This window comes from Martes martes, assembly GCF_963455335.1.
Source record: "Martes martes genome assembly, chromosome: 3".
NCBI lineage: Eukaryota > Metazoa > Chordata > Mammalia > Carnivora > Mustelidae > Martes > Martes martes.
The window spans coordinates 43,863,203-44,151,560 of record NC_137890.1 but is presented as its reverse complement, the minus strand read 5'-3'; the positions used below and the strand labels follow the sequence as shown (position 1 = coordinate 44,151,560).

Here is a 288,358-nt window from a genome sequence, read left to right as displayed (position 1 = left end):
ACAAACTTTAAGTCATGCAGTTGACATTCAGAATATCCAGTGGAGATAATGGTGACATGGTGACATAAAGTTTAAAGATAAAGAATATTTTCTAGAAATAATGTCTGACATACAGATGGAAGGAGCTCATACAGTTCCAAGCAAGATGGATAAAGGGCAAAGTAAAGGAGGATTTTCATAAAAAGGGAGAATTGGTTGAAGCTGTTATTAATGCTGTGTTAATGAAGCTTAGGGTTTTAAGTTAAAGACGTAACATGTTAGATTCATCCATATATGACTCATCCTGAATTGATTTTCATAAATTGTACAGTTCCCTCTCCATTCTTCTTTAGATCTTTACTTGCTGTTTCAGGCATACTGATTTTTTTTTTTTTTTCCTAAACAGCCATGCTCTTGCATTCCTGCTCCAGCTGTTCTCACTGCCTAGACTTTCCTTCTTTTTTTCTATGCTAACAGCTAATCATTCCATGTTGATTTAGTGCATATAAAGGTTGATTGACCTTTATATGTACTTTTGTTATAGTACTTACCACTCAAGATGTGCTATGCCTCTCTATTTTCATTTACCCACTAATATCTAAAGGAGCAAATTACAGAGTGTATAATTAGTGGGGGAATTGGGTCCCTTACTTTTGTTTCAGTACTTTCCTCCAACTTTTTTGCTGAGATTTAACACATCATTCAGTACAGTAGTTTTTAATGGTGGTCACACCATTCAGGTATTATTCACAGAGAGGAATAGAAATAACATTGGGGAAGTGCCATTTCAAGAAACTTTTGGCCTGAAATCAGAATTTTTTTTTTTTTTAAGATTTTACGCATTTGTCAGAGAGAGAGAGCACAAGCAGCAGGAGAGCAGGCAGAGAGAGAAGCAGGCTTCCAGCTGAGCAAGGAGCCCAATGCAGGACTCGATCCCAGGACCCTGGGATCATGACTTGAGCTGAAAGCAGCTAGCGGCCCAACCAACTGAGCCACCCAGGTGTCCCAGAAATTCTGTCTTAAATGTTGGTGGTCTATGTAGTTATTATAGTCTAAGTCTTCTCTCTCAGGAAAGCAATCAAAACCTTAATTAACTTAAAGGTACAAGAAGGAAAAGTAAGAGATACCCATTCATTTTAATCATTGCTCTGACAATAATTTACCATAATTATTTAAGCATAAGCAATATTACTGATCACCTGATTAATTGTAAAGATTTTACAAATGGTGTTGAAACCTATATTCTTTAATTATAAGGTAAACATTTAAATAATATTTGCTTGTGGCTTTCCTGATGTTTGAACTCAGACCTTATTTTTACTATGATAAAAGATGAGTTACAGAAGTATTTTCATGACCTACAAGTGAGTCATATATTGTGTTACATATATTAGAGAGGTACACAATGATAACTGATAAGGAAGGGATTTATAAATCCCAATGGACCAAAGTATTACACCAAGAGTGTTGATTTAGTGCAGTTTAAGATTATAAAATACCGGGTTGCCTGGGTGGCTTAGTGGGTTAAGCCTCTGCCTTTGGCTCAAGTCATGATCTCAGGGTCCTGGGCTCGAGCTCCGCATCAGGCTCTCTGCTCAGCAGGAAGCCTGCTTCCCTCTCTCTCTCTGCCTGCCTCTCTATCTACTTGTGATTTCTCTCTCTGGCAAATAAATAGAATAAAATCTTTAAAAAGTATATTTTTAAAAAGTTACAAAATACCAACCAGGTTATAGGATAAAGCAAGGTAAAGGCAGCAAAATTACAGATTTTTTTTTCTGGAGTTAACTAATTACCTAGCTAATTTATTTTAGTCATCTTCTTTAGAGTGTTCAGTATAATATAATTTGCTTGAATTTGATTTTAAAGGCTACTTTCATACATTAGATAGCTGAATGAATATCTGATTTGGGGGTTGGATAGCTAGACTGCTATATATTCAGATATTTATATGTTTATTTTTGAGGAATTTAGGAAACATTAAGTATATTTATTCTTACAGTAATGAGTACTTGAAAATGAAATGCAACTAATTAAGCCCAAGGAGGAGAAACAAACCAGACATAGTAAAAAGAATGAAAACATAAAGCAGTTTCACAATGTACAAATATATTGGATGTGGGGCTCCTGGGTGGCTCAGTCAGTTAAGCAACTGCCTGCAGCTCATGTCATGATCTCAGGTTCTTGGGATCAAGCCCTGTTTTGGGCTCCCTGTTCAGTGAGGTGTCTGTTTCTCTCTTTCCTACTTCCCCTCCCCCTGCTTGTGCACTCTCTCTCTCTGTGTCACATAAACAAAATCTTTTAAAAAAACAAATAAGTTGGATGCATTATATCATGTAAACTTATAAGGAGTAGTAAAACTTTTGTCTTACATAAATTGCTCAAAAAGTACTAGAATTCATAGACCTATTTGGTGGACTATCTTTTTTAACTGTAGTTTACTCCCCCCCCCCCATTTTCTTATATTGTACTAATCAATTTCTTTTTGGCTGCCCAATATCTAAACCCATTCCAATTTAGGTGAAATCTTGTAGGAATCCTTTTGCAAGGTGGAGCCCATGTTTCCCATGATAGCTGAATAGAGTCAGGCATTCTATTTCTTCAAAAGATCCATACCTTGAAGATGAAAATAATTGTTTGTGAGGGTTAACTTAGATTTTGTGCTATAAATTTCTATGACTTAAAAAAAAGAGAATTATTACATGGATCAGATTTCTACAATACTTAAGAGAATCAATTACTAGTCATTTCAGCATCCCTTTCTGCAAAGATCTGTGAATGGTGTGAGATTCTGCCTACTTTCAAGTTAACAAGTTAACTTGCTACAGTTTCATGGATGCTGGTAAAATATATAAGACTTGTGCATCAGAGAAAAAGGATAGTTTTTCACTCATAGAAACAAAGCAGTTTGTTGCTCACAGCTATAGCAGTAGCCAAATTACTAGCACTTTTGCATGTTTCCTGAGTCCCATTTTCTGTAGGGCTATGTGAAGAGTGTTAGATGACACTTGTATACTCAGTGAGATGAATGAGGGGAAATTGGTACTGGGACTCAGAATCTTTCATGGGCAATAAGCATACCTGCCCTTTGCTCCAGAGGGAAGCACTCTCCAACTCTGTCTTCTAAGCTTATTCACTATACAAACATCCTTGAATGAAGGGTAGTCAGAGCCTTGCTCACAAGACCTACAGTAATCTGATAGACTGATAGAAAGTTTTGTGTTACCCAACACTCATGGATCATGAATTATTGTATACTGTAAGATCTATTCCTCAGAATATTATGCTCTGAAGATAGAACAAGAAAGAAAACTTTAATCTGGAATGCTTTTTATAATTTTGTATTAGTGCTACTATTTTTTTTTTTTAAGATTTCTATTTATTTGGCAGAGAGAGACATAGACACAGAGGGAACACAAGCAGAGGGAGTGGGAGAGGGAGAAGTAGGCTTCCCTCCCAACAGGGAGGGAGCCCAAGGTGGGCTCGATCCCAGGACTCTGGGATCATGACCTGAGCCAAAGGCAGATGCTTAATGACTGAGCCATGCAGGTGCCCCTGTATTAGTGCTACTATTAAGTAGAAAACTCTTATCTTGCATAAAGATTATCAAATTTACTTATTTATTTATTTATTCATTCATTTATTTTAATATTTTATCTATTTGTCAGAAAGAGCACGAATTGGGGGGAGAGAGAAAGAGAGAGAACAGGAGCAGGGGGTGCAGCAGGCAGAGGGAGAAGCAGGCTCCCCCCTGAGCAGGGAGCCCGATGTGGGACTTGATCCCAGGGTTCTGGGATCTTGACCTGAGCTGAAGGCAGATATTTAATTGACAGAGCCACCCAGGCATCCCCAAAATATAAAATTTAAATCCTTTGTACAGATCTGTTATGAGGATAAAAAGTGTTAATTCTCTGAGTATAAAGTTTTATAACTCTCAACAAAGATGATCATATATATATATATCATAATTGTTTTATAGCTATTAAAGCTAATGACAATGAAAAGGCAAATCTAACTTCTGTTCCAAAGACTAATCATTGAGTGACATGCCTTGTGATTTAGTAAGAGTTTTGTTTTGTTTTTGCAATCTGAAAACATTGATTCATGTTTAATGCTAGGTTTATAACAAGCCAACATACTTGTTGAAAATGAATTTTTAAGATCCCCCCATGTTTATTAGACATGATTTATAATATGTTCATTATTTTATTTTTTTAAGATTTCTTTTTTATTTATTTTAGAGAGAGAAAGACGGAGAGCAGAGGCGGGGCTGGAGAGAGAGTAAGAGTACCAAACAGCCTGATGCAGGGGTTTGATCCCACAACCCCAAGATCAGGTCCTGAGCCAAAACCAAGAGTTGAACATTCAACTGCCTGCACCAGACAGGCGCCCCACTATATTCATTGTTTTAAATGCACACACAGAATTATTCCTTCAATTTCTTTTTTTTTCCCTTGATAATGCCATTTCTGTGGCATTTGCAACTGAATGCTATTTTTTTTCCATTTCTATGAATGATAGTGACAATGGCATTAGTACCAGATACACAAGTGGCTCTGATAATACATAATCTGACCTTTATCTCTAATATGATCAGCATGGGCTGCCACCCTTTCGACTCTGACATAACAGCTGTTTTGATAGCTGACTGCAATCAGTCATTGCAATTGACTGATTCAGCAATGCTGAATTGCTTTGAGCTTTTCTCTCAGAGACTACTTCACTCTGGGAATTGATGGCTAATGTTTTTCTTACTTTATATGGCTTTTGAGGGAATCTGATAGAATTATGACCAAAACAGAATGACAATGTACAAGCCTAATTTAAATAAACATATGTTTAAAACTATGCTGTGAACTAAAATTAAATTTAGGGACCTGGTTTTAGACATTTAGAATGAGTGTCTTAAATACCAAAGATAAAAAGAAAATAGAGGAACTCCTGGGTGGCTTAGTCATTGGGTGTCTGCCTTCAGCTCAGGTCATGATCTCAGGGTCCTGGGATGGAGCCCCATATTGGACTCCTTGCTCAGGGAGGAGCGTGCTTCTCCCTCTCCTACTCTCCCTACTTGTCTTCCCTCTCTCACTGTCTCTCTTTCTGTCAAATAAATAAAAAAATCTGATGTCATTTTACATGCTTGGTAGACTCTAATATTAGTCTTATTACACTAACAATAAAACTGAGTATCAGTAGAAAACTGTTTTCTAAGACATAAAATTAAAACAAAGGTAGAGATACTGAATTAAAAATATCATTGTATTTATCTTTACTTTTAATCCTCGGGGAAGATGAGAACTCTGAGAATCTGAGAGATCATTATGTCCATGCCCATTATTTTGTGGACTCAAAATTAAAGTATTGAGGTAATAAGTGATGTTTCCAGCATCCATGGTGGTATCAGAGTAGAGTTGTGGGTCAGTAACTGGTCAGAAAAAGAGATATGGTAGAAGTCCACTTACAGAACTAAAAGAAGGGGAGAGGGGATGAGAACCTCTAAGAGCCAGTTTTCCTCAAGGCAGAAGTATACAGGTATCATTGAACTTACAGTAGGCGGGACTTTAAATGATGTACCTCCTCAAATACACAATATATCGATGTATTATGATTGCTGGTATCCCTGTATACACTGTCCAATCAGAACCTAGTGATGTCTTTGTGGTGCCAGCACAATTACTAATTCATAGTACTGTAACCCAACCAACATGAGTTCACTCCTTGGTGAGTCAGAAATGACATCAGGTTGAGTTGTCCCACAAGGAAAAGCTGATTTGCAGTAAATAAGGAGATCACAAGTAATGGCTTCCAAATCCATGACTCCCCAAGCAAGCCTTTTATTTAGGGTTCCTTTTATTTAGGGTTAGGATGGATATTTATATAGGGAAGGTTTGTCATCAGATGGAGAGGTAGGCATAAAGTTGCTCATGGGCCTTACAGAAACATGCCAACACATATATAGTATGTTATGCAAATGAGGCTTGTGGTCCTCCTTGGGAGGAGATCTTAGTATTATAATAAGGTAATGGTAAGCATTGTTCCTTCTAGAGGTCTCTCCATGGTCCATCTGCATAGGCACACATCAGGGGTTAAGCTCAAACTGGTCTGGGTGATCTGGGACTACAGGAGGTCTTGTCAGGGCAGATGCTATTACTTGAGGGGCAGTTTTGCTTTCCACTTGTCTGAGTTAAGGGATAAGCTGGAAAGAACAGCTTAAGAAAAAATGTGGGACAAAAGGTGGTGAGTACAAGCAGGTGCGCAGTAAAGGTCAGACCTTGGGGTCTAACTGCTGATAATACTTTCATAACTATTTATTTTACCTTGATTTTTTGCTATAATATTTTAAGCTATCATCTTGTAACTAACTAGGCTTTTAAAGAGCTGAATAAGGAAATTCTTTTTAAAATGTTAAATAGGGAAATTTTAGCTGATTTTTTTTCTTCCCTTCAGCAATTTTCCTTATAGCAAGTAGATGCATTTATAATTATTTCTTTGACCCTAAGGCTACTCAAAACATGGTGGAAACTGATCAGTATTTTTATGTCATTGATGATGTGATGTTAGCATTTCTTCAGCTGAAAAGCCAATTATTTATCTACTCTCTTGATCACAAGGCAAACTGTCTCCTTCCAGCTCAGCTGAAATAGTTTATTAATTATATTTCTTTATCTGCCTAGACTCTTGACATCTTGTTTGATATTACTTTCACCTGCAAAGCCCCCTGTATATATAAATGTTCATGAAAAAAGTACAAACAAATGGATTCACATACATATTCCATGCATTGATAGGAATGGAAGCTATTACTCCTGGTGGTCTAGATTAATTAATGGGATAATGGGAGAAAGAAATGATTTGCTATGATGTTATATATGTACACATTACACACACACAATTAAATTTGATAGTGTCTTAGGTTTATACTTATTTATTTTCCCTTTGCTTATGCTTACTGAACATAGATCACATCTTCTAATATTTTGTACTGAGTACTTCTAATACTTCTAATTCCCTCAAAATTCTTTCTCAACATTGTTCTCCATATACTATGAATAATTTATTTTCCTTTTTTTTTTTTTTAGAGAGAGAGGGAGAGAATTCATACTAGTGGATGGGGGCAGGGACAGGGGCAAAGGGAGAAAGAATCCCAAGCAGGCTCTACACCCCGTGTGGAGCCTGAGGCAGGGCTCAGTCTCATGAGCTTGAGATCATTACTTGAGCCAAAATCAAGAGTCGGCCACTCAGCCGACTGAGCCACATAGACTATGAACAATTTTTGAATTATGTTGACTTTTATTACAAAATAGAAGACTGCACCTATTTCTCTCAAAATGTACTAACAAAAGTTATACTTTGGAAAACTATTGAGCAGAAAGTTTACTTAATGTTTTTTGACTTTGATAGTTAACAAGCACATAGTTTAGAACACATTTAAAACTGTTTTCTTCCGTCTCCTGTATCCCACTCTACTTAAAAAAAAAAAAAATTAAGACTATTTATTTATTTATTTATTTGAGGGAGAGAGAGAGTGAGTGAGAGAGGATGGGGTAGACAGACAAAGGGAGAGGGAGAAGCAGACTCCCTGCTGAGCAGGGAGCCTGACCTGGGGCTCCATCCCAGGACCCTGGGATCATGAACTGAGCCTAAGGCAGATGCTTAACCAACTGAGCCACCCTGATGCCCCATCCCACTCTACTTAAAAAAATTACTAATTTTGACATCTTATTTCATGATGAAGAAGAATGTGCTTAGAGTTATGCAGATTTTAGAATTAGCAGGAATGCCTCATCACCACCAAGCAACCTGATACTTCTGTTGACTTTATTTTTGGTATTAAGTATTTATTTCATTGCTTTTTTGACTTTCAAGTTTTTTTTTTAAGATTTTGTTTATTTATTTGACAGCAGAGATCACAAGTAAGCAGAGAGACAGGCAGAGAGAGAGAGAGAGAGAGAAGGGGAAGCAGACTCCCTGCCAAGCAGAGACCCTGGTGCAGGGCTCGATCCCAGGACCCTGGGATCATGACCTGAGCCAAAGGTAGAGGCTTCACCCACTGAGCCACCCAGGCACCCCTGAATTTCGAGTTTTATTGAGATTACTAACATATAACAATGTGTACATTTAATGTTTAAAATGTGATGATTTGACTTATGCTTATATTGAGAAATTATTAACAAAATAATTCTGGTTAACATATCCATCACCTCACATAGTTATTTTGCTTGTGGGTGTCCTAATAACTTTTCAGATTTACTCTCTTAGCAACTTTCAAGTTAATACAATATTGTTAACTATAGCCACCACGGGGGTACTAACAATATTCCCAGAACTTATTTATATTATAACTACACATTATAACCATTGGGCTACATGCACTTTTCACCCACTTTCTCAACTGCCAATCTACTCTATAGAATTCACCAGTGAAATCTTTTTGTCCTGGGTTTTCTTTGTTGGCGGCTTGTTGATTACTAATTCGATTATGTCATCATTAATGGTCTGTTCAGGTTTTCTGTTTCTTTATGATTCAGTCTTGGTCAGTTGTATGTTTCTAAGACTTCATCATTTTTCCTAAGTTGTCCAATTTGCTGGTGTGTAATGTTCATCATAGTCTCTTACTGTCCTTTGTAGTTCTAGGAAATCTCTTTTAATGTCCCTTCTTTAACTCACAAATCTATTGATTTGAGTCCTCTATCAAAATTTCTTGTAAGTCTACATAAAGTTTTGTCAATTTTATTTATCATTTAAAGAGCCAACACTTAGTTTTTAAAATATTTTCTGCTGTTTTCCTATTCTCAATTTTATTTATTTCTACTCTAATCTTTATTGTTTCCTTTCTTCTGCTAACATTGGGCTTAGCTTGTTCTTCTTTTTCTAGTTCCTTGAGGTATAAAGTTTGATTGTTTATTTGAGATTGTTCTTTATTCTTGTGAATGCATTTAGCTGTAAATTTTCCTCTTAGAATTGCTTTTGCTACATCCCATAACTTTTGGTATGTTGTGTTACCATTTTTATTTGACTCAATATATATATATTTTTTTTTTAATTTAAAAATTTAATTCCAGTATAACTGACATATAGTGTTATATTAGTTTCCGGAGTACAATATAGTGATTCAACAATTTGATACATCATTACCCAATGCTCATCAAGATAATTTTTCTCTTAATCCCTTTTAAATATTTTGCCCACCCTTCCCACCGATCTCCCCTCTGGTTACCATCAGTCCCTATAGTTAAGGGTGAGTTTTTCTTGATTGTCTCTTTTTTCTTTGTTCATTTGTTTTGTTTCTTAAATTCCACATATGAATGAAATTATATGGTATTTGTCTTTCTCTGACTGACTTATTTCACTCAGTATTATACCCTCTAGATCCATCCATGTTGTTGCAAATGGCAATATTTCATTCTTATGTATGGTGAGTAATATTCCATTGTATATATACAATGTATATTGTGTGAGTGTGTGTGTATACACACACACACACTCACACATATACCACTTTTGCTTTATCTGTTTGTATGTCAGTGACCCCTTGGGCCACTTCCATAATTTGGTTATTATAAATAATGCTATAATAAACAGGGCTGCACATATCTTTTTGAATTAGTGTTTTCTTCATCTTTGGGTAAATACTCCATAATGGAATTACAAGATCATATGATAGTTCTATTTTTAATTTTTTCAGGAATGTCCATATTGTTTTTCATTGTGGCTGTTTGCATTCCTACCAACAGTGCCTGAGCGTCCCTTTTTCTCCATATTCTCACCAACTCTTGTTTTTTATGTTTTTCATTTTAGCCGTTTCTTACATTGTGAAGTAATATTTCATTGTAGTTTTGATTCACATTTCCCTTGTGATGAGTGATGTTGAGTATCTTTGCAGGTGTCTGTTGGTCATCTATATGTCTTTGGAGAAATATCTGTTCATGTCTTCTGCTTATTTTTTAATTGGATTACTTGTTTTTCTGGTGTTGAGTTCTCTAAGTTCTTTATATATTTCAGATTTTAACCCTTTACTAGATATGTCATTTGGAAATAGCTTCTCTCATTCAGTAATTTGTCTTTTAGTTTTGTTGACTGTTTCCATTTCCATTTACTGTCCAAAACCTTTTCATTTTGATATACTCCCAATAGTTTATTTTTGCTTTTGTTTTCCTTGCCTCAGGAGAAGTATCTAGAAAAATGTTGCCATGGCCATTGTGAGAGAAATTACTGCCTGTGCTCCATCCTAGGATTTTTATGGCGTCAGGTCTGATACTTAAGACCTTAATCCCTAATGCGAGTATTATCTAGGTGTATTTATGGAGTCAGGTCAGCCTAGGATTCTGCTATTCCACTGTCCTCCTCAGAAGTCTTGTCCTAATGTATTTTTGATAACCCACTTGATTTCTTCTTTGACCCATTAGTTATTCAGAAGTGTGTTAAGGCATGTGTTGTTTAATTTCCACAGATTTGTGAATTTTCTAATTTTCCTTCCATTATTGATTTCCAGTTTTATACCATTGTGTTTAGAAAAAATACTTGACATAGTTTCTATCTTCTTGAACTTGTTGAAATTTGATTTGTGGCCAAATATATGATCAGTGTTGGAAAATGTTCTGTGTGTTATTTAGAAGAATGTGTATTTCTTCTGTTGTTGGATGCAATGTTAAGTCTATTATATAGTTATATAATATATATGTTATATGTTATATATGTTGTATATGTGTATATATAACATATATATGTTATATGTTATATATGTTAAGTCTATTATATAGTTATAATGTTAAGTCTATTATATAGTTTATATGTCTATTAGGTCAATTTGGTGTATATTGTTATAAAATGTTGCTTTTGCTGTATTGATTTTCTGTCTGGATGATCTATCCATTCTTGAGAATGGAATATTAAAGCTCCATTTATTATTACACTGCTGTGTATTTATCCTTTTGGTTCTGTTAGATTTGCTTTATATATTTAGGTGCTTTATGTTAGGTGAATAAATATTTACAGTTGTTTTAGCTTCCTGATAATTTGATCTCCCTATCATTATATGATGACATCTTGTGTCTCTTGTAAACATTTTTAGTTTAGTTTAGTTTAGTTTAATTTAGTTTAGTTTAGTTTTGCAGATTTTATTTACTTATTTGAGACAGTGTGTGTGTGTGTGCGCGTGCGTGCGTGTGCGCGTGTGTGTCTCTAAAACAGAGAGCAACATTAATTAGCATTCTCTCATTTCAACTTGAAGTTTGCTCTTTAGCATTTCTTGTGAGATATTTCTCTAGTGAAGAGCTCCCTTTATTTTTTGTTTGCCTGGGAACGCCTTTGTGTCTCCTTCATTTCTTAAGAACCATTTTGGAAGCATAGCATTCTTTTTTTTTTTTTTTAAAGACTTTATTTATTTGACAGAGAGAGATCACAAGTAGGCAGAGAGGCAGGCAGAGAGAGAGGGAAGCAGGGTCTCTGCCGAGCAGAGAGCCTGATGTGGGGCTCGATCCCAAGACCCTGAGATCATGACCGGAGCTGAAGGCAGAGGCTTTAACCCACTGAGCCACCCAGGCACCCCAAGCATAGCATTCTTAAATGACAACTTTTTTCTTTCAGTATATTGAATATATCATTCCAATATTTCCTATATAACTATCCTATAACACTTCTGAAAAATCCACTTATAGTCTTATGGGGATTCTCTTGTATGTGATAAGTTGTTTTTCTCTTGCTGGTTTCAAAATTCTGTCTTTGTCCTTGACTTTTGACAATTTAATTATGATGTGTCTCATTGTAACCCTTTTCTGATTCAACCTACTTGGATTCTATTGGACCTCAAGAATCTGGATGTTTATTTCTCTGCCCAAATTTTTGGAGATGTCTAGCAATTACTGCTTTAAATAGACTTTCTGTCCTTGATCCTCCTCTTTTTCTTTCAGGATTCTTATAATGAGTATATTGTTACTTTCAGTCCTATCCATACATCCCATAGTCTTTCTTCATTCTATTTCATTCTTTTTTCTTGTAGCCTCTTTGACTGAATAATTTCAAATGATTTGTCTTCTAGTTCATTGATTCTTTGGTTGTGTTGATGTAGAAGCTGATTACTGACTTCTTCAGATTAGTCTTATCTTGAGGGTATAGCTCAGAATTGACTGCAGATTAGTCTTATCTTTAGTTCTAGGATTTCTGTTTTTTGTTTTTGTTTTTGTTGTTTTTTTTTTCTTTTGGTGGTTTCTATATATTTTTTGAACTTCTTATTTTCATCATGCATTATTTTACTCACTTCATTTAGTTGTCTGTGTTCTAGTTTGCTGACATTATTTAAAAGGATTATTTTTATTTGTCAGGCAGTTCATAAATCCCCATTTCTTCACAGTCAGTTATTGAAGTTTAATAGTGTCTGTTGCTGGTGTAAAGTTTATCTCATCCTTTTTAATCTTTGAATCCCTGTAGTTGGTATCTGTGCATTCAAGAAAGTTGTTCAGACTTTACAGGTTCTCTTTGTCAGGGGAAGACCTTCAGCAGTCAGTTTAGCTTGGAATACTGAATGGGTCAACTGGTAGTGTCCATGGGTAGGCAGGGCAGCCACTGTGTGGTCCCTCTGGTAGGCCAGGCCTGCTAGGTGTGTTCCATAGTCAAGTGGGGTCACTAGCTATATCTATAGTCACTTCTGGTCAGGTGTGGTCATAGGCTGTGTTCCCTGGCAAGGAAATACTATTGGTGGAATCTGCAATTGAGCAGGCTATGGGCTGTGCTCCTTCATTGTTTTTGGTCACATGGGCCTCAGGTTTTGCTCACCAAATGTATAGTGCTGCTAGCTGAACTCTGTGTTTAGGAAGGGCATGGGCTGTGCTTCGTGGTCAGACACGTCCTTTGACTCTGCTCCAAGGTCAGGCAGGGCTGCAGGCTCTGCTCTGAAGTTGAATGGGGCTGCAGGCTGAGCTTCACAGAGGACATTGGCTATGTTTCAGTATTGGGCATTGGACCTTTTGTGTCCAGTGGTCAGGCTTTCTCATCAAGTGGAGCTTTCAGCTGTATCCCACAATTGGGTATAGCTAGAAACTGCTCTGTGGCTAGGCTAGGTGACTGTCCAGACTTTACTTTTGGGGAAAGCTTCAGAATATGCTCCATATTTGGGTAGGATCTTGGCTGGTCTCCCTGCCTGGGTGAGGCTATAGGCTGTGTTCAGAAATCTGGCAGCAATTAGGGTGGGCTGTTCTGCTAGATGAAGTTTTAGATTGGGCTCTGTGGCAAAGCAATACTATAGACTGGGCTCTAAGACTCATGGTCAATATTCAGGCTCCTTGGTATGCACAGATAATAGGCATCCGTGGCCAGACTTCCCAGTGGGGTGGGATTGGAAGCTATGCTTAGAAATTGAGTGAGGCTGCTAATTTTGCTCTCCTTTCTTGGTGAGGACATAGAATAGTCTCCATGGCCAGTATGACCCTTTACCTGGGAATCCAAATCAGGTGGAACTATCAACCAAGCTCCATAGCCAGACATGGCCACTGGCTCTGTTCTGCAGATGGGTAGAGCCACTGGCTGAGATTTCCGCTTGGATGCTGCTGCAAGCAAGAATTTAGGTCACAAAGATCTGAGCAGTGGTTGTTGTAAGCTCTTCCTTTTTCCGTTTCTAGCAGATACCCAGTGTTTGAGCTCCATAGTTCCACCTCTGGTCCCTATGGGGTAAGACCTGTGTGGACCTTTTAAAAAATATGCAATACTGCAATGCACATATCCACCATCAGTTCTCTTTTTCCCATTGGAGAAAGAGTAGGCTTAAGAAGGCCCTCTTGGGGGCACCTGGGTGGCTCAGCTGGTTAGGCGGCTGCCTTCAGCTCAGGTCATGATCCCAGAGTCCCGGGATCGAGTCCCACATGCAACTCCCAGCTCCAGGGGGAGTCTGCTTCTCCCTTTGACCTTCTCCCCTCTCATGGTCTCTCTCACTGTCTCTCTCTCAAATAAATAAATAAAATCTTTGGGAAAAAAAAAAACAAAACCCTCTTGGTGTAGCCCTATGTCATGCTGAGGTGACATGATGCAGTCAAAACAAAGCTGCTCCTCTTACTCCTTTAATGTGCTCCTTCTCAGTCTTTGTGTTTTGGGGGAATGCTTCACCCTCATACCCAGGTTCTGGGATTTTCACAATGGTGTTTTGTCTATGGAAAGTTGTTTGTTGGTTTTCTTGTGAGGGGGACTGAAGTCAGGGACAATCTCTGTCAACATCTTGCCATTACTCCTCCACTGGCTCTTTTTAAGTTTGAGGTGGTAGAACAACTTGAGGAGCATAATCAAACTATAGATCCTGATTTTAGGCCAACTGAGCTTTTCCAAGATGCTACCCTGATATTTAAAAATTCTTGGATTTTACTGAGCAGGAATCATATCCCATGAACCTGCTTACCATTCTATCTCAATACCAAATTTTCTTCAAAGGTCACTTTCAGTGATTTCTTTTTTTGAACTTCAAATTCTGGCTAATATCTATTATTTGTCAAGATCACAGTGATCCTGTGCATTTCACAACTTTTGCTGTAATGTAACCTTGGGGGCTGTCAGTGAAGAAACAAATTGGAATTTTCCTGCTCATCAAACCCCCAGGGTAAAATGAATTGCTTCAGTGCATTCTGTGGAAAGAGAAGGCAAAGGGGCAATTTATTTGTATCAGTTTAACCTCTGTGGGCTGTTGACATTGGAACTGCCTAATGGCAAACTGTTAAGAACTATTAAGTTCTCATTAGTGATGCCCCTGGACTACAGCCATGTGGTATAGGACGTCATTTAATGGTAAATATTAAAACATATTTATGAAAAGAAGAGAAAGGCACATCTGCATTATTTAAAGGAAAATAGAAGAGTAGAACTTAATTGGTATCAAAACCAGGTCAGAGACTAATTATGATTTCAGTTCCATGTAACTTTACCTTCTCATTTCTTGACTTAGTAATTGTTTCTGGCAATGCTATGGCTAGAAGAATAAAGTGCTTTCAGAAATGTGAGCAGCTCAGAATCATTATGAACCTTGGGCTGTCTACACAATTAATAATTCAATGTAATTTTATCTATACTAGTTTTCAGAATGCTTTGTTATGAGATAAGGTAATATTAATCCATCTGCCAGAGAGCAATCTCTAAAAAAGAATATAACTCATGTATCAATTAATTTATTCTTGGTTTGGAAGTCTGTATGTGGACTGCCGTGTGGCATGACAATTAATAATGATTTAAATTTGAATGAATTTTTATATATCATTGACATATTAAGGCACAATAAAGCAAACAGAGGAACATGTATTGTCATGCTGATGGCACTGAAAATACCTACAAAACATGTATGCAAAAGCTGCGCTTATTTCAAGGCATCAGAAGAAAAACTTATAGTCACATCTTACGAAAACCATCATATTCATTTGTGAGCTTTGTGTATATATGTATTTTAAATTTCTTATAATAAATACATAATTCTGTAGTCAAAACAGTATATATATATGAAGACATCAAGTGACCATTTTATTTAAATTCAAGTTACTTAAATTTTATTCACTCTCCTTTCTTAAGTATTTACCTAGAGACCACTTAGTAGATTGTTTTAAGCAAATGAGAGTTATTATTTTTGTAACTTGAATGTTTGTTTTTGTGTTGAAGATTGTTCATTATTTGTTTAAAATAGTATATATAATCTCTGAAGAAAAATAACTAACATATAACTTTGAAGAACAAAAAAATCTTAGCAAGGCAAAATTTAAAACTGGGGAAATTAAACACCCGGAATTAAAATTTATACAAAAATTTATACAGTATCTCATTGAAAGAAATTGTTAACCTAACATATTTATATTCTGCTTTTATCTTATGTGTGACCGTAGGTATATCAGTGTGCCTGTCTATTTTGACTTCCTCATCTGTAATGTACAGTTAAAATAGTCTACTTACTTAGTTTATTGGTTTGTAGTGAGAGTATAAAACTAAGGTATAGCGTTATATTGTATAGTCCCCCAGTTTGGGTGTTATTGATGGATTAAAACCTCATTAATGTTGTGAGAGCCAGTCAATCTCTCTGGTTCTCTTTTTCATTTGCAAAATGTTGTGAACATTACAAATAAACTGTGTTAAGCACCAGGCATACAATAGGTATTTAGCCAGTGGATCTATTTTCTAATCTTATTATACACAATTGTAGGAAGATTGGTAACCATTCAGTGCAGAAGTATCTGTTCATGTCTTCTAGTAACCGTTCTAAATTGCTCCAAGTGCAGTTTTCCACTAACACTGAGGCAAGGACAAGGTTGTACAAATAACAATGATATACATTTATAGCAAACAATCATTTTGATATGTACATTTAATCAAACTATTATGACAAATTATATTTCATGATGATAGATGATTTTGTCAAATATTTAGCTCTTCATGAGAGTCTACATTTTAGTATATGTGCTGCCAAAGTAAGCACCAGAGTCTACATTTTAATTATGAATTTTATCCTACATATATCTGTTAGGTACTAAAAATTCACAGTACCTTTTTGTCCACCCACAGAGGGTTCTAGGATTCCCAAGTAAAAGCCTATTTCCTGCCATATTTAACAGAAATATAAGTAGCAGGTTTGGATCTCTATTACGTATAAGATAGAGTTGAATAGCAAGAATGCCATATTGATCCTTTGAATGTCTTTGAATCTTGAGTATTAAACTCCCCAACCCAGCCCGGTTATGGAGCTGAGTCAGGGAGTGAATGGAGCTTAAAGGGATTGAGAGTAATGGTGACTTCAGCAGCATGGAAATTAAAAGGGTGAATCAAGGGAAACTTCTCTAGCAAACGGGGGTAAAAAGCAAAAGCTTATGCATATAGTTCATTGAAGGTTGAAGATTGCAAATGTCTCCCCTTGTGGTTTACTACCACATACACATGCTAGATGCAGTGGGGATAAAAATGGATGACATTCTTCATATACGTATCTATGTTATAAGTCATAGAATCTCATATTTGGAGGGGACATTAGTGGTTATTTACTATAAACCATGTGCAATTTCAAATCTCATAAGCGCAATTTATAAGTTTTCCTTAGGTGAAATGAGAACTTCAGCATCAGTATTTATTTTGACTTACCTGTTTTATATCCTATCTTTTTCACTTTAAGAATGTATGTGATTTAGACTATGCATCATTTCGTTCAGTTTAAATTGGCAGCTTATAAGACCGGGAGCCCTCTTGTTGACTACTTGGCAATAGCAAAATGAATAATTGGCAACATTGACTCTGCTTATAACTTAAAAAAAAAAAAAAGAAAATTGATAATAATAGTAAAGTAAATGTTCCATAGCAACATATTTCTGGTTATAATCAATATCCACTTAATATTTAACTGCTTTTGGAAAAAAACAACAAAAAATATCTGGTATATACAAGGATATGGTGACCAAATCTAGAACAACAGTATTTTTCTAAGAGGATCATTGGGGATTTTTATCGAAAGCTGTAAATGACAGCTGATAGATTTTATTCCATTATTTGCTGCTATGAGAAAGGGATAAATGTTGTCTTCTTGAATGTGTGGCATATACTTTGCCAAAGGAAACAGTAGTACTTTCCAAACGGACTTAAAAAAAAAATATATATATATATAATAATTCCCCTTATCATAAAACGCTGCTTTTTGTCTATTCAAAGATTACAAAAAGCAACACTTAATAATTTAAAATTATACATTTTTAAATTGTGATTGGAGGTAAGGACAAGAAGGTAATGGTTTCTGCACCTTTCATTTTTCATACATTAGAAACCAACAGCAACCATCACAATAAAGATTTGGTTTGGGTTTTATTTGTTTATTTTCTCTTGTGGTTTTGATCTATAAATTTTAGGTACTTTTAAAGACATGAATTACTGGAGATGGGAAATTCTAGCCAAAAATATAGGACAATAAAACAAATTCCTTTAGATGAACTTAACTGCCATAAAAAGATAAAGGTATTTTATGTTTTGGCTTGAGGCATTATATAGACTTGTGAATATCCACATTCTATGAAATTTTTATAGCTTGGGAAATGATAAAATAAAAACAGCTAGTGGTGTAAAGCCTGTATAAAGTATATGTTGGAGAATAGGAGGAGAGAAAAACAGGACAATTTGGAGCCACTGAAATGTTAATTTATATTTGATTTAGTTGTAAGCATTCCAAATGTGATACTAGAATCATAAGATTTTAACTTTATAAGCATAGACTTATCTTGATTATCACTATAGTATTATTCATGCCCCAGAGTAGTCTGCAGTTTCCACATTCTTTTTTTTTTTTTTTAAGATTTTATTTATTTACTTGACACAGAGAGAGAGATCACAAGTAGGCAGAGAGGCAGGCAGAGAGAGAAGGGGAAGCAGGCTGAGACCATGACCTGAGCTGAAGGCAGAGGCTTAACCCACTGAGCCACCCAGGCCCATTTCCCATTCTTTAACTTCTGTGCACCTCTCCATAATCTGGAAATATACTGTGGTTGGCTAATCAAAAACTGAGTACTCATTCTTCTCTATTAGTTTTCACTGTAGTGAGGAAGTAAGGTTTTACTACTCAGCCATGATCTCTCTAGGTTTAGTTAGGCTTTTCTGAGCTCTCTAAAGATAAGGGGGAAATAGTCTTTTTTGTACCTGTTATTCCCCAGCCACCTTCAGTGGTATGAATCTGTTACTTTGAGAAAATTTGCCAAGAGGTTATAGCATACAAGGCATTCCTACTCAGGTTTGCAGGAGTGATTGCTAGTATGTTATAGCAAATAAATGACAATAAGTTCTCTAAGAGAGTTAAGAGAAGTTGTGTGTGCATTTAATAGTTATGAAATTTTTTTAAAGACTTTATTTATTTATTTGACAGACAGAGATCAGAAGTAGGCAGAGAGGCAGGCAGAGAGAGAGGGGGAAGCAGGCTCCCTGCTGAGCAGAGAGCCCGATGTGGGGCTCCATCCCAGGATCCTGGGATCATGACCTGAGCCGAAGGCAGAGGCTTTAACACACTGAGCCACCCAGGCACCCCTAGTTACGAAATTTTAAAAATAGACATTTCACAACCAAGTTGACTTACATTTAAAGCAAAAGAAAAAATATATTAGATGTGTTTCTTGAAGCAATAGACCATCATTGTGATAAGGCATAATTACATTTAATTAATTTCACATGGTTATGTTGTTTCTTTTAATCTTGGGTGTACCAGAAAGTACAGATAACATTGACAGGTAATAGGTAAAGACTTTTCATGTATGACAGGCTGTAATGTTTATTATAAATGGGCCTATTGACAAATAACTTGAAATTTTCAGAATGAATTAGATAGGACATATTTGCCAATAAAGGAACATGGACGGGGCACCTGGGTGGCTCAGTGGGTTAAGCCTCTGCCTTCGGCTCAGGTCGTGATCTCGGGGTCCTGGGATCGAGCCCCACATCGGGCTCTCTGCTCTGCGGGGAGCCTGCTTCCTCCTCTCTCTCTCTGCCTGCCTCTCTGCCTACTCATGATCTCTGTCTATCAAGTGAATAAATTTAAAAAAAAAAAAAAAGGAACATGGACAACCCCAGGATTAAAAAAAAAATGTAGCTGTTGATTTAAAATGAAGTAATATATTCTTTATCAGTTGCTAAAGTAGAAAATTTAATTCATGGCCCAAGAGAGAAGTCTATTAAATATATGAGTTACATTTTTGCTTTTATTTGATTGCTTTCCATGTGACTAGTCAGCTTCTAAAATTTTCATTCCACCAAGGTATTAGTCCATATTTTCCAAAGACTTTACTACTTAATAAGTGTGTGTTTATATGTGTGGGTATGTGGAAATATGGGGATATACAGGGAGAAATGGACAGATAGATAAATAGATAGAAAGACAATAGATAATGAAACCACAAGGGAAATAACTTGATCATCTTTAATAGTCTTGGGCTATTGATTTCAACATTGTTTGTGGTCTAGCAAGAAGTTTTAATTTTATTTTAGTTTTATTCATTCTAGCCACAAGTTGATCACATAAATTCCATAACTACCAAGTCTTCAGACTAGTTTGGAACATAAAGATTCACTGTGAAATCTTTCCTTCTGGGATAACTTGATACTAAAATACCCCATCTATCTGATGGAGCATATATTCTCAATCAAACAAGAACTGGAAAATTTTCAAAATAAGAAGAAAGATTCATCTGTGGCAATAATAATTTTTTCTTCCTTTTTTTTCTTTACCTTTTTTTATTAATTATTTTTATTAACATATATTATATGCTCCAGGCGTACAGGTCTGTGAATCGTCAGGGTTATACACTTCCCAGCACTTACCATATGACATACCCTCCCAAATGTCCATAACCCAACCACCCTCTCCACCCCCTCACCCCCAGAAACCTTCAGTTTGTTTTCTAAGATTAAGAGTCTCTTATGATTTGTTTCCCTCCCCATCCCATCTTGTTTCATTTTTTTCCTTCCCTACCCCCACGCCCCTGCTCTGCCTCTCAAATTCCTCATATCAGGGAAATCATAGGATAACTGTCTTTCTTTGATTGACTTATTTTGCTCAGCATAGTACCCTCTAGTTCCACTCACATCATTGCAAATGGCAAGATTTCATTTCTATGGATGGCTGCATAGTATTCCATTATACATATAAATACCACTTCTTTATCCATTAATCTGTTTATGGACATCTAGGTTCATACCATAGTTTGGCTATTGTGGAAATTGCTGCTATAAACATTAAGGTGCATGTGCCCCTTTGGACCACTACATTTGTATCCTTAGGGTAAATACCCAGTAGTTTGATTGCTGGGTCATAGGGTAGCTCTATTTTCAACTTTTTGAGGAACCTCCATGCTGTTTTCCAGAGTGGCTGCCCTAGCTTGCATTCCCACCAACAGTGGAGGAGGGTTCCCCTTTCTCTGCATCCTCGCCAGCATAAGTCATTTCCTGACTTGTTAATTTTAGCCATTCTGACTGGTGTGAGGTGGTATCTCATTGTGGTTTTGATTTGTATTTCCCTGATGCTGAGTGATGTGAAGCACTTTTTCATGAGTCTGTTGGCCATCTGGATGTCTTCTTTGCAGAAATGTCTGTTCATGTCTTCTGCCCATTCCTTGATTGGATTATTTGTTCTTTGGGTGTTGAGTTTGATAAGTTTTTTATACATTTTGAATACTAGCTCTTTATCTGATACATCATCTGTGAATATCTTCTCCTGCTCTGTCAGTTGTCTTTTGGTTTTGTTGAATTTTTCCTTAGCTGTACAAAACCTTTTGATCTTGATGAAGTCCCAATAGTTCATTTTTGCCCTTGCTTCCCTTGCCTTTGGTGATGTTTCTAGGAAAATGTTGCTACCTATGTTCTCCTCAAGGATTTTGATGGATTCCTATCTCACATTGAGGGCTTTCATCCATTTGGAGTCTATTTTTGTGTGTGGTTGTAAAGAAATGGTCCACTTTCATTCTTCCTCATGTGGCTGTCCAATTTTCCCAACACCATTTGTTGAAGAGACTGTCTTTTTTCCATTGGACATTCTTTCCTGCTGTGTCAAAGATTAGTTGACCACAGAGTTGAGGGTCTATTTCCGGGCTCTCTATTCTGTTGCATTGATCTATGTGTCTGTTTTTGTGCCATTACCATACTGTCTTGATGATGACAGCTTTGTAATAGAGCTTGAAGTCTGGAATTGTGATGCCACCAAACTTGGCTTTCTTTTTTGACAGTCTTCTGGCTATTTGAGGGTCTTTTCTGGTTCCATATAAATTTTAGGATTATTTGTTCCATTTCTGTGAAAAAAATTGATGGTATTTTGGTAGGGATTGCGTTAAATGTGTAGATTGCTTTAGGTAGCATAGACATTTTCACGATATTTGTTCTTCTAATCCATGAGCATGAAACATTTTTCCATTTCTTTGTGGCTTCCTCAATTCCTTCATGAATACTTTATAGATTTCTGAGTACAAATTCTTTCCCTCTTTGGTTAGGTTTATTCCTAGGTATCTTATGGTTTGGGGAGCGATTGTAAATGGTATTGACTCCTTAATTTCTCTTTCTTCTGTCTTGCTGTTGGTGTATAGAAATACAACTGATTTCTGTACATTGATTTTATATCCTGACACTTTACTGAATTCCTGTATGATTTCTAGCACTTTAGGGGTGGAGTCTTTTGGGTTTTCCACATAAAGTATTCTGTCATCTGCAAAGAGTGATAGCTTGACTTCTTTACTGATTCAGGTGTCTTTTATTTCGTTTTGTTGTCTGATTGCTGAGGCTAAGACTTCTAGTACTATGTTGAATAGCAGTCGTAATAGTGGACATCCCTGCCATGTTCCTGACCTTAGAGGGAAAGCTCTCAGTTTTTCCCCATTGAGAATGATATTTGCTGTGGGTTTTTCATAGATGGCTTTGATGATGTTGAGGTATGTACCCTCTATCCCTGCACTTTGAAGAGTTTTGATCAAGAACGGATGCTGTCTTTTGTCAAATGCTTTTTCAGCATCTATTGAAATTATCATATGGTTCTTGTTCTTTCTTTTATTAATGTAGGATATCACATTGATTGATTTGCGGATGTTGAACCAACCTTGCAGCCCTGGGATAAATCCCACTTGGTCGTGATGAATAATCCTTTTGATGTACTGTTGGATCCTATTGGCTTGAATTTTGATAAGAATTTTCACATCCGTGTTCATCAAGGATATTGGTCTGTAATTCTCCTTTTAAGTGGGGTCTTTGTCAGGTTTGGGGATCAAAGTAATGCTGGCCTCATAAAAGAAGTTTGGAAGTTTTCCTTCCATTTCTATTTTTTGGAACAATTTCAGGAGAATAAGAATTAATTCTTCTTTAAATGTTTGGTAGAATTCCCCTGGGAAGCCATCTGGCCCTGGGCTCTTGTTTGTTGGGAGATTTTTGATGACTGCTTCAATCTCCTTATTGGTTATGGGTCTGTTCAGGTTTTCTATTTCTTCCTGGTTCAGTTTTGGTAGTTTATATGTCTCTTGGAATGCATCCATTTCTTCCAGATTTGCTGGCATATTGTTGCTCATAATATGTTCTTATAATTTTTTGTATTTCTTTGTGTTGTTCATGATCTCTCCTCTTTCATTCATGATTTTATTAATTTGAGTCCTTTCTCTTTTCTTTTTGATAAGTCTGGTCAGGGGTTTATCAACCTTATTAATTCTTTCAAAGTACCAGCTCCTAGTTTCATCGATTTGTTCTACTATTCTTTTGGTTTCTATTTCATTGATTTCTGCTCTGGTCTTTATGATTTCCCTTCTTCTGCTGGGTTTAGGCTTTCTTTGTTGTTCTTTCTCCAGCTCCTTTAGATGTAAGGTTAGGTTGTATACTTGAGACCTTGTTTCTTGAGAAAGACTTGTATCGCTATATATTTTTCTCTCAGGACCACCTTTGATGTGTCCCACAGATTTTGAGCAGTTGTGTTTTCATTTTCATTTGTTTCCATGACTTTTTCAATTCTTCTTTAATTTCCTGCTTGACCCATTCATTCTTTAGTAGGATGCTTTTTAGCCTCCATGTATTTGACTGTTTTCCAACTTTCCTCTTGTGATTGAATTCTAGCTTCAGAACATTGTGGTCTGAAATATGTAGGGAATGATCCCAATCTTTTGGTACTGGTTGAGACCTGATTTGTGATCCAGGATATGATCTATTCTGGAGAATATTCCATGTGCACTCAGGCTGGAGACTAGAACAAAGCCATGTGCTAGCTTCTGGTATATTTTGATCTATTAGAAAAATATTGCTTTGGGATGGAATGTTCTGAATATATCTGTGATGTCCATCTGGTTCAGTGTGTCATTTAAGGCCTTTATTTCCTTGTTGATCTTTTGCTTAATCTGTCCATTTCAATGAGGGGGGTGTTGAAGTCCCCTAGTATTATTGTATCATTGTCAATGTGTTTCTTTGATTTTGTTTTTGCTTTATTTTATTTTATTTTTTAAATTTCTTTTCAGTGTTCCAGAATTCATTGTTTATGCACCACACCCAGTGCTCCATGCTATCTGTGCCCTCCATAATAACCACCACCAGGCTCACCCAACCTCCCACCCCCCTCTCCTCCAAAACCCTCAGTTTGTTTCTCAGACTCTACAGTCTCTCATGGTTTGTCTTCCCCTCCAATTTCCCCCAACTTCCTTCTCCTCTCTTTCTCCCAATGTCCTCTGTGTTATTCCTTATGTTCCACAAGTAAGTGAAGCCATATAATAATTGACTCTCTCTGCCTGACTTATTTCACTCAGCATAATCTCTTCCAGTCCCGTCCATGTTTATACAAAAGTTGGGTATTCATCCTTTCTGACAGAGGCATAATACTCCATAGTATATATGTACCATATCTTCCTTATCCATTTGTCCATTGAAGGGCATCTTGTTTCTTTCCACAGTTTGGCAACTGTGGCCATTGCATTGGGGTACAGATGGCCTTTCTTTTCACTACATCTGTATCTTTGGGTTAAATACCCAGTAGTGCAATTGCAGGGTCATAGGGAAGCTCTATTTTTAATTTCTTAAGGAATCCCCACACTGTTTTCCAATGTGGCTCTACCATCTTGCATTCCCATCAATAGTGTAACAGAGCTCCCCTTTCTACACATCCTCTCCAATACATGTTGTTTACTGTCTTGTTAATTTTGGCCATTCTAACTGGTGTAAGGTGGTATCTCAGTGGGGGTTTGATTTGAATCTCCCTGATGGCTAATGATGATGAACATTTTTTCATGTGTCTGTAAGCCATTTGTATGTCTTCATTGGAAGTGTGTCTTTTTATATCTTCTGTCCATTTCTTTGTAGTTCACTGCTCCCTTGTTAGGGGCATAGATATTTAAAATTGTTAGATCTTCTTGTTGGACAGACCCTTTGAGTATGATATAGTGTCCTTCTTCATCTCTTATTGTAGCCTTTTCTTAAAATCCAATTGATCTGATATAAGGATTGCTACCCCAGCTTTCTTTTGATGTCCATTAGCATGGTAAATGGTTTTCCACTCCCTCACATTGAATCTGGAGGTTCCTTGGGTCTAAAATGAGTTTCTCGTAGACAGCATATTGATGGGTTTTGGTTTCTTATCCATTGTGGTACCCTTTGCCTTTTGATTGGGACATTTAGCCCATTTACATTCAGGGTAAATATTGAAAGATATGCATTTAGTGCCATTGTATTGCCTATAAGGTGACTGTTACTGTATATTGTCTCTGTTCCTTTCTGGTCTACTACTTTTAGGCTCTCTCTTTGCTTAGAAGACCCCTTTCAATATTTCCTGTAGGGCTCATTTGGTGTTTACCAATTCTTTTAATTTTTGTTTATCCTGGAAGCTTTTTATCTCTCCTTCTATTTTCAATGATAGCCTAGCTGGATATAGTATTCTTGGCTATATATTTTTCCTATTTAGTGCTCTGAATATATCATGCCAGTTCTTTCAGGCCTGACAGGTCTCTGTGGATAAGTCTGCTGCCATTCTAATATTTCTACCATTATATGTTACAATCTTCTTGTCCCTAGCTGCTTTCAGGATTTTCTCTTTGCCACTAAGACTTGTAAGTTTTATTGTTAGATGATGGGGTGTGGACCTATTTTTTATTGATTTTGAGGGCAGTTCTCTGTTCCTCCTGGATTTTGATGCTTGTCCCATTTGCCATATTAGGGAAATTCTCTACTATAATTTGCTCCAATGTACCTTCTGCCCCCCTCTCTTTTTCTTCTTCTTTTGGAATCCCAATTATTCTAATATTGTTTTGTCTTATGGTGTCCTTATCTCTTAAATTATCCCCTCATGGTCCAGTAGTTGTTTCTTTTTATTTTGCTCAGCTTCTTTGTTCCCCATCACTTAGTCTTCTATATCACTAGTTCTCTCTTCTGCCTCATTTATCCTAGCAGTAAGAGCCTCCATTTTTTCTACACCTCATTAATACCCTTTTTGATTTCATCTTGGTTAGATTTTAGGTCTTTTATTTCTCCAGAAAGAGCTTTTATTTCTCCAGACAGTGTTTCTCTAATATCTTCCATGCCTTTTTCGAGCCCAATAAGCACCTTGAGGATCATCATTCTAAACTCTATTTATGGCATATTACCAATGTCCATATTGATTAGATCCCTAGCATCCAGTACTGCCTCTTGTTCTTTGGGGTTTTTTTTTGTTTTGCTTTGTTTTTGTTTTTTTTCGTGGTGAGTTTCTCCATCTTGCCATTTATCCAGATAAGAATGTATGAACAAGAGAATAAAATACTAAAAGGGTGACAAAGACCCCAGAAAAGTGTACACAAACCAAGTCAGATGGGACTCCAAATTGGGGGGAGAAGACAGGGGGTAAAAAGAAATCAAATTAAAAAATTATGTGTATATATGTATATACGTGTGTGTGTGTGTGTGTATATATACATATATATACACACACAATATATATGTGTGTATGTATATATGTATATACATATATATACACAATATGTGTGTGTGTGTGTGTGTGTGTGTGTATATATATATATATATATATATATAATATATTAGGCTGGTGAATAGAACAGAGACACCCACTTGATTTTGGGTGTATTCTGGTCTTAGAAAAAACTTTGGGTGTATTCCAGTCTTAGAAAAAACTACCTCCCAAAATTTTAAAGAAAGAAATACTTACATATTTATAAAAATAAGGTTAAACACAATGAAGGGATAGAATATGAGTGTAAAGATGAAAATTTTTAAAAATTATAAAAAAGGAATTGATAAGATAAGTTGGTTGGAAAAAGAAACCAAAAAAAAAAAAAAAAAAGAAGAAGAAGAAGAGGAAGAGGGAATGTGCTCAGGCTGGAGACTAGAACAAAGCCATGTGCTAGCTTATGGTATATTTTGATCTATTAGAAAAAAATTGTATCCCAAAATATTTAGAAAAAAAAAACCTATATATATACAAAAGTAAAGTTAAATATAATGAAGTGATAAAATAGACTATAACAATGAAGGTTTAAAAAGTACCTGAGCTACCTTTAACAGTTTTCTTTGGTAAGTTTCCCTGAAGTGATAATTTTCAGAGTCTGTAGGTGAAATGTAATGATAGTTTTTGTATCTGTTATATGAACAGACAACAGAAGAATATGTGCTAATTCTAGGCTGCCATGCTATTCCTATTGTTGATATTTTTTCTACCTTAGTGTTTTGGAATATCAGTGATTGTCTCATCTCAAATTCATATTTTCCCAGACCTAGAATGGATTCTTAGACTTCCTTTAGAATAATCCATTTTTGCAGGCATAATTAAATTGTTATTATTATAAAAAGAATGTCAGACCTCTTAGAAAGTTTAATGAATGAAACCTTTCAAACATCTATTTAGAACCATATCTTCCTAAACTATGATTTTAATTGACTAATATAGGTGAAAATTTCTTTGTTATTAAGATTTTATATTTTTATATCATTTGAGAAAAAGATCTTGCTTACTGTAGAAAGAAGAATCCTGGACAAAAATTATTGTGTAAGGCATTATCATAAACCATATCAAATTCATTGTTAAAAAAAGAATTAAAATTTCAACAACTGTGAAAATCTAAACACTTTATTCTACTTGCAAGCTAACAAATTAGCCTGCTATAGTTTCATGGATGGTGATAGAAGACACGAGTCTCCTGGGTCAGAGATGAAGCCCAGTTTATTGTTCATAGCAATAACAAGACACAGAGTATCATCATTTTATACCATTTTCCAAAACTCTAGTCTTCAGACAGAAACATTGAAGAGAATCAGATACATGTGCATACAGTAGTTTCAATATAGGAGAGGAACCCTTAACTTAGAGGACCTGAAGTATGCCTACTCTGCCCTAGGAGGAGGAAGACCTTATCTTTATTACACTAAACAGTAAACATATGTTACTTTGGCTCCAGAGGGGTGTTAGCTCTATGTTGGAAGGTTTTTGTTTTGTTTTGTTTTTTAAGATTTTGTTTATTTATTTATTTGAGAGGGAGAAAGGAGGGAGGGAGAGAGAACACAGTAGGAGAGGAAAAAGTAGACTCCCTGCTGAGCAGGGAGCCTGACATGGGGCTGGATCCCAGAGGGTGAGTTCATGACCTGAGGCAAAGGTAACCACTTAACCAACTGAGCCACAAGTGCCCCTCTATGCTGGAAGGTTTGACGTAAGCCTGGCCTTTCATACTTTCCATTATACAAACGTCCTTAAAAAGACAATATGGATCAAAGGGTAGTCAATGCTTCACTTTGCTAGATGAGCAGAAATATTAGAAACCCAGGGAGAATTATTTTTCAACAGTAAATTGTACAATATAAGTCTCCTAAAACAAATATAAGAAATACATATTAGCTGTGTAACATATTGACTGTTCATTCATAATGCCTCAATTGAATGTCTAATTGGGTAGCAATTATTTATACAAGATATTCAAATGGTAAATTTAGGAAAATATCAGTCATTTTGACTTTTTCTGACAAAATCTAAAAGTGAACAAATGGTACCTCATTTTTGCAAATTTATGCTAGGCATTATGACAGTACCAAAAATTATATGCTCTGAAATGAGTTATGATTTCTTTGGAGAGACATAATGTCCATATAGGAAGCAAACTAGGGAAAAACTTATTGTAGTATATATTGGAATACTAGATTGAAGATATAGAATTAATATCCTATTGATTTAATTTATAAACCATTTTAGCATATTGCCTCATTTTGTATCCATGCCTCATTTGTATTATGATATTTTATTGATTTTACAATTTAAAATTTTTATCATCTCTGAAATAACCATGGATCTTGTATTTGATGGCATCTTACAAATAAAGTAGCTGTATTTTCTGAGTGGTACAGACAATAATGGTACATTTTTCATCATTTGAAATGCATCATTTCCATTTGTAGAGAAAGTGAAGCTCAAAAATATTAAGTTATTTTCCCAGGATAACACAGCCAATAGATGTGAAGACATAATTTCAACCTAGGTCTTTTTATTCTGACACCATTTAATCTAACAAGAAGTACTTTCTGCCTCATGGCTTAACACCTCACGCTATTTCATTATTGATAGTGTTGAGAGTTTCAAAAGAATATTTGCTCAGATTAGCTTAATACCAAACAGATCTTTTGTTTTAGTCCCACTGAGAATATCTTCAAAGAGTTTTAAAAGGTTAAATACAATAAGCCTGATAAGAAAATGAACCAAAATACTATCTGTTTGCCTGCAACCATCTGAATCGTGTTTCATGAAACTTTATATAAGTATTTAAAAAGTTTGTAACAAGTAACAAAAACTTTGTCATCGTATTTAAAATGTATTTTTTAGTTTTTGTTTAGGTTTATGCTCTGTCTTTTGCTAGACTAATGTAGTCTATATTTCAAGTCTTCAATGTAAGTTTGTAAACTTTTACATAATAGTTTGTTTATGCTCTTTCATATGTGTAGTTTGTTTTTGTTTTTATTTTCATTATTGATGTTGATATTTTTACTTTTATTGTTTATTTGCTTGTTCATTTTAATGAATCAGTCTTTTCTGTTTCTTTTGTAATTGTTTGAAGATTTGTGAGTCTGAATATGGTAAGATAGATCACAAAATAGTCCAGTTGTAATGATTGGTGAGATTACTTCAACTCACTCAAGCAACTTTTACTAAATTTATAAATTAGCATTGCAGTTCTCCAAATGTTTCCATATGAAACATGAGTATCAGGGTCCTTGATGGATGCCACAACCTGGTCCCCACTTCTTCCTCTGGCAGATCCTCCAAAAGTTTGGTCTGAACTATGGATGGAGAGTCAGAAATAGTTTAAAGGAAGTTACTCGCTGACAGTACTTTTTAGTAGGAACTGAGGCACAGTGGTAACCAATGTTGCTTAAACCTAATGTACACATCCTGAATTTTTGCCATTGCAGGGCTTTATATTCTAGTTACAGAGTGCTTACAAACTCACTATTTTCATATTTCATTTGAGATTTCATTTCCACAGGCCCAGTTATGTTCTCCCACAGTAGGATGCTAGGGGGACGTTAATTATAGGTTTGTGCTTTAGAGAAAGTCTGTAAGTATAAACAAGCCAAAGATATGTGGGCTATTTTGGGGTTTCCTGGGGCCTGATGACTCATAGAAGTACAGACCATGCTATTTGTCTCTGTGGTCTCCCAGGTAATTCATATTTTTATGCTCTTTTCTTAATAGGTAGGAAGTAATAGAAATTCTCCTTATCTTCATACCTTGAGAAATAAGACTTTTTCATTTTAATTTTTTTCTCTCATTTTAGTTTGTTTTTCCATTTTTTTTTTCTGGCAGTACCCCAGAACCTATATGATGTCATTTCCTAATCATGATTCTCAAAACTAAACACCGTATTGACTTTTATTACCATTAATGTATTGCAAAATTATCTGGAAGAGAGAGGCCATGGCTTCTTGTTCTCAAAGGGATCTATATCCACCAAAAGTTAAATAACATTTTCTGGAAGTGCAATCAGTATGATACTATAGTGAGTTATTGAAAGAAAGGAGTATGAAAAAGAGCCTCATCTCAGAACCACTTAGTTTTAATTTCATATATAATACCAGATACTGCATACTATAAAAATGTAGCAAGCAGGAGGAAGAGGATCTAGAAAAATAAAAGGTATTGATCACCTACTATGTGTCAGGCATTACATTTATTATTTCTAGGTTAGTGATTACTGTGTTACATTTCAGATTCCCAAAACAATATTTAGGGACCTTGTAAAAGAGCCACAACAGTTAGGGCCATCTAGATTGCCCTGGGCATGACCCAAATATTTTTTATCTATCCTCTCCTATTTAATGTGAGTGATATCTAACCTGACTGCATAGGTAAGAACATTGCCAAGGATAGTAACAAAATTGCAAAGTCTCAATTGCTATATCTTTTTACAATTGAAATTCATTTTAATTCATTTCAATTACTGTTGAAATTTCTTTAGTCTTTCTATTTATGCAATATGTCAAAAATTTGCTTTCTGGAGATGGACTTACTGCCTTTTAATAATTTAACAATTTCCTCCAAGATTCTTTAATTTGGGTTTTTCAACTTAGGTATCATAGAGTTTGAGGGGAACTAGAAATGAGTAGACCTCAGGATCTATCGTCACTTCCTAGATGTAAACAATCTACTTCAGTTTTTCCTGCTTCCTTTCTGTATTTTACATGATGATAATCATTTACTATATATTATTTTTTGGTCTAGCTTAATATTATGAGATTCTTCCATATTGTAATTTTTAAAAATTACACATGCGGGTGACAGCTTAGTATTATCTCATGATTCTAATTAGCATTTCTCTGAATATTTTTCATCTGGATAATCTTCATAACTGTAAGTTTATTATAAATTATGCTGTTGTTTAATAAAAGAAAAGAAAAAATAAGCATGATGAATAAAGAAAAAAGGAAAGAAAAGGAAAAAAAGGAAGAAAATTTAGTGATTTACAGTAACAAAAGTCTATTTTTCATATGTGGTATTTGGTCATCTTGGGTTGGCTGTGACTCTCCTCCAAAGGTTTTACGCTCTGGGACCTAAGCTGTTGAAGAAGCTCTTTATGAACATGGCTTGTCTCGTGCCAAATGGAAAGGAGAACCTGGTAAGTTACCCCGTGGATGAAAGCTTTTACTTAGAAGTGGTATATGTCATTTTTACTAATATTTCATTGGCCAAAGCAATTTTCATGGTGAATCTTTTATTAGTGGAACAAAGAAGAGTGTGAAATTTTGTAAAATAATATGATCTATCAAATCCTTTTTTGTGAGCTTCAAATCACTTACCCATTTTTCTCCTTGATCAGTTTTACCCCCAACTTGTTAGTGCTTTTACTTTGGTTTTGTTGATTTTCCTTTATTTCTTTTTCTTATTTTATTAGTTCCCCATTTTATCTTTGTTATATATTTATTATACTATTTAACTGAGTATGTCTTTCATATATTGACTTCTTATTATTCACACTTGGCTTATTGATTATCAACATTCTCATTTTTAATATATACATTTCATGGTATGTATTCCTCTGATTTATACCCCACAAATTTTAATATGTGCTATTTTCATTAACATACACTTAAAGTACCTTTAAAAAAATAAATAATGGGGCATCTGGGTGGCTCAGTGGGTTAAGCCTTTGCCTTCAGCTCAGGTCATGATCTCAGGGTCCTGGGATCAAGCCCCACATCAGGCTCTCTGCTCAGCAGGGAGCCTGTTTCCCCCTCTCTCTCTCTGCCTGCCTCTCTGCCTACTTGTGATCTCTCTCTGTCAAATAAATCAAATCTTTTTAAAAAAATCAAATCATGACTTTTTCTTTAATCAATGAGTTAAAGTTTACAAACACCTTGAGATTTCCTCATAATCTTTTCTCATTCATTTCTAGCTTAGTTGTGATCATAGAAATACTTTGTATGATTTCCCTCTCTTCACTTTAATTGTCAAGAATAGGGAAGTCATATAATAAGTGATCTCTATGTAGAAAAATGTATATTATAGTTAATAGTAGGGGAAATGGCCTACATGCACATTCTTATAAGATCAATGTACTAATCTTTTTGTTCAGTATATTGTATCAAGTGTTTTGAAAAGCTCAAACCAACTTTCCTGAGCCTAATGTGCCTGTCTTTTCCAACCTTGAGGATAATGACAGATGTAAAGGGCTTAAAATCTGCTATGGTAGGAGAACTAATAACACAAAAATTAGAAAACACTATAAACCAGGGCTTTTATTCTTGAAAGCCAGTAATTATACATTTACTAGCACCATTGGCTATATTCTTATGTGTATGTTTCTGCATACATACTACCAGTCATTGGAAATAAGTATGTTAAAATTTCCCACCAAGATCATTAGATATATTCCTGGTAAGTTTGTCAGTGGTTATATACTTTGAAGCTACATCATTCTAAATTTTAAACTGCTAAATTTGATTGCTGAATTGAACCTTTTATAACAGTGAACTGTCTAGTCTTTCCTTAGTCATAGTTTTACATTATAGTCTACTCTGAAATTAACAACATCAGAGTTACTTTTTTAGATTTTCCATGGAATGTATCTTTCTATTCTTTATTTGCCATCCTGAATAATTGTTTAAGTATGTCTTTTATAAGTAAAATATAACTGAGGTTTTATATTTTATCCAGTTGATAATCTTATCTTATAAAGAAAGCATTTAGATGACTTATATATAATATTATTACTCACTTATTTCAATTTAAATCTCCTAATTTATTAAGTGATTTGTCTTTGCCTCATCTGTGCTGTCTTGCTTTTTTTGGAAGTGATTGTGTAAATGTCATTGTTTCATTTTTTTCTTCCAATGGAGAAATATTCTTTAAAATTCACTTTCAAGTGAATTGGGGTGTGTGTGTGTGTGTGTGTATAATTATATATATATTCAGAAAAACAAAGATATATTTAGAAAAACAAAAATTGAAAAACATTTTATTTACTTTAATATAGACAGAGATATATTATAATATTTAGGGAAAATTTAGTTTTCAAGCTAATAAAAAGAAAAATAAAACAAATGCACACACTCATTCTTGAAGGATACAAGGAAGATGAGGAAAAAGCATACGTAAAGCAAAGAGAAATCACTTAATAAAATGGTACACTGAAGTAACAATATCAAAAGTAACTAAATTAAATGTTCCATTTATAAGACCAGAATATTATATTGGATGAAATTTTTCAATTATATTCTGTTTGAAATAGGCTTTGCAGGGTTTTTTTAAAGTCTTTTGCTAATAACTTCAGTATCTGTAGTGCCCACAGATCTGTTTCTATTTTCTGTTGTTTCTCTGGGTTGTGTTAATTTGTTTCATTTACCTGAATTTCAGATTATTTTAGTGTGTTAGACATTGAATTTGCAATATTGTTTATAGAAGTATTTGTATGCCTGGCTGATATTATTCTTCTAAGAAGGATTTATGGTTGTTTCTGCCGGTCAGCCATAGAAAGTAACCATCCAGAATCTCAGCAACCAGTTTCATGTATTGAGTTAGTTGAAAGCTGAGTTGAAGTCTTAGTGGTAGTTTGCCATTTCTTGCTCAGACTTATGCCTAAATTTCAGCCCTTTGTTAGTTCAGCCAAAGCAAGGACATTCATCAAGGACCCTTTAAAGAGTCATTTGATTACACCTCTGTACCCCCGAGTGTCCTAGTCCATTAAATTATCTCTCAACATCTCAGCTTCTCAGTTGTCTCTTTCTTTAGTGGAGGGCTCCAATTTCTTGTCTTACTTCTCTGGCGCTATGTCTTTCTCCTTATCAATTCTTATCAGTTCTTTACCTTATGATGTCTTTTAAGGTTTCGTAAACATATGAGAACTTAAAAATATTTTTTCAACAGAGTACTTGATCCAGTTTTAGTCTATCATTACTGAAAAGTAAGCCCTTAATATCATGGGAATTTATTTTAATAGCATGGTGACTAAAATTATTACCTTTTAATGTCTTTTCTTTTTAACAAGCTGTTTCAGTCTTTATGAAAGCCCTTGTAAGTTGTTGAAGTGCGGAAAGGAATTATCTCCACTTCACAGGTGTTATAATTAAGACAATAGGATATGAGGCATAAAAATGTTAGTTTATTGTATGTCTCACTAACATATGCATAGAGTTGGGGATTTGAATACTTAACTCCTTTCTAAATAAGTAACATTAGCAATGATAAAGGATCCTGGCTGCAGCTACAGTGGGAGACATAGCCATATTAGGATTTCTCCTCTTTATTCTACCTACCAAATGGGTGACCTTAAGAATAACATACCTTCCCTAGGCTTATGTCTTACTTAGATGAAAAGTGGTTGTCACATAGTAAATACTCATTAAATTTTTGTTAAAATGGATGTGATTTAGTTACAGTATCTTTTTTTTTAAGATTTTATTTATTTATTTGAGAGACAGAGAACGAGTGACAGAGAGAGAGAGAGTACATAGGTACATAAAGAGAGGAGAAGCAGGCTCCCCGCTGAGCAGAAAGCACGTTGTGGGACTCAATCCCAGGACCCTGGGACCATGACACCAGCCAAAGGCAGACACTTAACTGACTGAGCCACCTAGTCATCCCTATAGTAGATTTTATTTAAAAAAAATAATAATAACCTATATCCTTCCTAGCATTGTTCTACTGAAACTGAAATTCTTTAGGATATCTTTTTTTTTCCTTTTTGCACATTAATGATATTTCATGATATATTCTAAAAGAAACAGTTCGATTTCTGGTTACATAAAATATAATACTTTCTATGTTCTATGTGGAACATAAAAATATAAAAGCATCTGCTCATCCATTTATCTGTAGCAACACATTTCCCTTGGATATATGTGACAGAGAACGATATTTTAATATGGTTGAGGTTAAGATTTATTTCGAAAGATTAAGAAAAAGCATTTCACAATTTTATAACCTATCTATGGGATGCTATTTGATGTATGTGACCCACCATAGGTCTTTCCTCACTCATTAAAGCTTTCGTTCCCAGAGCTATACAATGGGGCACTGTTTATATTTATAGACAGTGTTCATCTGGATGAAATCAGGACAGATTTTTCTCTAAAACTACAGAGTAATTAAACCTAATCTGAGGAATTTATAACTTCTGTATGTGCAGCAAATTTATCTCTTCCACTAGGTTTGGTAAAGTGAGAAGAAAACCTGTGATAAGGAGATTAACATATGAATTATTATACATGATTATAGCCATCAGAAGGGAATTGGATATACATAAACAGATGCATGCTCTAGTCCTCCTCGAGCATCATGATATTCTGGGCCATTGTAAAACACTGGTAATGTGATTGGTGGATTCACTTCACGAGAGTTTTCCCTGTCATATTGAGTTTGTCAAAATTTTATAATAAAACTAGTCTTAGGAAAGACAAGGAGAAATGAGAAGTCATCTTGTTACTTGTTTCTCTTACTCTCTAATCTGTCCTCCCTTTCCTCAAAGGGAATTCTGACAGGGCTGTCAAAATGATATAAAAATTACAAATAGTGTTCCAACAGGAGGAAAAATGTAATAACATAGCAGTAATGTAGTATGAATGAAGCAAGAGGTATTGCTACTTTTTGATCTAATTCCATAAAAGAAGGTAATCGCTGCTTCTCTGTGTGTGTGTGATTATAGAAATGTCAGTACAATTTTAAGGTTTTATATAGCCCATGGGTTTTTAACTTAAATTAGATCCAGCAAGAATAGAAAAGATTTAAAGACAAGCCAAGAAATAGTCATTTAGAGTGGTAATCATAGAGGATTCTGCTAAAACTAGAAGTAGTTGGAGTAGGATGAAAAATATTTATGTCATTTCCAGTTTAGTGATTAACCAATAATTCACAAAAGGAACCTACCAACATCAGATATTTTCCAAATTTTGTGGAGTTTTTTTTTTTAATAACCTTATAGATGGTGGCTTGTACTGTTCATGTTGCATTTTAGATTCCAAAGGCAGTATTTTAGTGCTTTGTATGGGAGTGAGAGAGCAGTTAGGGACATCTGGATTGCTCCGGGCATGACCCAAACATTTTCTACTTGTCCCCTCCTCTTCAATGAGAATAATGATAGCTAACCCCGAGTGTCTTTGTGAGAACTTTGCCAAGAACAGTAATGAAATCACAAAGTATCCTCTTGCAATTAAAATTTAATATCACTGTGGAAATCTATTTACTATTTATGCAACATGTTGAGAATTTAGAGGATGGTCTTATTGACTTTATAATAACTTAAACATTTCTTCCAGTGTAGAATTCCTTAATGAGGGTCCATGGATTTTGTGGGGATTTATAAATGGGCTGGACCTCAGGAAGCAGAAGCACCATTTTCTACAGTTCATGGTTTCTTCACATTCTCAAAGGAATTTTCATTCCCCAAAGTTAACACTCCTTTGGGAATGAGATCCTTATATTACTATATAGCATCTTGAAAGAAAGGCACACAAGGAAAAGCCATATCCTAGGATGGTATATTTATAATTAGTATATAAAACACTTTTACAGTGATTAGGACATTTAAATGCAGATTATTAAAGCAGAGCAAACAGGAAGAGAAGGTTCTAGGTAAACAAAATGCACCAATTGCCTAGTATATATGTCAGGCATTACGTTGTGTCCATCATACAGATTTCATTCTTGTAGAATAAATTGTATACTTGTACAGACCTAAATATGATGACTATCTGGGATAAAAATAGTTTTTAACGTCAACATTAATTATACTTTAATGGAAGTCATTGGATTTGACAGAAGCTAATGATCGGTGGCCCTCAACCTTTGCTCCATATTAGAATTACCCTGGGAATTTTTAAAGAACTCAGAACATAGGTCCCACCCAGATTATTTGCATCAGAAACTCTAAGGGAAGGGCTTGTGCACTGGCATTTTAAAAATGTCTCTTCAGGTGATTCCATTGTTCAGAGGGTGTTGAGAACCAGTGCTCAACTATTTAAATGAATAATACCTAATTATATCATTCAAGCAGTAAGTGCATTCAAGTACAATTTTCCTTAATTTATCCTGACAAACTAACAATTCATTCATTCATTATTCATTAAATATACATTTATAGAATGCCTACTGACAGGTGAACACTTTGTAAGATGTTGACAATTAGTGATAAATGTTTGGGTTTTATTCTCAAGGACATTACAGACATAAAAGGAAAATGATTATTCTATTTGGGCTTGAATTATCATTCACAGAAATTTGCTCAAGTAGTTTTGAGAGAAAAGCAGTTTTAAAAAATTCTTTGTGGTTTTGATATCATGAGGTTTTTCAAATAGACTTCAGACATTTTTTTGGTAGTTTTCATTGTTCACTTCATCCAACTGTCAAAAATTTAGCACAGTTTTATAATACTTCCTACACAGGCAACTGAACTCAAATGGAGTGAAACACTTTACCTTTTATCTCTAAATGCAAGATTCTAAAATCTTCTTTGAGTATTCAGTAGAGACCAACAGTCTTATTTTATTTCCTTGTAAACTAACTTTTAAATTTTTCTTACAGGTTAGAACTAACAAATGAGTTCAACCATATTGCAAGCTCACAAATCAATATGCAAAATCAATTATATTCTCTACACTGTCAGTAAACAGTATCAACATGAGAGTATGAAAACAATCCCATATAAAATTGGGATTTTAGAGGAGGGAGGGGGTGAAATGGGTGTGGATTTCTTTGTGAGGGGATGACAATATTCTAAAATTGCTTGTGAAGCTGTTTGTAAATTTCTCTTAACATACTAGAAAATGATCAAATTGTACACTTTAAATAGTGGACTTTTAAGGTATGGGAGTTATATTTTAATAATTTCATTAATAAATTTCATTAATAAATTCCATTACAGGACTATCACATGTCATCTCTTCTCCCAACAACACTACCTTTAAAGTCCTCATTTTCAGTCTAACTCTGGTCTCTTATTTCTTGGGAAAAAAAAAGAAAGAAAGACTCAAGAGCAGTAACAATGCACCCCTTATTTTCTATCCTCAATCCCATCTCCTATTGCCTCCTCTGGGTTTTTTGGTGGTTTCTTCTTCCCCCCCGAGATCTCTGTATTGGCATTCTAGATTCCATCTATGGAATTCTATATGTACTGAATTCCTAGGTAATCACAACCAGTCTCATAGCATTTAATATTTTCCACATACTAATGAATTCCATGTGAATCTCTAGCTTAGTGTTGTCTTAAACTCTGGAGCTGTCTGTTCCAGCTGCCAATTCAATATCTAAAACTTCATTTCCAGTGCTCAACTCCTTATTCCACACACCTCCGAAACCTTTATCTTCCTCTGTGCTCTACCCTGTCTCAGCCACTGGAGAGTTTAGACTTCCTTGTGTTTAGATCCAAACCTGTGGAATTCTTCTTGACTTCTCTTAGTAAGTCTCGCAGATGACTTTCTGTTTCCTGTGCTGCTACCATCCTAGTCCACACCCCCCATGATAATATTAAGTCACATTCTGGTGCTCTGGGTGTCAAGTGGGGAAAGGGAGCTTGGGATACTAACATTCAGAATGTACTTTTACTTAATCTCGCTGATTTCAGTGCCTCTGTTCTTAGCGTAGCATATACTCCATATTTGTTAAGCCCTCTGGTGCAACCACCGCAAAGTACTCTTCAAGTCTTCTGTGTTGGAGTAGCAGTCCTCCATCTGAGCAAAGACGGAGGGAAAATTTAGGGATCTATTTGCCTTTTATATATTAGCTTCAACCAATATCTTTGTATTCAATCCAACCTGTTCAACCACTTTCAAAAACATCTGGTACCATCCAGTAATGTACTGTTTGAGTTTTTTCCCATGGTCAGATGAATTTTCAGTTTTCCCAGATCTGCTCACTCACTTGCCACTTTTTCAACTTCTTTTCTATATCTGAAAGTTTGTATCTGTTACTTCTTTCAGACTCTTTTTCAATGTTTTTCCCTTTATTTTTTTTCTGTCATTGGAGTGCAGTCTCTGGAGAAGCAACAATGAACAGAGTTCTTAAAACTTGTTTTTGTTCATATACCCATTATCTTTTTAATTTATCCCAATTAAGTTTTCATCTTTACCACTCCACTTAAGCTGTTCTTTTAATGGCCCAAAATATTTCAGTTTGCTAATCCAGTGGTCACCATCTCAGTAACTTCCAACGAAATTGTTTACCCATTTAGTCTTGGAATACCATTAACACTTGGTTTTCAGAATACCATTTTCCACTCATTTATGGTTTTTTTTCCCACTTCAGGGGACATACCATTCATATTGATTTTCTTGCCAGCTCCTATTTTTCATTTAGGCCTTCATGTATTGGTGAACCCCAAGGGTTTGGTCTTAGGTTTCCCTTTTCTATCTACTTGTTTAAAAAATAAGTTCATTTATTTACCATAGACCTAAAAATTATTTAAATGTAAATTGTATTTATATATAATCCTGACCTCTTCCTTAAGATTCAAAGCTGATTGTATACTTATATTCTTTATTTAGTTGTCTAAAAGGCATCCTCATGTCAACATACTCAAAACACGTCTTGCATCTTCAACACTCCAAATGTTCCACAAGTTCTCTCTTCTAGCATAGTTAATGACGTCACATTCATTAATTCTTTGCTTAAATACTTCCTATTGCTTCTTACCACGTTTGTAATAAGAACTGAAGTCTTACCGTGACTTGCTTGTATCTTGTTTGTCCAACCACTCCATTCCTTTTTTAATCTTATGCCCTTCTCTTCCCATATCACCTTACCTTCATTATTTCCACAGATGCATTCAGGCCAGTTGCTTTGGGCTGTAAGGCCTTAGTACTTTTCCATTTTCTACTCCTTCTAAATGGAGCACTCATAACAACTCATCACTGCTCTTTATTTTAACTCATGTGTCATCACAACAGTTCCTTCCCCAGTATTTCTCTTCATTTTCAGTCTTTTTAACCTTTTGGATTTTGCTTATCCCATACCTCATTTTCTCATGCTTATTATCCATCTCAGGATAGTTTCTTCATTATCTTTCTTATTTATTTGCTTTCTTATAAAAATTCAGTCTCTCATCCCTATATCATATGGTTGAAAGAAATAGTTAATGACTATATCATACAATGAAGGAGGAAGACCAAGTGTTTAAAAAGATGGTGTTTGACACTGAGTCAACTAAATAGCATGGTGTTAACATTAAGATAGCTGCTTAACCTTAGTTTCATTTTCCTCAAGATTTAACATGCAGCCTATCAGGGGAAAAAAAATGGTTAGTGTTAGTTAATAAGGAGTGATCAGGAAGTTAGTAATATATCTGAAAGCATGCTGTCAGAGAAATCAAGGAAGAAATTTACAAAAAGAGGACATGTCCAACAAGTGTCAGGTCATGCTAAGATCTTAAGTTAGATATGGAATGCAAGGGGCTTCCTAGATGAAGCAAGGGACAAAATGAGAACTAAGTATATAGATTTTCTTGGGGTTGTTCTATGAAAGAAGGTAGAAAGGTGGTGGGATATTGGCTGTTTGGGAGTAGTACTCTGACTAAACTCATTTGATAGTGGAAGAGCAGTTGCCATTTGGGCATAGAGGAATAGCTGCCCATATTCTTCAATGGGATAAACCGTGGTTGCTTGAGTTCAGAGATAAATACTATAAAACTATACAATATCTTTCTAATACATTTTAGATAGCCTTCCTTTAAGGTACCCTAAACTGGTTTTTCCATGGTATAGATTCCTTCATTATTTGCTTTCAATTCAGTTCTGTATGCCTTGTGTTTATTGGCTAAGCATCCCATATTTTGTCATTAGGTTGTCCTTCACATTTAGTTTTCAGAGTTATGCACTTTGATCTTTTTTCTATATATGTCTCAGCACTTCAGTTGGAAGGTTACATAGGTGATTATATTCAGAAGCTACCTTAATGCAGAAGTCTGTCAAGACTTTGATAAGGTGTCTTGTATTTTTTATTCTTCGAACTCTTCCTATTTCCAGTTAGATCATAAAAAATTATGTATGGCACCTATATTAATTTTAATACAAAAATATAAAAAGTATTGCTTACAAAAATACTTTATCTTGGGGTGCCTGGATGGCTCAGTGGGTTAAAGCCTCTGCCTTCAGCCCAAGGTCCTGGGATCAAGCCCTGCATTGGGCCAGCTTCCTCCCCTCTCTCTCTCTGCCTGCCTCTCTGCCTACTTATGATCTCTGTCTGTCAAATTAAAAAAAAATACTTTATCTTCCCTATTTGTGTAGAGTTGACACAAGAGATATCCATTTAATAATATTTCCTGTACTTTGGCAAAGTATTTGATAAATACACCAGCAAATATATAGTCTATTGTATAGTAAAGTACTGTAACAAAGGAAGAAGAAATGTAATCGGGCTTCAGGAGTGATCCTCTTCTGATCTTAAATAGAACATTGTCCATCCAGCTAATGCATATTGCACTAGAGAAGAATTCCAATCTCTCACTCCTCTCAGTTAGGAAATGGAGCATGTCTCAGAATTGTAAACATAGAACAATGTATATGTTTTAAGATTATATATATATATATAAAATATATATAATAAGAGTATGTGTGTGTGTATATGTGTGTGTATATATATGTATATTCCTTAGGACTCTACCAAGACACTCTCAGAACTAATAAATGAATTCAGGGAAGTTGCAGGATGCAATCAAGATAGAAAAATCACTTACATTTCTATACATCAACAAAAAACTATCTGAAAGAAAAATAAAGAAAAGAGTGCTATTCACGATAGCATCCAAATCAATAAAAGACTTAGAAATAAATTCAACCAAGGAAGTAGAAGATTTATACTAAAAAGAATAAGACATTATGAAAGAAATTGTAGAAAAACAATTAAGATAAAAGGTACTCTATGTTCATGGATTGGAAGAATGACTATTTCTAAATTTTCTCTACTACTCAAAGTAATCTATAGATTCAACAAAATCCCTATCAAAATTTTAATGGTGAGGTTTACAGAGATAGAAACAATCCTAAAATTTTATGTAAGCACAAGGATTCCAAATAGCTAAAGCATCCTGAGAATGAAGAACAAAGCTGGAGACATGGCACTTCATATTTTAAAATATATTACAAAGCAGTAGCAGTCAAAACAGTATGGCACTGTCATTTAAACAGACACATAGATGAATAGAACAGAATCAAGAACTCAGAAATCCTCGCATCAACTAACATTTGGCAAAGGAGCCAAGAATACTCAGTGAGAACAGGATAGTTTCTTCAGTAAGGGTGGTGAGATGATTGGCTATGCACATAAATAAAAATGAAACTGAACCCCTGTCTTATACCAGTCACAAAAATTACCTTGAAATGGATTAAAGATATAAATATAAGCCACGAAACTATAAAACTCCTAGGGGAAAAAAAACATAGGGAAAAATTCCATAGCAGTCTTAGCAACAATATCTTTTAAATGACACCAAAAGTACAAACAAAATAGAAAATTTAAAAAGTGGGACTACATTGAACTAAAAGTCTTCAAAGGATATTATTAACAAAGGATATTATTAACAGAATGAAAAGACAACCAAAGGAATGGGAGAAAGTATTGCCAAACCATAAATATGACAAGTAGTTAGTAAGCAAAATGAATAAGGAACTCATAAAACTCAATAGAAAAAAAAAAACAACCACAAATAATCCAATTAAAATATGGGCAGAGGATCTAAACAGACATTTTTCAAAAGAAGACATACAAATGCCCAACAGGTACCTGAAAAGACACTCAACATCACTAACTATATGAGAAAAACAAATTCAAACCACAGTGAGCTATCCCTTCATATCTGTCAGAATGGCTGTTGTCAAAGACAAGAGATAACAAATTTTGGTAAGGAGGTGGTGAAAAAGGAACCCTGGTGCACTGATGGTGGGAATGTAAATTAGTGCTACCACTATGAAAACAATATTGATGTTCCTTTAAAAAATAATATAGAACTACCATCTGTTCTTAGCAATCCCACTTCTGGGTATACATCTGTAGGAAATGAAATTACTTACCTTGAAGAGAGAATCTGCATCACCATATGCATGGCAGCGTTATTCACAATAGCCAACCATGGAAATAATTTGAGTGTCCATCAATGGATGGATAAAGAAAGTGTGGTGTGTGTGTATGTTATGTGTGTGTAGTATACATTGAAATATTTAGTCATAAAAAGATGGAAATTTTGTCTTTGCTTCAACATGTATGGACCTTGAGGGCATTATGCTAGGTGAACTATGTCAGAGAAAGTAAAATGCTGTATAAAACCATTTACATGTGGAATCTAAAAGAGCCCACACTGTAGAAATAGACTGTAGATTGGTGGTTCAAAGGGACTAAAGGTTGGGGGATATAGGAGATGTTGGCCTAAGTGTTTAAACTTCCAGTTATAAGATGAATTAGTTCTGGGAATCTAATGAACCATATGATGACTATAGTTAACAATATTGTATTATATATTCCAAAGCTGATAAGTAAAAGTAGATCTTAAATATTCCCACCACACATTCACACAGACATACACACAAAGGTAATTAAGTGAGGTGATGGATGTTAATTACTTCTATTATGTTAATCATTTCATGATATGTACACATATCAGATCATCACATTGTATACCTTTAGCTTGCACAATAAGTCTATTATATCTCAGTAGACCTGGAAAAAAAGCCAGTATGTGTTTGTTCTGAACTTGACATGGAATTTCTTTAAGTAATTCTAAGGATTAAGAAATACCAAATAGGAAGGAATGAAACTGAAATGCCAATTTCAGAAGTTATTATAAAAATGTCCAAAGAGTAAAATAGCAAACATTATTTAAAGAGATAGAAGATAGATTATTATAAATGATCTGCTGAGTACAGTTGCATATACCTGCTAGAAGAGAACAAGATCTAAGTACTGGTAGATAATATTCCAAAATGTTTGCTCCATATCTATTATGGGTAAGCCCAATGTGAAGAATTAAAAAAATATATATCTCAGAGAATAAAAATATTCTAGGGGCGCCTGGGTGGCTCAGTGTGTTAAAGCATCTGCCTTCGGCTCAGGTCATGATCCCAGGGTCCTGGGATCGAGCCCCACATCCGGGGCATCCGAAGCAGTGGGGAACCTGCTTCCTCCTCTCTCTCTGTTTGCCTCTCTGCCCACTTGTGATCTCTGTCTGTCAAATAAATAAAGAAAATCTTTTAAAAAAATAATAAAAATATTCTAAATCATCAAAATATTATAAAAAAGCCCAGTTATTTTATAAATTTATAAGTTTATAAGTTATAAACATAACTGAAAAACTTCTTGATAGAACAAAGTGATTTCTTACTTTGAGTAGAAATTACTGCCTCTTTGAAAATTCTTCACTTTTCTTTTTTTTAGGAAAATAAGCTCAATTTTTAAAAAAGATTTTATTTATTTGAGAGAGAGAGAGACAGAGATAATGAGAGAGAGCACAGGTGGGGAGGAGAGGGAGAAACAGTCTCCCCATGAGCAGGGAGCCTGCTGCAGGGCTCAATCCCAGGTCCCTTGGATCATGACCTGAGCTGTAGGCAGACACTTAACCGACTGAGTCACCCAGACACCCCAATAAGCTCAAATTTTTATATTGAAAATGCCAGGTAAACCCTTGCCTTAGATTGTATTTATTATATAAACCTTCAGCCTCCTATCTCTTTTCCCAAGTCCAATGGCATGTGCTCCTATTAAAAGTTAAAGTAAATGACCAGCTACCTTGAAGATCAAGGGTAACTGACATTAAAATAATTCAAAGCCAGATTTCTAAAGTGGTGTTATTAAATATTAAACATCATGATAATAATAGTTTAATAAAAAGTCATCAGTTCTATTTCATATAAAATTAGAAAAATGGTTTATTTTGATGGATTAAAAAGGTAAAAAGGGCATTATTTTAATATAGATTTCATGTCATTTATTTAATTGATGCAATTATAGATGCATTTCAAGAGATCTTTTGTGAAAGAAATATTAATGCTCATGAAAAGGTGAACTCAAGTGATTGTAGGTAGTGTGCACTATACGCTATTTAAGAGACATATTAAAAATGCACAATTACTTCAGTATTTTCTAATTCAATTACACAGAGAGTGACAGGTTCTGGACAGACCCTAGTGGTGCTAAGGACAAATTCCTGGTCTGTCAAGAGACTCACAACAGGGCCCATTTGTGGCACAGAGCCATCAGGACACTCCATAAATGTGTATCTGTCCTGCCTCTATTCCTGGCTCAAACAGAAGCCAGATCTCCCAATTGGTCACCTGCCACTGCTGGGACATCTTCCTGTGTGTGAGGAGAGAGAGAGAGAGAGGGAGAAAGAGAGAGAGAGAGAGAAAGTGAGTGTGTGTGTGTGTGTGTGTGTGTGTGTGTGTCTTCTATATCACATTCCCTTTTAATCCACACCAAAGATCTGAGAAAAATTTTGTTAGAGAATTACATCAGTCTTTCACAGAATGCAGCCTACTTTCCATGTTGCTGTAATACTGAACAAGCATAGATTTCCTCCAGAAAACATGAGCAACAGAAAGCATATCCTACAAAAAAACATCCTGCTGATAAAACGCATGTGGCAACCAGGTCTCTGGAGATTTGGAGAGGCTGCCTTCCTTCAAAATAGATTTAAACTTACAAACAGAAAACACTGTGAGTTCTTTTCTTCATATGAACGATGACTACATTGCACTTGTAAATAGACTATCTAGGGAGTATTCTTAGGAACGGTTTGCACGTTTCAATTTAATTTTAAAACCTTTTTATAGCCCTTATCTTGTGTCAGATTTTTTTTTTAAGTCATGCACTGTTTGTTCCTGAAAGCAAACCAGGTAAGAAGATATTTTTACTCTATTTTACAGGTGAGGTGTGTAGAGTACTTTTTAAAAGTGTTTATGGTTGTCATGAGAATGTACCCAGTATTCTCCTACTACAGAGAATGTAATTGACCAAGGGTTCTAGGTGCTGCACTTTGAAATCCATCCCCATGTTTGTGCCATGGCTGTACCTCCCACAGGCTGCTCTAGGACAGTGACTTTAGGATACTAAGGCAAACTGGTTTCTGGCAGACATATGGCCACCAGGACTCCTAGATGGCTGACTTGGCCAAACATTCTTGAGACTGCCGCTTGAATGGTGGTGTCAGATGCTTCCACTCGATCTTTTCTTTCTTTATTTTTTAAGATTTTTTTTTTTTAATTTGAAAGAGAGAAAGCAGGGGCAGGGCAGAGGAAAGAATCTTAAGCAGACTCCTCACTGAGTGCAGAGCCTGATGTGGGGCTCAATCTCATGACCCTGAGATGATGACCTAAGCCAAAATCAAGAGTCAGACACTTAACCCACTGAGCCACCAGGTGCCTCTCCACTTAGCCTTTCTAAGCTCAGTTCTGCTTAACTGTTCCAAAGGATGAAATGCATGGAGGTGTTTCATTTCATGATTTTAGTTTGTCTCTGCATTGTGAAAGTTTTTAAAGAATGCAATGAATGAAGAAAAACAAAACAAAAATAAGTAAAAGAAGAAAGTAATTTCCATTGTGTTTAATTTCACTTATGAATGTAAGTGCAGAATCCTAATTAATATGCCTGAAAATAATTCAAGACCATATTCAAGAAAAATCAGAAATGAGTATCGATAGTGTTTTAAAAAATATGATGAGAGGGGCGCCTGGGTGGCTCAGTGAGTTAAAGCCTCTGCCTTCGGCTCGGGTCATGATCCCAGGGTCCTGGGATCAAGCCCCACATGGGGCTCTCTGCTCAGCAGGGAGCCTGCTCCCCTTCCTCTCTCTCTGCCTGCCTCTCTCCTTACTTGTGATCTCTATCTGTCAGATAAATAAATTAAAAAAAAATGATGAGATACCACCTCATACCTGTCAGAATTGTAAAACTAACAACACAGGAAGCAGCAGATGTTAGTTAGGATATGGAGAAAGGGGAACCCTCTTGCACTGTTGGTGGGAATGCAAACTGGTGTAGTCACTCTGGAAAACAGTATGGACATTAGTCAAAAGTTAAAAATAGAACCACCCTATGATCCAACAATAGTATTATTAGGTATTTACCCAAAGAATACAAAAATACTGATTGGAAGGGGCACATGCAACCCAATGTTTATAGCAGCACTATCAACAATAGCCAAATTGTGGAAAGAACCCAAATGCCCATAAAGTAATGAATGGATAAAAAAGAAATGGTATGTATGTATGTGTGTGTGTGTGTGTGTGTATGACATTACTCAACTATCAAAAAGAATGAAATCTTGACATTTGCAATGACATGAATGGAGCTAGAGTGTATTCTAAACAAAATAAGTCAAAAAAAGACAAATACCATATGATTTCACTCATATGTGGAATTTAAGAAACAAAACAGATGAACATAGGGAAGAGGAAACAATGAGAGAGAAGCAAACTATAAGAGACTCTTAACTATAGAGAACAAACTGAGGGTTGCTGGAGGGGAAGTGGTGGGAATATGGGCTAGATGGGTGGTGGGTATTAAGGAGGGCACTTGTGATGAACACTGGGTGTTATATGTAAGTGATGAATCATTAAATTCTACTCCTGAAGCCAATATTACACTATCTATTAACTAACTAGAATTTAAGTAAAAATTTGAAAAAAAATGTGCTGAAATATATTTGCTAGAACTCAAAATTAATTTTTCAAAAGAAATTAGATTGGTAGTGTGAGATTACTTTTTTAACATGATAAAAGAAAACTATCTCATATTGTATTAAGATTTAATGTCTTTTAAGTTTGTAAATGGGACCGATCACTTTTCAAAAATAACTGTTAAAAAATGTTAAAATAATTGTAAAAAAAGAAGACATAAAATAAATGTAAAAACTAAGGGAAAGTGAGTTTTAAAAATTTTTAATGTAAAGGCATTAAACATTAGCTTAGTTTTTCTAGTTGAACAGAAAACCTCTAAATGCAAAGCAGCTTATCCCTGAGTTATCAGAAGTCCTAAATTGTAAAGGACCGTTATATTCAGGGACCTAACATTACCTGATGAGAATGCGAATTCTAAGTGCTTTTTTTCCTGTTAAGAGGAGAGAAACCCAATCTTTTGAAAAATGGGATAAAATTCTGGATTTTTAAAATGATAATAAAAAGATCATAATCCAAGTGATAACTTAAAATATAAAAGTAATTATAAAATTACATTTTATCATTACATATTCATGTGAGAGTTTGTAATATGAAATGTGTAAATATATAACATTATTTTGTCACTTGATGCTAACTTTTAATATTTTAGGTGAAATATAGTGCTCATAATAAAACAAAGTTAAGACTGAGCTCTATTTATTAGATGTAAGATTTCATTGCTGTCAAGGTCTTGTGCATGAGTAAATTAATTCTGACTTAGAGCTGAATTCCAAGCCACAGTAGCCTTTTGCAAACACATTCCATTCACTTGTCTTCTTACTAGATTATAGATGATTTGGGTACAAGAGCCAAGATTTAATCACTTTTGCATTCCAGTCAAGAGGAAACCAGATATGAAACTGTGGTTTCTTCTATTAAAATCTTTGTAATACTTACTGTATTTTATTGGAACTTAGGTATCATAGATTATAATATGTACTGCTAAGACAGCAAGAACAATGCCAACTACAAGTGTAAAATCCATCTCTATTTTGGAGATGATACATGTACAAAATTTTGCCTCTTAGAATTCATGAGCTATGATAATGCCACCTTTACTATCAGTTCTGGGATCCTTCATGGAGAGCTTTAAAAGAAATAACCATGGTCTTGAGCCTTGGTCTGCTTGCTTAAACTCTTAAACTCAGCCAAACCATGATCAGTACCTTTCAAGACTAGAGTAGAAATATTCACAGACTCTGATCCCTCGTGTAACTTATCTTCAAGTAAACCCTAAGTGTCTCGAGTATCTTCTTCTCCCAAATTCCCACCTCCTATTTTCTATGGGACCACCAGAAGTAATTTTGTTCATCCTAAACCCACCATTTTGTATTTGCATGGTCTATATTCCAGATGCATCCCTCTTCAGTCCTCTGTTCAACTCATATTGTCCTTCCTTTTGAGCCGGTTTCCCACTCCCTCTGTCCCCTAGTTTTTTAACTTGCCTGACCCAAACTCTATTGTGTTTGTAGCAGGTACATATTTTACTATTTATATGTTCACATGTATAAAAATGTAACCATATTTTCTATATCTCAATTTAACTTCTATTTTAAACCTCATTCCACTCAGTAATGGAAAACTTAATCTTGCCAATTCAAAGTGAATTTAGTCAAATTTGTTATTTCTGTTTAATATGGGTTTATAATTCAATCATGTTAAGATTTAAATGTACTTCTGAAGCCTTCTCCTTACCCTTCCATAATGAGCTTAATTAAATTTTAAGTCCTGCTAGGCACACCTCTTGCTAGAGGGTCATTGTGGACATAGGACTCTCTAGATTCTTCGGGATATAAAATAAAGCTGAGGTCTTATGCTTGGGCATAAGAATGGTGAGATGAAGAAATTATATTATGCCATTTCCATTTTGCCTTCTGCTGCTAATGACCCAATAATACATGAGCTATAGCTTCATAAAATTTCCAGTGGGGATGGTCCAGGCTGTACTGGGGAAGCCATCTCATGGCAGGCTGAATGCAGATTTAGAAGCACAGGTTATCCTTACTCTTGGACTCCAAACTTGAAGGGTTCCAGACTGGGAGGTGCAAGCAGTGATTTTCCACCACCACTCACCCACCCTCTCCCACCCACCTATCCTCCGTCGTACGCACAAATTACTTCTAACACATTAGCTTTTCTTCCCCCAAACTTTTTCTTATTCTTTACACATCCTGAGTTTTCTAGCTCAGAGTTTTCAGGGAAGAATGTCTTTGGCCAGTACATGTGGGCTTTCTTCCTCACATCTGAATCTTAAGCTTTTGTTCCTGGAAACGGAAAATGTCATGTCTTTTCTTCCTGGCTTGAATCCAACTATTCACTGTTATGAGTGGTGATCCTGGCTCCTACACTCTGAATTTCAGTGATCATGGGTAGCAGAACAAAGATTCTACAATTTATGTCTTAGATTAGTATTCTGTCACACTCAGTTAACATCTTCATACTCTTCTTTAATTTTTTCCTTCATTTTCTGAACTAAGCAGAAACATGGCTTTTTCTAGATGATGCTACGTCTCTAATGCCCTTAATTCTCTATTTCCCCATATTTCATGTGGCTCAGGGTCAAGGGATGCCCTGTATCCTCTTTACTCTATGAACCTGGTAATAACTTTCATCACCCCAATTTCCTGTAGGAACTCCTCTTATGGACATTCCCAAAAAATTCAGGGCATTGGAGTGCCTGGGTGGCTCAGTCAGTGGAATTCAGTTTTGTTTCAGGTCATGATCTCGGGGTCCTGGGATTGAGGTCTGCTTCAGGCTTCCCACTCAGCGGGGTGCCCGCTTTCTCTTTGCCCCTCCTCCGCTTGCATGCACTCTCTCCTTCTGTCTCTCTAAAATAAATAAATCATTTTTTTAAAAAACACAGAAATAGAGAGCATTTATAGGATGGAATTCTAAAAAGAACACTAATCTAATGAGATATAATTGACATCACTTTTCAAACTATGATAACAAAAGTGAGAATTTTCAAATAATTTAGATAAAACCAGTCACGTTACTTTAAATGGCCATTCAATTTAAGGGTATAGAAATCTTGAGAATGAGAAGATGAATGAAAGGGGATTTAGGGTTGAAATAGTGTTTTGATACTTAGAGTTGATAAAAGGTTTTTTTTTTAAATTTTTAATTAAAAAAATAATTTAGGATTCATCAGAGAAGTCATAAGACCTGTGATTTTTCTTTGGGCACAGTGAGTAAATGAATAAATGCTAAGGAACAGTGGGGGAAAAAACCCAAAGCTTTCTGTTTCATGTCACAAACAGTGTTTTAGAAGGATACATTTATATTCTGCTATAATTTTCTTGGTCACTGCCAACCCCAAAGTTCATTGTCTTTCCCACTTATTCATTGAAGATATAGCATATTCCTTGCATTCATCCCTATTTCATTAAGTCCTGACACTCTCTGGGTTACTTTATCATCCAGGTAGTTGATCTAGGCACCAGTGTAGTATTTTATTGCCTTCTATCCAGTGACCGACCCTCTTACCCACAAGGTATAAGCCTCTGCCCCCCTGGGCACACTTTGGACCAGGAATTTGGCCAGAACTGCTCCACTTCTAAAATAAGAAATATATTGTTTTGTCTGACCACAAACTTCTAACCTACTCTTTTAATTTAAATAACTCAATTCCTCCACCTGATTATGTATTCCTAACCTATGGTGTCCTCTGCTTTCTCCACCTCAGCTCTCTCATCAGAATTGTTTATGTCTTTCTTAGGTTTAGTGTTATGTCTACTTCAGCCACTCTAGTATCTTCATCTCCTCTGCCCCATTTTCTTTTCATCACTACTGTCTCAGAAAATCTGTCTAGGTTGAGATTCATAGGTCCCTTTTCTCCCTGCTGGCATCTGTGTGCATGAAGAGTGATATAGAAGATCACAAAATCATGCCAATTCATGTTTAAAGCATCCATCGCTGTCCTTTTCCATAATTAGCTCCTTTTCCTTTTCCAAAAGCAGTTATTTCAAACATCCTCCACTCTCCACAAATTTCTAACTCTCCCATCTCCCCTTAATTCTCAACAGATGATTTCATCTTTCTACTTCTTTGTCCCTCACAGAGAGAATAGGTAATTACTCCTTTAAGTTCCTTCCACCAACTTATAATTTCACCTATTCTATAATATTATCCATCTTTGACCTTTACCTCTTCTTTGGATAATCTGCTCTCTGCCTGAATTACCTTCACCCTGAGCTATTGATTCTTCTTTATTTTCTCCTTCTATATCTCCCTTCATATTAATTCCACTGCATCCAATATTTTTCACAGGAGACAGGAAGAAAGAAAACCTCCTTCAACCATATACCACTTCAACTTTGCCTCGTATTTCCTCCCTCTCTCTCAAAGCCACATTTCTAGAAGGGAATTGTCTGTTCCTATTTTCTGATGACTCTAAATTCTACTGCAGTTTTGCCTTTCCTGATGCACCAAAACTCCTCTTGTCAAGGCCACAGTGACCTCTTTGCTGCTAAATCAAATCTAGCATTTTAAAATATACAGATTATTTCACCTGCCTTCTGTTCTTTTAGTATTATTTCAATCTCATAGTATTATGTACATTTTCTGAATAAGAAACTGACACCCTGAACGCTAATTTGGTCAACATCACAAACATAACTACAGCCGGCAAAAGCTGAGCTTGAATCAAGGGCTTCTGACTCAGGATCCTATATTTTGTGATGGTAAAATAAGGTGAATCAATTATATTCTCATATTCATTATTCCATGGATATTTACAATTTATTTTTTACTTACTATCCTATATTTCCATTGCCTACATTGATAGCAGATGCCACAGCATCTGAAGTTATTAATAATTTAGATGACCCAGAAATTTCTGGGAAACGGGGAAGCTAATGAGAATAGTTTTGCCTCATGAATTTCTGAGCAAACATAAAGACACTGAACATGTTAGAGACGGACTAAGTGATGTAAATTGACTCAAGCAAAAATCTAAAAAAAAAAAAAAAAAAAAAGCCAAAACAGTGAAAAAGTAAAATCTTACCCATTGTGAGAAACTAGTTTGGGCTTAAAAAAACAAATTTTGAATGATTTCTAATCTGATGGGGGAAACAATTCCAATCTTTTCTCTTTTTCTTTATAAATCTCTTTCCATTGAGAAAACTTATATTTTGGTGATAAGAAAATCATGCAGAAGAATAGATACAACCCACAAGAATTTTCAGTGCATTGCTATGGCATTGATCTGTGTGAAAGGCCCTGAAAGCAGAAGAAAGTAAGCTCTCCAACGTAGGCTTTTCTAAAGAAATCACACTTGAGCTAAGACTTAATGGATTGCAGATGTTTTTCAGATGGATAAGAGAGGAAAGGGATCTAAGTGGAGGGACCAGCATGTACAAAATGCAGAAACATGGATATCCTGATGTGTTTAGAGAACTACAACTGGTTGTCCCAATGAATTATTAGTCAAGGCTTTAAAAAATATAATTACCAGGGTGACAATTCAAAATAGTTTGGAGGACTAAAATCAGCGGAGTGGGTTTATTGTTCACACACTGGAAAGTCTCCAGAGTGGCTGGTTTCAAGCACAGATGGATGGGAGGACTTAAAAGATGCCATCAGTTCTCTGTTCTGTTTCCCTCTCCTGTCTTTCTCTCTATTTCCTTTCTCCCCTCCCTCTCCCTCTTTTCCCTTCTGTGTTTGCCTGATCCTCACACAGGCTCTTACCATAGAGAAATCAAAATAGCTACCAGCAGTGCCATATTCCCATATTCCTGGATCACAAACTATGTATTCATTTTATGACTACTATCCTGTGCATGAATGCAGATTGCTTGATAATGTGTCCCCTACTGGCCTGTCCCACCTTATTTTTTATTGTCTACACATATTTCAGTTTTACACATACCAGGTTAAGAAATCCTGTTCTAGATGAATGGGGAATCATTGTCAGGAGTGTAATAAATTCGTGTGTGAGAAAAACAAGATGACTCTAGTAATTTTAGAGATAAGACAGGAAGACAAAAAATTGCTATGGCATTTGTGACAATTCAGACAATTATTGTCTTTACAATGTTTATGTCATAATCTAACCAATTATATATTGATGTAAATATAGGGTGTTTTCATTACTATTAAACTCTGCAAAAAGTATGCTCATACACGCAAGTTTGAAGCTATTTTCTTTGGTTATCTTTTCAGAAGCGAAGTGCAAAGGGGAAGATAATGCACAATTTAGAATGTATACATACATTCTAAAGTATTAGAATGTGTTCTAATACATTGGCCAATATGCCCTCCAGAAAACAATTTGGCCAATAGCCTTCCAGAAAACAATTCCCAGTTTTTACTTGCGTCCGCAGTCTACTTATTTGAATTTTCCAGCAGCACAGACTCCTTGAAATTATGTAGCTTTGTAATTGTCAATATGATAATGCAATTCTGTTAGAAGAGAATTTCTTTATGTGTATTTTCACAAAGCAGGATCTGTCTGTAGTTATCTTAATGTGTCCATTTATGGTTTGGTTAGTAAAGGGTGAAAGAGGGTTGTCTTAGCACAATTACTATCTGGTGACTTAATTTTTAATCATAAATATGTCAGTGTATCCACCTAAAGCAGTATGACAGGTGTGAGAAGGAATTGACAAATCCAACATTTTTACAAAAACAATAGGTTAGCAGCGCAGATTAGAGAGAAAGGAGCCAAATGAAGATGGCATATATTACTGGCACCATGTCTCAGATGGAAGGGCCAGGAAAACAAATGAGAGAACCATTTGGATGTAATTAGGAAGCAGGAGGCAGGAAAAAGAAAGAAAAGTCTTGTAAACCAAGAAGCAGATGATGCCTCTCTAGCCAACTCCCCAAATCTTTCAGCTTGCCTTTCCTGCTTGTTCTGCTATAACAATGTACACAGACACTCGCTGAAAATGTATTCAGCCTTGAGATTATTAATAATTTTGAAACTGAAACCAGCTGCATACAAAATACTGTAGGCCAAATGCTTCAATTGATTCTCCTGGCTTTATGCATTCCCTATTAAGACATTTATCTCATTAAATTGCAGTTTTATTTTTCAATGTCCTTAACTAAACTCTGAGCTCCAAAGAAGAGTTCCAATAGCACGTTTGGATAGTATCTCTGTACGTGCCACATCTTAGATGCTTAATGAGAGTTCTTAGTAAGTTAATTTATGAATTAATTTTCACATATCTCCATGGGCTTCCTTCCCACCCCCCATTCAAAGCAACTGAAACTCAGAATGAAACACACCACTTTTTAAAATTATTTGTCCATTTCATCAGATATTTAGGGCTAAGCCCTGAGCATACAAAAATTGGCCTTGGAAATTTCTATATCCTTGATGTGTAGTACTTTAAATAAGGCAGCGTGGGCAAAGGGAAGTAAAAAAGGAACTAATATTTGAACTGTGTATAAGATCTAGTGTTCCGCACTTACATGCATTATTTCCAGTCCTCAGAACAACTCGAAAGGCATCCTCCTGTGTGGCTGCTTTGGGGAACATGGGGCTCATAGGTACTTACAAAATGTCCTTAAGGTTTTAACACTGGTAGTTGGAAGATCCAGGATTAGTAAATGCTTATTTTCTTTACCTTGTCAGAAGTTACTGGTCCTTATTTACTTTCTGGAGCTAGACAGTATTTTTCTATTTCTTTCCGATCATACAAAACGAGAGGATGAATAGTGAGCTTGTCATAAGCACCTATTTCATTCCTAATAATTAAAATTGATAGTAACTCTGGTTTTGTCTCCCTCAGATTTTCATGCTTAAAATAAATTTTCTATATTTTTCTCTTACTCTTCTTCCTTACTAAGTACCTCTCATATTGGTAGTTGAAATGGGGTTTCCAGATCCTGGAAAAGACAGCCTCCTGAATAATTACATTTTTTTTTTTTGTTGCCCCAGTGGCCATACGTGAGACTTCTGTTACCCACTCCCTCACTTTTGCATGAGCCAGAACATAAGATCTGTGTGATGATGGGGCGGACCCTCCTTAGAGCGGCACTCCCAGGCTTAGCTCCAAGCCTCTGCTCAGTTGCCTTTTAAAGTCAAGATATGACAGTTTTCTTCTGAAGTACATAATTATTCCAATTTATGTGTAAGGACCACCTGCCATTCTTGCTTTCATTCTTTCCACAAATATTTGTATAACTCTCTTCTGGTAGAAGACATTATTTAGGTCCTAGAATGACAGCTTTTTATTTTTAAGACAAAGTTGCTGTGCGCATCAGGCTTACATTCTAGTAACTGTCCTAGACCAAAATTTCCAGACATATTAGTTACTGTTCTAGCTACTTTGCCTGCTTTTGATGATGATGATGACAACATTCTGATGAGGGAAGAAAAAAAAAAAAAAGACCTGATTCATGCAAATTTAAAGGTTCAGTCTTTAGGGAGTGTTGGAAATTGCATATTTTTTTAAATAGCAGCTTTGGTGAGGATGCCAGTGATGAAGTAAATCCTAAATTGGCTGAATAGTAGAGTTCAAGTAAAATTGGCAAATTACAGGAATAATGGCACTCACACCTGGTGATTCTCAAACTTTGTTTCACATTCAGGTCACCTAGAGACCTTTTAAAATATCTTGATTCCTGGGGCGCCTGGATGGCTCAATGGATTAAGCCACTGCCTTCAGCTCGGGTCATGATCTTGGGGTCCTGGGATCGAGCCCCGCATCTGCCTCAGCATCCCTGCTGAGCAGAGAACCTGTTTCCCCCTCTCTCTCTGCCTGACTCTGCCTACTTATGATCTCTCTCTCTCTGTCAAGTAAATAAATAACAAAAATTTTTAAAAAAATCTTAAAAAAAATATCTTGATTCCCATCCTACACCCCAAACCCATTCAATAGAAAGTTGGTGGGTGAGACCCAGGTATCAAGTTGCTGTTGTTTTTTTGTTTCTTTGTTTCTTTGTTTTAACTCCCTGGGTTATTTCAGCATGCAGACAAGCTTGAGAGCCAATGACCCAAACACATTTTTATCAACCTTTCATGTACATGCAAATCAACTGGGGATCTTATTAAATACAGATTCTGGTTTAATAGAGCCTGGGTGGGCCTAGGTTCTTGATGCCCCAGGACTAGCCAGATGTTTTTACTGCAGATCTGTGCTGCACACACTGAGGGTCAAGGCTCTAACCAATAATTCTTACCTTATCAGGGCTGGAAGAGCTCTGAAGCTAGCCACTAGCCCTTTACTGGGCAGTGGTTACTTCAAATCCTATTCAGGACAGTGGAGGCATGTCAGCATTCTGTGACAAGGACCACTTAGGGGAAAGCTTTCAGGGAAGAGACCGAGATGTTGTAGGTTTTCTGACAATTTTGAAAACCTCGCCTTCTGCACCCAAGCCTGAGCAGGAACTGCTGGGACCTAGATCTGCAGGTGCTGATCTCCCTGAAGGTGTTCTGGAAATACCATCATCAGGACACATGATTTGCTTACTGATGTTTACCCAATAGCCAAGTATCCAGAAGAGAAGAGAAGGCCAGGCTTGTCACCTACATGTGGAACTTCAGTTCTGTAGTTTCTGCCTATTCTAAATGTATTTCATAAGTGAATAACCTGACTACACATTGTTCCACAACCTAGTGGGTGGTTAGACAGATGATGGTAGGAAAGACCTGTACCTGTTATAGAAGTAGAACTTTGAATTGGGCAACTTCTAGAAATGAGTTATTTGGCCCCAAGAGTGATCACCCCAGTTTCTTACAAAAATGTGTTCTAGCTTATCACATAAGATCCCTTGTCTCCCCAATTCTTTTTCCTTAATTTTTTTTTCTTAACTACATGAAAATTCTATTCTTGGAATATGTTTTTATTTTAAATTTTTTTAATGTTTGAATTTCAAACTCACTTGAACCAGTGTCCCCAATTTTTCCCTTAGATTAGAGTTTAGAACAAAAATCCTACTATCATAAAAAATGGCTGACATACAAAATGAAAGAGAAATGTACACATTTAAGAAAGGGACCTGTCTTTCTGCCAAATGAGGAATAACGTGACTTTGAATTTTTAACCTTTCAGTCATAGGAGTCCTGATAGGAATCCAAAATATTTGACAGTTCTTGCAAAATGATATTATTCTACCAGTACAAAATGTATTCTATAATATAATCCTATTGGACTATTACATATTGGCCATGCCAATAATAATGCTCAATAAAAGTCCCTGCATACTTAATCAATGATTCTAATGAACTTCATCTTCTGTGAATTTATTGTATAGAGGTAAACAGCTTTTGAATAGGAAGTCAAGTTGGTAGAAAAGTAGAATAAGAATGTATTAAAAAAAAAAAAAACCTCCCAAAGTGCTTGTTTTCAAAGAATTAAAGATTACGAATCACTTCAAATGATCCATCGATTAGAGAGACTCATCCATTAGAAAGGCTCTTTTTTCTGCAATAACAAAAGAAAGATACATTTTAACATGCATCTTTTTTTTAAATCAGAGCAACCTTTTACATATGCAATCATAACACATCCACCCACAGTGTATCTCAGTTGCAAATATCAGCCATTCAATTCATCTCATCCCAAACTGGGTCTGAGATGAATTCAACAATTCAGCACTGTTCAGTCCATCTCTAGTCAACCGAGAAAATCCTTTATGGTAATAAAAACACCTCTGGTTTTCTGTTTATTTCTGTGACTTAGTAAAAGTAAAATGAACACAGAATCTAACTGGCAGGGTTTCGCTGACTGGAACACTGTAAGTTTGTAACACATGATTTTATTTTTCATATATATTTATATTGATTATTCTAAATTTTTTTTCTCTACTTAGGAAAGTACAATTAGGTATGTACTTAACACTCCTGTAAAGGAAAATTCAAACATCTGTTGTAAAAGTTGCCCAAAATACAACCAGATTTTGTTATAATCATTCAGCTAAACTAAGATCCATGCCCTTAGTGGATCTGTAATATGTTTTTCAGGATACTGTTGTAGTTTCTATTACTGCTTTAACAAATTACCACCAAATTAACAGCTCAGAGTAACACCCATTTATTAACTCCCCTTCCTCTAGTCAGAAGTCCCAATACAGAGTGACTCAATCAGTCCTCTGCTTGGTGCTTTGTAATGCAGACATCAAGGTGTCAGCAGGGCTCTGTGGCTTTCTGGAAGCTCTGCGGATGAATCCACGTCCAAGCTCAGTCAGGTCATTTGTGAATTCAGTTCCATGTGGTTACAGGGCTGAAGCCCCTCCCTGTGTTCTTGTGGACTGTGACTTAGGAGTCTTATTTCCTTAAGTCTGGTATCCCCCCAGTTCTAAGGTTCATAAGGTTAATTACATCTGTGAGCCCCCTTTTGCCATGTTACAGAACATATCCATACATTCCATGTACGAAGAAGGCATGGTATCTTTGGGGCATTATTCTCCTTACAGATAGGCTAACAGAGGGATTCTGAGAATGTTGAGCTTCCGTTAGGAAACACTGACAGAATGGTTGAGTATGATCAAGGAAGCTCAAAGGTGAAGAAAATATTGATGTCTGAAGTTTCCTCCTGGTTCAATGAGACAGATATTTTATAAGTTTTCCTAGATATTTTACCTGTCTTTTCCAATATGTACCTTCACCACTAAGGTCTTTTAGAAATCATCTCCAGTTGGGCTAATTTGACAATCACCACCCAACGGTTTGACGGAGAATATTGGTATGATATGGCACTTCAAACTGTGTGTCCTGAGTCAGGCATAAAGCACAAAAAAGAAATTAATTTGATCCACTTAAGTTGTATTCAATGTCTTATTTCAAAGAATCTTACAAGGCAACTTATACTTAGTTATTCTTCACAGAAATCTGTACTTTAAATTGGTAACCACATTCGTAAATGAGATTGGGAAAATGGTAGGTTCTATAGTGCTTTTTGAAGGATAAAGTCTTTTGTGGACTAGATGGAGAAATCAGACATAGTCAGGACAGTTGGCTTTGCTAAATTTGAATGCTTAGATGATTCAATGTAAGTATTTTAAAGATAAGCTAAATACCTGTTATTGAAATTCCTCTCCTTGCAGTGAATGTTAACTGCTATTTACAAAAAAAATCTTCTAAATAAAATGGAATTTTTACTGTCAAAAAATGAAGGATCATAAATTGAAAGCTGTCTCAAAGCAATAGTGTTTTTTAGCACCTGTTTTATGGTTAGCGTTACTCACATTCATTTAGACTCTGAAAACGTTTAGGATCTTATAATTTAACTACAAAATGTGAAGGAAACTGGTTTCCCAAATTAATAAGGCTGTGGGGGGTGTGAGGAGTGTGGTGGAGGAGGGTGAATGCTGCTTTTTAAAAGGGAAAAAAAAAACTTTTAAATAATTTTTTTTAGAATTTTAAAATTATTATTCTCTTAAATTTTTCTTCCTCTGCCCATCCCACTGTACCTTTAAAATATAATTTTTTTCCCATGAATTTTCTAGAGTTTCCTTCTCTGGAGTATTTTTTCTTCATAATAAGATGGAGAATTCAAAATGTATGCATAGTAATTTTTATATATTAACATTAAAATGTTCTCTCATCATACATTTCACCAGATCTCATAACTTTGAAAAAAAAAATAGTGTTACATAGTATTATGTGAAAGATTTACATAACAATTCCCAGTGTGCATTTTACATTCCTATTAAATCAAAGCTTCACATTGCCAAGAAAGCACCTTAAGAAAGCTTATTAACACAAAACTATGAATTTGAAATGATTTAAAGTGTATTTGCAAAATAGAAATCAGTGCTATTTGTGAAACATAGTGTGGCAGGTTGCTTATATATATGTAGAGTCAATGAATATCGTAGTTACATTTTAATTATTCTGAAATCTGAAATTTATGCTCTTTCTAAAGGGAGTATCTGGTTTACAGTGACTGTTGCATTTATTTATTTATTTATTTTTTTTCTACTGCATTTATTTCTTTAACTTTTTAAGTGAAAGTTTCCTTTGAGAGTTATAGGGAATTCCAATTTTCAAATTGAGTGAAAGAAATGTTATGAAATTCTTTAAATTTACCCATTCTACCCACAGAAAACAATTTCTATTCATTAATTCATATACATGGCAAAGATGATATTCCTCCAATAATTTTTATATTCTCCTTATTAGCTATCGATATACTGCATATCTCTGATCTGCTGTCATGACCTTTGTCTCTCTGGTAGAGGTACGCAGGTAAGAGGCATAGGTGATGAGCTGATAGGAGAAGCAACATATTCATTTCTATATTTGTGTGGTTCACATTAGTTTTTCCCCAGCTGGGGAGTAACCTTTTTGGGGATGGAAGAAGATTTACCCTTGTGACTAGCACAATATCTCACTTGTAATAAGCATTGGCTGATATGTTTAGCAAAGGTGTTTAATAAATAAATAGTTAATGATAATAGTTTTTAACTTTGTTGAAGATTCAGGATATTGTACCCAAATCTGTAAGAAGGACAATAATCCAAAGTTCCTTTGAGGTAGTGAAGTTTGTGATTTAGTGAGTTCCTAACATTCAGTCATTCTGGGTTTACCTTCATTTACCTTACTATATACGTAAGCCTGGTCATCTTCATTTTCTTTCTGGTGTTTTTGTTGTTGTTGTTTTTTGTTTTGGAGGGTTTTTTGCTTTTTATTTTTTAGGAAGGGGGAGAAGGAGAGAGCAAATCCCAAGCAGGCTTCATGTCCAGTGCAGAGCCGAGTGTGGGGCTTGATCTCACATCCCTGAGAGCATGACCTGAGCCAAAATCAAGAGTTCGATGCTTAACTGACTGAGCCACTCAGGTGACCCAATTCATTGTCAAATCAATCACATCCTTTCATCCACATGTGGACTTACATTTTCTATAATATAAACATGAATTTTGCACAAGTAAATAGTTATTCCTACATTTTAAATCAAGTTTATTCCTTCTGTATTTCTGTAGGGTTCATAAAATTGTCCTTGATTATTCTCTCCTATTCTCTAACCTTTTAAAGTTTTATGTTTTCTTTGTATTTTCTGGCAATGACCATATCTGTCAAATTGTAGGGGCACCTGGGTGGCTCAGTCAGTTAAGCATCTGCCTTTGGCTTATAGGGTTCTGGGATCAGAGCTCAGCATCTATTAGGCTCCTTGCTCAGTAGGGAGTCTGCTTCTCCCTCTGCCCCCACACCCTGCGCTCTCTCTCTCTCTCACTCATTTTCTCTCTCTCAAATAAATAAAATCTTATAAAATTAAAAAAAATACCTAATTGTATAATTTTCTATATTTTCATCTTTAATATAAGAGAACAATAAAATAATAAAAAAATAAGTTATCTTTTTCTTTACCTTTAAACTTTATCTTTGACATTGTGGGTTTTTTTCTCCCAGTGCATGCAGGGAAATACATGAATCTCAATAATTCAAATGAATAAATTAGTTTTGATTGACCTCATTTTTAGCTGAGATTTCATCTCGGAGGTTTTTTATTTTAATTTTTGGTATTGTCTTTGTAAGTATAACACTTTGGTTAACTTTCTGATGAAGGTAAAGAGAAAATATATGTTTTAAGGGAAATATTTGAAGGAAAAGTTGGATTTTGTTTTTAGTAAGATTTTGAATATTTTTTTCATTCATGATTCCTGTTTTTTCTTCTAACCCCTTATATTGTCAAGTTTTTTCCTAGGTATTCTATAGCTTAGTTTGTTCAACTTAAAAATGAGAGGGTTGGACTACATTATCTCTAAAGTATCGTGGTCTGACAAGTTAAATCAAAGTCCTGGCCCTCATGAGATTTCCAAATGAGAAAGGAAATATGAATTCATTGTAAAAGGGGGGAAAAAGTCAAAGGGCTCAAGAAGTGAATAAGTTCATTAGATTGCTTTGAACATACGGGCCTTTAATCTAAAACAGCATCAACTTTATGGATTTTTGTTGTGTAATGAAGATATTGATTCAATGAATTTGAATGAAGAATGAGTAAAAAACTGCTAAGATAATTTCATGACATGCTAGTTAATTCCAAAAACAATAGTAATAGCTAATTTTTGTGGAGTACTTCACTTGTGTGAAATATTTTGCATGAATTAATTTATTTGATTTGCAAAATTTTACGAGGAGATAGAACAAGTTCATCATTTCCACGTAGATGAGGATCTTAGGAGGGGCAGTTTTTTCAAAGAAAGGACAAATAACTTTTCTTGAAGCTAGGACTGCATACAATACTGCTTTTATATCTTCTATACATTTGTTTAGCCTGGATTGGAAACTTCCACCAGTGAGTACTAGATACTAGTAAATTATTCATTCACACAGGATAAACTGAGGCATAAGATACGTTAAATGAGAGGCGCCTGGGTGGCTCAGTGGGTTAAAGCCTCTGCCTTTGGCTCAGGTCATGATCCCAGGGTCCTGGGATCGAGCCCCAGATCGAGCCCCACATCAAGCCCCACATCAGGCTCTCTGCTCAGCAGGGAGCCTGCTTCCTCCTCTCTCTCTGCCTACTTGTAATCTCTGTCAATTAAATAAATAAAATCTTAAAAAAAAAAAGATACATTAAATGACTTATTTCATCCAAAGTTGATGTTAAACCTCAAGACCTAAGTACTTCTTGACTGTAATTACCCATTTACCTGCCCCTAGTTCTTGGATCTTGTTCAGAATTGCCTACAACAGACATATCACTGTTTCTTAATATGCACACAACACTTGAAATTATATTTGCATCTTATTGATTTGTCCATTTGATATTTTGTTGTCTTTTTTCTTAAATTTTTAGTATGACTCCTCTGCCTGTGGAGATGTTTAGTGCAACTACAAGCAAAATATTGCAAACAGACAAAATATTTTTCATGAGGTCAACTTCATGTTGGAATATCTACCACATGGGCACACAATAATGTTTGTTAAATTGAATAGAATAGACAGTCATAAATACGAAATAAACTGGGTAAATTAGTTCCCTTTATAATTCCATCTGTGTCATAAAACCCAAGATTAGAAAGAGGGTTATGGCTCCAGTGCTCTCATTGCTTATTTAATGTTTAGTAAATGAGTTCCTTATCCTTAGCAAATTTGTAAAATAGGCTTGAAAGCCAATTATGAAAATCATGAATTTCTGGCTTCTCACATGTGGATTTTTAATTTCTATTGGTCTCACAAGTTTATAGCTTTAGTGTATAGCTTTGTCAGCTATACCTTATTTACCTGCTGTATTCCATACTGAAATATATCTTGTTCATATTCCCTTGTTTAAGGCCCAACCTTTCCTTTGAATTATCACTACTACCTGCTGTGAGTCTCTAGAATCTTTTTCAACAGAAGCTTCATACATGGCCAAAATGATCTTTTTTTTTTTTTTTTTTTAAAGACCTTATTTATTTATTTGCCAGAGAGAGAGAGTGAACACAGGCAGAGAGAGTGGCAGAGGGAGAAGCAGGCTCCCTGCGGAGCAAGGAGCCCGATGTGGGACTCGATCCCAGGACGCTGGGATCATGACCCGAGCCGAAGGCAGCCGCTTAACCAACTGAGCCACCCAGGCGTCCCCAAAATGATCTTTTTAAAACACACATTCCCCGGGATAAAATTGGAACCTCCAAGTATGACAATGAGTCCCTTCATTATTTGAAGTACACCTACAGCTCCAAGCTCATTGTTCATTCTCTTCATCCCTTCAGCTGCAATTATGATTCTTCAATCATGACATGCCCACTTTTGCCTGTGTGCTTATACATTATTCCCTTTTCCTTGAATGCCCTTCTCTCTCTTCTGCCAACTTCCCCTGTCTAAATTTTTCAATTAGACATCACCTCCTTTGAGGGGGCCCCAGTTAGAAATCAGCCCCTTTGGGAAGCTTTCTCCAATACTTTCTAAGATTGGGTTGGGTCCTGTTCTCTTGACATCCTGGGAGTAGGCATTTTCCCCACACAGTGTTTTGAGATTGATAGGTCTTCTTATTGGCCTTCTGCACCATAATCTAAAGTCATGGGGGCGGGGGGGGGTGGTACGCCTTGGTTGCTCAATCGGTTGAGCATCTGTCTTTGGCCCAGGTCCCTATCCCAGCATCCTGGGACTGAGCCCCACATCAGGCTCCTTGCTCCTTGCTCAGCCTGCTTCTCCCTCTCCCACTTCCCCTACTTGTGTGCCCTCTCTTGCTAAATCTCTCTCTGTCAAATAAATAAATAAAATCTTTTAAAAAAATAAAGTCATCAAGGGTCAAATACTCTATCTTGCTCTCAGTTAAATCCCTGGTAATTAAGAGTACTAAAATAAATACAAATGGAATGAATGAATGAATTTTTGTTTGTTTTAATGATCCCAGTATCTTAATTCCTGACACTAGTGGGTTTAAGGCTTAAAGTTCATCCAGTTTTGTTCAATACCCATAAAGGAATACATTCCCAATTTAGGGGTTTATCAGAGAAAAAAAATGCTACTATTTTAAAAACAATTCATGTACAATGTACAATGACATTTAAAAAATTATTTTAGACTGTATGCATGTATGTATATATTGATCTGAAAAATAGGTATGATCTTTTCTTATCAGATATAGAGACAACTAGAAAAGACATTATAGGAGAAATTATCAATTTTCAAAATTTCTTTCTTGCTTTGAGTCTATTTGTATAACTGTCATTTCTACCTTTTAAAAAGATTTATAATTCATACTGTGAAAGCACATGGGTAAGCAGAGATTGCACAATCAGCCAAATGGTATTTTTGCAGCAGTTGACTGCTTTTTCGAAGTGAGCAATCTACCTTAGAGGGGAGAAAATTCTCAGGTATCTATGTTTCTGGCCCCTGTGAACTGAGACTGCCCAATGTCAAGTTGAAAAACACCATATGTTCCATACTGTCTTCCCTTACATTCTCCATGGTCTGTCAAAGATCAAGACCCCACACTCTTCACTTCTTCAACAAGAGATTAGAACGAGTGTCCATTGACTCAGGAGAGGATTGCATAGTTCCTCCATTTACAGTTGTTAATTGAGACATTTTCCGGGAGCACAAATTGGAATCCTTATGAGGTATCTTACTGGAATCAAGTCAACTTTATACCATCCCTAATATTGTGCCAGTGATGTTTTCCATAACAAGATTATTTCCGTTGTTTTCATAAAATTCATGAAGAACACCCAAAACACAAAGGATTTGGATGTTATTTTCATTACACTCGTACTACTAAAATTGTTTTAAAAGAAGAATATATTTTTTTCCCTTTTTAACCGCTATTGATAGAAGCATAACTGCCAAGACAACTTTTTTTTTCCTTTAATAGGGTCAGGGAATCTACTCTGAAGACTCAAGTAACGTAAATTGTTTTTTCCCCTGTAGCTGAAATTGCTATGTTGCTTTTAAATTTCCCAATCCAAATTAATGAACAATTTTTTCTGTAGTATGAGAATGGCTTTGGCAGTGCAAAGATCAGAGCAATCTCTTCTTCATTAAATTGGGCAAAGAGGATTCACTGGTTCTCAAACTGTTAAATGGATATCGGGGTTTTTAATGAATGGAACATTTATTTTTGTGCCAGCTCAACTAACAACATTGACATGATTAGCATACATTTTGGCAACTGTTCTAGCACAAGGTGTTAGTAAAAAGGGGCTTTTATCTTTGAGCTTAATTTACTTTAACTTTCCTTGTTATAAATGCTTTTAATGTGAGTGAGATGTTTTTGTAAAGGAAATCCTGGCACAAGAGGTTGTTCAGAAATACGCCTTTTTATTAACGTTATAGGCATTTCTCATGCTAGAGATGAAGGCTATACCTCCAAACACATGAACTTTCTTCAAATTTAGAAATAAACAGAATATTTTGTTACTTATACTCATGGTGAAATCACTGCCCTTAGGAATTTTTTTAAATTTGTGGTGCTATGCATTTCAGATGTAGTTCCTTTCTTTTAAAAAGAGAAAGAAGAAAATATGAAAATGACTAGAGTATGGTTTCCTCCATTGCTATACATTAATTATGCATGAAAAGTTTTGAGGGTTAAATGATCTTAGTTTCTTAGCTCAGGTGCCTCTCATACAAAAGAAATTTCCAATAAGAATATATTTCCTTTTTGTAACAAACAGTACGGCTTCTGACTCTTATTTTATTTATTCAAATTGTCAAACTGAAGAAAATAAGAAAAATGAGTTAATACAAATTTGAAAGGTCCTGGGTGTTTGCATTCAATTTTTTTTTTTGCAGTGTATTTTTAAAATATCTTGAAAGCTATTGTAACACAGCTAACAAGGGATTTGTCAGAAGTATGTAGTAAAATGAATGTGTATAGCTGATACAAAGCCAAAAATTAATATGCATGTGCACACGCATGGGAATAAATTTTCATCCAAATGCCTGTCAACATCTAGGCATACTCTCTATTATATACATATAATATAGATATTATACACACACACACACACACATATTCAATGATTTACCCAATGTTTAATTGAGTAATGAATTAGTTTAATATAAACTTTAGCAAATAGCATATTTACTTTGCCCACATTTACCTCTAAAAGCAAACAAATGCCAATAGCAGGCACTTCAGTGAAAGAACAAGCCCATGTTCAAATATAAAATGGTAAAAATGAGAAAGAAATTATGAAAATATATACCTTTAATTTGCAGACATATAAACACGTTTGGTACAGTACAGACACATGAGGCCAAAAAAGTAGAATGATCCAGCTTAAGCTAACACATTCCTTGTTTACACAGATATTCTGCTATAGCTCTCATATAAAATAAAATTCCCAGCTCAACACAATGAAGTAAAAGAGATCAATCACTAAGGAACCAGCTTGCTTCATTGCAAAGGATTCAGTAAAAGCTAAGTTATCAAAGAAATCTGCTGCTGGGCTTACAAATAAACTCTTGGACCTAATCCAAAGCCAAAGAAAGGAAGCCAGAAATGGTAGCCAACAAACAACAAAAAGATAAGTATAACTTTTATATAAAGGGCCCAACTAAAACAACCGGTAGTGTACACTAGCTTCTAGAATAATTCCGCTTTAATATGATTTTTATTTTCTTAGGTGATAAATGAGTTCAAGCACATAAAAACCTAATATTTAACCCAAGTATGAAGTACTACCGACAAGTTGTCAGAGCACCAAAATGTCATAAACACCTACGAAGCAACTAAGGATTGAAACAGGTCTTTGCTCCTGGCTGTTTTCCTTGGACACAATTTCCAGTTACAATGTCTGTAAGGGAGAATATACACATTTCCCCTGTAATAATAGCAAGCGCAGTGGTAAAGGGAACAGAAAGCCATTTGAGTACATGGAGAGCGAAATACTCTTCAGCAGGTCAACTCTGTAGCACACACATGGCCATGTTTTCACCCTTGCTAAAAAGAAATTGCGCTTCTTTGTAACACCTTCTCTTTCAAACTATACATGATGTACTTGTGAGGTAATAAACATTCTGTTTACAAATGCATTTCTTTTCTTTCGTATCATACATTGAAGTGCAGTGAAATTCAATTTATTTCAATTTCATATCTCTTAAATGTTAAAAACAATATATTTAAAATATACTCTTTCGTTAATTTCATGTACAACAACTGTCCTGTACAATACCTCAAAACAGTTCCCTGCAAAGGAGCAGCTGATGCCCTCTTGTGGTTAAAGGACTTTTTAGACAAAAAGATGCAATGTACCATTTTCTTACCTTATTCTCAGGTTCTATCATTCTGCTTGGTGAATGAAAGCTGCAAATCATGTCCAAGCTTTTTTATAACAGTTCTATAGCTGTTAGTACTAATTTTCATTAAAAAATGCTGTACACATTTTATAACCTCTGATTTTAAATTTAAAAACCTGTAAACAGCTTATTTACAATATAGTACAAGTTATAAATTAGTCGTCCTTCATTGGAGCTGTCATCTACACACTCTTGTTTAGGTGATGGAAACTACCCAAAGTCAGCTACATCTCTGTGCTATTCCACAGTGAAATATCAAATATTAGAAATAGCCATTGGTTTCTTCTCTCTCATATGCAAGTCAATTTTTCCTTTGAGTGGAATTTGTACTTCCAAATTTTCGTCTTCCCTGTGATGCTTTTTCCCTCTCCTTAAGCAGATGTATATGCCCATCCCTGTTACAAGTGTGAGAGAACCCAAGCTTATTACAGAGAGAGCAACTAGAGTGGGCACACAGGACACAGACTTCTCTTTCCTGTGAGTTCGTTCTATTGAGATCTGTGGTTCTTTCTCCTCTATGTTGATTTCTGGTTCCTTTCTTAGAAGACTCTCAATGTAGCTCTCATTACTGACAGTGTCATTGACAAATAAGTTCACCATGACTGTGGAATGGAGAGGTTCCGGATAACCATGGTCGCTCACTTTCACCAGTAAACGATGAAGCCCATAGTCGGTCTGCAGCAATGCCTCTTCCAAAGTAATATTGCCAGTTTTAGGGTCAATCCTAAAAGACTCGGGCCTAGGACCTCTTCTTCCTATGATGCTGTAAGCTATGACAGCATTCATGCCCGTGTCTTTGTCAACAGCATAGACCTCTGTAACTGGGGAGCCGGGGAGAGTAGAAGGCAGTACCAACAGGTAGGACATGTTGGACTGAGGAAATAAAACCAGAGGAGGGTTGTCATTGATATCTAGAAGGAGAATTGTGATTTTTGCAGTCGAAGAGAGGGCAGGCTCACCCCCATCAACAGCTTCGACCCACAAAGTATAGGAGCTTTGCTGCTCTCTGTCCAAAGAGACCTTAGCTCTCAACATGCCCTTTCCTGTGTCTATGACAAAAATATCACTCTGGTTCACCACCGAGAGGGCTACCCATCCATTTCGTCCAGCATCAGCATCTGTGACACTAATTACCCCAATTTCACCATATCCTGGAAAGTTTTCTGGCACAAAAAAGCTGAAGTCCTTGTTGATGAACCTAGGGCTGTTGTCATTTTTATCCAGCACGGTGAGTGCCACAGTGGCAACTGATTCTCTGGGTGGCTTCCCAGAGTCAACAGCTCTGACTGTGTACCTATACTTTTCTTTCTCTTCTCGATCCAGCTGAGTGGAAACTGTCAGAATTCCTGTGACACTGTCTAAGGAAAAATAGGAGGGGGCATCAGGTCCCAGGAAATAGGAAACTTGGCCTCTCTCTCCACTGTCAGCATCCGTCGCGTACAGCTTAGTCAAAAAGGCATTGGGTGCGTTATTTTCTTCAATAGTTAGTTCCAGCAAGGGTTGCAGGAAAATAGGAGCATTGTCATTGTCATCTAAAAGTTGCACTTTAATAATTTTTTTGACATGAAATCCCTCTGAGTTCCAGGCCACCACAGCTATTTCATAGAACTGCTGTAGCTCATAGTCCATCAGTTTTGTGGTTTCCAGCAAATATTCATTATTGTACGGTTTGTAGGGTGATAACCTAAATGGTCCTTCACCGTCCAGGTAGCAGTTCACCTTGTATTTACCTTCTGGATCTCTTATGGTGAAGAATGCAATTGGAGTGTTAATGGGCTCCAGTTCTTTCAGGTAAACAATACCGTCTACCTCATTGGCTATATAACGAGGAACAATTTCAGGTGGTCTGAAAATGACTTTGATGATGGTCACCAGTGCAGTGGTCACAGCAGGGATGCAGCCTGGCCCGTTAGCAAGGATGGTGAGCTTGTGCGTTTGCAGAACACTTCCCCCAATCTTACTGAAAAGTTTAATGACTCCGGTGGTTTCGTCCAGATGGAATAAATCCTTGGATGCTTGTGGAACTTTCTGGCTGTAAGCATAGGTGATCTGAGCATTGGTTCCCAAATCTCTATCCACAGCCTGAACAGCTGCAACCGGTGTGCCCACTGTAGCATTCCCAAACACAGTGACATTGATCTGTGAGTCTGTGAAGAGAGGGCAATTGTCATTAATGTCAGTTATGCCAATGGTGAGGGTGGCGCTGCCCAACAGTGGTGGAGACCCACCATCCTCTGCTATGATGATGCTCACGTACTGGTCCTGGGTCTCCCTATCCAGCAGTCCCATGACAATTAGGTAAGGAGTGCGCTCCCCATTCTCATTCTCCTCCACATCCAGCGTGAACATGCGGTGGTAGTCCAGTAAGCGGTAGGTCTGCACTCCGTTCGTGCCTACATCTGGGTCCATGGCAGGATGCTCTATGGCGAGCCGAGTGTTTATAGGTGCGTTTTCTGGAACCCAAACCGAGATTTGGGAAACGGGGAACTGCGGGGCATTGTCATTGATGTCCTGGATAGCGATTTTCACCTTCACAAACCTAAAGTATTCCTGAGGCAGGACCAGTACATCCAAAAGCAAAAGGCAAGAGTCAGAGGAAGGGGAGGAGGAGATGGAAATACTGCCGCCCCAGGCAGCTCCTCCACCTCCTTCAAGACACAGGGCCTCCCGGTCGATCTCCTGGGCCGAAGTGTGCAGCTCTCCGGAGCGGTTGTCTAGGGTCACGTACTGACCACTCAGTCCCCGGGAGGCCAGACTGAAGGAGAGAGGGGGGTTCCGCTCAGCCACGGTGCGCTCAGGCAGCTGCGACAGCTGGTCCTGCCTCCCGGCAGCGCGGGGCACCAGCCGCAGGTCCTCCGCCAGGCTGCCGATGAGCACCCCCGCGGGCAGTCCCTCGTTCAGGCTGTACAGAAGCTCCGTGGCCCGGCTGTAACTCGCGAGGCAGTTGAAGGGTCCCACGAAGAGGAAAAACAGAAACAAATGCTGAAAGGGGAGGGGGAGGGGAGAAGGCTCGTTACACACACGCGGGAACACGGAGATTGGAGTCAGAAATCAGGGCCACAAGGTCATATTTGCCCCCATCCCCATTACCAAAGGCAAACCCTCCAGTCAGAGAGGGATGAAGAGGAAAACTTGCTGCAAAGAAGAGATTTACTGGGGCAACACTGTCGCCAAAACTTAATTTTTTTCTGTTCACTTTCTACCCTCCCCCTCCTTTCCCCAGCTCCCCATCGGCGCCCTTATTCAATTAATAATCGGAATCCCCAGCCATAAAGCATCCCTGGAAACACACGCCAGAGTGGAAAGCACTCAAGTCAGGGACTGCGCAACGCCGCAGGGAAACCACCCGAGTGGGTTATGGAGAGGGAGAGGTTGGTAGTGGAGAGGACTGAGCGATGTTGGGCAATTCATCATTTATTTCCCATTGAAATGTTTCTACCACTAAGGTCTCCGGAACGCGAAATGTGTCACATCCTTTATTATGAGAACACCACCAACAACAATATCAATAACAATAATTATTATATGGAAAACATAGTGACACTTTCCCTTCGGAACTAGCCCTCCCCCCCCCCCCCATTAAATAAACACTTTAGGTCAGAGAAGTAATTTTCATTTTAGCTCTAATCTAGGGTCAAATTGAAAGGATCTGAATCTCCACCTCCTAACAAGCCCTTCCTAGTGTCCCTCCCCTAAGGAAAAAGAAGTAAACGCAGAAAATGCTTATGCAAAAACAATTTGCCAATTACAGTGGACAGTCCTAGCAGGTGCCGACAGCAGCAGAGAAATCTCCGCACCCCAGTATCTCAAGCGGATCGAGCCCCCCCCCACACACATCTGCCTACATTTCTATTTCAGAAACTTACTTTCCCAATCCGAAGACTTGCCTATTTCTTGCTAAAATGAAGACACCTTATGTCAAACTCCATTTCCCTCCCCCCGAACCTTCCCGTAAAGTTTGGATTAAGGGAAAGGTTTGAAAACCCATCAAGAGTAGGAACTGCCTCACAGCACTGCAACTTGTCGGGGCTGCAGGGCTCCCGGACCCCAACCCTTACCGGCAGGTTTCTGTGGCTGGCGCTGCTCCTGGGACGACTGAGACGCCCCATATCCAGGCGCGGGTGCCAGATCTCCGGGCGCCAGCTCACTGCCAGGGCCCGCGAGCTGCGCGCATTCCCTCGGCCGCGCATTCCCAGGGAGGCTGCAGTCAGCGCGCTCCTGTCGGGAGGGCGGCAGAAGACACTCCCTCTCTGTTCATGCAAATCGCCGGGGGAACTTCAGCCAATAGTCACTGGCTCGTCAATTAAGGACGCGGGCTAATGGCGGGGGGCAGCAAGGCGCGGGGCAGAAGGGCACGGTCATGGTTTCCTTCCCCGGACGCAGCTAAGTCCAGACCCCGCCGGAGGAGCCGGAATGGGGGACTTGCCTCCTAAGACTGCGACGAGGCGCCACCCGGTCGGGCACTGGAGCGCGCGCTCACCAGCCTCCCTCCTCGCCGCACCAGTCAGAACCCAAGTCCACAGGTTGCGAGCGCGAGAGGGAGATTAGAATAAATAAATAAGCCTGCATGTATATCTGAATATAGAGAGAGAGGAGGTCGGCGCTACAGGGCAACCACAGGCGCGATCCCCAAACGCTCGCTTTTACCACCAGTTCTTCGGAGAGACTTGCTTCCAGCAGTGTGTGCACAGAGAAAGAAAATCCACTCTTCTCTGCGAAGGGAAGGAACTTCAAACTCTTTTTAAGGTGGTTTGAGCCGGAAGAGCAAATAGGTGAATTCGGTGAGGGTTTTGACATGCTCTAATTTTTGAATCTTCGCTGTTGGTGGTGGCAGGCTTCTGCTAGTTTCCTAGTTGTAGGCGCAAGGGTCTCTGGGTGTCTGCCTTGTGGTCTTACTTTAGAGGCAGTTGTGGCTTCTGGCCAAGGGAAAGAGCCCAGGGGGAAAGTGGAAACAATTGTGTGGTAACTAACACAAGTAGTTCTGCCTGTTGGCAATTTTAACATAATTCTCAAAGGGGGGCATTTTCTTTTTTCACTCACTGAAGCTTAGGTAAAAAATTGGTTACTTTTCAAAATGTAGCTTTTTTTCTTTCTCTTGGAATGCTTACTGGGAAAATGGCCCTTTAGAAAGGAATCCTGAAGGGGTGTGGTGCAAAAATGCAGATATTTCCTCTGATTCTCACACTAAATAGTCATGTGACCTGTATCTTCATTTATAAAATCAGGGCTGGTGAGAGACTCCAATGCATTAAGTCTGTGAAACACTTTTTGATCTGCAGGGTGCCGTAGAAATAATGGAAAAGACCATTGGCCTTTCCCAGAGTAGACATTTCTCTTCATCACTGGGTTTCCAGATAGACTCTGCACTGCCCTGAACATAAAATCCTCCCCACTGCATATTTAGTGACTGAGCCCCGAATAGAAAAATCTTCCTCTTGGTTCACAGAAAGGTCTGACATCCTGTGCTTTCCATAAGAACCACCTTAATTTTCCTATCCTGCCCTATACTAACTAGAATCTAAATTGGTTGGCTGAACTAATTGTTTCACTCCTTCCTATTTTCTCTTCATCTCTACTAATTATAGAGACATGGAGTCCTAAATATTGACAACACACTACATCAAAACACCTGGTGTGTGGAACGGTTGCTTACTGTGCAAATGGGACCATACATGGAGTACACAAAATTCCTTGTAGTATGTATCTGGCGTATGATATGGATCTGATTTATAAAATTAGCTCCTTTAAGCTCTTTAGAATGAAATTGGAGTACTGATGAAGAGGTGAACACACAGAGGAACAAGTACACATGGGTGTGAAGCCATTATACTGCTGATAAACAAAGCACAGTCAGGGAATTAGTATATGTCTCTTCTTCAGCTGCTAATTCTGCCCTCCAGATGAACTTTTACCATAATTGGTAAATATTTACTGAGGGATCTGCAGTTGAGACACGTCCGACTCTAAAAATCAGTACCAAGCTGCTTCTGAAATGTGTTTAATTTATGTCTTCGCACAATACCCACAGCTTCTGGAAGTTTGGGACACATGGACAGAAGCAGGCAAAACGTCGGCAGTGAGAGTACACACAGGCTGGACCCCCCCCAGTCTGAATAACTTTTATGTCTACGCAGACAGCAACCGTGATAGACTGTGTATCCCCCTCACAGTTCACACCCTCTCCCATAGGTTAAAATTACTCAACTTTTATTTTGGTGGAAATATAGGACTCTCTTTCCTTAATTTGTTCTTTGTTTACAATGACAGTGCACTAGAGCTGTCATTTATGAAGATAATCCAGTTGAAGTGACATCGCCTCTTTGTAATTATTTTGTTGGCTGTCTTTGGTTTCCCCTGGACTCATAAGCTCTTTCTTTCTCTACTTTGCAGTGGATACTTTCGTCACAGATGCACCATTTTCAAGTGTCCCCCTATCACACCCCAGCAGAGTTTTGGTGTTCTGACCATATCATCCAGCTGATCTCTATGGAAAAGGTGAGTGCTTCTCTTCCCCTTCATTATGTAGGCAAGAAATTTAATCTATATATTCTAGAATACATAGATTAGCAATAATTTTCCTAGGGTGTTTCTAGAAAGCATGACCATATTAACTATAATGTAAGTTGAAACACAGTAGTTAAACATTCTGGAGATAACGTTTACAGTGACAATAATAAGTCCCATGGCATTGTGATTGCAAAGTCCCTGGATGGAAGTTTGTCATCAAAATTGGAAGAGCTTGGCATGATTTGAGGTAAAACCTTCATGTCGCAATCCAAACTCTTAACTGAGCTACTTGTTAGCTTCTTTACTTTTTGAAGATCTAAGCAGAGGTTTCATGCAGGGTTACACTGTAATTAGGCCTCAGGAAAAAAACAAGTCCAAATACCCTTCTTTCTTCTCTTGTGCCTTCATCCTGGATACAGTGAAAACATTCCCAAACTCCTGTGCCTGAGGATGGCAGTCCTGTGACCTACCATCTGGTGTGACATATTTCTTTCTAAAGATGATCTGGAGAACTTCTGTGCTATTCCTCCCTTGAAAATAATACTTAACATACTTCTCAGATGTCTCAATTGCTCTGGGCCTGCTTCCCAGGTGTTTTGTAAAAATTAATCTAGAAGAATAGTTAGATTATATGGCTCCCAAGCCTATTTTTTCTATAGACAAGGAAAACAATTTGATACAATAGATGGTACACTGAACAGAACCAGGAAATTTGGATTCCATTCTCTGGGTTGCTGCTAGGTTACTGTGTGACTTTAGGTAAGTAATCACACCTCTCTGTTTCAAATTTCCTATAAATACACCCCTACATACTACATGGACTTATATGCATTAAGTGGCTTACCTAATATCTGTCATTAACAGACACTAAATAGTGATACACAGGTTACTTTGATAAGTATTTACTGCCTGATATCACTGAAAGTTAATAATAATTTTCATTTACTGCAAGTTTCCTCTCCTTGTAGTCTTATCTCTTTTATAAAGTGTGAGCATGCCTATAAGTATTCATCAGGATACCATCTTCAAACTTTGTCCATTTATCAAACATACCTTAAAATTTTAAAAATATTTGAAGTACTGTGTTTTCCAGGTAACTTTTATAACTGAGCCATTTAAAATATTTCAGTAACAGTATGGTCTCCACAAGTTTCATGTAATCAATACAAATACACAGATATTTAAACTTATTTTGAACTGTAGTTCTATAAATGTTTTAAGTAATTTAAGGGTGTAAATAAGTATAAATTTAGCATATGACCTTATTTTAAGATCACTCTATTTTTACTTGTTAATATATGAAATTAATGATCCTTTTGGATGACTTACATGTATGTGTGTATATTTATGATATATATTATATATATGTAAATGTAAATCATAAAATATAGGTATACGATATATAGTATAATATAAAATAATTATAAATATATAATTAATGTTTTTATATACAACATATTTTTAAAAATATATTCTTTTTTTTTAAGATTTTATTTATTCATTTGACAGAGAGAGAGATCACAAGTAGGTAGAGAGGCAGGCAGAGAGAGAGGGGTGAAGCAGGCTCCCTGCTGAGCAGAGAGCCTGATGTGAGGCTCAGTCTCAGGACCCTGAGATCATGACCTCAGCCGAAGGCAGAGGCTTAACCCACTGAGCTACCCAGGCGCCCCCAAAATATATTCTTTTATAATATAAATTATATATTTATACACATTACATAATACATATACATAACGAATGCATACACACACACATTCTTTTTCTTATCCAACAATCAAGACTCAGAGATGATCACATTTATAAAATCAATACAACACTTGAAAAATAATAAAATCAACCATTATCAGTTATGTTTTGAACATGCTACTAGGTGCTTTACATGTTTATTTGCTTACTCTTCATAACAGTTTTATAAGGTAAGTATTATTATTTCAATTTCTCAGCTATAAGTTGTGGGCTTGTCAGTATCTTTGGCCCTGAACCGTGGCCCCCAAAGCACATGTTCTTTCTACTCCGTACACCATAACACTGTCTTCTCACCTGAACGGATGGATCTAGGGCTTATATACATTTAAATGTATTTCAAGCCAACAAACGTTTATCACTCAGCTGTAGCAGGAAAAACATTGGAGGCATAGATTTGCTAGATGATGCCTTTTTGAAGTAAAAACTTTGTTAGTCAATTACATGTAAACAGGTATATATACAGAAACACACCCTCCTCTGTGTTTGGCCAGCTTTATTCTTCTTATGACTTGTGGGCCAATAATATATTATGTGTGTAGATATATTGTGTGTACATGAAAGCCCTGAAAAGTTCTAAGTAGTTTTATGGATTGCCTCGTTAACCCTCATTCTATATATTAGTTGAGAGCAAGAGAAGTGCTGTATAACTAATTCAAATCTTAAAAGTATTCCTATTTCTTGGAATAGTAGATCTTGGCCTCGGGATTGGCTCTGATATTAGAGGATAACTTAGAAAAAGAGCAGTTACTTTCTCATCATCTATGACTTCCAAAAGCCTTGATCTTAAACGTTGCCCTAAGTAGCAATTAGTTACTTTATATTATTTTATTTTTCCAATTGACAAGTATACTTAAGAAACAGTAATGGAGGAGCTCCCCTTCTTTCGTAGGGCAGATGTTCCAAGACCTCTAGGGGATGCCCTGAAACCCCATGTTGCACTGAAGGCTGTTTCTTCTATACATACATACCTATGAGAAAGCTTAATTTATCAGTTAGGTACAAGAAGAGATGAACAAAAACTAACAAGAAAGTAGAACAATTTTAACAACATACTGTAATAAAAGTTACGGGAATGCGGCCTCTCTCTCTCTCAAAACATCTTACTGTACTGTATACTCACCCTTCTTGTGATGGTGTGAGATGATAAAATGCAGACATGATGAGATAAGGTGGGGGGAATGACACCAGCAGGCACCATGACTAACATTAGGCTACTATTGACCTTCTGATAACATGTCAGAAGGAGGGTCATCTCCTTCTAGACTATAGTTGCCCGTAGGTAACTAAAACCCCTGGAAGCGAAACTGAGGGAAAGTTGTGGGGGGAGGGGGGAGCTGTAATTTAGGTAAATTGTTATTCAAGTATATCAAACTTGAAAAAAAGCTTACATTGCATTTTCCCTACACAACTCAGAGATTGTAAGGCTAATAGCAAATTAGCATATTGGTTCTTTTGCTAAAACAGCTTTATAGTTGCTTTAGTAAATAAATATACTATTTATACCACGTGCACAAAAGGACACAATTAAGATAATTTACTGTAATGCAAACTTGTATTCTAAAACATTGAATACGGAACTGTGCAATTTATGTGACTTTAGGCTATACTAACTAGTAACGTTCTTTTTGTTTTAGAAAACTGTGTAAACAGATCTTACGTTTCTCCTTTCTCTCGGCATATTCCAGTAGGAAGGGTAGAGTGGGTAGAACAGTTAGGTAGGATAGAATAATTCTTTTATTTTCAGGACTTAATTAGCCTCACTTGAACAGGGATAAGTATAGCTGGGCAAAGTCATCAGAAAACCCCAGGCCTAATTTTAGCTCACATTTTCAACTTTCTCTCCTGATGCTCAAAATAAATTTTGAAAGTCATTTCCAACTCATTTAAATTTCACATTCTTTCTTCTCACTTCTGGTAGAGGTGATAATGAGCAGTGAAATCATCAAAAGAAAGGTAGTAGGATTGAGGAGAAGACAAAATGAAAGGCGTGGAAAATCCACAAAGTGGATCAGCCGTCCCTGAATAATGAACAGTTAAGGGAATGCAGTTTATTGATGACACATGTGCCTTACTTCCTGGAGTCAGACCCTGGGAGACTTGAAAGAGGGAGAGGTAGGGGCTGTGAGAGGATAAGGTAATCACAAGCCCTGTAAATTAGCATAGAAATTAGGTCAGGGGCAAAACAAATCCATTGAAGGAGAGAAATCATTTTACGTTTTATTGTAGGGCACTGATCCCAGCCCCTGTGTCCCTCGGATACCAATTCTTCACTCCCAAGCTGAAGTGTAACATTTGGAAAAGCTTCATGAAAATTTGTTCTCAGATCGTGTTTTTACACGGATGGACGGATCTTTTGCCTGGCTTTATAACATCTCTTTTTATCTGATTCTTTGAATCTAAGGTAGGATTGTTAAAACCTGCGTGGCTCTTCTGATCTCAGTGTGTGTGGTATATGAAAGCCCTGAGCTAGTATTGCAGGGTCAACGAAAGGCTCTTTCAGTGACGTAAAAAGTCAACATTTTCACGGGGTGGAACTCTGATCACTAGCTTCTTCTTGCTGGATATCTTTTTAGGAAGAGGGAAGAGAGTGCTGACCTCAGTTTCATTTACTGCTAACGTCTACCAATTACGGAGTATGGAACTTTTGCCGGGTGCACGGGGAGCCTTAGCTCTGATCTTCACAAGGACCCCGCAAGTTAATGATGACCCCGTTTTAAAGATAAAGAATCTGAGAATTTCAGAGGGTAAGTAGGTTGCCTGAGGTTGCACAGCTGGGAAGTGGCCAAGCTAGGACTGAACAAGAAAAAATTTGAGGTAGTTTATTGTAATGTTGGTGAATCTTTCTCCTATATATTCACTGAAATAAGCGCATGTATTGAATATTGAATACATGCACATTATAAACAATGCATAGAATGTGATAGCAACAGAATTATTAAAAAATACCAAACTTGTAGAAAAATTGAACAATTATTGACAAAATGTAAATGTCATGTTTATGAAATAACACATATTTTCTTCTTTCTTTATTTGGGTTATCAAGAAAAGGAAGTTGATTTTAAAAATGAATTTTCATTAATGGTTTGGAGTTATGTACCAATAAGACATTTATTTGGTAAAAGTAATATTCTTCTGGATGATGAAATCATAAATATCGTAAAGGCTATCCAATTCTTAATTATAGATATTTAAATCTGATCAAGTTGGTATCAACTTTATTTTAAATACAATATTAATAAATACAGTTTTTTCTTCTTAATGGATAAATTCTTCGTTAACTAGATTTTAGTGAAGCATCACTAATAATAATTAGCTTTTAATGACAAAATTGTGTCATTAATTTATTTTAAATATTTTTATGTGCCTTTAGGATTTAAAATAAGACCAATGTAGATAAGGTGACTATTACTAGATAATATTTGTCCTTATGCAGAATTTTGATTTTGTTCTCTTTAACACTCATAAAGGAGAAAAGAAAGCTAGAAAGAAAACAAAGCATAAAAAGAAAAAAAAGATTGATTTGTGTGGGAAGCAAACTTTTTCTACGGTATTTTTCCCTAAATGGAAAGGATTAAAAATGCCTCGAATGTGCTATAAGCATGACATGTATTTTCTATAGAAGCAATTTTTTTATTCTAAATGAGGAAATATATGACATGTTTTCTTGAAACAAACAAAAAAAAATATTGCCACTTCCATATTCCAATAGATTTAAAAAAAAAGAAAACACCCAAATCTATTAGAGCTCTGTCAGAACTTGTTAAACGATTAAGTAATGATTGTGAAAGGCATTTGACACACAACATATACTAGTCATTAAAGCTGAGAAACCTAAGACCGACTTGCTAGCTGAGAGCATGAATATTTTATCATTTTTGTAGTATTTCTGGATCAAGATTGATTCCAGGTGCCATCACCACATATCCTTGCATGGGTAAGGCAATCTCTTCTAGGCTACATGTGGATGGATCCTTGGACTCTGGATCACTGCCAGTCTGGCTCTCTGAGGTGTGAAACCACAGCCTACTAACCTCTCAATAGTAATCAAAGCAGGAGTGAACTTTTATTTATTTATTTATTTATTTAGTAAAAAGACAGGTTTTCACTTCCACTTACTGTTAGTCAAAAAAATGTTAGCTATCTTGAGTCACCTTTCTCTTTTTCCCTCCAATAGATTTTGGCAAGTAGACTACCTACTCCTTAGACATTTTCGGATGCTGAAGGATGGCAGAGACAACATAGAAGATGCTAGACTCTTTTTATTGTCGTTGCTTTTGCATATTTACAGCCTGCTCTCGTTGACTTTACCTGTTCATAGTCCACTTTTCCTGACTCTGTTACACTACACTTAAGTATGTTTTATAGCTAATACCTCTGACCCATATTGACTTGGTTGTGTTTCCTCTTCTCACCGTTTAACTATTAAGTTTCTCCAAAGATTCTATTTCCTTCTAATCACTCACTAGAAAGCCCTTCCATTATAATTCTAGTCATCTCTTTCTATATTTAGGCTACCCAATGCCCCTAAATTCTACACATCCAAAACTTTTCCTGTTACCAGAAGTCATCTGCTGGTGAAAATGCCTTTCTCCCAGGTTGACATCTAAGCTTCTCCCTTAAGAACACTTGCTCCTTCTTACTCAAAGTGGCCTGTTCTTGGTCAAATAATGTTAACATGAGGCCGTGCTTCTAGCACAGAACAGAAATATCCATGCTTGTGAACATACTGATTACTGAAAGTAGTTCATAAATATCATGAAGCCAATAAGTACTCTTGCCGTTTGTTGAGGGAGGGCAGAACTGAGGTGCCTAGTTTTGTTTTCACCCTACCAATACATACAGAACTGACTGTTGAAACATAGCAGATACAGAAGTTTGACGAAATCACATAGCATTACTGAGCACTATTGCCTGAGAAAAATCAGCAGTCTACCTCACAAGAGGCTCCAGAGAGTTGAATTAGAGTTGTAAGGATATAATAACAGCCACCAGGTTTTGAACATTCACGGGACTAAGATATACAGTTGACCCTGGATCAACACAGGGGTTGGGGGCTGACCCTCCAGGCAGTTGAAAATCCACATACAACTTTTGACTTCCCCATGGGGAAGTGGCCTTAACAATAAACATAAAAAATAAGCATAAAAAATCAATTAACACACATTTTGTGTAAGTATTATATATGGTATTCTTATAATAAAGTAAGCTAGAGAAAATAGGATGTCATTAAGGGAACCATAAGGAAAAGAAAATACATTTACACTATTCTATATTTACTGAAAAAATCTGCATATACGTAGACCTATGCAGTTCAAACCCATGTTGTTTGAGGGTCAACTGTATATACCTATATGCATATTCACATACATAGACACACACTTACATGTGTATGTATGTGTGTGTGTTGTACATAAATTCCCACAACAGCCCTATCAAATAGAAATAACTGTTTCCAAGTTAAAAATGGGGACGTTATAGCTTAAAGCTTTATGTACACTATCCAAGATCATACAGCCACGTTTAAAGAGTTTTTCTTTTATTTTTAAGTAACCTCTACACACAATGTGGGGCTTGAACGTACAACCCCGAGATCAAGAGTTGCATGCTCTGCTCACTGAGCTGGTTTAGGAACCCCCACACAGCCATATTAAAAACCTTCCAAGCATTACCTTAATTCAGGCACTATATGATACTAGACTATACAGTTGCACAAGCTGAAAAATCTAATTTGGGAAAGGAGGGGAGACAGAGTATTTTAAAATCTCAGACTTAACTCATATTGACCCAGTCTGACTATATGTCCCAATTTCCTAAGTCTGTTTTAGCCTACTGTCTCAGGGCATCGATAATACCCATTTTCACTCTAAAATACTATGGTTTAGATAATGAAATATAAGGCCAACTTATATGAGCCATATTTACAAGATTGGTGTAGAAACTTCGATGTACAAATGAAAATATAACTGTTACAAAGATTTTCTTACTTCTGTGGCATGGTCGGTGCATTCTTCTCTGAAGACAGATCTAAGTGGGAAGCAAAAGAACTAGGAGAATCCAACCATAAAGTGAATCAAATGTTTATTCATAGCAGGCTGAGTCTAGGACGGTGCAGCAAATGAGAATGGGATACTCACAGCCATTTGGCTTCAGTTCCAGGTCATGGCTCAGTAGTTTGATCTGTACTTCTTCTGGGATGTTCCCTTTATTGTTTCCAAAGCTGGTTGGTCTCTCTGCTGATTAACACATGCTTTAAAAAAACAAACCAACAGGGGCGCCTGGGTGGCTCAGTGGGTTAAGCCTCTGCCTTCAGCTCAGGTCATGATCTCAGGGTCCTGGGATTGAGTCCCACATCGGGCTCTCTACTTGGCAGGGAGCCTGCTTCCTCCTCTTTCCCTCTCTGCCTGCCTCCCTGCCTACTTGTGATCTCTCTCTGTCAAATAAATAAATAAAATCTTTAAAAAAAGAAAAAAACAAACCAACAAACATAAATACCTTAGGGTATGATGAGAAGCCCGAGGAACCATTCTACTTTTGTTAGCGAGCAGTTCCATGCTTCTGCTGGGATTGTGTGATTGGTGAGAGGGTGTTTTTCCTTATGGTGGAGGTATGGAAGGGCATTTCACTGTAGCTTTTGTAGGGAAAAGGGGACCACATTGTGCCTTTGAGCCTCTTTGTGATCAGATGGACCTGGCTTCAATACTCTGTTCTCCAAGTTACCCATGGTGTACCCTTGAATTTTTTTTTCTTTGCTATTTTTTTTATTAACATATAATATATTATTTGTTTCCGGGCTACAAGTCTGTGATTCATCAGTCTTAGACAATTCACAGTGCTCACCTTAGTACATACCCTCTCCAATGTCCATTACCTAGCCACCCCATCTCTCCCATTCTCCTCCATTCCAGAAAACCTGTTTGTTTCCTGAGATTAAAAGTCTCTTATGGTTTGTCTCCCTCTCTGGTTTTGTCTTGTTCCATTTTTCTCTCCCATCCGCTATGATCCTATGTCTCATTTCTAAAATTCCTCATATCGGTGAGATCCTATGATAATTGTCTTTCTCTGATTGACTTATTTTGCTTAGCATAATACCCTCTACTTTCATCCATGTCCTTGCAAATGGCAAGATTTGGGGTTTTTTTTGATGGCTGCATAATATTCTATTGTACATCTTTACCACATCTTCTTTATCCTTTCATCTGTTGATGGACATCTGGGCTCTTTCCGTAGTTTAGCTGTTATGGAATTGTTGCTATAAACATTGGGGTGCACGTGCCCCTTCAGATCACTACATTTGTATCTTTGTGTACCTCTGAGTTTAACTTAGAATTTTGAAGACTCAATTTTTCCTTTTGATAAAAATGGTTGAAAATTTTCCACACTCGCCATTTGCCAGGCACTGTCACAGGAACATTACCCATCTTTTAAGTATCTAATCTTCATGCCTGTCCTATAAACTAGGGACTATTAACAGTCACTATTTTAATAGGCTGTATAAAGAGGCTTCATAACTTGCCCCAAATCACTCAGCCAGTAGTGGAGGAGCTGAGACTGGAAATGAGGCAGTGTGCCTCCCCAACCGCCCTGTACTTTGGTAAAACAGGATTGAGAGTACTTACCTACCAGTGGTACATATTTAAATGAGGGGAAGCATTTAGAGCGTGTCACGGTCCCTGGCACAGAGAAAGGTTCAGTCAATGCTAGCTGTGAAAATTGTAGCTCCGTTCATTCCTTTCCCTCTCCTTCCCATCCTTCATTTTCACTCAGATTAGACCATGGTTCTTTTATTTCCCACACCACGTAATTATCACTGTTTCTATACCTTTTTCTTCGGTTAGGAAGTCCTATATTGTTTGCTTTGTTTTTTCAAAACATGCAGATTCTTCACAGTCCAGTGCATGGGACCTTTTTCATTCTACTCTTTTGTGCCTTCATCCACATCAGTTTTGATTCCTTTGAGGTTTATTGTAATTAGATTATTAGAATAGTTTATGACCATTTTGCTTATCTCCACATATTCTTCTATATCATTTTTAGAGAGAATAGAATTTTTTTAAAAGATTTTATTTATTTGACAGTCAGAGATCACAAGTAGACAGAGAGGCAGGCAGAGTGGGGGGGTGGGGCAGGGGAACCATGCTCTGAGCAGAGAGCCCGATGTGGGGCTCCATCCCAGGACCCTGGGATCATAACCTGAGCTGAAGGCAGAAGCATTAACCCACTGAGCCACCCAGGTGCCCCAAAGATTTTATTTATTTATTTGACAGACAGAAATCACAAGTAGGCAGAGGCAGACCGAGAGAGAAGGGGAAGCAGGCTCCCTGCTGAGCAGAGAGCCCGCTGCGGGGTTCGATCCCAGGACCCTGAGATCATAACCTGAGCCGAAGGCAGAGGCTTAACCCACTGAGCCACCCAGGCGCCTGGACAGAATAGAATTTACTCATATAGGTTTGCCATGTGGATATACACATTTTATTTATTTCAATATTTCATATAAATATCTTTTCAATGAAGCACCCTTTACCACAACTTTGCAAAAATTCATTATTATTTAGTACATTACTACATATTGGATATCTCTTTTATCTTATTTTTTTAAAATATTTTATTTATTTATTTGTCAGAAAGAGAGAGTACAAGCAGGGAGAGCTTCAGGCAGAGAGAGAAGTAGGCTCCTAGAGCCTGGTGTAGTATTCAATCCCAGGACCCTGACCCATGACCTGAGCTGAATTCAGGCACTTAACTGACTGAGCCACCCACCATCCCTGGATATGCATTTTAAATAGGATATAAAATTTAAGGTTTTCTGGTATGTTTCAGTAAATATATCTCAAGAATTTTTTTGGTAGTTTGTAATAGCACTTGTAGTATATGAGGGTACTCATTTGTCTATTGATATCACTACTATATATATATATATATATATATATATATATTTCCAATATGAGAGTTCCAAATAACATTTATTATTGTTTTGATTGGAATAGTAATAATTTGGGAAAATGGAAAATTTCTTTTATGGTTTTCATTTTCGGCAGGAATTGGTAGTTTTTCTTATTGCTTTATAGAGTTCATTATACAATAGGGGTCATGGTGCCATTATTTTCTTTCAGATGTTTGGTAAATTTCTTAATTATTTGCTCTGTCTTGACTTGTATTTCCCCAATTAAATAACAAGCTCTGTATATATCATGGTTCACACAGACTGGGCAAAAGGTTAATGTTCAACTAATAATTTTTAAATGGCTGAAAGCACTTAATCTCTTAGATTTTAATTATTTATTAGATATTTTTAAATGTCTTTAAGTTTCACTAGCAGCACAGATAATAAATTTCTAAACACAGGAGACTCTGCCTGTTTATGCAGTACTTGTATAGCACTATTTATTTAATTTTAATGAATATAATGTGTATTAACATTAATGTACTTTGACTATAATATGTATTATGTAGTACTCTAATGTGAGCATACACGGTATAATTAATATTCCTTTACCAGAGTTAAAGTGTAATGTGACTAACTCTGTTTATTGAAGGAATATGAAATTCTTTCCTTCCAGATTCAATATAGGAAGTGTCATATTCTTATTTTCATCTCTGCTGGATGGGACCTCCTAGCATCCAGACACAGCTGGTCCCAAGAGAGCTGCTAATCCATTTGTTCCTTACTTTGGTCAATAAATTCTTCCCTAGAGTTCAGCAAAATGACAATAATGTATAGATACTTTGCTCCTCCAGGGAAAAAGTTTCCTTTTTTTCTTTGCTTTGATACACTGTTCTTTTCATTTTGGGCTCTAGTTTAAAACATGAGGGAGAGCGGTAAATGACCAACGGAATGAAAATGAAAACTTAAGAGTTGCTGCCCCAGGGGCACCTGGGTGGCTCAGTGGGTTAGGGCCTCTGTCTTCAGCTCAGGTCGTGATCTCAGGGTCCTGGGATCGAGCCCCGCATCCGGCTCCCTGCTCGGCAGGGAGCCTGCTTCCTCCCTCCTCTCTCTGCCTGCCTCTCTGCCTATTTGTGATCTGTCTGTCAGGTAAATAAATAAAATCTTTTAAAAAAATAAATAAATAAGAGTTGCTGCCCCAATAGAGTAAAAGCCTTTGGGTAAGGGGTGATTTTCTTTTATTCCTCTTGTGGTCTATGGTATATTTTTCTTATCTGCAAAGCATAGAAAATAACCCTTTTCTCTGATGTCGTGCATATTAACTAAAAGTGTGTCTATAAAGAGCTTAAATTTCTGTAGTAAAAAAAAAAACACAAAAAACTTCTTTTTTCACTTTTAGGGTTCAAGTAGTCTTCAATCCCAAATCTTGATAGATAAAGCTATCATCAGAGCATTACAGAAGAATCCTGCTGTAATCTTTTGTACTGCCATGTCTGTTAGTCTTTACTGTTGTCTCTTTCTACCTTCCCCTACTCGCTTTTATCTGGCTTATAGTTCACTATATAGTAGAAGAAATGTATTGTTTCTAAAAACCAAAGTTATTATTAATAAGTCAGTAACTGGGATATTTCAGTCAACATAGAGAGATTTCACATAACAAAAGTATTATATATCCTAGTAGAGCTATTTTCTATTACAGCAGAATTTGAGACTTTGATTTTTAATTTGAGATGATAGGCATTGCACAAATGTGAATTCACTGCTGGCTAAATCTGGACTTTATGACAGGTATAATTATATTCTATAATTTAAAATCTATTAAGTGAAGGTATATATAAAATATTACTATTGATAGGAATTTTAAAACTGTACTGATCAGGGCACCAGGGCGGCTCAGTCAGTTAACTGTCTGCCTTTGGCTCAGGTCATGCTCTGCATCAGGGTCCTGGGATGGAGCCTCACGTTGGGCTCCCTACTCAGCGGGGAGTTTGCTCCTTCTCCCTCTACCCGTCCTCACCCGCCAACTTGTGCTCTCTTTCTCTCTCAAGTAAATAAATAAAATATTTTTAAAAAATAAAATTTAAAAAAAACACGTATTGATCTTATGCTTAAGAAAGTCTTCCTGACGACCATAAAACTAATTAGATATTGTTATTATTCCAGATACAGATGAGGAACTGAGACACAGTGAATATGTTAGCCATATTAGGCAAGGTCATGCTGCAGTAACAAATTAATCCCAAACTCTCAGCAGCTTCACACAACCCATATTTATTTCTTGCTTATATTACATGTCTACTATTGGTCTCCATGTACTGTTACTCAGGACCAAGTTGATGGAATTTCCATTGCTTGTGACCCCTCCATCCCATTTCTTTTTTTTGTTTTGTTTTGTTTTTTAAGGATTTATTTATTTATTTGTTTGTTTAACAGAGAGAGAGAGAGAGAGAGAGAGAGCAAGAGAGGGAATACAAGCAGTATTCCACTGCAAAGGAAGAAGCAGGCTTCCCACTGAGCAAGGAGCCTGATGTGGGGCTCGATCTAAACACCCTAGGATCAGGACCTGAGCTAAAGGCAGATGCTTAATGACTGAGCTGCCTAGGCGCCCCCCTACATCCCATTTCTTAACTTTGAGGGACACTGTTTTGGGAAGGAGAAAACATGGAGAACTTATGCTGATCTCTGCCCCACTATGCATGTATCATAGGCCATTGGCCAGAGCTCATCATATCTCTTTCTCATCTGTAAGAGATAGAGAAATATAGTCCTCTCTTGTGCTCAGGAAGGAGAAGAGAATCACATTTAAACACTTAGAATAATTTTTTAAAAAAGTTTAAGTAACCTGTCCAAAGCCCAATAACTGATAAATAGTGGAACTGTGATTTAAATCCAGACAGACTGGTTTCAGACCCTGTACTCTTTTTTTTTAAATTACATCTAATGTATTATTTGCCCCAGGGGTACATGTCTATGAATCATCAGACTTACACACTCACAGCACTCACCATAGCACATACCCTCCCCAATGTCCATAACCCAACAACCCTCTCAATACCAGCCCCCCCCAGCAACCCTCAGTTTGTTTTGTGAGATTAAGTGTCTCTCATGGTTTTTCCCCCTCCCCATCCCATCTTGTTTCTTTTTTCCTTCCCTACCCCACAAATGCCCCACTCTGCCTCTCAAATTCCTAATATCAGGGAGATCATATGATTGTCTTTCTCTGATTGACTTATTTCGCTCAGCATAATACCCTCTAGTTTCATCCAGGTCATTGCAAATGGCAAGATTTCATTCCTTTTGATGATTGCATAGTATTCCATTGTATATATATATGCAACCTATTGTGGACATGGCTGCTATAAACATTCGGGTGCTCATACCCCTTCGGATCACTACATTTGTGTCTTTAGGGTAAATACCCAGTAGTACAATTGCTGGGTCATAGGGTAGCTCTATTTTCAACTTTTTGAGGAAACTCCATGCTGTTTTCCAGAGTGGCTGCACCAGCCTGCATTCCTGCCAACCGTGGAGGAGGGTTCCCCTTTCTCTGCATCCCCGCCAGCATAAGTCATTTCCTGACTGTTAATTTTAGCCATTCCGACTGGTGTGAGGTGGTATCTCATTGTGGCTTTGATTTGAATTTCCCTGATGCCCAGTGACGTTGAGTACTTTTTCATGAGTCTGTTGGCCATCTGGATGTCTTCTTTGCAGAAATGTCTGTTCATGTCTTCTGCCCATTTCTTGATTGGATTATTTGTTCTGTGGGTGTTGAGTTTGATAAGTTCTTTATAGATTTTGGATACTAGCCCTTTATCTAATATGTCATTTGCAAATATCTTCTCCCATTCTGTCAGTTGTCTTTTGGTTTGGTTGCCTGTTTCCTTTGCTGTGAAAAAGCTTTTAATCTTGATGAAGTCCCAATAGTTCATTTTTTCCCCTTGCTTCCCTTGCCTTTGGCAATGATTCTAGGAAGAAGTTGCTGTGTCTGAGGTCAAAGAGGTTGCTGCCTGTGTTTTCCTCCAGGATTTTGATGGATTCCTTTCTCACATTGAGGTCTTTCATCCACTTGGAGTCTGTGTTTGTGTGTGGTGTAAGGAAATGGTCCAGTTTCATTCTTCTGCATGTGGCTGTCCTATTTTTCCAAGACCATTTGTTGAAGAGACTGTCTTTTTTCCGTTGGACATTCTTTCCTGCTTTGTCAAAGATTAGTTGACCATAGAGTTGAGGGTCTATTTCTGGGCTTCCTATTCTGTTCCATTGATCTATGTGTCTGTTTTTGTGTCAGTACCATACTGTCTTGATGGTGACACTTTGTAATAGAGCTTGAAGTCTGGAATTGTGATGCCACCAACTTTGTCTTTCTTTTTCAACATTCCTCTGGCTATTTAAGGTCTTTTCTGGCTCCATATAAATTTTAGGATTATTTGTTCTATTTCTTTGAAAAACATTGATGGCATTTTGATAGGGATTGCATTAAACATGTAGATTTCTTCAGATAGCATAAACATTTTCACAATATTTGTTCTTCCAATCCTTGAGCATGGAATGTTTTTCCATTTCTTTGTGTCCTCCTCAATTTCTTTCACGAGTACTTTCTAGTTTTCTGAGTACAGATTCTTTGGTTAGGTTTACTCCTAGGTGTCTTTGGTTTGGGGTGCAATTGTAAATGGGATCGCCTCCTTAATTTCTCTTTGCTCTGTACTGTTGTTGGTGTATAGAAATGTAACTGATTTCTGTGCACTGATTTTATAACCTGACAATTTACTGAATTCCTGTATGAGTTCTAGCAGTTTTGGAGTAGAGTCTTTTGGGTTTTCCACATAAAGTATCCTATCATCTGCAAAGAGTGATAGTTTGACTTCTTTGCTGATTTGGATGCATTATTTTCTTTTTGTTGTCTGATTGCTGAGGCTAGGGCTTCTAGTACTGTGTTGAATAGCAGTGGTAATAATGGACCTCCCTGCCGTGTTCCTGACCTTAGTGGAAAAGCTCTTAGTTTTTCTCCATTGAGAATGATATTCGCTGTGGGTTTTTCATAGATGGCTTTGATGATATTGAGATATGTACCCTCTGTTACTATACTTTGAAGAGTTTTGATCAGGAAAGGATGCTGTATTTTGTCAAATGCTTTTTCAGCATCTACTGAGAGTAACATATGGTTCTTGTTCTTTCTTTTATTAATGTATTATATCACTTTGATTGATTTGCAGATTTTGAACCAATCTTGCAGGCCTGGAATAAATCCCGCTTGGTTGTGGTGAATAATCCTTTTAATGTACCTTTGGATCCTATTGGCTATTATTTTAGTGAGAATTTTCACATCTGTGTTTATCAAGGATATTGGTCTGTAATTCTTCTTTTTGATGGGGTCTTTGTCTCGTTTTGGGATCAAGGTAATGCTGGCCTCATAAAATGAGTTTGGAATTTTCCTTCCATTTCTATTTTTTGGAACAGTTTCAGGAGAATAATGTTTGGTAGAATTCCCCCCGGGAAGCCGTCTGGCCCTGGGCTCTTGTTTGTTGGGAGATTTTTGATAACTGCTTCAGTCTCCTTAGTAGTTTTGGGTAGTTCAGGTTTTCTATTTCTTCCTGGTCCTGGGCTCTTGTTTGTTGGGAGATTTTTGATAACTGCTTCAGTCTCCTTACTAGTTTTGGGTAGTTCAGGTTTTCTATTTCTTCCTGATTCAACTTTGGTAGTTTATACTTCTCTAAGAATGCATCCGTTTCTTCCAGATTGTCAAATTTGCTGGCGCATTGTTGCTCATAATATGTTCTTATAATTATTTGTATTTCTTTGGTGGTGGTTGTGATTTCTCCTCTTTCATTCTTGATTTTATTTCTCTTTTCCTTTTTGATATTCCTTTTTCCTTTTTGATAAGTCTGGCCAGAGTTTTATCAACCTTATTAATTCCTTCAGAAAACCAGCTCCTAGTTTCGTTGATTTGTTCTACTGGTTTTTGTTGTTGTTGTTGTTTTGGTTTCTATTTCATTATTCCTGCTCTGATCCTTAAGATTTCTCTTCTCCTGCTGGGTTTAGGCTTTCTTTGCCATTCTTTCTCCAGCTCCTTTAGGTGAAGGGTTATGTTGTGTACTTGAGACCTTTCAAGTTCCTTGAGAAAGGTTTGTATTGCTATATACTTTCCTCTTAGGACTGCCTTTGCTGTGTCCCACAGATTTTGAACAGTTGTGTTTTCATTTTCATTTGTTTCCATGAATTTTTTCAATTCCTCTTTAATTTCCTGGTTGACCCATTCATTCTTTAGTAGGATGTTCTTTAGCTTCCATGTATTTGAGTTTTTTCCTACTTTCCTCTTGTGATTGAGTTCTAGCTTCAGAGCACTGTGGTCTGAAAATACGCAGGGAATGATCCCAATCTTTTGGTATCAGTTGAGACATGATTTGTGACCCAGGATGTGATCTATTCTGGAAAATGTTCCATGTGCACTAGAGGAGAATGTGTACTCTATTGCTTTGGGATGGACTGCTCTGAATATATCTGTGATGTCTGTCTGGTCCAGTGTATCATTTAAGGCCTTTATTTCCTTGTTGATCTTTTGCTTGGATGATCTGTCCATTTCAGTGAGGGGGTGTTAAAGTCCCCTACTTTTATTGTATTATTGTTGATGTGTTTCTTTGATTTTGTTATTAATTGGTTTATATAATTGTCTGCTCCCATGTTAGGGGCATAGATATTTAAAATTGTTAGATCTCGTTGGACAGACCCTTTGAGTATGATATAGTGTCCTTCCTCATCTCTTATTATAGTCTTTGGCTTAAAATCTAACTGATTTGATATAGGGATTGGCACCCCAGCTTTCTTTTGATGTCCATTGATTTTCCACCCCCTCACTTTAAATCTGGAGGTGTGTTTGGGTCTAAAGTGAGTTTCTTCTAGACACCATATTGATGGGTTTTGTTTTTTCATCCATTCTGATACCCTATGTCTTTTGATTGGGGACGTTTAGCCCATTTACATTCAGGGTAAACATTGAACAATATGAATTTAGTGCCATTGTATTGCCTGTAAAGTGACTGTTACTGTATATTATCTATATTATCTCTGTTCATTTCTGGTCTACTACTTTTAGGTTCTCTCTTTGCTTAGAGGACCCCTTTCAAAATTTCCTGTAAGAAATGGGCTATAGGGCCATTTGGTGTTCACAAATTCTTTCAGTTTTTGTTTGTCCTAGAAGCTTTTTTTTTTTTTTTTAAGATTTCATTCATTTATTTGACAGACAGAGATCACAAGTAGGCAGAGAAGCAGGCAGAGAGAGAGGAGGAAGCAGGCTCCCTGCTGAGCAGAGCGCCCGATGCGGGGCTTGATCCCAGGACCCTGGGATCATGACCTAAGCCAAAGGCAGAGGCTTTAACCCACTGAGCCACCCAGGCGCCCCTCCTGGAAGCTTTTTATCTCTCCTTCTATTTTCAATGATAGCCAAGCTGGATATATTATTGGCTGCATGATTTTCTTATTTAGTGCTCTGAATATATCATGCCAGTTCTTTCTGGCCTGCCAGGTCTCTGTGGATAAGTCTGCTGCCAATCTAATATTTCTACCAGTGTATGTTACAGTCTTCTTGTTCCGAGTTGCTTTCAGGATTTTCTCTTTGTCACTAAGAATTGTAAGTTTTCCCATTAGATGATGGGGTATGGACCTATTTTTATTGATTTTGAGGGGGGTTCTCTGCACCTCCTGGATTTTAATGCTTGTTCCCTTTGCCATATTAGGGAAATTCTCTACTATAATTCACTCTACTATAATTCACTCTACTATAATTCACTCCAATGTACCTTCTGCTCTCCTTCTGGAAACCCAATTATTCTAATATTGTTTCATCTTACAGTATCACTTATCTCGCAAATTCTTCCCTCGTGGTCCAGTAGTTATTTGTTTCTCTGTTGCTCAGCTTCTTTATTCTCCTTCATTTGGTCTTCTATATCACTAATTCTGTCTTCTGCCTCATTTATCCTAGCAGTAAGAGCCTCCATTTTTTAAAAAGATTTTATTTATTTATTTGACAGAGAGAGAGATCACAAGTAGGCAGAGAGGCTGGCAGAGAGAGAGAAGAGGAAGCAGGCTCCCCACTGAGCAGAGAGCCTGATGCAGGGCTCGATCCCAGGACCCCAAGATCATGACCCGAACCAAAGTCAGAGGCTTAACCCACTGAGCCACCCAGGAGCCCTAGAGCCTCCATTTTTTATTGCAGCTCATTAATAGTTTTTTGATTTCAGCTTGGTTAGATTTTAGTCCTTTTATTTCTCTAGAAAGGGCTTTTATTTCTCTAGACAGTGTTTCTCTAATATCTTCCATCCCTTTTTCGAGCCCAGCTAGCACCTTGGGAATCATCATTCTGAACTCTAGACCTGACATATTACCAATGTCCATATTGATTAGGTCCCTAGCCTTCAGTACTGCCTCTTTTTTGTGTGTGTGTGCTGAGTTTTTCCACATTGTTGTTTTATCCAGATAAAAATATATGAATGAACGAATAAAATACTAAAAGGGTGGCAAAGACCCCGGAAAAATATGTGTTAACCAAATCAGAAGAGATCCCAAATTGGAGGGAGAAGAAAAGGGGTTAAGGAAATTAAAAATAAATTTTTTAAAATATACATGTATATTAGACTGGTGATTAGAACCGAGCCACCCACTTGATTTTGGGTGCATTTTGGTCTCTTAGAAGAAACTACCTCCCAAATCTTAAAGAAAGAAAAACTTATATATACAAAAAAGAAGGGTAGACATGATGAACACATGGAATATGACTTGAGAAAATTTTTAAAAATTCTAAAAAAAGAATTGATAAGATAAGTTGTTTGGAAAAGGAAGGAAAAAAAAAAGGTAGAGAGAATTTGCTCAGGCTGGAGACTAGAACAAAGCCCTGTGCCAGATTTAGGGTATATTTTGATCTATTAGAAGAAATTTTATCACAAAATTTTTTAGAAAAAAAAAACAAAACCCTATATGTATACAAAAAATAAAGTTAGATACAATTAAGGATAAAATATGACTATAATAATGAAGATTAAAAAAAATTTTTTAGAAAATATTATTAAGATAAACTAGTTTAAGAATGTTAAAGGAGGATAGAGGAAAGGTTAAAAAATTAGAATAAGAAAAAATTAAAATTAAAAAAATTAATTAACTTTGCAAGACTAAAGAATCCTGGGGAGAAAGCCATGAATTCCATGCTTTGCTTTCCCCTCCTCTGGAATTCTGCTGTTCTCCTTGATCAGTGAGCTTGGTCTTAGCTGGATGTTCTTGCTGATCTTCTGGGGGAGGGGCCTATTGTAGTGACTCTCAAATGTCTTTGCCTGAGGTGGAATTCTACTACCCTTGCCAGGGACTAGGCTAAGTAATCTGCTTGGGTTTGCTCTTGGGAGCTTTTTTCCGTGAACACTTTCCATAAAGCTCTGGAGGATGGGAATGGAAATGGTGGCCTCCCAATCTCTGGCCTGGAGGAGCCAAGAGCTCGGGGTCCCACTCCTCAGTATGCCCTCAGAGAAAAGCTGTCAATCACTCCTGTCTCCCTGGTCTCCAGCTGTGTGCGGAGTTCGCCTAGCCTGTGACCGAGCTTTTCAGTCTCTGGCACACAGCCCCTTTTGGAGTCTCCAAACCAAGCAGAGTCCTGCTGTGCTGTTCTTACAGTGGAGGAAGGTTGGTCTCCCTGGATCTGCCACTTGTGGGGTACCTGCTCAAAGAGCAGTGGCCCGACTGTGCCATGGAGCACAGTTAAAGGTAAATCCAGCTGAGAGCAAAGGCCTCAGCTCTGTCTTTGTAGTCAACTTCCCTGCTCTGATACCTGTGAGATCTGCTACACACAGACACCCCCAATCCTTCTGTTACACTGCAGGGCCTAAGACTACAGTGTCCCTGAAAGGGCTCTACCCCCTCTTAGCCTCTGGAGCATTGTCCATCAGTGGAGTAGACTTCTAAAAGTTTGGATTTCGTGCTCCACAGCTCCACCGCTTGCTGGGAACCGTCCCCTCCCCCCACGGTCTATCTTCCCATTGCTTCAGATTCACTTTTCCCCACGTCCTACCTTTCAGAAAGTGGTCAATTTTCTGTTTCTAGAATTGCTGCTCTTCTCCTCTCTGATCTCCTGTTGGGTTTGTAGGTGTTGGGAATGGTTTGATAACTATCTAGCTGAACTTCTGCAACCTGATATCATGTCAGTCTGCTACTCCTCCACCATCTTGACTCCTAAAAACCAGACCCTATACTTTTAACACCTCACTATTGTTTACATCTGATGACACCCAATGTCATTTTATGACCTCCATTCTTGCTCCAAATTATATACTTACTGACTTGTTTTGGAATCATTTATTCCAAAATCCTTTGCTTTAAAAAACAATAAAGAAATGGCTTCTTAAAAATTCATAGATTTACTCTTATCTAGTATACCTCCATAGTGACTACAGCTGTTGAGCATGTTCCCAATAAATATTATATGTATTTGAATTTGCATGTCAGTACCATATATAATTAACATATAATTATATATGATATTTACAACAAACAGCAATAACTGAGACTGTTCCAATGCCTGCCTGGTTTACCTGATTTTTTTTTTAAAGATTTTATTTATTTATTTGACAGACAGATCACAAGTAGGCAGAGAGGCAGGCAGAGAGATAGGAGGAAGCAGGCTCCCTGCTGAGCAGAGAGCCTGATGCGGGGCCCGATCCCAGGACCCTGGAATCATGACCTGAGCTGGAGGCAGAGGCTTTAACCCACTGAGCCACCCAGGTGCCCCTTACCTGATATTTTAAAGAAGTGTACCTTAATTGCTCATTCTCTTCATATTCTTAAATTTCAAAATATATCTGTTATTTTGTAAGGCTACTAGTCAAGATGGAGGACAAGGCATTCAGGACAGTCTACCCATATCCTGGGACTATTGAAATTCTTTTTTTCTCAGTCTATAAAGAAAACAATATTTTAGTAACTCTGAGCCCAGGCAAACTCTGCCTTCTATCCTAAGTAAATAGCAGATGAATTTCAGATTTCCTTTATTATAATTTACCTAGACTCTATAAAAGCTATAAATGCTGAGATTTGATTTTCCTATCCATACCTCTAGTCTAGTCAAGGAAAACAAAAAACTAAACACACATTAGATTTCAGAATATCTTCTTGTTATTGCCTGTTCAACAGCAAATAATATGAGGATCATAAAGTCTTGAAGAAGATGCTGAATTTCTTGTGGGAATGGATAAAAGTGCTCCCTGATGTGTTAAACTCATTCTAAGGACTTCTTACTGGGGAAAGAAAGACATTTTATTGTCAAAGGAATTTAGGTGTACATAAGGTTATAGATTTGCATGGGCCTGCTAGAAAAAGTATGTGCAACAATGAAATAAATTATTTAGGATATTGAAGGTCCTGATTTTTTGTGTTTAGAGATTGGTGTCTTTCTTTTGATTTGGATTAAATTTTAACTCCTTCTAATTATTATATAATAATATAAAATATAAAATATATATTATAAAATATATAAATATTATAAAATATATATATAAAATATAAAATTTCAAAATATAAAAATTTTGAAATCATTGACAATGATATAATACCATATATTAAGAATATAATAAAACCCTCTAACAATACAAATAGAATAAATATAGGTAAACTCAGATGTGGTTGTCTTGTACATTTTTTAATGTTAGAATTATCTATTAGATTTATACACATTTAGATGTTTTAGGGCCCAATTCATGTTAAAAACCTCTCACTTTATATATAGGGAAAACTAGGCTCAGAAAGGTGAAGGTCATGCCATAAATGTCTCACTAATCACAAGGTAGAACCAGTGAATTCTATTTACAGCTATCTTACATTGGTACATATTTCTCTTTTATTTTTCATTGAATTACAGTTCTGATAAATTTTCAATTGTGGATATTATGATCTGTTGTAATTATAGGTGAAGATGCCTACTATAAATTTCTTAAGTTTCATAAACGAAGCAACATCAAGGCAATGCAGAAGTAACCTTATATCAGTGTATAGTGAATTAGACCCTGATTAACTTGACATTGTAATGAATTTAGTTGTGATTTTAGAAGGCTCAATGGGCCTTTCACCTTCTTATTCCACATAAGGATATTGCATATTACATATTCCTTCTTATTCCACATAATCCTTCAATACAATTTTAGTCATCTCCAAGACCCTTCTTACAAGGTGTATGAGATTATGACATGAACAGTTACATAAAATAGCTTTTAATTTCAAAAATAAACTGTAATTACAAGCTTTTACTTTTTTGTATCAAAGCATTTTTAGTGGTAGTTCAAAGTTTGATTTTTGTAATATTTATTTCAGTATCTCTTAGTACTACATTCCTTCAGAGAAATTATTTGTATTGTTCCAAAAAAACACAGGACAGGAGGAACTCTTTCTGGTCTTATCAGTCAACAATTAACATATAACAATAGCTAAAAAAGATCTAAAATGTTAATAACATACTGAAATTTGTTTCTACCTGCTCACAGATTTCTAATCTTCTTTCTTTGAGTCTTCTATAAACCAGTCATAGTTTTGGCTGGTGTAGAATCCTGTAGGATGTCATAGAATCTTGAATTAATGGGAACAAGATATAGACTTTAATTCTCTCTAAGCATTCCTATGATCTTAACCAGATTATCGACTTTCTTCGGTGTCTCGGTTTTATTATTTATTTAAGAATGTGTTTGGATTAGAATCTCTAAATTTCATTACTTAAAAATTCTGACTCAGAGTCTCTGTTACACATTTTACGATTTAAACATTAGATAACAGTGAAATATAGAATAACTTTTTTTTATGAATTGACAACTTTTTCCTTATTTTCCACTAGTTAAAAGACAATTGATCCTTAAATTCACATAGGTTTTGGAGTTATTTGGCCAAACTAATCCCATTATATTGTGCTAAGGTCATAGTCCTGTATTGGAAACTCACATTGGGTAGCAAGACTCAATAGAAAATACAAGTTCTCATTTTAATCAAAGGGGCAATAAAGAAATAGAATTAGCTTTATTAGTAATCAGGGAAATTAAAATTAAGACTTCATTGAGATGGTATGTTTATACTTGCTAAATGGGTCAAAGTTAGGATGTCTGATCAAACCAAGTATGGGTAAACATGAGAGTCAGTAGGAATATTCATACACTGCTGGTCTCTTAGTGGTAGATCAATTGATCCTCCTGCCTTAGGGAACAATTTAGGACTGTTTAAGGTTATTTACATATGTAAAAGAACTGTACTTTCTTTTTTTTTTTTTTTACAGAAGGGAATTATGAATATACAATCCAGACTAGTAGTTATATCTGAGAGCAAAGCAAGGAATGGCATAGAAAAGGAACAAAGATTGAAAAATCATGGGGTTTGATCTAGTTAAGTTGGGTGGTGGGTTAATTCATCATTTTTATTCAGAATTTATTTATATGTGACATATTCTTTTGCTTGTATCAAGTATTATGCATTGTAAACATTAAGTAATAATTATAGCCATGTGTACTTCTATAAACTGAATCTCAACTTTTTGCGAAATTTTTTTCTGGAAACTAAAAATTTTTATGTAAGAATTAATTGGCTTTTTCTCAGAGGGAAAAACTATTATCAGAGGGTAAATTAATATTCAATGAATTGATATCAAAGAATTTCAAGATCTAGTTGTATACAAAAGTGAATAATATTGAGACAGCTGGAAGTAGAGGGGTCAAATCATTATAATATCCTGTTACATGAAGAGCACTTGTAAAGTGTTAATGGAAGCACATAAAAGAAATCCCTATTAATTCCCTAAGACTTAATGGGGATTTCTTTTATGTGTTTCCATTTAAAAGTTAAGAATATAACAAAAGGAATTTACTAGACGGGAAAAGAAGTAGAGCCAAACAGCATGATCAAAGATGGTCAGGAGTACTAAAGCAAAACATTTCAGGGAGAGGAAGTTGCCCAGTGACTGTGACATTTGGAGGCCATAAAGTGGAGTGGTGGGGATATGTTAATAGAGAGGAAAACCAAGATATGAGGAGTGTGCCCTGCATATTAATACATTTGGATGACAATTGTCAAAGAATTGAGAAAATTTCTGGATGACTGTGATTTCTTTCTTTGATAACTGGGAGCATATTTTATAGGGAAAGATAATCCATTAAACTTGTTAGGTTTCATATTCCTTATTTGAGAAAGAATGACAAACAAGAGTACTTAGACGTGCAATTTCTGGGGAGAGGTGAGACTTAGAGATGTAATTATATTTTTAAAAAATCAGCTTGAAAGTGGCAGGAGAACCATGGACTGCTTAAAAACATCTTGGGATAATGTTTAGGGAAATGAGAGAGTCAAAGACAGAAATCTGGATTATAATAATCAAGAGGTTGCCATAAGAGGCTGAGAAAGAGAAATCATATTGGTAGGTCTGACAAAAGAAGTAATCATTTCAGTAGGGAATAAAGGGTACTCTTAATAGAGTCCTTAGGTGTTAGACACTGTACTGAGCCCTTTACACACTTTATTTCATGCCATCCTTCCCACAGTCTTTGAAGCAATATGTTATATTCCTAATTTTAAAAATGAATTGAATGAAGCAGAGAACAGTTAAAGTTGCTTAATGCCACACATATCCACTAATTGTTAGAGATGAAGCTGAAACTGTTCTTTCTGAGTGCAGCTCACACTCTTAAGTGCCCCTCTGTATCAGAAGAGATTGAGAGTTGATAATGCCCAAAGCCAGAAATTAATCAACTGGAAATTAATTAGAAAATGAAATCAAGATTGAAAAAGAGGCCATTGGATTTAGTGGATAGTAAGAGCAAGTTGGTGTTTTAGAATGAGGAATCAATGAAATCTTGGGGAATTTATGGAAAAATATTTTTTAAAATGTAACTTGGAGGTAAGAAGTTTACAAAGGAATTATAAGACAAAGATGATAGGCAGCCATGATTTGTATAGTTAGACAAGCTGAGCAACGATGGACAAGTTACTTAATATTTCAGTATCAGCTCAATTGTCTCTGAAATGTAAACAATCCTCAATTTGCTTTGGAGGGGTAAACTGAGTAACATACATAAAATCTGTCACTATGAGGATTGGATAATAGAAGTTTACATAACATTTGCCATCCCCTAATATGAGATTTTACTCAGTTCTACTTTCGAGGAATGAGAAGGATAGAAACCAGACAGCACTGTGCATACACCGAGGAACAGATAAGAATGTGGTAGTGGATATATGAATGTTGAATATTTTGTAGCATTTGACAGTGAAAAGAATTGCACTAGGGATGTAGTTGAATGGGATGATGGGAATTAAAGGAAGAAAAGTTTATAGAATAGAGGGAGAGATAAAATGAAGATGGGAAAGTGGATGGCTCAGGTGCCTTCAAAGAGGTGGGTAGGACAGAGTTGAATCATATGCCTGAAAAGATTAGATTTGCATGGCTCCCCTGATAATTTGTTTCCTTCCCTTCTTTTTAACCCCTTTGAATAGCAAGTATTGAGTCATCTTGCAGTGGAAATTCTATGAGACTGATTTTCAGAATATCTGAGGCAGTGTCCTCAGGCAAGTCTCAGTGTCTGCTACAGACTGAATGTTTGTTTCTCCCCCAAATTCATATGTTGATGGTATTTGGAGGTGGGGAGGGCTTGGGAGGTAATTAGGTTTGGATTAGGCCTTGAGAATGGGGCCATCATGGTAGGATCAGTGCCCATAAAAAGAGAAGGAGATACGGGATCTCCCTCAGTATGTGACATCAAGGAAAGTCTGTGTGAAGGGAACTGACCATGTTGGCACCTTAATGTCTGACTTCCAGCCTCCACAACCACAAGAAATAATTTTTTTGTTATTTAAGCCACCTCGTCTATATGGTATTTCCTTTTTTTTTTTTTTAATTTTATTTATTTATTTAAGAGAGAGCGGGAGAATATGCTCACATGCAGGGACAGGGGAGGAGGGGCAGAAAGAGAGGGAGAAGCCGACTCCTGGCTGAGCAGGGCTGCTATCCCAGGACCTCAGGGCCCCAGAGATCATGACCTGAACTGTAGGTAGACACTTACCCGACTGAGCCATCCAGGTGCCCATATGTGATATTACATTATAGCAGCTTCAATGGGCTGAAACAGTGTCCCAGTGTTTACTTGGTTTACCCATTTGTATAGTAAGGCCATCGGACTGAGAATCCTTTAAATCCTTCCCTATTATTCTGACTTCAGTTCTGACAGTGTCTAAAACAGTTTCTTCTTCAATTTGGTGCTTGTCATCTTTTTCTTTGTTCTTAACCCAACATTAATCCTTAAACTTTGGGGGGAGGGGAATGACAGAAAGCAACCTGAGGATGTGTGAGAGTAGTTAGGGAGGGAAACTTTCAGTAGTTAGCCTAGGGAAGCAAAGATGTTTATGGGATAATGATGTACATATCAGGGTCAGAACTTTCACTGTGTTTTCTTCTCTCTTTTTCTCACATCCTGTTTCTTTCTTTCCTTTCTTTTGTTAAAATAAGAAACAAATGGAATCCAGCCTGAAAATTCCCTGAGCAGGAATTTAGTCATACCGATTTAGTCATACAAACAAAGCTTAGATTAGTTTATTTTCCAAGACTAATGTAATCTGGGTCACTTCTTGCTTGTGCCTCTGGAAATCATCAGCAAAACTTGAACTCTTTTCCATAATTGATATGAGGTGACCACTAATCAATTCCATATCATTTAAGAGAATTCTAATATAACCAATCACTGCGAAGAATAAACCATCTCTACTTTCTCACTGTATAAGCTGCTTTATGACAATATGCCCCTGAGCCTCGTTCCGTGTTTTGGTCTGAGGGTTCTGGGGTCACAAACTGTCTTTTTGGTGTGTGCACAAGGAACTTTTATTAATTACTACTTCAGTTAAATCATTGGTTTTACTTCAGCAATTTTTAACTTTTGACACTTTCTTTTCATTTCTTCTTTCCTTTCTTCCTTTTTCTCTCCCCTCTCACTTTTCAAAATGAAATTAGGAAGTAGGAAAAAAGCTCTTTTTATTCTATATATTCAAGTAAGTTAGTGAACCATTTAATGGTGAAACATTTTAGATAATTTTGCTTACAGATTTTTTTAAAAAAGATTTTATTTATTTATTTGACAGACAGAGATCACAAGTAGGCAGAGAAGCAGGCAGAGAGAGAGGGGGAAGCAGGCTCCCTGCTGAGCAGAGAGCCCGATGCGGGGCTCCATCTCAGGACCCTGAGATCATGACCTGAGCCAAAGGCAGAGGCTCAACCCACTGAGCCATCCAGGTGCCCCTGCTTACAGATATTAAATGTTGATTTACTCATGAATTTTTATTTTAAAATTTGTCCACTTTTCTGAAGAACAGAATAGGAATTCTATAGTATATATATGACGTATATTTCTTCACAAGTCATTTGGAAAATGTGAAGGTCAACATCTCACATTATTTCATGGGCCCTTCCAAGCTCTAATTTTATGGTTACTGCCTATTCTTGTAAAAGCACATTCACATACCTTACACTAACATCCCACACAGACCTTCAAACAGTCACACATGTGCACACACACACACACACACTACCCCCCAAACACATCCACCTGCATATATACCCACATTAATGCTAATAGATATAATAAGAATAAGTAGTAATAAGTAGTAGTGCAAATTTTCTGAGAAATTTATTTTATGACATTTTTGGAAGACACTGTAAACCAAATGTTTTCAAACATATTTTGATTTGGGGAAGAGTTTTAAAGATTCGCTTTTAAGAAAAGTATTGAAATATCAAGTATTTTAGAACTGTTATCCCATTAGCTTTTTTCCCAATTATTTCTTAGGAGAAAGTCTTAACATAATAATGATTTCTGTATTGTGCTGGAGAAAAGTGTGGTCTATGATACAGTGCTAATATGATACAGCTGAAATGCTTAATACCATAAGTCTTTCATACCATTTCTTATCACATTAACACAGGGACAGCATTCCTCTCCTGGCCAGCTTAGTCTCCCCATTGCCTCCAACTATTGGAGATTCATGAATATTTAAAAGTTGTGACAAAGCTCTGTGCTATGGTTCAACAGCTGAAGTTGACTTTCTTTTTCTTCCAGAGGTTGGATTCTCTCAAGGAAGATTCTATCACCTGCAGTGGAGTACAACACCTGAGAGAAAGGGGTAGACCTTGCCAGACAGTTCTCAGAACACAGGAATGAGGATTCTCTGATAGCATTCTGTGTCATCCAATTGACTACACAAGACCAATGGGCTACAGGCAGCATGTCTACCATGCTGGCAGCAAAAGGAGAGGTATGTATATCCATAGAGTCTTCTATTTCTTCATTGCCAAGCTTCTTGCTGACTTGCTTGCAGTTGCCAATGTAGCAATTTGACAGTTTACTATTGATCCCCTTTAAGCTGATAGTTTTGCATAAGTAATTTGCATAGGCCCTAAGCCATTTCGTGTATTTGACTGTGTAATTCTGTATTATACCTGATTCCTTTTCATTGAAAGACAAAAAATAACAGCAGTGAATGAATCTGTATTCCCCTGTGACTGCAAATTTGTAAGTTTTTCTTTTTGCAAAGTAGACAGAGAAGGCATTCATTCAATGCCTATAAAATGTGCTGTAATCATCTAAAAGTATTATGAAAATATACTTACTTTTTGAATAATCCCTTCTGGTTTTAATAGGACTTAGATAAAATTACTATGTATAAAGTATAGGGGAATGGTCATTTGATCAATTCACATTTATTCATTGTTCAGAGGCTTTGGATGCTGCCCTAAGAACTGAGCACAATAAAATGAATATATTTAAACTTGATTAACTTATATTCTTTTTGGAAAAAAATTCTATCTTTACTGGGAGAAAATTTTTCAACTTTGATAAAATATTTCACTATAATTTTCACAGCTTTAATCTTTAGCCAGTCTAAATTTAGCAGTGAGGACAAGTAAGAATTACTTCACCTTCTGACTTTAGTTACTATTTGTTGTGAGTCAACAATAATTTAATATTTATTATCTGATATTAAAATACAAGATTGTTAATGACTGTAAATGTCTACAAGATTCTCAGTCAAGTTGACTTAAACATTTTTGACATTTACTATCTCCCATCACAGAAGGCCTAAACACAAGGTGAATTCTAGACAGACGTAATTGGGGCTGTGGTTCTACTCCTCCTTGATTTTTTTCTCTGTACTCTGTCCCTTACATCAGTGTTTTTGTCCCCAGGCTGACAAACTTCATGATTATGTCAAAGCAAAATTTGCACTAGACAAAGTCAAACAAACATTGAAGATCTTATTCAAAACTATTGGGTGGACATAGAGAGTGTAATGCTAAGTAAGGTAAGTCAGAGAAAGATAAATACTATATGATTTCACTCAAATATGGAATTTAAGAAACAAAACAAACAAAAAAGAGACAAACAAATGAACAAAATCCCAGACCCTTATATACAGAGAACACAGTGGTAGTTTCTAGAGGGAAACTGGAAGGCATGGATGGGTAAAATAGATTAAGAATACATTTATTATGATAAATACTAAGTAATGTATAGAATTGTTGAATCATTATATTGTACACCTGAAACTAATATAACACTATATGTTAATTATACTTCAATAAATAATAATAATAAAGCTATTGCAATAGGAGATAGTGGTCAGAACTGAATCTAAACTCAACTATGGTGAAAACCGGGAGGATTTTTTAGAGCTAAGGTGGGGTGTATCATAGGCGGCCTTAACTGGCTAATGGCTAATTGGAGAAAATTAAGCTATCTCATACCTTCTGAAACTACTTGGAGCAAAGGGACTGCAGAAGGTCGGCTCCTACTCACCCATAGAATTGGGAGGGAGGGGTTCTATCTTCCCTGATGATTACATTTCAAGGAGATGGCTTTAAATCCTTGAAAAAGATAGCCATGGTTTGTAAAACTGGCAAGTCTTTTTGAAAGATCTATATCTCAAAAGGGCAAAAAAAAAAAAATTTATAAATTTTCTAAGGTAAATCTCATAGGAAAAGGATGTCAAGGCCTGCTGAGTCAGGCAGAAACCCGTTTAAAGTTTAGTTAAGCTGAGGGGGCTACAAAGGCTGTCTTGATCAGTTATAATGTGGTTTTTAGTAACAATTAAAGCAGCCTGTTTCTTTAAGGTTAGTTGAAGAGAGAAAGAAAATTGTATCTTCCAACTACTTGTACTTCCAATTTTGCATTCTAAGTTCTTCCTCATAGTCTGGTTAGTAAACTTAGTATGCGTGCTGACTCCTGAAGAGCAATAATGATTAACAGGAGAAGGTCATATGGTGATTGTCCTAAGTCTAGACTCCTGAGTCAGTCGTTAGAAATGGGGATTTTTTTAAGATTTTATTTATTTATTTGACAGAGAGAGAGCACAAGCAGGGGAGTGTCAGAGGGAGAGGGAGAAGCATACTCCCTACTGAGCAGGAAGCCTGATATGGGGCTCGATATGGGGCTCTGTCCCAGGACCCTGGATCATGACTGGAGCTCAAGGCAGCCATTCAACCAACTGAGCCACCCAGGTGCCCCAGAAATAGGGATTTTATTATTGATTTACGCTCACCCTGAAGTTGGCAATGCAGAGACTACTTGAATTAAATTTGGGTTCTATTGGAAAAAAGAAAGGCAAAATGGTTCCTGTATAGGCAAGAACCATTGTCGCTATGTTGTATTTTAAAGATCTTCTTAATATATTTGTTGTATTTGGGAGAGGAGTATAGGTAGTTGTTTAATGGGTATAAAGTTTCAGTTTTGCAAAATGAAAAAAGTTTTAAAGATTGGTTGTACAATACTATGAATATACTTAACACCATTGAATGGTATACTTAGAAATGATTAAGATGGTAAATTTTATGGCCATGCATTTTTAATACAACAAAAAATTTAAAAGATGTATCTTCATAAAAATATTGGAGTAATTGAGGATAACTTAAATTAGTCAACCATTTTTTGTTGTCTAATCATTCTGTTTATGAAATTTTATTTCTAATACTTATGAAGATTTTACTCTTAAGGATATTTTAATTTTAATTTTTATCTCATAATAATATGTACCAGTGCAAACACTGCCGCATTGAACATGATTTACTCTCCTCTAGAAATATTTATTATATAAGCCTGTTAAACAATTTGGAGTTAATTAACTTATCTTCAGGACAAAAGGCAGAAAAATAAATGTAGGTATATAAGACACCAGGGTGACACACTTCGAATTCACAAATTGTTTAGAAAACTGTAAACTTAGTCCTTATACACATCTAAAACTACCATTGTCTCTCTCACAAGAATATATACAACTCTTAGCTGTACTATAAGGAAGTGACTAGCTTTGATTCTGAAAACAGGACATGGAAAAAGCTTTGATTTTATTAAGGAAGTAATTTTAAAAGTTGGGGATTGATAAAGAAAGATACATAAGAAATAAAAATGTCATTGTTAAAATGTCTGTACTGCCTAGAGCAACCTATACTTTCAATGCCATCCTGATCAAAATTTCACCAGCATTTTTCAAAGTGCTGGAACAAACAATCTTAAAATGTGTATGAAACCAGAAGAGACCCAGAATTGCTAAGGAAATGTTGAAAAAGAAAAAGAAAACTGGAGGCATCACATTGCCTGATTTCAAGCTTTACTATGAAGCTGTGATCACCAAGACAGCATGGTACTGGCATAAAAACAGACACATAGACCAGTGGAACAGAGTAGAGAGCCCAGATATGGACCCTCAACTCTATGGTCAAATAATCTTCGACAAAGCAGGAAAAAAATATCCAGTGGAAAAAAGACAGTCTCTTCAATAAATGGTGCTGGGAAAATTAGACAACTATGTATAGAAGAATGAAACTCTACCATTCTCTTACACCATATACAAAGATAAACTCAAAGTGGATAAAAGACCTCAACATGAGGCAGGAATCTATCAAAATCCTAGAGGAGAGCATAGGCAGTAACATCTTTGACATCGGCCACAGAAACTTCTTTCAAGACATGTCTCCAAAGGCAAAGGAAACAAAAGTGAAAATGAACTTTTGGGACTTCATCAAGATCAAAAGCTTCTGCACAGCAAAGGAAACAGTCAACAAAACAAAGAGGCAACCCACGCAATGAGAGAAGATATTTGCAAATGACACTACAGACAAAGGGCTGATATCCAAGATTATAAAGAACTCCTCAAACTTAACACACACAAAACAGATAATCAAAAAATGAGCAGAAGACAAGACACTTCTCCAAAGAAGACATACAAATGGGTATCAGACACATGAAAAGATGTTCATCATCACTAGCCATCAGGGAGATTCAAATCAAAACCACACTGAGATACCACCTAGCACCGGTTAGAATGGCCAAAATCAATAAGACAGTAAACAACAAGTGTTGAAAAGGATATGGAGAAAGGGGAACACTCTTACACTGTTGGTGGGAATGCAAGTTGGCGTAGCCCCTTTGGGAAACAGTGTGGAGATTCCTTAAGAAATTAAAAATAGAGCTACCTTATGACCCTGCAATTGCACTCCTGGATATTATACCCCAAAGATACAGACATAGTGAACAGAAGGAACATCTGTACCCCAATGTTCATAGCAGCAATGGCCACAGTCGTCAAACTGTGGAAAGAACCAAGATGCCCTTCAACGGACGAATTGATAAAGAAGATATATACAATGGAATATTATGCCTCCATCAGAAAGGATGAATACCCAACTTTTGTATCAACATGGACGGGACTGGAAGAGATTATGCTGAGTGAAATAAGTCAAGCAGAGAGAGTCAATTATCACATGGTTTCACTTACTTGTGGAGCATAAGAAATAACACAGAGGACATCGGGAGAAGGAGAGGTGAAGGAAGTTGGGGGAAATTGGAGGGGGAGACAAACCATGAGAGACTGTAGAGTCTGAGAAACAAACTGAGGTTTTTGGAGGGGAGGGAGGTTGGGGGTTTGGGAGGGCCTGGTGCTGGTTCTTAAGGATGGCACGTATTACATGGAACACTGGGTGTGGTGCATAAACAATGAATCTTGGAACACTGAAAAAAATAGAATAAAAATTTTAAAAAAGAAATAAAAATATCTTATGGATATATAATATTGTAGGACAAAGTTTCATAAGTTAATGTCCCATGAGGAAGTTATTTTGGAATAAAGTAAAGCATGCAACTTTCCTAATCATGATGAATCTCCTAAAATAAATGTGAAATACTTCTCCATTAAGATAAGATTTATGGGTTCTGTTTTATGAGTCATTAGTACATGAATATACTTCTTGAGAAGTATATATGAAGAAGGATGAATGCCAGCTTGTTAAGAATTAATAAAATTGGGTAATGTCTATAACTGTTTACTTATATTTTGTTTTTCTAGACTATAAACTTACAAGTTTATTAACTCTTTTATATAAACTTTATATATTTATCCCAAGCTTATTCAGAATATTTAGACATATCTGATATACCTCCATTCAAATAGGGAAGAATAATTTTACCCATAAGAATTTAGTTAATTGGAGAGTTCATTTCACATATGCAACATTTGCCTAACCAGTAAATTAGAATGTTAAAAAGTGCAAGTAGAGTTATATATTATGAAACCCCGTTAACTATCAACCTCAAAAAACCATGAACTTTTGACTATCCAAAACGCAGGGATAAGAGGGGCATTGGGAAGAACTCACAGCCACTTGGATAAGCTATTGTAAATCCATTTGATAAAATGGTGAAGTTAACTCATTCTCAATCCTTCATATTACATTTTGTTTTCAAGAAAAACAACTAGTTATTTTAAGGAAAGAATTATATATCTATAGTTTTTAACTTTTTTGTAAATATAAAGTTTGCTATATAAAAAAGTTCAGGAATAATTTTCTTTTTAGTTTGAGATAAAGCTGTTAGTATACAAGTTATGAATTTGTTTTTTTTTTATAATTTTTATTTCTGAATTAATATGATTATTTGGGGTCACTTGGCTTTTCTATGTGTAAAGTGACTTATAAATGGGGAATTTTGTCACCGTTTCTTGTCATTCACATATTTTTAAATTTATGTATTTATTTAAGAGAGAGAGAGAAAGCAGGAGTGAGGGACAGAGGGAGAGGGAGAGACAGAATCTTAAGCAGACTCCCAGCTGAGCACCAAGCTTTATATCAGGCTTCATCTCAGAATTCAGATCATGACCTGAGCCGAAATCAAGAGTCAGACGCTTAATCAACTTGCCATCCAGGCACCACTGGCATTAGCATATTCTTATGTTTTCTTTTAAATGAAACAGCAGCAATATAGTGTCATCAGACAAGAGCAATCAAGAGAAATGATAGAAAAAAAGTTACATCACATAAATGTTTTCCATTTCTCTTTAAAGAAAAATTCTATAAGCTATGTAGCCATTATTAAAAGAAAAAAAAAAACTTCAGAAAAGCAACTGAAATGCTAACAATATCACTTTTAATCTATCCAAATTTTTAGGAAAGGATAAAAATCCATGTATTTAAACCTAGCACTATAAATTGTCTTTACCCTGTGGACATTTGTTTATATAGACCAAACAGCTATGAAACTGAGCTGTATTTTTTGGCACTTTAAGGACAAATAGATAAGAGCCAAAAACCAGGTTTTGTACAAGATAGAGTCTGATACCCTTCCCCATCTTAAGTTTAGACCTGACTGGCTATGATTTCATGGCAAAAGCAATTGGAATTATAAGGATTTCATCAAAAACTCAGTTTAGTGTTCTGGCTCCTGAATGGTCCAGTGAACTTCACATGTATAACTGGCTAAATATTTCCTGGAAATACAGTGCCCATAGGATCCCAGACTAATGAAATTATTTTTTTGGAAAAAGACCTGCTAACCCAGACCTCAAACTACCTAAATTTTCATACAGTGTTCAAGTTATAGCCTAAAATAACTCAACACACAATAAGACACAATAAATAAAAATCAGTGATAAACAACAAAAACCCAACAGCACAAATATTTGAGATATTGAAATTATCAGACACAGGTTATGAAATAACCAACTTTAAAAGATGTGGGGAATATCTTGGAAATAATTACAGAGAGCAAGAAACTATAAAAAGTAAAATATTGATTTGGAAAACAACCAAATAGTAACTCTAAAGGTAGAAAAGACGAAAATTAAAATTAAAAACTACAGATTAAATGCAACAAAATGAAGCTGATTAATCAGAACTATTAAAGAATAGAGAGAAAATATGGAAAATATGAAACAGAAAATAGGAGACACTGCAGATACTATAAAATTATAGTAATCTATTACTTATATCTTCTGTAATATATATTTATAATAGAAAATTTTTATTTCTTTTTAACTTTGATTTTTTAAAGATTTTTTTTTTCATTTGTTTGAGAGAGGTGAGGAGGAGCAGAGGTTGAGAGAAAGGGTCAAGCAGACTGCGCTGAGCATGGAGCCCAACACGAGGCTTGATTCCAGGACCCTGAGACTGTGACCTGAGCTGAAACCAAGAGTCAGTAGCTTAACTGACTGAGCCACCCAAGTGCCTCAGAAAATTTTGATTAAAAAAAATCTAACCTGGAATATCATACCCAATGAATATATATTTCAAAATCACTTGCAAAATTCACATTTTCTGTCACCTGGGTGGCTCAGCTGGTTAAGCATCTGCCTTTGGATCAGGTCATAATCCCAGTGTCTTGGGATCAAGCCCTATATTGCATTGGGCTCCATGCTCATAGGGGAGCTGCCTTCTCCCTCAAGCTCTGCCCTTCACCCTACTTGTGCTCTCTCTTCCAAATAAATAAAATCTGCAAAATACACATTTTCAAAGAAATACAAACATACAATTCATCACCCAGAGATGTACACTAAAGTAAATTATAAAGAATATATGTTAGTATAAAGCAAAGTGATCTGAAATGGAAGATCTGAGGGATAGAAAAGAATGAAGCACGAAAATAGTGGGGTAAATATTTGGGAGAAGGGAAACAATGAGCATTAATTGTATAAAACCACAAACAAATAAGGAAAAAACCCAAACACAAGAAAATGTTCGGATTATAGGGAATTAAAACAAATGCAGAAATAGTATATAAACTGACAGAGAATAAGCCATTTCAGTAAATTAATTACTTTATCAAGTAAGAGAACAAAATTGTTGATTCAAGTTAGATTTGACAAGTATAAGTAGAGAATGCATGTTGAAATCCTGTGAACCAATACAGAAGACCTGATTTTCAAATCAAACTCCTAACCCATACCAAGCTTTACCATTAATTTCAAGAATAGAGGTGATAAAGAGGATCTGCAGAGCAGGGAGAGGTATTGAGGTATCTACCCAAGTCTTTCCTTCTCTTAAGGAATATCCAGTCCCTGACCAGACTGGAAGTCATTTCTAATGAGATATATAAATATCACTTTATAGCTGGGAGGGTTCATTCATGTCCATTTCATATGCCCAGCTTAAAACGATGTATTCCTAGAGAAAATGCTTCTTAAATTTATGGATTCTAAAAGGCTTATTACTATAAGATTACTTATTACTATAAGTAATCCTTTAGCCTGAGAGTCCTATTTAAAACATTCCATAAAGACTTACTTACTAGAAAATATCGTTAATCTATTTAGCTAGAATACCAGTAGTCATGATGGTCAGGAAATTAAGCCAGGTTGCCTGCCTTGCTGTCTTTCTCCTGCAAACATCCTTCCTGTAATTTGGAAAGGAATATAATTAGAGGTCAGCTGTTTAACTCCATCCTTTCCACAACGGCAACCAATGAAAGAAGCAAAATATGTAATTCTCATATTGGTACAAAAGAAAAAGTGGAATGGTAACAGAATAATCATTTAATTTTACAGGGGCAAAAACAGGAAAACAGAAGAAAAATAGAAAGCTTAAAATAAGATGACAGAATTAAATGTAAATATTGCAGCAATCATATCATATGTTAATGTACAAATGTGTTTGAACTCAAAGATGATAATTATTTGATAACAAATATCCAATCATAAGTTATTTGTGATAAATATGAACTAGAATAATATAAAAATATATTTTTATATTTACATTCATTTACGCTTATAAATACCAACCAAAAGAAAGCAATTTTAAGTACATTGATGACATTCAAAATATGCTTTTTTGCAAAAACCATTATTAGAAATAAAAGTTACTTCAGAATGATAAAAAGATTCAATTCACTAGAAAACTGTGCTATTTTAATTTGTCTCCATAATGTTCTTAAATTATGTATCGCAATTGAACTAAATCCATAATTATGGTGGTTGATTTTATTTATTTGTTTGTTTATTTATTATCATCTATCTATATCAAGTTGGGATTCCTTTATTCAACAAATAATTGTTCAGTGCCTGCTGTGTACCAAGAACCATTTTTTCCAGCTTTACTGAGGTATAATTAAAATACAATTGTAATATTTTTAATTAATAATTTTTATTAACATATAATGTATTATTTGTCCCAGGGGTACAGGTTTGTGAGTTGTCAGACTTACACATTCACAGAACTCACCATATCACATACTCTCCACAATGTCTATAACCCAAGAACCGTCTCCACACCCCCATCCCCCAGCAACCCTCAGTTTTTTGTGTGTGAGATTAAGAGTCTCTTATGGTTTGTTTCCCTCCCCATCCCATCTTGTTTCATTTTTTTCTTCCCTACCCCCCAAAACCCCACTCTGCCTCTCAAATTCCTCATACTAGGGAGATCATATAATTGTCTTTCTCTGATTGACTTATTTCGCTCAGCATAATACCCTCTAGTTTCATCCAGGTCGTTGCAAATGGCAAGATTTCATTTCTTTTGGTGGTTGCATAGTATTCCACTGTACATATACATACCACTTCTCTATCCATTCATCTGCTGATGACATCTAGGTTCTTTCCATAGTTTGGCTATTGTGGACATTGCTGCTATAAACATTCGGGTGTGTGTGCCCCTTCGGATCACTACATTCGTATCTTTAGGGTAATTACCCAGTAGTGCGATTGCTGGGTCATAGGGTAGCTCTATTTTCAACTTTTTGAGGAACCTCCATGCTGTTTTCCAGAGTGGCTGCACCAGCTTGCATTCCCACCAACACTGTAGAAGAGGTCCCCTTTCTCCAAATCCTTGCCAGTATCTGTCATTTCCTGACTTGTTAATTTTAGCCATTCTGACTGGTGTGAGGTGGTATCTCATTGTGGTTTTGATTTGTATTTCCCTGATGCTGAGTGATGTGGAGCACTTTTTCATGTGTCTGTTGGCCATCTGGATGTCTTCTTTGCAGAAATGTCTGTTCATGTCTTCTGCCCATTTCTTGATTGGATTATTTGTTCTGTGGGTGTTGAGTTTGATAAGTTCTTTATAGATTTTGGATACTAGCCCTTTTTCTGATATGTCATTTGCAAATATCTTCTCCCATTCTGTCAGTTGTCTTTTGGTTTGGTTTCCTGTTTCCTTTGCTGTGAAAAAGCTTTTAATCTTGATGAAGTCCCAATAGTTCATTTTTTCCCCTTGCTTCCCTTGCCTTTGGCAATGATTCTAGGAAGAAGTTGCTGTGTCTGAGGTCAAAGAGGCTGCTGCCTGTGTTTTCCTCAAGAATTTTGATGGATTCCTGTCGCACGTTGAGGTCTTTCATCCACTTGGAGTCTGTGTTTGTGTGTGGTGTAAGGAAATGGTCCAGTTTCATTCTTCTGCATGTGGCTGTCCTATTTTTCCAAAACCATTTGTTGAAGAGACTGTCTTTTTTCCGTTGGACATTCTTTCCTGCTTTGTCAAAGATTAGTTGACCATAGAGTTGAGGGTCTATTTCTGGGCTTCCTATTCTGTTCCATTGATCTATGTGTCTGTTTTTGTGTCAGTACCATACTGTCTTGATGGTGACACTTTGTAATAGAGCTTGAAGTCTGGAATTGTGATGCCACCAACTTTGTCTTTCTTTTTCAACATTCCTCTGGCCATTTGAGGTCTTTTCTGGCTCCATATAAATTTTAGGATTATTTGTTCTATTTCTTTGAAAAACATTGATGGCATTTTGATAGGGATTGCATTAAACATGTAGATTTCTTTAGATAGCATAAACATTTTCACAGTATTTGTTCTTCTAATCCATGAGCTTGGAATGTTTTCCAATTCTTTATGTCTTCCTCAATTTCTTTCATGAGTACTTTATAGTTTTCTGAATACAGGTTCTTTGCCTCTTTGATTAGTTTTATGCCTAGGTATCTTATGTTTTTTGGTGCAATTGTAAATGAGATTGATCCTTAATTTCTCTTGATTCTGTCTTGCTGTTGGTGTGTAGAAATGCAACTCATTTCTTTGCATTGATTTTATATCCTGACACTTTACTGAGTTCCTGTATGAGTTCTAGCAGATTTGGAGTGGAGTCTTTTGGGTTTTCCACATAAAGTATCCTATCATCTGTAAAGAGTGATAGATTGACTTCTTCTTTGCTGATTTGGATTCCTTTTATTTCGTTTTATTGTCTGATTGCTGAGGCTAGGACTTCTAGTACTATGCTGAATAGCAGTGGTGATAATGGACATCCCTGCCGTGTTCCTGACATTAAGGGAAAAGTCCTCAGTTTTTCCCCATTCAGAATGATATTCACTGTGGGTTTTTCATAGATGGCTTTGATGATATAGAGGTATGTGCCCGCTATCCCTACACTTTGAAGAGTTTTGATCAAGAAAGGATACTGTCCTTTGTCAAATGCTCTCTTAGCATCTATTAATAGTATCATATGGTTCTTGTTCTTTTTTTATTAATGTATTGTATCACATCAATTGATTTGTGGATGTTGAACCAAAGTTGCAGCTATGGAGTAAATCCCACTTGGTCACAGTGAATAATTCTTTTAATGTACTGTTGAATCCTATTGGCTAGTATTTTGGTAAGAATTTTTGCACCTGTGTTCATCAAGGATATTGGCCTGTAATTCTTCTCTTTGGTGTGGTCTTTGTCTGGTTTTGGGATCGAGGTAATGTTGGCTTCATAAAAGAAGTTTGGAAGTTTTCCTTCCATTTCTATTTTTTCGTAACACTTTCAGGAGAATAGGAATTAATTCTTCTTTAAATATTTGGTAGAATTCCCCTGGGAAGCCGTCTGGCTCTGGGCTCTTGTTTGTTGGGAGATTTTTGATGACTGCTTCAATCTCCTTACTTGTTATGGATCTGTTCAGGTTTCCTGTTTCTTCCTGGTTCAGTTTTGTTAGTTTATACATCTCTAGGAATGCATCTAGTTCTTCCAGATTGTCAAATTGCTGGTGTATAGTTGCTCATAATATGTTCTTAGAATTGTTTGTATTTCGTTGGTGTTCGTTGTGATCTCTCCTCTTTCATTCATGATTTTATTTCTCTCTTCTTCTTGAGAAGTCTGGCCAGGGGTTTATCAACCTTATTCTTTCAAAGAACCAGCTCCTAGTTTCATTAATTTGTTCTACTGTTCTTTTGGTTTCTATTTTATTGATTTCTGCTCTGATCCTTATGATTTCTCTTCTTCTGCTGGGTTTAGGCTTTCTTTGCTGTTCTTTCTCCAGCTCTTTTAGATGTAGGGTTAGGTTGTGTACTTGAGACCTTTCTTGTTTCTTGATAAAGGCTTGTATCACTATATACTTTCCTCTCAGGACTGCCTTTGCTGTGTCCCAGAGATTTTGAACAGTTGTGTGTTCATTTTCATTTGTTTCCATAATTTTTTTCAATTCTTCTTTAATTTCCTGCTTGACCCATTCATTCTTTAGTAGGATGCTCTTTAGCCTCCATGTATTTCAGTTCTTTCCAACTTTCCTCTTGTTATTGAGTTCTAGCTTCAGACCACTGTGGTCTGAAAATATGCAGGGAATGATCCCAATCTTTTGGTACCAGTTGAGACCTGATTGTGACCCAGGATGTGATCTATTCTGGAACATTTTCCATGTGCACCAGAGAAGAATGTGTATTCTGTTGCTTTGGGATGGAGTGTTCTGAATATATCTGTGTTGTCCATCTGGTCCAGTGTGTCATTTAAGGCCTTTATTTCCTTGTTGATCTTTTGCTTGGATGATCTGTCCATTTCAGTGAGGGGGTGTTAAAGTCCCCTACTATTATTGTATTATTGTCACTGTGTTTCCTTGATTTTGTTATTAATTGGTTTATATAGTTGGCTGCTCCCATGTTAGGGGCATAGATATTTAAAATTGTTAGATCTTCTTGTTGGACAGACCCTTTGAGTATGACATAGTTTCCTTCCTCATCTCTTATTATAGTCTTTGGCTTAAAATCTAGTTGATCTGATATAAGGATTGCCATCCCAGCTTTCTTTTGATGTCCATTAGCATGGTAAATTTTTCCCCAGTAAGTGATGCCGTATGTTATTTGCCGTTCTCTTTCTGGCTTATTTCACTTACATAATGTACTCCAGATTAGTCTATGTTGTTGCATATGGCAAGATCTCCTTTTTACTGGCTGAGTAATATTTATTTATAAATTGATTGACACCAGGGTTATTTCAGTGTCATGGCTATTGTAAATAATGCTGTAGTGAACATGGGTGTGCAGTTATCTTTTCAATATAGTGACTTCATTTCCTTTAAAAAACACCCCATAGTGGAATTGGGGATCATACGGTAGTCAATTTTTAATTGGTATTCAATTTTTTTTTGAGAAATCTCCTTATTATCTTCATAGTGACTATACCTATTTATTTATTTATTTTAAAAAATATTTTTAAATTTGACACAGAAAGAGCACAAGCACAAGCAAGGGGGAGCATTAGGCAGAGGGAGAGGAAGAAGCAGATTCGTGCTGAGCAGAGAGTCCAACACAGGGCTCCATCCTAGGACCTTGGGATCATGACTTGAGCCAAAGTCAGATGCTTAGCCCACTGAGCCACCCAGGTGCCCCATGGCTATACCAATTCACATTCCCTTTCATATCAACAGTAGACAAGAGTTCCCTTTCTCTACATTCTCATTAACATTCAATTTCTCTTGTCTTTTTGAAAATAGCCATTCTAATGGATAAGAAGTGATATCTCATTGAGGTTTTGATTTACGTTTCCCAATGATCAGTGATGTCGACATCTTTTCATATACCTATTAGCCGTTTTCTTTGGAAAATTGTCTCCTTCTTTGCGCATTTTTTTTTAATAATTGAGTTTTTTCATTGTTTTTTTGTTGTTTGTTTTTGTTGTTGTTGTTGTTGGGGTTTTTTTGCCTTTGAGTTATAAGAGTTTCTTATGGATTAACTCCATATGATATATATGATTTGCAAATATTTTTGCCATTCTCTAGGTTCCCTTTTAATTTTGTTGGCAGTTTCCATAGCGGTGCAGATTTTTAGTTTGATGTAGCCTAACTGGTTTATTTTTTAATTTAAAAAATTTTTTTTGCCAGTGCTTTTGGTGTCAGATCCAAAAAAATCATTTCTAAGACCAGTGTTATGGAACTTATTTCCTATGTTTTCTCCTGAAACTTTTATGGTTTTTCATCTTATGTTTAACTATTTTATTCATTTTAAGTTGATTTTTGCATGTAATATAAGATAAAAGTTTTGTTTCATTAATTTGCTTATGGATATCTGTTTTTCCAGCACTACTTATTAGAGAGGCTATCCTTTCTTCATTGTGTATTCTTGGTGCCTTTGTTGGAAATTAGTTCCTGTATTTGTGTGGGTTTATTTCTGGGCTCTCTGTTGTGTTCCATAGTTCTGTTTTTAGGCTAACACCATAATATTTTGATTACAATGGTTTGTAGTATGGTTTGAAATAAGGAGGCATGATACCTCCAGTCTTGCTCTTCTTGTTCAGCATTGCTTCAGCTATTCAAGGATTTCTATGGTTCTATAGGAATCTTAGGACTGTTTTACCTCTTTTTAAACTCATCTCTCTTAGTAATTAGTGAAACAGGCCAAAAATTTGTTGAGCATGTAGAAGATCTAAGAAACATTTTAGCAATTTTAACCTAATGCCACATATAAAATATTGCACCCAACAACTATAAAATATTAATTGAGCACACATGAAATAATTACAAATATTAATCATGTGCTAGTCCATAAATCATGTCTCAATAAACTTCAAATGATTCAAATCATACGAAGTGTACTCTTTGACAATGGTATCTTAGTCTAGATATCAATTATAAAAGACAACTTAAAGGTCTCCTGTATGTGGGGATTAAAACATATAAATCTGTATGACCTACTTAAAAGCTAAATGCTGAACTCTAAGAGCTCCTAGGTTGGGGTTAATAAGGGTATATGTAGGGAAGAAAAAAGTAAATAAATAAAATTCAGTTATATATAAGAGGGAAAAAATGAAAGGCAAAAGAACACAGACTGATTTTCAATTCATAAACTTATTTTAACAAGATAATTAAGTGAGCCTAAAGGCAGAATGAGGCATGTATAAGCATGAAAAGACTTATAAAATTTGTCTCCAGTGCACATTTTATTGCTAAGATACTGAAGAATATACTTCATAAAAAGAAGTTAGTAAACTGGTTGAGGTAAAAAGCTAAGATATAAGAAACAATGTAATTGACAGAAGAGAGTAGTAACAAAGAGTTTTGGGATGGACTGTAAACTTACAGGTGAAAACAGATTGGAGAAGGAAGATTCCAGGAAGAAAAGTCCAGGAAAACAGACAAACACAGAAAGTAAATTAATTAATTAATTAAAATTTAGAAGAGATCTTCTTGATGCCAGATTAATAATTTTCAACCATGATTGCCTATCAAGTTTCATTGGAGAGCTCTAAAATGATAGCAATGTCTGGGAACCACTAACAGATTTTTAATTTAATGAGTTTGCATAAGGTAAGTGCTGTATGTGTAGTAGATTTTTGTGGGGGAGAGGGTACCTCACAGGAGAGGGCTGAGTTCATCACACTCTTCATTTTATGGCCATTGCTGTCATTGATCTTTGCAAGATCCCACTTCTAATTTTCTTATTTCATTTTATCCTTATGCCACATTTTATTTCTTCTTCCACCATAAGACACCTTTTTGATATATTTGTTATGTATTGTCTTATCTATAATAACTGCATAAGCAGTATTATTTTGAAGGCATGTATTTAAGTAGTTAAGTACTAAAGACTGATACATCTCATTCTTTTTTTTTTTTTTTTTACTTTCTTTTGAACGTTATGTTATAAGGCCACTCCATGTTGTCTTTGTATTTATTCCATTGTTCCTGTGGGATACACAATTTACATGAAGCAACAAGGGTATCACCTGTCAGGATTCTAGGGCAATTCTTCTGCTAGTTGTGCAGGGTCTCACACGTTTGCATTTGTATGTAAGGTCTTCAAGTGTTAGGCTGACTTGGCCTCTCTCTCCTCCTGGTTTTTCACTAGAGGTTCTTTAGATCATGTTGTTTCATGGTTCCCAGAGAGCAAAAGCAGAAACTCCAGGCAGGTCCTTTGAGACCTAATGTAGGAACAGAACAATATCATTTCATTCTCATTTTATTGGTCAAAACAAGTTAAATTCTATACCAGATTCAGGAGGAACGGAAACAGACTGCTTGATTACTTGTTTTTAAATTTTATTTTATTTTTCAGTGTTCTAAAATTCGTTCTTTATGCACCACACCCAGTGCTCCATGCAATATGTGCCCTCCATAATACCCACCACCAGGCTCACCCCATCCCCCACCCCCCCAAAACACTCAGTTTGTTTCTCAGAGTCTACAGTCTCTCATGGTTCATCTCCCCCTCTGATTTCCCCCATCTCCCTTCTCTCCATCTCCCAATGTCTTCTGTGTTATTCCTTTTGCTCCACAAGTAAGTGAAACTATATGATAACTGATTTTCTCTGCCTGACTTATTTCACTCAGCATAATCTCTTCCAGTCCTGTCCATGTTGATACAAAAGTTGGGTATTTATCCTTTCTAATGGAGGCATAATACTCCATTGTATATATGGACCATATCTTTATCCATTCGTCTATGGGAGGGCATCTTCGCTCTTTCCACAATTTGGTGACTTGTGGCCATTGCTGCTATGAACATTGGGTACAGGTGGCCCTTCTTTTCACTACATCTGTATCTTTGGGGTAAATATCCAGGAGTGCAATTGCAGGGTCATAAGGTAACTCTATTTTTAATTTCTTAAGGAATCTCCACACTGTTTCCCAAAGGGGCTACACCAACTTGCATTCCCACCAACAGTGTAAGAGGGTTCCCCTTTCTCCACATCCTCTTCAACACTTGTTGTTTACTGTCTTGTTGATTTTGGCCATTCTAACTGGTGCTAGGTGGTATCTCAGTGTGGTTTTGATTTGAATCTCCCTGATGGCTAGTGATGGTGAACATTTTTTCATGTGTCTGTCAGCCGTTTGTATGTCTTCTTTGGAGAAGTATCTGTTCATGTCTTCTGCTCATTTTTTGATGTGATTATCTGTTTTGTGTGTGTTGAGTTTGAGAAGTTCTTTATAAATCTTGGATATCAGCCCTTTGTCTGTAGTGTCATTTGCAAATATCTTCTCCCATTGTGTGGGTTTCTTCTTTGTTTTGTTGACTGTTTCCTTTGCTGTGCAGAAGATTTGATCTTGATGAAGTCCCCAAAATTCATTTTTGCTTTTGTTTCCTTTGCCTTTGGAGACATGTCTTGAAAGAAGTTTCTGTGGCCGATGTCAAAGATGTTACTGCCTATGCTCTCCTCTAGGATTTTGATAGATTCCTGCCTCATGTTGAGGTCTTTTATCCACTTCAAGTTTATCTTTGTATATGGTGTAAGAGAATGGTAGAGTTTCATTCTTCTATACATAGTTGTCTAATTTTCCCAGCACCATTTATTGAAGAGACTGTCTTTTTTCCACTGGATATTTTTTTCCTGCTTTGTCGAAGATTATTTGACCATAGAGTCAAATCTGGGCTCCATATCTGGGCTCTCTACTCTGTTCCACTGGTCTATGTGTCTGTTTTTGTGCCAGTACCATGCTGTCTTGGTGATCACAGCTTCATAGTAGAGCTTGAAATCAGGCAACGGGATGCCCCCAGTTTTGTTTTTCTTTTTCAACATTTTCTTAGCAATTCAGGGGCTCTTCCGGTTCCATACAAATTTTAGGATTGTTTCTTTTAGTTCTTTGAAAAATGCTGGTGGAATTTTGATCGGGATGGCATTGAAAGTATAGGTTGCTCTAGGCCATATAGACATTTTAACAATGTTTGTTCTTCTGATCCATGATCATGGAATGCTGTTCCATCTTTTTGTGTGTTCTTTACTTTCTTTCATGAGTATTGTGACATTCTTTGAGTGTAGATCCTTTACCTCTTTGGTTAGGTTTATTCCCAGGTATCTTATGGTTCTTGGTGCTATAGTACAATGAAAAGGGGTAGATCATGACTAACACCAAGGAAATAGAAACAATCATCAGAAATTATCAACAGTTATACGCCAATAAGTTAAGCAACCTAGATGAAATGGATGCATTCCTGGAAACCTATAAACTTCCAAAACTGAGTCAGGAGGAAATTGACAACCTGAATAAACCAATATCTGGTAACAAGATTGTAGCAGTGATCAAAGACCTCCCAAAAAAACAAGAGCCCAGGACCTGATGGATCACTGGAGAATTCTACCAAACATTCAAAGAAATAATACCCATTCTCCTGAAGCTGTTTCAAAAAATAGAAACAGAAGGAAAACTTCCAGACTCTTTATGAAGCCAGCATTACCCTGATCCCCAAACCAGGCAAAGACCCCACCAAAAAGAAGAATTTCAGACCAATATCCCTGATGAATATGGATGCCAAGATTCTCAACAAGATCCTAGCTATTAGAATCCAATAGTACATTAAAAAGATTATCCACAAGGGGTTCCTGGGTGGCTCAGTGGGTTAAGGCCTCTGCCTTTGGCTCAGGTCATGATCCCAGGGTCCTGGGATCGAGCCCCACATCAGGCTCTCTGCTCGGCGGGGAGCCTGCTTCCTCTTCTCTCTCTGCCTACCTCTCTGCCTACTTGTGATCTCTGTCTGTCAAATAAATAAATAAAATCTTTAAAAAAGAAAAAAAAATTATCCACCATGACCAGGTGGGATTTATCCATGGGATGCAAGGGTGGTTAAGCATTTGCAAATCAATCAATGTGACAGAACAAATCAATAAGAGAAGAGAGAAGAACCACATAGTCCTCTCAATTGATGGAGAAAAAGCATTTGACAAGATACAGCATCCATTCCTGATTAAAACACTTCTAAGTATAGGGATAGAAAGAACATTCTTCAATCTTATAAAGTCTATCTATGAAAAGCCCACAATAAGTATCGTCCTCAGTGGGGAAAAGCTGACAGCCTTCCCTCTGAGATCAGGAACACGACAAGGATGTCCACTGTCGCCACTGTTATTCACCATAGCACTAGAAGTCCTAGCAACAGCAATCAGAAAACAAAAATAAATAAAAGCTATTCAGATTGGCAAAGAAGTCAAACTCTCTCCCTTTGCAGATGACATGATACTTTATACAGAAAACCTAAAAGACTCCACCCCAAACTACTAGATCTCTACTAATGTGTCAAGATACAAAATCAATGTACAGGAATCTGTTGCTTTCGTATATACTAACAATGAAAATATAATAGGGAAATTAGAGAATCAATTCCATTTACTATGGCACAAGAACAGTCTGTTTTTTAATGGGATAAATGATGAATAACAATGTTATGTTGCAAAGGGCATGGACAAAGAGAGGCAGGCTTCCCTGGGACTCTCAATTGTAACTGTCAGCCATGTAAGGAAAAGAAAAAGACCCCCAAAAATTCTAAATTAAGGAAAAATAAGAAAATGTAAAAAACAAACAGTTATAGACCACTGTTTGGCTCTGAATAATATTTGTGTCCCCATTATAATAATATAAATATTATTTGTTAATATGAGTATGGAGTGTGATCATTTGGGGAAGGTTAAATGGTCATCTATCATCATAAAATATGAACAAATCACTTATGAAATGAATAAATTACAGGAAAGCAGCACAGTATATTATTTTTTAAATTCAGAATAAGTGCTTGAGGAAATAACTTGAAGAGTTGAAAGTTGTTGCCAGTAGGGAGTTGTTTATGGATAGGAAAACGCAGGAATTCCTGCTTTCCATCTGGTCCTTTTTTTCAATGTTGTAATGTGTGTACAGGAGTTATTATGATTGAATTTTAAGGAAAATCAAGACTAAATGAAACCCAAATGCATAAACAAATAAAAATAATTAAGTTGCTGATTTTTTTCTTAAAGTATCTCTTGATTAGCCTCCCTACGACAAAGTCGTCCAACAACTACCTAGCATAGGTAAGACACTGAATCAGGTAAAACCTCTCTTACACACTGTAGACTAGGATTTGAAGTCCGCATGTTTACTGACAGACTCCAGGAGGAATTTTTTCTCAATGCAAGGCTGAAGAGAATGATCTTTTAAAAAGGCACAGACTGTGATTCATCCCCCAAATAAATCTTCAGAAATTTGAGTGGGCTCAGAAGTTCAACCTGAAAGCTAGGCAGATGTACCTGTGGCATGATCCCCATGGACCATTCCAGAACAGCCTGAATAAGTGTCCTTGAATTAACAAGGCCTGAATCCATTCTTGATTGTAACAACAAATGTTTGGCAGGAAATCTTTGTGATTGTGGTGGAAGTGTGGACTGGAGGAACTGAGAATCATCACTAGTGCATTACATTTTGCAAAAGTGTCTGGACAATCTAAGGGCTGTAGGCAGGTCCAAACTGGGAAAGAGGCCCTGGTAACAATCCAAAGGCTTTTGCATTTTTGTATTATGTTTTGCATTTAGTTTGTATATAATTCTATATTACACTTTTGTTTTTTATGAGCCCCTTTTCTTTTAAGAACCTAGCATATAGGAAAAGGGTATCCTGTTTCAATTCAGGAAAACAGCAGTTAAAGGAAAGCCTCTTTGAAACAAGGATTTGAAATGGAAGCTATGCAGATGAACATGCTTGCAAGCTGTGAAATGAAGGTATAATTTATGCGGAAACTATTTTTGCATACTATTTTCATGGCATTCATGGAAAATACACATAGGAAAATGAATATAGAGATGCCGTATCATGTTTAGGATGACTTTATCTAGGCTTTATGAATCTGGATTTCTTTTTATTTTAACCTGTAATCATTTGTATTTTCTGTAGTAACCACAAGTATTTTTATGAGGAAAAAATAGCTATATGAATTTTTTAAAAGACTTAATAGGATAGTGACTGTTCTATTGGAAAAATAGGAAAAGAAGCACTAAAAAAAACTCTGGATGCAATCAACTTAGCAGAAAGATTGTATTTGGTAGTAAAAATAGTGAAAGAAAAATCAATTGTTGCACAGGGCTGGCATCTGTTGATTGGTTCATCTGTTAGCTCCCTCCTCTTTAAATGCTCCTGGAATTCTCGGTCACCATGATTATAATCCATCCATACTTTCTCTTGCTTCTGGTTGAGTCTCTCCTTTTTCTCAGATGGTTAGTAAATTCATAATATTCTTATATGCCCTTTTCTTCCTGATAGCACTCTGACAGTGTAAACAAAATCTTGAAGGTTGGATGTGTTGACCTCTTTAGATACCATGAAGTTATTTATTTAAGGGAACTTAAACCTCACACCTAAATGAGGTGTACCTGAATACCTAAACATTGTGTAACTTATAATACAAATTAATGCTTAAATGTAATATAATTGTTTGCTACTCTTCCACACCTTCCCTTCCATTAAGGGTATAGTATATTTCCCTGCTTGCTGACCCTGGTCTTGGCCACTTGATTTATTTTGGCCAATGAAGTATTAGCAGATATCAAGAAATCAGAAGTTTGAACTGTGCTTGTATGGTTGGGCTTGTTCTTATGTCTCAGCCATTGCCATAAAAGGAATTTAGCAAGATTTTCTCACTGATCCAAAGAGGATAAGAGACATGTGGAACTGAGCTGCCCCCAAATGAGCCCTGCTCCAAACAGTCAACCACCCAGGCATGGGAATAATAATAAATTGTGGTTATTTTAAGTTGCTGAGTTTAGAGATGCATATTTATACCGATATAGAATAAGTTACTATTCTGATAATTTACTGAGAGTGAAGTGCTGTAATTATATACATATTTAGAATTGGGAAGTGGTAGGTGAGCAACCAATTCATTGTTATAGGATGCTTTAAAATTTGTAGGCTGTGTTATGTTTCATATAGGAGTACAGTAACTATCACAGTTTATCTGGAATTGAGAGGTTTCTTGGAATATGGGACATTCAATGCTAACACTGGGAAAGTTATGGGGAAATCAGGATGAGTTGATGACCATATGAAATGTTAAAATATTTGGCAGGGTTGTTGCTTGCAGTAACATGTAATATAGTAAATGGACCTTAAGAATTTGTCCACTGGAGAAAGATGGTAGCCAGGTAGGTATCAAAATCATCGTAGCTACATGTAATATGATTCTGCAATATGTAGGTTAAGGAAAGAATTGTCCAGTTTGCAAGCAGAATTGTTGTCTCGGAAGCTAGAAATTTTTCCTAACTCTAGATTCTTCTGCTAATGAATCTTAAAACAAGGGTGCAGATGGTAAGATATATACTCAGGACAAAAACCAAGTCAAGGATATGCCCCCAACGCCCTTTTGTTAAATTCTCTGGAAGTGATAAAGTGGTCTCTAGTGGACACTTTCAACCAGGCAGTAGGTCTCCTAGAAGATGTATGGACCAGATATGCCCCAAAACCAAATAATTAAGTCTGGAGAGAAAGACATTTACCCCCACCCCTAAGACTTGTGGAGTCAGATATATAGAATGCCTATAAGATATTTGGAAGAGATATAAAAGTACCATAAGTCTGAACTAAAAGGTACTAATCTTATTTTAAATAGTAAATAAAATATTTCTGGGCCCCCAACTTTCTGCATGCAGAAAGCATTCTGGGAAAGGGGAAGCTATTTCGTTGCTAAAAAAATTTCATTTTATAATGCCATCTTTAGATATGATTGAGGAGGATGAAAACCATGTGGAGCAGCCCTGGACCCACTGAGCTCTGGCCAGGAGTAAGGCTCCCGTTTGCCTATTTGCAGACCCATGAGAGTAAATGCTCTTTCTAAGCCACTGAGAATTGTGATGTTTTGTTACAATCAGTAATAGCTGGCTGACACAAAGCCCTTTGTATATGCTCAAAAATCAGTGTGAGGCTACATCCCTTCTATAAAGGAAATTTAAAGTTGGTAAAAGTAACAGATATCTGCCCCCAAGAACTGGATATCTTCTACATCTAATTGCAAAATGGATACTTAATACATATTCACTGACATGGTGTATGGCCTAGGATTGCCAGAATTTGGGAACATGGGACAGATATGCCCTGTATCTTAGTATTATTGGCATATCTGGGGAATATGGTCCATTCCTTATATGACATGTGCTAAAAAGTAAAGAGGGAATTGGAAGTAGTAAAGCATGTGTGATGTAAATCAAAATATTCTGCTGAAATCAATCACATGGCAAACAACTTACAATCTTGATATGATATTTGGTTATGTTTTCACTGCAGAAAGAATCCTCAATAAAGTTTAAATCTCCCAATATTATGAAAAATGTCAATGTTACAAATGACTCAAAGTAATTATAAATTATAGAAAAATTAAAGTTTACAAAGTGAAAAGCAAAATAAATACATAATTAGATGACTGAGCAAAAATAATTTTGCTATGTTTTGGAAAATCATTTATACATGTGAGTCATCACTGATAAAAACACTAATAATCATTTTATAAATGTGATTTATTTTATTCTAGCTACTTTAAAATACTACTTTCTATTTTATATTTCTAGAGGTTGCATCTCTGCCATTTTCAAAGCAGAACTATTTCATGGCAGAATTAAGGATAAGAGGCAACCAAAAAAGGAATGGATAAACTTAATTTTTTTTCATTAGCAAGAAAGAATTTCCCATTATACACATTGGGTAGTCAGTCAAAACCATTTATTGAGTGCTTACTTGGAACAAAGTACTGGGGGAGTATATAAATGTTTCCTTATCTCTTTAAATGTCATTTAAATAAAACAAGCAGAGAGAAAAAGGAGTAAAAAATTGAAACCCCATTAGAAATGTATTGTACAAATATAAATTTCACTTGTTAAAAACTCACTAAAAGACCTAAAGAGTAATAGGAGTGAATAAAATTCAAGGAAACTTTCTGAGGTTCTCAGAAAATAACTTTGGTTTATAAAAATAAATGCATTACTGATTAATGCTGTTCACTCTTTTCTTAGATGCCTAACATACAATCACCTCCATTACAAGAAAGTAAATTTTAACTTTGGTCTCTAAAAACAGAACTAAGTACTAACTGTATAATTATGTGATTCAGTCAGGAAATAACTTTCTTATCAATTCACTTCTGTTTCTCACAAGCTGGGAAGACTTCAACCTTCTACAGGGCATCTCTGTCTCAAAATAGTGAGAACTTGACCCTGAGAAACAAGACCTGAGCTTCTCTGGTTTAGAGTTACTGTCCAGAGAAACTTTCTTCATTGCCACTCACATATCTGTTCCTTGCACAAACCTTCACTTTGGCAATGAAGAAGCTAAAAATAGCCAAACATCCACAAAAATCTTGTTCTAACTACATAACTCCATTAGTCATCGAGTAAAATGATCTTGTCATCACCCTATTGAAAATAAAAAGGGAAGAACTCTTGAGATTTAACATGCCCAAAGCTTCACTTTGCCTCCTCTTCTCTCACCTCCTACTTACCCTTCCTCTGATTTTTTTTTTCTCTCGGGAGATGGTATCACGATCTATCCCACTGCCTAAGCTGAGTACTTCACGATCATCTTTGCTCTTCTGTCATAGATCCAGGTTCAAATAACTTCCAAATTGCCTTTCTATTTTTAACTTTTATTTCCACTGTCCCTGACACATGGTGGACATTCGATGGATGAGAATTGTTAGTGTACACTCTTCAGCAAGGCCCTTTGCTGTTCCCCACTGTCCTAATCTCATCTGTAGCTGTATCTCCTCATGCTCGCTGCACTGTACAATATTTCCTAAACTTTCAAATAGTGATTTTGCACAAGCTTCTCTTTGGGCTGTCTTCCCCCAGTTTTTCTGCCAGGTGAACTCAATACCAAATTCCCAGTCTTCATAACTTTCCCTGATATTTAACAACTCCTTGATGATGTTCCTATCAAGTTTTCTATCCACTTTTAATATATCACTCATCAGCTTGCATTTTAGACGTTTGTCCTTGTTTCCTCTGGTGGCATCCTGAGAGTAGGAGTCATGTCTTATTTATTTCTGAATTTTCAGAGAATGGCAGAGTGGTTGAAATATTGAAGTTGCTCAATAACTTGTTTGCATTTTTCTGTCCTCTATAGAAGCATTATGCAAATCTGATGATTTACAAAAGACTTGAATGTAATAATGTTCTCTGTGCCATACCAAGTGCAGAAGTTGTCATCACATGAAACCACAGATGAGGAAAATGTTCATTAGGCCACTAAGAGTGTTATATATGAAGAGAAGTCTGCCAAATTCTGCAAAAATATAGGACCTCCATTTAAATTTAAAGGTCAGAGGGATAATAAATATTTTTTAGTATAAGTGGATTACAAATATTGCATGGGACATTATTATTCCGAAAGTTTATATGTTCTATGTCTGACCTTCAAATTTAACTGGGCATCCTGTTTTTATCAGGCAATCCTCTGGGTCAAGGGAAAGTAGAATGTGTGCAATAGAAGGGAAGCAATAATCAGGGTAACTGTAAACCCTGGTTTGCTCTTAAGAGAACTGGTTTACGTTTACTGTCTTAATATAACTTATATATTAACTTATATACTTATATACTGTCTTAATATAACTTAATATAACTTTTCCACTTCACTTTGACCCCCAAATATGATCCAATTTGCACATGGACCATATGATCACAGCACATATCAATAGTAGCTCAAATCATTATAAAAAGATGACGAGTATAATATTGTTGATTAGTTCTAGCAATACATTGTTAAATGTATAACAACCCCAAATGTACAGCATTGATAGGAGAGGAAGCCAGTTGACATTTCTGGACAGTGTGAAAAATGGTGGATGGAATTGGAGACACTCACTCAGCTGAGATGTGGGAAACAGAGTTGGTAACTACTGTCACATATATTGTAATGTTGAACAGGGTATAAAAATCTTGGGGGTCACTTTAGGGAGGAGATTATAGCAAATTTAGAAGGACCCTAGGACCCTACCTCTGCCTGACCTCTTCTACTTTTCCATTTTCCATTTGTAGCATTTTCCCTCTTGTGCAATTTGCTACACACACTTTGTCCTTCTTTTGGTTTCTTGAATGTGGCTGTCTGCCTCAGAGCCCACACATCTAGTTTTCCTCTCTGCCATCTCTGAAATGAAACAGACTTTCCTCTCCTCTCCTCTGGGGACCCTCCACTCCAGTCCCTGCCTCTCCCCCAGTCTCCATTTAAATCCCATCTTCTTAGTTCATGCAATAGTATTTTTTAAAGCCCATTTTTTGTTTGTTTGTTTGTTTGTTTTGTGAGTGTGTGCCCCTGGTTTCCCAGCTAAACAGTAACAGTAACTTTTCCCCCCTTCTCTGCATTTATCTCAATTTATAATAATATATTTGTGCTATTATTTGGTAACTTTTTGTCTTTTCCAAAGGACTGTTAGTTTGTTATTTCAGTGTATTTGGCAATTCTGGCATTAAATAAATACTTGTAGCAAGTATGTGTTACTATAGGGAAACAGTTTAATAGAAGTAAAATATAATAAAGACTCCAGCTGTCCAGATGCAAAATGGGCTGCCTTTAAATCATTGAGCTTGTGATCACTTGACATTTTTAACCAAAGGATGAATGACCATCTGTCAGTGATAAGGATGTTCCAGAAGGGCTTATACAAAAAATGGAGTGGGAAGTTGATAGCCTCTAAAGTCTTTTCTGACCTTTATATTCTGTGAGTTACAAATGAACTTTACAGTACAATTTGCTTATAGATTAGAACTTCTAGTATTTTAGAAATAATCTTAATTATTCTGAAATGCTTATAGAATGAGACCCACTAATGATTGAATATTAGATTTCTGATCAATATTGTTTAAAACAATGAGAACGAGAGATGATTTTCCTTGTTTTTCTTTCTTTTCCAGGTGAAGATTTGAAGACATACATTAAATCAAGGAGGTATCAAGTTGATGTTTGGGATAGATTGAGATTTAGAACTCAAGATTGAGGAAGTCTCCTTTGCATGTTGGATAGTGAGTTTCTGAATTCTTTAACTTTTTAAAATGTAAGGAAAATAAGCATATTACTTGACATACTGAATGATTAGAACTAAAATAATGTAAAAGCATTTTCAATTTCCCAGTGAAATTATAACTTAAATCAAAAAATTCTGTGATTTTTAAATTCAGAAAATTCTGCAATTTTCATTTCCTTGGTTTCTAATACAAAACATTATATATGATGCCAAATATTATAATGACATATTTCCTTTCCATAAAATAAGTGCTGCAAAACACACATCTATTTGCTTCTAAGAACTTGTCATTAAAAATCTTTATAAAATTAGACATTTGCAGTGTATCAGATACCATCACAAAAATACTATTTTCACTTACTCATAGCAATATTTTCAGTAATAATTCATTATTTTAAAATGTAACATATGCGTTATTCTGAAATGCATTTGCCATTATCCATATGCATGATGTTTATTTTCTTTTTATTTTATTTCTTTTATAGTGCTTAATTAATCATACACACTTTATTTATTAAGTCTTTATATTTTTTTAAATTTATTTATTTATTTTAATAAACATATAATGTATTTTTATCCCCAGGGGTACAGGTCTGTGAATTGCCAGGTTTACACATTTCACAGCACTCATCATAGCACATATCCTCCCCAATGTCCATATCCCCACCACCCTCTCCCGTCCCCCCTCTCCCCAGCAACCCTCAGTCTGTTTTTTGAGATTGAGTCTTTTATGGTTTGTCTCCCCCTGATCCCATCTTCTTTCATTTTTTCTTTTCCTACCTGCCCCCAACCCCCCCACATTGCATCTCCACTTCCTTGTATCAAAGAGATCATATGATAGTTGTCTTTCTCCGATTGACTTATTTCACTAAGCATAATACCCTCTAGTTCCATCCATATTGTCACAAAGGGCAAGATTTCATTTCTTTTGATGGCTGCATAGTATTCCATTGTGTATATATACCACCTCTTCTTTATCCATTCATCTGTTGATGACATCTAGGTTCTTTCCATAGTTTGGCTATTGTGGACATTGCTGCTATAAACATTCGGGTACACGTGTCCCTTCGGAACACCACGTTTGTATCTTTAGGATATATACCCAGTAGTGCAATCGCTGGGTCATAGGGTAGCTCTATTTTCAGTTTTTTGAGGAACCTCTACACTGTTTTCCAGAGTGGTTGCACCAGCTTGCATTCCCACCAACAGTGTAGGAGGGTTCCCCTCTCTCCGCATCCTCTCCAACATCTGTCATTTCCTGACTTGTTAATTTTAGCCGTTCTGACTGGTGTGAGGTGGTATCTCATTGTGGTTTTGATTTGTATTTCCCTGATGCTGAGTGATGTGGAGCACTTTTTCATATGTCTGTTGGCAATCTGGATGTCTTCTTTGCAGAAATGTCTATTCATGTCCTCTGCCCATTTCTTGATTGGATTATTTGTTCTCTGGGTGTTGAGTTTGATAAGTTCTTTATAGGTTTTGGATGCTAGCCCTTTATCTGATAGGTCATTTGCAAATATCTTTTCCCATTCTGTCAGTTGTCTTTTGGTTTGGTTGCCTGTTTCTTTTGCTGTGCAAAAGCTTTTGATCTTGATGAAATCCCAATAGTTCATTTTTGCCCTTGCTCCTGTTGCTTTTGGCGATGTTCCTAGGAAGAAGTTGCTGCGGTTGAGGTCAAAGAGGTTGCTGCCTGCGTTCGCCTCAAGGATTTTGATGGATTCCTTTCTCACATTGAGGTCCTTCATCCATTTTGAGTCTATTTTCGTGTGTGGTGTAAGGAAATGGTCCAATTTCATTTTTCTGCATGTGGTTGTCCAATTTTCCCAGCACCATTTGTTGAAGAGGCTGTCTTTTTTCCATTGGACATTCCTTCCTGCTTTGTCGAAGATTAGTTGACCATAGAGTTGAGGGTCTATTTCTGGGCTCTCTATTCTGTTCCATTGATCTATATGTCTGTTTTTGTGCCAGTACCATACTGTCTTGATGATGACAGCTTTGTAATAGAGCTTGAAGTCTGGAATTGTGATGCCACCAACTTTGGCTTTCTTTTTCTATATTCCTTTGTCTATTCGAGGTCTTTTCTGGTTCCATATAAATTTTAGGATTATTTGTTCTATTTCGTTGAAAAAAATGGATGGGATTTTGATAGGGATTGCATTAAACGTGTAGATTGTTTAGGTAGAATAGACATTTTCACAATATTTGTTCTTCCAATCCATGAGCATGGAATATTTTTCCATTTCTTTGTGTCTTCCTCAATTTCTTTCATGAGTAATTTATAGTTTTCTGAGTATAGATTCTTTGCCTCTTTGGTTAGATTTATTCCTAGGTATCTTATGGTTTTGGGTGCAATTGTAAATGGGACTGACTCCTCAATTTCTCTTTCTTCTGTCTTGTTGTTAGTGTAAAGAAATGCGACTGATTTCTGTGCATTGACTTTATATCCTGACACTTTACTGAATTCCTGTACAAGTTCTAGCAGTTTTGGAGTGGAGCCTTTTGGGTTTTCCACATATAGTATCATATCATCTGTGAAGAGTGATAGTTTGACTTCTTCTTTGCCAATTTGGATGCCTTTAATTTCTTTTTGTTGTCTGATTGCTGAGATTAGGACTTCTAGTACATGTTGAATAGCAGTGGTGATAATGGACATCCTTGCCATGTTCCTGACCTTAGCAGAAAAGCTTTCAGTTTTTCTCCATTGAGAATGATATTTGCAGTGGGTTTTTCATATTTGGCTTTGATAATATTGAGGTATGTGCCCTCTATCCCTACACTTTGAAGAGTTTTAATCAGGAAGGGATGCTGTACTTTGTCAAATGCTTTTTCAGCATCTATTGAGAGTATCATATGGTTCTTACTCTTTCTTTTATTAATGTATTGTATCACATTGATGGATTTGTGGATGTTGAACCAACCTTGCAGTCCTGGAATAAATCCCACTTGGTCGTGATGAATAATCCTTTTAATGAACTGTTGGATCCTATTGGCCAATATTTTGGTGAGAATTTTCTCATCTGTGTTCATCAAGGATATTGGTCTGTAATTCTCTTTTTTGATGGGATCCTTGTCTGGTTTGGGGATCAAGGTGATGCTAGCCTCATAAAATGAGTTTGGAAGTTTTCCTTCCATTTCTATTTTTTGGAACAGTTTCAGGAGAATAGGAATTAATTCTTCTTTAAATGTTTGGTAGAATTCCCCTGGGAAGCCATCTGGTCCTGGACTTTTGTTTGTTTGGAGATTTTTGATGACTGCTTCAATCTCCTTACTGGTTATGGGTCTGTTCAGGTTATCTATTTCTTCCTGGCTCAGTTGTTGTAGTTTATATGTCTCTAGAAATGTATCCATTTCTTCCAGATTGTCAAATTTTTTGGCGTAGAGTTGCTTGTCGTATGTTCTTATAATTGTATTTCTTTGGTGTTGGTTGTGATCTCTCTTCTTTCATTCATGATTTTATTTATTTGCATCCTTTCTCTTTTCTTTTTGATAAGTCTGGCCAGGGGGTTGTCAATCTTATTAATTCTTTCAAAGAACCAGCTCCTAGTTTCATTGATTTGTTCTATTGTTTTTTTAGTTTCTATTTCATTGATTTCTGCTCCGCTCTTCATGATTTCTCTTCTCCTGCTGGGTTTAGGCTTTCTTTGTTGTTCTTTCTCCAGCTCCTTTAGGTGTAGGGTTGGGTTATGTATTTGAGACCTTTCTTGTTTCTTGAGAAAGGCTTGTACCGCTATATATTTTCCTCTCAGGACTGCCTTTGTTGTGTCTCACAGATTTTGAACCATTGTGTTTTCATTATCATTTGTTTCCATGAATTTCTTCAATTCTTCTTTAATTTCCTGGTTGACCCATTCATTTTTTAGAAGGATGCTGTTTAGTCTCCATGTATTTGCATTCTTTCCAAATTTCCTCTAGTGATTGAGTTCTAGCTTCAGAACATTGTGGTCTGTAACGATGCAGGGAATGATCCCAATCTTTTGATACCAGTTGAGACCTGATTTATGACCCAGGATGTGGTCTATTCTGGAGAATGTTCCATGTGCACTAGAGAAGAATGTGTATTCTGTTGCTTTGGGATGGAATGTTCTGAATATATCTGTGATGTCCATCTGGTCCAGTGTGTCATTTAAGGCCTTTATTTCCTTGTTGATCTTTTGCTTAGATGATCGGTCCATTTCAGTGAGGGGAGTGTTAAAGTCCCCTGCTATTATTGTATTACTGTTGATGTATTTCTTTGATTTTGTTATTAATAGGTTTATATAGTTGGCTGCTCCCATGTTAGGGGCATAGATATTTAAGATTGTTAGGTCTTCTTGTTGGACAGACCCTTTGAGTATGATATAGTGTCCTTCCTCATCTCTTATTCTAGTCTTTGGCTTAAAATCTAGTTGATCTGATATAAGGATTGCCACCCCAGCTTTCTTCTGATGTCCATTAGCATGGTACATTGTTTTCCACCCCCTCACTTTAAATCTGGAGGTGTCTTTGGGTCTAAAATGAGTTTCTTGTAGACAGCATATTGATGTGTTTTGTTTTTGTTTTTGTTTTTGTTTTTGTTTTTGTTTTTTTAAAGATTTTATTTATTTATTTCTCAGAGATCCCAAGTCAGACAGAGATTACAAGTAGGCAGAGAGGCAGGCAGAGAGAAAGGGGGAAGCAGGCTCCCCGCCAAGCAGAGAGCCCAATGCGGGGCTCGATCCCAGGACTCTGGGATCACGACCTGAGCCGAAGGCAGAGGCTTTAACCCACTGAGCCACCCAGGTGCCCGGGTTTTGTTTTTTTATCCATTCTGATACCCTGTGTCTTTTGATTGGGGCATTTAGCCCATTAACATTCAGGGTAACTATTGAGAGATATGAATTTAGTGCCATTGTATTGCCTGTAAGGTGACTGTGACTGTATATTGTCTCTGTTTCTTTCTGATCTACTACTTTTAGGGTCTCTCTTTGCTTAGAGGACCCCTTTCAATATTTCCTGTAGAGCTGGTTTGGTGTTTGCAAATTCTTTCAGCTTTTGTTTGTCCTGGAAGCTCTTTATCTCTCCTTCTATTTTCAGTGATAGCCTAGCCGGATATAGTATTCTTGGCTGCATGTTTTTCTCGTTTAGTGCTCTGAATATATCATGCCAGTTCTTTCTGGCCTGCCAGGTCTCTGTGGATAGGTCTGCTGCCAATCTAATGTTTTTACCCTTGTATGTAACAGACTTCTTTTCCCGGGCTGCTTTCAGGATTTTCTCTTTGTTGCTAAGACTTGTAAATTTTACTATCAGGTGACGAGGTGTGGACCTATTTTTATTGATTTTGAGGGGCATTCTTAGCATCTCCTGGATTTTGATGTTTGTTCCCTTTGCCATATTAGGGAAATTCTCTCCAATAATTGTCTCCAATATACCTTCTGCTCCCCTCTCTCTTTCTTCTTCTCCTGGAATCCCAATTATTCTAATGTTGTATCGTCTTATGGTGTCGCTTATCTCTCGAATTCTTTCCTCGTGGTCCAGTATTTGTCTCTCTTTTGCTCAGCTTCTTTATTTTCTGTCATTTGGTCTTCTATGTCACTAATTCTTTCTTCTGCCTCATTTATCCTAGTGGTAAGAGCTTCCATTTTTGATTGCACCTCATTAATAGCTTTTTTAATTTCAACTTGGTTAGATTTTAGTTCTTTTATTTCTCCAGAAAGGGCTTTTATCTCTCCGGTGAGGGTTTCTCTAATATCTTCTATGCCTTTTTTGAGCCCGGCTAGAACCTTGAGAATCGTCATTCTGAACTCTAGATCTGTCATATTACCAATGTCCGTATTGATTAGGTCCCCAGCCTTTGGTACTGCCTCTTGTTCTTTTTTTTGTGGTGAGTTTTTCCGCCTTGTCCTTTTGTCCAGATAAGATTTGCTTTCTCCACCTCTAGAATTCTGCTGTTCTTGGTGAGCAAAGTTGGTCTTGGCTGGGTTTCTTGTTGATCTTCTGGGGGAGACCTGTTGTAGTGATTCTCAAGTGTCTTTGCCGCAGGTGGAATTGCACTGCCCTTGGGAGGGACCGGGCTAAGTAATCCTTCGGGTTTGCTTTCAGGAGCTTTTGTTCCCTGAATGCTTTCTGTAGAGTTCCGGAGGACAGGAATGAAGATGGTGGCCTCCCAATGTCTCAGCCCGGACGGGCCAAGAGCTTGGGGTCCCGCTCCTCAGTGCGCTCTCAGAGAAAAGCGCCCAACCGCCCCTGCCTCCCTGGCCTGCGGTTATGCTGTTAGGAAAGCAGTCAATTGCTGGCACTTGGAGAAATGCGCCCGGTTGCTTCTGTCTCCGTGACCTCTGGCCATGCTCCGAGCCCACCCAGCCTGCGACTGACACAATGTAACCCCGGGCTGAGAGCTCATTTCTCGGCTTTGTCGCTGTAGCCGGCTTCCCCGCTCTAATACCTGTGAGCTCTGCGGCACTCAGAAACCCCTTATCCTTCTGTGACCCCGCGGGACCTGGGGTTACACTGACCCCGCCTGGGCTTTCCCCCGGTTTATCCTCTGGAGCGATGTCCCTCTGTGGATCAGACTTTTAAAAGTCTCGATTTTGTGCTCCGTTGCTCTGCCGCTTGCCGGGAGCCGGCCCCTCCCCCCGGGGTCTGTCTTCCCGGTGCTTTGGATTCACTTCTCCACAGGTCCTACCTTTCAGAAAGTGGTCGATTTTCTGTTTCTAGAGTTGTTGCTCTTCTTCTCTTAGATTTCCCATTGGATTTGTAGGTGTTCACAATGGTTAGATAAGCTATCTAGCTGATCTCCTGCTACCCGATGTCGTCTCAGACTGCTACTTCTCCACCATCTTGACTCCTCTCCCTAAAAGTCTTTATTTTTAAGTAACTGTATACCCAGCATAGGTCTTGAACTTACAACCTGTGATCAAGAGTCACACACTTGCGGGCACCTGGGTGGCTCAGTGGGTTAAAGCCTCTGCCTTCGGCTTGGGTCATGGTCCCAGCGTCCTGGGATCGAGCCCCACATCGGGCTCTCTGCTAGGCGGGGAGCCTGCTTCCCTTCCTCTCTCTCTGCCTGCTTGTGATCTCTCTCTCTGTCAGATAAATAAATAAAATCTTTAAAAAAAAAAAAAAGAGTCACATGCTCTACCAACTGACCTAGCCAGGTAGCCCTGGCATATACTTTTTAAATATTAGCTCATTAAGCCGTGATAAGAACTCTCCAATTGAACCACTTTTAATTTTTAAATTTACAGAAGAGAAAACTAGATAAGTAGGTATTTAAGATAGATAAATAGATGGTTAGTCAGTTGACTAAGGCCATAGGTTTTAAGCTGTGAAACTAAGATTTGAACCAAGGCAGTTCAGTTGTAGATTGATACCCTTAATCATATGTGATAGCAACTGAAATATTAACAGTGCAGTCAGATAAAAAATAAGCAAAAGTATCTTGCTCCATTCCTTCCTCATATCTTTTACTACATCTTAGAGGTAATCACACTTAACCTTTAGTGTTCACAGCTATTTCTGGTAGATATCACCATAACTTTTAACACCTTTAAATGCCTTTATTTACTAATTTTTTAAATGTGTAAATTTTAACATACTACTTCTAATTATTTTTCAACTTCCACCCCCATCTTTTTGTTAGTTGTGTTTTGGTTATTTTAGTTCCTGTCAAATTATGTTTACATACTCATTATTTAACTTAGAACCAAGTATTACGAAAGACATATAATCCAGTGCCATTAAAATCTGGTATCATTTTCACCTTCTCTCCTTATAATTGTTCAGAATTATGCTACACTTTTCTTTGCTTAGATGAAGAACATGATTTTATCATACAACTTTATGATAAAATCCACAGATTTTCTGTATTTTTATTTGCTTCATTAAAGAAGTATTTTATTTTATTTTTTATTTTTTAATATATAATGTATTATTTGTTTCAGGGGTACAGCTTTGTGATTCATTAGTCTTACACAATTCACAGCACTCACCAGAGCACATACCCTCGCCAATGTCCATCACCAAGCTACCCCATCCCTCCCACCCCCCTCCATTCCAGCAACTCTGTTTGTTTCCTGAGATTAAGAGTCTCTTATGGTTTGTCTCCCTTAAAGAGGTATTTTAATGGCCTCCTGATTCATTGTTCATATATGTCAAGTATCTATCTGATTCCATTTTATACGTAATAATTCCAACAGAGTTCGTAATATGTCTATTTCCTATGATAATACATATGTATGTATGTAAATACACCTAAATGAATCACTCATTATGCTTAAAGATTTTATATAAGCATAATAATTATGTATTTGTATAATAAGAGAATTACATATATATAATAAATTTATGAATTATTTCAGTTTGAATTTTGTTAGTACTACATAGGATGTATTTTTAGCTCTTTAGTTAATAGAGCCATTTATATTCCTATGATAATCCTCTAGTTCCTGAAGAATATAAAGTAATTATGCCAAGTATCCTATTGAAAAATTTTAATACTGAGTTACCCTTTCCTCTCTGGGTCAGCTACACATATCCTTTCCTGTCCTCTCAACAAAATCGGTAATTCTGAGACTTTTAAACAAACCCAGTTCACTTTGCCCTGTACGTTACAATATTATGGTTGCTCACTGTGGTTGTGACTTAAATTTTCAAGGAAACTTTTTAGTGTATTCTCATTAGATGCAATTTCTTTATTTTCTTTTGGTATTGAACAAAGTGCTAAACATTCTGAGTGGCTTATTTGCTGAGATTTCTTTGTTAAGAGAACATGGACATTGCTCACTCACAAGATTATACCTTCCCTACCCCACTGAAGGGGAGTATCCAGCAGAAAAAGAGAGGAGGAGAGAAATATCATTAGTAGGATGACAGTAATCTCAAGAAAAACAGTGGGAAATGATGTCTACTGTAGTAACTTAAATCTAATAACAACATGCATTTTTTGTTCATATGGAGAATTTTATTTTCTCTAGATATTTTCCTATTGAAGTTCCTCAGTGTCTAATTTTTTTAACATTATTGTTTCTGTCTCATTTGAAACATTAAGGTTTGGGCAACTATACCATAAGAGCATAGAACATGCATGTAATGCTAATATTAACATTTTAAATCTCAGAATGATCAATATATTTTTTTTGAAAATTTCAGCCCAAATAATTTAAAAGTACCTCATAAACACAGTGCAAAATATAAGATTGTATGATAGAATGGAATATTCTACCAAAAGCTTTAAATTAATAGAATGGCAAGTAAAGTTTGCTTCAGAATTTAAGAGAGAGAATCTTTTTTTTTTTTTTAAAGATTGTATTTATTTATTTGACAAAGAGAGATCACAAGTAGGCAGAGAGAAAGAGAGGGAAGCAGGCTCCCCGCTGAGCAGAAAGCCCTAGGTGGGGCTTGATCCCAGGATCCTAAGATCATGACCTGAGCCGAAGGCAGCAGCTTAACCCACTGAGCCACCCAGGCTCCCCTGCCTCAGAGTTTAAGTGAAGATATTCTTATATAATTGCTGTGAGAATAATCATGCTTGAATATAATTAATGAGTGTCCATAAATGGAATTTCAGTATTCACTGAGTAATCAAGAAGCTTTCACATCCATATATTTTGGGGAGAAATACCAAAATAAACATCTATACTGCATACAGAACCCATGTATGTCTAATATTTTATCATCAATATATTAATCACTACAAAGTAACATAAGTTCCTTGTGTAAAGTTTATCCCAAAATAATGACCTCTTTCATCGAGGCTTGAATCATTGTCTATCAATGGTATCAATGAGGTAACTATCACCTCATTCACAAGTCAGACGACCTGTACATCCATAGCTTCACCCCAAACCGATGGTGTGTAGTATGGTGGACATTTTGGGGTCTTACTAAAGTTTTAAATCAATATATGGAGTGGAAAGAGAAAACAGGAAGGTTTTAACCATTGATTAAATCTTAAATAAATTCCTCAAGTTTTTATGGGATGATGCCATTGACCTCAGTACCTGCTCTGGAAAAAGGCAAGGATATGCAAATATTTTTATGAGGACAAATGAGAAAAACTAAGTTTTATGTACATTGACTTTTTTAAAAAATAGGGAAAATGTTAGATATCTCCTCACTTTGGAAGGAGGTGATTATTTTCAATTTTGGCCCTGAAAATAGTATTTTCCCTTGATTTTAGCCTATCATTCTAAAAAACTGTCTTGTTTGACAACAACTATCAAACATTTATTGCTAGATAGGATGATAATATCAGAAGAGCGAAGCATCCCTGGATCACACATAGTAACTGGCTAGATAACATTAAAGCTCCCCATAGAAAAATAGTCTAAAAATAGTCTAAAAACATCTTTTACATAACAATTTTTTTCTTTTTCTTTTTCTTTAATAACACTTTCTTTGAGGTGAATTTATCTTAAAGTAACTAGAGTGTTTAAGAAGAAAAAGGGAAAGCAAAAAAGGTGTTATTCCTAAAGGAAATAAACAGGATTAAATATAATCAGCTTGAAAAGAAGACAAATATATTCACTTAAGTAGGAAGGAAATATAAATAGCTTCCTTTATTGAGTAAGATGGGAATCTTGATTTCCCTGATTCTGAGAAAATGTTTATTGGGTTAGGGACAATTAATTATGAAGGGGCAGTCTCAAAGAGTAAAGGAAATAATATTGTGATGCTTATTTTAAAAAGGAATCTTACAGAGGGCGTGGGTAACCAACACTGCTGTCTTGTCTTCCTGGTTGGCTCTTGGTCTTTTCCTACTGGCATCTTTTGTCGTGGGGAAGTTAATATTATTTATGTTTGATAATACATTTATTTAAAGACCTCACTGGTTCCCTACTGACTAAGGAATAAGTCTGCAGCTACAGAGCAGGGTGATTGTAAATGTGGGTCATGTTTTCTTTTCAATTTCATGCTCTCTGTATCACCAATTGGTCCAGGGTTGGGGGCACCAGACCACGTGGGTTCTCTGAACTGAGCACTGTTTCCTGAGCAACATGCATCTGTGTTTACACTCAGCTTTGCCTTCAGCCTCCAAGGCTCTCAGAACAAATGCAACCAACATCTGACTCTTTCTTGGGTGAAGCAGTCACTAGTATAATATAATCTATGCTGTTTTGAAGATACTTCTGCATCTGTTAATGTGATTAGTCCGTGAGGTCCTAGAGGGCCTACCTGTTGCTGTATTCATCTTCATAACCCTGTTTTCCAGGCATAGCAGAGATCCTCTAAGTTCTTTTGTAAATGAAGCTGATGTTATAAGCCATTTTGTTATTATTCTGTATCTCAACAGACCAGTTATTATTCTGTATCTCAACAGACCAGTATTCTGTATCTCACCAGACCAGTTTTGTGTGTGTGTGTTTAATAGTGTGCTTAGATTTTTATGACCAGACATGAGTAGGCATGAAGGACCTTAATAAAGATCTATTAATGTACAATTTATTTTTTTAATATTTATTTATTTATTTGAGAGAGAGAGCACAGGCGAGCAAGGGGAGGAGCAGAGGAAGAGGGAGAGAGAGATTCTTAAGTGGGTTCCATGCCCAGTGTGGAGCCCAACTTGGGGCCCAATCCCACGACCTGGAGATCACAACCTGAGCTGAAATCAAGTCAGATGCCCAACTGACCAACCCATCAAGGTGCCCCAAATATTTATTAATGTGTAATTTAAAAGCAAAATCAAAGTTGCATATCCAACTCAGTTTTCTTCTTAAGGGAATGGCTGTCAAATTTTGTAATTTAAGGTCAATTAAGGTATTAGAGACTTAAGAGAGTTGATGCCATCATCAACTTTTGTTTGTTCCAGTTTATTTATTTGATAAATATTAGAGATCTTCTTACTCTAATCACATTAATCTTGCTCATACTACATGAGTGACTTAGAACAGACTACTACACTGATTGGAATGATGTTAAGTAACACCTTTAAAAAATCATAATGTGGGGCACCTGGGTGGCTCAGTGGGTTAAAGCCTCTGCCTTCGGCTCAGGTCATGATCCCAGGGTCCTGGGATCGAGCCCCGCATCGGGCTCTCTGCCTGGCGGGGAGCCTGCTTCCTCCTTTCTCTCTGCCTGCCTCTCTGCCTACTTGTGATCTATCTCTCTGTGTCAAATAAATAAATAAAATATTTTTTAAAAATCATAATGATTTTTTCATTATAAAAACTACATATTTTCACTGAAATGCAAGAAGCATTTATTTTACTGTAGAAATCAGTAGAGAGATTCTTCAGTTAAAATAATGTGATTTTTTTGAAGTAGGAAGATTATTTCTAATTGAATATACGTGTCCAAAACTTTAAAATGTTTTCCAAATATGAGATTAAAAGTTTTTACAAACACATAATTGAATGTGAGCAAATCAAGAAAGTTCTTAGCATACACATAAACACACATACAGGTACACATAAAATTTATTTTTAGATTGTTAGCCTATAAACAACCCCGAAATGCCAATAGTGAATGAGATACAGCAGTTCGTTAAGGTGACTATGCAGACATGTAAGTTATAGAAATAATTCATGCAGTTTTCAATTTATAGCAGATATTCATGTCCTTATAAGTTGTGGGTGTATGTACATATATATAAATATAATAAATCATCACCAAGTTGTATATATACATTATTATTCAACATCCAAATACCCACAGTTTGTTGGATTTTTGATGAAAGAAAATATATTTTCTGTACAAAGAAATATTTTACAAAGAGTGATTTTATAGCTACAGTTGTGCCTCTAGTCACAGATTGTATATTGCTTATGCTCATAATTTTTGAACAATAATTTTGTAGCAACCCCTATGTATCATAACATTTGAATATACTTACAAAGTCTGTGACTACAATTACAACAATATATTCCATTTAACATTAAAACAGTGTATTCTCAAGGAGTTGTAGGCAAGAATAGAGGTCTGTGTGAATGCTCATTCAAAGAAAAGCTTTCTTCTCTTCTTTTTTTCTTTTCTGTCTCTTTAGGTATTGGTAGGCTTTGGGCATCCTAGCTACTGTTTAACATCTTTTTTTCTCATTTTTTTCCTTGTGAACCTACCAGGTGTCTGCATGATGTCATATTTTATTATAATTTATTTTTCTTAAAACACAAACCAAACTATGTGACCCCAATGTTTATAATTCCTCAGTGGTTCCTCAGGGCTAAGAGGGCTAACTGGGGTAAAAGATTCCTTCCGGGGTGCCTGGATGGCTCAGTTGGTTAAGCCTCAGACTCCATATCGACTCGGGTGGTGATCTTGGGGTTGTGACATCAGGCCCCACATCAGGCTCTGCACTCAGTGGCGAGTCTGCTTGAAATTCTCTCTCCCACTCTCTTCCTGTACCCCCCAACCCCCCTCTCTTTCTCTCCCTCTAAATAAATAAACTCTTAAAAAAAAAGGCTCTCTTCAGTCTGATCCTGCCTGTCTTTCTAGACTTATCTCTCCACTTTTGTTGATCAGGTGTTTTGCACCTGGGCTTTTTGTGGGTCCTCATTAAGCCATGCAATTCCATGTTTCTATACCTTGCCTCTTGTAAACTTAGAAAACTATTATACTCTTCAAGATATAATTCAAAATGCTGTTGCTTGCTTTCTTCCTCTGTTCTATACATATCTGTATGTGTAGCCCAGTTGCCATCAATCCAGCTTTATTTTATTTTTGGTGTATATATCTGATCCATACCTAACTGGGAATGCCTCTAAATCTTTGCATCGCCTTAGAACAATGCTATACTCAGCCTGTGTAAAAAGATAGAGTGATTGACAGTGGGGTAAATTAAGTATTTACCTTGCAAAACAATCGCTATTGGTAAGTTTGGACATGATTAATTTAAAATATAGAATGTTTGTTTACACCTCTTTTTAATCTCCTACATGTAAGAAGACTCTCTTTAGACTGGCCCTATAGCCTCAGATTTATGTTTTCAAGCTTATGAATTTTCAAATACATAAATATTCCTTCCAGTCTGCTGGCAGTTGTGTATGTTAAGCTCAAAATCAAGAAATCAGAAGAAATAGAATGATATGATCATGAAGATGTATATATGTTATATAAAATTTATACATGTTACATACACATAAATATTATGTATATAATATATATACACATATCAGCCACATATAGTATATACATATCATACAAAAACATATGTATGTGTAATATATGTATATAAGTGATTATTATATTTACATATACTTGTCTTTGCGATGAATTTATGAGGACTAGATATATTCAGATTAATAAGCTATAAAAATATTCAGGATATAATAAATAGAATGGACTATAAATGTGAAAATCGACAAGCTAATTGAACCATAACAGAGGCAATGCTTAATAGATTGTGAAAATAGAAACAAAGATAGATAGATAGATATAATTTGTCATAATACTATACCTAATACTTTTTCATTATTTTCGTATGTTGAAATTCACCATGTTGTTAAAATGTTACTAAGGTGTTAAAAATATTTATGCTAGAGTTTGTAGCTATTGTCCTGCATAATACTGTTTGTTTATTTTAATCCAAACATTCCTCTTGAATATCTAGATATTTTTCTTAGGTTCACATTTTGAAAGTCAATGTAAATAACTTCAGTTTTGACCAATAGCATTAAGTTGCTTTGAGCTAAATATGCAAAATATTTTCAATATTATTTAAACCAGTGGTTTCAAATGAAGGTGGTTTCATGCTCAAGCGGACCTATAACAATGTCTATTTTGATGTCACAACTTGGGGAGTGGGTGCTGCTGACATCTGGGTGGGCTAAAGCCAGGGGTGCTTTTAAATATTCTACAACACACAGGACAACCTCCCACATTTGACCCAAAATGTTGATATTGCCAAGGTTGAGAAACCATGCTTTAAGCAAGTTGTGTTCAGTCGCTACATTTAGAGAATCACTGAAGATCATTAAAAGAAGTAGCCCAAATTCCTGTGTGACCTAAATAGCATTAAGTAGAATCAAGTTCTGTTATTATTTTGCATTTAAAAATCATAAAAAAAAACTTTCAAAACCTCCACTCAAGTAATGATATTTTTCATTTCTTTCTAAATTTGTTGATTTGGGGCATATAATCATATCTTAATAATTCTTTACATTGGGATCAAGTCCTTTTGTTCAGGACCATGATGTGTACAGTATAACAAACTAGGCGTGGCTGTGTTCAGCAGGACAGGTTTCCTGCATATCTAGAACCTGCCTATCGTAATCCACTCTTCCCTGAAAAGCATCTAGTGGAAAGGGAAGAATAGAATTTGGAAGCTAATCTAGACCCTCTGACTTCTCTAGGCAACATTCTAACTAAATTATGCTATGTAGACAAAAAAAAAAAAAATTAAGTTTTCCTTAGAAAAAAATACTTCCAACCTTCTTTAGCATCCAGAACAACTCAGTTGAAATGACTGGGGCAGGGTATATTGTAAAATAAACCAGGATCACTGATAGCCTTAATTTGCTCTCAAAATAAGTGGGATTGTTCTCAAAATAAGTGGGATGAAAGATATTAAACTAAATGATCTGTTGCCACGACACCAAAGTATTGTGAGTGAACTCCAAAAAAGTTGCTCTGTTAAAATCCATTGCAAATTATGTTCTATTTGGAGTAAAAAATATGTTGAGTCTCACTCTCAGTATATTTATAATTACCTTCTTGATCAGTTTATTAAATGTGGCTCTAGTAACATTTTAAATTCCCTTTTAGATTTATTTCTGTGAAGAATGTCTCATAAAGTCTCATTTGTATATGTCAGTGTGTGTGTATCTTGGACCATGCATTTATATGGTGCATATATGTCTGATATATATTTGATATGTATGTGTGTGTGTGTATATATATGTATATATATTTAAGTGTATACATATACTTAAGTATACTTAAAGTGGCCATAAATATAAATATTTATAAATATAAGCCTTAATCTACCTTAATTCTTTAGTAAGAATAAGTGTATGATGAGGGACACTGACCACTTGTGTTAGGTTATTTATTCTTTTATGGGAAACCATATTCTGAATTAGCAGGGAGGTGGCTTTGTGGTATATATTTAGTTTTTGTTTGTTGATTCATACAATTTTTGTTTATTGATTCATACAATTTAAAAGAAGAAAACATAGTAATTATTTTAAGATACTATTATAAAAATCCAAATCTTCATTGAAGGAGGGATGGTTTTACTTCAGTGAAAACAAACATGTTTAATCCATATTACCTGCCTTCAAGGAAGATATAATTTGTTGCAGTATATTGTCAAGAAACTATTTTAATACGTCAGAATAAAGAATGTCTTAGAGTTAGAAGTAAAATACAATAAGAGGGAGTAATTATATCTGATTGGGTTGAAAACAATCATCATTAAGAAGATGAGTTTTGGGCTAGGTTTTGAAGAATTAAGAAGATTTCCATAAATAAAGGATAATGTATCAAGATGCAGTTTCAGGCAACATATTCTTTCTTACAGTCAATTAAATTTAATTTCTGATAATGCATTTTGTTTTCTACAAACTTTCAATAAAAATGTGAGATCGTCATTTATCATAATCTGATCATAATACATGAGAGTAAATTCAGATAAATTGTCATAGCCTCCGTACTTTAATTTTTAGAATACATGCCGTTTCTTTACCTAAGTTAGCTCATAGTAAAATCATAATAATTTTAATAATTTCTAGAAGTGGACACTTTTGAGTTTAGTGTTCCATCACATCAGCCTGTATTTTGTGCTGTAGTGCAGTTAGTAAATTTATTCCTCTTTGCTTTCTTATGGTCTCTTAGCCCATGAGAGTCTCTCCAGTTTCATTTCAGTTTATATGTGACCTAGCGATGCAAAGTAAGGGTGGAATGGGAAATAGAGACCAGACATGCAGGGCTGTATAATTCAGTTAAAAAATCCAAAGTTAATGCTGAGCGATTGGGTGATATTTAGAGCAGGGAGCAGGGAGACTAAATAGGATAATGCTGTCGGGTAAGAGATGGGGTAGGAAAGACAGAGATAATAGGACAGAATATACGTACGAAGTACCAGGAATCTAAGTTATGGTTGTATGAAGATAGACAATTAGGAAAGCAGAAGTCTTAGATGACTTTTGGGTTTGAGTTTCAGAAGCTGGATTGATGCTGGTGCCCTCTGGAAGTAGTGAAAGGATCCGGACAGAGGCAGGGAAATAATGGAGTCCTCTTTCTAACACACTGAAAGCGAGAGATCTCTGGATAGTCAGTAAACAGAAATAGGCAAGTTCAGAGAAAAAGCTGGGCTTGAAATTTAGGAGTACTTATCATTATGCTACAGCTGACATTTGAAGTGGCAGGAATAGATGTGGATGCAAAGGGAAAATGGCCAATAGGAGAAGGCAGGAGAACCTGGTTAGGATGCCCCCAAACCATACACAGTTGGGACCTTTTCTTCCCACTCTCTCTCTGTCATTTGTTATTTCTTCCCAGGTATACCTTCTCCTCCAGAATGCACACCTTCTCCGCTAGGATGCACAGGGTCAATATAATATTGCTTTATCCACACTAAGTGATTCACCTCCTGTTTTTCATTTACAAGCAAACCTCTCATGTCCCCCCAAAAATCAACAGATGACGTGGGGCTGCTTCTACTAGTCCTTACTAAACTGTGTACTAATTTATGTGACTCTTCCCAGGTAACAAAAATGTTTCGATCCTATTAATTATGCAATAACAAATGTCTACTCTTGGGCATTCCATTCCCTGGAGGATGGGCGAAGAGAAGAATTCTGTTTATAATTCCTGTTAAGACCTCTTGAATTATGCTATGATAGAATCGGGCTCCTCTGCCAGGCCACACAACCTGTTCTGCTAAGTGTCAGAAAATATTCCAGCCTAACCACCTGCAAAATTGTAATGAAGGCAGAGAATAGTACTATAATTGAGTACGGTTGGTACTTTATTCTCATTTACTGCTTCTTCCTCCACTCAGAGTACCCACTCCATCCTTTCAGATTCCCTCCCACTTCACTGGCCACACCATCTCAGTAACTGTGACTGGTTCCCTCTCCTCTTCCTGGATGGAATTCCTGTCCTGTGGCTATGGGTACCCTCTCACTACAATGGCTTTACATAAACTCTATATAGTGATGACTTCCAAATGAACAGGCCAAGCTTCTGCCACCTCTCTTCACCACATACTGCTCCTTCAAGTTTGGAGTCCTATAGCCTGCTTCTCTCTTAATGTCAGTGTGATATTGGTATTGAATATCTGGTAAGCATCTTAGTTAAATATATCCAATACCTAACTCTTGATTCTACTGCCCCCCACCCAGTTTTCCAAAGCAGTAATAGCCCCATCATTTACCTGTAGCTCAAGCCAACATACTGACAGCGTCCTTGTTTGTCTCCTTTCCTATTAACCCACAGCGACCTGACCAACCTTTGCTATTGCCTCAACATTCAAACTAGAGTCTCAATCTAATACTGTTTCTCCTGGCACAGCCTTAATGCTTCATCTCTTACAAAGAATTAGGAGTAGTCTTCTAATAGTATCATGTCATTTGTGTTCTACCTACCTCCTGGGTAGGGATATGGTGTCAACATAACCCTGTTCATTTCCTCTTCAGGGTCTTTGAATTTGCTGGTCTATCTGCAAAGTATCTTTCTCCTTTGTATCTTTGTATGGCTTGTTCCCTTATTTAATTCAAGTCTTTGCTTAGATGAGACCACTTCAGAAAGAGGTAGAATTATTGCCCTTTGTAAATTATTCCCTGTCCTTATCACTTTTTATCTGATGTCTCTGCTTTATTTTTCATCAGAGTATTGACATTTTGTTATATATTTATATTTGTATTTGTTTGCCATCTGCCTCCTTCACTATTATTTAAGTGCTATGAAGGCATGAACTTTTCCTTCTTCACTTCTGAATCCCAAGAACTTAAAATACTACCTGACTATTAATATTCAGAATTATTTGTTTAGTGATTGAGTGGATTATTCAAAGGATTTAAAAATTCGAGTCTTTTATGTTTGACGTGACTCTGCCTTAAACCTTTACGATTCCATTGGAAGGAATATAGGCAAAATATTTAAGGATAAAGGAAGGCAAAACGTAACAGCATTCTCTGATTAGTTCCACTAATGATCTTACACATTTGCCTGCTTCTCCTAAGTGAGCATTCATGTTTTATCTGTTGCCCTTATGTTTGTATTAAGACTCTTTAAAGAGTGCAACCAGACTGCCTTCTTCCTAAGAGTTTTATTTCCTCATGCTGAATGTAGGACTTTTATATTTAGAAGCACAAACTCTTTCCTAATTATATACAACCTACTGTTCTAAATTTTGCATGCCACTTTGCAGTTTAGTGCTATGCGATTTACTTGCTACCAATTTTGGTGTCAGAAATTTGACATTTAGATTGCTTTTGAAAAGTAATGGTAAAGTGGATTTAGTACTGAATGAAACTTAGCAGCTGCTTTCTTGGCTTCTTTTTAATTGTTTCTTTCTTGCTCTTATGTCTAATGATCCACCCACAAAGTCATGACAATAGGTCAAATCCTCATCATGATTTATAAATCAAGAGAAAATATTTTTAACCCTGACTAAGCTAATTTTCCTGAGAAATTTTCTCAGAATACAAAGAAATAGAATTCAACTTTTACAGTTTGTTAAATAAACACCTACACCTTAATTCATATTTCTTAAAGATGTTATAATTTATCAAAAGAACCTAGCAGAAATGTTGGTTTATTCTGAATTTCTCCATTAGCTAGATTCATATCGTGGTTTGGTATTTTAACTAACAAATGAATTATCCCTAAATATTGAACAGCATCACTTGTAGTTGTGGTTATGTTAGGTCTCTCTCTCTATCTCCACCCATCTATCTGTCTATAAATATACGTATACATATAGGTATACACATACATATACATATATGTGTGATATATATAATTATGTGTGAATATAAATATGTACAAATAATAAACAAAGCACTAATTAAAATTCATAACACTTAAAATGAATACAAATTCAAATCTTTCCTGCTTTCTTTAATGCCTGGTCTTCTATTCACTAATTCATAAAATTGGGTTTGTGGGCATTATGTTGAAATACTGCAAAGCCTCTTGGTAAAATATGGTAATACCTCTTAATAAGACATAAATAGCAGTATTATTCAAAATTTCCCTTAGGGTGTTCCCTAATTTTAGTTATACTGTGAGACAGCTTGAAAAAGGGCAAACTCATTAAAGGACTTCATTGTGAATATTTTCCAACCTGTAAAATAAGATTGAAATTACTTTATTTACAGTTTTGCCTTTGAGCTATTTTTTTCCTTCATTGTAAAAGAGAGCAGCTGGTGGTATTCCCAAATGTTAGCCTAACTTGAAACATTCTCATATTCCTTTTTGCTTGTTTGATATTATATTTAGATACCACAGCTACATAATAAGAATCTCCTTTGGCACTTGAAAACTGAAGATGGGAAGGGCTCAAATACTTACACATCTTAGAGTATAGGCAAGTGAATGTTTGTTGCAAAAAGTCATATTTGATATTATTCTTATTTTCCATTAAGTCCATGATTTCTAAGCTAAAACTTTTTTTTTTTCTGTTTACAGACTGCAATCCAGCTTTACAGATCACCACAGTCAATTTTACATTTGATTTCAGTGGGCTATATATGTTACAAATGGCAAGATCTCATTTTTTTTATGACTAACATTCCATTATATGTATATATACTATTCCTCTTTATCCATTTATCTATCTATAGACACTTGGATTGCTTCTATATCATGGCTATTATAAATAATGCTGCTATAAACATAGAGGTGTGTATATCTATTTGAATTAGTGTTTTCACTTTCTTTGGATAAATACCCAGTAGTGGGATTACTGGATCAAAAAAGAATGAGATCTTACAATTTGTACCAACATGAATTAACTTAGAGGGTATAATGCTAATAAGTCAGATAGAAAAGCAAATACCGTATGATTTCACTCATACATGGATTTTAAGAAATAAACAAAAAAAGGCAAACAAAAGAGCAGACTCTTAAATACAGAGAAAAAACTGGTATTTGACAAAGGGAAGGTGAGTAGGAGGATGAGTGAAATAAGTGAAGGGGATTAAAATTACACTTATCATGATGAGCACTGAGTAATATATAGAATTATTGAATCACTATATTGTACATCTGAAATTAATATAATACTGTTTGCTGATTATACTTCAATAATAAATAAATACTTCAATGAATAAATTAAATGGGCTATACAATATTTTTTCAAAGTTAATAAAAGATTTCAGGTTGTTTCATTTTTGTTGTCACAGAAAAGAATGTGATAACTTGATTACTTCAATAATTTTTTGCTTGATACATGTTCTTTTCATAATTTTCAGCTGTCTCAAACTTCATGTCTTTTTTTGAAGAAAGTATCTCTCAGAGTAAATTCCTTCAATTTTTATTATTTATTTATTTATTTAATTTAATATTTTATTTATGTATCTGACAGAAAGAGAGAGAGAGACAGTGAGAGCAGGAATACAAGCAGGCAGAGAGCGAGAGGGTGAAGTAGGCTTTGGTGGAGCGCGGAGACCAGCTTCAATCCCAGGGTCCTGAGATTATGACTTGAGTAGAAGGCAGACGCTTAATGACTGAGCCACCCAGGTGCCCCCACTTCAATGTTTTAATCATAAAAGTTTAGTGATATAATTAAAGATAATTGACAATTATCTTATTAATGTTCAGGTAGACACACAAAACTTAGCCATTGAAATTCCATTAAATTTTACATTATATGAAAATTTTTAAATGTATTATTCCAAGGAAAATGTTTTATTCCAAGGAGTAAATCCTTGGAAAGATAAAACACATTTGTGTAGTACACTTACTGCATCTTTTTTTCATTGTAGTTGATATAGAATGTTACATTAGTTTGAACAGTGATTGAACAATTCTATACTTAACTCAGTGCTCACCACCATAAGTATAGTCACCATCTGTAAGCTCACCTGTAAAGAGAACTATTTCTGGTGTTTGATAATTGGCATGCAAAATGATTATAAAATGATGTTCTTCTTACTGCAAATCTTCTTTTGTAATATTTTTTCAAAACATACCAAGCAAACATTCAGTAAGTAGAAATGCACACAGATCCCCTTATAGGAAAAATGTTCAGTTGCTTAATTTAGTTTATTTTCTTTAATGACAAACTACACTGTCCTTAATATTTGTTCATAATTTTTTATCATTTCCACTGCTCCTGCTGAAGAATATTTCTGTGTCTCATTTTCTCTTTGGCCAATTCTTACTCCACATGAACGAATAATCTGTATAATCAGTCTAAACTAAAAGTAAAAAAAGGAAGGCAATTGAATGCATCATCAATCAATACATTCTGTTTTTTGTTATTTTCTATCAAAGCCACCTTACTCAAATAATAATTATTCCTGAGTTTCTGTACAAAATGGAAGCCATACAGAGCAAATACAACTTTCTTCTTGCATTAGTTGGGATCTTTATTTATTTTTTGTTTTTGTTGTATAAATGCAAGAAACCCACTTGAAGTAGCAAACAATCAAGGACTTATATAACTGTAATGTCTCATGATTTATTATGGCTTCAGGCAAGGCTTGGTCCAGTGGATAAAACAGTTTCATCAGGGATTTGTTTGCCTTTCCCCATCTCCTGAATTTGCCTTCATCTGTCATGCCATCATTTGGAGGCACACTGTCTCTGAGGTGGGGAAATGGTTTATGTGGTCTTTATAGCAGCATGATGTATGTACACATCTGCACATGGTTCTTACTGCTTAAAGTTTAGAAATAGGGGGAAAATTCACAGAGAAATGATTGTAATTGAATAGGTCAGAAGTCTATTAAGAATTTGAGAAAATTGTGTTGGCAAAAAAGCCATGAATTTGGGAGAAAAGTCTTTATGGTGCAAGCCTAAACTCTTATGGTGGGCCCCCAAACTTGCATGAGAAACTGAGAACTGTATAGTCCCAACAACATCACATTCAATAAAACCCACTTCAGATATTGCCACTGAGAATAATGGATAAAGAAATATTTCCCAGATAGCAGAACAAGGGGCCATATAGATGACCAAAAGTTACTCAAAAATTTTTCCAGAAAGCAGAACCACAGTTTAAAAAAGGAGCTTCTTTCATGTCCATGACTGTGAAATCTTGTATTTCACCTGCCCATCAGGATTCCAAACTTGCTAAATGGTGTGTCCCTAATCTTCCCTCTACCAAACAGAAGTGTCTATTACAGTTATCCTGATCCTACTATACCATTAAACAGTAGGTAAATTTTCTTTTACTTCATTGATCTTGAAAACACTGAATCACTTTGAATCCGGTGGGTAAGACTACCCATCTTCCAGAGAGTACAAATATTGAATTGGATTTGGTGACTTGATGAGACTTTGGATTTTTTTTTCCCCTTTAGAATAGAATTAGTATGTTCTATATGTGAAGAGAGCAATGGGCTATCTGGTGACCACAAAACCAGACTGACAAAAAGTACTGGGATTCACCAACACTGATGTTCTTGCCTTTCCTGGACACACAGCTAGATCACATTTCCCCACTTATTTCATCTAGATGGGGCATATAATGAGCTCTTGCCATTGGAACATGATATGTCTCTTGTCCAGGACAACATAGTTAAGAGTAAGTATGCATGCTTTCAACTTTTTCTAGTTTTTTTCTTCTTCCTCATCTGCTGGCTAGATGTGACGGCCATTAAAGAGTGCTAGAAGACCTAGAATATGACAGAAGAAAAGAACCAGGTGCCTCACTTGTTCCACAGAGAAAAGTGCTGGTTACACACATCAAGTCATAATGTACGCAGGAAATACACTTCTATTTGTATTAAACCACTGAGGTTTGGTGTAGTTTGTTTGCTTGTTTGTTTTACTGATAATCTAGGAACTCAAAGAAAATGGAAAGAAGAGAAATCTACTAAACATACCTAGGTGTAATAAACCTAAGAGAATAAGGGCATGAAAGAGGAAAAAGAAAAAAGCAAGAAGAAAGGGATATATTAACTAAGTCACATTTGTTTCCTCGAAAAGACTGATAACATGGAGTCCATTTGGCATTACAGATTAGTAAAGAAAGGGAGAAATGCAAAGAATGAAACATGATTACCTCATATGGAGAATTAAAGGGTAATAGACAAACATTTGGAAATCTTAAAATATGACCTAAAACTGTAAGTCTGAGCTGTTGAAACATGAATTAGATTTTCAGTGACAAAACAAAACCAATTGTCATACTGTTAGCCAAATGGCTTATTTTATTTTCAAATGGAAAATCCCCAAAACAATTTTGTTTTTCTAACTGGACAGTATTTTTATGGCTTTGGAAGATGTTCTCCCACAAGATAAGAGCATCTTTCTAAAGCACACATTTAAAAGAATGAAAGAAATTTAAAATTTTTACAAATATAGACAGATATTGTAGCAAATAAATAGACATATTTCTCCTCACTGCCTGTGTATGATTATATTATATCAATCAACAATAGATTCAGCCTATAGGATAAACTTGATGTGTTGTGGGAAAGGGAGATGGAGGATTTTGTTATTTCAGAGTTTTAAGTAAGTATAAAACTAAATTATACATTTTTCCTGCTGTTTGCCTTTATTCTTTCAGAACCACTTATTGGAGACCAGCTATATATTTCCAGGCTCTCTGCTGCACATTAGGATGTAATATAAAGAAGAAACCTGTACTCATGACTTCTACTATTCTCTTCTTCTCAACCCTGAATATGATCTCGTGCACATAGACCCTGATGCAGGGCCAGATGTCTCCCCCGCTAGATGAAGGCAATTTTTCAGACACGTGAGTTAGAATTTTGTGACTTTGTAGCATAGCTGTTCAAATGTGAACAACAGAGTCTAGACTATACTTTCATTTCTGTCCTGGATTACTTACCTTGAATGTTCTATTGATTGTGCTTAATCTCTTCTATAATTTTAACCACTGTGTATCAGACTCCTTTAATGTACCATGTCAGATCCTCTATATCTGACCCGCCTCCAGGAGTTTTTGCCCATTTTTTCCATGCCAAGTGCACAATTGGCTAATAAACTGTTTGAACTCTGACCTACTTCCATGGGGGCAACCATTCCTTAGTTGCTGAATCTCCCATGTCATGCCATGGCACTTCCTACTAATGATGAGGCTAAAGACACCGGGGGCACCTTTCATGCACAGCCCAGGGTTAAGTCTGTGGAATGAACATTTTGCCAATGGGATCACTACCCTTGTTGTCTCAGGACCCCCTGAGATGTACTCGGTTGGACCTTTAAGAATAAAAGAGCAGTCATACTTGATGGCAAGCAGTAGTCAGCCCAGTCACAGAGACTTTATTGGTTTGACTGATTGACTCCCCCTTTTTCTCCCTTTCCTTAGCTGAGACTTTAGTCCCTAAAGTCTCTAAAGTAATAGCATGTAAGACTTAGCCTCATAATGAACTTTCTAGGCAATCTAGATGAAGAAATTCTTCCTTTCTGCTGATTCTGGTAAGTAGATTTAATTTCTGGAACCTAATAAATCTCTCCTCTATCCTTTACCTCATCTGATGAATGCCACAGACTGAGTTACCATAAAGCTGTTAAGTTTAGGGCCTTTCACATACACAGCCTCTTCTTAAACCTACTGCTAATATGTCCACATGACCTACTGATATAAACTTGAAATCCCACAAAAACTAGTCCTACTCCAGGCTATTACACTGTCATTTGGCTTTCAACATGGTCCAAATTTTTGAAAATTGCCTACATTTACCATTACCTGCCCTTCCTCAGATCCAACTATGATACGTTCCAATACCACTGAACCATTAAAATTGCCCTTACTCATTTCCCCAGTGAGGTCCTTCTCATCAAATCCAATGGACAACATTCTGCCTTTTATTTGCTTTCCTTCCTCACTTCTTAAAAACATACCTAATCACTTCTTCCAATAAATACTCTTCTCTTGCCTTCTCCAAAGCAATGTTATCTTGATTTTTCTTTCCATTCTTTTCCAGATTTTGTTCTGACTCTTCTCTAGGTTCTTATTACTTCGTGGATTTTCATTTTTGGTTTAGTTTTTCCCTTCTCCTCTTCTCCATTCATGTATGAATCCTATGTGATGTTACATAGCCCCCATGGTATTAATTACTATCTATTTAAAGTTGATTCTCAAACAAGTAAATGGAGCTTATATTTCTCTCCTGATTTCTAAATATGTATATCCAACTATTAGCATCTTTAGTTGAACATTTTCAAATGGAAACACATTTGAATATGTCTAAAAGAGAACTTATCCTCTTTGTCCCCAAATCTTTCTTTAGTTTTTCTTCCACAGTTGTTGGTACTGCTCTCCATCCAAACAGCCAGGCCAGAAATCTAGAAATTATTCTTGTTAATTTTCTTTTTTCAAAACTTTTTCATATTTGGTCAATCACCAAGTAAACTAACTTTGATTTAATGAACATCTTTCAAATATGTTATTTCTATTTTCTTCCAAGTTTAAGTTTTTGTCATAGCGCATAAAGCCCACCCTTACACTTCCTTAGCCTCATGTATCGAGACCTCTCTTCACAGACTTGACTCCCGTCATTTTAATATTGTTTAAATTCCTTGAATGTACTAAGCTCTGTAGGACTTTCAAATGTGTTCTAACTGAAATATTTATTCCCTTTCAATCTCCCCCATCCTTCCACCTTGTTTTGTGGAATATAACATTCAGAAGTTGGGTAGACGTGTTCCTCTTCACCCTTATTCTCTTGTTTTTTTGTTTTCTTAACCTTGTTGGGTTTAACAGTCAAATCTATAATTAATCAAAGTTGTGGCTTCTCTCATATCAGGACATTTCTTCACAAGTAACTTTTCCCCAATATTAACCTCTGCTTCTTTTTTCCCCTCGCACAAACATATAAGAATATTTAATCTTGTTTCCAGTGAAGACAACCTAAAATCACATCCAGTTACTGAATAAGACTCAAGACTAGAGTCTAAGTTGATGTCTATAGCAATGCTACACTGGTATTTTCCATTATGTGAAGGAAATAGAAAATACAACAACCATGTATAATGTACATACATAGTAGAAAAGTGAGGTAGAAAGTTAAAAATAAAAATAGGGTATATGATACAGTAATGCAAGGAATGCAAGTAATGTAAGGAAATGCAAGAAAGTTCCCATTATATTTCATATAACAGTTATAAGTATAGAGCTGTGTATATGGCTTCATTCCTCCACTATACATATTATTATTGTGTCTTTAATATTCAGCTATATTGGGGCATCTGGGTGGCTCAGTGGATTAAAGCCTCCGCCTTCGGTTCAGGTCATGATCCCAGAGTCCTGGGGTGGAGCCCTGCATCAGACTCTCTGCTCAGCAGGGAGCCTGCTCCCCCCACCCACCCGCCTGCCTGCTTCTCTGCCTACTTGTGATCTCTGTCTGTCAAATAAATAAATAAAATCTTTTAAAAATATTCAATTAATATTTTCAGTTGGTATGTTTCTTTGCAAGCAAGATAACCTCAAACTTTCATCTTTAATTCTTGTGTCATCAAGGTTCATTGGACCCAATGTAATGTTGAAGTTTTTTTTTTGAACAATTAAAACAACTTATAAAGATTGACCTTTTGCAACTTTTTTTTACTTTATTAGAAGTCTTCTAAAAAACAAAGGAGAATTTTTTTAAACAAGGAAGAATATTGAAATAATTTTATATATAAAATTATAAAATATATTTTGTATATAAAATCATAAAATTTTATATAAATATTTTTAAAATTTTACAAATTTTTCTAGAAGTTATTTTGACATCACTCATCAATTATTATCCCATGCTAAAAATAACCAAAATAATTAGGAAATAGGCAAAGAATGGAATCATCCAGAAGGATCATGCAATAGTAAAATAAGTAAATACTGTATGTCATCTGTAAATTTTCCTATTGTTCTATCAAAGTATGGCATTATCTTTTACAAAGATACAAATAATGTATAGAGACACCATATTTGTAAGTTTAAAAATTTTTTTTTACTTTTATTAAACTGGTGAGAATTTAAATTTTTAAAAATTTTCTGCTCATATCAATGAGAAAAAATTTTTAAAAATTACAAAAGAAGAAATTACACAATCATGAGGTAAACTCAGAGACCTATAGCAGCACTCAGACTTGAATAATGAGCATGATATTGATTGTATTTGACTAGTCTCCATATAATACTATCTTAAATGAATTTTTTCAAATGAGTAAAAGGCTGAGGAACTTTTCTTTCTTTTATTTTCTCCAAGAATTAAGAATAGGGGACAGGAGTGGGTAGGTTTTGAGGAAAGTGTGGAATATTTTAAACAGCCTTTGAGATGAAAGGAGGAGTGAGAGAAACCAAAAGCAACACAGGATTGTTCATTTGTTGTCACTGATCATCAAATTATAGGTATACCTTCCACCCTGTTCTGTGCTTTTTTCCCTGCAAAAAAAATACTATTACAATAATGCCTTTATGCTTATTTTATTAATGCTGAGCTCTAAGGCACAGAAAAATGGAGTCTAATATCCTCTCCTTACCAGTTCTTTACCTCCTTCTTAGAGGAAGCAGGAACATTTGTCTTATTACTCCCAGGGAAGAAAATGTGTGTAGTTCCAAGAGGAAAGTCTTATTCTAGATTTAAAAGGTTCCTCAACCATGAAGAATAGAGTTGGGAAGTAGCTTTTGATGATTTCTTCCAAATTCTCAGGTATTTGAAAGCTCACACGCACAAAAACTTTGGGTCTGTCAAACTTTGAGGATACGGTTTTTCTTGTCTCTGTGCTGATAAGAACATGAGGAGTTAAGATATTCCATTTCTTAAGTTCTTAGTTTCTTTCCATAAATCTTGTACTTTTTGATAACTGGGAATTTGAAGTGTAGATATTTTATCTATAGAATGTGCTTAATGTCTTCATGTAATTATTAATAAAGTTCATTCTCATTATCAAAAGAGATATAGTTGGATCAATAAATTATGTGGTCAGCGTAGAATTTTTATGCGATTATAGAATTCTATAAAATGCTCATGTAAGTGTCAGTTCATCACTAGACGGACACCCTCATGATCACTTTAGGCAGAAGAAAATGTAAATTGGACAAACTATTGAGCAATTGTGAGCTTATACAATCAGGATTAACTGATACCTTCTTGGGACAAGTAGTGTAATTATCTTCTTTAGTTCAGATATTTCTACACATGATTGTAATGAAGAGCTAACGATGTTTATTGTAGAAGTTGAGAGCAGCTGAATGGATTAAATTAGATAATTACCAGCTGTTACTCACTTCAAAAATTGGCTGGAACTCAGAAAAGAGCCACTTACAAGGCCTAAGAGAGTTGTGTGACATGGTTAGATACTCAGGTGTCACAGAAAGGCAATGGCTGTGGTCTTTCTCTGCACTTAAAAAGAGAGAAAAAGATTTATTAAGTGAAGGAATTTTGCTAAGATAATATTCCACTTTTATGAGGATTTACAAACCTCATTTTTCCAATCCCAGTACTTAGAATCATGGGATTTTTTTATAAGAATCATGATTATTTTGGATTAACAGCTATATGTAAATTGGATAGCCAGCTTTCCGAATCCCTTTATGTACTTAAAATATATATAAACTGTATCAACACTCGATTAAAGAGTCACATGATTGTTCTGAACTGCTGGTGATAATGTTTTTATATATATATATATATATTTTTTAAAGATTATTTATTTACTTGACAGAGATCACAAGTAGGCAGAGAGGCAGGCAGAGAGAGAGGAGGAAGCAGGCTCCCTGCGGGGCAGAGAGCCCGATGCGGGGCTCGATCCCAGGACCCTGAGACCATGACCCGAGCCAAAGGCAGAGGCTTTAACCCACTGAGCCACCCAGGCGCCCCAATGTTTTTATATTTTTGTCATTGGTGATTACTTTTCTGTATTTCTTTTTTTTTTAATATTTTTGTGTTTCTATCACTGCTGATTATATTTCTAGGAGTGTCGGTTATTTCTTAGCACCGCTGATTACAGAGATGTGGGCAATTTGAGGTATCCCCCATTATAATTAGTTTTCCTTTGATGGCATATTTTTCCACTGTCATTGCCTGTATAGTGTGGCACTTGTTGACTTTTTTGAGATGTGACTAAATTGCTATTCGCAAGGAAATGTTCAAGGGCTTCCACTTATGATATAAATAAATAAGTTGTGATACAGGATTTTTGGTTGATCATGGCAATTTATTGAATCAGTATACCCCCCATATCTATACTGATATATTTTGAAAGAAAATTTTAGAATCAATTATGCCATGAGCTTTAAGTAATGACTTCAGCTTTATTATATAATAAACAAGTGTTGCAAGTATAGGAGGCAGTAATATTTCACTCATTACCTTAGTAACAAGTTCTCTTGTTTAGTCTAGACCTGGATTTAATAAAGGCTCTAAATGTGGGAAATTGTAAATGTTCTTTTGAACTTCATAAATTGTGTTCTGTTTTCCAAAACTATAATTATTTGATTAAAATGACTTCAACTTGAGTATGCATCAGGGCCACAAATTAAAATCTGAAAATTTGTCATTTACAAATGAAGACTCAACACAATGCCTTTTTTGTTCACTGGGACTGTTTATAAGCTGCTGAATAATGGGGTCAATTCTTCTCTCTTTGAAGGGCGTGTAAGTTCAACTCTATTGGATAACAGCTTCACTATTTTTCTATATTTAGTGTTTCAATTTTCATTCAAAGAAAAGTCACATTATTTCTCAAATGACATTTCTTCATATAGACACATAACAGCCTATACTGGAATATCAATTAATATAGGAAAGAATTTAGAATAAACTAGATAAAGCATTTTACTATGTCCTGGATAGATGAGTTAAGGAAACTTTTCTAAGGCTTTTTTCTTTAAATAATAAAAGCATTTTCATTTATATTGAGCTTCACAAGTTGTTTCTTTAGGATAGTATACATGGGCTTTGGTATAAATTCCTATTAAGCCACATATAGTAAAGCAAAAAGAAGCCTAATAATTTATGCTGAATTATTGTAGTGAAAAAATCCAAAATATAAACTAGGTCATTCTTCCATATTTGTTTTACAGATCAAGTTACCTCTCCCAATTAAGTGAAACTAATGTCATGACCCAGGACGCATTAAGATTTGTCTAGAAATCTCCAAATTGTAGCTCCAGCTTTAGCTCTTTAAGGGGAGACAACACAATCTTCAATTTATAACAGAATAATCAACAACTAATAGATTAAAATTTTTGAATTTAATATTATATAATCCAAAGTTTCCGTAAGTCAATAAAACCTTCTCTATCCTACCTAATTATCTCATGATATTCCCTCTTACACTCAGACTTGTACCTTGCACATACTAAGCATGTTGACTCAGGTGTTTGTTCATGATATACACTTATTTATATTCCATTTTTATTCATAGTCCATCTAGCCTCCCACTTCCGCTGCAAGGCATCTCTGACCACGTATGTCTTTTAACATCATTGTGTTTTCCAGCATGCTCATGGAGCTCTGATAGATATTAGTTTTCTTTCTCTCAGCTCCATTGCCTTCAAGTAACTTGGAAGGTGTTCAATGATCTAAAAATAGTCACTTGCTATAAAAATTGGATATGTAATCATTGAACAAAGAGATGATATTTTTAGTATGAAAATCCCTTCTCTTAATCTTCATTTTTCTCTACAACCCTCACAATCAACCACTAATATTATATGTATTTGTTTGCTGTCTTTCTTTTTCTATAGGATGTAAAGTCTACAAGTAAGGAGACTGTCTGTTTTATTCATTACTGAGTCCCCTGAGCCTATCACAGTACCTGATTTATTCCATAAATATTTGTTGAATTTTGAATGAAAGTCAATAAACATTCTAAGATATTAGGCTAAGAAAGGTTGGTTTAAAGATCAACAAAAATACATCACAAAGTACTTCATTTTTTGGCCTCTGTCATTAATGGTATTTATTCCAAGGATGATAAAATATTTAAGTGATTTTAATTCCATGGGTAAATTAGAAGCCCATGATCCCTCTTTATGTATAGATTTTACAATATGTTACTTCAAATGTATTTGAGTAATTCTTCAAAAATGATTTAGCTATTCTCATCCTATATTTTATTGATTGTTCAGTGGGGTTATGTGACAAGAGAAAATTATTTAAATATTTATAATGTTGATGCTACCTTTATTATTTAATAAAAGGGTTTTTTTAAAAATAAGTATAAGATCCTTTTGAGGGACTAGGTCTACTATTCTTATTTTGTTTTGATACTTGAGCTTCTGATCATAGGTATATTTCTGCAGGACTCCCTAGGGAAGTCTGGCATAATTTCTATTATTGTGATTGTCCTTAACTGTGCTTTATTTAGGAGCCAAAGCAAAATATCCTCAAGTAAGTTCATGTCAAAAAATGAATCTAGTAAAAAAAAAAAAAAAAAAAAAAAAAAATGAATCTAGTAACCTTATGTCCAGCAGCTTCCAGGTAACTTTATACAATAATTAAAATTCTAGTTTCTTCCTTGGGATTATCTGGATAAATATGGTTTATTAAATAAGAAGAGCAGTTCAACGTTAGTCATATAACCATTAAGGAGTTCCTTAAAACATTCCCATATTGTGATCCTTCCTATCTGATTTTAATCTGGATATTATGAAGTTAGAGAATAAGAATTATAAGTTTTCCTAAGGGAATTTACTTAGAGGAAAATGAGTGTCATACAACACATATACAGGTAGACACACAAAAACACACACACACACAAGCCTGCACTTAAGAGAGTAAGATGCAATTAGAAACAAAACTGTGACATGGAGATATTGGTAATCTTCACATTAAAGAATTATTTAAACTTAAACCCAACAAGCTAAAGAACTTGTTTCTGTCACTCTCTCTCCAAAAATGAGGAAGAGCAATCTTGATCTGTATGTGAAATTTGTGATTTAACTATGCATCCATCATGAGATGAGCAGTGAGTACTTTACTTTTATTTTTGACTCAAAAAGAAAAACTCAGGTAAGCACACTTGTCTACTTTACCAACCATACCAAAGCAGCCTCTGTGATCCAGGAGTCATCAGTATTAGACTCAAAGGAACTTCTTCGGGTCACATTTCAGGAGAAAGCAGCACATGATCTGAGAAAACAGACTACTGTGATGAAATTTTATATGCTCATTATCAGTGCTTATTCCCAACTTCTCAGTATTAAAATACAAAATTCTCAAATGCCTGAAAGGCAGAATAGAATAGTTGAAATATATGTGAAATTTGAGAGAAACTATACAGTTTAATGATACATAATTGAGTACATGTCTACTTTTGAGCAAAAATGAGAGAAAGTGAGAAAAGGGCAGGAAATAAAGACAGAAGAGTGAGAAAGGTTGAGAAAGAGAACATTTAAATTCAAGAGGTAATATCAGCACTTTGGAAACTATGAAGTGTGAGAAAAAGTCATGGATATTATGGAGATTATAATATTCTTGAGAAGACAAGAGGAAAATTGGAACTAACAGCAGTAAAAGATTTTCTGTCAACACATACTAGAAGGTGAGCTGCTACAAGAAGAAATTTTTATCATTTTTTTCATTGATGTGTTCTGACTTCCTATGACAGAGTCTGGCACATAATAGCTATTTGAGAAATATTTCTTACATGAATTTAATGGTAAGTTCATATAATAAATAAGAGTTTTCCATTGATACATTAAATTAATTAATTACTTAATTACATAGATTCAGTGGTTTCCAGGGAGAAAGAGATTACCTTGGGGTATGTAGTGGTATATTAGATGTGTTGGTAGACTTTAGACTAATAGATTTCCAGATAGCTAGATATGAAGGGTTAGGCATAACTCGTTCAATTCTTGTGTTAGTACATTTATTAAATAATTGTCATGTGACCATCAATATAGCGGGTCCTGTGGATACAGAGATAAAAGGCGCAATATCTGGCTTCGCATAGCCTATATCCTAAGAAAAACAAGAAAAAAAAAACATTCAATACACACAGGCAACTATTTGCAATACAGGAAAAATGATATGGTGGAGATACAAACATACACAGGGCATAAGTGTCTAGTGAGCCCTGAATATACAAAGAATGTTTGGAGGAATTGGAAACTTGGATGATCCTGAAAGACTAATATGTAACAAAAGTAAATACAAGACAGAAATGCTTCCTCATCATCAGAAATGGTGCCTCCAAATGTCTTGGGGTTTGAGAGAGCTAGTGCTTCTGGGAAAGTAAAAGTAAGGAAGATACTTGTGGAGGAATGGCAGGGCCCTGCTGAGCTATAGAGCTTAGGTTTTATGCCATTGGCAATAGGAATCATGAAAAGATTCCTTGCCAGTGGTTATGTGGCAGATTTTTCTGAGAAAGGTCACAAACAGAAGAAAGAACTGGATGAGACCTCTCAGAACATGAGAATGGGTTGAATGTAATTGAGAAAGGAGATGGGGAAAGTATAGTTCTTTATTCAGATAAGAAATGGTGAGTGAGGGCCTGAACTAATGTACGGAGCGGTTGGAGTGAAATGAGTAGGATAACATCAAGAAATAAGTACATTATCATGGCTGATATTTACTGAGTACTTTTATGTATACTGTTGTACACTTATCCACCCTTTTAATTTAAATAACAACCCTATATGATATGTGTAATTATGTCTGTCCCCATTTTGCAGATGAGAGATCTCAGAAAGAGTAGGTGATTTACAGAATGTCACAGTTTTAGTATGTACTGAGGAAGTGGTCAAGATGGAATTTAAACCTGGGTAGTCTGATCTAGAATCCCTGAATCTTAACTATTAAATGATCATGCCCCTAGAGAGACAAAATACTAATGAGGTAGGATTGACATTATTTGCTGATTAAAAGGATAAATACTTGAGGGGAAAGAGAAATCATTTAAGATGATTCCTAAGTTTCTGACTTGGGGTGAGGTTTCAGACTAATTTCACTGAGAACAGGTTGACTATAAAATGCACATGGGGCACCAACACGAAGATAGTAGGCAATGCGATTTATCAGTATGTATGTAGCTGAGAAGTCTTAGCTAGGGATCTAGAAGTTATGATTCCAAAGGCTGTGACTTTATGCATGGCCATTCAGGTGGCTGATAGTCTGAGAGTGACCTGTAATGAATGTGGCATTCTAGAACAGGTAGCCATTTTCTTGGTTAGGATGCTTTGGACTGTAAGCATCTGGAAGCCTAAAATTGGCTTAACAACAAGAAAACAAACTCCCTCAAGTAACAACTTGACAGCAGTTCTCTGGATTGTTATAATGTTTCAACACTGCCATCAAGAGCTTGGGTTTTCTTTTAAGTCTGTGCTCCACCATCTTCATTTTGGCTCTGCCCTTAGAGTGTCTCTACTATGGATGATTACAAAGTACTGCAACAGTTGTAGGCAAAAGGCATTCATATTTGTGACCTCAGATATGTTTTAAAATCTCATTGACTATAACCACAAAACATGGCCACCCTTAAGCCTATTGTTAGCCAGGAAATGGAACCACTCTGATTGGCTCAGTCCACTCAGTGTCTACCTACCTATCAAGGATGCAGTAAATCTCTCTTGAGAAACAATGGAGAGTGGTAAATATTTTAACAAACTTGAAATTCAGTTAGGTGTAAAGAGTGGGATTGACTGTTAAGTCAGCAATGAGTGTTTTTTCTACTGCAGAAGAGCAGATAAACAACACAAAAAGGAGTCAGTAAAAAGACAGGAGAGGTAAAAAGAAAATGATAGAATGCTGTGGTTCAAGGGAAAAGAATACTCTCGCATAAAGCCTGAAAAAAGGATTCATTTTAATTTACACTGAAAAGATATATTTTTCTTTATTTTTCCCTTTTTTTCTCTCTTTGCGTTCTCTCTCTCTCTCTCTCTCTCTCTCTTTTCCCCCTTGAAAAGTTATGGTGAGATAAAGTAAAAGGGAACACCTGGTTTGAGGGAACACCTGGAGTTGATAAACCAAAGACAAGTGAAAAATATTCTTTTAGTTTCACTCAGAAGGAAGAGAGCAATCAGGTGGTAGCTAGAAAGGCTCTTGAGGGACTTAGGGAAATTATTGATCACCTTTTAGGTTTCTGATCTCAGAAGCAAAACATACACTTCCAAAAATTCAATGACTGCTAAAATATATGTTATATAAAGTGATATTCTGCCAGATTACACCACCAAAAATGCAATTATTAAGAGTGGGTATAAATTCCTCTTGTTGTGGTTGTGTATATGCTTATTCATGTAAGAATAAACATAATCCTTGACAATTTGCTTCTTTCTAATTACTATATGCTGAATACCATTTTATATCAGTGCAGATAGGTTTCCAGAATTCCTTTTGATAGGTGAATAATGTGCTGTCATCTGACTGTACCATTCATTCTATAGCCAGATCTTTAATGGTAGACATTTTTTATTTTTTAATGATATACTCAGTGAGGAAATTTATACTTATAAATACCAAACTCTCCTAGAAATTAACTTCTAGATGCAAAGTTATTATTTAAGAAAAACAACTTTTACCATTTTTAAAGACATCACCAAATATTTCTCACTGAATATATTTACAGATGGACAAGACTTGAAATCTTTCAATGTCAAGAAGTGATCTCTCTATGTAATCCTCTATGTAATCTTCCCTAATATCACCAGAAAGAATTAATCTCTCAACTTTTTTTTTTTTTTTGCTTACCTACAACATGCTATTCATACCTCATTAGTAACACGTTTTCTTCACTCAGCATTAGAAGAAAATTAGGACAAACATGTCTGGTTCAGCCTTTTTGTCTCTTTCAGCAGCTCACATATTAAGGACTGTATGAACATTTAACCAAATGACTTCAATAAGTGAGTGAGTAAAAGCCAATAAAAGCAAAATGATGGTGAAAAAAAATACATACTTTGGGGTAAACAGCATAAGTGTGTCCTAATTTGATGATACAAAGATGTTAAAAATCAAGTATAATATTTTAAATTTTATATTTAAATTTTTCTTGCTCTCCAGACAAGTTGGATCCATCATAAAACTCATGCTGTAAAAATAACCAAAATTTCCTGGGTTATGCAAGAAACAGCATTGATCTTTTGATTATAATGTCTTTAAAAGAGAAATAAATTAAGTTATAATTAGACACAAAGATGCCCTTTTACAGAAAATGTATATGGATATTAAGCATTTGCACTATGAAGTATTTGTTAAAAATTGCTTGTGGTAAACATGGTCCACTTAAAGCTGACATTCTCCCTTGATCTCTGGGACTGTGGATTTGATTACAACATGTCTTGATGAAGCTAATGAAGGGTTTCATAAAATCAACTCGGATGAAAAGTGTAGTTCAGAGAAATGATGTTTGTTTTCTATTATTAAAGCAGGTTGACCAATGTCTACTACTTTTTTTAGCCTGGGATGAGATCAGTACAGAACATTCAAAAAAGCTTCACAGTGAAGCCTTTTGCTTTATGCTAATAAGTAACATCTTATAATTAAAATGAGGAACTTTTATCATTCCACAAATATTCAATTGTCACAAAATCAAAGTCGGCTTTGTTCAGTTCCCTACAAGAAACCTTGAGTCATTGAGTCAAAGCTCCAGATGAGACAGCAAATTGTTGTTGACTCTTGATTCAATGACACAATTGTAACAAATGTGTATGAACAAAACTGTGCAGGTATCTGGGAAACTTACAGACTATACAAGTATCTCTCTATTTTACATACTCGTGCATATTTTTTCTAATTAAAGTAACATGAGTTACTAGAAGAAAAAATGTCTAAAGAAAAAATGTTGTGCTGTATTTTTGTATGGCTTCATTAGATACAACTTTAGATTGCCTATTCAATCTATAAGGCTATGTGAGCCCTCCTGTACTTTGCTTTACCTGTGCATTGCCATTTACTTTTGTCCAGGCCTTCCCTATGCATCACAGCTAGATTTTGTTACTTGGATTTCCACAATATTGTTTTTTCTGTTTTCTAATTTACTGAATATAAAAGTGCCAATCTACAATAGATGGGGTTATCTGTCCATCTATGATCCAGTCATTGTAGCTATGCTGTGACAAGATAGCTCTGAGTTATACACTCACCTCTGTGAGTTGAGTCAGCAACATTCTGCATAGCAAAAGACTGTTCTGTAGGGATATTCAAGTACTATTACTGTGGGAGGGGGAATGAATATCATGTCAAAACAAAAAATATCAATCCCACACCTTGAGAAATGCTGTAATAGTCATTTTCCAGGCTTATATCTTTTGTTCATTTTTAAATTCCTTATATTTTTTTTTTTTTTTTTTTTTTTTTTTTAATTACTTTTTTTTTTTTTTATTTTCAGCGTAACAGTATTCATTGTTTTTTCACCACACCCAGTGCTCCATGCAATCTGTGCCCTCCCTAATACCCACCACCTGGTTCCCCCACCCTCCCACCCCGCCCCTTCAAAACCCTCAGGTTGTTTTTCAGAGTCCATAGTCTCTCATGGTTCACCTCCCCTTCCAATTTCCCTCAACTCTCTTCTCCTCTCCATCTACCCTTGTCCTCTATATTATTTGTTATGCTCCACCAATAAGTGAAACCATATGATACTTGATTTTCTCTGTTTGACTTATTTCACTCAGCATAATCTCTTCCAGTCCTGTCCATGTTGCTACAAAAGTTGGGTATTCGTCCTTTCTGATGGAGGCATAATACTCCATAGTGTATATGGACCACATCTTCCTTATCCATTCATCCGTTGAAGGGCATCTTGGTTCTTTCCACAGTTTGGCGACCGTGGCCATTGCTGCTATAAACATTGGGGTACAGATGGAAATTCCTTATATTATAATGAAATATAATTAGTACACTTAAGTGAAAAGATCTTAAATTAAGTTGATCAGATAGAACACTTAAGATATATGTAACATATCTATCTACTCTTGGAACTTCCTTTTTTGTTAAATCACATACTTATGATTGAATTGATTATGCATTACATCATAAAGTTATCCATAAAATCCATTTATGGTATCTAATGATAGAGAACTTTTGATCCTTGAAGTACAAAGAACAAAGACTATATATTATTTGGAACTTAATAGCACTTGACATTTCATCTATATTTTACTGTCTTTAATTAAATACTTTCTGCCTAACACCAAAAAACACAATATTTGATCAAAAAACATACTTTTGAAGATCAGACTTATACGAAGTTTGCTACCTTTCTTAAAACAGTATTAAATATATTACTAAGACTTTATACAGTAAGTTAGTTTGTATAAAGTGCTTTACAAAGAACTTTCTCTTTTTTTCCCATTTAGTACTTACAATTATCCCAAGGAGATGCAAATGTCATTCCTAAATGCAGTTTTGGAACAGTCATATCTAGGATGCTTACAAATGCATTTGAAGAATAAATTAATTAAGCATGAGCCTCTATCTGACTCAACATTCCAAATTGTCACAAAGAGTTTTTGAAATATTAAGTTGTTGTTTTTTTTTTAACTAATTTCCATTCTAGAATAGCACAGTAGAGAAGAACTGGAAAACTCTACCACAAGGTTTACTTACAGAAAGAAATTCAAAGTCTAACTTTGAGACCTTCATGATTCTCAACTTGGAATCATTTCATTAAAAATATCAACTCTCTAGCAAATAAGCAAATAACACTATTTTTAAAAAGACATTGCTTTAATATTTTCCTTCAAATTACCAATAACTTTTTTAAATGTGTGAAATTTCACAAGGAATACTATTTTTTGACCAAACATATCATGCATCTTTTTTTTTTCTTTGAATCAGAGAAGACATTATGGGATCCAAAAGAATTTACTCATGTTGGAGCTACCTCTCCTGATAGCCCGGACCATCTGGGTCTTCCTTAAGATTGAGTTCAGTCTCAGGAAATGGTCAAATGGTCCTAAACACAGAAAAGCTACAAGAGTCTTTTGGAGTGGGGTCAAAGTGTTTATAGTCAGCAAAATACACATTTCTTCCTGTGTGATGACATTGGGTAGAATTTGGAGAAGAAGCAATACAGTTATGAGTGGGTTTGATTCTTCAGTAATTCATAAGGAAATCAGACACAGTTTTCACTATCTTTCCACTTCTCATTGGATCAGTTTTCTCTCTGCTACATTGTTTTTAATGAATCCTGGAAAAATAACATTTCTTCTAATAATCTGCTTCAGGTTTGATGTGCCAGAGTTAGACTGAGGATTTCCCATGTGAAGAGGCAGAGGATTAGTATCTGGTAGACAAGGATTCTTGGGGCTGGGTAGTGGGAGGAAAATGCCAGGCACCGAGGAGATGGAAAATTAGAGCAAGAGAGCTGCCATCTGGCACACTCCCAACTTCAACACAGGATAGCCTCCTTCCTTCATCCTCCTCTCTCCCAGAGAAATATATAAGAAAATACAGAATAATAGATGGAATCAAACTAGTAATATTTTCTTTCTTTCTGAATCCTTACCAAAAAATTTTGAGAAAAAAAAATGTTATGATTGCCAAGGTTCAGTATTAAAAGCTTTATTTAAAAGAAAAATAAGGGGGCACCTGGATGGCTCAGTGGGTTAAAGCCTCTGCCTTTGGCTCAGGTCATCTCGGAATCCTGGGATCAAGCCCTGCATCGGGCTCTCTGCTGAGCAGGGAGCCTGCTTCCTCCTCTCTCTCTGCCTCTCTGCCTACTTGTGATCTCTGTCAAGTAATAAATAAAATCTTAAAAAAAAAAATAAGCCCTCAACATTAGGGCATTCTACGATTGTAATAAGCTTGTATTTTGGGTACAAAACAGTAGTTTACAGGACCTACTAAGCTATTGAAAATGTGGTTCTATTTTTCCACTACCATAAAAGTAGAACGTGCCTACTGCAACATCCTTTATCATCTTCAGTGTACCTAAAAGCTGGATGGCATCACTTACAAGTACTCAGGGGATGTACGGGGATTTGGAAAGGTCTCTGTAAAAGGAAGCAGATAGGCTCTTCTTCCCCTCACTCCACAGCTCAGAATTGAATGTGATTTTGGAGGAAAGACAGCCATCTTGGACTCTAAGGAAAGGGCCATTCCTCAAGTGACAGAGCAGGGAAGTGAAAGTAGTTTGTGTCCCTAACGTTTGGGGGCTGCCTAACAAGTTACTGAGTGCCCAACCTCCAAACCTAATTAGTGGAAGAACTAAGTAAGCCTTCCTCTTGTTGAAGTCGGTTATTTGGGTTTTCTCTTATATGTAGCCAAACCCCTAATCTTTATTAATTACCTTATCTAGGAATAGAGAACTACTGTTTTTTTAAAGCATGACTATGTAGAAGTCCTGAGCGAATCTGAGTTAATGACATGTTAATAATATATCTTTAGTATCTTTCCAATCACATGTCTGTGAATGTCTTTAAAAGTTGACAGTGTTGTAAAAAGGTTATTTTAATTTTGTTTCATTTTAAGTAACAATTATTTTCATGGCAAACTCATTTACACTACAAATTCAGTCTGTAAATAAAAGAGAAACTTAAACAGACATAAATTTCAAGACACGGAGCAAGCCAACTGTCATCAAATTGGAATTAGCAAAAATTGAGTATCACTACGATTTTCTGAAGTAATTATTTTCCCATTCTTTTTCTAAAGCAATTTACTGTGGGTTACAGAGTATACAATTATTTTCCTCTATCACCGAGTGTTGTGGTGTTGATGAGAATTACTGCTCAAGTACCTTGGTATGACTGAAAAATCTACTATTTCTTCCACAATTCTCTATATCATAGTCAGTGGAATATATGTTCTAATGAAGATCAGAACTGCCGAGACGCCAAAAACCAAGTGGGAGGAAATGAATTTGAATCCGTGAGTTTCCACTAGAATCCTTTTGGAAAAATTGCGTCTACATCACTCATAGCAGTTATACTTTTATTTCTAAAAGGATTTAAAGCATTGAACAAGAAACTGCTCCACTGTGGGGAGACAGGAGTGGAGTGTAGGTAGCACACTTCAAGGACCATGAAACACAAAGCTAGTCTTTCTTCAACATTCTTCTGGCTTCCTGGAACCTTTAAGATATTAAAAACTTTTTTTTTATACCATTCATTATCTTATCTTCTTCAGTGGAAAAGACAAGTAAACTTCAATTCATTTATTTTGCAGAAATGGCAGTAGCATACAAATTATGTACTTGATTCTAGCAATATTTAAATATCAAAGTCATCTTAAATAATTGCCTGAAATAATTGAGAAAATTATTTCTATATTTCAGTACTTAAGTATACAAACTCCAGATTAATACAGGCACAACTGTATCCCAAACTTCTCTAAAAAGTTAATGACAAATGGCAATTTTGCACCTTACATATAGTGTTCTATAAAAGCAGAAAATACAGAGGATAATTCTCAAAATCAAGAGGATAAAATCAATGCTACGGCACCACGTTTGATATGTTTGTTACAATAATTCATGTAGCAATCATATGTAGTTGAGGAAGCAGAGCTGTTCTCTTAGTCTTTAAATTTGCACAGAGGAAGAAAATGGGAAGAAATTGCAAAGTCAGAACATAATTTCTATTTGTATGATATGTCACAGACGTCTTCACATACATGAGATATTTGTGCAAAAAAAGGGACTATATGAGCAGATTTTTAAAGGTTTCTACTATTATCAAATTTGTGGTTGATAGATATTCTTTTGTAACAAATATATATACAAACTAGTAATAAATATACAGATTTATTCATTAGTGACAATACGACCAATAAGTTATTACTCCTATAGCCGTGACCACAGAGACAGAATACTTGTGAGTAAACAAATGATTAACACAATCATTTTTTCAAGTCTCCTTTTTAGAATTCAAAAACAGTGTGGTTTCTATTGAATCCTAACTATCATAGAACTCAGAGATTTATTTTTTTAATTTTCTTAAAATTTTAGCATTTCCTCAGAAGAAGGGATCGAAGATCCTATAATGGTTTCTTTCACTATAGAAGGGTGTTTTTCAGTTATTTGGCAGTAAATAAAAAGTGGAACCCATAACATGAGCATGATACAATTTTAAAGGACCATCGTACAAACGAACTGAATTCAAAATCAATGGCTATGGGAGGGGTGTATTTCCAAGTTTCAGCTTTCATGACTAAAGCTCACATGGACATTCTTGTACTAACCTTTGGTGATCATTAGCATTCACTTCTTTTGAGTGTAAACCTATATTTTTTTTTAAAGATTTTTTAATTTATTTATTTGACAGATATCACAAGTAGATAGAGAGGCAAGCAGAGAGAGAGGAAGGGAAGCAGGCTCCCTGCCAAGCAGAGAGCCCGATGCAGGGCTCAATCCCAGGACTCTGCGATCGTGACCTGAGTCGAAAGAAGAGGCTTTAACCCACTGAGCCACCCAGGTGCCCCGTAAACCTAGATTATTTTAAAACAAAATATATTATATAGGTCACTTTAAAAAATGCCCCTTCTTCTGTATGTACATCTATGTGCAATATTTCAGGAGAGAGATGCTACATAAAGGTAAAATAGGAAAATACAAAATTTGAGTCTGTTAATGACATAAATAGAGAAAAATCCTTGTAACTTCAGGTTAAGATGCATGGTGGAGCCATGCTTTAAATTTTAATTACTTGTCTTAACATACAGGAATAGAAAATTATTTACCTTTTATGGGCAGAAACCTATAACAATAGGCAGAAACTAGTGTTGGGAGACTGAAGGACAGAAAGACCTGTGATTTCTGAGGATAATGGAAACCAAAAGACTTCCATGCATGGGACGGGCCAGAGATAGACTCAACTTCATAGAACTAGGGATGGGCATGGGGCTCATTCACCTGTGAAATGAGAGTGTATAAAGCAATTACTGACAGTAAGGAACGACCATATCTGTAAAGCTGCGTATCCTCAGTGGTCAAAGGAGAAAAACTGCCCTTTCAGCATCTGCTTTAAGGCTCCATTTATCCCCATTTACTCTGGAGCAAGAACCCTGACCCACCACTTAAAAGAACTGTTTCTGAATGGGCAACTTAGAACTCTAGGTATTCTAATAAAATGTTATGCCATCAATTCTTTTACTAGTGACTTGTTTTTTGACATCAGATTTGTTTAATTTTATTATTTTTAAGAATGCTGGGTAAACAGCCTCAAAATTAAATCTCATCACATAATTGTGATGATTTAATAATAATGAATTCATAAAGGAATGATGAATAATAATTTGTGAATAATTAAATAGAAGCTTAAAAGAAAATGAGAAGTGGGATTAGATCATATTACAAAAACTGGATCATGATAATGACTTAGTTCAAGTTGAATAAAGAAACAAGACCAGACAATTGAGAAGTAAGTATCTGTACATGGCTTAACGTAAATGTCAGTGCTTAACATGAACAACCAAAAAATTAAGTAGTATCAATATAAGCATTTCATTTAGAAATACAGGAATATATATACTAGGGGGAAAAGTTGAAATAATGGAAAGAATCTGCCTTTGAGGAGTGGGAGTCAGGAACAAAAAGGACTGGAACTGAGAAATTCCATTTCTCATGTAGGCCTTTCAACGAGCCTTTTTAGCTTTATCTGTTCTTTAATTAGATAAAATTGAAATTTAAAAAAAAGTGGAACAGTGTAATAGGGAGTCATACATTTTAGAGTGCCCTGCCCTCCTAGAGCACAGAGAAAATGTTCTAGAAATTATGAGTTATGTTCTTGACATACCAGAGAGACGTGGAACTCATGTCAATATAGTCATCTTCTATTGTCAGTTGGATTCTTGAATAAGATTGCAAACTGTATTCAACTTTTAATGCTTGGTTTTTATTTTAGAGTTTATTGAAAGTAAATGAAGACTTCACTTTATAAATGCAATTATGAGAAATATAACTTTTTATTATATTCTAAATAATAAAGTTTGCATGGCATATCAAGTTCTTCCTTTTCAGTAGTGTTTGTATTGATCTCTCTCTTCTTTCTGTTTCTGTCTCACACACTCACATAAGTACACATACACATGCACACCCACATGCTAACCACCGTGTATTTACTGGTTTGGTTACTGATATATTGTGGTATAATATGACATTTAAATTAGTATTAAAGAGAATGTTGTTCTTAAAAAATTAACAAGATGACAAAACAGATCAACACTGGTATTATTTCCACCGATTTGAGATCAGACAAAAAGTTCTAAATGTCCTTTTTTTAAAAAAAGTGCACTGAAAAGGGGCAGCTGGGTGGCTCAGTTAGTTGAGCATCTGCATTAGGCTCAAGTCATGATCCCAGGGTTCTGGGATCGAGCCCCACATCAGCCTCCCTGCTCAGAGGGGAAACTGTTTCTTCTCCTTCTGTTCCTCTCCCCACTTGTTCTCTCTCTCAAATAAATAAAGTCTTTAAAAAATAAAATGCACTGAAATATTTGTATCTAGGTGCATTAGTAGCTGTGATTAAAAAGATCTTGAAATATGAAAAACCTGACTGTTGCCTTATACTCACCTGCCCTACAACACTCAAATATGTAAGACTGTATTTCCTATTGCTTGTCTCCAAGTCCTACTTTTATTTTTCAAAGAAACCAAGAAGGTTTTCCTGTGGTGCTCTAATTTCTGATTGTTATTCAATATAGATACCTAAAGAAATATGTTTTAAAATGTGCATTTTTAAAAAAACTTACATTTTGAACTTTTTATGCTAATATGATTAATCCAATCTCTCTCTCAAGTAAGAAAGCAACAATAACCTTCTAAAGTGCAAAATACTTTAGGAAAATTCCTGATTAGCTTTCTGCTGTTCAGTTGAATTTTCATTTAAAAGATACAGCTTTGATTTCTTCAAACTTCAGTTAAGTTGTATTCTACATATATAGCAATATATTACCCTGAGGAACTACCCAAAGAATTAAGGGGGGAAAAGCCTGTCAGGAGTGGATGATAGAAAAACATCCTTTTCAGAAGAGGTATGATATTATTCACACTGTGAAGTATTTATCACTGTCATCAAGATACCTTCAGGGAAACTTTTCAAATATATTTTGATACATATTTTTGAATGGAAATAAAAAATTATATATGTGGATTTGAAATCTCTACTACATTTATTTTACTAGTAGACATTTTAATGAAAGCTAGACCTTCAGAGGTATTTATAAGTTGTTGTTAATGAATATAAAATGAGAGCTCTCTCTGTGCCCAATGGGGTGACTTCATTCTATTTTCATCCTATGTTACCTTTCTATAGTATTTAATTCTCTGACCACACATTTTTCTGGAAATTATCTCCCCTGTATATTTCCAAAGACTTCTTTCTTCTGTTTTTTCTATCTTTCTGACAATTATTTTTATGGGTATTCTTAAAAATTCTGACTTTTTACACATAAAATCCCTTCATGTATAGAAAATTACATTACAAGGTATTTCTTATATAAGTTTTGTTAAATATTATCTATATTAATATAAAAAATTAGAGTCCAACAGCAAAATAAACCTAGAGAAAATATATTCACGTCAAGATACATGAGATTTTCTATTGCAGGGCTTCTCAGAGACTTTGACATTTTGAATCATCAAAAGATGTTCTTCTAAGTAAAATAATAAGCTGAAGAGAAGTTCAGTATACTTCAAATAGTAAGTTAATATAAGTTACTTCATATAGTTATTTTATAAAAGTACAAGTTTATAAACTCTACTTTAAAATAGTAAAAAAAAAGTGTACAAATTTCCCAAATCAAATATAATATTTAAAAATATTCCATTGCTCTAATAACCAACATTATTATTAAACTGATGCTATTAGATGTCATATTTTGCCTATCAGGTGAGAAAAAAATAAAATCTGTGGTATCCATATTTGTAGAGAATGGGAATACTTAGATACAAGTTTCATGCAGTGCTTCAGAGTCGAAATTGGTACCTCTCTTCAGATGAGTAATTTTAAAGATATACTAAGCCTTAAAATATGCATTCTAATTGGACAAATTACTTGTCCATCATTTTATTATTATTAAATTATAACAGTTCTATAATGAAACAATTTTGAGGCTGCTTCTCCAAAGTTCTTAATAATAAAAATTAAAGAAATCTAATGTCCCCAAACAAGTGATAGGTTAAATAAAACACGGCATCCTATCACAGCGTAAGGCAGTGTATTAGTTACAATTTATTTTGTAGAAGAAATATTTATGATATATTACAACATAAGAGAAGCATTTCTAGAGCAAAGGTACAGTATTATCTTAATTTAACAACATTTATGTGTATATAAGTGTGCAGAGAACAAAATGCTTGCATACATGGAATCATTAGCATTCTTCTCTGGGAGGAGGAGTAACAAGTGATTAGCACTTTCTTCTTTGTGCTTATCTGTCTACTTCAAATTCTCTGTAATGAACATGAATGAATTAGTAATCTGCTAAAGTGAATCCATGGATATTAAGCATTGCCATTCTTATGATTTCCTTTTCATGTTTTCTCTAAAGTTTAAGAAACATTTGAGTACCTTATCTGTACCAAGCACTACACTAATTATTGATGACAAAACAATGAATAAGACATAGTTCTTATATTTATGTACTATAAATATATCATGGTAGGTGCTAAGAGAAAACTGATTACAGGCAGTATTGAAACACTAATAAGCAGGCCTTGCCTAACCCAGGAGCTCAGGAAAATATTACTGCAGGAATGATAGCAGAGTTAAAATTTAAAGGTTCAATCACAGTTCACAGGGATACAGTAGAGATAAATCATTTTAATCTGGGAGAAAAGCATAAAGACAGATAAGGAGCCACACAACAGAGGGCGTCGCAGAAATATGAGAAGTTTCTTTTTAAAAATTGAAAGCAGGGGGGCAGTGACTCATGGGTAATAAGACTGGGGTGATACCTAAAGTTAAGGTAATAGTGACTTACTTAACTCATGCAAAAAAATGGAAATGTAGTCTTTTATGGAAAACAACATTTTAGAAGCAGAGATTCTCATTTTAGTGCTTCTGAAAATGTGTTCTTCTATTTTTCCAATCTTATTTTATAAAGAATAATTAAAATTTTAATCTATAATTTGTATTTCTCTCCTAAACTCTAAAACTCTACTTTTCAGCTAGGTAGCTAGAATATTGACCTCCAAATCCATCAAACATGTAAATCTTATGAGAATACCAATAATTCTCTGCCTACCACCCTCCTTTGTGCTGAGCTGCATCTTCATTCTTGCCATCTCCTGTCAACTTATCTTCAAACAAAACATCTTAAATTCATTGTGTCTCAATACCTTTTCACCTGTCCTGCCCGTTTGCTTCTTCTTGAATTATGAATTGATGTCCTCCTCTGATTTCTCATCTCTGTATTCTATACCTTCATTAATCCTAGCTCAGATAGCATGGATGACACCTTAACTGGTGTGCACAACTCCAGTCTCTTCAATTTTATTTCACTTCCCAGGTTGATGCTCCAATGTATCTATAGTTCCAAGTGTGTTACTTACTATCTTTAAATTACTTTCCAATCAGTTACATTATTAGGATTATTTTATTACAATGCTTTTATCTCTTATTTATGTTTTCACAGAATTATGTACTGCCTTTACACCTCCTTATCAGTTTTTCCTATTATCATTAGAGACATCTGTGTCTTCAAGTACCATATTGAAAATGCAAAATACATCAGTAACATTTTTTCTGGATCGTCTACTTTAATCACATTCGTAATCATGTCCACTCTCGTGCTCTTGCTAATATAAGGCTTAAGGATAGATTTTCATATCTCTTGTTATGAGCAAAATTTTTTGTAAAGTACTTATTACTGTTTAAGATTCATGAGAGCGAAGAACACATATTCTTTTTTCACTTTTGCTTCCTAAATGCATATGGCAGTGCTTGGTACACAGTAGATGTTAACCAAATATTTGTTGCATGGATAAAATATTTTATTTTTTCTCTTATCATCACTGAATGAAGAAAAATACTTAAGAAGTTCCAAATTGGTGTTTTCAAGAGAAAGCACTTGTAGGTTGATTGTTGGTACCATTTTTTTCTGTAGGCAACTTCATATTCAGTACTATCATGGAGAGTAACCTAAGTGGAATATTTCTACTAAATTTGCTTTCTCTGTGTTTTGCAGGCTTTGCCTAATTCAATGAATTCAATGTTGTTGTTGTTGTTGTAATTTTCTAACAATTTGGAGAGATTGAGGATCTAAGAAAAGAAAAGTCTTGTGTGCTCTACCCTTCTAACAACGTGGCTATTTTCCCTTCTAGTCCATTTGTTTTTGTGATTTTTAGGCTCAGGATATAGGAAGAGAAATCGTTCTGGCAGTGAAGATGAAAGCAGCATGAAGGAATTCCATTTGTTTCAAAAAATAAAAAATAAATAGATTTTAAACTAAAGGAATGGGTAGGCAATATTTTCTTTGTTAAAAAAAAAAAAGCTGTGTCAAGACAAGGGAAGAAGAAGGGGATAGCTGGAGAAGAGATCTGTAATCATTCTTGATAACTTTGGAAGGGCAGGTTTGATTCGTTTTTATCAGCATAGCGCTCTTTAATCATGAGTTTTTCATTCATATACTACCATCCTAGAATTTAGTGCAAATTGTTCTTAGATTCTGGCGGAATATTAATTCCACCATTCATTTGCTCACCAAACACATATACACATATTTATAGAGTGCATGTAAACCACTGTATGCCAGTCACTGAATAAAATGTAACATTACAATGGGGGAAATAGACACCTTTTCTGCCTTTGAGGATCTGTAGTGACACAAACAATATATGGAGAAACCAAAGGTAAGAAGCACCATTCCTTACAGATAAAGAGGCCACAGAGGAATAAAGTCAGCAATTGGAAAGATGAAGGAAAGAGTGGAGGATCTTTCATGGATTGGAAAGCACTTGCTTCTTCATTGATACAGCTGCTACTCAATTCCATGGAGTTAGTTTATGAGAAGCACCAGACCACTGGTATGAGATTTTCTGGGGTTTAAGTAAAATCAGAAATCAAGATTATTATGTGAAATTTCCTAACTTTAAAATATTGTCAGTAAATGTGATTTTTTTAAAAATGCTGTGCTAAGTAACATTGACTGTGGCCTAAGAACACCCATTGTATAGCCATATTTGTCATGAAGGTCTGCAACCTTTGAAACAACACACAAGTGTATAACACCATAACAAATCAAGATAGATATTTCCACATAGAGAAACAGAATGCATCCCAGGTGTACCTAATTAAAACAGAGCAGTTATAGAAGGTTCCTAAGAAGTTGACTATTATTCTAAGACTTACAGTGAAAAAAAAAAAAAACAAAACACCAAACAATTTAAGGGAATAGGAAATCATTTCCTCAGGCAGAAGAGGGGATTGTCAAGGACTAGAGGATTAGAAAGAGTTTATGAACTAACGAATGAAGGAGAGGGTTTCATGAGATGAGAATCAAGGTTGGGATGGGGACCAGATTTAATCGACATTGTCATCCCTATTTGAAGCTGAGATCTACTCATGTACAGTGGGAAGTCATTGGAGGACTATAAACTGGGAAATGTCTCCAGTTGACTTTTACTTTAATTATCTGTGTTACTACATGCTTTAAACCTTACCTATTCATTATAAACATTTTAAAAGGATGGTAGAAGAGGTTATTTGAGGAATTGATAGCCAGATACTTTTTAAATGGAAGGCTCCAAAAAGTTAAAATCACAATTTATTTATCAGGAACAAATGAGATTGTGTAAAATTAGCAGGTGACGTTTCTCTTTATGTTACTCAAAATGTGGCCTCAGTCTATTTCTCTGTCCTCACTATATATATGAAATTTTCTCTCTAAGTAATGCATCACCTTGTTTTTTTCTGCTTTGTTTAAACCAATCAGAAAGTCTGAGAAGAATGGGATTCTTTTGCACCTGGGCAGAAAGAAATTATGCGAACATTGGGAGCCATCGCATGTGTTGTTGTAATATTGCCCTTGTGCACGATGGAGAAAATGAAACATTTTTTTCTGTTAGTGAAAAATAAGAATGTGCCTTACCAGGAAAAAAAAAAAATGCTGTCTGCTTGTATGTGGGCATGTTATCTTATCTTTATATTCTGAAGATATGAGAGAGTTAAACTAAAGTTGTCTAAAACATGCTTAGGTAAGTTCTTTTGCAAGTATTAACAGCATATATCAGAACAAGAGGCAGGATCAAATGAAAATTTATAGATAAAGAAAAAAATGGCATCGATACTTACAGAAAGAGAAGTGTGTTAGCCCATTAAGCTAAACATTACTTATATTCTGTCTTGGACTCTGAATCCACTGTAAGTTTCCATTACTTCACCTATTTAGATAAAAATGTTCCAGATATTAAGAGAATGACTCTTTATTTCAAATGCCAATATCTAAATTAGCATATTTCCACTCTACTTCTCAATGCAATCTATACAGACAATTAGTCTAATTTGACTTTTGAATACTTTATGTTTTCCATTAGCTTATACTTATTACTAGTTTCCTAATTTTAGATCATGACTTCTAATTCAGCATTCTTTTAAAGTTTAATGTGTATTTTATTTGAGTCAGTTTTGTAGTCTTTTTGATCATATTCAAAGCTTTAAATATGTCACCAAAAACACAAGACAGCTTTATTTGCAAAGGCTTTCAATGATGCCTATTCAGAAATATTTACACATCACAGTGAAAGAAATGTCTTGATTGAAGTGACAAATTGCATTTTTTGCCACACTTTCTAAATGAAAGCACAGTTGTAAAGTATTATATTACTGTCAAGAGAGTTTAATGTTTTAAACAATTCTCAAAAAAGTTTTTGAAGATAAAGTAAACATTATGTTCTAATAATTTGAACAACGTTGACCTTCTGGAAACATATTTGATGTTGTCTTCCAGTTGAATATTTGTTTAAAATGTGAGGGAGAAATATTAAAAAGAGGTATTTATTTTATCATATGATAAATATTTCAATTGAGATGATAACATCTTTAAAGAAAATTCTTAGATGGGTCTGATAGCAGCCGCACTCTCATTCTCCGGTTGTGTATATTCTCTCAATGTTCAATAGCGTCAGAACTTGGTAAGATTTTAACTTTCCACCTCACCTGCTCTGGGCTGAAGCACAGTGCCTATTGTGGCTTTTCCTTTAAGCTACATAAGAAGTCCCTCAGGGAGTCCTCACTGAGAAGTGGCTCTAAGGGACTCTTCAGCTTCAGGCAGAGCAGTGTTTGGCCTTCCATAATTTTGAAGATGAGTTTTGCATAGCATATACAAAATCAAAAACATTGCTGTAGAAGGTTTTACAATGATACAAGGAATTTGAGTGCCAAATAGTCATGTACCATAAGAGATCACAAATTCTACTCCATCTCCTCTTCTTCTGTTTAAGGGAGAATTGTGTCCTTTATAGTCAATCTCTTTCAGTTAGGAATTTCATCTTAACCAAACATGTAAAGATGTGACTCATACACATGCTAAGTGAACGTATGTCCAAATATTTTACTGAATTCATTTTTTAGTGAGGTATTATAGTAAGGGGTTAAAAGCAATTCTAAGAGAATTTGACCTTCAAAGGTTATTTTCTCTACTAGGCAACATTCATTTGCATTGCTATAGGTGAAAACATTTGCATTACAATTAGTTTTCTATAAATTCATTTCTATTCCTACAGAGTTGTAAAATGGACTAGTCGATCAAAATCAATCAGAAATACACTCCCCCCACAGAATTAGAAAATGCCCAGTGGACACACTGAACAATCCCCAGATGCCACTTAAAGCGTGCAGTAATCTCTTTTGCCCATTTACAATTCTTTGACATTTTGTTCCTGATGGGAACTATGAGAGAATCTCCCTTCACATCATGTAAAATAAATGTCTAAACATATATGAGGCTAATTACTTTAAATTACCTTAATATTTATATTTTATATAATATGTTAAATGTTATAGACATATAATTCACAAGTTGATTGACTTTATGTTCATTTATACTTTTTTTCCCCTTAATATCAAGAAGCTAAAAATGTCTTCTGATTGCTATTAGGGTTTTGGCTTATCTTTCTAACACATTTATATTCTGCCATTTAGTATTTTTAAAAGAGGAATTAAGGAATTTTAAAAACCACTTTTTTGTAACCTTTATACTTCTATAATTTATTACTACCATTCCTGCTCCTATAATGAGCATTCTGGCAGAAAGGAAGCAAATAAGAGGCAGGGAAGATCCTGAGAAGCAGAGTGAAGAAAGAGGATGGGACCGTAAAAGCATTCTTCTTATAGAATATTCAATATTAAATTTAGTGGGGTTTTTTGTTTTGTTTTTTTTTTTTTTAGATTTTTATTTATTTATTTGACAGATCACAAGTAGGCAGAGAGGCAGGCGGGGGGGGGGAGGTGCAGGGGGAAGCAGGCTCCCCACTGAGCAGAGAGCCCGACTCGGGGCTCGATCCCAGGACCCTGAGATTATGACCCGAGCTGAAGGCAGAGGCTTTAACCCACTGAGCCACCCAGGTACCCCTAAATTTGGTGTTTTTTAATTTAAAAAATTAATGGAGCCAAAAGGAATAACAGGTATAAAGATTAAACAATGCAATAAGAATAAAAGTATAGGTATTTGCAAACTGAAGAATCTCATGGATTAAGAATACTTAAAGGGGCACCTGGGTGGCTCAGTGTGTTAAAGCCTCTGCCTTCGGCTCAGGTCATGGTCTGAGGGTCCTGGGATCGAGCCCCGCATTGGGCTCTCTGCTCAGCGGGGAGACTGCTTCCTCCTCTTTCTCTGCCTGCCTCTGCGACTACTTGTGATTTGTCTGTCAAATAAATAAAAATCTTAAAAAAAAAAAAAGAATATTCAAAAATAGGAAAAGCAAATTCAGAGGCTTATACAACAAAACCTCCAGGTGGAGGCTATGGATTTATTCTAGGCCGCCCTCTAATATACTTGTTGTATTCAATGGAATAATGACTAATTGTAGTAATACTGTAAAAATAAAATAGTGAAACTAAGATCTTTATTCAGGTGGGAGATAGAAATCAAAGGAGAAAACAAAATGTTAACACTATTTTCCAAGAAATAACCTGGATTTTTTGAATAAAATATTTACTTAAGTGAAATGAATTTACTCATCCTGCTATATGACATGAGATCCTGAGGCCTTGAAAGGTGATCCAACATGCACATGGTAATTGAGGTAGTTTCCTTGCTACAGAATCAGGCTCTTTCTGTTTTTATAACAAGGTGAATTATTTTAATAGGATTACACAAAGAACTAGTGTACTTACACTATAAGATAATTTCTTTAAACAGGGTTATTCACACTCCTCTAATTTATAATTCTGTACACGAGATTGTGTCCCTACATTATAAAAGTGTGCAAAGAAACATTTCTTAATCAGTTGACATTTTAAAATTTAATTCCTAGGAAATTGGTTGAGTACACTATATTTACTTAACAGATTATCATTAACACTTCAAAAAGAGGTTCATGCATCCTTCATAAAGAATAAATTAAAATTCAAACAATGAAAATATGACTGGATTTATTCTAGAAAATTTTTAAGAGATTAAAAGTACAACATGGTCCTCAAAGTACAGTGAAATTTTTTGATTATATAAGGGAAATTCACCTTGGCATATAAAGGAGAAAATCTGAGTTTGCCAAGTAATATTTAGAGTATGGATAGTTAACAACTCCTAGGAAAGGGATAGTTTTCTGAAAGTTAATATTTAACAATCAGTTTTTTTGGAACATGGCATTTATTTCATCATATGACCATTACTCTATATAGCAGTGTAGTTCTCAGATTAGTTAGGGAAAGCTTGTACTCAGCAGAAGTACAGAACCAAAAATAGTTTCAACTCTAGGTAGTCAATATGGCCACCATTTTGCTTCTTATGAAACAAAAATGCAAGACCAACTAAAATTTAAAATGCTAAGAATCAATCTCTTATCTTGAGTTAAATGGTTTCCTGGTTTCATTAGAGCACAAGGTTTCCCTTTTATGTATGAATATAGACCTTATTTTTAAGAAGAGTTTTGGCTTTCTAGAAAAATTAAGCATATTGTGTAGAATGTTCTCATATACCCAGAGCTCCATCTCACCTATTATTAAATCTTACATTAATGTGATCATTTTATTATAATTAAGGAATTAATTTTGATACATAATCATTAACTAAAATCCACAGTTTTTGCAGTTTGTCTTGCTTTATATCCATTTTTTTTTTCCTTTTCTATTCCAGAATCCCATCTAGGATACTACATTATATTTAGCCATCATATTCTATTAGGGTCCTCATGGCTCTGACAATTTTTCAGACTTTCTTTGTTGTTTATGACCTTAAGAGTTTTGATGATCTTGAGATACTTTGCAGGATGTTCATCTACTGGGATTTCTCAGGTATTTACAGCTTTTTTGGAGGAAGAAAACAGGCATAGTGTGCCGTTTCCATCACAATATATCATTCTATCAACATGACTTATGATGATCGATGTTGACCTTAAACCTATCAGGTTTCTCCCTTGTAAAGTTACTCTTCACCCACCCCTCCCATACTGTATTATTTGGAAGGAAGTAGTGACTTCCTATTTCTGTATGTAGTCATCTATATCTATGTTAAGTTAAACAAGAGTTCTTACTGATGTCTTCAAGTATAATTCATTTCCACCTGGATCAATATAACTTCCTCTCCTTGCTGATCTATAAATTCCCACTCCAATAATAAGAAACCTAATTCCCACTCTCACCCATTCATTTAATCTTCATAGAAGACTCATCCCCTTCTCCTCTTTACTTTTCTGCTTACTTAACCAGTCAAATGGGGAAACATAGATACTTATAAAAGAAAGAAACTGTTTTAACTAACAATGAGAGATGGTTACTCCAGAATAACTCAGAATTAAAAGGAGATCTATAATATAAATATCATTACTAATGGAGAATAACATCTTTTCTCCCTCCTAAATTTGTTTTGGGGTACACCTTCTGACTAGGAGATCTATCAAGATTTATATCTACAGAGATTTTCAGCATAGAAATATGAAGTTAATTAGAAATAAGGTTTTACTATTTTTGTTATTTTAGAACCCACTTTTAAAGTTAATTTTTGGAAAAACTATCTCTTGTAATTGTTATGAAATTCATAGATTTATTATTAATAAAATCCTCCTTACAGTTTTACAGTCAAGTTTCTGTGTAAGATAGACATTAATTTCTCAGACACCCTATGGCACTTTGAGAGTATATCACTCAGGATGGGCTGAGTAAGGCTGCTACAACAAACAAACCCTAAATCCTAGTTGTTTATTAGAATATAAGCTTATTTCTTACCAATTCTACATGTCCTTTGGGGGGTTGTCAGGTGGGCTCAATTCTTTGCAGTCTTTCTGGAGATCCAGACCAATGGAAATATTATCTTGACACATTGTTCATCATCACTGAGGCAAGGAGGAGAAAAGGGGACTAATTGCACCCTGGCTCTCCCATGAAAAAGTGTTACGTGTTGTTTCTGATCTTATGTCATGTAACTTCAAAGGAACAGGGAAGTACACTCCTACCGTGTTCCCAGAACAGAAACCAGAAAATAGTGATTACAACACCAGTGACCACTGTAGTGATCAGATAGGTAACATTTTGTAGAAAAGAGAATGGTGAGGACCAATCATGAAAACTCTATTCTCTCCTAATGTAATGAAACTCAATTTTGAGTTCTGAAATTTATGACTCCCTTAGAAAAAATAGAAAATATATGTAATCTGTTTTCTGAAATTCCAAATCCCATATTCTTTCCACTAAAAATTTATTCCCCTTTTCTACCTCCTATGTCACATTTTCCCATTGTGACTGATTCTTCTTCCCAAACTGGCTTCTGTCTAAGAGAACTAATGGATTAATTTGTGTTGATTGTAAAGCAACCACAAAGATGCTAAAAGCTCTTTTAAAAAGCAGTATTATAGTAATGACAAGTGTGGCCCCTTGTGTTAGACTTAATGAATTTTATTCTCTGCCCTGCCACTTATTTGCAGTGTGAATTTGGATAAGTTGCTAAACCTATCTATGCCTCAGTATCTTTTTCTATAAAATAATAGAACACTCACTGTAAATTAAAACAATAAAGTAACTGAAACTGTACACAAGTAATGTCAGCCTTATTGGCCTACTAAACTTCTTGATTTAGGAACAAATCAGACTTCTGTATTTATCTGATACACACCTTTATTAGATTAAGTGTTAACATCGCTGTATTCTAAGTTTTTGAAATGATTTAAGTATTTATACAGCAATATAAATTTCTCCCAATTAACTTATGTGATGCAAAAAAGGATTATTTTATAGTTCTTTTTTAAACTAAAAAAAAAGATAAAGTTTACAAATTTAGAAGATGGATTACTTTTATCATTTTATAGGGTCATGTATCCTCAATAATTGCAAATCTTATTACTGAATTGTGTGAATGTAAGGATAAAGCATATGCAGAAATTAGCACATTTTATTTAGTTAAGAATTTACAAGGAACATTTTTCATGTAAAGGAAAAACAACATTATTTTGCTTCCTAAATATCTAAGAATTCCAAATTTTGCATCTATAATATTTTAGTTAAAATACTACTAGAAATAGTAAACATGTGAGGTGTATTAAAGGAGACAACTAACACTTTATGACTTTTGAAAATTGTAATATTTTAGAAAACTCAAGGGGGACCTGGGTGGCTCAGGTGCTTAAGGGTCTGCCTTCGGCTCAGGTCATGATCCCAGAGTCCTGGGATGGAGATCCATGGCAGGCTTCCTGCTCAGTGGGGAGTCTGCTTCTCCCTCTTTCTTTCTCCCTCCCCTGCACCTTCTCTCTCAGTCTCTCCCTTTCTCTCTCTTGCTCATTCTCCTTCTCAAATAAATAAATAAAATCTTTAAAAAAGAAAACTCAAGATTAATCAATCAATAGCACAATTCAATAGAAACATATAATTCATATTTTCAAAATATTGCTTAAATTTGCCAAGAATTCAAATTGTATTGAGTATTCAAAACCAAATCCAAGTACTCATCCACCCAATGAGGATAAATAGCACTTCAGTAGATAATTGGAGTGTTAAGTTGTCTTAGAAATAGAAACCACTGATGTTATTTATTTATGGATGAATATGCATTTTATTGCATCATATCCAGAACAAAAAGGGACTTCTGTACTTTTGCTTCTGATCATCATTTGTTTTGTGAGCTACAAATAGCTAATCAACTTTTCTGAGTTAAAAAAAGATTAAACACTAATTATAGTTACTTATTTTAAAATAAAAATAATAAGGCTATTCATTAAAGTATAGATTTAAATACATTAAATTTGAAACATTGCTAAGAATAGGACACATGTAGATATCTAAAGAATTGCAAATAGTTATATTCACAAAGGGAAGAAAGACCTATTGAGTAACTAAATTTTTAAGTGGAAGGGATGTTGTTGTCTGGAAAATAACTTTGAGAATGATGAAATTGGTTAATTTACAAAGTAAATGACAATACATTATATCCTTTCATAGTAGTTGGCACTATGGGACTCTCACAAATTTGTTACTGTAATTTGGCATGTGACAATTATATTTGATGAAAATCATGCCTGGCCCTGTAGTACATTCCCTCCATCATGTATAGTCATTATTATTTGTGTATATAATTATTAAAATTGCTAAAAATGATGTAAGATTTCATTCTATTACTTAAGATAATGTTAATCACATTAAGAAAATGTAAATTTATAATGTGTTATTAAACAGTAATGGTATGTTTTCAAAATACCAGTGAAGTAATTCTATTTACACAAATATACTATAATTTTATTATTTCTGTTTTAGTTTTATTACTAGATACTATAATGGAATATGATCTTGAGGTATTTAAAAGTAGAAGAAGGCAAAAAACAACTAAACATCACAAGAAGAGAGAAGAAATCAAACCATAATTCCTGAAAATTTTCACTACCAACAGAAAGGAAAGTTATGTTTAAGGAGAAATGCGAATTTATATATCTTACTACTTATTAGTTTTTTCATGAAAATCTGGTTTAAGGACAAAGCTCAGTCCCATGCCCCATTTAATAATTTGAAATTATAATAGTTTATTAAATATGTGTGTGCATACATGCATGTCTGTAATGGTATTGAGGAAACATTTATTTTCTTGCTTTATTATAGAGAATGATACAGTAGTTCAGTAGTTCAGTCTAAATACTCTCTTTTTTAAAGTTTATATTAACCTTGCCACTTATCGGTACCATGTTCTCTATTTCTTGCAGTTTACAAATTCTTTTTGTAGGTTTAAAATCAAACTGTAATTTATGGTCTCTGAAAGATAGCTAAGCTTTAAAAGAATTTACTTGCAATTTAATGTGGATTTTCATTTCTAAATATAAAACTAAAAGGTGAAATTTCTTTCTGTCCTTCTATTTGTAGGGACCCAGGGAGCCTGCCCCCAAAAGTACCACAATGGCATATTGATTATTTTGAATTGAATCTATGTGGGAAACAGCTGGTATAAGGACATTCAGAACTTCCTCTATTCCCCTAAAAGCAGGAAACAAACCCCCATATGAAAAATACCCTCCCTGTACTAAGCAGTAAAAAGACATCCCTATCAGCAGAGATAGGGACTTTAAAGTGGAGAAAGCTGTAGAAACAAACCTATTTTTTTTAATCCATTACTACAGCCTCTGTTCTGCTTTGAATTCCTTACTAATTAAAGCTCCCAAACACCTGTTTTCTTTATCTTGCCAATTCATCACAAATTTATCATCTCCTTGTCTAAAATGCATAAAGGCTGCCTGCTTTGGTCATTTCTTTGGGTCTCAATTTCATAATTGGGCTTCTGTGTGTACATAATAAAACTGTTTTTTTTTTCTTTCTTAATCTGTCTCATATCACTTTAATTCCTAAATGTGCTAGAAGAACCCTGGGGTGGGGTGAGGTGGGAAGAAGGAAATGTCTTTCTCTCCTACGTTTTTCTACAGAGAACCGTAGCAGAACAAAGTAATTATACTTTTCTTAGTAGTTACGAAAAAAATTTAGTTTGTGGATATGCCAATTTGGTTTTGGCATTTCATTTGTTATTTTTCCTCTATGTTTTCAAAAAGAAAAGAGGAAATTTGCAACTTAAAATTTTGCAGATAGGGATTTTTGCAGAGGTACTGTGGGAGCAGTAATTTATCATAGTTAAATCAAATATTACATAAAAGTGGAAATTTATTAGTGCAGAATTAGCCAGGTTTTGTTACATGTTTATCTTGATTTATCTGATCATTATCTCTGTCCTTGATTGTTCAAAGGCATTCATGCAGCTTTCCAAGTTTGGGAGCAAATATATAACCAAGGTGTTTCTGTGCATTTAAAGGTGGAAACTCGTTTTCTAATATAAAGTAAACTTCAGGGGTGCCTGGGTGGCTCAGTGGGATAAAGCCTCTGCCTTCAGCTCAGGTCATGATCCCGGGGTCCTGGGATGGAGCCTCACATCTGACTCTCTGCTCAGCAGGGAGCCTGCTTCCTCCTCTCTCTCTCTCTGCCTCTCTGCCTACTTGTGATCTCTGTCAAATAAATAAAATCTTTAAATAAATAAATAAATAAATAAATAAACTTTAAATTAGAATGTAATTCTTTATCCCTTAAAAGCACTGCCCAATATAAACTTCTGTGATAATGGAAATACATGTGTCTGTTGAACTTTTGAAATATGACTATTGTAGCCAAAGTGATTTTTAAAATTTATTTGATTTTAACTAATTAAAATTTTATAGCGAGATATTCACATGTGAAATGTGCCTACCGTGTTAGACAATATAGCTTTAGAATTTTATTACTCTTTCATTCATTTTACCTAAAATTTAAAAAGAATTTTTTTTAAAGGTTTTATTCATTTATTTGAGAGAGAGAGCACAAGCAAGAGAACACAAGCAGGGGGAGCAGCAGAGGGAGGAGAAACAAACTCCCCACTGAGCAGAGAGCCTGATGTGGGGCTCAATTCCAGAACCCTGAGATCATGACCTGAGCCAAAGGCAGACACTTAACCAACTGAGCCAGCCAGGCACCCTTAAAAAGAATATTGTTTTAATATTTGATCTTTACATGAAATTAGCATGGTCCATGGTTTGCTTTATTTTTAATTTTACACAATTTAATTTACTGGGAAGGTATGATAGAAAGATACAAGTGAGAATTTCTAAGGGAAATTTATTTATTTATTATTTATCCTTTTTTTGATGTTTCTAGACTTTTAAAATAATCAGCCACAAGTGCCAGTCAGCTGCTCTGCTTAAGGCAGCAAGGTGCTTTTCTATACCTTTCACTATGATCTGGCCCAAGTCCAGAGATAAACACTGTGATGATCTCTTGCATAGAGAAATCTCTGGAGCATTCTGGACTAATTTGGGAATTCTAGGGAAATTGAAGTCTCATAATTTAGTAATTAGAGTATGGAAAATCTATCACAAGGGCAGGTGTAAAGGCAGGTATAAACTTTTTATCCATGACATTTAAACAATTTCACATAGAAGCAATCTTAAAATCATGACTATTGGTCCCATTGCTATTTGAACTTATTATAGAAAAAAATATAGCATAAAGAGTGTGCAATGATGACCTTACTCAGAAAGTCCATTAGTATAGTTTTGAGTTAAAATAGAGATACAGGTATAAGTGAAGAAATAAGGTATAATAAAAGAATTACAGTTTTGTATGTGCAGGGAAATGAAATCAGACAGAGTCTAGGGTATTAAGGAACAATAGCTCCATTAGAAATAAGAGTACAAATTAAAGCTGTATTGAATTGGGTGGGGCAAAATTGGAACAGAAATAAAAGACCAAAACAGTCAAATTTCCTTCAGTTGTACTTCCTAAACAGGTGGGATAATTACTCACAGAGCAGCATTTCAAGAAAAGACTGAACTTAATACTTGATCATTTCATCCTCAAGCATGAAGGCAATTGAATAAAATGTAATCTCTATTGTAGATAATTAAAATGAAAATTTTTTTAAAGATTTTTTTTATTTATTTATTTGACAGAGAGAGATCACAAGTAGGCAGAGAGGCAGGCAGAGAGAGAGAGAGGGAAGCAGGCTCCCTGCTGAGCAGAGAGCCTGATGCGGGACTCGATCCCAGGACCCTGAGATCATGACCTGAGCCGAAGGCAGCGGCTTAACCCACTGAGCCACCCAGGCGCCCCTAAAATGAATTTTTAAGTCATTTTTGTTTTAAGCATAAATTTCCTGTATATAAAAATAGAAGAAAATTAAGAGAGGAAAATAGAATCGTGGTTGAGATAGTCCTGTTTTGGAAACCAAGCCTAGGTAGAAATGCTTCAGAAAATGATAATTCATAGTATAATCAAAATAAGGCTGATTATTAAATTTGTGGTTAATTTTTAAAATTAATTGAAAATTTATAAAAAGGATAAATAGAAAATCAAGTTTGTTTTTATTTTAATAGTATGGTTTTGAATTTCAAAACAGGTGGTTATAATGGAAGGCTGAAGATGCAAGTAAAGAGTGGCAACTATCTCAATGAAAGTAGACCAAAATCTCCAATAGATTCTAGATATGGAATATTAATATTTTGAAATATAAGTAGAGAGATTTAACAGTGTAATGAAAGAAAGAAAATAAATTTGATACCTTATCACTTGGTAGCCAATTATAATACTTTTTGCTAGCAGATGTAAAAAATAATTAAGTTTCAAGTATTTGTTATTAAAACATATCCAGATATACCCAAGAAGTGTTTTACTTTAGCAGGTTAGAATCGTGTAAAAGCTTAATAATACACACAGTTGTTAGAACTGGAGGAGACAGTCTCTTATATACATTGCTGTTACAAAGGTCAATTAGTTAAAGAAAAAGAAATGCAAATAAGTTGTAAACACTAATGAGGGCAATGCTTTTCTTAGTTCGTTTATTTTTTTAAATGATTTCCCCACCATTATGAAGACATTATTGACAAATAATATGTAAGTTTAAAGTATAAAAAGTAGGAGCACCTGGGTAGCTTAGAGGGTTAAGAGTCTGACTCTTGATTTTGGCTCATGTCATGATCTCAGGGTAATGAGTTCTCATTCCACCTGGGGCTCTGCGCTCAGCAGAGTGTCTGCTTAAGATTCTCTCCCTATTCTTCCTCCCCTACCTCCTCAAAAAAAAAAAAAAATGCACAAAGTGATCACTGGATACACATATATATTGTGAAATGATTACCATGATAGGTTAGTTAGTCCTTCCATTCAGTCACATAACTACCATTGTTTGTCGTGGTAACTTTTATTCTCTAGCTGTTCCTCTCTCAACAACTTCCAAGTACATAATGCATATTAGTAATTACAGTCACCGTGCTGTACATTAGATCCCCACAATTTATTCATCTCATAACTGGAAGTTTGTACCCTTTGACCAACATCTCCACCACGACCCAGCCCCTGACAGTCACCATTCTACTCTTTATTTCTTTGAGTTCAGCTTTTTTTTAGATTTCAATATGAGTGAAAACATTTAGTATTTGTCTTTTTCTGTCTGACTTAATTTTCACTTAGCATAATACTATCAAGTTTCATCCACTTTGTTGCAAAAGGCAGATTTTATTCTTTCTTATTGCTGAATAATAGTCCATTGTTTGTGTATATATCACGTCTTTATTCATTCAGCCCTAAAGGACACTTAAGCTGTTTCCCTGTCTTGGCTGATGGAAATAATGCAGCAGTGAACGAGGTGGGAGGATGCAGTTATCTTTTCAGATAGCGACTTCATTTGCTTTGGAAAGATACCCAGAAGCAGAATTCCAGGCCCTACGGTAGTTAATTTTTAATTTTTTGAGGAACCGCTATACGGTTTTACACAGTGGCTGTACCGGTTTACTTTCCCACCGTTAGTGGACAAGGACTGCAGCTGCCAGCAGGCACTGGGGTGAGCCTGGAGCCTCCCCTTGAGGGAGCCTGAGGAGGCCTGGACGCCCGGAAACAGCCTGGCGCCTCCTGAGCTGCCTGAGGGCAGGTGGTGCGCCGCCTGGCGGCTGGCTGAGGAGGGCGCGGGCCAGGATTCCCAGCTTCCGGCTAGGAACCTCTGGTAGAGTACGCTGCGTGGTGTGCCGGGAAGCTCCCGCCGCTCTGGGAGCCAGCAGGCGCTTGGACGTGCTGGAGGCCTAAGCTCCCTGGAGCTAGCCAGAAACCTGGTGACACTGGATCCGTCTGGAGTTGGTGGAGCCACCAAGTGCCGGTAAGTCTGTGACACGTTCCAGGAATCCGCGGAGCCCTCCCGTGGAAGCCTTCTGGAGCTTCGACGGTTCCTTGGTGCCTCTGGGTAGACGGGCGCTCAAGTGACCTGTGGTCTGGGTTCATACGAGCCTGCAGGGAGCTGCATTGATGCCACTTGGGGCGGCTGGAGCTGGCAGGGGCTGGACTCCGGAGCCAGGGCCCTGAGTGAACAGGAGCCTCCAGGGCCCCCTGAGGGAGGTGGGCTCCGTGTTGAAGTCAGGTGTTCACACTGGTCTCTCCCACGGGAAAAGTGTCTCTAGCTCAGCGCTGGGCTCTCTGGGCTTGGGGGAGGGGAGAGGAGGCAATGTCTGTCTTTCCCATCCTCCTCAGAGCGTCTTTTCTTAGTTCTGTTTCACCAGGTGCTGTAATTCCTATCTGTAACCCTTGGCCTTTGTGAGAGTGTTTCCCTGCATTGTTACACAGCAAGTTGTTCAAACTGATGTTTGGGGGGGTGGGGGTGCGGTGAGTCATATCCATTTCTATGCTCCCCGTTTCACTGACGTGTCTGGCAGTCTTCAAGAAGTGTTAAATGGTGTTTGAGTATTGTATTAAAGTAATGAAAATTTATTATTTTTTAAAAATAATTGAAAAGTATCAATTTTTGGAGATAAAGGTACTCAAAAATTCTTTTTGTTTCAAAGGGTATTTAGCTACTTGTAAACAATAAATGGCCTGGTTTTGGATGTTACAGTAAGAGGGAAAGTCAAAACAAATTTCTCTTGTAATTCAAATTTTTAAACTTTTTAAAGAGTTTTGAAAATTTAATGTACGGCATTGAGTTTGCAGAAAAATGACCAGGAGGTTGGTGATGCTTAGCAATTCAAATTTCAGTGGAAAGGGAAGATATGGTTTGCATATTGGGAAACTTAAGTCAGGAATTCTAAAACTTGGGTCCATGAATAAACTCCAGAAATGTACAAACAACGTGGAAGCTGGATGTGAACCAGAGGTTAAAGCCCTAACCTCTCAAAAATCTCGGAGGAGTTTTTGGGTGAAAAGCTAGAAAGCATAGCTTTGGGCCACATCTTTAGTCAACCCCTCAATCTGCTTTGGTGGTAAAGATAAGTATGAACTGTTCAAATTCATATGATTCAGATTGTTTAAGAACTACTTTTATAATGATTTTTGATGATTTATACATTTTTCCAGTGTATCATAAAAATATTTTCCAGGGTATGTTTTAGTGTTAAACTTAGAGTGGGAAATACGGGGTCAATGAAATAAGAGAAAAATATCCATACTTTTTTGTCTTTTTTTACATAGAATTATTTTCATCAGACCTACAAATTCATGTTTCTATTTATAGGAATCTCATTGATTTCTTGCTGTCTTTTTTTGAACATTCATGGCTATGACTCTGGTGCAAAAATAGACAAGTTAACTTACCTAATTTTTACATAACTTTTTGGTATCATATAAATACGGGATATTTACACTTGTATATTGGTCATTTCTTCTCAGATATTAAATAATGAGATTATACTTTACACATTTAAAACAAAATTCATAGTTTATAATAATGATCTCTATCCCTACCTACTCCGTTAAAATTAATGACATTTTCCTAGTCATCTATGTTTTATATTTTATTGACTTTTTCCTCTTTTTTAGGTTTTTTTTTTTTTTTTAAGATTTTGTTTAACAGAGAGAGAGAGAGCACGAGTTCACTCAAGCAAGCATAAGGAAGGGGAGAGGCAGGCAGAGGGAAAGCAGGCTCCCTGGTGAGCAGGGAGCCCCACATGGGCTCCATTCCAGGACCCTGAGATCATGACCTGAGCTGAAGGCAGACGCTTAACCAACTAAGCCGTTCAGGCATCCCAACTTTCTTCCTTTTTAAAAATTTTCTTTTTTCTTGGCCAAAATACCTTTAGAACTATTTTTCATGTTGATATTTCTTTTTATTAACAACAATGTTGCATACTCTCCTTACCTTTCCACTCTCCCTGTGTCAATCAGTGCTGTGTCCCAACTAGTTTAGAACTAATTTTCTTATGTTCCACAAATAAAATCATATGATGTACTGTATGGTGACTAACATAATATAAAAAAATTATAAAATAAAAAAATAAAATTTATTCTTGGCATGTTTATACATTCCGTTCTATATATTTCCTATTAAAATGTCAAGTTTCTGGGATGCCTTGGTGGCTCCAGACGGTTAAGCGTCTGTTTTCTGCTCAGATGGTGATCCCAGTGTCCTGGGATAGAGTACAAATCAGGCTCCCTGCTCAATGGGGAGCCTGCTTCTCCCTCTGCCTGCCACTCCCTCCGCTTGTGCCTGTGCTTTCTCTCTCTCTGACAAATAAATAAATAAAATCTTAAAAAAAAAAAAAAAAACAACCAAAAGGACAAGTTTCTTCAGAAAAAAAAGAACTAGTTTTCTAAAGCAAGACTTTGATCAGGTTGTATAGCTGTTTAAAAATAATCGATATATTTCTACTGACACTGGGGGTTAATCCCAATGACTTAGTTATCCTTTAAAATATTCTGTAATCTGACTTTAAGTTACATCTTTTGATTTAGCAATTCTACACATCAGAACTCTAGTCATTATTGTTCCATGTTCTTCAACTGAAACATCCTTGCCTCCTCTGCTTACCTATTTTCTGTTCTGCCTTTAGAAGTCTGTGCCATATAGGTCTGATTACCTCAATACAAAACAGCAGTAACAAAATCAAATCTCTTCCAATTCAGAGAGGTAAAGGGGTCTGGTTTTCGAGAATGAAATGGTGGTGCCCTTAGCAAACATGAAAGGACAGGGACCTTCTCCAGCTCCACCAAAAATGTTCAATAATAACAAACCCAACTGAACCACAATAAAAGAAATGTTGATTTGGCTAAACAAAACTCATTAGCAATGATGGGCTTGGCTTGCAGAAGTAGTATAAAGCTATTTCCAACTTTAAGTTGCGGTGAGGTTTATATGGTACCTTTCAAAGGTATGTTTTGTCCTTAAGAATGGAAAAATGTACAAATTTTGGAAAACAATACATAACTTCTGTTTTGTTTCTCATTTGGTTTTAGTATGGGTGCATGGTATAGAACAATATGTGTGTAAATAGAGACTTACTGATAGAGTTTTACAAAGATTGTATTTTAAAGACAGATTAGCTTGAAAATTAATTCTTATAAATGTGTATCGAGTTTATTTTTCTCTGGCGAATATAGGTACACATGTAGATACACACAAATCTATTGTTTTTTAGTGCAACTTTTCTTATTTTCATGAATGTTTTGGATTAGTGCATTGTCAGTTTTAGAGAGAAAACATCCTGGCTCTATTGTTTCAGTCATTACTATTTGACTTTGACCAATGACTTAGAACTTACACCAAACATCTTCCTCTTTCTGTATTGCCTAATACTAGGACAGTTCTTCTATCATGTTATAAGGCATAGAAAGCTTAGCTTCTTGGTCCAGTAAATACCTGCTCCTAAAAAAGAATCTGTGAACCTATAGTTTGTTTAGTAAGAAATCTGAAGTTGAGAGGTTTCACTTGGCATAGAAAATGTTAACCAAAATCTGAGGTTCAGTCCTCTCTAAATTATAAAGAATCAGTATAGTGAGGCTGTGGTTTAAAGTATAAGCAAAAAGGGATCATAGAAGGAGCACAACTAATTTACCTGTAAATATCAATAATTTTATCAAATATGTGCTAGAATATTTTAAAGAGATATGTTTTTGACACCTTGCTTGAGAGGTGAGGGGAAAGAACAGCTGTGTATATCCTAAGAACAGTTTGTGTATATCCTAAAATTCTGTTACTGTGATTGTTTTTACCCTGAGAAGGAGGAATCAGAAGTTCAATCAAGTGTGCCTTGGTGAAGAATTTATTATATATAAGAAATTAGACATAACTATTTTCTGGATCACGAGACTTGCCCACGAAGAACATTTTTAAGTATTATATTATCCTCTTTAAGTAAGATAAAGCATGTAAACAATATTAATTAAGAATCCTCCATCTAAGAACTAGTTTTAGGTTTAAATAAACTAATGGGAAGCAAGCTCCACCTTAGGCAAAAGCAGCAAAAAGGATTAAGTTCTGCCCTAATGGGGCAGTAATGTGGTTGTCAGAAATCTCTCTAAAAGTACCAAACCTTGGCCTGGGCGTGGGGCTGCTTTTGGGCTCATTTCGTCTGTTCACATATTGCCTTGAGATATAGTTCCACTCCATTACTTATCCCTTAAAAATAAAAGCAGTTGCAAATGGAAGGTACATCAGCAGTAAGTTATGGTCCGGCTGAAGTATATAACATTACGTCCCCTGCACTGTTTTCACTGAAGGAAAATAACTGGGTTGCCTTGTAAAAGGCACTCAGAGGAGTTGGCCCCTCATCGTTTAAACTACTTCTCTTTTGTCTTCTGCTTCCACTTAAACTGGCCTCTCTCCCTCTTTCATTTTTAATGCTGAATGAGTGTTAAAAATAACTCAGTTTGGTTAAATAATACGGATTTAGGGAAGAGTGAAGTGATTCTTCCCTTTTATTCAGGCATCTCTTGCTTGCTCAGAAAGGTCGTTTTTAGATGCTGCCACCTCCTTACTAGGTGAGTTACTAAATAGACTGCATTATCCATTCATATTCCTAATCATGAATTCATTTACTACCTTATTTATCCATCACCTGTGTCTGATTTATTCAACTAATTAGGTACCATCACTATGTTTTCACTGCTGTAGGTTTTATTGTGTCACTCTTCAGTATTTTTCTATAAAACATTAATACTGTAGTCAACCTGACTTGGGAGTGTGACATTTTCTGGGGTTTTCCAGTACAGTTCTTGAGGAAACTTAATTTAAAGATTAATATTTTGTAACATACACTTACAAATTCTTTCCTGAATGGAGAGAGGGCATACTGACTCTTAAAGAAATAAACTCATTCCACATACAAAAACTAGGTTGGCTTAGTGTTGGGGTAGATTTTTTTCCCACTCCACATTCAATCTAGTCATTTTGTGTGACAATAAGCTAAATGATAAATCAGTTATCTGCGACATAGTACTTTTTGTGTTTTCCATGCAAATTACTTTCAAATCATGATGACCCACGAAAAAAGCCTTGCAGTACACATGGTACAGTGTTAAACGAACTATTTCTGGATTCACACCAGTAACAAAGATCAAAAATGGGGAAACAACACCAATTATTCTGCCTGATCTGACAAGTGCTCATTTTGCAATGCAGAACTTGATTTTGTTACACAAAGAGAAAAGCAGAGTTTATATAAAGATTATAATAATAATTTAGAAAAAGTGGAAGGATTAATAATGCAACAGAATAAAACTGACTGCTAGTAGTTATTGTAAAACTTCTGGAAGGTTGGCTCTATATAAAAAACAATAGTAATCCTAATATATCATTCAGAGCAATATAAATCACGGTAGGGTGGTTTGATTTTATTTAGAAATTTATACTGCATATTTCACCTAAATTCTAGAAAATCTTTTAATATATTGTTTTAAAAATTGAAAGTTCTTGGATCTTCCAACCTAGAATTTATCCTGGAAACTCAAATCTCCCAATACCTGATCTTCACTGCTGTCAAGCATGTATTTATTCTCTTTCTCATTTAGGTATTACAAAAGTGGAGAGTAAATGTAAAAAAGAATTACATTTTCTGGGGTGCCTGGGTGGCTCAGTCGTTGAGCATCTGCCTTTAGCTCAAGGCATGATCCTGGGATCAAGCCCCGCAGCCGTCTCCCTGCTCAGAGGGAAGCCTGCTTCTCCCTCTCCCACTCCTCCTGCTTGTGTTCCCTCTCTCGCTGTGTCTCTGTCTGTCAAATAATAAATAAAATCTTTAAAAAAAAGAATTACATTTTCTAAGACCTGTTAAGATAATTTTTTTTGTTTCAAAGAGAAGGAAAATTCTTGAAGGGTTATTTATTCTATCCTACATATTTTTCAGATGTTGGAAGAAATACTGGAAAGAAAAGCAAAAGGAGATTCTGAAACATCTCTGGCACAATTTGAACTCTGCTATAGATAAACTTAACTTTATTCTAGAGTTGTCATTCTGAAGCTTTCATAAATTTACTTATTCACAAAAGTCAACCCAGTCTGAATATTGCCCATTTGGTCTCTTTGGAACTATAATCAAAAAAATCCTTCAGTGATTTTTTTAAAAGATCATTAATGCAGATGGTAGGTACACTTGTAGTGAGCATAGTCCATAAATTTGTCCAATTACCATTTTGTACTTCTCAAAACTAATGTAACATTGTATGTCAGCTATATTCAAATAAAAAAATAAATCATTGATAGCCATTAAATAAAAATTCCAGCTAGTAAAAATAATTTTACCTGGTAGAAGTGTTATTAGGTAAGAAATATATGTCATATCATTAGTATTTAGCTGCAAATACAAAATTTAGTATTGTATGCTTTCAACAAACAAAATAAATGAAACTCAGACCATATCCTCTTAATAATTCAATGAGTTGATATGTTGAGTTCAACTCATAATAGTCCATTTAGTAAGTAGTGTTATACTGGTAATTCACAGATACTTAAGATAAAAACATTGCCAAAAAAGACTAAGAATATATTGAAACTTGTAATGCATAATCTCATACATTATTAATATTTTGTGGCATTTATAGATAGAGACAGTTTTTGCTTTTCAAATTCTTCAGAAGAGTCCTAGAAATGACTAAAATTCCTGTTGTGGAAATATGGAAATAAAATAAATATATGTCAGTTTGGCAAATGAAATATAATTCATTGCATGTGTAAAAATCTGTTACAGAATGATATATTCTGTATAACAGATGTCTTTTTAAAATTGTAATGCTCAAGGGGTTCACATTTCTGCTGATACGGTTTGGTACAGGAGTTGGGGGGTGGTGAAGGAATAAAGATATTGAGAACAGAATGCCAAGAGAACACGAGAGAGAATCCTTTGAGAGTATGAGGGAGAGAATGAACTTTTAGAGATTGTGTGGGACTAGTTACTAGGTGGGCATCAGTACTAAGAGTTGTAGTGGGTCTGTTTTAAAACCCCTTCTTGTTTATGGAAGAACTTATTCTTCCATAAACAAGAATATTGGATATTCTTGTTTGGTTTCAGATTCTTTAAGTGCAGCTCTGATCTGGGACTGAACTGCACAGCATTTTACCCTTTAGTGAATTTGATCACCATAGAGAGTGCTCCAATCATTTTCTTGTCAAGGCAGTGATTTGTCCACAGGTAACAGGATCTTCTGGAAATAAAATTTTGTCAAGGTAGATTTGTTTGTTGAGGTCAAATAGAAGGAGTTTGTAAGACAGCTATTTTTCTATATTCTGAGATCATCCTGTGGTTGATATATGGATATGTGGACGCAATACATACATACATGCGTGTACATGTATATATATGTATGTATGTGTATAAATATATATATGTAGAATTTTAGAATTTTCAAACAATGAGCATTTATTTCTTATCCCGTAGAAGCACAAGGTGGATATTTGTGGTTAGTGAGATGTCTGTGACATAGTTCAAAGAATGGGATATTTCTATTTTTGGTTTTGCCATCCTCTGTGATCTTGGAGTCTTCTGCTTCTATGCAGGTGACAAGTCAGGTGACAATGGAGGAAATCTCCTTAGAACATCAGACCTGGATGTGCCACACCATTTCCACTCATTTTCTTTTAAGAAATAGTTATATGGTCTTACCAGGATACAAGGGAGACTTGGAGGCATAGTCCCAGTTCTAGGCAGTTCCCCTCAGCGAATGCTCACCATGGCAAGGGTCAACAGTGTGTCAAGGGCACTTCTCCATACCTAACAGTGCCATTTGCTGCTGCTACTTTTATGAGACTTTTAAATGTAAATCTATTGTGATGATCTAACTTTAGCTATTTTAATAACCTTCATGGGGGTCCTCGCTGGCTCAGTTAGTACAGTATGTGACTCTTGATCTCAGGGCCATGAGCTCAAGTCCCACTTTGGGCATGGAGCCTACTTTAAAAAAAAAAAAAAAAAAAAAAAACCCACAACACCTTCATGAACCCATTATCAGAGTCATATCAGAGTCCAGAAAGAAATTTGATTTTCCTTCTCAGCAGTGGACCTGAGTAGTTTTGAACCAAATCTCAGTCTCTCATTGAAGGTCCATGGGGGGAGCTCCTAGGGCTTCCAGATATTCTGCCAGAAGCACTCTGAAGCCCTGTTTTCTAAATTGTTTACATGGAAATTATCTTTTACTCATTTAATTTTGCCTGTCCTCCAAGCTCTAATACATTACTCAAGTGGAAATAGTTTTGTTAGATTTAAACTCAAATACAGATTTATTTAGTGTTTAGAATGCTCCATTTCAGAGGTCCCCAACTCCATCCCCATGGTTCAGTTTGGGATTCACTAGGTGGACTCAGAGCTAAAGTGTATTTTAGTGAAAAGATATACAAAAAGATTAGCAAGAAGAAAAGACATAGGACAGAGGATGTATAGCAATCCATATATAGGTTTTCTTCTTCCTGTGATGGGGCAAATTAAGTATGACCATTTCTTCAGCAGCAAAAGTGCAATAAAATGTATGCAGTTGTTCTTACCAAGGAAGTTCATTAGATACTGAGCACCCAAGGCTTTATTGTGCTGGGCACATAGATACCCTGTCCCTAGTATGTTCAAAATTCTAGATTCCAAGAAGAAAAACAGGTGTTTACCATAAATCACATTACTTGTACAGTCTACACACAGTGATTTGCCTTTAATTAGTTAGGGAACAGGTCAAAAGCTAAGTCCCCAGATACCAGACAAGGGCCAGCGTGGTAAGCAAGCCTTTATAAAAATAGCAGTTTCACATCTGCTGTGTTAGCTGTTTCTGAACCCTCACCAAAAAGTTAATATGTTTTAGCTCATTAAAGATGGTCCTCTTCAATTTAAGATAATTTGTGTAAAGGAAAGGAAATTTGAGTTAAAGGGAACTGATGTGTTTTGAGTCCCAAGGATGTATCAGTCTTGACTAGGAACTTTAAATATATGAGCTCAAGGAAATTAAGGATTTTGCTTGTGGCCACAGGACTAATAAAGAGTCAGGGAATGGAAACTCAAAGCCAGGATTGGAAGATGTTAAACTATACCTTTATGCATTTTTTCAAAGTACTTAGAAAAGGCCCTATATCTGCCCTGTCCAGTATAACAGCCAGAGCCACATATGACAATTAAACCCTTGAAGTGTAGTTGGTCCCAGTTAAAATATTCTAGAAGTGTACCTACACACCAGAGTTTGAAAACTTAGTATCGGAGAAAGAAGAGTGTAACATATCCCATTACTAATTTTTAATAATTTAAAAATATTTTGATATTGAATACACTTGGAAATAATGTTTTGACTACATTGATTTAAATAAGCCATATTATTAAAAAGGATTTTACCGGTTTCTTTTTTTTTAACATGGCCAGTATAAAATCTAGAATTAAATACGTGGCTCACATTATATTTCTTTTGGATAACACTGGTCTATATGTATAGGACCTATCAGGCTGAAATCGCTGCTTTAAGGCCTCACCATTGGTAAACGCAGAGGTTGGCCTGTCATGCTTCACAGTGGAAGCTGCCGTCCTCAGTCGGGACTTGGTGCATGGCCAGAGCACTGCCGTCTTTGGGGGAAGCTGTTTTCAAGGACTCAGCCCCTTCCCCACCTCCAGCCAGCCATGCTCTGACATGTATCTACATCTGCATTTGGAGGTCCCCTAATTGGTGGCAGGAGGCTGTGCTGAGGTACTTCTCAGGTCCCTCCACCAAGATGTCCTTTTCTGGGGCCTTAACTAAGCTGACTCAGTACTTTAACACTCCTAGTCCTTTCTCTCTCCTGTGCCCAAATCATCTGGGTCCATAACACATCCATAGGCTTTTGTCCACAGTTTCCCTCATTTGCACTGCACATCACGTGCTGTCACTGAGGCCACTTTCTGGGGGAGATGTAATAGGGAGATGCCAGTACTATATTCGGTTTTGGTGTCTTGCTTATTACAATCGCAATTAGTGAATAAAGGCTTGATAGTTATTTTCAGCTTAGGTCACTTAAACACCTGGTAGCATGGACAAGCCCTCGGTAAATATTAGATCTTTTTTGTGAAAGCTGTAATTTTGTGTGAAAAAACTTTGGAATCAGAAAAGTTGAAACACCCTTCTTCTGGGCTTTCATATTATAATTCCAAATATCAATATCTAGATCATTTTGGTATCTAGGTCATTTCACACTGTTCTGTGTCTTGATTTCCTGCTTTGTCTCCAACGTTAAAGCCCTTTAAAGATAGCAGTGCTATGTGGCTTGGTTTTCTGTCTTAATACATAGCATAAGCCTTTTTCATAGGATGGTCTCAAATGTTTTTCAATAAGATGCAAGGTACTTGCCTAAAATAATACAGATAGTAAGTGGTACATATATTCTGGTTTTCTGATGTCAGTTTAGGGCTTTTGCTGCTACGATGGCTATAAATATTTTTGTTTTTGGTTTTTTTTGTGGCATGTGAAAGGTCAGAGAAGAACAGATAGGGATATGTAATTCTGGTGATAGAATTTTTCAATACCTATGTTCACTTTCTATTGTTGCTGTAGCAAATTACCACAGATTTAGTGGCTTGAAAGAGGAATTTATTATCCTATAGTTCTATAGGTCAGTCTGCCTTGGGTCTTACCAGGCTAAACTCAAGGTGTTGGGCGGGTTCAGTTTCTTTCTGGGGCATGTGTATGAAAATCTGCCTTCTTCAGCTCCTAGAGGCTGCCTACACTCCTTGGCACCTTTCCCCCTTGTCGTAAGGCAGTGTCCTTTCATTTCTCTGATCATTCTTTTATGGTCACATCTCCTTTTCTCTAATACAGCTGGGAAGGTTCACCACTTTTAAAGACCCATGTGATTATATTGGATTCTCCTACATAACCTACAGTCCTCCCTCCTCAAGGCCCTTAGCTTTAACCACATCTAAAAAGTCTCATCTACCATGGAAGGTGATACATTCACAGCTTCAAGAGATTAGGATGTGCACATCTTTTGGGGACCATTATTCTACCTACCACAATATTTAAATCAGTAGTTCTCTATATAAATTTGTTAATGTAAATTAGTATTTCTCAAAATGTGGAAACCCAGAGCAACACTGTTTATGTCATCTGGGAACCTATTGAATTACAAACTATAGAGGTGGGTCCGGCAAACTATGTGTTTACAAGCCTTCCAGGTGTTTCTAATATATAATAAAGTTTCAGAACATTCTAAACCATCCTTATACTTAGCAACTTTCTAGGAGTTATCTATATCTGAGTTTGAGGTAACCTAATTACTTTTTAATAGGAAACACTACATCTGGGTAGCAATTGTAGGAATCAGAGAAGGTCAATGTGCAAGTGCTTATTAAAGCTGAATGTCCGAGTATCACTGCTATCATTAAATTTTCAGAGACATTTGGAAACACCTGAAAAAGTCATCATCTCCAGTTGCAGCTCAAGAGTTACTGAAGGTAGGCTTTCAAAGAGGAGGGAGATAAAATAATATATTCCATAAATTGCATTTTAAATCTATTTCAAAAGAAAATGATTTCCTGAAGCTTGTGACAACTAGTTTTATGAATTACAGTAGTTTGAAGAAGCCACTTCTCCTTTTAATCCATTTCTATTTTCCACTCTCTAACCAACCACTTAAGTGTTTATTCACATCAACACTAAGACTGTCACTGAGTGGGTAGTATGTAGGGGATATGGATTAGTCACTACCATTGAAAAACTGAAAATATTGAATAGAAGATATGACTAATATGTAATAAAAGACAATGTTTTAAGATAGTATTCTACAGCATATAACTATCTCGATAAAATGTTTACTTGTTAATATAATTGAAGTGATTGTCATAACCAGAGCAGAGCTCACAGATATTTCCATAATTCCATACCTTTGTGAATTTCTTTGCTAGATATAGGTAAATGCATAAAGTGAATCCAACTGATGTGCTAGTTTTACAACTCAAATGTCATCTTTACTTTTTATTCTACTTTTACAGTCCTATAATTGAGTTTTACATATTTACATTTCCATAGGAAAACAACCCAGACAGCTGGGAGCTGGCCCGGCACTCTCAGCTTGGCTTCGGAGTCGTTAGCAAGTGGTCCAGCTGTCATATTCCCTTGTTGAACATAATTTCATAGAACACTAATATCAGGCAAGGCAACTCTGACTATGATGGGTCACAACAAAAAATAGAAGAGCCTTACAAGCATATCTGAACAGAGAGAAAAGCAACAATTACGTCTAAACCATAAAATTGGTCGTCCATTCTCTTATATAGTATAGCCAACATGGGTAGTAAAATTTAGCTATAAAATCTAGATTATTTTCATTTAGGAAAGGCCAGGTAGTTCTACTTTGAATAAAATTTCTCTAATTACATATTCCCTACTTTGTCCTATCTTTGTGTGACAAAAATCTAAAATATCCCACTGAATGAGTATCAGGTTACTTGGAGCTGAAAAGGATTAGTCATAAATGCAAGTCCTCAACCAATCTGTATCATAGTCATTATTTTGTGCATCAGATCCCTGTGACAAGGTCTTTAATCCAGTAGGAGACATGGTCAGGTCAAAGTCCAAAGACACTTTTTCAAGTCAATGGCAGCTTGAACTGATTGCTACACTCAACACAAGTTCTAATACATAGCATACTTTGTTGCATAGCCAGAGTGTAGTATATAGTATAGACCTGTAGATTTGGGTTCAAAATGTTTAATAATCACATACTAAACTATTGCATATATTAAATATATTGTATATATTTTCATATATTGCATATATGAAATGCTCTGTGATTCCCTGTAATGTTTTCCCTTTTTATTTATCATCTATCTTCTATTATCTACCTATAATGTTTGTATGTACATACACATATTTAATGTCAGTTTATAATCCTGTCTTTTCATATTGTGGGTAAATTTTCCAATTTAGTTTTCAGGACATCTTAATGATCTGATGTAATAAAAAAAAGATACATTTAAAGCTTTTAATGTTTCAAATTTGGATCATTTATTTTGCTGGGTAATTTTTCCTTAGTTAATTGAGTTAAACAGAGGTAACAAATATATACATCTTATTTATTTATTTATTTATTTATTATATTTATTTTTTATTAAATTCACAGCACTTTATATATGTGTATAAATATGTATACATATACACACACATACACACACAGAGTACTTTATACTTATACTATACAGTACTTCATTAGTTTTTGATGTAGTGTTCCATGATTCATTATTTGCATCTAATACCCAGTGCTCATTGCAACATGTGCCCTTCTTAATACCTGTCACTGGACTAACCCCCCCCCCCACCCCTCAGATTGTTTCCTGGAGTCCATGGTCTCTCATGGTTGTCTCCCTCTCTGATTTCCCTCTCTTAAGTATTCCCTTCCTTCCCCTAATGTCTTCCTTATGTTCCATACATGAGTGAAACCATATGATAATTGTCTTTCTCTGCTTGACTTATTTCACTTAGCATAATCCCATCCAGTTCCATCCATGTTGATCTGGATGGTGGGTATTCATCCTTTCTGATGACTGAGTAATATTCCATTGTATATATGAACCACATCTTCTTTATCCATTCATCTGTGGAAGGGCATCTCAGTTCTTTCCACAGTTTGGCTATTGTGGACATTGCTGCTATGAACATTGGGGTGTATGTGCCCCTTCTTTTCCCTACATCTGTATCTTTGGGGTAAATACCTAGTAGTACAATTGCTGGGTCATAGGGTAACTATTTTTAACTTTTTGAGGAACCTCCACACTGTTGTCCAGAGTGACTGCACCAATTTCCATTCCCACCAACAGTGTAAGAAGGTTCCCCTTTACTCCACATCCTCGTCAACATTTTTTATTTCCTGCCTTGTTAATTGTTGCTATTCTAACTGGTGTAAGGTGGTATCTCAGTGTGGTTTTGATTTATATTTCCCTGATGGTTAATGATATTGAACAATTTTTCACACGTCTGTTAGCCATTTGTATGTGGGTTTTTTTTTTTTCCTTTTGTTTTTTTGGGAAGTGTCTGTTCATGTCTTCTACCCAGTTTTTGACTTGATTATTTGTTTTTTTGGGTGTTGAGTTTGAGAAGTTCTTTATAAATCTTGGCTACCAGCCCTTTGTCTGTAATGCCATTTGCAAATATCTTCCATTCCATGGGCTGCCTCTTAGTTTTGTTGACTATTTCCTTTGATGTGCAGAAGCTATTTATCTTGATGAAGTCCCAAAAGTTCATTTTTGGTTTTGTTTTCCTTGCCTTTGGAGACATGTCTTGAAAGAAGTTGCTGAGGCCAGTGTCAAAGAGGTTACTGCCTATGTTCTCCAGGATTTTGATGGATCCCTGTCTCACATTGAGGTTTTTCATCCATTTAGAGTTTGTGTTTGTGTATGGTGTAAGAGAATGATCGGTTTCATTCTTAGCTTAATTCATTCATAGCTGTCCAGTTTTCCCAGCTCCTTTTATTGAAGAGACTTTTTGCCTTTAGATTTTTTTTTCCTTCTTTGTCAAAGATTAGTTGACCTTAGAGTTGAGGGTCCATATCTGGGCTCTCTATGCTGTTCCATTGATCTATATGTCTGTTTTGGTGCCAATACCATGCTCTCTTGGTGACCACAGCTTTGTAATATAGCTTGAAATCAGGCAACATGATGCCCCCAGCTTTTTTCTTTTTCAGCATTTCCTTGGTAATTTGGGTTTACATCTTGTTTTAAAGTAGTTCATTCTTTCTTTGTATATGATTGTTTCCCTTACTAAATTTAAATACAACTCTCTACTTGCATGCATATATGCATGTATGCACACATGTGCATGTATATATTTATCCACCTATATATAACATTTATTTTACAGTTCATATGTATCTTATTATAAGCATAAATCATGTCTTTGTTCGATCTCATTTTGGTGATATATATGAAATTCTGAAACATTTGAGTATTAGGTCTTTATTATGTGTGGTGCTTATTATTTTCTTGGTCTGTTCCTCTCTGATACAGAACAGCATGCATTAGGAAGAATATTCTCAATTCTGCATCATTAATATATTCCAGAAATGGGCTGCCTGTTTTATTACCTTGCTCTCTTAGCCTTGCTTATACTCTCCAGAGCTAAAAGTGCAAATATATGATTCTTATATATGCTGATGACCATCATAATGACCAAAATTGAGAAAGCTTGTGAGGGAGAATTAAGTCCGTATTCAGAGAGAAATAAAAACAGCAATGGAGACAAAGTCTTGGATTGTGGTATAAATTATAGTTCTTACTATACTTGAGATTAAGTTGTATACTTGTCCTTTCTATAGTTCAGTTTCAGGAAACAGTATATTTTCTATCCTTAAGTCGTGTTGAGGTGGTCTTCCATCACAATTAATTTTTGTGAGGAGTTAATTTGCATTTCAAAGGAATCTCTAATTTTGTGGGAATTAAAGTGAAAAAATATTAAGAAAACTGTGGAAATTACTCTTCTAGGCATAACAGCTCATAATTTTTTAATGTAAGTTCATTAGTCACATCTGTGTGCATGTGTTTGTGTGTTTGCATGAATAGATGTGAACATATATTTTTCATAGTGTGTAACAGTCAGAAACACAAGAAAATAGGGGAAAAGCCAGAATAAATTTAGGGCTGAAGGTAGACTTGACAAAAGCTGATAGGTATTAGGAGGAATGGCTTGTACTCAACAGAGACACAGCAAGCCCTGTTCTCTGTCCTGGGAAGCAGGGAGGAAGCATGATCAGGATATTCTGACCCTCAGAGGGATTTAGCATTCCCCAAATTCCTAAAAATCTCTAGATCTGATGAACAGAGTTCTGACTTGAATCACCACAATGACAAGTTGCCTACACACAATTTCAGACTTCACTTAGTTCAGAACCAGAGAGCACCTTGAATTAAAGGAATGATGGTGCCACTTGAAGAAGTATCCCACTGTATAGCTAGAAGAATTCTGCATTCCTCCCCAGCATTCTACAAAGGGACATAGAACCATTTGCTAGGGTGACTGTGCATTGGGGAAAAAAGGGAATAATGGGGGCCCTGGGTGGCTCAGTGGGTTAAAACCTCTGCCTTCGCCTCAGGTCATGATCCCAGGGTCCTGGGATCGAGCCCCACATCGGGCTCTCTGCTCAGAAGGGAGCCTGCTTCCCCTCCTTCTCTCTCTGCCTGCCTCTCTGCCTGCTTGTGATCTCTGTCTGTCAAATAAATAAATAAAATCTTTAAAAAAAAAAAAAGGGAATAATGAGACATTTGGATATTGCCGTATATATTGCCTTTAGCTGACAATTACTGGTGACCTGAAACACTATTATGGCCTGTAGTCACACTGGGGGCTTATGGAGTTTATTTTTTTAAGATTTTATGCACTTATTTGAGAGAGAGAAATAGAGAGAGCATGAGAGGGGAGAAGGTCAGAGGGAGAAGCAGACTCCCCATGGAGCTGGGAGCCCAGTGTGGGACTCGATCCGGGGACTCCAGGATTACGACCTGAGCCAAAGGCAGTCAGTCACCCAACCAACTGAGCCACCCAGGTGCTCGGAGGTTTTATTTATTTATTTATTTATTCATTCATTCATTCATTCATTTATTTATTTGACAGAGCTCACAAGTAGGCAGAGAGGCAGGCAGAGAGAGAGAGGGGGAAGCAGGCTCACTGCTGAGCAGAGAGCCCGATGTGGGGCTCGATCCCAGGACCCTGGGATTGTGACCTGAGCCGAAGGCAGAGGCTTTAACCCACTGAGCCACCCAGGTGCCCCGGAGGTTATGTTTTAAATGGAGTTTTGGCTTGAGCCCTTTTCACAGTGAACCTAGTGGGCCATGAATCATCCGTGATTTTATTCCCAGTCCAAATGACTATTAGGGAAAGGCATACTTCGTACCTTGCAGAATACCCTCATGTATTCCTAACCTACGAAGTGAGGAATATGATGTTAGAGTCAGACAAATGGGGCCACCAGAGTTTCCTCTCAGCTACAAAAATATTAAAACAAAATATACACCACATTACTGGAGGGATTACAGAGATCAGTGCCACTATTAACAACTTGAAAGAGGCAGGGATAATGATTGCTACCACATACTCACAAGTTTACCTATTTGTTCTCTGTAAAAGATGAATTTTAGATACTAGTTGTAAAATTAATTAGGTCTTTATTCTTATTATGATTGTTGTTTCAGATGTAATTTCATTGCTGGAACAGGTCAACATTTCTGCTTGGACCTGGTAAGTGACTATTCATCGCAGTAATTTTTTTTTCTTGTTAGTTGAAAGATATCAGAAGTTATTTTCTTCCAGCTGCTAGGGGCAGCAGTACAACCTCTCTGTCCTTCACTGGGGCTCTTAACTGTCCATTCTTGATTGTCTATGCTACCACACATCATGTTCCTCTGTTACATTGATTATAACATGTTCATTTGACCTAGTAGCAAGAAGTAGCATATATTTGTAAGACACACATATGCCAATGAGTGGAAAATAAATCTCACAAAGTGAGTAGCAAAAGTAGCATATATTTGTAAGTAGCAAAAAGTAGCATATATTTGTAAGACACACATATGCCAATGAGTGAAAATAAATCTCACAAAGTGAGTATGTCACATAAGTGAAATATCTTGGGGTCCAGTTGTTCAGGACATGGAGATCAATTTCTTCAATGGACACATTTCTGTATCTGACACTGTGTAGTATGAGAAAGAGAGGCACCATGCTTAGTGGGCCTTTTTGGGTATTGGAGGCATCATTATACCCCCATTTGGGTGAGTACCTCTGACCCCTTTATCATGTAACCCTAAGGGCTGTCAATTTTGAACAGAACTTAGAATAATAAAAATCCATGCAGGTATGGTGTTCCTTAAAAAGCAAACAAACAAATGGAAATTATTCTGTCACTTGGGCCATGGGGTCCAGAAGATCCAGTTTTGGTTTAAGTATCTTTGGCAAAATAGGGATACTACTTGGACCTTAGGGCTGCTTCTTAGAAAGTTGTATTAATGTATGCCTTACCCAACAGATACTATTCTCTTTTTGAAAAACAGCTTCTGACTAATCTTTAGGGCCCTAGGAAAGGCAGAACACTTGACCACAGAGCCTAAAATTACCCATATGACCTGACATCATGAATTGAGTGTTCTGTGACCTACCTAACCTTAGAGACAGAAGTGCACAGCAATATCCCACCATCAAACAGAAGTGGTAGATACAAACTTGGTCTTGAGTAGGTCCTAAAGTTTTAGTAGGTTGTATGACTGTGGCCCAGATGTCCATGGCCCATTCTTCTACTATATTGCCTCATTCTTGTCATCTGCCCCTGTGAGCTCAGTGGAATTCAGCTGAATATTGGGGGAAAATTCTCTATGGCTTTCCAGTGTTTCCACATGTCTTTTGAGCAAAGGCACTGTCTGGTTTTGTTCCACCCTATCTTTCAAAGGATGTTTGTAGAGCATAGAGCCTTGGAAGATAAAGGCTGTCTGTCATGTACAGCCACCAACTGATCCCTTTTGAATCACTTTTTGGGAACTGGGGTCCTGGGAACCTGCAGGAATGCTGATACTGTGATACTGTGGCTATTAACATTTCTGTGACTAATAACTCCTTTATCTCCAACCTAGTATACTCATGTTTTTTTCCACTATCCATCAAACTGTGGCATACTAACTTCTGAGATTACAAATAGAATAAAATTTCAGATTCTTCATCGTTACTGAGAGATTTTGTCACGAGGATAAAGTGCTGCCAGAGACATGGCTTTGTGGAAGACAAAGGATGACAGCTTCGAAGCTGATACAAGAGATATGAAAATTCTCATTCAGAGCTGTTGGCAAACAGCTATTAGCAAGTGGTGAGTGAGTGGGAATGCCCACCAGGGAGTGAATGGGAGTGGTGATAAGGGTCCCCCACTTCATCACCTGTAATGAGTATTTAAAGGACGAACAGTGAGAGGGAGGATTGGAAAAAGTTGCCCAAATGGTGTTTTGAGTTTCTCACTTTCCTTCAGTCAGGAGGGAGGAGCTATGTTAATTACAAGGGAAGCCAAGCCCACAACCCCAGATTAAGAACAGTGTGGCTAGAGCAGTTGAATCCAGGGGACTCCTAAAATATATGGGGCTAAAAGCTAAAATGTATGGTGTTAGGAATGAAGATACAAAGCTTTGGGTGAAATAAAAACATCATAAGTTGGTTTGACTGACCTGTGTGGGCAACTTCTGACAACAGAAATGAAATACAGTGCCTTGTTTACTGGCATGAAGTGGTTCTCTCCCTTCACACTCCCATCCCTTCTACCTACTCTACCGTCAAGGAGGAAGATGCTTAGGAGTAAGACCAAGGTTCACAGTAGAACTGTTTTTGGTTAAGTTACCTATAATACTATAATGTTAGGTAGAATCAGGCTTTTGCTTTTTCTTTATTTGGAGGTTATGTGTGGATAGCTGTGTATGTATGGATGCTAAGTTGGATTTGTTCTGTATCAGTATAGATCAGCTGGAACAGAATTTCCTTCCTCATGTGTTGCTTGTCTAGGACTGGATAGAAGAGAAATTTGCACAATATTTGGAAGGTGAAAATTTAAACAGCTGCTACTGTTATGCTTGGGAGTCAGAGTAAGGTCACACACTATTACAACTCATGGATGCTCTCGTCAGTCAGCTGGCTCACATTATTGGTACATGGTAGCAGGTGCTCCAGCCTTGTCTAGGTCTCTATTTCTAGGTCTCTATTTTCTGCCTCTCTGACCACTGGATCAGTTGAAAGGGCACCATTTTGTTCTGCAGGTCACTCGGATCTTAGAAGTTGGAACCTTAAGTAGGGGAAGAGACTAACTTGGTTTCATTTTATCTTTCTGACTCCAGTTAGTCTTGGTAGACATGGCAAAGGACTGGCAAAGGACTACTTTAGTTTTTTAAAGAGTATTTCTAAAATATCTCCACTAAGCATCATGCTTAGCAGTGAAAGATTGAAGGTATTCATCTTAAGATTGGAAATAAGACAAGTGTGCTTACTGTTACCACTCCTGTTTATTATATTACTATAATTTCGAGTGTGTATAATAAGGCAAGAAAATGCAAACTTTAAGAATTGGACAAGAAGAAATGAAATGCTCCTTATTTGGAAATGACTTAAAATATGTGTAGAAAATCCAAGATAATCTAGAAATAAACTCTACAGTTAAAAAGGTAAATTTTCTAGGGAACTGGATGCCAGGCCAATTAAATTTTAATTATATTTTTATATATTGACAGTGAAAATTCAGAAGTGAAATTTAAGGAACAATGCATTTTAGTAGTTATAAATAACTTTATTTAACTAGGAATAAAACTAATGTGAAATGTACAAAACCTCTATATTAAAATGAATGCAAGAATTTTGTGATATTTATGGATGAGAATTTATTAGTCTGCTTGGGTTACCATAACTAAATACCACAGACTGGCTTAATTGACAGACATTTATTTTCTCACAGTCTGGAGGCCAGGGTCCAAGATCAAAGTGCCAGGGCTGATATCTGGTAAAGTCTCTCTTTCTGCTCTGTCAATGGCTACCTTCTTGCTATATCATCACATGGCATTTCCTCTGGGTTGGGACAGAGGCAGAGAGAAAGATGTCTTTTCCTTTCTTTTTCTTCTTATAAGGACATCAGCCCCATGGGATTGTAGTCTGACTCTTACGGTTTCATTTAACTTTAATTGCCTCCTTAAATGCCCTATACCCAAATAGAGTCAAATTTGGGAGTGGGGACATCAATATATGAATTTTGGGGAGACAAAATTCAGTCCGTAGTAGACTGTTTATTCCTATACTGTTAAAAGTAACCAAAAACAGGAGACAGCTTAAGTAACCGCAAACAGTAACATGGATCATTGTATTGTGGTCTTTCTTAGTAAGGACCATGGGACATTATATGGCAATAAATAAGAAAGAAATTTTGCTACTCATGGCATGAATATTACAAGCCTACTTAACAGATGCTAAGTAGTACACAGTATATTATTTCATTTATATAATGTTCATAAACATGTAAAAATAATCTGTCATGATAGAAGTCAGGATACCAGTCACCTTTGCAGGGGTAAAATAACTAAAGGAGAATTAACAGAGTACTGGGTGTTGGAAATGTTCTGTTTCTGTCACCTGTGCTGTGATTACACAGATGTGTTTACTTGATTAACATTCATTCAGCTGTATGCTCATGCGTTTTGAATTTTTTGATACCCAAGTTGAAATGTATTTCAATAAAAAGTTATTTTAAAATGAACAGGAAAAATTAGGGAAATATCACTGTTTGGGGAGCACTAGTTCTTTTGTCATTGAAATTCTGGTTTTGAGTGAGCTAAGCTATTAATAAAATAAAATTTCTTCACGGAAGCTTACATAATGAGTACATCAATTAAAAACAAAAGCAAACAACAAAAATGAAAACTTTATTACTATTTTTTAAAACATAATCTTCAATGGTGTCATCCTCTACTGTCCCAATCAGGATGCTTCCCAGTAAGTTCTCTTTACATACATACATTATTGTCTTGTTTATAACTCTTTTATTAAAAAAGTCCACTGTTTCCAAACTGTACAATTACATTGTTACTCAAGAGATACTTAAGTACCAATACCATATCTTTTTAAGAAATTATTATTTTCCAAAGTGTTCTTTTCTCCATCCATATTTTTACAGAAGCCTTTTAACATCATCTCAGCCTGAAGTCGCCATTTACAGCTCTTTGAGACACTTACTGGTTTTGTTTAATAGTGCATGTGTTTTAAATGTGCTTATATCTATTTTTGTAAAGATTTTATTTTTTTTGAGAGAGAGAGATTGAAAGAACAAGTGGGAGGAGAGACAGAGGGAGAAGCAGACTCCCAGCTGAGCAGAGAGCCCAGTTCGTCTGGATCCCAGTGTCCTGGGAGCAGGATTTGAGCTGAAGGCAGATGCTTAAGTGACTGAATCACCCAGGCACTCCTAAATGTGCCTTATATATTTAATCATAAGTTATATAAAACAAAAATATCATGGGCACGTAGTAATGTTTGGAAGAAAAGAAATAACTGAATAAGAGTTGTTAAGGTAAATTAGTTAAATTTTGAATATAAATTAAGTTAAAGTTAGGTTAGGCAAATTTCTCAGGAAATGAAGCAGAAAAGAAAGATGAATTTTAATTGGGGGTTTCTGTTGATAGTTTTAAAATACGTGACAGCATCTTATGAATGGTCTAGTTGACTCCATATCTCTAAGAAGTATTCTCTGAAAGATAGAAATGTAGAAGTGAGAAAATACTGAATATAGCTTGACCAGATAGATACACTTATTTCCAGAGCGTTCTCTTTTTTTGCCTGATGTTGAAATCTGAGTTCTGAGTTCTACTTTGTATATTGCCCAAAATGATTAAGTCAGATTTGCTTCTTCAGTCTTTTAAAGCATGTGTCAAATTTATTTTATTGAAATTACTTATAGTAAAAGATTCATTGAGGTTACTGTAATGCTACATTAATACAGAAACTTGTCTAGTTATACAGACTGGTCAAATTAACCATTTTTTTCAAGTGTCATACCTACATTAAATGAGAATGTTTATGTGTTCTTTCCTTTCTAAGTAATAATTAATATTTCCTTACTTTAAATATAAAACATATTTCCAAAATTGCTGAAGAATCAACCTAATGCCCTTAAAAAATACTTCTGGCTAACAAGAAAATTTCAAAACCTCTTTAATACTTTGTGCTTGGGGTCCTCATTGTTAAGAGTGCTGAATATTCTGGAAAGTACTATACTGTGACAGTGTATCTAAACGAGGATCCCAAATGATTTTAAGATTCTCATTAATCGACATAGTATTTCTAGGGGCATTTTCTCATGAAAGAAATATTAACTATTTTTCAAAGTTGTGGAGTAGAAGAAAAGCTTGTACCTTTTTCCAATTTGTAATTTCTCCTATACTTTTCAAAATCTGAAAAGCCCTTGTATTTAGTGTAATACGGAACTGCCTATGAACTCAGTTTTATCTCTATTGCCCATAACAGTAGTAATGTAACATTTAGATGGATATTTTTGGTCTAGATTCCTTATTACTCATGGACAGTTCTCTGCCATTTGCATCGTTTTACCTGTGCTCATTTCCTGTGGCTTGTTTAATCATGCTGGCTCCTTCTGTGCATATGGAGTCTGTGTACAACCATATGTAAAACAGAACAGAAACAGAATAATTTAATCCAAGTTGTGCAGACTTAGCAGACATCAAATCTTCTGTAATGTTAGAATCTTCTTTAATAGTAGAGCAAGCCTTTGAGGGAAATGGCAGAGGAAGTGCTTGTTCATCTATCAAAGGAAACTGCTTTTAAACTTCCACTACAGAATGACCTAATCACCATTGAACAGACTCTGCTCAATATTCACAAAATAAAATGTAGTTTGAACAAATGAGATAAAGGCAGTGCATTCACCATGGATTTCCCTCATGAACATACTATCAGCTTTAGTAATTGAGTGGAAGATATTTTATAAGATTCCCTGGATTGCAACTTGAAGGATTTGCAGAGGGGATCATCAGGAGTGAAGAGGCTGGAGGAGAAACTGGTGGGGATGGGCCTCTTTTTTTTTTTTTAATCTGACTCAGCTCCTTAATTAGGAGAGATGATTCCTGGAGGCAAGCCTGTTTGGCAGCTGCAGAGCAGAGGTGAATATCTGCAGAAAAATAAGCATTGACCTAGAAGATAAAGAAAAAATAAGGCCTTTGGGTTGAAGGATTTATTTTAATCTGACTTCTAATCAAAGTGACTTGCTCGGGGTGCCTGGATGGCTCAGTGGGTTAGGCCTCTTCCTTTGGCTCAGGTCATGATCTCAGGGTCCTGGGATCAAGTCCTGCATCTGGCTCTCTGCTCCACAGGGAGCCTGCTTCCCCCTCTCTCTCTGCCTGCCTCTCTGCCTACTTGTGATCTCTCTCTCTTTCTCTCTGTGTCAAATAAATAAATAAAATCTTTAAAAACAAAACAAAACAAACCACCCAAAAGCAGGGAACAAACTGACATTTACATAATAGACTTGGCACGAGGTACAGAAATAAATTCACATACACATATTCCCAGGTTATAAATGTTCATTTTCCTAGTTCCCTATATAATACCCTCAGGGAGTTGATTGTAGAAGTAAAATACCATCAAAACCCTTCTTTCAAATTACAAAGGAATTAACTCAGTTACAGCTTGGAGAAATGAAGGAGCAAATAGATTCTTACCCACATGGATAAAAGTTCACAGTAGGTCCAGAATTACCTGTTGTACAAGATAGATTCAATGAGATTTATGTAATGATATGTTAGCACAGGAAAGTGTCTAGTTCTACAGACTGGTTATATTCTTACATAAAATAAATCAACATTTCCTATAGCATGCCTGTGTTAAGTACATAAAGAAAATGTTTTGTGATCTTGTTGCAAAAGGATCACTTACAGATCCTATTAAAGATGCAGATATGTTATAAATTCTGATACATTTAAATATAGATAAAAAAATTAAAGTGTGTGTGTGTGTGTGTACACATGCATACATACACACAAACACTTTAGGTTTCTAATTATGGCGTTAGAATTTTAAAAATTCATATATTTTGCTAAACTTTTTCACTTTATGAATTAAAAAAAATTTAAGTGTTAAAATAAATTTTGAAATACTCCAAGTAATTCTGACATATAGACAAGTGGCACAAATTCATGGTGATTTCTTATGAAAGAACAGAAGGTGTTGCTCTGTAGATGGTAATTAAACTGATTCACTATGATGGTGATGTCATTGCTTCAATTTCATGAATGGGTACAGTAATCAGAGGTTGTCCAGGCTAAAAACAAGTATATATCCTGTCTTGTGTGTGATATGATCTCTACTCTTTTACTCTCTTCCCTACCTTTTTTCCCTGCAGTCTTCTTTCTTACCTACTTTCTCCCAAACTCCTCCCTTTCTCTCTACATTTTTATTTTCCTGTATCCTTTGATGAGTAGATTTTTTCCCCATTTTCTCCAGTTTCTCAAGGAAATATAAAGAAGTAGAAACTTAGTATCAGAAGTTTGAATATCAAATAATGCTAGGAGCTTCCTTATGAGAAGTAAAAAACTAACAGATTTATTAAAGCTGCTGTCTACAGACCTGACAGAACTTAGCAGAAGGCAACTAATCATTATTTCATGACAAATCAATAGCATTCTTTTTAGCTCCCTAGTTTCCCAAATTTTAGGCTATCCATTATGAATGCTATCTGTTTCACAATGTGTGTCTCCATTTTCATCCTTAAAAAGTCATCTGAATGTTTATTGGAAAAATAATTATTGTATCTATTATGAAACCTGGGAATGTTTACTTTTATCCCATGTGGTGTATCAGCTGGTTAACTCTCATAGGCCCTGTATGTTCTGTGACAGAGCAAGCCATTTGTGTTACTTCGGTAGAAAACGTATTTTTGAGGAATTTTGTGCAGTTTCAGAGGGCAGGATGATAACACAGGGACAGAAGAAATGAACAATAATATTTAAGACACTGCTAATACTTGAAACGATTAAGAAACAGATGTTTTTTAAAAACTGCAAATAAACTAATGGGACCCCCCACTACTTAGGTGATTATATTAAATTAAGGAATAAAATAAACATTACTGACAATTGTTCCTAATATCAGGGGCAAAATCAAAGATCAAAGTAGGATTTAAAAGTATTTTTTAAACTTAATTAAAAATCTCTGCAATTTCTAAAATATCTTATGTTTAATTTTTTATGTATGCCTTTGATTAATTCCTCAGGACACTTTTTTTCACCAGAGTAATTTTAAATTTCCAGGTCTGAAGTTAAAAAAAATGATTCAAATACCATTATGGGTGGAAAAAATGAAAATTGAAAACAAAACATAAATCGAATACAAAACTGATTAAGGAATTATAAATGACAGAGAAAATTGTGACAAAAATTTTCTTTTTTTTTCTTTAAATAATAATAGGAGATTTCATTCCTGGGTACATTAATATTTATATATGAAAATAAATTTTTCTTGTAAGATGCTATATGATAGTTTTTTATGTCATTTTTCTACTTGTCCTTATGGATAGATAGAAATAGGTGATTAATCAATGGGTCCTAATTAGTTTAGTACCTAATGTACAGTAGTGAATAGGTTCAAAGTTTAATGGTATCTTAATTTCAAAAGACTAATAGTGTATTACAGATTTTTGTGAAATTTTCCTTACATTATATGTAAATGTATTTAAATAAACTATTAAAATAATCTATGATTTACTAATCCCTAAAAATCATATGATATTCCACAGTGCAACAGTTGCTCTTGTGGAAAACTGAAGTGAAACTGTACCTAGTGGGCAATTCAATGTTAAATTAAAATATTTTAGTAATATTTATTGTGAACTTTTTAATAAACAATTATTAAATCATATATATTTTAAAGGTATGGTATGTGACTGTGAATGTTTCCCTAAGTATACCATTGCTGAAACTTCTTAGGTTGTAGATTAGCAGCAGTTCTATATTTTATTTTATCTAAACTTATAGCTGCATAATCATTTGAGAAGCACAACTATCTTCCAACTAATGGGGTTTAAATAATGAAGTGAAATCCCTGACTCTAATGCTACTTTGCTTGAAATATTTCTCTTTGAGATGATGGGTAAGTGCACCAGCTCATCAGGTCCTATTTTTACTTCTGTGATTCCATGGTAACAAATTATCTTCATCGTAACCAGAGTTTCTCACACAAAGTCCTCTAATGTAAGCTGATCTGTAGGTAATGACACAGAACCAAAGAAAATGATTTATTTTGGGGAGAGAGTTAAACAGTGTGCACTTTGCGCAAAATCCAGGTAGAAAAACGATAACTTTAAAGATCTAATAATAAATTAGATTGGTTCATGTTTGAATAGACCTAAATTAGATATTTCATCCTTTCCTTGTATATAGATAACTATTTGTTGCCTTTATAGTAAGTACACATATTTATGTTTATTCAGTATATCTGAATAATCTAGGGAAATTATTTTTCATAATGGCTATATATAAAGAATAGAAATAAATTTAACATGTCAAAGTTTCTTCATTATTTAGAAATAAAGTATAAGAAAATGTTTTATATGTGGACTTATGGCAATTTTTCAAGTGGAGCTCAAAATTAACACATTTTTATAACAATGAGAGCCAATCTTTGTGAATTCAGTTTTATATCAAGATAAGGCAGTAGCAAGTCTGTCCTTTACTTACACTTCCTTAATTTTGATTCAATTTTTATTTTGTAATTCCCGAGATTTGAGGCAGTAATTTATATCTTAATATCTTTATTTTTCATATCAGAAATATAAGAAAATTATAGTCTATATTGTTCAAATTTTTTTTAGATTTATTTCTTTAGAGAGAGGGAGAGAGAGAGACTGAGTGAGCAGGGGGAGAGGGGAAAGAGGAGAGAGAATCTTAAGTAAACTCTGTGCTGAGCTGGAGCCCCACGCCAGGCTCAGTTTCACAACCCTGAGGTCATGACTTACGCCAAAACCAAAAGTCAGATGCTTAACTGCCTGCATTACTTAGGTGCCCTAATTAGTGTTTTTAAATGTTTACATGTTATTTATTTATGTATCTATACCTAATTAACTAAACCATTCCTCTTCCTTTGGATGTGTGGACTGTTTCAGTATTTATCACTTACTGGCAAGATTGTGATGGCTTCTTTTTGTATAGCTTATAATTAGCTTGCTATTATTACTTTTGTATGCCAAGATGTGGGATATCAGGGTCAGCTAATTTGAACAGTTAACAAGTCTTTTCAAATGATAATGCATTATACATTCTCAGAGTTGAGAGTGCAAGGTGTCTTACAGGTTTATCTGAACAAACATTCACAGCTTTGTTTTTGTTCAATATGCCTAAGTTCAACTACTTCTTCAAGCTGGATGCTATATAGTGTCATAAAACATGAAACAAACTAGATGAACCAGTCTATTATGCTCCACAGGGTTTTCCCTTCAGTGCTAGAATACATACATGTCTAACTCTGGCCACAAGTGTTACTAGGGAATGATCTTCGTTCAGATGGCAGAAGGCTAATCTGGGTAAAATCATTTTAGAAAAATTAGGTCATAACCATAATAATACTGGAACTTCTATGACTTACTCATGGCTAACCAGAAGTAGGTTTGAAGAACCTCAATTTGTCATTTTCTCCATTAGGCATCATTAACATTGGGAAATGATATAAATAACGGTACTCTGATAAAATAGTACACATGACATGGATTGGACTTTGATCTCTTATAAGCAATTGTCAGTTATAGGGACATTTAAAGAGCTGCATATTATAATACCTTTGAAGAAGGAAAAAACCTTAGATTCTTATTTTGAAATACTTTTGTATTTATAGAAGAGTTGCATAGATAATACAGAAAAATCCTACATATCCTTTACCTAGCCTCATCTTACACTACCATGGTACATTTATAGAAATTTAGAAATTAACATTGGTATAATATTATTAAGGAAATTACAGACTTTTCTCAGGGTTGACCTGAGAATGTCCTTTCCAATGTCCTGTTTCTATTCTAGGATCCAATCCATGATACTATGTTGCATTTAGTTGTCATGACTCATCTCCTACAATCTGTGATCATTTTTTCAGCTTTTTTTCTTGTGATTCATGACTTTTTCAGATATAGGGAAATCTGAACCAATCTGTTTGATGTTTTGTTATGATTAGACTGAGGTTTTGCATTTTGGATAAGACACCACTAAGCCAATGTGCCTTTTTATTGCATCTTTTCAGGAGGTATATCGTATCCACATGAATTATTAGTTGTGATGTGTAACCCTGATCACTTATGTCAGGGACTCTTGTTTTTAAAGATAATTTTGTTCCAATAGAAACATTTCACATTTTATAATAAAGACACAGATTTCAATGATATGAATAACATTTTAATTAAAATCACAAAAACCTCAGATTATACTTCTCTACTATTAATGTACTGTTACATTATAAATACTGAAAAAATTTCAGAATAGAGTCTACTAAAGGCTGATACATTATGCATATTATCCTGCCCTCTATCTTTTAAGTTTGAAATGTTTCCATAGCTTATTAAGTAAAATATCTTCTGAGGGAAAACAGTAGAAGTTTGTTAGCTAATATGCAGTTAACCAGATTATTAGATTAATTGTTATTCTCCACAGTCTGTAAAAACTACTGATTCCCAGAACATGATGTACATGTACATGGGGTAGTGAAAATACTCTACTATACCCATATACTTCTTTTTCTGTTCATTGAGGTGGATGCTTACCATGGTCTATTTTGTTCATTCCCAAGTGAGTTGTTATAATGTTATAGATAAATTAATTAAATATTCTGTACACATAAGATTTGTGGTGAAGGTGATGATTAGAATACACACAATCCACCCAAAATAATTTAAAATCCAGGGTGGATAACTGGAAATAATAAAATATCTTGTAAATCTTAGGATAGTTCTAAGACTACTAGGAAAATGTATTCAATTTATAGATCTATCGTAAAAGAAAGTGGGAAATTATAAGTTGGGTAAAAAAGATAAGGAATGTAAATAGTTATCAACAAAAAGGACTTAACCTCAATAACAAAAGATAGGCAAATGAAAATACATTTAATTAAAATAAGCTCCAATCATTAAAAATTCTTGCCCTGCTTAAACAAAAGTTAATTATGGAGACATGCTTGCAATAACTGATGCTTATTTATTCCCCCATTTGGCCACCCATTTTTAAAAAATTTAAATTACTTGTTTTTTATAATGTGACACTGTGTTCAACATTAGAAAAAATATGTTAGCCTGGCCAACATTCACATGAAACACATGCGAATCTTAGGAAACATTAAACAAAAATTTTAGATGAGGTAAGAACAAGGCAAACCTAGGGTCTTCAAAAAATAATACAGAATAACAAGGGAGATTTTAAATGGATGATGCCATTTATGTTGTGGGGACAACATTTTTTCATTTCATTTCAATTCTTTCATAAGAATTATAATTACAGGGCACCTGGGTGGCTCAGTGGGTTAAGCCTCTGCCTTCGGCTCAGGTCATGGTCTCAGGGTCCTGGGATCAAGTCCCGCATCGGCTCTCTGCTCAGCAGGGAGCCTGCTTCCCTCTCTCTCTGCCTGCCTCTCTGCCTACTTGTGATTTCTCTCTCTCTCTGTCAAATAAATAAATAAAATCTTTTAAAAAAAAGAATTATAATTGCATTTGAAACCAAAGAATTACTAGGAATTGGATAATGAAATAATGAATCACAGAAGCTGAGAAAATAATAGGAAGGCCCTTAGGACATTTGTGAACTTGGATAAAGAGGTTTATACATGAATATGTGCTTAGGTAAAGATTGGAAGAATACTAAAAAAAAAAAAAAAAAAACAAACAGAAAACAAAACCTCAAAAAAACACCAAAACCAAAACCAAACCAAAACAAAAATCACTGCCTATGGAGAAAAATACACAACTACCACAGAGGAACTATCACCCAATGTAGAGAATGCAGAAGCATAGCACTATGGATGCAGCACTGACCACAGAGCATGAGAAGAGCACTAGAAATAGAGCACAGACTTTGGTGAAGTATCAAAACACAATATAGATGGTATTGGAAGAAAGAGAGCTGAGGATAAAGCACTAACCAGGGTGTAGAATTAAAAAAAAAAAACCACAACAACAACAACAAAAAAAACCCCACTGCAGATAGAGCACTGCCAGTGAAGAAGGAAGAGCCTGTGGAAGGAACAGAGGCTGTGGTGAGCAGTGGGAGACCATTACAGATGGAGCTCATGGTAATGAGTGTCAGAGCACTGTGGAATAAAAGGTGTCTTTGGAAGTAAATGGAAAAGCGCTATAGGTGGATCACTGCCTGTGGGGAAGAATGGAAAGGTGACATGTTGCAGAGCCTGTGTGGAAAAATGGAAGAATTCTAAATTTGATGCTTTGCCTTTGATGAGCACAAAGGACAAAGCACTACCTGTGATGAGGAATGGAAGAGCATTATGGATAGGACAGAGACCCTTATAGAAAATGACAAATCCTGGGGCGCCTGGGTGGCTCAGTGGGTTAAGCCTCAGCCTTCGGCTCAGGTCATGATCTCAGAGTCCAGGGATTGAGCCCTGTATCAGGCTCTCTGCTCAGCAGGGAGCCTGCCTCTCCCTCTGTCAGTTCTACCTCTCTGCCTACTTGTGATCTCTGTCAAAAACAAAAACAAAAAAAGACAAAAAAAACAACAACTTAAAAAAAAAGAGAAAATGACAAATCCATTTCCATAACCTTAAGATCTTCTGTTCATCAGTGTAAACATTCTAAATAAAACATCCAGCCAAAAACTTATGAACATTTATATACATTTTTCAAAAATTGATTTTCAGTATTAGACAATGTGCCAGTGGTTTCCAAAATATTAAAAAGTTCCCAAATCACTAATAAACACAACCCAACATAAAAATGTGCAAACAAGTTCAACAAACACTTTACCATGTAGGAAATACACATGGACATGAAACACATAAAAAAATTCTATTTCATTAATAATCAGTAAATGAAACCTTAATGGTATAGATGAAAATTGCAGATGATTTATAATACTAATTTATGTCAAGGGTAGGGAGCCACCCTGAACTCTCTTGAATACTGCCAGTGAAAGTGTATTTTGAAAAGAATTTGGCATTAAGTAATAACAGTTGGTTAGTTTTGTATTAGAAAATCTGGCTATTGAAATCCTAGGCGTATAACCTGTAGAAAGTGTAGTAGTTGTGCATAAAGACACATTGGCAATAATATTCATAGAAGCATTTATTTTATTACAAAACCCATCAACATTAGATCAAGAAGAAGTAACTGGCATAATCATAAAGTTGAAAAATGTAAGAAAGTAACAATGAATGCTACATGCTACATTTTTCAGTGTAAGTGAATACAGTCGTTGTTGAGGAAAGCAAGAAAGTGATGTAAGAATGCTTAAGATGAATGGTTTCCTAAATTGCATTGTGAGGACTCCATGGATTCTCTCCTCAGACAATCATAACAGATAAAAATTAAATAATCATCCAAAGTCTCTGGAAATAGTCCTGTGGGTATACAGCATGTGTAGAGACGTTTATTCAAGAACATCTAATTCAGGAAGAATAGCAAGTGTGTGGGACTTGCAACAACCCCTCCCACTCTACATGCCACCCCCACCTCCCCGCCCCAGCAGAGCACTCTGTATGGCTGTGGCAAAGAATGTAGAGTTTCATGTTCCTAGCTCTCATTTAGTGACTGTGATATTTCCCCCAGCTGTCAGCATTTTTCATCCTCCTCGAGCCCTGAGAGTTCAGGGCAGCCAGGTAGACCACACATGTAGTTTGGAAGTTCCACTGCAGTCATGAAAGATTGAGAAGACCGGAATGCCAATCACTCTTGCCCTAGCTTGCTTGTATGACAGAGTTTCCACTGCAGAAAAGATAAAACTAGAGGCTACCACCTCTGCCTCCACCTAGCTCCATGCTCTTAAATCAGGGGTGTCATTCAAGGAGAAGCAGACAGGTATTTGCATCTCTTTGGAGCAGTGGTGCAGAAATTTAGCCCAGGGGGAGAGCTTGCCTATAAGAACAGAGAGCTCTGAAGCTCTCCCCAAGGGAACTGACTTTAGTTTTCAACCAATTATAGGATGCTGGTAGCTCCATAAGAGCCCCAAGCTAAAGTATAGGCCAGTTAATACACAAGAAAGAATCAGGGAAGGATACAGCTAAGAAGAACCCTCCTGTAGTCAGAACAAATTTCAAAGATTTGCCTCAAAACTACCCCTGACAAGGTGCCTTAATTTAATTGGATCATAATGTATAGCAATTTATGCCCCCAGGACGTTGTTGAAACAATGGTACAACAAGCCAGCAATTAGTGGAACCTAACTGTTGGTTTGGTACCAAGAAAGGCCTATAGCTTAACAGATCCTGGAAAGAGGCAGCCAAAGATAGCCCTGCTAAAACCACTGTCATCCTTGGATGATTGTCGGGTGCCGAAGGCTATACCCTCTGGGGAGTGAGATGAGAGAGTGGAAAGGATTAAAAAAAAATTGAAAACCAATTATTTCCCAAATTTGAGGAAGAACATTAATCTGCACATCCAAGAAACAACCAATTCCAAGGAGGATAAAACGAAATAAAGCAATACTCAGATACATAGAAAAACTAATGAAAGGTAAAAATTTTCAAGAATGTTGTGAAAGCAGCAATTCTTTTCTAATCATGTAAAAGGGAACTCCAATTAAATTAACTGTCAGAAACCATGAAGGCCAGAATGCATGGTGATCCCATATTCAAAGTGTTGAAAACACCCAAACAGTCTATCAGGATTTATAAACAGCAAAATTGTCTTTCAAAATTTAATATGAAATAAAGACATCCTCAGATTTAAAAAAAAGAAAGAAAGAATGAGATTTCATAGCCAGCTAAAATGCTGTTTTTAAAACTAAAAGAAGTTTTTCAGGTGAAAGGAAATTACCTCAGATTCAAACCCATTCCAAAGATTAAAAGCACTGGTAATTAAAGCAAAAACAGTCTAGGGGCACCTGGGTGGCTCAGTGGGTTAAAGCCTCTGCCTTAGGTTCAGGTCATGATCCCAGGGTCCTTTGATTGAGCCCCCCATTGGGCTCTCTGCTCAGTGGGGAGCCTGTTTCCCCTCCTCTCTCTCTACCTGCCTCTCTTCCTACTTGTGATCTCTGTCAGGTAAATAAATAAAATCTTAAAAAAAAACAAAACAAAAAACTGCCTAAAGATGCATATACATTTCTTCTCCTATCTTGTCTTATCTGACTTAAAAATCAATTAGATAAAATAATATATATGTAATTAAGTGCATGGTAGAGCTCAATGCCATTTATAAGTGGGATATATTTGACAATAACAGTGCAAAGCATATGGATGGGAGAAAAGCTGTATTGGGGTAAGGAATGATGCCAAATAGTAACTTGATTCCATAGGAACAAATAAATCCAGAAATGATAAATAATAAAGTCAATATAACAACTCTATGAATATATACTTTTTTTCTCTCAGCATCTTTAAAAGACATAACATAAAATGCAATAATTATAATACTGTCTAATTGGTTTTGTAACATGTATTAATGAACTATATATAACAATAGAACAAAGGAGAGAGGAAATAGCATGAGATAGGACTGAATCTCATTGAAATTAAGTTAGTATACCCTGAAGTAGATTCCGATAAGATACCTATAGTATGCCCTAGAATAGCCTCTAATAATACATAAACATATGTACTATAAAAAAATCATTAAAGGAGCAAAAATACTATACCAGAAAATATTTACTTGATTCAAAAGAAAGCGGTAAAGGAAGGATAGAGAAATTAATATCATGAGATATACAGAAAACTAAAGGTAAAAATGACAGCTTAATTCTAACTTATATACATGTAAGTGAATTAAACAATATAATTAAAAAGCAGAGATTGTTAGACTGAATTAAAACAAAACCAAGACCAACTGTATGTGATTTATAGAAGACACATTTTAGACTCAAAGAAACAAATAGATTAAAGGTTGAGAAAGCTGAAGTAGCTATATTAATGCCAAAGTTTGATTTTATTTTTTTTTTAAAGACTTTATTTATTTGACCAAGAGAGAGAGAACACAAATAGGCAGAACAGTAGGCAGAGGAAGAGGGAAAATCAGGCTCCCCGCTGAGCAGGGAACTTGAGGTGGGGCTTGATCCCAGGATCCTGGGATCATGACCTGAGCCCAAGGCAGAGGTTTAATTCACCAAGCCACCCAGGTGCCCCACAAAGGCTGATTTTAAAACAAACAAAAAATGTGACTAGAGATAAAGAAGGACATTGATTAAAGCTTTAATCTGTCAAAGATAGTAATTATAAACGTACCCAACAGTGGAGCCCTAGGAAAAACTGACAGAATTGAAAGGAGATATAGATAATTCAACAATAATAGCTTGAGATTTCAATGCCTCGTTTTTACTAATGGATAGAACAAGTAGTCAGAAGACCAGTAAGAAAATAGAAGACTATAAATAAACAGCATTATGAATCAACTAAACCTAGTAGACATCTAACATTCCAGTGAACAAGATCTGTATGTTCTCATGGAACATTCTCCAAGATAGACCATAGTATACAGTATAAACTGAGGATAAATAAAGTTACAAGAATTGGGATCAGGTAAATTATTACTCTTTGACTACACTCGAGTGAAATTAAATATAATAACAGAAGGAAATTTGGCAAATTCAGAAATATGTGGAAATTGAGCATCACATTTTTTTATTTATTTAAAGATTTAATTTATTTGTTTGACAGAGAGAGACACAGCAAGAGAGGGAATGCAGCAGAGAGAGTGGGAGAGGGAGAAGCAGGCTCTGGCGCAGAGCAGGGAGCTGGATGCGGAGCTTGATCCCACGACCCTGGGATCATGATCCAAGCCAAAGGCAGATGCCTAAGGACTTAGCCACCCTGAGCATCACTTTCTTAACATAGCCAGTGGGTTAAAGATGAAATCACAAGGGAAATTTAAAATTTCTTTGAGATGAATGAACATGACTATACAACACGTAAAAACTTGTGGGATCATGTAATTCAGCACTTTTAGGGAAATTTGCAGCCTTCGTGCTCATATTTTTTTTTTTTCGTGCTCATATTTTTTAAAAAAGAAGAACGATCTCTAATCAGTAACCTAACTTTCCACCTTAACGCAATAGAAAAAGAAGGGTAAACTAAATTTGAGCAAGCAAAAGAAGAATATAATGAAGACTAAAGTGTAAAGTTATGAAATTTAGAATAGAAGAGCATTAGAATCAACAAAACCACACATTGGTTTTTTTAAAAGTTCAAAAAAAAGATTAACAAAGTCCAACTAGACTGACCCAAGAGAAAGATGGCTCAAATAATTAAAATCAGATAGGAACAGGGTAAAATTAATATCAATTTTACATAAATAAAATGATAAAGGAACGCTACACAAAATTATATGACATAAATTAGATACCCTACTTGAAATGTGATAATATCTGGAAAACACAAATTACTGAAACTGACTCTAGAAGTAATAAAATTTGAAATACCTGTCCCAAGCAAGAAACTGAATTAGCAAATTTTAAAAGTCCATTAAATAAAGCTCAGGCCCATGGAGCTTCAGTGATGGATTCTCAGAAAACTAAAGCCAGAGTTATAATATTATCAAGCAATTCCACATCGATCATAGGTATGTGGCCAGGAGAAATGAAAATATATGTTCACACTGTTAGGGTCTGTGATCAAAGGAACGAGACTGATGCAAAGCGAAAGTCAAGCAAAGCTTTATTTCGCACCAAGCATCAGAAACCAAACCGACCAGTAGGGGCCGTCTCTTATGAAGAGGCTGTTAGGGTCCATGATCAAAGGAACGAGAGGCGATGACAACGACCCCGACAAGGCTGCTCCGGACGAGGCCGCTCCCCAGACGAGGCCGCTCCGGACAAGGCCACTCGCCAACGAGGCTGCTTCCCAGGCAAGGCTGCTCCGAACGAGGCCGCTCACAGACGAGGCCACTCGCAGCGGTGCCCCGGCTCGGGGCAGCAAGACCGCTTGTGGCCGCGGTGTCCCGGCTCCCCTGCGCTGCTCCCGATGACTATTACCCTGATGACTACCCTAACGGCTATCCCAATGGCTAGTCTAATGGCTGTCCCAATGGCTATTCTAACGGCTATCCCAACGGCTATTCTAACTCCTCCTACTATCCCTCCCCCCCCCCCACAGACTAACCTTTATATAGGTGGTTGAGCCAGGCCCACACACAGGTGGCCAATGAAATTTCAACTCACCACAGTAAAATATATGCGCACCCCACTGATTGGATGTTTCCATCCAGCCTGGCCCACCCCTATATCTGGGGCTTGCAAGTAAATTCCTCTGGCTAACCAGGCCCTTACATTCCCCCCTTTTCTTTGGAATTTAGTCAAATCCTTTTCAGTCAGTTCTATGTTCTCCTATTGTAAGGCATTATATTGAGCATGTAAGACTAACATTTTTATCGCTCTAATTTTCTTTAGTACAAATGACATTAGGGTGTTTATAATACAGGGGCCAAAAAGTAACAGTAGTGCACAGTCAGCTGATGAGTTAGCCATTCAATGCTTTGTATAACCTTTTCCATTTTTCCTAATTCCGTTCATCTAATTTCCCACCTATACTTTACATAAACAGGTAACAATAGGAGCAACAATGAACTCACAGTTTTTTTAGTCTTAGCTTTAGTCCATGGTCAGCAGGGTCCATTGGCTCTAGCTTCCATCTCTGGGGGTGTCCTCATCCTCGGCTCATTTGATGTGACCCATGTGAATCCAGGCCCTAATGCCTTCTACTTTTACTGCCGTGGGGGTGGTCAGGATAACAGTAAACGGTCCCTTCCAGCAAGGCTCCAAGTTTCCCACTTGATAGCGACGTATCCAAACCAAGTCCCTGGGTTGGTAAGGATGTGGTTCCACCTCTGTCTCTGTCCCAGTATGGGCAGTCCAGATCCCTGCGTGGGCTTTTTTTAAGATAGACTGTAATGCCTGCAGTGACTGGAGTACAGACTGATCAGTCATTTCTGCTAGGGCAACCTCTTGTAGCCGAGGACAGAGTGGGGTGGTCTCCCAAACATTATTTCAAATGGGGTCACCTTGTTTAAATAGGGTGTACATCGTGCCCTGAGGAGGGCAAAAGGAAGGAGATCTACCCATCCACTGCCAGTCTCCAGAATTAGTTTTGTCAAGGTCTCTTTAAGAGTCTGGTTCATTCTCTCTACTTGCCCGGAACTCTGGGGCCGGTAGGCACAATGTAGTTTCCAGTTAGTGCCCATGACCTTGTCCAATGCCTGTGAGACTGAACTCACAAATGCGGGGCCATTGTCTGACCCGATCACGAGAGGCAACCCAAACCTAGGAATTATTTCTTCTAGTAGCTTTTTGGCTACCACTCTTGCCATCTCATGTTCGGCGGAAAAAGCCTCTACCCAGCCTGAAAAGGTATCTACAAAAACTAACATATACTTGTGCCCATATTTTCCGGGTTTCGTTTCTGTAAAATCTATTTCCCAATAAATTCCTGGTTCCTTACCTCTTTCTCTTTTCCCTCTTCCCATTTTAGTTCTTCCCACATTAACTGCCTGGCATTGAGCACATCTGTCAACTACATCCTGAACCATAAGCCCTAATTTAGAAACCTGGAACTGCTTGCCTATAAGCTCCTTGAGTTTGCGTATCCCCAAATGAGTACCCTGATGTATCTGGTCTACTAACTTCTTACCTAGTCTTCGAGGAAGAATTATTTTTCCTGCTTTAGTCTTAGCCCAGTCCCCTTCATAGTCCAATTTAACTCATTTCTGTAAATACTTTAAATCTTCTTCTGAATAGTTTGGTTTTTTTGGTAGGGCTGGAGCCAGGAGTGTAACTAGTTCTTGTACTGTTTCTTGGGCTGCTTGCTTTGCAGCTTGATCTGCTAATTGGTTTCCTTTTGAAATCAGATCAGTCTCCTTTTGGTGTCCCGGGCAATGCATAACGGCCACCTCTTTTGGGTCCCACATAGCCTGGAGGAGAGCCAATATTTCTCCTCTGTTTTTTTTTTTTTTTTAAAGATTTTATTTATTTTATTTGACAGAGAGAGACCACAAGTAGGCAGAGAAGCAGGCAGAGAGAAGGGGGAAGCAGGCTCCCTGCTGAGCAGAGAGCCCGATGCGGGGCTCGATCCTAGGACTCTGAGATCATGACCTGAGCCGAAGGCAGAGGCTTAACCCACTGAGCCACCCAGGCGCCCCTTCTCCTCTGTTTTTAATTCCTTTTCCTTCTGCTGTTAATAGGCCCCTTTCTTTATAAATAGCCCCATGTATATGGAGAGTAGCAAAGGCATACCTGCTGTCCATGTAGATGTTGGTGGTTTTACCTTTGGCCATCTGCAGTGCCTTAGTGCAATCTGTTCCACTTTTTGTGCCGAAGTTCCGTGTGGCAGGGCTGCTGTCCGGAGTTCCTGCTCAGGAGAAACCACTGCAGCCCCCTCATACCTCTTTTCATTGACCATGTAGCTACCCGCATCTGTGAACAGAGTCATCTCGGCATCAGGGAGGGGAATGTCTCTGAGGTCCGGCCTTACTCCTGTGACTTGGGTTAGGACCTCCCCGCAGTCATGTGGGTGGTCAGCCAGCTCCTCTGGCAGCAGCGTGGCTGGATTTAGCACCACCGGGGGCCGGAAGGTCACTGTTGGTTCGTTGAGGAGGAGGGCCTGATACCCTGTCACTCGGGCATTCGTCATCCATCGGTTGCGTGGAGTCCAGAGAAGGCCCTCAATAGCATGGGTGGTGGTCAAGATGAGATTTTGGCCCAAAGTCAGTTTACTTGCATCCTTGACTAGGAGGGCCATGGCAGCAATTATGCGGAGGCAAGGGGGGAACCCAGCCGCTACTGGATCTAGTTTCTTGCTAAGATAGGCTACTGACCTTTGCCAAGGCCCCAGAGTCTGAGTCAAAACTCCTTTGGCCACCCCTGCTTTTTCATCCACATACAAGTGGAAGGGCTTGGTAACATCTGGGATGGCCATTGCTGGGGCACTCAGTAAGGCTGTTTGTAATTCCCGAAATGCTCCTTCTGCCTCAGCTGTCCACTCTATCGTAGTGAGCCCTCCTTTTGCCAGTTTGTAGAGAGGTCCGGCAATCTCCGCAAACCGTGGTATACACAGCCTACAGTAGCGGACCGTCCCAAGAAACTCCCTCACTTGTCGGTATGTGGTGGGGCGGGGGTATGGGGTGATCGCCTGTTTCCTGGACTCAGAGAGTGAACGCACTCCCTTGTGGAGATCAAAGCCTAGGTAAGTGGCATGGCTCTGACAGAACTGTGCTTTCATTGCTGACACCCGATGTGTCATCAATCAACAACAAGTCACCAGGGTGACTCCTGGTTTGGAGGTTTTGTACTCACGCAAATCCTCATGTAGGGCCTCGTCAAAAATAGTGGGTGGATTCTTGAATCCTTGGGGAAGTCTTGTCCAGGTGAGCTGGCCTTGAAACCCTTTCTGTGGGTCGGACCACTCAAAAGCAAAAAGGGGCTGAGATTCCCTTGCTAAAGATATGCAGAAAAATGCATCCTTGAGATCTCAGACGTATACATAGTTCTTTTAGGGCCCAGGAGGGAGAGTAGGGTATAGGGGTTAGGCACCCTCGGGTGGATATCTTCAACCCGTTTATTAACTTCCCGCAAGTCCTGAACGGGTCGGTACTCCCCAGTCTCGGCCTTTTTGATGGGCAGCAAAGGTGTGTTCCATGGAGATTTGGAAGGAATTAGGATCCCGTCTCCTTGGAGTTGCTTAATGTGTTTTCTGATCCCTTCCTTTGCTTCCCGGGGAAGGGGGTACTGCCGAACGCAAACAGTCATAGCCATGGCCTTTAATTGTACCACCACTGGAGGTTGTTCCTTGGCCAAGCCAGGGGGCTTCCCTTCTGCCCAGACCTCGGGAAACTCGATCTGTAGGATTTGGAGAAGGCTCCCCCCTTTTGTCTCCTCTGGTTTTGAGACTGGCTTGTAAAGGAGGTATTCATCTACTGCTGCCATAAGCACTTGTACAGTGGGTTGTCTCAAGGTTACAGTCATGTCTCCTTCCGAGAACTGAATGCCAGCTCTTAACTTGTAGAGGAGATCTCTTCCCATCAAGTTATATGGGGCATTAGGGAGGACCAAAAATTGATGTTTAACTACTCCCGAGGCCAAATTTAAAGTCCTTTCTGTTGTCCATTTATGTCTTTCTATGCCATTTGCTCCTTGTACCCAAACTTCCTCTCCAGATAGTTTTCCCATAGGTTTAAGTAATGATGAAAATTGGGCTCCTGTGTCCACCAAAAAATCAATTGATTTCTCCTCCACTTCAATTTTTACCTGAGGTTCGGGGAGGGGCTCCGAACCATGGCCCCTTTAGTCTCTGGTGGCAAGCATTGCTGTCTTCCTTTTGGGGCACTCCTGGCCCAATGTCCTTTTTCCTTACAGTAAGCACACTGATCTGAATCTAAGTCTTCCCGCATGCCTCCTTTGTGCTTAGGCTTTTCCTTCCATTTACTATCCTCTACCTGTCTCCTCCCTGCTTCATGTAATTCCAAAACCTTAACCAGTTTTTTTGTCTGTTTTTCATTCTCTTGTGCATCCCTGTTATTAAACACCTTTTCTGCTATTCCCACTAACTCAGTCAGATTCTTCCCTTCAAATCCTTAGATTTTCTGAAGTTTCCTCCTTATATCTGGGGCTGACTGACAAACGCAAGATTCATTGCTCTCTGATTTTTGGGTGCCTCAGGGTCAATCGGGCTATACATTTTATAGGCTTCAATTAGCCTTTCTAGGAAAGCTCCTGAAGACTCATTCTTACCTTGAGTCACCGTACTAATTTTAGATAAATTTATGGGTCTCCTTGCAGCTGCACGGAGGCCTCCCAGTAGAGCATGGCGGTAGAAACGTAAGCTCTCCTTACCTTCATCAGAGTTTGGATCCCAGTTGGGAGTTTCCCTCGGGCAGTAGTCCTCCATTTGGCGGGGATCGAGGTCCCTGCCAAGTCTCTCGCTTATCACCTTATCGGTTTCTCGCATGATGCAATCCCTCTCTTCCCCGTTAAAGAGAGCCGTAAGGAGCTGTTGAATATCCACCCAGGTAGGTTAGTGGGTAAGAAAGACAGTCTCTAAGAGATTAATTAAATCCTGAGGGTGGACAGAAAAGGATTTGTGCTGGGTCTTCCAGTTATAGATGTGAGAAGAGGAGAAAGGGATATAGCTTAGGTGGGGGCACCCTCTCCCATCCAGTAGAGCAACCTCATGGAGAGGCAACATTGGCGTGGACAGTACCGGTGAGGTAAAGGGAGGCAGAGGGGGATAGAGGGAAGGGGAAGGATCAGGGCGGTCTCTCTGCTTGGTGGTCCCATAGGTGGACCCCGATCACATATGAGGTGGACTGGTAAAGGCGTCTTGGGACCGAAAGTCAGATTTAGAGGACAGATGGACGGGGATTCCACATCCTCCATATCCGATGGGGGTAGAACGGTCTTCTTCCCTCGTTCCCCCTCATCTGTCTGTTCTGGTTTTGGTGCTCTGACCTGCCTTAGAGGGAGAGAGATGGTTTCGTTAGCAGGGGGAAGGTGGGACTTGAGCCATGATGGTGGCTCTTCTATCAGATATTGCCAAGGCCACAATGTATGGTATTTGGTCTCAATGTAGATCTAAGACCTCACTCAGGGTAGAATAGATCTGAGCCAAGGCAAACATTCCTTCCGGTGGCCACCCTGTGGAGAAAGTGGGCCACTCTAATTGGCAGAGTGTTTTTAGTTTTCCCGGGTAAACCTTGTCACCTGACTGAGTGGCTTTACCTTGAAAATCCTTGAAATGTTCGAGAACAAGACCTAGGGGTGTCACAGGTCCCTTACTCCCCACTTGTCCCATTTCTCCAAATACAACAAACAACACAACAGACAACAAAAAAAATAAGACAAAGACAACCATAGGCCCAGCGATCCCCATCCAGAGCCTGCTGCTGGTGGGGACTTTCTTGGTCCCCTGAAAACACAACAAACCACACAACAGACAACAAAAGAACCAGGCAAAGACAACCGCAGGCCCAACTATTCTTACCCAGAATGAGGCCACTCGCTGACGAGGCTGCTCTGGATGAGGCTGCTCCAGACGAGGCCGCTCCCCAGACAAGGCTGCTCCAGACGAGGCTGCTCTGGATGAGGCCGCTCCGGACGAGGCCACTCCAGATGAGGCCACTCGCTGACGAGGCCGCTCCCTAGAAGAGGCCGCTCACTGACAAGGCCGCTCTGGACGAGGCTGCTCATGGCCTCGGTTCCCCGGCTCCCTGCGCTGCTCCAGACGACTATTGCTCTGACGACTACCCTAACGGCTATCCCAACGGCTACTCTAACGGCTATCCCAATGGCTATTCTAACGGCTACTCTAATGGCTATCCCATGGGCTATTCTAACTCCTCCTCCTACTACTCCCCCACCCAGCCTCACAGACTAACCTTTATATATGTGGTTGAGCCTGGCCCACACACAGGTGGCCAATGAGATTTCAACTCACCACAGTAAATATATGCGTGCCCCACTGATTGGATGTCTCCATCCGGCCTGGCCGGTCCCTATATCCGGGGTTTGCAAGTAAGTTCCTCTGGCTTACCAGGCCTTTACACACACAAAAACATGTCCATGAATGTTCATAGAAGCATTATTCACAACAGCCCCAAAGTGGCAACAGTCCCAATGTGCATCAAATGATGAATGGGGAGACAAAAATGTGGTATGTGTTTACAATGAAATACAGTATGATTGCATCTTGAAAACATCATGCTAAGTGGATAATAGCTACAAAAGACCACATATTGTGTGACAGTCTTTATATGAAATGTTCAGAATAGATGGTTCCATGAGAACAAAAAAGTATGTTAATGGTTGCCAAGGGGAGGAATATTGGGGAAAATTGCAAATCACTGTTAGTGGGTGTGAGTTTTTTCATGGGGTAGGGAGTGAGAAGCTAATGAAAATAAAATTGTGGTAATGGCTGCATAACTCTGTAAATATACTAAAAATAATTGAACTTTACTCTTTAAATGAGTAAATAGTATTGTTAGAGTGAATGCGTCTCCCTAATTTGTATATTGAAGCTCTAACCTTCATTTTGGCTGCATTTGGAGATTGGGCATATGAGGAAGTAATTATGGTTCAGTGAGGTCATAAAGGTAGAGCCCTGATATGATACGCTTAGCGGCCTCATAAGAAGAAACACTGGGGAGATAACTCTCTTTCCCATCTCAAGGGCACAAAGAAGAGGTCATGTGAGTACACAACTAGCTTGTGGGTTTTTTCCTACAAGAAAAGAGGCTCAAAATGAAATTGACCTTACTGGCAATTTGATCTTGGACTTAACAGCCTTCAGAACCCTGAGAAATACATTTCTGTTGTTTAAGCCACCCAGTCTGTGATATTTTGTTATGGTAGCTCTAGGTGACTAAAACCTGGATGATATGTGATCTAAAAATACAGCTGTTAGTTTTTTAAATAGACAAATGATTTGAACAGAAATTTTTCTAAAGAAGTTATATAAATAACCAATATGCGAAAAGGCAGTGTCATAAGTCATTAGGTAAATACAAATGAAAACCATAAGGTACCATTCATACCCACTAGGAATTCTGATGTCCTCATAAAAATTATATGTGAATGCTTATAGGATTCATGACAGCCAAAAAGTGGAAAAAATTCAACTGTCCATCAACTAATAAATGGGTAAAAAATATGATGTATTCACATAATGGAATATTACTTGCTATAAAAATAATTAAAATGCTGACACATGTTATAACTTGGACAAATCCTGTAAACATTCAGCTAAGTGAAAAAAGTGAGATCCCAAATGACATGTGGTATGATTCTGTTGATGTGAAATATCCAAAATAGGCAAGCCCGTAGAGACAGACAAGTAGGTTAGTCGTTGCCAGGCCCAGGGGAAGGCAGAAATTGAAAATGATTATTGTTGGGATGGGCTTTCTTTTTGTCATGATGAAAATATTCTAATTCTATAATTGGTAATGGTTTCACAGTTCGGTACATATATTAAAAACATTTTAAGGGGATAAATTTTATGAAGTGAAAGTTATATCTTAATAAAGGTGTTATGAAAAAAAAAAAACAAGACAAAAGGAAATACACAAAATTTTCCATTCCTCTAAAAACTAAAAAGGGGGCAGTGGTGTATACATATGTGGTAAATATGAAAAGAGAACAAGGACAGATTTACCAGAAAATCAGGAAAATAGCTCTTTTCAAGAAGGAGAGAGGGGTGTGAGACAAGGGAAGGGCACAGAGAAGGGTTCTGCTTGCTAACACATCTGGATGGTCTTTCAGGGTGCACTGCTGCCCTTCTAATGAGAAATAATTTAGGCTGTCAGAGCAATAGATCACATCATCATCAAGACAATGATGACATACCCATCTGTTGAGTTTTTCTCATTGTCTAAGTGTCTTTTATTTGATTTGACAAATCAGATCTTGCAGAGGACATTCTGTTGGCTGTTCTTCCCCCCCCCCCAACCTTGTTCTACCTCATTACCCTACTGTGGGGCACCAACAGATTTTTTTTTTAAGGAATGCCTCCCTCAGCCTCCCTGGCACACTGATTGCCAGTAGGGGTTTGACCAATTGAAGTGATCCACAAGAGATCAGAGTGTGGGAGGAAAGAGGGCTTGGGATAATTGATCCTTTTGCTCTTTCTCCACGGCCTCACAGTTTTTACAGAAATTCTGTTCTGTCTATAGCTTCTGTCAGACAGCCCTTCTTTTAAGTCTCCAGCTTGAAAAAAATCCTAGTAATGCCATTTCCTGTACTTGCATCTACAAGCGATATTGTCTTACTGCTGTGGTTAGTCAGTGGGTGGCTCAGTATTGCCTGTTGGTTTCCTCAGTCCTGCTGATACTTCTGTACATAGTCTTTATTTAAAAGTCTTAAAAAAGAATCCCAGATAAATGTGTGATCTAATCTCTGCTTGGTCCTTAATTGCTATGAGGTTATTCTGAACTACCAGACTTCCATTCCAAACTTTTTTAAGTTTTATAGCTATTTCTATGCAATTGATCAGTGCAGAAGGTTGAGAAATGATCCATGTATCCTTGTAGTAAAATCACACATTATAAATAATTTACATCCCCCAAGTGCAATATTATTTTTTTATTTCCGTATTAACTACATATCTGTACTTTTTTGCATTTCTTTAGGTTTGAAGGAATTTTAAGCTTAAATGATAGTCATTATTTAGTAGGGATGTATGTATGTTTATATTAATATTTTGCTAAATTTTTGGTAAATCTTGTTTTTAAATAACACATGTTCTAATACCTTAAACACTTCACTTAGCTGTAACCATAGGGATCCTGAGGATGCAAATGGAGTATGGAGCTATCATATTAAAGAAATAAATTGAGTTTTTGTTTTGGTTATTATTTCTAAATCTGTATCAGAATTTATGTGCTGAAGCTTAGATCAAAAGTCCTATAATTTTGTTCTGTGCAATGGAGTGAATAATTGAGGCAAATGGGTGATTAGTGCAGTCTCAAAGTTTTTACTATCTCACAAAGTATGTCAGATTAATCTGATAAATTTGAGTTTAGTTAATTATATCTGCATTATATATGTTTTGGAAGAGACTTTATATTTACTTGTGATCATTTGATAGTCATCAAAACTTTTTTCTTTAAATTCTAAAATATATTTCCATTAGTATCATAATTAAATCTAATATTTAAATATTTATTACACTCTTAAGAAAACTGGTATCAGAATGTTAACTATATTTAAAATTTTTAAATGACACTTAATACTGTAATATGATCTTCTGTTTCAGTAAGTTCTGTCATTGACTTGTCTTTTAGTTTGTTCTTATACTACTGCTTCTAATGATACATGAACATACCCTAAAGTATATTTATGAAATAATTTTAGCAAATTTTCTGACATTTTGCATATTTAATGAGTGGCATACTAGGTATACCAGCAAAACTTAGGAGATGTTTTATCAATTGTTTGTTTATAAAGACATGGACTCCACTATATATGTCTTTAATTTTAGAATCTGCTGCAAAATTTTTTGGAACTAGGTGATCCAGATGATTTTTAAGTTTTATGAAGGTGGGATTTTAACCTCACCTATTGATATGTTTCCATTATTCTTTTTGTTTTTTTTAAGATTTTATTTATTTATTTGACAGCGATCACAAGTGGGCAGAGAGGCAGGAAGGGGTGGGGGGGAAGCAGGCTCCCTGCTGAGCAGAGAGCCCGATGCAGGGCTCGATTCCAGGACCCTGGGATCATGACCTGAGGCAAAGGCAGAGTCTTTAACCCACTAAGCCACCCAGGCGCCCCTGTTTCCATTATGCTTAACAGTACGTGTCATAGAAGAGGTGCTTGAAAATAGTTTTTGAATGAACACATAATATTTTTCACATTTGCTATTATCTTTTTATTAAAGCACATATAATTTTTTCTGATTTATGCAAATAAAGCTAAAAATTCAGAATGCTGTAGTAAGATATACCATTTTATTTTTATCTATTTCATATCTCTTCAGAGAACCAGGGACAAAAGTGAAGTAGGCATAGTGTCTACCTAGTGGACAAATTTGCCTTTAAAAATTTTGTGAAATATACAAAATACAAAATAATTTAAAAGGTTGAATTTTTGTAAATATCATATTTGGGGAAGTAATTTTAGCAGAAATCTCTTAAAGTTTAGTTATCTCTGACCTATGTTACACAAAGAAAAATTCAAGTTCTAGTCATAACTTCTGTTATACCACATTTAATACAAAATTGCCTTGATTAATGCATAGTTAGCAATTAGCTATTTCAATGGAAAGCACATCTTTATTTAATTATATATATATATATATTTTTTTTTGAAAGCACATCTTTAAAGAATAAATATTCTCTCATTTCATAGACATTTTCATAGAGTCTTTTCTTATGTTATTTTTATTTCTAAAAAATTTAGTTCACTTAAAGAATAATGAGATATATGATCTAAACTGAGTCTGTTTATATCTTCCTGTGACTGGGGATTAGAATCAGGTTAATACTGATTAGGGGACAACTTAATCAACATAGAGTGAGGAGAGACTTGACAAAAGAAAGCAGACCTCTGCTAATGGTGCATTGTTTTAGCTTTAAGCCAAGTTAACTGCTTAGTCCTTTTCTCAATTTTATTGTGATTGATTGATCAAACATTATGATTAGAATTCAGGGACTGGAGAAATGAGTATCTCAGTAAAAGAAGTGATATTTGTGAAGAAGCTAAGGGGGAAATGCAGCATGGGTCATTAATCCTTGCAGTTTATTACAACAGAATTAGCTAACTTTTCTCATAGACATCTATTACTTGCTTATATCATGGTGCCAAATGCCTATCTTACTGTTCCTCCATTAACTCTTTTCAACCCTACTTGTTCTTATCTACACTTAAACATCGTACTCATGGGGAAAAAAAAATCATACTCATGGGGAAAAGTTTTTTACTCATAGTTCCTTAATTAATACATGAATATTTCTTTGAAAAAATAAGAAAATGCATGATTTAAAAAATCAGGTTACAATGAAAACAACATCAAAGAGTCTAAGTCTTCAGGTCACTACTTATCAATTATTAGGTCTCATTGGAATATTCACAGAAAGGGTGAAAGAAGCATTTGATGTAACATTTCAGGAATCGGTAGGCCAGAGAATAGATAGATGTTAAAATACCTACTTCCAATTCTTGCTTGCCAGTTCCTGTCTGTGGCTTGCTAGACTCTGTGATAAAATTTTGTCAGGACAAAGACAAAATGGGAATAAGGAAGGTAAGTTAGTAAAAGTTTTCATAAGCTGGATTTATTCACTTTAAATAAATATTTTGAGGGGTGCCTGGGTAGCTCAGTGGGTTAAAGCCTCTGCCTTCGGCTCGGGTCATGATCCCAGGGTCCTGGGATCTAGCCCCACATCGGGCTCTCTGCTCGGCGGGGAGCCTGCTTCCCCCTCTCTCTGCCTGCCTCTCTGCCTACTTGTGATCTCAGTCTGTCAAATAAATAAATAAAATTTAAAAAATAAAAAATAAATAAATATTTTGAGATTATTTCCCTTCTTAGCTTTTAATGTTAAAGTTTTTTCTTATACGAAAATATTGTGGTAACTTGGTATGTTTTTGTATCCATTACAGCAAAAATTATTTAAGTCTATATGTTCTACTGATGTAGCAGTGTATGCAAAATTTTGCTTGCCTTGGAAATTCAAAATCTCAAGACCATTCCTGTGAGTCTGTTTTTGAGCTACTTTTAAAACTATTTTATTCTTGTTTTATATATTCTTATGAGTTATTTTTATTTCATTAGATTTAGAAGATCTGCCACACAAATTAATGCAAAATTAATTTTTAAAATTTATCTGCACACATTCTTCTTTTACCAGTTAATTTGATTATTTGTTGCTAGGTTACTTTATATATTTGTATCCTTGTGGTATGAACTGATTGGATATAAATGTATGAGAGATCACTTTGTTTCTAAGCTAGTTGAATAGAAGAAAATTTTCACTAAAGCTGCCACATCTTGGGCAGAGTCCAAGAATGCTTGGATAAACTATTCTCTGTCAGAATCTAAAGGGAAGAAGTTAGAGTTTGGGGGCTAATTCCTCATAGTTCTCTATTATGTCCAATATTCTTTGTGATTCCCTCATCATTGTTTATGGAAAATAAAGTATGTAAGGTTTTTTCACTCATTTGTTTATTAATCCATGATTACTTATTAAAGATATATCATTTATAAACACAGTGTAGGGAATGAGACTACAAAGGAATCAGGCAGAAGAGATTCCTATATTTATGGCAAAAATTAACATCATTTTAGTACTAAAGATTCCTAATTCAAGAATTTATTTTAAAGTAGATATTTATGAAGAATTTATTTTAAAGTAGATATTTATGATATTTAAAGTAGATATTTATAGATATGAATTTATTACAGTCAAGAGGTTGTGTTAGTACCTAGAAAATCATTAGTGAACATAACATTCTGTTTCTTCCCTTTTGGCACTTAGATTCTAGGAGGGAAAGGAGAAAGAACACCCACATAAATACATATGAGATAGGGAGAATTGGTATGAAGAAAATAAGCAGGATAGAGTGTGAGTGTGGGGTCTGGAAAACTTCTCTGATTAGTTAACATTTGAACAGAAACTACAATACCATATCCAGTGAAAAGACTCAAAAAATAACATTTCATGAAAGATACATGAGAGATTTTAGCGGCAGCGCACTCTTATAATAGGTATTCTTAAAGAATTTGTTTAGGCAGAATGAAAGTGATTACAAATGGTAATTTTGACTTGCAAGGAGGAATAAAAAGCTCATATGTGAACGTATCTGAAGCCATGATAATATGAATGTGTTGTGGAATATAAAAAAAATTAAAGAAGTAAAAAACTCCCGAATAATACCCGTAAATCATGAAGATGTTATTTATATCAAGACTTTTTAATATATATTCTGCAATATATATATAATATCTGGAATTCTATGTATTACAGTGATATATATTATATATACTATATGTGATATATGTCATTATAATATATATTATATTGACGATGGATTTGAACATCTGACATATTAGCGATACATATTTATTATTTCTAGGGTAACAAAATAAAAAAAGTGGAGTTTATAGCTTTCCAAATATAATAGGAAAAAATGAGAAAAATATAATGCTCAATCCAATGAAGTTGAGAAATGAGAGAAAAGGAAAACACAAGAATGAAGTAAAGGCACAAAATAAGATGGTAATAATAAGCCATCAGTTAAGATAATAAATATAATTAGGTTAAATGTTCCAATAAAACACAGAAATGTTTCCACTTTTGTAGCCAAATCCACCTATATGATATTTATAAAATGCAATTTTAAATTTTATTATTATTATTATTATTATTATTATTATTATTTTAGAGAAAGAGAGAGCAGGGAGAGGAGAGAGAGAGTCTTAATCAGACTCCACAACCAGCACAGAGCCTGATGTGGGGGGCTCAATCTCAGGACCCTGAGATCATGACCTGAGCAGAAATCAAGAATCAGATGCTCAACCAACTGAGCCACCCAGATGCCCCTAAAACACAGTTTTGAAATCATGAAAATATACAAATGATGAGTAAAAATTAAAAAGTAGGGGGCACCTGGGTGGCTCAGTTGGTTGAGTAACTGCCTTGGGCTCAGGTCATGATCCCGGAGTCCTCGGATTGAGTCCTGCATCGGACTCCTGGCTCCGTGGGGAGTTTGCTTCTCTGTCTGATCTTCTCCCCTCTCATGTTCTCTCTCACTCTCTCTCTCTCAAATAAAATCTTTAAAAAATATTAAAAACTAGGAAAAATTAACCTAAGGAAACTTGTGTAATTATATTAATGTCAAAGTATTCTTTAATATAAAAGTTCTCATTGAAGATAAACTGTTACTGCATGATGATAAAAAATTCAATTTACCCAGATTATATAAAAATTATTATTATATTTTAAAAGGTTTTTTTTTTAAAGATTTAATTTATTTATTTGACAGAGATTACAAGTAGGTAGAGAGTCAGGCAGAGAGAGAGAGAGAGAGAGGAGGAAGCAGGCTCCCTGCTAAGCAGAGCCTGATGAGGGGCTCAATTTCAGGACCCTGGGATCATGACCTGAGCTGAAGGCAGAGGCTTTAACCCACTGAGCCACCCAGGCACTCCTAAAAATTATTTACATGCATACACTTCCAGATAATTTCAAAACTATATAATACAGATATTTGTGAAACCACAAAAAGAAATAGAAGGTATACACCTACATTTGGGTATTTTACTTATCTCAGTAATTGATAGATCAAATAGGCCAACCATCAGTAAGATACTGGAGAATTAACACAGTCAATAAACTGGGTCTAATGATCATGTGAAAGACATTACACCCAACAGTAGAGATTCAACAATTTATTTCAAACAATTTATTTCATACATGGACATGTATGAAAATTGACTTCATCCTTTACTAGAAAGCATGCCTCAACCAATTTTACAAGGTAAGTATTATACAGATAGCGTTGTCTGACATTTGTTCTGAAAGTTAGAAATCTAGTAATAAATAATCAGGAAACTTCCATGAATTTAGAACTTTGAAGACAGTGTTGCAAATAATAGGGAGATCAAATAAAAAATCAGCATAAATATTAGAAAATAGGGCTGATTTTCAAAATTATCACATATCACAAGTTGTGGAATGTAAATGAAATATAACTCAGTTGGCAATGTATAGCCTTAAGTTTTTATGTTAGAAAAAAGGGCTAAAATTACTGGGTTAAATATCCAACTTTAAAGTTAAAAAAATAAGCTGTGGAATAAACCCAAAGCAAGTAGAGATAGGCTTTAATAAAGAGGCATTGCCTCTGAAGCCAGACTGTCTACATATGAATCTCTGCTTTCCCTCTTAATAGTTTTTTGACCTTGGGCAAGTAACATAAGCTCTTCGATTTCCTCATCTATAATGTATGGGTGATAGTAATAACACCTGCCTTGCAGAACTGTGGTGAGAGTTGAGTGAATAAATATATAGAAGATACAGGGCTGCAGGACTTTGCTTAGAATTTTGTGGTTAGCCTTTATTATTACAAGGGCAGGAATTAATTAGGAAGAGGTAAAACACAACTAAAAAAAAGTCAAAACTACATCTTTTAGAAGATTAATAAAATCAACATACTTCTTCCATGACAGGTTAGGAGAACAGAGAGAAGGCCGAATTTACAATATTCATAAAGAACAACTAAAACATGAGGAAGGAGTGACCATACACAGCTCTTCTGACAGCTTTACTGTGAAGGGTATCATACAAAATGGGGCACTATTTGGAGGAGGCATGTTGAAGCCAAGTGGAACTTTAAAACTGTCCTCTTTCCTCCTCCCCCTCCTCTCCATCCTCCTCTCCCTCCTCCTCCTCTTCCTTCCCCACCCCACCACCTTTTTTTTTTTTTTTTTTTTTAGGGTGGCCTAAGGAAAGGCAAGTTTGTATGCAGGTGGCAAAGATCCAAGCTAAACAGGAATGTGCTGAATCCCCTGAGAGGTCAAAGAAGGCAGTGAATCACAGGAGACTGGACAGGGACCAGGAAAAATAAATTATTTATGAGTGACACTAGGTTTCAAAAGAATTATATTCTGTGAGACTCTCTTTTTTAAAGGAAACACTGATTTTGCCAGAGAAGGAAGTGTTAATTTGGAGCTAGTGATTATCGGGAGCCAAATCTCTGCCTCGTGCCCTGCTAGGAGGAACACAGTGATTAACAAGGTGGGCATGGCTGTGTTTGTTTAATTACTTATTTAGACTTTTGAGAGAAGGGAAAGGAAAACTCGAATCAAGAATTAGAGCCAGAGACACTAATGTAAATGAAACCATAATCCTTGAACTCACCTACCCCAAGACCTAAAGAACAACTAGGCAGCCCTGCTGCCTGAAATACCCAGATATCATACCAGTAACAGCCTGGCTGATTCACCCCCTTCATGTAGGTCTCTTCTCAGGTGTCACCTCCTCAGCAAAAGCCATTCCTAACCACACAATCTAAAGAGCACCCTCTTTATCCTCTATCCAGTGACCCTATCTCATTTCTGTCCAATAGTGCTTACCACTTCCTAACATTGCATAATTCTCCCATTTTTATGTATTAATTGTTTCCACCTCCCCCTGGGATGCAAATTGCTTTAGAGCAGGGATTTTATTTTGTTCACCGTTGTATTCCCATGTCCTAAAAGAGTACCTTACATTCATGTGGTCCTCAAGAAATATGCAGGGAGGAAATGAATGAATACAGTTGGTTTTGCCAATAATGCTGGCATTAGTTTTCCTTCTTACTTTCACTCACTATCAACACTGAACCCTAATCCTGTCCATTCTACCTCTAAAATATATGTTGATTCTTTCTAATGTCTGTATCTCCATTCCCATTACCCTACTCTAGTATACTTTCATCTGTTGTCTAGAACTTAATAATAGCCCCCTATAGTCTATTGTTTCTACCCTATTGCTCTGATTCTATTTACCCTCTTCAAATATATTTACTTACAAAAATCTCAGTAATCTTTTTAAGACAGAAATTGAGTATCATTTCTTTCCACTACCAGTGACTTCTTTTCTCTTAAGAAAATTCAGTTTTACTTGGAAAATCTAAATTTCTTACCATCTCCTTCCAGAACCTGTTATCTTCTGAGGACTGTTCCAACATTACCTATATAACTTTCAAACAATTTTTTCCTTCCTCTTACTTCATTCTAGCCATACTGGTCTTCTGATAAGCAAAGTCTTTCCTACCTTAGAACCCTTGGTTTTGATGTATACCTGGAACACTCCTACCTCATACTTCTGGTGGAACACCCTTTCTTACAATTCATGTCCCAGTTTAAACATCATTTATTAAGAGCTCTTTTTTCCTCACTATCCCACCCTCTATATCTGCAGGTTTGCATTCTCTCAGCTCCCTGTTGCCTTCCATGATAGTACTTTTGTGGAACTGTAGTTATCATGGTCTTTGTTATCTAAATGGGGTTTTGTTTATCTCTCTCTGTAAAATACAAACCCTATTAGAGGAAGGGCTTAGTGGTCACCTATCACTATATTTATAGCACTGGAATAATTTTGAGCATATAATTGTCAAGAACTGTGAAGGATAGGAGATTTTTCCCTGCTTGAAAGCTTACAAGTTATCTGCCTCCATGTCCTAGATGCTAGCAGAAGACACGAGTTTTGTGGGTCAGAGACAAAAGACTTTATTATTTTTTTTAAGATTTTATTTATTTACTTAACAGACAGAGATCACAAGTAGGCAGAGAGGCAGGCAGAGAGAGAGGAGGAAGCAGGCTTCCTGCTGAGCAGAGAGCCCAATGTGGGGCTTGATCCCAGAACCCTGGGATCATGACCTGAGCTGAAGGCAGAGGCTTTAACCCATTGAGCCACCCAGGCACCCCGACAAAGGACTTCATTACATAGAGTATACCAGGCAGCATAAACTGCCCCTCAAATACCACAAAGGGGACCTGAGATAGCCTATGTGACTTATGTACATACAGTGTTTTTGTCTCACAGCCGAGAAATTCTGATTTTAGAGGAAACACAATCCTTTAAAGACAACATTTCAAAAAAATCTGCTCAGTATTAGTCCCAGAGGGAGACATTTGCTTTATTATTCTGGACAGCAAATAAATCTACTCTGTTTTCCTGTGTAAGAAACTATATATACCGATGTTGTTTGCTTTGTGAACATCCTTGAAAAGATAATCCAGAACAAAAGCAGGCAATGCCTTTGATCAGAAGATATGCAGAAATATGAGACTCATGGGTGATTGTTTCTTTTTTTAAACTTAAATTCAATTAGCCAACATAAAGTACATCACTAGTTTCAGATGATTTCAGTAATTCATCAGTTTTGTATATCACCCAGTGCTCTTCACATCACATGCCCTCGTTAATGCCCATCACCCAATTACCCCACCAACTTCCCACCAACTTCCCCTCCAACTTCCCCTCCAGCAGTCCTCAGTTTGTTTAGTCCTATAGTTAAGATTCCCTCATGGTTTGTCTTCCTCTATTACTTCCCATTCAATTTTCCCTCCCTTTGCCCTAGATCCTCTGCACTATTTCTTATATTCCACATATGAGTATAACTATATGATAATTGTCTATCTCTGATTGACTTATTTCACTCGTCATAATACCCTCCAATTCCGTCTATGTCGATGTGAATGGTAAGTATTCATCTTTCTGATGGCCGAGTAATATTCCATTGTGTATGTGTATTGTGTATGTATATGTGTGTGTATGTATGTACATGTGTGTATATATCTTCTTTATCCATTCAATTACACTATTAGGTATTTACCCCAAAGAAGCAAATATAACTATAACACAACAGCCAAACTATGGAAAAAGCTGAGAAGTCCATGGTAATAGTTCCACAACAATAATAGGAATTTGGTAATTTTTCCCATTTAACTTAATGTCAGCCTGTTTGTGTAACTGTTTGGGTTAGGGGTAGTGGCAAAAATGTAGGTGAGGATCAAAGGGTGAGCAAGGGAAATTCAACTACATTGGGAGGATTTTGTGGATGGTGTCCCTGGAAAAAGTAACTGAAGTTCCCAATGTGATATTCCATAGGGCAATAGGATGGTGTCAGTGAACAATTAAGCAGGTATATCTAATGGAAATTGTTCTGTTTGTGGTCTATTTATCAGACTCCTTTTGTTTTGTTTTGCCAATACTTTACTGTACCTTAATGAACTTTTTTGTCCATGCTACTTTTTACCAGGCTGGGCATTTTTAAATTTAAATCCTAACTACATAGAAGTCTCAGTACCTGATTTCTCGTATTTCAGTCTTTGTCAGTGATTTAAATTTTGCTGTATTTATTTTGCTCATTATTTCTACTGCACATTGCCTGTTCAGAAACTAGATGCTAATGAGATTTGGCTTTCCTTCTACTTGGGTTCTACTTATACCTGTCCAGGTGCCAAGAAACTGCCTTTCTTTGAAACCCCGGAAAAATAGGTTTTGTGTATCACAGAGGTCTGTAAAAGAACATAAATAGTATTCAGTCTCAGCACAACCTCATAGTGTCTGTAGTATATCTTACATCATTAAACCAGAAGCTCTCCTTTCCAGTGAAGCATGGGATTTTGTATTTAAGCCATCACACTTGGCGACATATGCTTTTCTTTCAGTTGCCAAGGAGCATTTCTTGTGTGTCCCCTCTGTGACAGCAGCTTTGTCAGACACAGGGATCCAACCATAAATAAGATACTGTTCTTATTTAAGCAGATCTCTCAACTAGAGGCAGATTTTAAAAATTAATCGCAATAGGCTTACATGTATCTTAGAATTATGGGCTTTTATGGAGGTTCATGGTAAGGACAAATGTGGTGGTGGCAATGAGGGGGGTAACAGGCATGGTAAAGAGAATGCTCCCTTCCATTTTATTTGAATATTGGCTGGTAAAAAGAAACTCACCAGGCTGAGTGAAGGTGGGGTGGGTCAGCAGGTAGAGAAGAAACATTACAGACAAAGGACATAATGGCCTTTAAGGAGTCATTGGAAAACAGATTCTGAATTAGGCCATTGATGAGCTCTCTGACCTTGCTATCTCAATTTCCTTGCTTGGAGTATGAGGTATTGAGATAGGTGATCTCTAAAATCCAGTTGTGGCTGTATCACTCTTATCAAATCTGCGTGTTATTGTTTTGTGTCCTGAAATGGCCATGGCTTCAATTATTTATTATTATGACAGGGTAACCATTGATAGGACTCAGGCTTACTGAGAAGATTCCTTCTTTAGTGTATAGGTCATGATGAGTAGGAAGTGAACCTCTGACTAAAAACACAGTATGATTTCACCACAAAGAAACATTTAATACCTATTATTTTAATTTCCTTTATCTCTTTGAGGTAATGCACATGAAAGAATTACATCATTAAAAAGGAAGACTTGAGTTGTGGGTGAGCTGAGAGTGTCAGAGACAAACTGCTCAGTCAACATTTGTTCAGAACCTTTTTCTTACTGTGAATGTGCAATAAGAAAAAATGTATTTGCTCTCTGCCTATTAGTATGTATACAGAATAGTTCAGAGTAATTATTGAAATTGCTGATACCTCAAGAGCCTGTGAATTGCTCAAAATGGTAAGAGATGGCAATTTCTTTAGTCAGCTTTTAACATTTTGATTTTTTTTTCACCCAAATCTATTGCCATTTTATTATCGATGTAATGTAATCATTAAGGGAATTGTAATGCAAAACACATTGTGAATCTATGGGCTCACACACATTAGCAGGGACAGTATTAAAGACAAGATGATGTCCTTTATAGTTCATCTTTTGTCCTATGTATTTATTTCTCTTTTTATGTCATCTTACTTCAGAAAACGCTCATGCAGGCAAGACCCTGTGCTTTACGTCTGAAGAAAAAAAGGAGGGTTCTGAATGTTTACTTGAGATCAGACTTAAGTACTCTTAGTTAAGTCTTCTTGACCTTTTATTCTTTCTAAGTTTAGATTCTTAGTTTCCTTATTCAAAAACAGATGATGAAAAATCAACAAATGGCCTGAACATTATGTTAGGAGAGTCGCAGTCCTGAGGTACTGGCTTCATTGATACAAATTAGTCAGCATCTCGTATTAGGTAGAGATAATCCTAACCTTACAATACTCCCATAGATATATATTATTGTCCTGTTACCAGAACCAGGAAAGTTAGTTGAGCATGAAAATTAATGTCAGGGATTGTCTCCTCTCTCCCCTTTACCTTCTACTCCTCAGTGTAGCAGGGAGAATGAATGCTGTCACAGATTGATCAAATCAAAGAACGCTAGACTTGCATTTTTTCATCATCAAAGCAGTGAAAGCCACAATTTTGGAGATGGTTTCCTGGGGAGAGCAATCTCATTTACTTCTAGTTTTTTTCTGCCTCCTATCTATACACCCTCTGATGAAGCCAAATTTAGAAGGTACTACATTAGAGTTTGGGACAAAACCAATACAAACAAAGTAAGATCTTTTCCTTGCCTCACTCACTAGGTAACACGTGACATTAGATAAAGTGAGGGAGGTAGCAACTTGGTTATGTAGAGAGCAGGTATTCCATTTAGAAAAAAACAGAAGTGCAAGTGCCTTGAACCAGGAGTCTACCTGGTAAGTATGAAGAACAGCAAGAGGCCAGCCCCGCTGGAACCCAGGGAAAGCATGAAGAGTCAGGGAAAGAGGGTAGTGATTCTGGGTCACATGGCATCACGTAGGTTAAATGAGGAGCTTTGCTTGGCTCATTTATCTCCATGTTCTGACTCTAAATTCAGAAAATACTGTTTACATTAGTAAACTTTGTATCTATCCCTCTTTCATTTGTCTAAATGAAGAATTCCTTCAGGCTTTCTAAAACAAAACTCAAAAGTCAATCATTTTACTACTTCATAGGAATGATAGCCGCTCAAATTGGCTTTACCTAAATAATCCAAGTCTAAATCTCCTTTCCTGTCTTTCATGGAGATGAGAAAAGAACATTCTTAACTTTGCCTCACATAAGAGATCACATTCTCAAATTTTTGGTTGGATGCATTTTGCTTTATATTATATTTATTTCTTAGGAATTACTCTCCTTGCTTTCTTTCAGACTGTAAAGAATGAGTGTTCTATATGAATGGCCTCCCATTCCCCCCATCTCTATATGATGAAAATAAGTCAAGCCATTATTATTTGAAGAGATAAAATTTGAAGTCTGTTATCCTGAATGTAATTTGAGCTTTATTGGAAAAAAATTTGATTTCTTAAACATAATTTATTATATAAGACTAATTTGTATACGCATTAAACATTTAGTGGGGGTACCAATGATAGTTGAGTTCATGAATATTTTTTGTGGTTTTTTTTTTAATGTCACATGTATATATCACTTTTTCTTTAAAACCTTTTGGTTTGGGTTTATAAACTTGGTAACTGCTCTTCAAAATCTGTCCTCTAGTAACTATTCTCTTGATAGTGTAATAACTTCATTTACCAGTCCATTCTAAATTACAGCCTCACCATCTTTACTTGGAATGGAAATACAAATATTCTAACCTGGAATGTTAAATTTATCATAAAGACATTCAAGGATGTAAGCTTTGAGATTTATGAATTGAAAAGAAATGTGTGTTATTGGGGTACTGCTATTCACACTTGCATGCATTATTTATCTGTTAAATAAGCCTATATTAAAAATACAAACTTTTTTCCAATGTAATTTTTTTCTAGAAAACAGAAAGACAAATTCAAAGTAATATATCGTTCACATGATAGTCTAAAGAGAATGTATTGCTGTGACTAAGAGGCTAAGTCTTACCCTGTAGCCTTTTAAATATCTGTGTTTACAAAATACTTTTCCAGAATTTGAACATTAGGTTCTTTCCTAACACATATTCTTATATGCACAATTTCTTTGGTTTACACTTGTAGGATGTTACCCTGACTTTTCTATTCATTAGAATATTGCTTGGTAGAAAAGGTACATGATAATCAGATTTTCCAAATTATAGTTAGAAACCCCTTTTATCCCATTTTCCTTGAAAAACTTACATACGCTTTTTCTCTACCCATTGATTTTCATTATTTCCGTAAAGGCATGAAAGAAGTCAGGGCTATTATGTATCACCTCTTTTAGCTGTCATGCTGGCTTTTTTTGCAACAAGAGCAGTTTGGGTGACTGTGCCTTCTAAAATTAGATGAACAAATAAGCATCTTTATAATTCAAAGCTTCCTCATAAAGTCTTTAAATAAAAACCGTGTTATGTTCAATACTTATAATAGTCAATGGAAAAGCATCTATAGGAAATATCACCAACCAGAATAGCTCATTAAAATATATATATTTTATAAATATAAATTTATAAATATATGAGTATATATTCATAACATTTAACATGTATATTTACATAATATATAATTATAAGATATAATTATATAAAGTATAATTATATATAAATATATTTATATTACATTTAATAAATATACATAAATTTATAAATAGAAAATGCATAGTATACCACTACTTCTCAATTGTTTTAGTAAACGCTATCCATTTAATGTAATCTGTATATAAACTAAGGCTTCATAGATGGCTGCGTATTACTCAGTTGCTTAAAAACAAAATCGAGACTTCCTTGTCGCTTTGAAGTCATGCCTGGTATGGTGGCTATGGACTATCCTGTGTATCTATGTGCACTGTTTTTCTCGTGTACATAATCAATGAGTTCATAGTCTAACAAGTCTACAGCATGGAAGAGGTAAGAGGTCACAGAAAAACATTCATCTTCCTTTTAAGGGCTTGATCCAGAAGTTGCTCATGTCATATCTTTTCACAACGCATTGTCTGGAATGTATCCCCATGGTTATATAGAGCTAGAAGAAAGTCCTCCCCACTACCCTCCTCCCTTCCCTTTCTCTACCTCCTCTTCTTTTTATTCCTTCTTTTACTCTTTTATTTTGGGAAATGGTTGAATAAAAATTTAGGAGATTTATTACAAGGAAATAGAATTGAAAAGGAGTATTAAAAGACAATGAAGCAATCACTACAGTGGTCTCATTTAAAAGCATTGTATTAGATATTTTGTTCTGTAAAGCTGTATATATCGAATTTTAGTTTAGTTTTCAATTCCTCAATATAAATTGAGATGTATTAATTTTCCAATATATATCTTTAACAAAAATTATTTGCATCTTATTTTCTTAAAATTTCTATTCAGTTATTTAGATGATTTTGTTATTAGAAGTGTTTTCTTTATTGGGTTTTTTTTTTTAAGATTTTTATTTATTTATTTGGCAGACAGAGATCACAAGTAGGCAGAGAGGCAGGCAGAGAGAGGGGGAAGCAGGCTCCCTGCTGAGCAGAGAGGCCGGCTCGATCCCAGGACCCTGGAATCATGACCTGAGCTGAAGGCAGGGGCTTTAACCCACTGAGCCACCCAGGTGCCCCTTTATTGGGTTATTTTTAAGAAGTCCTTTCCTATCCCAACATATTAAAAGTACTCTCTTATTCTTATTTCCCCATAGTTTTTTACATTTTTATCTCTGATATTTACATCTTAAATCTATCTACAATTTGCTTTAATGTATGGCATGAACTGTGCAATTTACTTTAGGTTTTCTACATAGGGTGAGTGACTTCCCCAAAGTCTTCTACTGATTTGTGGTTCAATCTCTATTATATACCTTTCATTTTCTTTTCTTTCTATCAACAAATATTTAATAAACACTGTTACAAGTCCATCGTATAGCAAGGGTCAAAATCTCTGCCCTAATTCAATAATGTAGTAAACTATTTTTCTAGTGGAGGGATGAGGTACAAATTAGATTTAAAAAACTCAGATAATTGAAAACTCAGTAGTGAAATACAAGAAAGTAAGGGTGTTTCTGAACTCTATATTTCTATAAATAGTTTATTAGTTTTATTTGCCTGTTTTTAAAAAAGATTTTATTTATTTACTTGTCAGAGAGAGAGATAGAGAACACAAGAGGGGGAGCATCAGGCAGAGGGAGAAGCAGGCTCCCTGCCAAGCAAGGAGCCTAACTTGGACTTGATCCCAGGACCCTGGGATCATGACCTGAGCCAAAGGCAGATGCCCAACTGACTGAGCCACCCAGGCATCCCATGAGCCACCCACGGTCCCGTTGTGTATATAATTATTGCTACATTTATGCAAGGCGCAATGTGCATGGCATATAGGGCATCTACTCCCTTTTTATCCTCTTTTCAAATTATTTTTGGTATTTGTTAATATTCTTGTGAATTTTAGTATGTTTCATGAAATATGAAAATAAATATTAGGAATTCCAATTGAAATTGTGCTTTTATAGTTTATTTTGAGGAAAAATAAAACATTTAAAATTTTCCCATCTATGTACTTGATACATCTTCATATTTATCTAGATCCTTTAAAATTTACATTTAATGATTTAGAAATCTCTTACAAAAAGAACTTATATATATTTGGTCAGATTAATTAGTTGCTACCTATTCCTACATTTTCTAGTCACTATTGCTCATGTGCCCAAACTTTTATTTTTCAAAGAGAATGACACATTTGACAAATTTTATGAACATTCTTACTAGTTCTGTTGATTTCTTAACTCAAATGGAATTTTCTATCTAAATGAGCACATGTCCTATTGTGTTAGTTGATAATTTAGGTATTAAGTTGAGCAGTAAAAATGAGAGCAAGTAATTATGTTTTATTCCTTATTGTTTCTCATATGTTCCATTATGGCTATTCAGTTTTTCTAATATTTCTTATGTCAGTTTTGATAATTTATGGTTTCAAGTTATTTGTGTACTTCATCTAAATAGCCAGATTTATAGGCAGAAATATTATCTATTATCCTGTTGATTGGTATAGGTTACTGAGGCAGGACCCTTCTCTGTGCCTGATTTTGGTAATTTGTCTTTACTCCCATTTTAAGTTGATCAGTAACTCTCTGAGTTTATAAACTTTATTGATCTTTTAAATATAACTTCTCTGGTTTCATTGATTTTCTCCATTGATGATGGTCTAACCTTCTATTTCATTGATTCCTGTCCATATTTTTAATTCTTCCTTTTGGGTATGATTTTCTCTTCTTTCTCTAGACATTTACATTGGAGGTTTAGATTTGTTCTCTCTCTCTTTCTATATTTCTTTCTTCCTTTCTTTCATTTACTTCTTTATTTTATTATTTTAATTTAATTTTAGGTAGTTAACATACAGTAAAATATTGATTTCTGGAGTAGAATTCAGTGACTCATCACATACATCTAACACCCAGTGCTCATAATTATAAGTGCCTTCCTTAACATCCATCACTTATATAGCCCATGCCCCACCCACCTTTTCCGTCAACCCTTAGTTTGTTCTCTATCATAAGAGTCTCTTATGGCTTGTTTCCCCTCTCTCCTTTTTTTCTTTTCCCCCTTCCCATATGTTCATTTGTTTTCTTTCTTAAATTCTAGGCATGGGAGAGATCATATGGTATTTGTCTTTCTCTGACTGACTTATTTTACTTAGCGTAATACACTCTAGCTCCATCCACATCATTGCAAATGGCAAGATATAATTCTTTTTTTTTTTTTTAAGATATTATTTATTTATTTGACACAGGACAGAGATCACAAGCAGGCAGAGAGGCAGGCAGAGACAGAAAGGAGGAAGCAGGCTTTCCATGGAGCAGAAAGCCCGACATGGGGCTCTATCCCAGGACCCCGGGATCACACCCGAGCCGAAGGCAGAGGCTTTAACCCACTGAGCCACCCAGGCGCCCCAAGATATAATTCTTTTTGATGGCTGAGTAATATTTCTTGTGTGTGTGTGTGTGTGTGTGTGTGTGTGTGTGTGTATGTGTGTGTGTCTCACTTCTTCTTTATCCACTCATTAGTTGATGGACATTTCGGCTCTCTCTACAATTTCACTATTACTAATAATGTTGCTATAAACATTGGGGGTGCATGTATGCTTTCATATCTGTATTTTTGTAAACTTTGGATAAATATCTAGTAGTGCAGTTGCTGGAAACTATGGTAGTTCTATTTTTAACATTTTGAGGAGCCTCCATACTGTTCTCCAGAGTAGCTGCACCAGTTTGCATTCTCACTAACAGTGCAAGAGCCTTCTCCTCTCTCCACATTCTCACCAACACCTGCTTCTTGTGTTGTTAATTTTACCCATCCCAACAGGTGTGAGATAGTATTTCATCATGGTTTTGATATGTATTTGCCTGATGATGAGTGATGTTGGGCATCTTTTCATGTGTCTATTAGTCATTTGGATGTCTTTTTTGGAAAACTATCTATTCATGTCTTCTGCCTATTTCTTAACTGGTTTATTTTGGGGGGGGATGTTGAGTTTGTTAAATTCTTTGTAGATTTTGGGTACTGACCCGTTATCAGATATGTCATTTGTAAATATCTTCTCCCATTCTGTAGGCTGCTTTTTAGTTTTGTTTCTGTTGTTGTTGTAGTCATGCAGAGGTTTTTTATCTTGATGAAGTCCCAATAGTTCATTTTTGCTTTTGTTTCCCTTGCCTGTGGTGACTTGTCTAGTAAGAAGTTGCTGTGGCCAAGCTCAAAGAGGTTTCTGTCTGTGTTCTCTTCCAAGATTTTGATGGATTCTTGTCTTAATTAAGGTCTTTCATCCATTTTGAATTTATTTTTGTGTATGGTGTAGGAAAGGGGTCAGATTTCATTCTTGTGCATGTTCCTGTCCAGTTTTCCCAACATCATTTGTTGAAGAGATTGTCTTTTTTCCATTGGATATTCTTTCCTGCTTTGTCAAAGATTAGTTGACCATTTAGTTGTGGGTCCATTTCTGGGTTCTCTCTTTTGTTCCATTGATCTATATGTGCCAGTACCATACTGTGTTGATGACTACAGCTTTGTAATATAGTTTGAAATCCAGAATTGTGATACCTCCAGTTTTGCTTTTCTTTTTCATAATTGCTTTGGCTATTTGGGGTCTTTTGTGGTTCCATACAAATTTTAGGATTGTTTGTTATAGCTCTATGAAAAATGCTGATGGTATTTTGATGGGGATTGTATTAAATGTGTAAATTGCTCTAGGTAGTATAGACATCTTAACAGTGTTTATTTTTCCAATCCCTGAGCATGGAATGCTTTCCATTTCTTTGTGTCCTCTTCAATTTCTTTCATAAGTGTTCTATAGTTTTCAGAGTATAGATCTTTTTCTTCTTTAGTTAGATTTGTTCTTAAGCATCTTATTGTTTTTGGTGCAATTGCAAATGGGATCAATTCTTTCTTTCTACCTTTTTTTATTGCTTAATTATTGGTGTCTAGAAATGCAACAAATTTCTGCACATTGATTTTATATCCTATAAATTTGCTGAATTCATATATGAGTTCTAGCAATTATGTGGTGGAGTCTTTTGGGTTTTCTACATAGAGTATCATGCTGTATGCAAGTAGTGAAAGTTTGACTCCCCCCTTGCCAATTTGGGTGCCTTTTATTTCTTTTTTGTTTTCTGATTGCTGAGGCTAAGACTTCCAGTACTACATTAAATAGTAATAGTGAGAGTGGACATCCTGGTCTTGTTCCTGACTATAGGGGAATTGCTTTCAGTTTTTCTCCATTGAGGATGATATTAGCTGTAGATCTTTCATATATGGCCTTTTTGATATTGAGGTATGATCCATCTACTCCTACTTTGTTGAGGGTTTTTTATCAGGAACGTATGCTGTATTTTGTCTAATGCTTTTTCTGTATCTATTGAGAGAATCATATGGTTCTTATTCTTCCTTTTATTAATATAGTGTATCAAGTTGATTGATTTGTGAATATTGAACCAGCTCTGCAGCCCAGGAATAAATCTCACTTGATCATGGTGAATAATTCTTTTAATGTACTGTTGAATTCAATTTGTTAATATATTATAGATAATTTTTACGTCCATGTTCATAGGAATATTGACCTATAATTCTCCTTTTTAGTGGGGTCTTTGTTTGGTTTTAGAATCAAGGTAATGCTGGCTTCACAGAATGAATTTGGAAATTTTCCTTCCATTTCTACTTTTTGGGATGCTTTTAGAAGAACAGGTATTAATTCTTCTTTAAATATCTGGTAGAATTCCCCTGGGAAGCCTTCTGGCCCAGGACTTTTTTTTGTTGGGAGATATTTAATTACTGATTCAATGTCTTTGCTGGTTATGGGTCTGTTCAAATTTTCAATTTCTTCCTGTTTTAGTTTTGGTAGTTTGTAAGTTTCTAGGAATTTGTTCATTTCTTCTAGGTTTCCCAGTTTGTTGGCATATAATTTTTCATAGTATTCTCTTATAATTGTTTGTATTCCTGTGGTATTGGTTGTGATATCTCCTCTGTCATTTGTGATTTTATCCATTTGGGTCCTTTCTCTTTTCTTTTTGTTAAGTCTCGTGAGAGGTTTATCAATTTTATTAATTCTTTCAAAGTATCAGCTCTTAGTTTCCTTAATCTGTTCCAATGGTTTTGTTTTGTTTATTTGTTTCTGTATCATTTATTTCTGCTCAGATCTTTATCATTTCCCTTCTTCAACTGGCTTAAAGCTTTATTTGCTGTTCCTTTTCTATCTCCTTTAGGTGTAATGTTAGGTTGTATATTTGAGACTTTCCTTATGTTGCAGTATACTTCCCTTTTAGGATTGCTTTTGTTGCATCCCAAACGTTTGGGGATGTCATGCTTTCATTTTTGCTTGCTCCTGTGTATTTTTAAATTCTTCTTTAATTTCCTGAGGTCGTGTGTGTGTGTGTGTGTGTGTGTGTGTGTGTGGTTGACTTCCAGTTTCATTGCACTGTGGTCTTTAAATATGCGTGTTATGATCTTGATCTTTTTGTATTTGTTGAGGGCTGATATGTAACCGAGTATGTAATCTATTCTGGAGAATGTTCCCTGTGTACTCTAGAAGAAAGTGTATTCTGCAGCTTTAGGATGAAATGTTCTGAATATATCTGTTAAGTGCATCCAGTCCAGTGTGTCATTCAAAGCCATTGTATCCTTGTTGATTTTCTGCTTAAATGATGTCCGTTGCTGTAAGTGGGGTGTTAAAATCCCCTAATATTACTGTATTATCATCAATGAGTTTCTTTATGTTTGTTATTAATTGATTTATATATTTGGGTGCTCTGAAGTTGGGGGCATATATATTTACAATTGTTAGATCATCTTGACCCCATAATTATTATGTACCGCCCTTCCTCATCTCTTGTTACTGTCTATTTTAAAATCAAGTTTGTCTTATATAAGTATGGCTACTCTGGCTTTCTTTTGATGTCCATTAGCATTGTGGATGGTTTTCCACCCCTTCAATTTAAATCTGCAAGTGTCTTTAGATCTAAAATGAGTCTCTGATAGGCAGTATATAGATGGATCTTGTTTTTTAATCCATTCTGATAATCCATGTCCCATGTTTGGCACATTTAGTCCATTTACAATTCAGAGTGATGGATTCAGTACCTTTGTGTTACCTGTAGAGTTGGTGCTCCTGGTGATGTTCTCTGGTCCTTCCTAGTCTTTGTTGCTTTTGGTCTTTCTTTGCTACTCATAGAGTCTCCCTTAAAATTTCTTACAGGGCTGATTTAGTGGTCATGACCACCTTTAGTTTTTGTTTGTTTAGAAAACTCTTTATCTCTCCTTCTATTTTGAATGACAGCCTTGCTGGATAAAGAATCCTTAGCTGCATGTTTTTCCTATTCAGTATGTCGAATATTTCCTTCCACTCCTTTCTGGCCTGCCAAGTCTCTGTGGACAGATCTGCAAACCTGATCCTGCTTCTCTTTCAGGTTGAGGACCTGCTTTCAGGATTCTTTTTTGTGTATTTTGTAAATTTTACTGTGATAATGCCTTGGTGATGGCCAGCTTTTGTTGAATTTAAGGGGAGTTCACTTGCTTCTTGGATTTTGATGTATGTGTCCTTCCCCAGATTATGGAAGTGTTCAGCTATAATTTGTCTGACTAAACCTTCTGTCCCTTTATCTCTCTCTTCATCTTCTGGGATGCCTATGATATGAATGTTATGTTTTACTAGGTCACTGAGTTCTCTAAATCTACCTTCGTCATCCATTATCTTTCTTTCCCTCTTGTTTTTGGCTTTATTATTTTCCATAATTTTATCTTCTATATCACTGTTTCACTCCTTTATTTTATCCCTCCTCATTTTTATGGCCTCCATTTGTGTTTGCATCTTGGTTGTAGCATTTTTAATTTTGGCCTGACCAGATTTTAGTTCCTTTGTCTCTGTAGTAAGGGATTCTCTAGTGACGTCTTTGCTTTTTTCAAGCCCAGCTAGTATCCTATTAATTGTTGTTTTAAATTCTAGTTCAGGGGCACCTGGGTGGCTCAGTGGGTTAAGCCTCTGCCTTCAGCTCAGATCATGATCTCAGGGTCCTGGGATTGAGCCCTGCATGGGGCTCTCTGCTCAGCACGGAGCCTGCTTCTCCCTCTCTCTCTGCCTGCCTCTCTGCCTACTTGTCATCTCGATGTCAAATAAATAAGTAACATCTTTAAAAATAAATAAATAAATAAATATATTCTAGTTCAGACATCTTACTGATGTCTGTATTGACTAAGTTACCTGGCCATGAGTTTTACTTCAACTCCTTGAGTTGACGCTTTGTAGCACTCTGTGATCAATAAACAGTGCAAACTATTTGTTTGTGCTGTTCTTCTTGGGGAGCTGACTGCTCTGCTGATTCTCTGGTGAACTTGTCAGTAGAAATGCTTCTCCAGGGCTCAGGGAGGTGGGGCTTGGTGTATGGTTCCCACCTCCACTAGGTGGCACTCTTTTGTTCCCTGAAGGCTTTCGGCACTAATGGTTGGCATAAAAATGACTGTGCCCTGCTCTCTAGCTTTGCAGCTGAAAACTCACACCCCCTACTCTTCAGTGAGCCTTCACAGAAAAGCAGTCAATCACTCTATTTGTTTCCCTGATTTCTGTATGAACCCTGCATTCACTGTGCCCGCATCTGAGCCCTTTTATCTCAGGTGCATGACCAAGTTCCAAAACTCCAAATTTCAGGGACCTGCACTGTTCCTTCAGGGGAGGGTATTGCCACGCTTGCTGGTCTGTCCCAGGAAAGAGGTCACATGACTGTGTGGCTATTTGCAGTTTATAACAGGAAGCTAGTACCAAGACTTCCTGCTCTCTATCAGCTTCCTGGCTTCTGTGCCTGGGAACAGTGGAGCACCTTGGTGCCACCCATTCTTCCTGTGATCCAAGGGATCCTCAGACCATCCTGTCACTCCTGGGATTCTGCCCCTCTTTGCCACCTGAGTTCTTTTAATCCAGGCACATCCCCACAGTAGTGAACTTAAAAGTTCAGATTTTTTGCTCCACCATTTCTAATACGTAGGTAGTAGCCTCTGTAAGCTACTCCCTGCAGCCTTCTGCAGCTATGTCTCCCCCAAGTAAACTTTGACATCTCTTACCTGCCAAAAGGCGGTCATTTTTCTACTTTAGACTTGCAGTTTTGTTTTTGTTTTTGTTTCTTTCTTAGATGTCTGATTGACTTCTTGTGTGTTCAGAATAATTTGATAACTATCTAGCTGTGTTTGAGGGAGGAGACAAGCTCAGGGTCCTCCTGCTTCTCCACCATCTTGTTTCCTTAGATTTCTCTTCTAGACTTTTCTTGTTTTCTAATATAAACATTTAAATCTATAAGTATCCTTCTGGAAATCCTTCAGCTACACCAAAGAAATTTTGTGTTTCACTGTGTTTTAATTGTAATGTAATACAAATATTTTCTAATTTATGTATTTATGTCTCCCTTGGCAAATATTTATTATTTACACATTTATTTCTATGTTTTTAAATATATAATAAAATTTAATATATCTTATTGATTATGAATATAATTCTATTTTGATATGAGAATACAGTACATATAATTTAATATTCTTTAAACTTCTTGAGATTTAGATCATGGCCCATCATATTTGTCTTCATTAATAAGTTCCATGTTCCTAGAAAAAAATAAATATTTACATTTACTGTAATTCTAGATGTGGTTCTGGGGTTTATTTGTAAATCTTGATGCATGTTCTTTATCTCATTCTTTTCCTTTTTCCTTTTCCTGCCATCTTTTGGATTAAAAATTTCTTAGTACTCATTTTACCATCTCTATTTGTTTATTTTATCTTTCTGGTTTTCTTTTTAGTGGGTTCTCTAATGCAATGCTATATATTAGAAGATTCAATGGATGATACAAATGTTTTAAAACTATGGTGTCCAATTTCAGATTGTAATTTTAGTTAATTTAAATTAAATTTACATTCCTACATTTAGTGGCTACTGTATAAGTGCAACTCTAGGGTTTATAGTATGCATGTTTTAACTCATTACAGTCTTTCATGAAGTATATTATACACTTTACATATCAATTAAGACTCTTAAAATAGTATAAGTGCATTTTTTCCATGTTGCATTGTTGAGTTCCCTAGAAAAACTGAATCAATAGGAGATTGCACACATAAATATGAGCAAGTGTATAAATATATACATTTATTTTATTTGTGTATATGATATAAAATATGTATATTTATTATATGTGTTTAATGCCAAGTATGCTCTTATTGTACAACAAACAGTTATACTTCCAAATTTTAAGGTGTTTTAGATATATTCCACAGTAAAAACTTTACAAAATACACAGTTTTGTTTTTTCTTTTTTAGATTTTATTTATTTATTTTACAGAGAGAACATAAGCAGGGGGAGCGGCAGGCAGAGGGAGAGGCAGACAGAGGGAGAGGGAGAAACAAGCTCCCCTACTGAGCAGTGAGCCTGACACGGGGCTTGATCCCAGGACATTGGGATCATGACCTGGGCCACAGGCAGAGGCTTAACTGACCGAGCCACCCAGGTGCCCCTGCAGTTTTCTTGATTCATTAATTATTAATCTCAACAGCATGTATAATTTTAAGCTAAATACATATATATAAAATATATATATGCCTATGTAATGCATATATATGTACATGTTGGGTTGCTCTGATATTTTGAGTTCAATATTTATCATTTCTAAGTGCTAGAAAAAATTTTGTTTCACTGTAAATCTGGTCATGTCCTCTATCTATATGTGAAAGAGAGATTTATTTATTATGAGAAATTTGCTCACACTATTATGGAAGCTAAGAAGTTCCACAATCTGCCACCAGCAAGCTGGTGACCCAGGAAAGCCAGTGGTGTAATGAGTCTAAGGTAGGAAAAGATGAGAGGAGATGAAATGTTCCAGTTGAAGCAGAGAGGCAGGGAAAAAAGAGGTGAATTCCTCCTTGCTTTTTCTTTTGTTCTCTTCAGATCCTCAGTGGATTAGATGATGCCCACCCTCAGTGGGGAGAGCAATCTACCTTACCTAGTCCAGTGACCCAAATGCTGTTCTCATTCAGAAACACCCTCACAGATATATCCAGAAATAATGTTTAATTTGGGCACCCTGTGGCCAGTCAAACTGACATACAGAATTAACTATCACACTCATCACTTGTGCTATAATTTTAATTCATTTTATTTCGGCCTATCTTACAAAGTCCATAAACAATGGTGTCCCTTTTCTTTAAATATTAAATTATCTATTATAGAAATTTATAGAAGAGAAGTCTCTTTTACATTCACCCATAAATACTATTTCTGTTACTGAGGAATATTTTTTGATTAATTTGGGATTCTTATTTTAGATTTGGTATTCGTTTGGTGTACTAATGCCAGTGATGTGGACTTGGTACAGGTTACAAGTATAGATGATACAGGTAGGGTGGATTTTCAGTAGAGACTTGAATTTAATAAAATTTTGACAGGTGGTTGTTGAAGGGAAGGGAGTTGTAGACAGAGGGAATATTCAGAATGGATATCTAGGGGAGACTAGATTAGGCAGAGGAAGAACCTAGAGCAAAGGCCTTCAGGCAGGAGCATGCCTGACCCATTCAGGGAATAACAAGGATGACAATTCACTCAGCATTGAGGGAGTAAAGCAGCGTTACGGGAGGAAGTCAGGGCACTGCAGGTTGTGCAGAGCCCTGTCAGCTTTTTTAAAACATTAGCTTTTATTCGAGTGAAATGGGGAACTGTTTGAGACCTTAAAGCAACAGACTTAAACAGAGAACACAGACACACCAAAATCGCTTGTTACAAAAATAAATTTAAAAAAAAAATTTATTTATTTGACAGAGATCACAAGCAGGCAGAGAGGTAGGCAGAGAGAGATGAGGAAGCAGGCTCCCCGCTGAGCAGAGAGCCTGATGCGGGGCTGGATCCCAGAACCCGTGGATCATGACCTGAGCCGAAGGCAGAGGCTTCAACCCACTGAGCCATCCAGGCGCCCCACAAAAATAAATTTTTGATAAGGTTTGAGAACAGAAGTAAGAAAACCATTTGGATAAGACATGATGGTGACTCAGATGAGAGTGAAAACAATGGACACAGTGAGAAGTGGTTGTATTTTAGGTATACACTTAAGGATTTCCTGGTAGATTGTATGGGAGAAGGAGAGAAGCAAGTAGAAGAATGGGATATCTATCAATTGAACTGGAAAAGATTAGACAATAAGGAGTCAGGGGGAAATCAGGGGTTCAGTTTGGACATATTAAGTTTGAGATATCTATTGATGTCTTAGGAAATATGAAGTAAGCAGTTGATGTAAGTATTTGAAGTTTGGACAGGAAGCCTGCTCTGATGGTATAAATTTAGATGTTGTCACTGTATAGATTGTACTTAAGCTCTAAGGCTGACTTCTGCCTTGGAGGTTAGCATAGACAGAGAAGCAAAGAATATCAAAAACTAATATCTAGGAGCACTCTAACATTAAAAAGAAAAGTTGGTAGTGGCAAAGGAGTTGGTGGAGAGACCAGTGGGTATGGAGTTCAACCACAGCTGCAGCTTGGTCAAAAATAAATATTTAGGACTGACTGTTACATTAGGCATCTAGGGAATATATTATTAAAAAGGTAAAATTAATTAGAGAAATTTCAGAGAGGCAGTAAGGGTGAAACTTGATTGGAATGGATTTTTTTTTTAAAGACTCTTTCTCAGAGAGAGAGAGAAAAAATGAGAGAGCACAAGCAGGGGGAGCAGCAAGCAGAAGGAGAAGCAGGCTCTTCACTGAGCAAGGAGCCTGATGCAGGACTCAATCCCAGGATCCTGAGATCATGACTTGAGCTAAAGGCAGATGCTTAACCACTGAGCCACCCAGGCATTCCATGGAATGGGTTTAAGAGGCAATGAGAGGAAGGAGGTTGTAAACTGTAAGGGGTGCCAACTCTGTAGGACTTTTGCTCTAAAGGGGAGTAGAATTTGATTTGGAAATGGTGAGGAATATGCTGTTAAGGTTTTTTTTTTGTTGTTTTGTTTTTGTCTTTGTTTTTAATAGGAAAAAGCAGCATTTTGAATGCTTACAGTAATTTCCTCCTGGGAGCAAAAACATGATGGTGCCAGCAAGAGAAGAGTAGTTGTTGGTGATATGTCTTCAAATAGTAAAGAAGGAATGTGATCTAATGCACAAATGGTGTACTTTGGGGGAGGTTTAAAAGCCCACAACTTAACCTTTGTCTTTACTTTGAATTCATTATGTTGGTTGGGATGGTACTTCAGGACAAAATCCTTTGAATGTTATAGTCTCTCTCTGTTGGACTCCATTCCCATAAGGTATTCTTTTTTCTTAGGGACTTTCTTGGTACTACTAGTTTATAATAACCACCTTTTCATCTTTTATCACCTTTTGTTTATATCAGCTATCAGTGTGTGATGAGAGGATTAAGTAAGAGAATACCCAGTGGCTAGCCCATCTGGACCCACCTATTCCTCTTTGCCTGCCACCCTAGTAAGACTTTTCCTTGAACTTGCATTATGTTTACACTGTGTTTCTGGTAGCTTTTATTTTTTTTCCTGACTTGCAGTAAAGAAAGGGTACTAATCATCTATTCAGGACAATGTTAGGGAAAAGAAAAAGGGTACACTAAGAAAATTCTCCACAGGCCTATTCTTGATCTCCTAGCCAGATTTTCTTTAGAATAACTGCAACTAGGGGTGCCTGGGTGGCTCAGTCAGTTAAGCATCTGTCTTCAGCTCAGGTTATGATCCTGAGGTCCTGGGATCGAGTCCTGTGTCAGGCTCCCTCCTCAGCAAGGGAGTCTGCTTTTCCCTCTACCCCTCCCCTCACTTATGTTCTCTTGCTCACTCTCTCTCAAATAAATAAATAAAATCTTAAAAAAAAATAATACTTGCAACTAGACTGCCAGAAATTTACTTATTTTTATTCTAATTGCTTAGATTCTTCAACCTTCCTATAATTTTTGAGAAACCTCTATGGTGAGTTATAGACAATTCAGCAGTAGCCTATATATTTTCTTTTATCATACACATAGATTTTAAACACTGGGGAGGGATCTTTAAATCCTTATTCCCATCCCAATATTTAGAATAATTTATATTTTCCTATTAAGTACAAAAGAAATTGATTAAGCAAAGTCTTATCTCATTTTTATTAAAATTTGTAATAATGAAGATTTCTGGTATACAATAATTTCATTCCATTTGCTTTTATCAAGCTTTCACAAGTGATGTTCACATCCAAATAAAAAGTAAGCCTTTGGGAAATATGCAGTCACACACACAACTTTTTGGATAGAGTAAAAATTCTCTATGAAAAATGCTAGTTTTTTAGTATTGCTAAGTTGATTCCACTTCGTGTAAAAATTCCTTATTAAGTTGTTAGAGCTTCTAGCTGATATGACTTTCAAATTGTTTTCTTGGAACTTGAACTAGTCTGGATGGTAAAGAATTGAAAATTGTTTAGTATGACTATTCAAACAGACTTTGGGTGCTTTCATTTGGGTTTACTATGAAAACAAACCAAATGAGCTGTGAAAGAATATGCCAGAATTAAGGGGAGGTGATAGAAGCAGCTCCACAGTGCTTCCCTAGATCTGCACAAGGCGTTTATAGAGCAGCCACAACAGCAATCACATTTTCTGCATTTCCTTTCTTACACTAATGCTAGCCATTGCTGGAGGTGTTCCTTCACCATGGTAACTGTTACCTTGGAGACTGCCAATATCATCACTGATGGAACCTCCATCTGCCAGCACCATCCCTCTAGTCTGAGCCTTCACAGGAACTCATTTTGTCAGGGAGGAGATTTTGACTGGTGATCATTGTAAACTCTTTTAGGGACTATTAAGAAGAATAGAACTAGGTGATCTTAGTATCTATAATCTAGATTCACATGTTCCACTTAATTTCCTTTTTTTTTTTTTGACTGGAAGAGTTTTTGGTTTTTGTTTTGTTTTGCAAATACATATATTTAAGCTTCATACAAGACCTAGTAAATATTAGTTTCCTATTGTTGGGCTGAGGATTTTTAAATTTTTAAGCAACACCCCCCCCAAAAAAAAAGAAACAACCTGTACATTATTCTACAATATTTTACAGGTATGAACAACTGAATAAAGCTTTCAGTAACAAATAACTTTCTGGAGTAATACTTCTTAAACTGTCTCTGGTGAAGTACTGGTTATCCCCATTCAATACAGATCAAACTTTTGTAAAATGCGGTAATATATAGAATTACTAGAAAAATGAAAAAAAGATACAGAGAATATAAACACCGTTTTTATTATTAAATTGAACAGATAAGCATTTGCTTTGACACATTGCTCTAAGATTTCTAAAACACTTTTAATTAATGTATTATCTCTATTTAGACTGTTATTCAGTAGTTCAGGGATGAAAACTGGCTTCTGGCCTTACTTTGGTTAGTCCTATTCTAAAGTGTGAGTTTACTTATGCATCAAATGGATAAAATATCACTGTCCCTTCCTATTCAGAGGGCTCAAAGAGATAACAGTAAGCTAGAGAGAGATGTGAAGCCTTTAAGATAAAAATAGGCATTCATCTTTGCATTTTTTCAATGATTTGCAAAATGACATGTATTCAGAATGAGACCAACACTGTTTTTGAAATTTAAAAAAAAAATGTTCAGGGGTATACTGTGCATTTTGTTTGTCTGTGTAAAGAATTTTCAGTGACTTTTTTTTCCAAACTGTCAGATGTCACCCTGGAATTCTGCCATCAACATGTAACACTCAGCTGGCTAGCGGTGACAATCCAAGATGTTAACCACAAAGCAGACCTGACTAGCATAAAAATATTGACCTCACAGTATACTTTCTAAGAATGAATAGAATTATCCCTAAATTGTCTTGCTATATCATCCATAGTTTAGTGAGTGGAAGGCAGGGAAATACGATTTTTAAAAAATGATTTTTCTAAAGGAAGAAAACTTATTTCTTTTTACATAAGAAGAAAATAGAACTTAATGAAAAACTAATACAGGGAAATGCTGAATTCATCTATCATTCTGAATGAAAATTTACTTTAAAAGCTCTGCAAACAAAGAAACCTATAGAAAGCTGAAATATAGGTAGTGATTTAATTTTTGATGTTCAAAGATGCTAAAATAGAAACATAATTTAAAAAATTAAGTGTTTTTACATTTGCAAAGATAACCTAGAGATTCAAAAGATTCCATTCTTAGTCTAAAATTTATATAGTTTTATTAAATCAGAATTACAAATCATAATATAAATCTCTTGATATTAAACTTAATGTATCTTTCTAAATTAAACAATAAATTTTAAAAATTTATCAGAGAAAATATCTATGCAAAAAAATTTTTAAAATTCAAAATTATTTTTAAATTGATTGAACACCTGATATTTCTCATCAGGAACAAATGTAGCAAAAATCATTATGTGCATATTAATGATACAAAGGTATTCAGGTTGAAAGTTTTACTGATTTCATTAGCATGGAATAAAGGGTAGTCATATTATAGTAAATATTCAAATAGCATATGAAATATAATGCATATAAAGAAATGGGGAAGAAGAAAGTATGAATAATGAGAGTAAGAGTAAAATATAGAAAAAACACAATGGGGACAAATGAAAATATCATACACATTCAAAAAAAGTCCATAAAATATATTTAAATTTCTGCTTATGGTTTACTTTCAGCAACCATTAATTCAAAGAAATGTATTAAAATGGGGCTTGGTATAATACTAAAAATAAGCAACCAGAGCAAAAATAGACAAATGGGACTGGATCAAATCAAAATGCTTTGCACAGCAAAGGCAACGCCATCAGCAAAATGAGAAGCCAACCTATGGAAATGGAGAAAATATTTGCAAATCACATACCTGATAAAAATTTATATCAAAAATGTATAAGGAATTTATACAAACTAATAGCAAAAACAAACAAAACAAAGTAAAAACATCTTTGTTCATGTTTTAATCACATGAAGAAAGACTTGAATGGGCATTTCTCCAAAGAAAACATACAAATGGTAACAGTTGGAAAAGGTGGTTGACATCAGTAATCATCAGGGAAATCAATGCAAACCTAAATCATAATGAAGTCACCTCACACCTATTAGGATGGTTATTATTGAAAAAAACAAAAGGTAACCAAGTGTTGGCAAAGATCAGGAGAAATTATACACATGAGCATAGTGAGCATATAAATCAATGTGGCTATTATGGAAAATGGTATGGAAGTTCCTCAAAAAATTAAAAATAGAACCAGCATGTGACCCAGCAGTCACACTTTTTTTTTTTTTTTTTAGGATTTTATTTATTTATTTGACAGGCAGAAATCACAAGTGGGCAGAGAGGCAGGCAGAGAGAGAAAGGGGGAAGCAGGTTCCCTGCTGAACAGAGAGCCCGATGCGGGGCTCAATCCCAGGACCCTGGGATCATGACCTGAGCCGAAGGCAGAGGCTTTAACCCACTGAGCCACCCAGGCGCCCCCCCCTCCTTTTTTTTTTTAAGGTTTTATTTATTTGTTTGACAGAGAAAGAGAGACAGCAAGAGAGGGAATATAAGCAAGGGGTGCTGGGAGAGGGAGAAGCAGGCTTTCTGCCAAGTGGAGAGCCTGATGTGAGGCTTGATCCCAGGACCCCGAGTCATGACCTGACCCGAAGGCAGATGCTTAATGATAGAGCCACCCAGATGCCCCTGTCCCACTTTTGAATATGTATACGATGGAATTGAAATCAGAATCTCTAAGAAATGTCTGTACTACCATGTTAATTGCAGCATTATTCACAATAGCCAAGCAATCTAAATTTCCATTGATGAACAAATGAATTAAAAAAAATGTGATGTATATATACTATGGAATATTATTTAGCTATAAAGAAGAAGGAACTCTTGCCATGTGTGACAACTTGAATGAATCTGGAAGTCATTACACTAATTGAAATAAGCTAAATAATGAAGGATAAATACTACCTGATACCACTTAGATAAGGAATCCAAAATAGTCAAAGTCATAGAAGCAGAAATTAAAATGGTCGTTGTCAGGTACTGAAGGGAGGGAAAAATAGCGGTATTAGAGGGTTAAAGTTTCACTTTATGCAAATAAAAAAGGCCCAACATACTGCTTATAGTTAAGTATCCTGAATTGTGTACTTAAAATTTTGCCAAGTAGATAGGTCTTATGTTAAGTATTCTTATAAAATAATACAGTAATGACAAGAGGACAGAAGGAAGCTTTTGGAGATGATAGATATGTTTATGGCATAGATTGTGGTAATGATTATTAAGATGTATACCTTAAATATGTACAGCTTTTGTATGGTAAGCATATCTCAGTAAAGTAGTTAAAAAAGAAAGGGAGGGTTTGACATTAGTGTTTCTGTTTCTTCTGGTATTGCCTTTAATTATATTTCATAATCAGTTAAGATATGGCTAGTAAGAATAATTTTTGCACAAATAAAATTGTGTTTATTGAAAACCTACTTTCCATAAGGCTTGATGTCCGTCCTTCTGGTAGCAAAGATGAGATATTGTCGATTTACCCTTTAACGTTATCAAAAATTGCATGTGACTTCTAGTTAGCCCATGAATAATTAGTCTGAAAAAGCCTTTTGAATATTGGAATGTAGTGTTAGTCTTTGAACTACTCAGTATTTATAGCTGAAAATATTTTCTCTAAAGTTGAAATATTAGAGAAATGTATCTTTTGTAGAAGTATGCTAACTTTCTGACCTTCTAAAATTTTTAGTCTGTATATTAATAAAATCTCTTCACCAACATTGTTTAATACTATTTAAGTTATTTAATAAATATAAAATATTGAGGACAAAATTTTCATAAATATCAGATATTTTAGCAGGTGCTAAGTTTTCAAACACTTCTCTTCAAATGGAGGCAATAAAATATTGAAAGCATTAAAAATGTGTCATAAAGTTGAAATATCAGTGTCAACATTATATGGGATTTTTAAAGATGTTTTTATATTTAATATAATAAAAAGAAGAATCAAGGCTAAATGGAATAAGATTCTGTATAGCGCCTTCTTTATCTGTGTAAAAGAATCTGGGCGTGAGACCTTAGTGTAATATATAGGAGATTTCTTAATTCAGAATTTTATGAAACCAACAAAAAGATCTTTTTTAAAAAACAAACTGAACCATTATTATGAAATTTTTATTATACTCTTTTTACTATAGAACTTACTTAAAATAAAAGTATACAATGTAATCTTTAAAAGATGTAGAGTTTGTTTCTGACACTACATGAAGTCTACTATCTTTAGAGAAATACTGAAAATATACCTAATTGAAAATTCATTTTATCTTCTGACCATGATTTTTCTTTTCCCCGTCTTGCTTAGCAGCTGTTTCTCTTTATATCTTGCACATCCGTTTGGCAAAAAAGATTTTTTTTTAAAAGATTTTATTTATTTGACAGAGATCACAAGTAGGCAGAGAGGCAGGCAGAGAGAGAGGAGGAAGCAGGCTCCCCACTGAGCAGAGAGCCCGATGTGGGACTCGATCCAGGACTCCAGGACCATGACCTGAGCTGAAGGCAGAGGCTTTAACCCACTGAGCCACCCGGGTGCCCCAAAAGATATTTTTATCAATATCAGTGTCCACATTCTCAATTTCTGTTGAACCGTGTGTTCACAGTTGATATATATATGTATATGCGCATATATAATTTTTAACCATTTTTACTAAAGCAGGTTTGATTTTGGTAATGATCCTGACAAATGGCAAACATTTTCCCTTTGTTCATATGACAGTGTTCATGGCTTTACTGTCAATTTGAAATTATCTCATACATGCAGTGTCCGTATCAGCATGTCAAGCGTATCTTCTTCCTCTTCTTTTCAGAGGGAGGCTAGCTTCCTGATTCCTGATTAGCCTCATTTAACTGAAATACAAAGGTTAAGAAGCATTTTATGTAGCATCATCAAGCATCTCTAGTTACACCATTAGAGTGTACCATTTGACTCTGGAGCTCATGATTATTAAATTTTAGCTGTTTTATACTCAGATTTATGTTTGGTATAACACAATGAAAATAATTTAGAAAAATTTAAATTCAGTTTTATATGTTGGAAAAGTATATTATCGAAAACTAACATTGGTAAGTATTTTACTTAGATTAGTATATTTCCCATTTTATTTAGATCAGCATATTACTTTCTGATTTACCAAAGTACAAACTGAAGTTCAGGAATCTGTTATGAAGAGTTTATTATGTTAGCATATTAGTTTTATATTGGTGATGTGATGACTTTCTACAAATACTGTGGCTTGAAACAACACTCATTTATTATCTCACAGTTCGTTGGGTAAATGCAAAGGTAGACAGTGGTAAGCTGGGTCTTTTGCTTAGAGTCTCACAAGGCTGAAATCAAACAGTGAAGAGAGCTTTTTGGGAAGCTTTGAGGCTGAATCTACTTCCAAATTCATGAAGATTATTGGCCAAATTCAGCTCCATGCAGTTGTAGGACTGTGGTTTCATTTCTTTGAGGAGTTAAGCTAGGAGCTTTTCTGATTTTTAAGACATTCCTCATCATATTGACTTATCCATTTTCAAGCCAAAGATGGTGGATTGAGTCCTTCTTGCTCTTTAAATCTCTCTGACATGTCTTGCAGCATCTTTCTGACCCCAGTCAAGAAAGTTCTCTGCTTTTAGGGACTTATGTGATTAGATTGGACCAGTGTGAATGACAGATAATGCAGAATAATCTCCCTATTTTAAATTGTGTAAACTTAATTATATTTGTAAAGACCTAACCATGTAACACTGCATATTCATAGGTTCCAGGGGCCGGCATGTGGAAATTTTTCAGAGTCATTCTGCCTACTATACTTAGGACATATCTTAGACGGAATTTTATCCAGATTTCAGTGACTTTACATTATTATTATTTTTTTTACAATTTCTGATTACTAATCAAGTTGAACATCTTTTTTTAAAAAAATTAATTTTATTTTTTCAGTGTTTCAAGACTCATTGTTTATACACCATACCCAGTGTTCCATGCAATATGTGCCCTCTTAATACGCACCACTAGGCTCACCCATCCCCCTACCCCTCTCCCCTCCAAAACCCTGTTTGTTTCTCAGAGTCCAGTCTCTCATGCTTCATCTCCCCATCTGATTTCCCCCAATTCACTTCTCCTTTCCTTCTCCCAATGTCCTCCATGTTATTCCTTATGCTCCACAAGTAAGTGAAACCATATGATAATTGACTCTCTCTGCTTGACTTATCTCACTCAGCATAATCTCTTCCAGTCCTTGTCCATGTGATACAAAAGTTGGGTATTCATCCTTTCTGATGGAGGCATAATACTACATTATATATATAGACTATATCTTCTTTATCCATTTGTCTGTTGAAGGGCATCTTGGCTCTTTCCACAGTTTGGTAACTGTGGCCATTGCTGCTATAAACATTGGGGTACAGATGGTCCTTCTTTTCACTGCATCCGTATCTTTGGGGTGAATAACCAGTAGTGCAATTGCAGGGTCATAGGGCAACTCTATTTTTAACTTCTTAAGGAATCTCCACACTGTTTTCCAAAGTGGCTGCACCAACTTGCATTCCCACCAACAGTGTAAGAGAGTTCCAACACACGTTGTTTACTGTCTTCTTGATTTTGGCCATTCTGACTGGTGCTAGGTGGTATCTCAATTTGGTTTTGATTTGAATCTCCCTGACGGCTAATGATGATGAACATTTTTTCATGTGTCTGATACCCATTTGTATGTCTTCTTTGGAGAAGTGTCTGTTCATGTCCTCTGCCCATTTCTTGGTTGGCTTATTTGTTTTTTGGGTGTTGAGTTTGAGGAGTTCTTGGATATCAGCCCTTTGTCTATAGTGTCATTTGCAAATATCTTCTATTGCATGGTTGCCTCTTTGTTTTGTTGACTGTTTCCTTTGCCGTGTAAAAGCTTTTGATCTTGATGAAGTCCCAAAAGTTCATTTAGAACAGATCAATAAGAGAGAAGAACCACATCGTCCTTTCAATTGATGCAGAAAATGCTTTTGACAAGATACAGCATCCATTCCTGATTAAACTATTCAGAGTATAGAGATAGAGGGAACATTCCTCGCGTTCATAAAATCTATCTATGAAAAACCCACAGCGAATATCATTCTCAGTGGGGAAAAGCTGACAGCCTTCCCATTGAGATCAGGAACATGACAAGGATGCCCACTCTCACCACTATTGTTCAACTTAGTACTAGAAGTTCTAACAACAGCAATCAAACAACAAAAAGAAATAAAAGGTATTCAAATTGGCAAAGAAGTCAAACTCTCTCTCTTTGCAGATGACATGATGCTTTATACGGAAAACCTAAAAGACTCCACCCCAAACTACTAGGACTCATACAGCAATTCAGTAATATGTCTGGATACAAAATCAGTGCACAGAAATCAGTTGCTTTCTTAAACACTATCAATGAAAATATAGAAAGGAAATTAGAGAATCGATTCCATTTGCTGTAGCACCAAGAACTGTAAGATACCTGCAATAAACCTAACCAAAGAGGTAAAGGATCTGTACTCGAGGAACTACAGAACACTCATGAAAGAAATTGAAGAAGGTAAAAAGATGGAAAAGCATTCCATGCTCATGGATTGGAAGAATAAACATTGTTAAAATATCTGTACTGCCCAGAGCAACCTATATTTACAATGCCATCCTGATCAGACTTCCATTGGCATTTTTTAAAGAGCTGGAACAATCTTAAAATTTGTGTGGAACCAGAAGAGATTCTGAATTGCTAAGGAGATGTTGAAAAAGAAAAACAAAGCTGGGGGTATCACATTGCCTGATTCCAAAGCTTTATTACAGATCTGTGATCATCAAGATGACATGGTACTGACACAAAAACAGACACATAGGCCAATGGAACAGAGAAGAGAGTCCAGATGTGGGCCCACAAATCTATGGTCAAATAATCTTTGACAAAGCAGGAAAAAATACCCAGTGGGAAAAAGTGTCTTCAATAAATGGTTCTGGGAAAATTGGATAGCTATATGTAGAAGAATGAAACTCAATCATTCTCTTACACCATACACAAAGATAAACTCAAAATGGATAAAAGACCTCAACGTGAGGCAGGAATCTATCAAAATCTTAGAGGAGAACATGGGCAGTAACCTCTTCGACATTGGTCACAGCAGTTTCTTTCAAGATATGTCTCCAGAGGCAAAGGAAACAAAAGCGACTTTACATTATTCTTAATGTAAAATAAATACTTTCTTAAGTTTTGGAGAACCTCTAATTTTGTTCATTATTGTGAAGAAACTAATTATTTGCCTTAAATTTTTGTAATTGAGCAGAGTGACAATGTACAAAATGACTTTGGGGCCAGCTATATTTACCTACCTGTTTTTGTTCTTGACTCACCACTCAAGCAAATTATCCTTACACTAAGACAGCTGTATGCAGATAATGGTGTGAGGAAACAAAAAGAAAGATGAAATGGAAATAGAAGCCCAATTTCATCCTTTCTTATGACCTTTGACTTAGAGTAAAAATGTTTACCTTAGGATGTTTTCTTCCACTAAGGATGGATACCATTTACAATGAAGATAATGTGAATCTCTTGTAACAGTCCTTGGATTGGTTTCATAGTCCTCATCATTACACTTTGAACCACTGAAGTAGATTGAGTCTCAAGTTCCATCTTTCTAGAATTGATGGAATAAGACAATAGTCCCAGTGTCTGAATTAGTTTCAGTAATTTTATAGTGTTCTACTGTGCCTACCTATAGGGGGTATAGAATTTTCCTATTTAGATGATAAATTAGGGATAGTTATTTCTTTTACTTTTTTGGACTTTTTCTTCCGAAGACATAGTCATAAAAGGAATAGCCTAATTATCACTTTGTCGAAATGAATATTCAATCCAAGAAGAGATTAATAGTTAGAATATGTTTTGGCTGAGTCGTTTTAATCAATTGAAAACTATATTTTATTTATTTTATATATTAGAACAAAAATATATACATCTTCAAATCCCTTAATTATTATTTCTACTTTAAGAGACAACTATAACTGTTGTGCAGAGACGTATTTCAGTGTATAGCAGGCACTTTTTTATACTGAAACTTTCAAATTTACATAAACTTTAAGAACAATTTCAGGTATAAAATACAGCTTTCAGTGAAGGAACAGTTACTTAATATATAATGATCATAGCGCCCAAAAAAAAAACAACTGGCAAAGAATTTCCTTTTGTAAGTCACTGGAGTCAAATCATTCTATATTTCTATGGATGATCTCTCTGCTAACTATTTATCTGTTTATGTGCTTATTTTCTGATAACTATCTCTTTTAATATTGTCTTCAAAGGCCATTATGCTATAATGTGATTATATTTTTGATATGGAATGTAGTTCACATGTTTATGTCAACGTGCTATAATACTTTATATTTTCAAAATGACTAAAACCTTTGTTTTGACCACCATATCCCTATGCTGATATTTTCAAATATCAGCAATTCTGGTAGAATACATTTACTTAGAAGCAGGAACCCTAAGTTGAATGTCTTCAAGGTTGATCAAAATGACAGTATCACAGTGGTCTATTGCAACTTGTCCCTGGAATGTCACAGAAATCTCAATAACATACCATCTTGGTTTAGTCATATGGTTTTTAATTTATACAACAAAACTAGCAAAGCCAATGTGACAGAACTTTTACACAGTAGTTTTATTTCTTTCAAAAAATATGAGCTTGTAGCCCTAATTTAAGCACTAGGGATCTAACTTTGAGCCATTGGGCATTTTTGAAAACATGGGCATTCTATGAATTCACAAATGTATTTTTTTTCATAAGTTGGGATAAACTTTGAAATTTTGGGTTTCTTTTACTCTGGATGGTTTTGGAGGCAAATATGTCTTCACTGGAGAAATGAATAATTAGGCTGACACCTGAAGGATAAATACCTATTATTTTAGTGAAGGAAGGTGGGAAGGAATATTTTATAAAGAGATAGTAGCTCTTTCAAAGATTAGAAGGTCAAAAAGATATAGCAGTTTTTTAAAAATACATTCATTAAAGCTACATTGTAAAAATAAATAGGGAAATGTAATTTGTGGAAAAGTGAGCCTGAAAGTTTAAGTAGACACCAGGAAAAAGGAGATTTTGTCAGCAAGGATGTGTAGAGTTATTTTGACTCACCTAAGACCTAGGATATGCTATGAATGAATTCTGTCACATACGAAAATGGAATTTTGGAAGAAGAGAAAGAGACCCAGGAGAAGTCAAATATTTGAAAAACTGACAAATTTCTCAAAAGAGAGAAAACATTAATTATACATCCACGAATCTCAAGGAACCCAAGTAGGGTAATCACAAACAAAATATATAAATATATATACTATTTATATATAATATATTAATAAATATATTAATATATAATTATTATTAAAAATTATTAATAAATAATATATACTATTTATATAATAAATATATACTATTTATTAAATATTATTAAAATTATTAAAATTATTAAATAATAAACATATACTATTTATACATAATATATTAATATATCAATATATAATTATTATTAAAATTATTAATAAATAATATATTAATAAATATATTATGTATAAATTATATATACAAAATATATATAGTATACAGTATACAGAATGTATATTATATATATAAAGTTAAATATTTATATATAAACAACTTGTTTATTGGTTCTAGCAGTTTTTTGGTGGAGTCTTTCGGGTTTTCTATGTATAGAATCATGTCATCTGCAAATGTGAAAATTTTACTTTTTCCTTACCAAATTGAATGTCTTTTATTTCTTTTTGTTGTCTGATGCTGTGGCTAAGGCTTCCAGAACTATATTGAATAAAAGTGGTAGGAGTGGACATCCTTGTCTTGTTCCTAACCTTAGGGGAAATGCTCTCAGCTTTTTCACATTAAGGATGATGTTAGCTATTGGTTTTTCATATATGGTCTTTATTATGTTGAGGTATGTTCCCTCTAAACCTACTTTGTTGAGGGTTTTTATCATGAATGGATTTTGTGCTTTGCCAAATGCTTTTTCTTCATCTATTGAAATGATCGTGTGGTTCTTACCTTTTTTTGATATGATGTATCATGTTGATTGATTTGTGAATATTGAAGACCCCCTTGCAGTCCAGGTATAAATTCCACTTGATCATGGTGAATGATTTTTTAATGTATTGTTGGATTAAGCCTCCTAGTATTTTGTTGAGGACTTTTGCATCTATGTTCATCAGAGATATTGGCCTATAGTTCTCTTTTTCAGTGATGTCTTTGTCTGGTTTTAGTATCAGGGTAATGTTCACCTCACTGAATGAATCTGGAAGTTTACTTTGCTCTTCTATTATTTATTTATTTATTTATTTATTTGGAGTAGTTTGAGAAGAATAGCTATTAATTATTTAAATGATAGAATTTGCCTAAGAAGCCATATATGTTCCTGGACCTTTGCTGGGAATTTTGTTCACTGACCCAGGTTCTTTGCTAGTTATCAGTACATTTAAAATTTCTATTTCTTCCTGTTTCAGTTTTGGTAGTTTAAATGTTTCTAGGAATTTATACATTTCTTCTAGGTTGTCCAATTTGTTGTCATTAGTTTTTCATAATTATTCTCTTATAATAGTTTGTATTTCTGTGGTATTCCTTTTTAATTTAATTTTATTTTTTTAGTGTTCCAAGATTCATTTTTTATGTACCACACACCCAGCACTCCATTCAATATGTGCCCTCCTTAGTACCCACCACCAGCCTTGTTATTTCTCCTCTCTCATTTATGATTTTAATTATTTTTGAGTCCTTCCTCTCTTTTTTTTTTCTTAATAAGTCTGACTAGGGATTTATCAATTTTATTGATTACTTATTTAATTAATTTCATTGTTTCTTTTTAAAAGGACCCAACTCCTGGTTTCATGGATTTTCTTTTTGTTTTTTTGTTTGTTTGTTTTAGTTCCTATATTATTTATTTCTGCTCTAATTTTCATAAATTCCTTCCTTCTGCTGGTTTTAGGTTTTGTGTATTGTTCTTTCGCTAACTCCTATAGGTGTAAGGTTAATTGTTTTTTTTTTGAGATTTTCTTGCTTCTCGAGGTAGTCCTATACACTTCTCTTTTAGAACTACTTTTGCTGCATCCCAAAGGTTTTGGACTGTTGTGTTTTTAGTTTCCTTTGCTTCCACAGATTTTTAAAATTTCTTCTTTTATTTCCAGGTTGACCCCATTTATTGTTTAATAGCATGTTATTTAACCTCCATGTATTTGTGGTCTTGCCAGATTTTTTCTTGTGGTTAACTTTTAGTTTCATAGTGTTGTGGTCAGAAAAGATGTATGGTAAGACTTTGATCTTCTTGAGTTTATTGAAGCTTATTTTGTAGGCTAGTTTGTGATCTCTTCTAGAGAATATTCCATGTGCACTTGAAAATAATGTATATTCTGCTGTTTTAGGATGGCATGTTCTGAATATATCTTAATTAATTAAATAGATATATTTAATATATCTATTAAATCCATTAAAAGCCATTGTTTACTTTTTGGTTTTGTTTTTAGATAACCTTTCTATTGATGTAAGTAGGATTTTAAACTTCTCTACTACTATTGTACTATCATCAGTTAGTTCCTTGGTGTTTGTTATTAGCTGTTTTATGTATTTGGGTACTCCTGTCTTGGGTGCATGAATATTTACAATTGTTATATACTCTTCTTGGACTAGCCTCTTTATTAATATATAGTGTTCTTCTTTGTTTCTTGTAACAGTCTTTGTTTTAACATCCATTTTATTGAAATAAATATTTATTTATTTTTAGCCATCCTGATATCCTCTGTCTTTTGATTGGAGCATTTGGTCCATTTACATTCAAACTAATTATTGATAGAATTGCATGTAGTGCCATTTTATTACTTGTTGTTATTTCTGGAGTTTTTCCCTGATCTTTTCTTGTCTTTCTCTTTCATTGATTGCTGATTTTCTTAGTGGTATATTTGGATTTCTTTCTCTTTATTCTTTGCACATTTATTAGTGGCTTTTGATATAGGGTTACCGTTAGGATTGTGCATAACCTCTTCCGCATATAGCAGTTTATATTTGTTCATGGTTGTTTAAGTTTAAATTCGTTCTTTACTCCTCTCCTTCCCCCTTTTTATGTATAAGTTGCCATAATTACATCCTATTATTTTGTGAATTCTTTGGTTTTTTTTTTTTTACAGAAATAATCATTTTTACTGCCTTTGTGTTTTCTACCTTCATACTGTCAATTTTGATCCCTCCTTTCCACTCACACAATCCCCTTTAATATTTCTTACAGGGCTGGTTTAATGGTCATGAACTCCTTTAGTTTTTGTTAGTCTGGGAAACTATTTATCTCTCCTACTCTGAATGATACCCTCCTGGCTAAAGTATTCTGGGCTGCAAATTTTTTATATTCAGTACTTTGAATATATCATGTCACTTCTTTCTGGCTTGGAAAGTTTCTGCTAAAAAAAACCCTCCTGCTAGCCATGTTAGGTTTCCCTTGTATGTTAACTGTGTTCTTCTGTCTTGTTGCTTTTAAAATTTTTTCTTTATCACTATATTTTGCCAATTTAATTACAATATGTCTTGGTGTAGATCTGCTTTGTTGATTTTGCTGGGGATTCTCTGTGCCTCCTGGATCTACATATCTGTTTTCTTCCCCAGTTTAGGGATGTTTTCAGCTATTATTTCTTCAAATAAATTTTCTGTCCCCTTTTCTCTCTCTCTTTTTCTTCTGGGACTCCTATAATACAAATGATTTGATGGAGTCACTGAGTTCCCTAAGTCTGTTCTCATTTTGAATTCTTTTTTCTCTCTTTTGTTCAGCTTGATTACTTTCCATTACTCTGTCTTCTAGGTCATTAATTCATTCCTCTGCTTCTTCCAGCCTGCTTGCTACTCATTCTGCAAAGCATTTTTCTCATTTCATGTATTGAGCCTTTTATCTCTGCCATCTTATTCCTTTTCTTTATATTAAAGGTCTCACTCATGTCTTCACCATTTTCTTTTTTTTTTAAATTTTATTTATTTATTTGACAGACAGAGATCACAGGTAGGCAGGGAGGCAGGCAGAGAGAGAGGAAGGGAAGCAGGCTCCCTGCTGAGCAGAGAGCCCAATGCGGGGCTTGATCCCAGGACCCTGGGATCATGACCTGAGCCGAAGGCAGAGACTTTAACCCACTGAGCCACCCAGGTACCCCTTCCATCATTTTCTTAAATCCAGTGAATATCTTTAAAATTATTTGTTTTAAATTCTCCATCAGACATGTTACTTATGTCTGTTTCACTTAGATCTCTGGCCATGGCCTTGTCCTATTCTTTCATTTGGGTTAAATTTCTCTGTCTTTTCATTTTGTCTAAGTCTCTGTGCCTGTTTCTCTGTGTTAGAACAGTCAGCTCCATTTCCTTTCCTTGAGGGTAAAGGCGTTATGAAGAAGAGATTGTATTGTGCCCTGCAGTGTAGTGTACCCTGTTCTCTAGGGCCTAGCACTTCTGGGAGTTTTCTCCTGGCTGCTTTATCCTTTAGACCTGTCATCTGCAGGGGTTCTTTTTGCTTATTGCAGGCAGTCTTTTGTCCCTGGCCTGAATGTTGTGCGTTTCAACTAGGTGTGCTGTGGTTTGCTTATGAAAAGAGATTTATCGCTTGCCACAGGATCATAAGCTCTGCAAAGCTCTTGAGTAGGGAGATATTTTGTGAGCAGGGGTTTGGGCTGGTCTTCTGTGGGCAGTTGCCTGCAGTGCTGGGACTGAGGCAAGCAAGACAGGGTGGGGCAGTTCTACTAGAGCACTAGAGGGGGAAGTGGGATGGGTCTTGACATGAGCAAGTTAGATAGCCTGTATAGGTGCAGCACTGGTTCTTGTAGGTGGCCCTGTGCTTGTGCTGAGGGATGAGGGAGGGAAATGGCACCTGCCATTCCTCTGTTCCTGGAGTGGTCTCTCTGTGAATGCTACCTCTCTGATGTACTCCAAAATGAACAAATAACCTCCCCATTGTGTGCCCCCCCGGCAGTCTTCAGATTGTTGTTTCTGAACTGTATGCCTGTGGGTTGTTTGTCTGCCTTCTCTCCAAGTGCAGAGCAATGCCCTCCAGGCTCTATTCCAGCCAAGCCTGCTGACCTCTGAAATTTCAGACTTTAAGCCCTGGTGGTTACAGAAGTCAGCTTCTCTCACATTCTAAGCCAATTGTCTGGGGATTCATTTTTTCTCCCCTGTGTTACTCTGTCTCTCATCTTTCTCTGTGACTGCAGACCTCTTCCCCAACACAGTGGCCTTAATTTGTATCTCTCCCACACTACTGCCCTTTCTACTTTCTTTGATGTCGGCTCTTCTTTACCCTTAGTTGTCTAGTTTGTTCTGCCTGTGTCAGGTCGATTTCTGGGTATTTAGAATTATTTGATAGTTATCTAGTATTTGTGGGACAAGGTGAGCCTAGGGTCCTCCTCCCCCTCCACCATGTTATAACAAAAGAACTACATGCACTCTTAATGGTAGAAGAATGCATAGAAAAGGATGATGTAACAGTTTTAAATATATATCCACATAATTGCAGAGTTCCAAAATACTTGAAGTAAACCTTACAGAACAGACAGGAGAAATAGATAATTCAATAATCATAAATGAATTTTTCAGTAATTTTCTTCAGTAATTAAAAGAACAAGAAGATAAAATATCTCTAACAATAGAGAAAATACAGAAACGTTGGAATCCAACTAGACCTAATTAGCATCTATGGAATACTCTATCTAACATATCTAAAATATGTATTTATTCACGTGTACATAGTTCATCAATTTGTATGTACCACATGGTGAGCCATAAAATAAGTTTTAGTAAATTTAAAGGATTGAAATTATTTGATCTCTTACCATAATGGATTCATACTGCAAATCAATAGCAGAAATTCAGCAAGCTCATAGATTTGTAGAAATTAACACATTTCTAAATAAACCATAAGGCAAAGGAAAAAATCATAGGAGAAAATAGAAAATAGCTCAAATTAAATAATAATGGACTACATACTAAAATCTCAGAGATGCTGCTAAAGCAGTGCTTAGAGGGAAATTTACATTTAATGTTTGTCTTATGAAATAATAGTGATGTAAAGTCAGTGGTCTAGGTTCTACCACAAGAAGTTAGAAAAAGAAGAGCAGATTAAACCCTAATATAAGTAGACAGAAGGAAAGAAATAAAAAAATAGATCAGATGATGATGAAATAGAAGAGGATAAAGCAATATATAAAAAGCAACAACAGGGGCACCTGGGTGGCTCAGTGGGTTAAAGCCTCTGCTTTCAGCTCAGGTCATGATCTCAGGGCCCTGGGATCGAGCCCCGCATCGGGCTCTCTGCTCAGTGGGAAGCCTGCTTCCTCCTCTCTCTCTCTGCCTGCCTCTCTGCCTACTTGTGATCTCTATCTGCCAAATAAATAAATAAAATCTTAAAAAAAAAAGCAACAACAAACAATAAAACCAAAGGTTCTATTAAAAACATCAGTAAATTGGATAAAACTTTGGATAAATTTTTAAGAATTTTAAGAAATTTTAAGAAATACCATTCTGTAATAAAAGCTAGGATCTCAGTACATGATCTACAGACACTAAGATGATAATAAGTAAGTATGGTAAACAACTTTATGCTAATTAACTTGACAATTTAGATGAAATGGACACATTTCATGAAAAACAAGTGCTTCGGGGCACTTGGGTGGCTCAGTGGGTTAAAGCCTCTGCCTTAGGCTCAGGACGTGATCCCGGGGTCCTGGGATTGAGCCCCACATCTGGCTCTCTGCCCGGCGGGAAGCCTGCTTTCTCCTTTCTCTCTCCCTGCCTCTCTGCCTACTTGAGATCTCTGTCAAATAAATAAATAAAATCTTTAAAAATAATAATAATAATAAAAGAAAAAAGAAAAACAAGTGCTTCAAGAAATGAGAAAACATGCATAATTTATATCAATGAAATAAGTTTAAATGAGTTTAATGAGTTTAATTATTAATTAAAAACTCATTTAATGAATTTAATTATTAATAAAAAACTCATCCCAAAAAGTAAAGTATAGTTCTACTTGCTCATTGGTGATTTTTTAAAAAAATTTTTAAGTAAGACATTTTACATTTCAAGTAGCAATGGAGAAGGGAATGTTTCCATCTTATTTTAATGGGAAAGCATTACCCTGATTCTAGAGTCAAAGACATAACACTAAATAAAAAACTGAGTCAAATATCCCTTGCAAATATACAGAAATCTTAACAAAATATTAACCAATTAAATACATTCACATATACAAAGGAAAATAGCTGATCATTGGCATAAAGGAACATTTTTTTTTGGTGAAGGAAGGGTTCTAAAAATGAATTTTGGTGTTGTTGCAACATTGTATAAATTTGTCAAATCCATCAAACTTTTCTTTTTTTTTAAAAAAATATTTTTTTAAGATTTTATTTATTTGATAGAGAGAGACAGTGAGAGAGGCAACACAAGCAGGGGGAGTGGGAGAGGGAGAAGCAGGCTTCCCGCTGAGCAGGGAGCCCAATGCGGGGCTCGATCCCAGGACCTTGAGATCATGACCTGAGCTGAAGGCAGACGTTTAAGTGACTGAGCCACCCAGGCGCCCCTTAACTTTTTTAAGAATTTGTTGCTTTTTATATACATATACATTATATATACATTATATGCATTATAATTAAATCAAATTACAATAAAAGTCTGTGTGAAGTACATAGCCAGTAACTTCACCCCCCCAAATTTAAAGAATTTATATTTATCCCAAAGATACAGATATAGTGAAAAGAAGGGCCACCTGAACCCCAATGTTCATAACAACAATGGCCACAGTCTCCAAACTGTGGAAAGAGCCAAGATGCCCTTCAACGGATGAATGGATAAAGAAGATATGGTCCATATGTACAATGGAGTATTATGCCTCCATCAGAAAGGATGAATACCCAACTTTTGTATCAACATGGACAGGACTGGAAGAGATTATGCTGAGTGAGATAAGTCAAGCAGAGAGAGTCAATTATCATATGGTTTCACTTACTTGTGAAGCATAAGGAATAACATGGAGGACATTGGGAGAAGGAAAGGAGAAGTGAATTGGGGGAAATCAGAGGGGAGATGAAGCATGAGAGACTGGACTCTGAGAAGCAAACTGAGGGTTTTGGGGAGTGGTGGGTAGGGTGAGCCTGGTGGTGGGTATTATGGAGGGCACACATTGCATGGAGCACTGGGTGTGG

General features: G+C 36.0%; 1 protein-coding gene across 1 annotated transcript; it reads right to left on the bottom strand.

The window, feature by feature from the left end:
• Positions 1-68,911: 68,911 nt before the first annotated feature.
• PCDH20 (protocadherin 20) lies at positions 68,912-72,846 on the bottom strand (the record flags this gene model as incomplete). The annotated part of the gene is made up of 2 exons (XM_080799362.1): positions 68,912-71,638; positions 72,715-72,846. 2 exons carry the CDS (start codon positions 72,844-72,846, stop codon positions 68,912-68,914), a joined length of 2,859 nt encoding a protein of 952 aa, XP_080655488.1.
• Positions 72,847-288,358: the final 215,512 nt, after the last annotated feature.